This window comes from Hirundo rustica, chromosome 3, assembly GCF_015227805.2.
Source record: "Hirundo rustica isolate bHirRus1 chromosome 3, bHirRus1.pri.v3, whole genome shotgun sequence".
In the NCBI taxonomy this organism is placed as follows: Eukaryota; Metazoa; Chordata; class Aves; order Passeriformes; family Hirundinidae; genus Hirundo; species Hirundo rustica.
In genome coordinates, this window is record NC_053452.1 from 95,830,385 (window position 1) to 96,118,742 (window position 288,358).

General features: G+C 39.3%; 4 protein-coding genes across 18 annotated transcripts in view; all 4 read right to left on the reverse strand.

Annotated features, from left to right (window-relative positions):
• The window catches only part of KBTBD11 (kelch repeat and BTB domain containing 11), a 22,617-nt gene extending 4,101 nt beyond the window's left edge, over positions 1-18,516 (reverse strand). The window contains exons 1-6 of one of the 8 annotated variants that reach the window (XM_040059852.2): positions 18,443-18,516; positions 17,881-18,037; positions 16,090-16,192; positions 15,559-15,622; positions 4,321-4,461; positions 1-3,883 (exon numbers count right to left, since the gene is read on the reverse strand). The exon at positions 1-3,883 is cut by the window's left edge and continues 4,101 nt beyond it. In XM_040059852.2, the coding sequence (XP_039915786.1) occupies positions 2,030-3,814 (1,785 nt within the window). In that variant the 5' untranslated portion in view covers positions 3,815-3,883; positions 4,321-4,461; positions 15,559-15,622; ... (1 more) ...; positions 17,881-18,037; positions 18,443-18,516 and the 3' untranslated portion in view covers positions 1-2,029. The remainder of the gene's footprint in view (positions 3,884-4,320; positions 4,462-15,558; positions 15,623-16,089; positions 16,193-17,880; positions 18,038-18,442) is intronic. The other 7 variants (XM_040059856.2, XM_040059858.2, XM_040059854.2 and 4 more) reach the window with 7 other exon arrangements.
• An 8,907-nt stretch (positions 18,517-27,423) lies between these two features.
• ARHGEF10 (Rho guanine nucleotide exchange factor 10) lies at positions 27,424-137,886 on the reverse strand. 3 transcript variants are annotated; one of them, XM_040058580.2, is made up of 29 exons: positions 137,822-137,886; positions 124,572-124,650; positions 107,504-107,674; positions 105,091-105,381; positions 104,140-104,203; positions 102,885-102,964; positions 101,714-101,770; positions 98,970-99,133; positions 95,799-95,915; positions 94,535-94,649; positions 91,966-92,078; positions 88,251-88,328; positions 87,849-88,028; positions 86,474-86,590; positions 84,617-84,709; positions 83,047-83,217; positions 80,586-80,731; positions 78,149-78,324; positions 63,661-63,776; positions 61,915-62,042; positions 61,323-61,423; positions 60,285-60,406; positions 56,761-56,847; positions 55,200-55,420; positions 53,973-54,130; positions 45,243-45,385; positions 39,242-39,416; positions 33,265-33,387; positions 27,424-31,298 (listed from the first exon to the last, which is right to left on the reverse strand). In XM_040058580.2, exons 2-29 carry the CDS (start codon positions 124,609-124,611, stop codon positions 30,784-30,786), a joined length of 4,062 nt encoding a protein of 1,353 aa, XP_039914514.1. In that variant the 5' UTR covers positions 124,612-124,650; positions 137,822-137,886; the 3' UTR covers positions 27,424-30,783. The 3 variants fall into 3 exon arrangements, with proteins under 3 accessions (XP_039914514.1, XP_039914515.1, XP_039914516.1); XM_040058581.2 differs by lacking the exon at positions 101,714-101,770; XM_040058582.2 differs by lacking the exon at positions 95,799-95,915.
• A 6,708-nt stretch (positions 137,887-144,594) lies between these two features.
• On the reverse strand, positions 144,595-151,554 carry CLN8 (CLN8 transmembrane ER and ERGIC protein). 3 transcript variants are annotated; one of them, XM_040059782.2, is made up of 3 exons: positions 151,409-151,554; positions 149,555-150,193; positions 144,595-149,160 (listed from the first exon to the last, which is right to left on the reverse strand). In XM_040059782.2, the coding sequence occupies exons 2-3, from the start codon at positions 150,140-150,142 to the stop codon at positions 148,846-148,848; spliced, it is 903 nt and encodes a 300-aa protein (XP_039915716.1). In that variant the 5' UTR covers positions 150,143-150,193; positions 151,409-151,554; the 3' UTR covers positions 144,595-148,845. The 3 variants fall into 3 exon arrangements, with proteins under 3 accessions (XP_039915716.1, XP_039915717.1, XP_039915718.1); XM_040059783.2 differs by having other exon boundaries at positions 151,371-151,541; XM_040059784.2 differs by lacking the exon at positions 151,409-151,554 and adding an exon at positions 151,209-151,230.
• A 41,394-nt stretch (positions 151,555-192,948) lies between these two features.
• Positions 192,949-288,358, reverse strand: part of DLGAP2 (DLG associated protein 2) — a 428,484-nt gene continuing 333,074 nt past the window's right edge. For 3 of the 4 annotated variants that reach the window (XM_040059350.2, XM_040059349.2, XM_058419832.1), the window contains 11 exons: positions 276,172-277,241; positions 263,197-263,408; positions 248,022-248,169; positions 244,708-244,927; positions 224,357-224,706; positions 214,161-214,246; positions 212,491-212,906; positions 201,976-202,067; positions 197,493-197,645; positions 196,644-196,661; positions 192,949-195,159 (listed from right to left, as the gene is read on the reverse strand). In XM_040059350.2, the coding sequence (XP_039915284.2) occupies positions 194,941-195,159; positions 196,644-196,661; positions 197,493-197,645; positions 201,976-202,067; positions 212,491-212,906; positions 214,161-214,246; positions 224,357-224,706; positions 244,708-244,927; positions 248,022-248,169; positions 263,197-263,408; positions 276,172-277,241 (2,984 nt within the window). In that variant the 3' untranslated portion in view covers positions 192,949-194,940. The remainder of the gene's footprint in view (positions 195,160-196,643; positions 196,662-197,492; positions 197,646-201,975; positions 202,068-212,490; positions 212,907-214,160; positions 214,247-224,356; positions 224,707-244,707; positions 244,928-248,021; positions 248,170-263,196; positions 263,409-276,171; positions 277,242-288,358) is intronic. The other variant, XM_058419831.1, reaches the window with a different exon arrangement.

Consider the following 288,358-nt stretch of genomic DNA (forward strand, 5'->3'; position numbering starts at 1 on the left):
CTACAACGCTGTAATTTAATTTAGAGTCAATATTTCCAAGGATTCTCATCTGAGAATTAAATCAAATATTCTGCGAAGGATGTTAAATTCCACTGCACCAACCTGTACTGAGGCTAAGATAAATGTCACACTCCACAGGCCTACAGCTCCTGTCTGGCTGATGCTTTAATTAGCTCACTAGGGAACAGCCTCGCTTGGCTAAGAACTTCTAGGACTGGACCACTGTTTTCTACAGAATGACTAACCAGATCAGCTGCATTAAAACCTTGTGCAACAACGAGAAGAGGAAAAAAACCCCAAACATTAAAGGAAAGGAAAAGAAGTTATCTATGAAGTTTCCTATTCTTCTTTGTACAGATGGTGTCTCGTAGGACAGAGCCTGCTGCCTTCCTTTGGAACTAGCAATTATGTGTAAGAATGCTAAAGTCCCGTTTAACAAAAACATCTTAATAAAACATAAAAATATCTGCTTTTTTTGATGCAAGGTCCCTATACCTTTCTAAAATATGAATCTATACTAGAGCTTTGAGTATAAACAGTTCTTTTCCACAGTCCATGCGAGTTCCATGCTGAATATACAGCAATGTACCAGCAAAAACACAGGTTCTTTGTTCAGAAAAGGTTTCTCAGTGATTTACCATAAAGCTAAAACATTTGCTTTGCCTATTGATTTTTTTTAACATATAAAATGTATAAAATAAATGCATGTGCCCTTATCAATATAGTCCGTCTGTGCAGACATTTTACGTTTTCCAGATCTGAATAACATGACAAACATTGTGCTCCAACAAAAAAAGTGTACTCCAACTTTCCACAGGCAGGAAGAAGTTTTGTATGGTTCTGCCTCATTTGGATGCTGCCCCACAAACAGCACTCTTGGCCATTTAGAATCACGACGACAGCGTACGCCATCAGCATGTACTGCAATTAACAAGGACTTATTGATTACAGCAATCATTAGTTCAAAATAAATAAAGCAGTCTCTCAATCAAAAGATAAGGAATTAACATCATGCTAATGCACAATATAATCAACATGTGTAGCACATTCCTATTTTCCATGTCCTCTTCTGATGGTCTTGAAATAAGGGGGAAAGGCTGTTTGCCACAGGTTGGTTTAGGTTAACCTTCCTTGACCTGCAGTCAATTAAAGAGCATACGAAGAACAAAGTTTTTCCCCAGCTCTAGTGGCATACATGGTCATGTCAACTGGTTGCAGTCTGAACAGCTTCAGCTAATTTTTAATTTAAGATCTCTGATCAAAAAAAGTAACTAAACAGTATATTTTCATACAGAAACCACTGCCTTTTTCAAATGTATTCTACCATAAAATGCCACATTTTAAAAAGGTAACTTGACCTTTTTTTTTTCTTTTCATTCCAAGTAAAACATGTGGCACACATTTGTGTTACTTAAAACATTAAGCTTGGTATCTGTTAAATCATCTGTGGTTGAAATTCCTGGGACTACTACAGTGACACAGCTTCCTTAAACCATCTATTGCACCAGAAATGAAAGGCTGTGATGGAGATGTTCTTCCTATACTTTTTAAACATAGGAAATAGTTGGTTTAACATGAAAACAAATGCATCTAAACTATGCTGCCAGCAATGTTTATCCCTCAGTATCATCCTAGAGGGGAAAAAACCACAAATGACACAAAAATCTCCAGCCCAGATTGCAACTATGTGTAAACACACAACGAACACTAACATTCCATTATGACACTGTCGTCACAAATATTTTAGAAATCCAGGTGTAAAAACATTTTTCTCAGATTGGGGATTGGCACAAACATAATCCAGAGATTATCCTTTATAGCAGCTTTCACTTTTGTGTGCTTGGCTTTTCCCACAAAGCACAGCAAACATGAGAAGAGTTACAACTGAGTTAAAACCAGCTCAACATCTTGAGAGCAGAGAGGAGGAAGTCCCTTTCCTCTGCAGACACAACACAGAGGGTGTCCTCTGCAGACGGGAGTTCGTGCAACCCAACTCCCCTCCCAGGAAGCCAGAGCCAGGCTGGCCACCTTACAGTGGGAGGGAGCCCTCCTGGTCCCCCGTTTTGTCCAGCCTCTCAGGCAGGGTAAGCACGAAGGGTAGGAGGACACCCTTGGCGTCCAAGGGAGCTTTAAGAAGCTCCCCGTCAAAGGTGCCCTTGAGCCCACCATCTGCTTCCACCTCACCGTCCTGGGCTAGGCTGAAGCGAAGGGTGCCGGTCCGGTTGACGCAGTAGATGGTGTTGCCCAAGGGCGCGCAGCGGAAGGGCTGGATGGGGCCAGCGCTGGGCCGCAGGCTGGCGCACTGGCTCCAGCACTTGGCCACCGTGTTGTACCGGAAAACTTCAACACCGCCGCTCGTGCCGCCGCCTGGGCCCTGCTCCCCGCCACGGCCACTGCTCACATCAAAGCGGTAGATGAAGTTCTTGAAGGCCACCATGTCAGCAGAGCGCCGGCGGCTGCTGTTGTAAGGGCACTCCTGCCACTCGTCACGCTTGGGGTCGTATTTGAGCAGGCGGTAGAAGAGGGAGCCTCCTGACACATAGATCTCCCCGTTGCAAGTGGTGGCCTCGTGAGCCACAGCGAAGGCACCCTTGGGCAGGGGCGCCACAGGGCTCCAGCGGTCGGCCCGCGGGTCGTATCTTTCCACAGTGAAGAGGCACTCACCGCCCACAGCATAGAGGTAACCATCCAGGGCCAGCAGCTTGAGCTGCGAGCGGGGCTGAGCCAGCGGCCGCACCTGGCTCCAGGTGTCGGTCAGGGGGTTGTAGCAGAAGACCTTGTCGGAAAGGCGGGCCCTGGGTTCGCTGCCCAGCGGCCCTGTCACAATGCCACCCGCTAGGAAGAGGTAGTTGTGGAGGACACACATGGCGCAGCCCTTGGCGTTGGCCTCCTCGGGCAGGCGCGTCAGCACCCTCCACTCGCCGCTGGACTCCTGGTAGCAGTGAATGAGGGAGCCACTCTCCTCCAGCGACACCACGGAGGAGGGACTCTGCGGCCGACTGCTCTCGCGGCTCTGCGGCCGGCTGCCACCACCCGGCCGCTCGAAGGCGTCGCTGACCTCGGCCACCAGCAAGCAGGGCCGGCCGGCATCCATGCGCTGCTGCAGGATGAGGTCCCGCTCGGCGCCGCTGAGGCGGCCGTAAACGCTGGGCTCCCGCAGCACCTCCAGGTAGTGGTCGCTCATGAAGCGATAGGCAGCCTCCCGCAGCTCTGCCAGCCGCTGCTTCTTGGCCAGGCAGAGGAGCTGGTAGCAGTTGCCGAGGCAGAGCTGGGCGCGCATGGCCTCGGCGGCACAGTGCAGAGCACAGGGCATCTGGAGGACGCGGGCGCCGCTCACCACCTCGGCCAGGTTGTCGTGCCTCACCTCGCCCATGCGGGCCGTGTACACGTAGTCGATGAGCAGCCGCAGCGCCCCGTAGCTCACCCCCTTCACCCGCAGGACGTCCCGTGAGGCGCGGGCACGAAAATAGTCACTCTTGGCCGCCAGCACCGACTTGTGCGCCCGAATGCGGCGGCCCGACACCTCGATCACCAGGTCGGGCTCCTCCGGCGGCCGGTCCCGCGGCCCCACCACGTCCTCATCCTCCTCCTCCGGCTGGCAGGCGGCGTTGTTGATCTCCCACTGGCTCTGCACCACCCGGCCACCGGCCGCGGGCGGCTGCGGCTCGGCAGCGGCGGCGCTGAAGCAGAGGGAGGAGCTGAAGCCGCAGGGGGCGGCCGGCGTGGGCGGCGGTGGCGGCGGGGGAGCGCCGTTGGCAGCGCCGTTGGCGGCCCCGCTCTCCTCCTCCTCCGGGGCCGCGCCGCTGCCCTCCATGGAGCCGCGCTACCTGCGCCGCGCCTGGTCCGTGGGGAACGCTGCCGGCCGCCGCGGCGCGGCCATCACCTGCGGGACAGACCCAACAGCGCTCAGCATCCGCAATTCCTCCGCTCCCCCGCGGCTGCTTTCCCTCCCCGACCCTCAGGATTAGTATTCGGGGCCGCCGCTCTCGCAGGCGAGACCCTCGCTGGTTTCCGGGGCTAAACCGCCGCTTCTCCTTTCCCTGGGGGATCCACCCTGCGGCTCGGCCGCCCCCGCGGCCAACTGCGCTAGCTCAGCCCTCGAAAACCTGAGCTCTTTTGGTGGGACGGGGGATCGCCCCGATGAGCACCTCAACAGCCTGAAAAGCAATTCTCGGATTTCCCGTTGCCCTGCAGAAATTTTAAGCTGTCTGCAGGCGCTGCAATCCTTTTCAGGACAACTGGTCCCTACACCGCGGTGGGTGATGAGCGAAAATCTCCTCTAACTGCAGATACTTCGGAGTACTATCATAATATATTCACCTTGTGCAGCTCTTTCAGTGGAAGGCTGAGGCTGCAGTCTATTCTGGAAGGCGATTCCCCACTAGCCAAATTTGCCTTTGCATGACCTTCAGGAAGTTCTCTTCATTATCTTCATTCCTGAGCTCCTCATATGCATTCCCCCTGTTTAAAACAAAGTGTAAAAAGATGAATATTTTTAAAATCGATACATTCTCTGTTTAGTCAGAAGTTTGGGAGCATTAAAGTTATGTCTCCTTTAATAATATACCTAGGGTATCAAAGATGCCATAAGTATGCTAATAATCTTAAGTGTTTATAAAACACATGAAAGTATTTTTTTCTGTACTTGGGACAAGAGCAATCTCACATTTGTGTAGCAGCATATGCACAATGTAAAGCATTACCAAGGTGTCAGACTTCACAAAGATTGCTTCATGGCTTTATTCAAATATATATAGCTTCTGTTAATAAAAAGTAGAAGCAATGAAAAAAATTCACAATAGATAATTAGAACATGAAGTCTCTTGTGGGAAAAGGCAGGATACAGGGAGGGCATGGCTTTAAGTAGGTTACTCCCTGTCAGCACAATCACCACTCAGTTGTACCTTCATTTCACTAATACGGTTTTTAGAATTTAATGAAGTGCCATTTCTTTTCCTCTTGTTTGTTTATGAATTTCCCAGACTTACAACCAGGCATTAAAACTTGGTTTAAGTTTTGATGAGTGACGCATAAAAATTGTCTAAATGTACTTAATATAATTTAGTAAGTATCTGCAGCCCTGATTTTATTTTTAAGGAGGTCATTAATTTCCATTAAACCCCCTTTGTCAGTTTTTTTCACAGTCCTCAAGGAACACTCATTTCTATGTAAAATATGCATTGTGGTAGCTTTCTTTCAGCAGACAGGATTCGTTTACCCTGTTAAATTAGCAAAAGGGAGAGCTAACTTTTTAATATTTTTTGTACTGAAAGCATAATTGGTAAGTGACATTGTCTGGAAACTGCTGACACAGACTGGAAATCTAGAAGCCCATACTTGCAATGCAAACTTTACTTAAATGTTAGTATCAGTCTTCCCTCATGGCTTTTTATTTTGTGCACTTGCCTGATAAAGGACTTTCTAGTACATTTGATCCCATTCAGTAAGACTGAATCAATGCTAAGGCTTGATTTCTGGGTATTGGAGACTTTCAGACCATAACAACAGCATTTTAGAACTTGCTAGAATGAGTAGATTTCACCAACTTTGCATTCCTCATCTGAGTGTTTAAAAAATTGGCACTTAGGAACTTTCTATGGCTGTATGAACTTTGGCTAGCTTAAGTGGCAACTTCCTGCTGTCCAAACCCAAACTCTGTAGGTCAAGCTTTCCTGAGTTTTCTGTGGTTATAACTAGACAAGAAGAAATGTAGTGATGTGTGTGCACACTCGGTGTGTCTGTGGAAGATGTACTGACTCATTAATAAGCTGGGCAGCATCCCTGTTGATGTGATTATGGTCTTCATCCTTAACAGTACACAGAGCAACTGATAATATTCTGGCCATTCCTGACACACCTCACTTCTGACACCACTTCTCACTTCTATTTATGTACCCCCCCTACAAGGATTGAGTAGCTTCAGACAGTTTCAAACTCTTGGTCTATGGCTTGATTTTGCAAGTTGAAACTATAAAGGAAGAATGAAAGAGAATGCTACCAAAAATTACAAGTATGGGTGATTAAATGTGAGAAGTCAAAACCAGCAACTCTAATACCAGTAGTATCTCTCTATGGTGGAATTTATTTCTTGGGTTATGTCCCAAAGGAAAATCTAACTAATTTCATTGGAAAATCTAGAACATTTAGAATTTTCAAAGCAGTTCAAACAATAACCAGAAAAACTTATCAACTTTCTCAGCTAATAGGAAAAAAAAAAAAAAAAGAAAAAAAAAAAAAAAGGGTGATATCCTCCTTAAGCACAGTAATCATACCTTTTCCCATATTCAAATATCTGCTTGGTTTAGAAGTATGATTTGACACATTTGAAATGTTATTGAGAAAGAAGCTTGTAACAAACACTTGTGTTAACCCACTACAATTCCCTTTGTGAGGAATCACAAGGAGAAGGAAGGACTGATGGCATTGCTTGCTAATGGTAAGCAGCAGAATTCTGAAGAAAATTATCCTCTGGTATATCCAAAGCTAATTACCAAGAATACACTGAATTTCATACTGAGCATTAGAAGGACTTAAAGTACCATAAAGTACAATTAAGGCAACAAGGAACTATATGGGAAAGCTGAAGATTTAGAAAAACTGAAAGAGGGTTTGGAGAATTTTGTCAATGACAGCAATGACCATGACAGCATTGACCACTCTGGAAATCTAAGCACCTCTGTCTAGCTGAAAGCAAAACACAAGAATTACACAAAGATGCAAAGGCTGAGAAACCAATTCAGAGAAGTTGTGGAACATTTCCATTACTGAGCAACACGACTGATCTGAGTTAAAAGGTGATGGATTTAGTACGAAACAGGAAGATGCTGAAGGGGCCTGATGGAAATACAATACTGAACTCCTTCCCTGTTCTTTTTTTATCTACAGTGATCAAAGAGTTATACTGCTGTTCTGGCAACAGAGAATAATCAAAAAGTACAGAACTGCAGAAGATACTTGATAGCTGTGATGATTCAGAAGAATAAACTTGATTTTAACATGTTTTCAAAACTCACAAACAGGATAGGTCCTGGAAAAGCAAGCAAGCTATTGAGAGTACATGTTACTCTATGGACTGAGGTCACCTTTTATACTGGGGACTTTTAAGTGAAGTTGAATTACTTGGTCTGAAAATGTTTTCATTATCATGGGTTTGGTCTAGGGATGATGTAATGTTAATGGACAGAGGAGCTGCCAACAAACATGAACTGTATTTACAGACTTGGCAATGACACACAATATCCTGAATGTGTGGCCCCAACCTCAAATCTGTGAGACACTGCTCAAGTAACAGCACAGATAAGAAAGCACAGTTTTTCTGACAGAGAAACTGTAAAGAAGAGCTGCAGGTAAAGTTTCCTGGCATTGCATCCATTTGGCAGTCCTTCTGATAAAATCCAATTAAACGCTTGTATTGAATTGTTCTCTCCTCGTTTTTTTGTGCAGTGCCAATAGCCTTTGATCCAAACCACCTCCTGTAGCAAGACCCACTTTCTCTGGGGAATATGTGCATGTGGGAGGAATTGGGTTACTTCTCTCTAGTTCACAAATGGAAACGGCTCTGACTCAGTCTCATGGTAAAAAAAAGCAGTGCTTTCCCTACCATAGGCAACTCTAATTTACATAAGCAGGAGACTTACCAGTTCAGAAAATACAGAATGCCATTCTGCTCCATCTTAGTCCAGAGAAAATGTTTTTATAAAAACCTGAACTGTCAAATTTTTACTTCAGTAGAGAAGTCCCTTGGGATAGGGGTGTCATCTGATTGAGATGATTAAGGCGTCCAAAGAGGCAGGATCATCAAAAGAGAAAAAACATCCCTTATATTTATTTTAAAAACTAAACAATGACTTAAAAGTAGAACTGGCTAGGGTGAAGTGTAGGCAGAGTCAAGTGTAAGAGTAGTTTTCATACTTATAGTCTACAACACTCCTGGTCACTGAGTAGATCTGTGAAATTCAGAGCAAAAAGTCATTCTCTTTGTAGATGGGGAAAACATTTGGAGCACAATGATGCCATTTCTCTGAAAGGGCCTGCACTGCTTGGATCCTATTACAGATTTAAACTCTAAACCTTAACCACTTGATTAACTACCTACTGTTTGTAAGAAAAATGTAAAATCGTCTTTCAATGTGCCACTTCAAGAAAAACAGCAGGAAGAATAATGCTTTTTCTCTCCCTTTTTTAAAATTAGGTACCATACAATCCTGAGTGTTGGATATATGGCTTTTATAGTATTGCCTACACACTCAAGTGTGGATCAAATTTTGACCTCTCAAGGTACTGTAATTTTTTGACAGTATGTAATAAAGATATGAATTGGTTTTCATCTCATAACTACAACATTTTCATACAACGACAAAGAAAAATAAACATTTTAGAACTGCAGTTTATGACTACAGACCACACAAGAAACATGTGGACAGCAGGTCCTCATCAGAAACTCAGAGGAAGAAAAGGTTGTGTGTATCTGGGCAGTGAGGAAGAGAGAGAGGAAATAAGTCATAATAAAAATATTATCAAAAGCCTGATTAAATCGATATTATAGCTAACAAATCTAAACTAAAAATATACAAGTTCTAAACAGTCATCAGAGAAAAGGTTTCCTAACAGTGATATCCATAGAGACAAACATTCTCTAAAAAGGAAATTATCTTTTTGAGTTCCTTCCAGTTTAGACTCTTCAGAAATAGTTAGGGAGGAGTAGTGTCTCTCAGGGCTTCTCACAGCAAAAAGGAAGTAACACTCCTATAAAAGCAAAATCTAGCAAAGATTAAGTGCAAGTTCTCTCCAATATCCTCTGGAGTAAAGGAAGTCTAACAAAAAAAAGATCAGTCAGAAACAAGTTTGGAGTGATTACAATATCTTTGGCAAAAAACTCCAGGGCTGATGTGGTGTACTTATCACTAATGCACTACAGGTCAAAAGATAAGTATGGCATGCCAACACCATACTGTATCTAACAAAACTTTTTATGCAGAATTGCTGCTAATCCTACACATGGGCACACAGCTACACTCCTAGATACGAGAGCACGTGGTCATGTCTGTGATAAACTGAAGTTTGGTTGCTTTCATCATATTTGGGCACAGCTAACACCACATTAAATTGACAGCAGTACCAAACATGCCAGTGTGGTGCTACAGTTGAAAGGATGAATGCAGTCCTTAAATGTGTGTGCTGGGAAATACAGAGTACCCACAGGGAAAATGCTGCCTTTCCTCTACAGCATTAGTAGGTTTGCAATGGAACATGGTGGTTGAATGGATGGAAGCACGTATGTTCAAGGCTTTACATTTTGGAAGGAGCATTTCAAAATTTTGAGAACAGAGAAGAGTACCAAACTATTTCAGAGACATTAAAAAGGAAAAAAAACAAACTAAAAAACACTTCAGTGAGAGACTCAGAACAGCCTTTTGCAACCAAAGGCTTACTCTGTCTCCATGCTGCACACCAGCTCCCAAGCAAAAAGGTGATACCACATGGCTTTGGAGAAAACATGGCCTATGCTAGTAGCCTGGAGAACTAGTACAGCAAGCCTTAGTCAGCCTGAGAAATGCAGAGCTGACACTTCTTCAGGGCTTGGTATGTTTGCTCAGTGACTTGATGACTGCGCACAAGTGTAGGCACATGAAAATTCTGCATGCTGAAGGCTTTCTTAGGCTGGTGAAGAAACCCTAAGCAAAATAAGTGTAAGTGTAAACAAAGCAAAAGATTTATGCTACTGGGAAAAAAAAAAAAAAAGAAAAAATAAAAGAAAAAAAAAATAAAAAAAAAAAAAAAAAAAAAAAAAAAAAAAAGGACTGTTAGAGCATATTGTGGTTAATTAAAATTAACCACAATTGATGGGGAGAGTGAAGGATAGGCTCAAGGAAATCTACAGAATAAAACCCAAAAAGCACATTCATCTTAGGAGGATCCTGAGTAAGAAAACTGCCAGGGTATTAATATTCAAAGACAAAGAAGTATGCCATGGAGAAATACATATTTTTATCCTGCTACATACTTCTGTCAATACTGGATTATGGTTTATGCAGGAGGCATGATGCTGGTCTAGGTGGACATTTCATCCGACATGAGAAGATCCTTATTCTGATGTGATGAAAGGGATCTTGAGTATGTGCCTTGCTGGAAGGCACTTGGGAAGCAAGGGTAAATAAAATTTGACAGGAGCAGACTAGTTGATCTAGAAATCCTTTCTGACCTTAAATTCCATAAACTGCCGTACACCACTGCCAGCAATGACTAGAAGCAAAGCATCAGCTTGTGATGATTAAAAGCCTCATTTAAGCATTAGTGTGTAATGTATTGTAATGTGGTAATGTTGACTGCAGAAATGCTTTTCAGTATTAAACTGTATTGTCAACAAATTGCAAGCATATTCAAAGTCTCTACAAACACTTTGGCAATGTTGGTACTAACAAAGAAGGAGGAGAATATCCACTGAGAAGCCAAGTCAAGCAAACCAGGAAATTAGTTTAGACAGATTTTTGAAAATCAAAGTAGAGTTAGACTTGGTTTTGCTTCCAGAACAGCACTTGATCTCCATAAATGTACTGCATTCTTCCAACACACCTACTCTGTACTGCATTTAATCCAGAAGATGGGGCAACATTTTTGGAGGAAATTAAATTCCTGCTCTAAGACAAAACTGGATTTTACTTTTTATATTATTATGGAAAGGACATACAGATTGACAAGCCCAAAGCACCAGAAATCTGCCAAAATATGTCACCACTGTGCTTGAGAAAGACCAAATTTGAGAGGTTACAGCAGACTTAAAAGGGAGGCTAGCAGTCCCATTTTTCTGAGACTTATACCTCAGAAAACAAAGTAAAACTCCTAGAGGAGGCAATAATGAAATTTTTTTTTTTTCCCAGACAAATTCTAGATCTGGTACTTAAGAAAAGAAAATGCCCCACTTTTAGAAACTGAACAGTTTCACTGATTAATTGACAAATTAAGTGTAATGCTAAGAAAGTCAGAGATCCTTTATATACATGGTGAATGGCACCTTTCTCATTTTTGGAGATCATATATGGTTTCCTTTCCCAGATACTTCTTCAAACTTAAGGTTTACAGTCATTCTAGCTGCAACTAAAAATTACATTACAGGTAGTTTGATTTCAAGAATTCCAGGTTCCTGCAGTCATTGTCCCTACACAGACTTAGGACTGCATTCAAATATGGAGAGACCTGCCACAGCGCTGAACATGGCAAAGGCTGACTTTAAGGGCAGGTTTATCTGGCAGCTGGCATTGCAGCAAAGATGTGAGACCTAAGACAGCCAGATCAGATAGCAGAGCAAAACCTCCAGCATGACAGCCTTAATCTGAAAGAAGGAAAGGAATCAGCTTACACAGACTTCTGTCTACCACAGCAGAAATGCTGTTGGTACACTTTGCTCTTGGTCCTACAACTATGACCTACTGGGTGACTCACAGGAGTTTGACTTCTTTTATTTATCTCATGAAAATCATGAAAATCAGGCCAAGGTGGAGAGACATAGGGCCATATTCCCACACAGAACTGATCTGTGGGAGGGATGCACCTCCCAGTTCTCCTGCAAGAGAGACAGACACTGTGTGTCTGAGCTGCACCTACCTGTAACCAGCTCCTGGAATGAAATCTGGAGCATACACACAGGTTCTGCACACATATGCATAGGTGGGTACAACTGGATGCCAACTGATTTGGAACCTCAAAAATCAGCACATGAGAGCTACCAAGGGTTAGTCAGTAGAAAAATACAAAAGACCATGGTGATGAAGTGCTCAGCTTATGCAGTCAGGGGACTTTAGTTCTTGCTTTGGGTGTCTCAGCCCAGAATCGTCTGCAAAATAAATCTAAATTACTTTAAAAGATAGCAGTACTGACCCTTGCTGCTACTTTGCCTTTCTGTACAATAATTAAAGCTCTGACCAACCCCCATGGGTAACTTGTCACTGCCCCTTCCTTTGCCTGACAAGACTAAAACCCCTGAATATCAACCAAGTGCCCAAACCATCAGGTCTATGAAAGAAGGGCTACTCTCCTTCAGACTAAAGCAGTATTACTTTTCAGAGAAACAATTAAAATATGTTTTTGAGGGTGATGAAGAAGAATCCTGGGTTCTGCTCTCTGCCAAAAGTGAAGTTTCTGTACTTCTTCCCATTGCCTTCAGTGGGTCAGGGCTCAGCTATATTGCCTGGAGATCTGAGCCATTCTGGCTTGTGCTAGGATTCAAAAACACTTCTGCTGATCTCAAAGCAGAAACACATGCTGCAGTCATAGGTACTTCTGTGGCAGGCCTTTACTACAAAGAGTACCTGTAGGCTGTCAGCCCAGATTTCACCAAACAGCAGCAATGATGCTACTTTTAGCAGCAATGATGCAACTGAGGCCTTAACAAAGTATGAAATGACCTTATGTAATCATTGGAACTAGACAGGGAAAGAAGAGAAAATTGAGTGTAACATATGCTGTTTACATTAGTAGAAGCTAACACTAGCTGACCATTCTGAGACAGAAATAAAATATGTTTCTATTAAAATACCCTTATTTTCATGGCCTGACAATTTCTGCCTCGGATGTGTAACATTTTTTACTAAAATGTGAATTTCATATGCGGAGCCTGAGGGTTTAGGCAAAGCTTCTCTGGCACTGACTTCTCTGACTAAGCTCAACTTTTACATCAGGAATTTAGAGCAGGCAATTCAGTAGATCCCACTATATTTTTTTTTTTCCATTGAACAAGGCAGACAGGTGCCTAAATTAAAGAGACAGAAAAAATTGCCTGGTTATCTAATCTTATTCCTGCAAGAACAGACCAAAGAATTTTACTCCTGTACCAAGCCAGTAACTTCTGGATGAATTAGGTCAAAAACATTGTTCTGCTCAGATCATTGATCTCACATCTATTCAGTTTCTCTGTTTTGGCCAATGGCCTTGATGGAAAAGCAGGTGTCAAATAGATCATCCCGAATACCTTGAAGAAATGTACATGCTGCTTTTCACTTTGGAACTCTCTTCCCCAAAATGATCCTTGCTCTTTCTGAAGAGACATACAGACTGGCAACACAACCATGAAAGGTGATGATGATCACAAGACTTCCCATCTGCTTTTGGACTTTTTGACACAGAGTAGAAGTAAAGACTGTAGTATTTCTGACTAATCTATGATTCAAGTTTTTCATTTTCAAGTGCTACAGAATAAAGGATTGCTAATGCATGCAGTTAAATATGCAGCATGTTCAAAGGTCACAGTGCTATCCCTGCATTTATTAGTCTGCAATTTGGACAGAGCTGTACAGCCAGGACCCAGAGTAAGAAGTAAGACTTTTACATCAGTATGCAAGACAGAGATGTTTGGGTGTATGGTTATGATTTGAGAGATGTGAGAAGAAGCTTAGACTCAGGGGTCCTGGTTTGTGGTTCTGACCATTTAGAGATTTTGACGTTTCAGTCAAGTCTAAACTTTGGTTGCTTCTGACTGGAAAGATCTTAGATATACAACAACATATCCTCAAAGCAGATACTGAGGGGTTTCAGCCACTGTCACGTGAAAGGCTGCCTGATTTTGGAAGTACAATCCAAGTATTTATTTCCCCTAAGGCTGAAAAATGTCTTGGCAGAAATACTGTTCAGATATTGGACTATCAGATTCTTCCAACTCTCTTCCCTGTCTCAAAGGTCTTCTATCACAGAGAATGAGTGGTACAGACCTCATCCTGAACAACAAGCAGCAGCACCAGTGAATTTTATCACATTGGTGCACATGAACAGACTTCTTCCTCATTTTCAAAATTTAAATTTTCTTGGGACATATGACATTGACAACCTCCAAAGCTTGCACTACAATACACTCAAATGACATTTACTTCTACTACTTCTGCATCTACTGTGGAAACCAAACTTCAAAACTCAATTATCAATTGTTATTAAAGAAGTATGTTTGTGTATTGCTCACTTCCACAGCTTTGAAGAGAACAAGGCTTGTGCTAGTAGGCTGCAACTAGAAACTGCCACTTAAGTTTCACAGAGAATTTTGATAAAGCCAGCGTCTGACATCACTTTAAATCCCAACCCCACTGTAATCAAAGAAAATTCCCATTAACTTCATGAGCATCAGGATTTCTCACGCTGTTGTACTGGGTTTGCACAGCAAGGTTTTGGCAGCGGGAGGGCTACAGAATTGGCTTCTGTGAGAAGCTGCCAAAAGCTTCCCCATGTCTGATAAGGCCAGTGCCAGCCAGCTCCAGGACAGAGCCTCCAGCGGCCGGAGCAGAGCCCATCAGTGATGGTGGTAGCGCCTCTGGGATGACAGACTTAAGAAGAGGAAAAGGTTACTGTGCAGGAGCAAACTGCAGCCAGAGAAGACAGGAATGAGAATATGTGAAAGAAGTAACTCTGCAGGCTCCAAAGTCAGTGCAGAAGGAGAGGGAGGAAGTGCACCACGCACTGCAGCAGATCCCCCTGCAGCCCATGGTGCAGCCCATGGCAAGGCAGTTGTGCTCCTACAGGCCATGGAGGTTAATGGTGGAGCAGAGGTGTGGAAGATCCCACACTGAACCAAGGTGGATGCTGTGGACACCATGATCCTGTGGGAAGCCCACACTGGAGCAGATTTGCTGACTTGTGACCCCACAGAGGACCCATGCTGGAGCAGTCTGCTCCCGAGGGACTGTACCCAATGGGAGGGACTCATGCTGAAGCAGTTTGTGAAGAACAGCAGCCCATGGGAAGGACTTATGCTCAAGTATTCTGTGGAGAACATCCCTTACTGGAGCAGGGGAAGACTGTGAGGAAGGAGGAGCAACAGAGACAACATGTGATGAACCGACCACAATGCCCAGTCCATGTACCCCTGTATCACTGGGGAAGGGGGAAAGGTAAAGAATTCAAGTGTAAAGATAAGCCTGGGAAAAAGAGAAGTATGGTGGGAAGATGTTTTTAAGATTTGGGTTTATTTCTCATTATCCTACTCTGATTTCCCTAAGTCGACTATGTTTTGCTCGTAACAGTAACTGGTGAGTGACAGCTCACTGTGCTTATCTTGACCCACAAGGCTTACATTTTATTTTCTCTCCCCTGTCCAGCTGAGGAGAGGAGTAATATAGCACGTGGCATCCAGCCTGGGTTAATCCACCACAAGTGTACAGACAAATGTAAACGGTCGCTTTTTTTTTAACTAAAGCAATGCAGAGAGTTGCAGTAAAAGGAAAGATGAAAGAAGCTACAAGATAAGAGAAAAACTCTCCCATGAACGGATTTGTCTTTGACTGATGGAATCAGAATATTTTTTGTTCACATGCCACTCCAATCACAAAGGGTTGGCTTTTAGTTCTTACTGTTTAACACCTAAAATATGGGTTGCAGAAATAATAGTTCATTTCCAGAGCTTTAGGGCCTGTTTTTTCAATCTACTTACAAGAAAGGGGAAAAGAGAAAAAAGCAGAACTGCTTCCAAGAAAAAAAACCCAAAACTATTGTATAACTCTGACAGGTTGATAGTTTGAAATGATTCAGAAGTCCAGCAGCTTTCTAGCAGTTAAAGATCCAAAACTGAGATGCAAAACTTACCTAGCTCCTTAAGGACTCCTGGATGAGTCAGTGTCCAGAAAAACAAAAAAGAGTTGGTGCTAATCTGTGAATGCATAAATGTAAAATAACTTCAATTAATGCAAATCATGTTGTGACAGACAACATTAACAGCATGGAAGCTGCTTGACCAACATACGTTGATTTGTATAGAATGATTGTGGTTTCTGGCGTGTTTCCGAGTGGGTTAAAAAAGGCTGTCAACCTGTCTCTTTCAGCCAGAGGCACAGCAATGGCAGCTTCTGAAGCATCACACCTGAAAAGCATTTATGTGACACATCTTTCTTCTCCCCCTGACACACAATGCAAAATCTGTAGAACCACTGGATTTTTTTCTTATGCTTGTTTTGCATTAAATAAACTGACTTAACCAATCATGAATTCCTGCCATCTTCACTGATGAGGTATAATAAAGAAACTGCGAAATGTAGTACCAAATCTCTAGTTCAGAACAAGAAAACCCAGACAGCTCTTTTTTGCATTAACACTCAATCCCCCATATACAATACTGACCCAGTCTTGTAATCCTTCTGAAGCTAAAACTGCCAGTTAGCATCCAAGGAGGATTTTAGGATGAAGGAAAGGGCGCAGCATTGCCAACCAATTGGTCCTGATCCTGCAGAGAGTTACACACAGATTTAAACACTCTGTTCACAGGACTAGCCCCACTTGTAATGCCAACATCTGCAGTGTAAACTGAGTGCTTGCTTAATTAACTGCAGGAGGAAGGCAAAATCTCTGGCCATTCACTGTGTTGTCACATGGTGAAGAGTTCTGGCACAGGGAATCGGGCAGGAACATATAGCCCAGGCTAGGGAAAGAGCAGGGTCTCTTCCTGCTCAATGAGAACTCAGTCACACATCAGGTTAAACTGGTTGTCAAATCCTGAACTGCTATAAAGTAATTCTTCTTCAATGAGAACTAATCATTCCTGCTCACTGACAAAACAACATTGAAACCAAACATGAAGCAGAAACAATAGATGATGACAATTTCACTGAAAAATAAAACACCAGGAGTAAAAATGTCACGTCCTGAGAAGGCTAATGAGATAAAAAACAATGAAAATGAGCTCATTTTTAAAATAGGTATTTTCAAAAATGTGAAGTGGTATAAAATGACTTCTCTGCTTCTGTTCAGAGGCAAGAAACAGGCTCCCAACTGCAGTGCTGTATAATGTCAGCAGGGATAAACAGAAAAATCCCTGCAAATTCTACAAAGGATCCCACCAAGAAAAAAATAAAATATTAAAAAAAAAAAAAGTTTAATTCTACCTTAAAAGAAATTGCAGGGTTTCCTTTCATGTTTTATTATACTCTTCTTTAGCAGTAAGCTGGCCCTAATATCCTCTTGCAACAGGATACTACAGAACCCTGAAACCCCTGGTAAGTAGAATCTGGATGCAGTCATCTCACCACATTGTCATTTCTATGGTAACCTAGGCCAGCCCTAAATACTATAATCCTGCTTTACCATAGTAAAGCCAGTTAATGACTTTCATTGAATGTTCCTGCCAAATAATGGTGCTCTAATATTTATTGACATTTCAAGTCTGTCTATCTCTTTGGACTATTTGTTATATTGAAAAGTGATGCAAACACAGTATTTATAGACTAAAGGATTCCAGCCTTTTGGTATTATCAAGGTGCAGTCCTGCAAACTCCAGCTTCCAAGGGGCACCACTGCCAGGAGCAAGTCCTGCGGAGCACAGAGGAGCTGGGGCAGGCATGGGACCAGTCCTTGGCTCTTGGCAGGTTCTCATCAGACAGTGTCATTAGCAGTGGATGACCAGAGCATCCCCTGGCATGCACTGGATGTCCTAATTAAAGAATAAATGCTGTGTGATGGGTCCTGGGAAGAGGAGAACACAGAACAAGTAGGATGGGCCAAACAGTTAAACAAGGGAGGAACTATTGCTTTGTCAATACTAGTGACTATGTAATTACTATTTTCCACAAACATTCCACTTAATTCCTTTTTGTGAGACAGACGGTTAAGTCCCTAAAAAATAGAGAGCCGTTTTGCTTCTCAGATCATACAGAAGGATTGTTCTATTTTATTGCTATTCTATTTTTTATTGCCCTACTTTTTTTTCCTAGCTTTTTGCTCCAGTTTTCTATTGTTTGGCTTAATTGCTGTGGAAAAGCTTTACAGAATATTATTATTTCTAGAAGAGTTTATTTTTTCTTGATAGCGAAAAAAGTTGGCAATAGGATTTAATACTATCATTTTCTGTGCTACATGCAAGTTGGGGTTCAAGAGTCTGCTTTTTGTTGCTTTAAAGCACCAGACATAAAAACCTACCTACTTAAATTCAGTACAAGTTTTTTTGAAGCATCTTCCACCCCGCAAAATCCTGCACGCGTGTGTTCACAGAGGGCTTGAGTGTGCTTTTAGTAGGATGGGGTAGCACGCCATGAAGAATTTATAGCGGGAAGCAATCTCCTGCTGTTACACATCCCTAAACGTTAGTATAAAGAGTCACTTAGATTTTTAATAGGTCAGCTGGATTAAAACAAACAAACAAACAAACAAACAAAAGAAAAACAACAGCAAAAAATCACCACAATAAAATACGCAGGCATCAGGGTTGGCTCCTCTGCGACATATGGAGAAGGGATATGGGGACATGCCCGGCCTTCCCGCTGCCCAGGGAAGGTGGATTAAAGGGGGCCAGGAAAGAGAAAAGAGCACGATTAAACCTGACAGCGCTCCAGCAACCCCGCTCACACACAGGCGGCTACCCTGGCTCCACGTCGCGGTCCTTACCGCAGATATCGGCAGATATCGGCGGATACCGGCACCAGCCCTCCCTAGAGGCTCCGCGACCCCGGCCCCGCTCCCGTCCCGCTGCCTCCCCGCTCACCTTTCGGCGGCGGCCGACGAGCCCCGCAGCGCTCCGGGGCAGCTCCCGCAGCGCAGCGGCCCCGGCGCCTCGCCCGGCGGCGGGAGCGGGCGGGGGAGGCCGGGAAGGCGGGTGGGAGCGGCGCCGCGATGCCAGGCGAGGCAAATGGCTGAAGAGCGGGGGCCGGGCTGGCGGAGGGGCCGGGCGGGCGCGGAGCCGCGCTCGGCCCCTTTGTTCGCCCGGCAGGCGGAGGGAGGAGCGGGCACGGACCTGTTGCCGCTGGCGGCGGCTCCCGGCGAGGGGCAGCGGCCGAGCCGGGAACGCCGCGGGGGTGGCCGCGCTGGCCCGCGGGGCTGAGGCGGGGCGGGCGGCGGAGCGGCCCCACCTGCCCGCGCTGAGGCGAAGCTCCCCCCGTGCGGCGCCGGTCCTCCCTCACCTCCAGGCGGGGCCGGGGAGCCGTGGCGGGGGTAAGCGGGGCGGCGGCGCCGCTGCCGCTGCCGTGCGTGAGGCAGGGCCGGGGGCTTTGCCGCAGGAGCCGCAGCGCAGCGCCCCGGCCGGAGCCCCGAGGGCCCGCGGCCCCCGGCACCGCCTGCTCGCCGCGGGAGGCGGCGGGGAGGCTGCCCGGACGGAGCCTCTGGTTTATTCAGGTGTCTGCTGGCGGAGGAACAACGCCATGGAGGCCAGGTGCAATTGGTACCAGAGTCCCATTTTCTCCTGCGTTTCGAAGCTGAGACTCTTACCAGGATTCCCAGAACTAGACCCCTCTTCAATTTCTTAAAAAAAAAAACCTCTCCACGTTATTTTATTTGTACTCTGGGTCTGCTCCCGACACAGGCAGTGTCTAACCCAGCTCAAGTCCCACCGCAGGCTGGAGTTTGATGTCTGCCAAGACAGCGGACGTGCAGTCCTATCCGGTCTTTCTGACCTGCTCCTGGTGCTGGGATATATCATATTGTCTTTGTAATACATAGTTTTCCTATGATACTGCTGCCTCCAAACACTATTCATCTGCAAGTTTTCTCTTTTTCCCTCTCCACTGACTCCAGGGTCCTGTCAGACTGGTTCCCCTGCAGTGCCCAGTTCCTGGCCTTGGGAGACAGCCCTGGGCAGACTTGAAAAGCTACTGCCGTCTCCTGTCTTAAACTAACCTGACAATTAATTGCTTCCATGCTGGCAGTGTGGCCATTGCAGCTGTATGTTTTTCCTCCATCATGGTTGTGATGGCTAAGCGTGGTTGGGTGCCTTCTCCTGCATTTTGTCCCATCGCTTCTACTTTTTGACATCAGCTGTGCTAAAACCTCTCACGTGTTGATGTAGCACTTAATAAACTAAAGTGCTTGCTTGCAGTGCTGGGTATCTGTAACCACTTGAAACCCTTGGCTTCACTCATGTTGTGCGCTGACTTCACAGCAGCCCTTAACCAGAAGGCTGGTGGTCAAGCAGAGGTCGCATCTCGTCTCGAGTGAGAGAGGCAGTGCTCTTCTGGCTGCTATAAAATAGATAAGCAACGATCATAAAGTGTCACCAGGGTCTTAGAAGAGACAGTAACCACAACATGTGGCTTTAGCATAACTGCAAATTTGTCACTGTCCCCTTATGTGGGTCCATTACAAGGTTAGGAAGTTTTGTATGTTGTTTTATTCCTGGCTAGCTGGAAGAAATTTCCATATGATACAGCAGATCCATTAAAACCTGCCAGAAATAACTCCTCTCTCTGACATCAGGAATTAATATCCTTGCTGTTTCATGTTACTTTAAATACCGTATAATTTGACACTAAAATTAGACGACTGATACAGCTATCAGAGATTATTTTCACTTTTAAAATCTCCGTTGTTCTGTTTCTCTGTGGAGTATTGTCTCTCCTTAAAGTGCCTGACTTCCGTTCATACTGATGAGAGTTATGTGACTGTGGCAGCAATACACTATCTGAGATCATTTGAGATCATTCTGACTCATGCTTTCTGAATACATGACAATTTTAACCACTACTGGATTTTCTTAGCTTCTCTTCAGGTTTACTTGCCACATCACATTCCAGTATGAGCTTACACAGAGGTGTCTGAGTTTTAGTTTGTGGAGACAATTTGAAAACCAGTGGTGGGTAGGAAGTAGCCTATTGTGTTTTTATGGGCCATACTTGCCCCTGTGGCTAGAGCCAGCAGAAGACCTAACAAAATTCAATTCCCATGGAGATCCTAGCCTGAGAAGTCAGGTAGCACTTGGCTGTTACAGACTTCATCTTTTACCCTCACTGAACGTTGCCAGAAGCAGAACAAGTAAAATCAATTTTGCTTTATGAAAGTTTAGCTTTGGGCAGCAATTTCCTAACTTTGTAACTCAGTCTACTTTCTTCCCACCAAGTTTCTTTACAGTTCCCCATGCCCCTTTGTCATTAAACCCATTAGTGAAAACAAATATAAAAGAGTTGCTGCCCTCTTAGCATAACTTTTGCAAAATACTGCTGCTCTATGGATCATAGGCCAGGATACTTGCCAGGGAGAATAAGGCTGCTCATCAATTTGCCTCACAGTTTCTCACAGAAGTGGAGGTGATGAAAAAACTGGGACACCCATTGTACAAATCATCTGTTTTAGTTGCTTGATTTCCCTACTTAACCTGAGTTCCCTAGGCTGCATTTATAATTAATGTACAGGAATAACTATGTCTGAAGGGCAATTTTTCTCACCTATCTTTGACATCTTATCTTAGGATGAGGTGAATCATCCTTTGGTATTTCTTATTTTTCTCCATTAACTGTACAGTCAGACTGGTACAGCTATAGAAAATATTTAAATGCCTGAATTACATGAGATGAATCATTGTTCCAATGTAGAAAAGACCACGTCCTAAAGAAATCAGGTATCACACAATTTACATGATACATAGTTTGGTGTCTGGCATTTATTTCTGTAGCCCAACTGACAGGGACAGATATTCAAGGGGACTGGTAGGTTGTTGTAATGCTGCTACTGGCCATCAGGACTTGCTGAGATCCTGTTTTCTGCAAGGGGCAGTTAGCCTGGGGCAACAACAGTAGAGTGCTGAGTAGAGGCAGGAAGGGAAGCATTTGCTGTGCTCTGTCCCAGAAACCTCAGGTGGCCCCTGCCCAGTCACATACAGCAGACTTCCTTCTGCACACGCAGCCCATGCCCTGTGTCTGTCATGTACCAGCAGGGGTGCTCAGCAATAAAAAGGAAACACAGTTTGGAACAAAAGATTTTTATCAAGTGTTTCTCTGGTTAAAAAGAAAAAAAAAAAAATCCAATTGAAGAAATAGTAGTGGGAAGGTTTTTTCATCTCACGCCCCTTTCTATTTAATCCGCATCAAGCAAAATAAAGTATTCCTTCTAGAAGGCATAATACTGCAATGTCTCCAGTGCAGAAACAGGCAATAGTGCTGAATGCCTTTCTCATGATAGGGTCACCAAACAGCATCCTGATCCAGAGCACATCTGCTCAGAGCTTATCAGGGCCATGCTCTTCCAGGGCAAAGTAATATATTTCTTTTTTTCCTCCCACTGGCTGCACCAGCAGCTCCATTGCTGCCATTCCCAGCTTGGAGGCTGTCTTGCAGGATTGGGCTGTCGTGGTAGCTGGAGCAAATGCACAGTTCCTCAGCCAAAATTAGCCAGTAGGTCACATCAAAAATTAATCATCCTAATCTCAGGTGGTTGATTCTTGGCAGAACTTCTCATTAAAGGAGGTCAGGAATAATTTAACCAAATAATTATTTTATCCAGATGAAATACTCACTCCACATCCTATGAATCAAGAAGCTTTAAGCCTTCCTAGATAACAGGCTCAGAGTGCAGGTCTCAGCATATGCAAGCTAGCTTCTATAAGTAAGCAAAGTAGAATCCTGCAGATAGTGCACCCATGGCAGCATGAGGCTGCATATGGGTCCATGCTCAATTATTTACCCATATAATTAAGTGGGCTTTGCAGCCTTTGCTCACTGAGTCCGTCACATTGTGGGTACATGTCCAGCATGTACGCTAGGCAGCACTGGTACGTCTGCACAGACTTGCCACCAGTGTCTTTGCACATGCCAAGCTGTTGGTAGGCTATTTTTAGTTTTCTGGGTTGGTTGTTGGGGAGTTTTTTTGTGATTTAGATTGGCACAAAGATGTATTGAAAAAATAAATGTTGCAGCATCAAAATTTTGTAACAGATAATAGTTGAAACTTGCTGGTATTCCTTCTGTGAATAGATACAGGAGTATCAGATACATAGTGGTAGTAGCTGATGTGTATGGTCCCTATAGTGCCCAGAGATCCGCTTCATGGCTAGAAGCCAACATCTAAAACCAAAACAGAACAGAGAAAAGAAAACCTGGCTTCTTTTTCTCGTCCCGTGTTTCACAGCTGAACACTCCTGTGTGAAATCTTCTTGGTGGTATAATACAACAACCTTAAGGATTGGTTTGATGGATTTGCTGGATAGCAGTTGGATTATTCTCAATAAAATAGTCATTTCTGCTGAGCAAAGATGCCTAAAATACATTTTTTATATTTGGAATACAAAACCTATACATGCTGTATACATGTTACATGATATGTTGTATATATCTGATGCAGGGCCAAGCTCATCTGCCTGTAATATTTTTTCACACATTCCTGTAATACACCCAGATAGCAGAATTGGAAGAAAAATGCTGGTTGCCCCATGAGGGTTATCCGCTTGTAGCAGATAGAGCCTTATAGTTGTAAGGAAAAACAAATCATAAAGATTTCTTCAGCATTGGTTTGCATACTTCTGTGCGCCAGAGACAAATCAATATTGCTTTTGATTTAAGATAAAAGCAGCATAAAGAAAAATACCTTATTAACACAGACTTCTGCCACCGAAGAGAGTGTTCTGAATAGGTGGAGCACCTTTTCATGAGATTGAAAGCATCTGATAAGGGTAAAAGATGGGGAATACACAGCATTTACTTAGATGAGCAATTGAGAAAATGTGCACATCATCCCCTAATTTGCTAAAAATAAAACCCAAAAGAATTAAACAACAACAACAAAAAACCCCACCAAAACAACCCTACTTTTGTTCTTTACATTGCTGAATTTATCTCGTCATTTCTTCCCAGCCATAATCAGCCACAGAATGTTCCCATCGCCTCTCATCTAAATGTCTATGACTATGGCCTGTGAGCAAAATACCTCATTATTTGTACATTTCTCCCCACATGCCATATGGAATGTTATCATGTGTTGGTGTAGGCTATAACTAGCTTTGCTCCCCTGAAAGGGAAGGAAAGGACTGGCACATGGATCCTACCTGATACGGCCTCACGGTGTGTGTCTGTAACCTTCTGAAGTGCTCTGGAGCTCAGCAGTGCAGATGTAGCTTAAGTTAACTGATGGTGTCAGTGGCTTGTGATCAGGATTGAAAGCATCACAGGCTGCTCTGTGCAACACTGCAGAAGAGTGGCTGCTCTTACAAATCTTGGGGGTAATCCTCCTCATTAATGCACACAATCTGTGCTACCCAACTCTACAGAAAAAGAAATCTCCTTAGAAAGGGAACATGAAAAAGCATTTAGCTAGTGTAGTCTGGCGGGCATGATCTGCAACTTGAAGTACATACAGATAGAGAAGACCAGAAAAGCCCACAGGAAACAATTTAAATGATTTGATTTGGAAGGTGTGAGCGAATGCAGTTTTTGTACCCACACTAAAGGTGATCCTGATGCTCAAGTTGAAACCCAGAGAGTTTCTCTCCAATGTGAAAAAAAGAGAAAGGAAAAATGAAACTTCAGTAGCTCTGTGTCCGGTTGTGTCCCCGCTCCGGGTGGGAGCTAACCGCCAGCTAGCTCGGGTCAACACAGACACAAAGTTTCCAGTTCGTTTTGGCTTCCCGGCTTGGCAGCTGGACTCAAAGGTGACAGTCAACAGCAGCAGAAGAGAAAAGGCTGGCTCTCAGCTTAGCAGGTTAAAGGATGTTTATTAGCAGAGATCTCCAAGCTCCGAGGCGAGCGGCTCGGAGCTTCCAGGCTGAGAACCCCGCGGCTGAGAGATTCTAGGTGGAGAACCCAGAGGCTGAGAGAGTTTCCAGGCTGAGAACCTGGCGGCTGAGAGCTTCCAGGCTGAGAACCTGGCGGCTGAGAGCTTCTAGGTGGAGAACCCAGCGGCTGAGAGAGCTTGCTCCTCCCTCCCACCCCCTATAAGCGGGGGAGGGTCCCAGGGAGGATACAAAAAAGACCACAAATCAGGGGTTTCAGGGGGTAACAAGGTGTGCCCACCCCCAAGCTTCAGACCACTAAAATCCAGAGCCAATGGAATTTCCCCCAGGCTACCTATCACATGAAGCCCTCTGCCGGAGATTTCACAATCTGGGAGGGACCCCGGGAGTGATAGGCAAGCTGCCCCAGAGAGGGGGGTTGGGGCAGAGGGGATGTTACATGTCATGTGAGGTATGGGATGATTGACACAAAACACCTTATTATACAGACAACACAAAAGGGATACAGAATTGGGGATACAGTGAAACGAACCATAACATAAACTTCTTACAAAAATCTAATAAAACAGTTCTGCACCACCACAGCTCTGTAGCTAAGTTTTTTTGAATTTTAAACCATACTTGTTATCTGCATTTGGGCATTTAAGATACAGAGGTTTCGGTGGAAATCAGGTACTTCAGTGCTTTGAGAAAGATCAGCTGGAGGCTCAACTGAACTTTTGATGTCAAAATACTCCTGAAATTGCATTTCCAGTAAATCCTTACAATGATTTCATCTCCCCCAAGGGGTGTCATTTTAATCCTAGGTGTTCTGGCTCATCTTGAAGGTTGGGGCACACACTAATGATACCTGTGATTATCACTGGAGTATAACAATATGTACAACTGTAGAACTTGCAGTTCTGCTGTTAAGGCCTGTTTTGCTGGAGGAAAAAAATCCCCTTGAACACCTTTGAAGGTCATGCTGTGAAAGACTAACTGCTTTATAGTGTGGTTTATGGAGCTTGGCCAAAGCACTTGAAGCGCTTTTGGTCATATATCAGCATTGTTGTATTTCAAATGGAGTCAACACAGTAAATCTTCATTTGCTAGGAAATTTTCAGATCCTTTCATCTGAAGCTGTTTCAGTGTTGCTTTGTTGACTCTTTGTTTTAGGAGGAAAAAAGCATTTCTGGCAGTTTGGTATCCGGGGATGTATTTAAAGAAAATGCTATTAATCAAATAAGCACAATTACAAGGCAGCAGAAACTAATTCTGAAAAATCTTGAGACAGATTTCTCAAATTGAACAGCAGATAAATCTGGCAGTGTGCACGCTGCATTTGTGAGGAAACAGGATGTAGATTCTACATCCAGCGATAAAGCCCCTAAATCTTAAAAGATACAGGAAGTAGACCAGAATTTTGAGCTGTGGCATGGTGCAAGTAGCTGATGAACCATCCCAGATTAACAGTGGCACTCTTCATACCAGCTTGGTACCTGTATGGTACGTGTCAAGTCTATGCTAGTAGGTATTTCTGTCTCCTGACAGGTGCCAAGGTCCAGACTGCTAGGAAAGCAGAAAGAAGGTTGTATGGATACATGTAAGGCTGCATCAGTATCAAGCAACTAGAGGCAGAAAGCCTATTCTACAAATGGCACCACACAATTTACATCCACATAGTTAATCAGTCCCTAAAATATAGCAGGTAAGTGGCTTTACCAGTGCTGTCTGATGGGAGCAGCCCAGGCCAGGCTCAACGCCAGCAGCTAATTTCTATCCGTGATCACAGCTCAGTGCTCCAGTCATCACCCCAGTCCTGACCAGTTTACTCCACAGACATTTTCCACCACCACATGTACAGGACACCTGAGAGGAGTTTGTTTAAAGGACTAATCATGGGCTTAGAGAGCAGCAATGGCTTTAATCTGTGTGCTTTTACAGACTCATCATATAGCTTCAAGTCAGGCCAGTGCTTTTCAACTTATTTTCTTCCTAGCTACAGATACTCATCTGCCTTCTTAACAGGACTATTATTATGTGAAGTATTATTACTATGAAGCTATGTAAAGTAATCTAAAAATACTGTTATCAGCTCCATGGTATCACTCATTGCAATACAGGCTAACTCATGCAGAACCCTCCATTACAGCTGCACCTTCCAAACGACTGGTATTTCTCACCTGCAAATCCATTTTACAAAAAGCAATTTGTCTATATGCAGTTAGAAAATTAAATAGGATGGAAGAGAGAGGAACAGTGAAGTTTAAGCACTGGACTACAGTTCAGGAAACCCTTCCCAGTATACAGGCCTCTCTCAAGGAGGCAGTAAGCAATTTTAGCCCTCAGATTGTCACCATAAATAATGAACTGTAAATTCCCATTGGGACAGTCTCCAGGTGTGCACAGGTATCCTGTGCACGTATGATTTGGTGTTTTTCAGAAGCATGTATTAAAGAGATGTGATATAAAGCCAGGAGCAAAAAGGCAGGCTTTCCTAGCTACCAAAGAATTCTCAATAACTCCTCTTGTTTGTTTATACTAGAACAGGTACACTCAAAAAGGCTATTGCTGAGTCTGATAAATACAAGTCTCTGTATTTAAATACAACCATGGGATCATGTGTGTATCCTTTAGGGCAGATTAATTAGAAAGACTTGACTGTTAGCAACTGAAAATTAATTTCCTCTCTTAAAGCCTTTGCTCTGCAATACTAATTTTCAAAATTAATGCTTCTCATTTTTATGCAGCATGCAGCATCCAAGTGCTGATGCTTACCCCACATAGCTTAGTAGAAATTCTACTGCTTAGACAGTATTTCGGTCCATTAATACAGTAATTAAACCTTATAATAAATGACTGCATAATTTTCAGAAACTGCATTTGGTGGCATTTAAATTGTAGAAATAAAAAACTAAAAAAAATGAATCTTTGTCATCCCAACCACATATCGTATTTTCTCTTGCATGAGTCCATTAATATGTATGTATTATTCATTAACGCATGACCCAAATTCTAGCCTTCCAGTTGAAATTACAATCCAAGATGTTCTTCTGAAGTTAGTTTTTATCATATTTTTTATTCAACATATTTCTCAATTTATACTTTAAACATAAATACACAAGTTTTATGGCTCATGTTACAAAAGACACTACTATGTGTTAGAAAACATAGATAGACTATATTGTAGTGGTTACATTTTGCTCCCCTTTTTTCCTATTATTTTCATAACTTCTATTAATCTAGACAAGCAGTATCAGAAAGCAAAATCCAACCTCCAAGCAGCACAGTCTACATCAGCTATAAGGACTATTTGCCAGCTGTAAGAGAAACTTTGGTTCCTGCCTGTTTTCATAGTAAGATAATACCAGTAAGTTGCATGTCAAAAAGAAACATTGCACCTTGTGCTCAGTTACTAAAATCTAGTTCATGACAATATGTATTTTTAAAGACAGACATAAAACTTCTCTTTTGCTTTACATCTTAGTAAGATAAATATATAGGTACTTTCAAAATAGGGGAATTGAATGAGGGACCCATTCTTTTCTTACAGAAGTCACTGGCAAAACTCCAGTGTACTCTCAGAAGAGCACATTTGTACTTTGTTTTTACTGTGCTATTGGCAGAACTGAAGAAAATTACATTTAAACTGACAGGATAAATGTCTCTTTACAACTCTCAAGAATTACTATTGGAGGATCCTGTAATAACACCATGCATAGATTTCCAGTTGAGTGTGTGGTGGACTCTACCTACTGCTCCTAGTGATCAAGATCCATCAGGAAGTAGATGTGATTCACCAGTCCTGAAGGCAGGGATGTGGAACACCGTGCCCAAGGAGCATGTGAAACAAAACCTGTGGTCTTTTTGCTGCAGCGTAGGCAAGGGATACTAGATTATATTTGCTTTATACACAGAAGAATCTTTTAACTTGTTTTTCAGTATACATACATTAAACTGCACAATGTAGTACTTCCACACAGTGGGCAAAGAGCAGCTCCCAGGGCATAGCTATGGAAGAGTATAGAAAATGAAACAGGCCTTGATTTCTCAAGCCAGGGGAGCCTAGGCAGTAGGTCTGGGAGGAGAAGAAAGGTTTGGGGAAATGTTGCCAGCTGCCTGGCTTAGAGGCACTCTGCTTTTTTCCTATTTTTTTTTTTTTTTTCCCAACAGGACTCAAGCCAACACTAAGCCTATGCCAACACTGACAATACTCAACTGAAGTTGCAAGACACAGCAAAAACCATGGAATAAAAGCACAAAACAGTAATGAAGATCCTAACCCTACAATCTAATCTGTAACAAGTATCCTTTGTGACTCATTGAAATCCATGCTGCTATGGCTCAGTGGAGGAAGTGGGCAAAGCCTCTGAAATCAGGATGCATACCTGATTTTGAAATGCCTATTTTGGTGCCAGGCAAAGACTGCCTTCACCAACATTCCCTCTGTCCCATTCACTGGTGTCAGGCATCAGGGAAGACCTGATGTTAGTCCAGTTCTCAGCCAGCCTACGCTCTGATTTGGGGGTCACCTTGATAGAGGTTTGCTTTTTAAAGCAGACGAGACTGAAAATTTTAGACGTACACAAATCTGCTGCAAAATAAAGAAAATAAATTTCAGCAACATTAAAAAAACCCCAACTCTACTGCTATATCCAACAAAACACCTCAGTCTCTTGTACTGTTTGCCTTGAAACAGCACATGCTGGGAAACACTGCCATTGTGGTTGATAGTGATTTAAACTAGGCAGATTGAAACAAAACGTAGTGGAATCAAGGCTTTGAATTAAAAGTAGCCGAAATCATTTCAGGGCAAATCACCCTCTTACTGGGATAATAACGGTACCAAAGTACCCAGAAGTTTTACTTGATTCTAGTCAATGCATATATCTGACAGATGTTCTACTTCAGCTATACTTAAATGGCATTTTACTGAACTGATGGACAGTATTGGAGTTCTAAACAAAGCTGAAATTTAATCATTCTACTTTCTCTGTATTTCAGCCTACTGACGAGGGAAAAGAATGTTTCCAGTGACTCTATTCAACAAGTTATCTGCATCAAACAGATTTTGACTGAAGGATGTGTCTCATCACCATTTCTGGCAATGTCTTTATGAGCTGAAGCCTTTGTCTTGTATTTCACGTGTACAGAGTGCAACAGGCAATTTCAGTACGAATCCCAAATTCAAAGTTTCCTTTGGAAATACATCAATTCATTAATAAAACATTGATTAGGTCCCTGCTTAGAATTCATCCTTTCAACAGTACCAAAGCAACAACTTGTCCATCTGAGGGAATGAAGCTGTGCACCCCACTTCCCCAATACCCATATACAGGACTTTGCTCTGCTGAATCTGGGTGAAAAGAAGCACTCGCCACTCAGGTATGACCATATCTCTGCTCTTGCTGCTGCACTGTGACATTATTTGATAGATGCTTGCCTGGGGACACCGCACAACTCAGCTAATGTAGGACTTACAGTGATTACCTTCACCTCCTATAGACATTCCTATATTAGTATATATCTTCCCAATTAATGACTTAATTAATAACTTCATGATTCATTTACTGGTTGTGCATGCCTCTTTAAAAATGTTACAATCCATGTTTAGTTTTGATCTTGAGTTGCAGAGGATGTGTTAGCAGCACTACAATGCACAGCTGTCCTGTATCTGTATTTTCTATTTGCCCGAAGTCATCACATCCTTGCAACTTTCTGTATAACAAAAACAAGTCCCATACACATTGCACCTACCAAGAAAATTAATGTGACTTTTGTACTGCAACATTTCTAATAATCCTAAACATTAGAAATCATTATTTTAAAAAATCTATGTTCTATGTTGAAATAAATACTGATTAATTAGATTAGCCAGTTTTGTTCCAACCGAACTCTGGTTTGTGGAATGAAGTTTTAAACTATTGTAATTCTTGCCAAATTAATATTAGCTCACATTAGACTACTTATTATTTAAAAATATTTGCTAATTTGTTAAGATCTACTTTCCATACAATATGTCACTGGAAACAACTGATTTATGTAAGCAGAAACCAGCATGAGACATAGCATGTCTTCCTCACCTTCCCTAAGTGCTATAAGAACATAATTAAGATATTTATAAATGTGAGTATAAATAAGGTAAGAGATTCTAAAACCATTTAAAAGTCCCTAACAGTTCCTTTTTTTTCTAAGTATCAAAGACAGCACCAATAACTAAACTTTTTCCAATACTCTAACACTGCAGAATGTTCTAAGTATGTGAAGACTGTCTTGCACCCTAAGTCCTGTGGGCCAAGCCTAGTGAAATTGCTCCCAGGTGTATAAAGTCCATCTGCTTGGGTCCTAAGCTGGCATTAGCCACCAAAGGATATCACACTTTTTTTTTAGTAGCAAAACCGATCTTGGATTTTGCTCAGTTAGATATTTAATAGTGGGATTTGCCAGACCATCACTGAAGACACTAGTTCATCTTGTCGCTGCTGCTTGGTCTTCTTATTCACTCTTCTGTGTCCTTGGCCACCAGAAATTACTAACACTGAACTTGCTTTCATTCTCTTAGATTTCTGTCTTTTACTTCTAAATGAGATATTTTGATCCTTCAAAAGCTCATAAATATTACTGTCCTCTGGTCTGTGTTCTAGGGAACTTGATCCATGAGACAAAGTAAGGGATCCAGAAGATGATGACAAGTCACTTCTTTGTGCAATGGACCCTGCTGAATCCCCCAGCCAAACTGCAGTGTCCTGGGCGTTACTAAGGGAGGAGCCCGGTCTTTCACTGTGCAGAATGTTCTTTTGGTCATCGTCCTTAGGTTCTGAGCCAGAAGGAAGATTATGTCTCAATTTGTTTCTGTTCTTCTTGTTTATAGATGTAGCTGTTACAAGAAACTTGACTGGGCTATTGTGTGCATGGTATGACACCATTCCCCTTCCTAGAGCCAAAAGAAAAGACACAATTAAAGAACATTAGTTCCCAGACCACAGTGTTCTACCATAATTAGTTCATGAAATTTGCTCAGAATAGCAAGACTCTCGAAGCCCTATTATATGTATCCACTCTTTCACAATGTGTGGACACTATTTAGAGAAAAAAATATGTACAAAAACAGTTCTACCACAAGTGGTTCAGGACCACTAAATTAGCTGAAATATGGCATATGAACTCTAGATGATGTACTGTTGTGCTCTGTTCTCACAACAGCAGGAGAACAGTAGTACTGCTGACTTTTTAGCTGGCAACACAAATGTAACACTGAGTTTTCTCCAGTAATCCCCACATATTTTGTGTACCCCAAATCAATCCTCTTCTACCTCTGTACCTCTCCAGAACAGCATAAGAACATCTGTTTCATTGCAACAGACCCATCCACACTGAACAACAGGAACTAAAACTCATCCTTCTAGTTGTCTAGCTACCATTACAGATTTATAAGGAATTGACTGAACAATCTTTTTTTTTCTTTTTTTTTTCCTTTTTTTTTTTTTAAAGTATTTAATCAGTGAAATATTGGTGGTACAAGGAAGATTTACACAGTGCAAATCATTAGAATGTATGAAAAACAAATTTCACATGAATCATTAGATTCATGTATGAAAAACAAATTGAGACACTGTAACAGTATCAATAGATGTGCCTCTTACAGCAAGAAAAGGGAGAAAAAGAATTGAATTCTACCAAGTAAGCTACAATATGAAAAAGAACTAGGCTAGCAAGGGGAAAAGCCCATAAACCTTACAAATTACAACATCCATCCCTAACTCCCAAATGTATTTCACATTATAAGAAAACACATTCTGCTTTTACAGGAAGCACAATCATAAAAAGATGAATTATTGCTATTGGAAACATAATGGGGAAAAGCCACAGTTCTAAAATTCAAAACAGAGTTATCAATGGCTATAAAAACAGATCTCTAAATGTAATGTTGCTAGATCTGTGAAACCTGACAAATCTTCATCCCAGATAAATGCAAGAATATATGCATAAACCAAAATAATAAAAACAGAAAATGGAAGAATGAGATTTTTTGATTCTGCAGCTATGCATATTCTTGTAATTGCATTGACTTTCACCTATGATAGGTTCCAGATTTTTACAAAGCATTTATCCCGTGTCATACCAAATTATTGCTGCGTATTTTGCTGAACACAGAGGATTTCATTTTCATTTTGTGAAGTTACATAAGCTTCTCCCCCCCCGGAGGAAGCTGCAAACAGCTTGCCTCAAAATCTGCCAACTTCTCTCTGCAACACAGAAGCTTGAGCAGAATTCTGCATCCAAAACATTGGGGAAAAGCCCCTATTAAACACACTTTTAAAACCTTGCTTCTGGTAGTAGCTTAAACATTAGTAGAGTGATACAGCAGCATTCGTATGTTTGTATTTCAAAGGGGGTCATATGAAAGTAACCCATAAATGCATCTCTCCAAAATGCAAAAATCTTGACCACTGTTAAAAAACTGAAATATATATTCTCATATATTCATAAGTCTCCAGTTTGGGGGAAAAGGGAACACAACCAGTTTATTCAATAACCAGTTAGACAACATGATCATGTTTCAGTATCTGTGTCTCTAAACCTAATGCATCTATTTTCCCTAAATCTAGAAAAAAAACCTGTCTGCACTCTTCTCATTTCCATATATTTGGCTGTACTCTGAGAGGATTAATGCCTATTTCCTAAAGAAAAAACAGTTGTCCCCTCTCAAACAACTGAGACAAAACTAGACAAGTACCTGGATAATACTGTAAAGCTTGGAAAGAACAACAAATATAATTTCATCACACAGCTCTAACTTTTATCTAAACAATACATATAATTTGGCAGGTTCACTTAAGTTACTGACAGAAGAGAAGTGACATCTTCAGTACTCCATCTGTTTGAGAAATTTCACTCACCAGTTACTTTGGGAATCCCTTGCAAGCGTGGCACTGGTAACGCTACTATTATACCCAGGTTTGTTCCAACCAGCAATAACCCATGGCACACCAGGAGGCTGGTCACAGAGACACGCTGCTGCCCTGTGGAGTTTAGCAAGTGCTCTGTTACTGAACAGTGATGATCTTTGCCTAGATCAAAGCAACTTCAGGCAAACACAATCAGCCGTACCATCTCAATTCAGCAAAGCACTCATCACAAAGGCAAATATTTTGCTGGATTATGGAATTACACTTTACATACATGACAATTTAAATATTATTGAACTTCTGAAACATTCTGCCCTAAACCTCTGAACCACAGCATCTAAAGGTAGACTGTCTCTACAAATGTGCTTTTATTCCCAATAATAAAACTGAAAGGCATTTCACTTCACAATACTCAGTAACACAGTAGACTCAAGACTCAAGCCTGTTCACATTACTTTTTTCTCCTAGTTTTTAATCTGAGAAACTCTGTCAGAAGTGCTGTGTCCACCTGTCTAACTTTAGGCCCCCACATACAAGAATGCACTGGCACTGGCATATTGGAAGAAGTCCAGTGGAAAGCAACCAAGATGATCGGGAGACTGGAGATATTAAAGGCAGTGCTGCCTGCACCTACCTGATGGAAGGGTGCACAGAAGACAGTCAGACTATTCACATGTGCACAGTGATACAATAAGACACAACATGCTCAAATTTAGAGAATGGGAAAATTGTATTCTATGCAGGGAAAAGCTGCATCACCATAAAGGTGGTCAAAAACAGCAGTGGGTTGCTCAGAGAGTTTGTGGGATCTCCATCCTATCCAAAAATAATAAAAATTTGGCTGGACAAGACCTTGACCAACCAGGTCTAATCAGGCCTTCTTCATGAAGGATGAACAAGACAGCCTCCAGAGTAAGTTCTAATCAAAATTACTCTATGATTCTATGGTTTTCTGTTTACAGCATTGCTAGTTTTCCAATGAAAACAAAGTAATTTTTCCTTGAAATGCTGACTAAAAATATGTTTGATTCAGTTTAGATAGATTTGCAAAATGTCCTTGACAAGTTTCAGAAACAGAAACCATGATCTGCCCAAACTTTTGCCCAAGCTTATGGGGAGGAGCATTTAAACTCTGCTCAAAGCTCAAAGAGTTTCAGGTTCAAAACATGTACATTTTTGTATGTATTATTAATTGTACATGTAAGAGAACAGTAATTCCACCTTCATCACAGCTCTCAAGCTGTGAATCACTTCATTAGTAGGTCAAGAATTTGAATTCCATGTTTGATTTGACTTGAGTGAACCCTCCTGTTCAGCACTTTGGAGAAGGATCTTAATTATGGTGTTTCACAAATGAATGCATTTTGTGTCCTGCCCCTTGAAGCTGAGCTAATTAACATCCAAGAATATATGAATTACAGACTCACTAGGAAAGCAGGGAAGGAGCATTTTGACAGTCGCCCAAAGCACTTGACTGGAAAAGAGGAGGCAGACCACAGTCCAAGTCTTTCCTCACAGAACTTTACAAAACCAAAATATTAACCCAGCAATGGTGAGTTTTAAGAAGCTCACACAGGGTCAGATCTGGAATCCAGGGTCTGTCTGCTTAAAAGCATATCCTGAAAGGCACAATGATTAGGTCAACCTGGTGAGGTGCAACAAGAACAAGTAAGTTTAAAAGTCTCCATCTACTTGTGCAGACCTTCAGAGGCTCCTGTGTTCAATTCCATGAACTAAAGGTGTTTATACGGGTAGAATGCATCATCCATCCTCAGCTAAATAAGCAAGGATGGTCTATGTGGTACACAAATTACAAATCTTTTGAAGTTTACCTTTTCAATGGGCTTGTTTAGTTGGGTTTGCTGTTAGAGGTTTTGTTTTGGCTTTTTGAGATACTAATGGGATTAATTTAGTTTCCAAAACAAAGCACACAAGGCACTCCTTCAGCACAAAAGAAATCCCAACAGTAATGCCCAAACACCCCTGTGTTCTGGAGTTTTCAACAATCAGTATTTGAATTCTGTGATTTAGAGCTCAGGCTTGCCCAAGTTATTTATGACATGTGAGTCTTCTCCTATCACTTGTGCCACAGCAAGTGGAAGCTAAGGTTAACTTAACTTAGAGCTTGTTTTACCAACTACAGAAATACTTGAGAACAATTTTTTAACTTTTGATAATATTAAAAGCTCTAAGTGCACTGTTGCCTCTCATTCCCCTGCAGAAGCAAGATGTACCTATTTTTAAATAATAGAACTTTAATGTTTTTTAAGCATTTAAAAGATAACATTATATTCATGATTTCATACTCCAAACCTGAAGCAACTTTTATACAGTAGTTTTTACCTGGCAAATACATGCTACTGTTTCCATAGGTAAAAACAGCAAATTATCAGCCAGCAACTTAGAATCTTAAACACTGAACACAACCTAAAGCATGAAACAGCTACAGCAAGGTCAAAACAAAAATTGTTTGCTGTGAAATCTGGGAAAAGCAGGAAACATCTGCATCTGAGAAGATACTTTGAAATAACCTAAAACAACTAAAAGTCTACAGAGAGAGATTAAAAAACCCGTAACTTAAAATATTAATTTATGTGCTGGCCAAGATTTGAAATCATACTTAACTTTGTTATTTTCTTTTTGTTTTGATATATTTCAAATTCAGAGAGAAACAGTCAATCCAATTCCCCAGAACGTATTATGCAATAAGCAGACAAATTAGCAAGTTAAGAAGTGAAAATGATAAACATAGATTCCAAAACAATAAAATACTCATCTTTAAATAGCAACTTCTATCTCACACTGTTCCAATGAGGAAAAAAATGTTAAAACTTGTAAAATAATCTGACCAAGATCTTGACTTTACAAGGACTGAAGCCAATAATTAAGCGTATGATCTACTATTTGTTCATCATTCTCAGGTCTCCATTACAACAACCACCAGAGCTGGATAACTCCACATAGAATTGAACAGAATTCAACCCTAAGTAGGTGCAAGGATATTGCTACATATCCTGTTACATGGCCATACTGCACTTAAAATGTAAAAAACCAGCCCACTGTACAGATCTGTTGGGCTGACCTATTTCTCATCTTTTTATTATTTCCTAGAAGTGATCATAAAGCACTGCCTTTCATGGTCTGGCACCTGGCAGGGTGGGAAAAAAGCAAGCTGTAAAGCCTCATAGTAGAGTTGATTTTCCACAGAGAGGAAATGATACTTTTTTCTTTGCTTTTGCCATCTGTTTCCAGGAAACACACATGCCATTAGATGATATAGGGATATAAACAGAATACAGCAAGTTAAGCAGAAATCATCTCTGTTAAACAGGTAACCTGTCATCATCCACATGAGAAATGAAGTATCAAGGTCACGGTAATTACAGCAGTCTCTTTAAAAGGGCAAATTCTTTTAGAGCCAAGAGCAAAAACATGTTTAAGGATGTTCTTTAATAAAATACTGACTGTGACTAGGAAAAAACAAGTGGTCTGTTCACGTACAGTATGATTTTTTTTGGTGTGAGCCATGTCAAAGGCTGGTGAAAAACTGCCTTTGTTGATCCTTCAGCTACACATCACAAACATTTAAGCATAAACTTGCTCTACAAATTACTTATGTTGCACTAATGAAGTGTGTGTATTTGTCTTCAAATGTTAATAGATTTCTCTATTCTCTGTTCTGAGATTTCTCCTAAGAACAAAATTGGGGAAATTTAATGTTATGAGAACTCATTATTAAGGTTATGAGATGCTCTGCTTAGTTACTGTAGTTATCTTTTAAGTACAGTACTGTAACTCACAGTAACCATTCCTAACGGTGACAATATGTTTTTCTTTTACTTGTACTGTATAACAACAAAAAAAATTCATTAACTTAATGAAGCAACATTCCTCCTATTTACATTACTTTAAGTCAAGACAGAGATGACATCTTTAAATCAAATAGTCTAATTGGGCCACTATTACATATTGTTACTACTAAAATCCTGGGGAAAGAAGCCCAGGTTCTTCAAAGTTATACAAAGATCTTGCCTTTTTAAATCTCTCTTCTTAAGACTCTTAGCAATACTTTTATAACAATTTCTTCTCTCATTTCAACACCACTTGAATTTTTACTTATCTGTTATTTCTGCATATTAAGGAACTTCTGCTGAATTTCAGAAAGCTAACAGAGCTGTTTCCTTTAGAATTAAACATCGTAAAAATCTCACATGAAGGCAAATACATATATTGTAAGTACACAGCTATTTCACCATGCTGTAATTCAGTTTCACTTTGTTGGTGTTTTATCTCAGTACATACTACACAGAACTTGATTTATTCTTTAGCTCCTTTTAGTTCCAAAACTGCTGCCTTAGTCCTTACTGCTGCTTTATTATGTAAACCTCCTACTACTCTGTCTTTTAGCTTTTGTTGTTGCAGCATTTTTTGAGATAATATAAACAGGCCTGAGACTGCTGCTAAATAATTGAAATTCAGTTCATTTTTAGAAAGGAGTCTCCCTTTGAACATTTGCTGTAATAATGTCCTGCTCCTGAAATAACCTTCCATTTCCTTTCACTGGTGTGCTTTCTGTGGAGATTGAGGAAAAAAATAAAAGAGGAACTAAAGTGGGTAAGAATGACACCAAGCAGCTATAATTAGCTAAAACTTTTTTACAAAAATAATGGCATATCAGCAGTTTTATTGCCATGGCAATGAACACAAAGCAAATTTTTAAAATATTTTTATATGCCAAAAATACATATAAGAGAGGTCTTACTTCCCTTTTCCCCTCCACTATGAACAGCAGAACATACTAGAAGTTAATCTTTTACAACTGATCTTGACTTTTTTGCACGATTTTGATGAATTCAACCGAATTATCTATTTAAAGGCACGTGATTTGCTGCCGTTCAGTGCTGGGGCTACAGTCAAACACCACACGTAAAAAGCACCCCGTCTAGAACATGACAGACAGACACAATTTATAATTGAGATTATTGCAAAGCTAATACCATCGGTAAGAAAACATCGTAAGAAGACTGAGACTGAGAAAGTGAAGCATTTTTGATGTAAGATTTATACCTAACTCTTGTGAGAATATAAATATAATCTCCGTGTGGGAAGAACTGGCTAGAAAAACTAAGAAATAAAGTTGGCACACACGTTGCCCATAAAAACTGCAGAAGCTTGGTCTATTCCAGTCTACAAACAGGGAGAGACAGAAAGAATGGTTGTCCACTCATGGATACCTCATTCTCAACCACACCAATACCACTTTTCTGTCTCTACTCCCAGCACCACCCCAGCTCTCCCACCTGATGTGCTTGCTGTTGCTGAGGTCCTTGTCACTCACTTGCTAAAGTGATAGAAGCCATTTCAACTGCCTATTGAACACCTTCTGTCCTAAAACACGTAAAGAGCTTTAATTTCTGAAATTTTATCCTAACAACCACAGGTTAGATTTAAGACTAACCATTTAATTCAACAAATTAGAGCTTCGGTCAGCAAAACACTGAACACAGACCAAAATGGCAGCATGTGAGTGGTTCAGATGAGTTCCCTGGATCTACTGATGTAATTAAAATTAAACAATTGGTTTTTTTCATCTAGATTCTAGGCAAAATTATTCCATCATGCACTTGATTCTAAGGTTCCAGTCTCTGCAAAGTAAACACATTTTCGTAACAGATTACATTGTCCAGCTGTTTCACAGTCACACAATATGACCAAACAGAAGAATCCACCTGCTTATCTACCTAATTACATGGATAGCCTCTAAGGAGAAGAGCTGTTACTCAACCAGCTCACTGCACACATTGTTCACCTGGGCAGGAGATGGACTATGACTTACTAAAGCAAACAGTCAAGAGACACTTACCAGACTCAAAGTCTGGGATGAACCTTCTGATTCTGGCCTAATCTACAGCACTGGAGAACAACAGTGATAAAACAGAAATGGTACCATATGATGCAATTCAGCTACCTGGCAACATATTGTGAACAGGCGTGGCAATGTTAACATCCTGGAGGTGTTTCAGTGTCTCTGTGTGGAACAGTCGAAGAGTAGATCCCGATGTGAAGGCAATCCAGACTCCCACTCCAGCCACAGCCATGTGAGAGATTACCATCCCTTCCTCTTGATGGGCTTCAAAGTGGTTCTGCAAGAAAAAACAAGGGCTCTGTGGAGAGATGCAAGTCAAGGATATCACTCAACCTTTCTTACCAGCTTTTCAGCGTAGGCACTGCATCTTCATCCTCTTTGACAAGGACAAAGCTTCCTCTGCCTTGCTCAGGATATGTTCTGATAGCCGCATATGATGTGTTAATTTCCCTGCAACTTTTTCTGGAAATATATCATCGTTAGTATGGAAGGATACTCAGCTCTTGAGCCAAAGTTCCACCTAATGACAGAGTAACTCAGATTTTCTCGGTTTTTAAAAATATTGCATGATAGGAGCTGGCAAGCCAAAACAGTTCAGCCTTAAAAGGATTTTGTATTTCTTTATTTATACTCCTTTGGGAAAACTACCACAGCTGCACTTTTATCTACAGCAGAACTTCTATTTCAACAATAAAAAAATGTTTTGCTTTTGTTCTACCAGGGGGGCTTTTCATAGCAAGAATAATAGAATGTAATAAGAAGTCATATTTAGAAAGTAGAGTGTTTAAGAATATAAACACACAATTATTTGCTCAATTACACACATAACAATGTGAGCCTTAATGTTACGGTTTGGTTTTTGATGCTTCTGAATTTCACAACTATTAGCTATTTTGTTTTCCTGTCCTTCAAATAATTGCTGCTTCTCATTATAAAAGCCAAAATCCTCTTTCTAAATGTAAGTAACACAACACTTTGAAGATAGACCTTTTTCCTTGATCTAATGCCAGTTAAAACCTGGCTCCAGGAAGGCAGAAATATCTCTCTCTGTATGTCTTATTAACATGTGAGATAAAGCTGTAGCAAAGTTTCTTAATCATTATCAAGAAGGGGGGGATTTTTTCCACCCCAGTTTTGTCTTGTAAGAAGACTGTCTCTGAAGCTGAACACAGCCTTTTATTGTTGTGCCAGCTATTATCAGAAAGCCAGTCTGGTAAACACCAAACTTACTTAGCTAAATAAATGACAAACTGTTCCTTGGATAAAAATCTCTCTCTGAGGGGTATGGCAGTAATAAGTGCTCTAATATTCACTTAATGTATTATATACTCTTTATTACATTTGCAGATAAAATTCAGAAGTACCTCTTCCTTTCTTTTGAAGTACACTTATATTTTCCACACATTACAATTGAGAGTTACTTTTTTTTTTTAACTGAAAAATTAAAAGGGTTATAGATATATTTTCCAAATTTTCCATCAAAACCTAACAGGCTAACATCAGAGAAAAAGAATAAAAATTTAGGATTTCCACAACATAACTTTTGGTATTATGTTTAGTAAGCACTTAATTCTCTTTTCATACTTTATCACTGCATAAATTATTATTTTCACTGAGAAATTTGCTGTTTAAAGAGAATCGAATTATCTTTTGTGCTTTTCATTTGTTAACATTATTCTTCAAATGTTCAGTTTTTAGTAAATGAACAGAATTTTCTCTTCAGCTGTCAGGCAAGTGGTTCAGTTTTTGAGTGTTACTGTATTACCTTTTAATTCTTTGAATAATGACACTGCAGAATGTAAGGTAAGTAATTCTGGCAGGCTCATTTATATTCTGTTTTCCTCAAGTAACCACTATTCATTTGTTACCAAATGATATAGACAATTTGAAAATCATAAAATGCATTCAACAGAGGAATTTATCCATTAAAAACATCTTCCAAAATCAGAAACAGTCCTTATGGTTAGATTTGCTGATATTCTTATCATGCATGTTCCATTGCAAAAAAGATTCTAAAATATTTACCTTACTTATAGACTCATATATCCCTACACTGGTGACTAATTGGCTTTTGAGAACTTCTAGGGGATAGACCCACAGCTGCTGAAGCAAACCCTACCAGCAACTTGCACTCTCTGAAATTAGAAGAAAAATGAAGAAGACTGTAAAAAAAAAGAATTTTCTCTGAAGTGATCCGACCACAGCTGACAACTGTGTTGGTGCCACTGGAAACAACTTGCACATGCATTTTTGTCACATTCCATTTTTATCAGCCAACTCAGTATACTCCCACTTAAGTCTGTCCTGCCATTCGTACAGCTGTCTGCTGGAACACACACACACACACTGAAGTAAAACTGTATACTGCAAACATACAAGATCTGTAGAAAGAACTATTCTCATTGAAAGGGTCTTCTAACATGAAGCAAGAACATATCCCAAAACTGCACCTTCTTATGCATAAATTTTGCATAAAGGATAGCTTTGATATCTGCTTCGATTACATGTCTATCTGAAAAACCAGTGAGTTGGCCTTTTATTTCTATTTTTCTTTTCTTTTTATAACAGGTAATACAGATACAAAGGAACAAAGCTGTCTTATTCCTTTTGTTATCAGAAGAATTGAACTTAATTTTCTTTTTCTCTTCTACATACCTACATTCAAAACCTGGCTTTTCCCCCTCAGGCTCTCCCATTCTAACTACAGTAGCCCATAACCTGTAGAAGGTGCCATGGACGCCACAGTGTTCCAGCAGTGTGGGACACAGCAGAGCCCTTCTTTTGAGGGAGTGCTCACTTACACCAAACAGCTCCACCAAGAGATGAACTGTGATTTCTCCAGCTTCAGGTGAAGAGCATAATGGATGTCATTACTCTCAACATCAAACATATGTCTTTCACTGCTTTCAAGAAGTTACAATACTTGGGCAACACATACTCGTGTATAGGGATTTCCATGTTTTTGTTTACTCAGCTGAGCATTCCAGTGTAACTCCTGTATGGCTAGCAAAGTTTTAAACACAAGACAAAATGGACTAGGATAGAATGACTTTGTTCTATTAAATGCTCTGGCACTTTTTGAAGTTTTGAAACAAGCACAATCTGCCTATGCAGAGTACAAGGAGCTCCAGGCACAGAGACCATTATTGGTTGTTGTACCCAACAGCAACACAATTTGTAAGATCTAGAGTCAAAACTAAGTGACAAAATTCTTCTTCACAAAAGGAGGATCAGAGCATGTAATTAATATATAACAGCAATTTATGCATCACTCATGCATGCCCTGCCAAGGATCTTGAGGCATTGTGCCAGTCTGGGGCATTGTGCCAATAAAAGACATTGCCTAAAACATTCTATTACAGTAACGTATCATTAGAACGAGTGAATTGAGAGTCTTACCCATATCAGAGGGAGGATATCCAAATCCAATACACACAAGACCTGCTCATTTACTAAAAATAATTAAATAAATAAAAAATCTTAAATAAAAATCTTGGCAAAACAAGGAGGCATGGAATGAGATTGTCTTCAAGGATAACATACTTTGCACTTAGCAAATGCACAGACAGTTAAATATGAGATACCTGTGAAGCAAAGAGCGCCTCACAAGGTCAAGTTTACAAAATAGTCTTGAATATGCTCATGAGCTTGCACAACTATGGCCTTAAGATCTTGTCAGATGCCTTTACAGGTAATGCACATGATACAGAGTACATGGTATGTATGCACGACAGTAGCAATGAACTAGCAAGCAGCTGCATTGCAGTATAAATGGAGTATCTCCACACTAAGCATATGGAGACATGAAGGTGTTCAGTAAAAAGGGAAGAGTAACAGGTGAGCACTGTGTGACACTTGGACTCCTGCTGACAGAGCAAAGATTAAGTTTATGCAAAAGATCTTGAGTCAAATCTTTACCACTAACTCTCAACAAGAGAGAGCAGAGGGAGAACAAACATTTCCTTTCTGCTGCTTCCCCTCATACAACAAAGCTCCTGCTCTTCTCAGTAAGGAGGAGGCAGCTGAGACGTTAAAATGCTTGATATAGACAGAGCTGAAATTGCCTCATGCATCATATAATATGGAAACAATATTGCCATTGAACATGGTAAGGCAATAAGATAAAACATGGTAAACATAGCAGATCACTTTTGGAAGCATAAACCTAGGAAATTATCAAAACAAGTCAGGTCACTAAGTAGGCAGCAACACTGTTTAGTGTGGTGAGATGAAGAGAAAAAGATCAGTATGTCTTAATACCCATAAAGAAGCAACAGAAAATCATTGCTCATTCAGAATTCTATGAGGAAGATGACATGCTATGCCATGGGTATTTGTGTGAAATAAAAAAGATGGCCCTCAGCCAGACATACAGAAAACCATCCTGTTCATGAACAAAATTATTTATATTAAAAAAACATTACTCAACCCATATGTACCATTTCTTCTGTTGCTTGCTGCAGCACTTGTTGTGCGTATAATGAACCTATAACAACCTGAGCTCTGAATGCAACAGATGGCTTAGTGGAGACATGAGAAGAAACTTCCTGTGATGCTTTTGTAGGAAAATCTGTAGTAACAGCTGAAAAATGAAACTGCCATGCCTGAGAGGTATTGGTAGAGTACTTATTATTTGATGTCTCCAAACTTCTGGTTTCCACACTGCAGTCCATGACATTTTACTGTATTATGACAGAGGTAAGCTTTAAACAGTCTTTAATCCTCAAAACTTGTTTAACTCTGTGTTTGTTGTCCTCTGCCAAAATAGCCCAGCATAGTCCAAACTGCAGCCATAACACCTGATTTAGGGAGGGCTTTGTTACACAATTAGGCCAGAACTGACAACCTTATTTACAGAGGTCCGGCTATACATATCCAGCCTCACACAAGAACAACCTGGCTGTGATTTCTGACTGTTTTCCTAGTGAGGATCTGAGAGATTTTACCAATGTCTGTAGAACAGCAAGTGTGTGTCCCAGAGGCTGTGAAACTAACACAAGTCCATTTAAAGCACCTATCCAAATCACTCATCCAAAATCTTTCCCTAATTATATCATTCAAACTACTAACAAAAGAAGCTTTAAAGAAAAGCAAAGTAGGAGAATATACGATCCAAGCATCTTATTAGATGAAACAAATCTCTCAGAAAACACAGAAAAAGACAGAGGAAATTAGGATGTTAGCTATTTCCCTGCAAACCCATGACAGTGACTCACAGAATCAATTGTACCAAACAGACAATTGTTGGGAGAAAACACGATCATCAAAAAAAAAAAAACAACAAAAAAACAGGCAGCAACAAAGCACACAAAGAAGGAGGCTGTGAGCTCATCATGACTCCTGTTTGAAAAAACTTCATGGCTGTAAACATCATGCAATTCAGTGACACTCTGTGTAGGTTGAAGGAGAGGTTGAACTCCTAGTGTTCCATCAACTAAACTTTGGACTAAATGCTCTTTTGGTGAAAACCATAATTTTGACAGAAATAAGGGCTTAACATTTTCTGGAAAATGTGGTCACAAATGTGAGTTCAAACCCGTAACACTTCTCTCATTCTGAAAAAGCTGGCTTTTGCGTGACTATTCATGAGAAACTGCTCTTATGCAAATACAATTTTTATAGGCCACAGAGAAGCAAAACTCTGAAAGAATATATTATGAAATTATCACAAAGTACAAGTAACATCTAACTGTATAGAGGCAGTCTCTTAGTTAAACCTTCTGCTGTAGTTAACATGAAATTCCTGTAGGCACCCACTTATCTGCTGCCTTACCTCAGATTTCATTTTTAAAACAATCTCTTGCCCCAAATACTCTATCATTTCCAAGCACCTTATGGAAACCAGTGGGTAAAAGGGAGCAAGGTCTAATGAGACATCAGCAGAGAATACAACAGCAGAATTACGAACTAAGGGAGTGAGATTTCAAAGAATTGAGACCACATTCAATAAAAAGCTAAGGGAGTGAGATTTCAAAGAATTGAGACCACATTCAATAAAAAGCTTCCTGAATTATGATGCTTCTTAAACAGATTTTCATCTTTAAAATTTCACCACTTATACCCTGAAGCATAATAGGTGAGCAATGCTTTTAAAAGTGTTTACCTCTATGGAATGCGTCACAGTGCTGATTACAAAAATTTGTCCACCACATGCAGCCCAAATGGTCTCCTCCATCACAAGCAGAGTTCTAACAGGCAGAACCCCCAATTTAACTATCTTCTGAGGTTCTGTGTTCCATGTCCCATCTTCAATAAAAAAAGAAGAAAGGTTATATACAACCAAATGGTGATCTTTGCTTTAAAACAGTTCTGAAAAGTCCACTGCTTCAACTTCTGCACGTTGGCACTTCAAGCTACATGTGATATGTGTATGGTTACTTCTAGCTTCCAGAGTAAATTTGTAAGGATAAAACAACATTAAGGGGAAAACTCAAACCTAAGTATTCATATATCTGTCAGCAGAGCAAATTTTATTTAGATTAAATGATATTTCAGGAATACCACATTGCTGTTTTGATACAACTGCTTTCCTTTCCAGAGAAATAAGAGCCAGAACCTCATGGCTGACACAATGGTCTTCAACTCAGAAGGAGCTCACAACCAACTTATTTCAAGATTAATCAATTTCTAACTAGGACAGAATCATCTTTCATGTGCAAAGTAGTCAGGAAGATTTTTACTGTAGGCTCTAATGAGTGCAGATCACTGTCTAAGAGCATTTGGAACAGACCTTCCTGCTACTAGATGCTTCATTTAAGATGGAAATTAACAAAACAAAACAAAACAACAACAACAAAAAAAGAAAAAATTAAAACTTGGTCTTGTTCCGTATCTTCACTTTTCTTTCTTTTTTCCACTAATTATAAAACCCACAGTATTTTCTTTGGACCGCGTTTAGCAGATCTAAATTAAATTATGTGTGTGTATGTGGCACAATCAGTTATTCAGAGAGGTTCTGGTAAGATCTGCAAGCTTCAACCTACTACTATGGTCACTCAATTGTCATCTCCTTGAAACAAGGACTAGAAGATTATTTATCCCCAAATTTAAGAACCAGCAGCATGACCTTCTTAAAACAGCTGTAGCTTTATCTTTTATACATACAAATTGACATGTTAAGTATGTCAATAATAATTTTAATGTTTTCATATTAGTTTATATATTGTAAGTGTTCATTGAATACAGCCTCAAAGATTACATTTCTATGCATTATGATTTATTAATAATATAAAAAACTGTTAAAAGTAACTGGGTTTTACAGTGAGATAAAATATTTCAAAAAAGCATAATTTCTTCACTGAAAAGCCTTCTTCCTGCACAAGCTGCAGAAAAGTTGTCTACTTTTCTGACACCGGTTTCAACTCAGTAACCACTTAAATTTTGATTGATGAGACCAAAGTAAACACATCTTTAGGCAAGCACTTAAGCACAGAATTTTTCTTTACTCTCTTGAAAACAAGTGCATCTTCTATTATTTGCTATGGGAACAGGGGTACAAAATTTCCTGCTTCACCAATAACATTAGCAACAACAGTAATGAGAAGCCTCAGTTCTGGAGTACTTCTCAAAATTCCTGCCATCTGCGTGATACAGCCTTTGCTGACTCATTCTCAGGATGCAGCTCTCTTCTGAAAGCATCTTTGTAGAAGTGACATTTAGTCTCAAACTGTCAAAATAATTTTCATTATTTTAGTTTGCATTGAGAAGAGTGCTTCCAGTTATTAGCCTACAAACTCTCCCAGCAATGTCGGAGTCGCTCTGTGTTCTCTCTGACTCATATGTACTATTAGTAATAAACAAACTTCTGGAAAAGTTTCCATTCTTTAGCAACCACATTACCCACAAATTAAATTCTAAACTGGAGGCTGCCCATACCCTATGATTGCTGTAACCACTGCAGGCAGAGCAAAGCCTTCAGAGAGTGAAGCTGCAGACGTGTGTCACAACTTCCATTGTGCAAGGGACGCTGACTGCAGAAGTTTAACAACAACCTGTACAATTCTGGTATGTTCTTCCTGTCTTTTCTGAAGGATAGGGACTGTGAGTTTGGGCAAGGAGCAGATATGATGAGCAAAAAGCTATCTTTTCTAGTACTATTTTCACACTGAAAAAGACCCATTAATATAAAACAAAAGTTCATGGAATTTGACAACTCTCAAGTACATTCAGGCTATACATTAAATTATATATAAAGCATAGCTGATACTGAAACAACAGGAAAATAAGGATTTTCAGGATCTCAGCTGTGGACTCATTTATATTCTGCTTAAATTAAATTTCAAACATCTAATGTGTTGTTTTGGTTTTTTTTTTTAAATCTGGACCTTTATGTCCTGAAGTTCCATGTAACTCCTCAGATGACTAAGCATTAAGCCTTATTAATAATTTTGATCAATGTAAGAAGGTGATTTCAATACTATCAATGTTATAAATACCACCTGAGTCATGAATATCTGATTCAACATATATGCCTAAAAACTTCCATTCTCACAAAACCATTTTCTGTTGGTGTGTATTAACACAGTACTTGGCAATCCAGTTTAAGAGTTCTGTAGGATTGGACATACAAAGAAGGTGAGATAGAGGCCTCATGTCTTTCAATTTCATGAAAAAAAACAAAAACCCTGAAATCCCACTTGATGTATCAGCCCAGGAAAAATCCAAAGCTATCACTCTACCCTATGACCTTAGACATGTGATAAGGCTATTCTCTGGTGCTTTTCTACTTCTTCCTGCAGACATTGCTGTCTTCCAGATCAGACGGCATCTGAGATAGATGAGAGGGAAAAAGGGTAGGGGGACGCTCTCTGGTCTAGTAATTAGAGCAGTATTCAAAGGATGTGTCAGCTGTGTTCTGGACCCTGCCTCAGTGAATGAATGATTAATTATACCAAGTGGAATGGCACCAGGAGGACAAATTAAGCCCTGTGCATCTCTCTCTTCTCATTTTGTGGCAGCTACGGAAATCTCTAGAGAGTGGAAAGCATGGGTAAAAATCCACTCAAGCAAGGGAAGGGATTAAGCCCGATAATCCAACATACTTCTGTAAATGCTTTAACCACAGGCTGCTGGCTAAAAGTAAGATCACCACTTCATTTTGCTGACCAAGAATTTTATCACCCATCTCCAAAATTACTTAGCAAGTCTGTGTCGAGTTCACAGGTGGTTTAAGACTATCAAAATCACACTTTGAAGAAAACATAATACTCTCCCTGCCTCTCTCTCCAGATCTCAGCAGACCCTGTTCAATACCTGCCTGCACAGACTTCATGTTTGACACTGGCTGTTTCATGTTATCTGTCTGATCCAAAGTCCACTGCTTCTAAAATCTAAGGGAAAAGAAGCATTATCTCTATCTGACTTACGTAAACACCTGAAGATTCAAGACATGATAATGTAAGTAGTTTCAACAACTGGCACTATCCAGGTAATTAAAATTAGTCATAGCACTTTCAAAAAAGATAAGGAACAGCTTTGTTTGATGCTATAAAATCCTTTGCTAGTTACTGACTAAAATAAGTTTGTTTTTTTTCCTGGCAGAAAAGAAAAGAAGCAAGAAATAGAAGCCAAGATGAAATTTTTGCCAACAGAATCTCAAAGCATATTATATGAATTGCAGGTACAGCTGTTTGGAGGAAAAAGATGTGTCTAAAAAATCTGAGAACAGTGTCAAAGATAGAAATTAACCAGGGCCTTCTGGAAATTAGATGTTACATATTTGCATATTAGGGGAGTATTTAAAAAAAATGAAGACAGATTTTATACTAATAGATCTGTGTCATGTCATTGTATTATGCCACTATTTTTAATACTCTTTGTAAGTTATATTTCTCCAGAAGTTACATGCCATAGTTTATATACCAGTGTTGAACAGTATCTTGCAATGCATGTATCAGGCTGTTTAGCTGCATCAAAGTAAGGTCTATCATGCTCATAAAATATTTCTAAGACTTTAATGTAAAAGGGCATTTTTTCCATTAGTGCATTTTGTTATTAATTAGTGCATTTTGTCATAAAAATCTTGTGATTTTTATGACTTTGAAAAATTATCCTTCTATTCACTCAAATTTAATCAGATAGGATTTAAAGTTTTAAAACAATGTCCATTTTATAGGAAAAATTTTAAAACTATGTCAGTTTTATCTTTCTGTGGTTTGTTTCCACAATACCCAATGAAGGAAAGTAATATTATTTTACAGTAATTTGTAAGAATAGGCTTTCTATTATTAATTTATAAATACTCTAAATATTTAGCACTTTTAATAATTGGGCACTCAGGTCTTCATATGAGATAACCTGTTAACATACAGTTTATTTCCTCAGAAAGTCGTTTCAAAGTTTGTAGTAGTCTTCCCTTCCTTTATGCTTTCAGTCAAGCTGAACCAAGCAAGCGTTTTTGTTGACAGCTTCCTCTCTTGCTTAGCAGCACTATTGATGGTTTCAACAGAGCTGCCAACACAGCCCTGGGAACAGCAGGTCTTGGTTAATTAGTGCAGTGGAGCACAAACATTTTTTCCATCACATGGCACATAAACCAGCACTGTGGAGGAGTAAAATGGTACCTACAGGAGTCAAAAGTTTAGCACACTCCTTATCACTTGAAAATCAGATGAGACACTCAGGCCTGCTCTTCTAAACAATGGGTAACTAGGAATGTCTTACACTGTGCATGCATACTCATTTTTTCGCCCATATGCATCAAATTCCTCAAGCTAAACAGCTGACAGAGCTCTTCCTAAAGTTATACAGGTGGTGGTGCTGGAGGTCCCAGCATGAAATACACAAATAAGCTGAAAGCAATGTCAACATATTTCTGGTAATGAGTATTACGTGACACTGCAAAGACAACAGTATTTAATCTCTGCTTCAGTACCACTGCTCTAGTCCTCTCCCTAACAGCTTAATACCACTGTTTATTTTTCACAGCAATGCCTCTCACAACGTCCACCTGAAGTGGCAATCACATGCCAGAAATCCACTCTTCAGACAAGCTAGAGCAGTACATGGATCCACTCAAGCTCTGACTTTGACATCAGCATTTTCCATTCCACATATCCTTCCTTTCCTCAGTTTGTCAGACGACAAGAGTGTCTTACCAAATCCATTAAGGTACCTCTCCAGTGAAGTAATTTGCTACTCCTTCACTGTTTTAACTGTCTCCCCTTACCCTTGTATTTTCTTTCAGGTTTCATAATTTTCCTTGATACTAATCCTCTGAAAATGCTCATTTTGAGTAGTGCCACAAGGCCTCTTTAGACAGGTAAGTGATCAAAACTTCTGACCAAATTCAGAGCTCCCTAAGTTCTTACCAGTGAAGAATTACTTACCAATGAATCTCTTCTGTTCTGTGCATGGCCAAAATTGCCTCAGCTACTATTTCACCAGACCAAACTCTTACTGAACTACTAAAATATTAATTCTTCTACTTTCTGCCACAATATTTCTGGAGTTTTATTTTCTTCTTCCTGTTTCTCTCTTGTGTTCTTCAGAGGACTTTATGAAAAGGAAATGTATATCAATGTCTAGAAAAAGGAAGTAGCTGGAACTGACTACAGTATTATCAGGAACAATACACCTATATTATGTAAAGATTGTGATTTCCCTTTCCTAAGATACTTTTGTGAATGGAAGTCAAACACACGCTGACCTTTTTTGCTATTACATCACTCAGAAAACACATCTGCTGGGCTGTCTGCAATCATCACAAAGGGGGTTTGTTATGTTTTTTAAACAAAGACAATACAACACACTTTTCCCTTAACCTCTTCTAAACATGTTTTGCATGGAAATATTAACTCAGCCTGAGGCAAACACTAAATGCAGAATTTTTCCGACTGATAACTGTGCAAAAGTTCATAGACCTGTAAATTAAGTTCTCAACAAACAAGGTGTCAGAAATTTTGCAACCTGCATCACTCCCATTCCTATATGGAACAGCATTTAATTCACTAACTGTCCCACAGTTCCCAAAAAAACAAGACTTCTCACACATATAAAATTAGGGATTAGTGAGAATAATTATATTTTTACAATTAACATATTAGCTGACCTGCACCCTTAGTGTTCTGTGATATTTTCAAAAATCACCATATTAGCTCACATTTAAGAGCAAAGTAGATTTTACAGTATCAGCACCTCAAGACTTTGCTTTTAGTTTATGTTCAAATACATTAAATTATGTATTTTTAAGTACTTAAAATACATAAAATACTAAAAAGTACTTAAGTACTTTTTACCTCATATGTGAAAATATATGTATACAGAGGTGTCTCACTAAAATATGACTACGCCCCAGAAAGGAAGTTTTGCACCTCCTACTCTCCCACTAACATGGCACTTGCTCCTTGGTTTACTGTACAGACTTTCCAGTTTCCATTTTTTACTACTTCAAGACAAGACTTTCTGCAGCCAGAGAGCACTCTGGATGCTCTTGGTCTGATAAAGTTCTCTAGTGAAGAAAGTTAGAAGAAATAATTTGCTGTTTGTAAACAAATATCATGGATATTTATATGCATCAACCCCTCTGAGGAGAATTGGAGAAATCAGAGCTATTTGGGTCCTGCAAACCGAATGACACAAGTTATGGGTCTCTGACTGACACAGAGTAAGGCTTCAGTGACTGAACTGATGCACACAGCTTCTGCCCAGGGAGGAAGACAAAAGGACCCTGACTCTATGACAGACTGTGAGATAGATTTTTCTCCTGGAAGAAAGATTATCCTTTCTCATTCATGGAATCCTGTAACAGGCAGCACAACCATTTTTCCTGTGCATCTCACAGCATTTGTCCTTCTCAGGCTTCAAATCAAGAGGTAATGCAGTGATATATTTCACATTCACTTTTAAATCTTCACTTAATCTCATTTATGATGACAGACCAAAACCCAAGCTGAAGTGCATGGCTGAAAAGTAACCCCTTCTGCAGAATAGAAAGCAACCCTGATGAATTGCACAAAGCTCCTCAGAGGTTGCATTCCCCTCCCTCCCATTTCACTGCTTGGATTCCTTTGTTTGGTAAATAGGTCAGTGCTCACAAAAACACCCCTCCAGAGCTGACTGCCTCACATAACCACAGCAGCTGTAAGGAAGATGGACGCTAACATGGCAGCAGCTGAATCACACAACTTCACGGAGATCTGAAATTAGTCACAGTGACCAAGCAGTAAGGAGAGGGACTCCAAGATTAATGTACAAGAGTCAGAAAAATATCATTATTTCCCATCTCAAAGTTTCAGTGATCATAACTCAGACTTTGAGAGGCTCTCTGAAAATCTCACTGCCCAAAACCAGTGTCTTCAGAAGAAGATCAACAGGGGATGCCACAATCCTGGTCAATGCAACAACCTCCATCTCATAACCAGACTGTAATACAGTCTGGCTAACAGCTCTGCCCCATCTTTAATATTCTCTGTAGATATGCCACCCATGAATCCTTTCTTAGCTATACTGCCAAGGATATCAGTTGTAGTTTTGTAGTGGTCTTTTCTGGAAGAAGTTGAGTGATAGTAATTGCAGTCTTAAAACAGCTTAAATACACCAATACCTTTTTCAGAGAAGATGACAAATTCATACCCCTCCCAGGTACGTATAGAAACTGAAATACCAAAAATATTATGAATTTAGGATCAAGACCTCACTCCTGTCCCTCAAAAGCCAAGAAAAAAGGTGCTATTCAGTGGTTTAAAAAAAAAAAAAAAAAAAAAGTTTTAAAGAGAATTGAAATCTAATGTCTGGCTTCAGATCAGAGACAACAGCTCAACAGGAAACCTACTGGGTTGAAGATGACAATTGGACAAAGGAAGTCTCTTTCCCAACACTTTTTCCCAGATCCTTTGTTGCTTGGGAAAAAAACCAACCAAACAAAAAAGGATCCTGTACCTTTCCCAAACAAAGTCTTTATGTGATCTAACAGTGGGCATGTAATTTGTTCCAAGATTACAGATACTGAGTTTGGTTCCTCAGTTAGAGACAGGTAGGATTTAGTAGCCAAGGTAAAGTGCCACACAAATGCAGCTGAGCCACAGGGCCCACCTCATCAGAGAAACATGACAATCATCATTACTGCAACACACAAATGAGGCAGATCTCTGCTGGCTCTGTACTTTGGAAGGTTAGGAGTCCCTGTGCTAATATTTCACTTAAAACATTAAGGTTTCAAACCTTGATCGCAGCCTCACTGATTTGAACTGAATTTCTAGATATATATGCAACACTGCAGGGAAGTTAGTGAGACGTACCGGAAGAGACAGTTGTGGTTCAGGAGAATTGCCTGGGATTCTACTTTATTCAAATGATTTTAGCCAATTATTTAGCTAGATACAAAACAACTAACTGTGTTGCCAAAGAAAAAGGAAGCCTACCAGGAACTGCACACCTAGGAAAGACTAATCCCATCTGTACAGTAAAAATGGGGTTGTCATTTTAAATTATATATACAGAAATCTCTACCAATAGGGGATTTCTGTGTTTCATAAACACCAGTACTGACTAGTTGAGAGAATAAGCACTGTGCTGTGTAAAATACTGTGTACAGCTGTTAGCACATAAATTTCTGGGGTCTTGCAACACTGAGGACTTCAGGGTTTAAGCTAAGGGGGAAAATAAATTGTCATATGCATGTATGGTGAAAGCGGGAACAGTATCAAAATTCCTACTATCCTTCAAAAAGAGACAAGAAGTCTCTTCAGATGTAACGGAAAGAGTAGTAATCCTAGGTCAGCAGTTTTACAAAGAATTTTCAGAAAATATATTAGTGGAAAATTACTTCTGCCAAAATACACTGGCATGTGAGTTCCTCAGGATGTCACCAAATCATATCACTGTGCAGCATTACCTTCTGCTTTTGTGTAGATTGAGATGTTTCCATTTACCAAGCCAGCAAACAAGTATTGAGACCTATATGTTAGGCTCATAACAGTTGATTTTTCAGGAGTGAAGAAGTGTTGAAGTCGAATTTTCTTTGAGCCTTGGCAACTTTTGTAAATGGAAATACTATAGAAAGAAGCGAGAAAAAAACAGACTTGAGAAATTATGCTTTACATAGTTCTTGTTAGAATATGCAAAAGAGAAGTTTAGAATAAAATATTGGGGGAAAGAGGATTTTCTCCTTCAATTTTTGACACCCCAGAATGTCTGCATAGACAACTTGCAATTACTTAACACTTGACATATGACAACACATTCATATTATCTTGTCTGCAGAAACAGTTATTCAAATAAGAGACATATTAAAAATTCTGCTCAAAGTCCTTATTATGAGTGTATCTAAAACTTTTATTAGTTAAAAAAAAATTATATTACATGGAGAACTAGAGAGAAGAAAATAAAAGCCCACTACCAGATGTTACTTACACTTAAAATTTCCACAACTCCTACTGATTGTTACGATGGGTATGCTAAGAATATTCTTAAGGCTGGAATTAAATCACTGATTTCTAGAAATGGAATTGTCCTTGGAGAATTTTGTTCTCCTTCATTTATACTGGTTACAAACACCTTCAAAAATCACATGTATTTACACACTTATACCCTCACTAACTAGAACAAGATCTGTTTGCTAACTGACCCATAAGTTTAGAACAAGTAGCCTTGTACTTCAACACAAATTAAGTGATGGCTCAGTAGACCATCAGTTCAAAGACAGCAAAGTAATTCCTGTCAATAGTAAACAGCAATATTATTTTTTCCTGTGACAAATCCTGCATAATATGACAGGACAGAAGATTAACGGATTCCTCTTTGCCATTCTGAAAATTTTCCAATACCTGAAGATTACGTTGTAATGTTACAAAAGTAGTATTTGTATTTTTTAGATATGATGAATCTTTCATCAAAAAGATGCCCTGCTTTAATTTCAAATACCACACGGTGTAATATTAAACAATGTAGAGTGCATTCTATCCCTGATTTGAGTTGAAAGGATACCGTCAGGTCACTGGGATAACACTTGGATACTTTTTTAAAAAGTAAACGTTTTCTTAGAAGCATCTCACACAATTTTGCGATAGAATAGCAAACTTAATCAATAAATCATACACATTACACCAAAACCAAGAATCACCTTCCTTCTTCCATGCCAAGGCAAATAGTAGGCACATTAGAAGTTTTTGCAACATTTTCAGAGTCTGGAGCTTTGTTTTGCTCTTTCAGCTTCTCCTCCTCTGGTATGTAGACCATGCAGAGAATCCGTGATTCCACATTGAAGCACTCAATAACCTTGGGGCTGGAGCTTTGAAACGAGACTATTGCAATCTGGCCCATCTGATTAGTACAACTGCCAATCTGAAATGAAAAAAGGAAAATAAAAAAACAAAAAAAACCCAAAAAAACCAAAAACAACAGACCATGAGCAATACCTGTCTCCAGGAAGATCAGCATGTACCAGAAGGAATGATTGGAATGTTAACCAAAGCGTGCATCTCAAGTTATACGTGCAAATATGAATTTTCATGCATTAAGAGAAGAGAATAATTCAGCACAAATACAAGATATGTCAAAACATTATATATACAAACTTGCCTTCTACACTCACAAAAAAAATGTTTTTAAAGCAGGAATAAAATTATGGCCTATTCTGATATCTGACTCAAATGTATATACATTACATAATGCAATTACTGTAAGTATCTGTGTTACGTGCTATTTTAATAACTGGTGTCCTAAATTGTCTCAGGTTCTTTTAAAACAGGTAGTATAGCTGATGCCTGTCCTTTGCACTGTAATAGGTCTACAAAGAAATGATCTGTCCTAAAAGAAAAAGTCTTGCAAACTTGCTGATACAGAAACATAAATTTCTTACTGATCCGGAACTTAGTATCATCAACATGTCCATAAACTTGTATGATCCCATTTTAGGGATCAGGGAGAAGTAGGAAAAAAAATAATCTAACCAAGCACAGGACATGTTTTTGTATAGTTACTCTTTCTGTTTATATGAAATAAAATAGGAAAGAGAAAGAAAGAATACCTTGTAGCAGTAAAAATATTTAATTTGCATGTTTTTGCAACAACTGTTTAGAAATGGCAAAGACTGAAGGAAATTATATGGGTTGCCTTGAAAAAGACCACCAAGAAAAGCTATTTCTAAATTTTAAATCACAAGGGTTCACTTAAAATTTCAGTATTGTAGTAACTAGAAAAGCTCCTGAAATCATTAGTTTGCCTTTTTTTTTAAAAGAACACCTTCTATCCACCCCATTTTTTTCTGCTGGAATATCTGCATATCTGGGGTCATAGCAATATGCAGAGTAAGTTTTTTTCCTATGTAGATTATTTTTGGCTAAAACATTCTTAAAATACGAAAACAGACAGTAGGACAGTGTAAGCTTATATGGGTTTTAGCAGCAATTGTTACAAATTAGCACGTAACTCCCTTCTGAATGTGCTCAGCACTTTGGAATTTGTTCTGCGCTGCACAAATCACACACACTTAACCGACACCCTATGGACACCAGGCAGATCACATGGAGAAATTAGTAGCTACCCCTTTACCTTTAAACAAATAAACAAAGAGAAAAAAATAACCCAACATTTTTTTCGTATCTACACATTGCTGAGAGTCACAAAAAGCAATGGAAAGAAACAGGAGACAACCACTTTCAGATTTTAAAGATTACACTTACCCAAAGAAAACCATGCTCCACAGCACAGGAATCTGCCTCTGTTTCTCCAGCAAGGTATGGCTCAGGATTATAAGCAGCACATTCAATCTTCAAGAGATGACAAGAGAGCTGTTAGCACATTAAAAAAATATGCCTGTTTCTGTCTATTTGAGGTGTTAATTAACTAAAGTAATTTAAGGATATCAAAGAATCTCACAAGGCAAGGAGTCAGTTTAGTTCACCCAGCTTCCCATGGGCAGGGTCAGCTGCACAGATATTGCTCCTGACACATTCCTTATCTACCCCTACAGACCTTCAAGGCCAAAGACTACAAACTGTCTTCTGCTGACCTGCTCAAATGCTTTGTGATTTTTATGAAGTTTTTCATGTCCCAGCCTGACACCATCCCTGATGTAATCATTAGCCTGTTACCTCTCATCTCAGACACCAGGTACTTCTCTTCCTCTGCAGTGTCCTTTTACATGTAAGGCTGGTATGTCATGACCCTGCCTGAGACACCTCTTCATTAGGCTAAATTAACATTATCACTTAATTACATGTAATTTTTTTAAACAATTGCTTTTTCAAATTTTTGTTTTTAAACTTATTATTGTCACTTTTTCAACGGGCATCTCTCCAGCAGATGTATCAGCCTCATGTGTATATTTAAGAGTGCAGAGTTTTCTCACCTGAAGACATTATTCTAGCAGAGCTGGTAGCAGCACTACACCATGGTTGCCTCTTCAGAAGCTTGTGTTTCTACACATCTCATTCATGACTGCTCTCTGTAACAATGTTATATTCCTAACCAATTCTTACCTTGCTGGTCTATTAAAAATAACTTTAACACACCAACTAAACCACCTCTTCAATCTGGATTTATGAAACTCTTAATTTCTCCCTGAGCAACCCATGTGTCTGTCCTGCTGTCATCCTTTTTATTTTTCTTTCCTCTCCCCTCAAATTATTTCTCCAGGAGCCTTAGTCATTTTGAATGCTAGTACTATCATTCTTCAGACTTCAATCTGAATTGAATTCCCTTCCAATCTCATGTCACCACGTTATTGTCAGTAAATAAGTAACAATCCTCATGATTTTATCATGCACGCCATAAAAAAAAATAAAATGAAAGCAACACCAGACTCAAGGTCTATATTTAAGTCCATCTCAACTCCAAAGATCATTCAAGCATCAAGGATCTAAAAAAACCCCCATTTCTATGACTAGTCATGGATTTCTAATTTCCCTAATATCCACAGCAGTTTCCTAAGGCTTATGTAAACACTTCAAAATATATAAAAGTAATTCATAACTGTGTAGAGAAGAAAAAGATTTCTAATGAGGTGTAATACTATATTTTTACACAGGAGTCTCTATAATTCAAACTAATGTTCTCATCTTGGACAGCAATGTCCTTATGCTTATATTGTAGTGTTAGAGACAATTCAGTCAGTATTAACTTAGGCTACTCATTTAGTATTAACTCCCCATAGCCTGGCAACATCACCCCCTAACAGTGAACAATTAAAAAAACCAAAACAAAACAAAAAACAAGTTGGCAAAAGTTAAGTTACGAATTCCAAGTTTATTTAATTTTCCAAAATGCAAAGAATTTTGTAAGTCTCCTCGAAGTCAGCAGACATGCAAGGTCATTCGCCTTAGTAGAAAAAACATTATTTATTCAGCAAAGCAATTCACTATATACTAAAAAATTGAAATCAAGAGATGAGAAAAAGAGAAAGAAAAAAAAAAAAAAAAAGAGCTATCTATGCCTGTCTTAGCATGTCTCATTTAACACATGCTGAAGCTATCTACTTGTGGTGATTTACAGAAGCTGTGACAACAAAATATATCACTAGTGAAAAATAAAGGCTGTGTGCATGGTGGATATTTCCCAGGCTCATTGTTACACCTCTGTGTCACTCTGTGTCGCAGTCAAAAGTGAGGGGTTTTTCCCTAGTTAAACCCTGTAGTTTAGCTCTCAGCTGTGACAGAAGCCCGGGATGTTAGCTTGCTCTGATGGCTCCACACAGCACTGGGCAGCCTGAGCAGCACACAGCCAGCAAACACCATTAGCCAAGCAAAGGTTCTCTTCCTGCCCTGAGCTGGGGGCCTGAGAGCCAAACTGCAGCTGAGGCTGCAGTAATACTTAAGTCATACTTAAGTCAATATCAAGGACTTGGGAGAACCAGGAATGACACCTGGGCTCACCCCCAGGAGCTGCAAAACTGGCAAAGTTAGCCCAGGGCTGAGGCAAATACTGTCACACACTCTGCCCTCCCGAGGTGACCAAGGCAAAGATCATCAGCCAACTGTAAAGGTGAAAAACTTCCCTTTCCTTTCAAAATAAGAAGACTCTGTTCTAACTTGATTACAGGAGTTGAGCCTGGGCCTTCACAGATCCTGGCATGCATTTTCAGGACTTACAAATGCCTAGGCTCTAAGGAAATAAATGCATAATTTAAGTTTCTGAAAAAAAAATTAAATTAGTTGGTTATTTCACCAGTGGTGACTACCAGAACATAGTCAGTACAGAAGAAGCTGTTTAATAAAAGAAGCATGAGTGGTTGTATGGGAAATCAGAGAGTTCCAGTAAACTTCTGCTGCTCTGAAAACCAGTGTCATACAAAAAGATTGCCTTAGCACCATTACACATTTCTATTGCATTTTGAACCACCAATTATTTTCCTCCAACATTTGTATACTTGTATACTCACATTTGGAGTGAAGCTGTCAGCTGAGCTGCCCTCCTGTGTGGGCTGTTCTAGCACTGGGGGCTTGCAGTCTCTTTAAGCAGCACCCATGCAATGACATTAACTCCGCTTTGGGATTCTATCCACACATCAATTTTATTTTATTACTCTCTTCGCAAAAGACTTTCTGACTGCTGGTTAATAAGAAATCCTGTGGATACACAGGAAAAATAGCATCCAGCACTCTTCCCTTCCATCTTTTTTTTTTGGTGTTGTACTTCTTTTCATCATTAAAGTCAGTGGTCAATAAGGCTTCAAACTGACACATTGTTTTAGGAAATGAACCATTAAGATAATTTCTATATCATTGTTCAGAATATAACATTTTACATAAGATTCCATGAAACATATTTTTTAAAAAATATTTTAAAAATATTGTTCTCTTTGCACTAATAAAAATCAGAAATTTGAGGAGGATTTAGGATAGCTACACCAGGAAATCAGATTCCTGCTCTTTGAAAGCTTTAGGTTACTCCTAAGCCCCAAACACACACTTGGAAATCCCAAGACTAACTAAAAATTCCCATCAGTTCTGTTTACACTGAGTGATTCACTTACATATGAAAGTGAATGTCATACTATGTAAAAATAAACAAGCTCCTTAGTGCCTCAAAGATTGCAGCATTTTTCTTTGAGTCTTCTGGACCTTTAATTGCTAATCGTCTTAAACCAAGGTAGCCACTCAAGAGAACGAACAAATGTGAACTATAGATGTATTTACAACATGGCATTCTTCAGAAATCAGATCACCAAAAAAACCTTATTGTAATCTCATATCAAAATTCCATTCACCTTAAACTCCTGTTGCTTGGCCATCATCACTGGCATGTGTCTAACAAGGAGAGGATGTTTTTCCTTTTTGATTTGATTCCCATCATCTTCTATGCAAAACCAACCTAACAGGTTATCCTCCGCTGTAATGGAAAGAACAAACAATATACACTCCACAATCCTTTCACTGAATAATAACTTCCACCTTTCCACAGGAACAGAAAAGAATTCTGTCAGGACTAGTCAATACAGATCAAGCTGTTCTTACGCCATAGATGCATAAATGACAACATAAAACTGAGCAAAAATTCAGTTGAGTAGATTACATACATACTGATACTGCAAAACAAGAATACCTTACATTAGCAAAATGTTAAGCGTAGTCTCTTAATATTCTTGTAAATTGAATATTGAAAGAGGAAAAGACACATCAAACCTCAGACTCTAGGAAATTGGGTTTGCTGAACTGCATTTCTCTGTCTGTTTAAGTAACATCACTACCAACTGCAAGTTATTATAATTATATGGATCCTCCTCCTGGAATGATGGAAGCATCCATTCTCTCTTCTTTTTTGTTACTATGCTTGTCTTCCGTGAGATATCACAAAAGCACTCTATTTTGACCATGTGCTGGTGAAAACCGCTTTCAAGCAAGCTGATGTTTCTTAACTAGGCATTGAAAAGTCCAAGTATTTTTGGAAACCTATCCCCCCGTGCAAACACAGGAGACTAATAACATCACAAGACAGCATATTTTTTATTGCTCTAACTTGGAGATTATTTGTGTTGATTTAAATGCATCAATTAGTAATGAATACTAGACTTCATTAAGATACTGTTGAAAATATATTCCTTCATAATGAGTGCCCTGTTTTATCTATGTTATTACTTTGTAGTGATACACGATCACTACTGTTTACTGTATTGCAATTTTAAACACATACAGACACATTTTCACCAAAAAAGGGAAATCATTCTCCAAAAACTAAAAATAAATTAATTACACTGTAAATTGAGAGCTATTTTAATTTATAAGAAATTTGAGTAACTAGGAATTACCAAGGGCCAATTTAGCCATTTGTAAATTGTTGATCCAAGACTGTTTGATGGCAGGGGTAAATGTATTGAACACCGCTGTAAAGAAAGTTGGCCGCCCAGACCTGCAATACAGGGAAAAAAAAAAAAAAAAAAAAAGGCACTATAAATGTGTTGGGTATGAATACAGCCATGCCTAAAAACATTGAGCAAGATGAAATTTCATTATTTTCGAACACCTAGACAAAGACTCAGCTCTGATTGAAGTGTGCAGGCTATGATATGCCCTATGTCCATCTTCCTATACTTTACATGAAATGTTGTGAGAGGAACTGGTGAAGGAATACAACAGAGACCGGTTCCTATTAGCTGTCACTGCCACAGTTCCTCTCTTGCTTCTTGCATGCAGAACACTGGGCTGAGGAACAGGAGAAAAGCTACAGTGCTGCTCTGGAACATTAAAGCTCCCAGCATAACGGCGTAAGAGCAAACGTCAGGGGCTTCTCATGGAGACAGAAGGGAGGGAAGAGCTACAGATTCCCACATCCTCACTCATACGTCTATACCTAACACATAAATCAATTTAGAAAGTTTCATAATCAAGACTTCTACTAACTTGTCCTGTTTTCCTGGGAGTTGCAGCTGAATTCTACAGCGATCTGCCGCTCTGATTTCGTCTTCTTTTTTCAAAATCAGTTTTTGTAAACCTGAGGTCCAGTCATGAGCTACTGATTGGTTTAAGTTCTGAAAAATTAAAAAGAGTAAGACTCAACACCAGCCAACCAGGCTGTTGCAAGCAGGAAAATAAGGTGATTCCTGCATATAGAAAAAAATGACACACAGGCTTCAATTAGACCACATTTCCCTCATGGATAATTTAGCCATATTTGTAAACACAGTTCAGAAATATCTGTACAATATTTTCTAATGTATTTCATAATTCATTTTATTTAATCTCACATTGCTCAGTTTCATGATACATAAATGACATTCCCAAGCATTTTCAAATTAAAAAAGGTAAATTTGTATCAGATATATGCACAAGCCTTTTACTTTATTCCAGCATCATAAATTCTGCTACTAAAGAAAATCTTGTGACAATGTCACACTAGATGTGAAAACATCTACAAATCATACTGAAAATATGCTTTTGTTAAAATCTTTGAGTCAAAATCTTTGACCCATCACAGAAGATGTGTGGTCTAAATCTGTTTAAGATGCTGAAACATTAGCTCACTGCAAGGTAAGTGTTCTTGCAGAGAGTAAAAGCTCACCTGAATACTACAAAGCATCAAGACTAACAAGTACACAGAAGTACAAATACTTTCCCCATCAGAATTCTATGACAAGTGTTTTTCAAAAATAAAGAAGCTGACCTCATTCCTCAACTAAATTCTTGTAATGATCTTCCACACATCTACCTGGAAACAATGACTGAATTTCAAGTTTTTTAAGTGTAGTTGGCTCTGACTGTCAGTGCAGGCAAACAGGTTTTTATATGGTGATGGGAGAATGTCTTACAGTGTATCTGTGCTATACATATTCCCAATTATGCAGATGAAATTCACCTTCTAATACTTTTGAAGCTTTGTCCAAAAGTAGTTTCCATAAACTTCATTCAGAGTACACATTTTTCACAAAATGTTATGTTTTATTTAATGCCTTGACTGATGCCAAGATATGTCAAGAGAAATGCAGCTTTCATATATTCATACATATACACACATTTGCAACCTGTGGTGGCAGGTAGGAGTTAAAAATTATATGTAACCACATATAAAACATAAAAAATCAAGCAAAAAGTAATTGTTTGAAGTCTCAAGACTTCATTTGGTGTTAAGCACTGTATTTGTTTGCCAGAATATAAGTTAAATCAAAGGGATGTGAACAAAGCTAAAGCAAGATACTTTCAAAATTCTTCTGAAAATCTTTTTATATTTTTGTGATTTATACTCAGTTTTAAGTACAGTTTTCTCCCAAAAGCCATGATTATGAGCTTGGATGAGGATCAAGAACTTCCTCCAAACAACCATCCTCCTACTACCATGTCTAACTGCAAGAATCCAATTTCTTAACATCAAAATGTAATTCGTTTCTATATAAGCTTATCAGCTACTGAACAAATGCAGACACTTGTAGCATCCTCCCACACTTAAAAACAATAAAGAAAAACAAGATTAGAAGGACAGCTGTAATCTATTTATAACACTTAACAGATAACAGCAAATGCATTACTAGAGGTAAAATTTATTCCACTTTTTGCAGAGAGAACTAAAGAATGTCTTGCACAGACCCTAGGGAGAGACAACTATACTACTTTACAAGAACAGACTTGAAAAATAAATCCAGCTTTGTTTATTACCTGATAGTTTCCTTTAAGGTTGCTTATTAATTGACTAATTTGACCAAGTACATTCAAATCATGTAAAAGGTTCTGCAGATCATGGTACAGTTGCCCTGGTCCCATATAGAGCTTGTCTGAAATGAATAAAACCATAAGATTATACACAATAAAAAGATGCAATTCTCAGTTGAACGAGGAAAGTATCACAAATACAATATAAACATATATTACATCTTAAAATCAGAGTGGTTTATTTCTACATTTATCCTTAGAATTCCATTTTGCTCCAGCTGCTTCTAATGTCCCTGCAGACAGGTAACTGTGAAATGCACCCCAGGAAAAAACGGGCAGTGGCATATATTCATATACAACCCTTGCACGTACAGGCATTACCACCGGCATTTCCTTTTGGATCATCTTCTTGGCCTTTTAGCTACAAACAAGACTCAAGTTGTTCACCTTGTATGATGGAGAGCACTAGCTGCAGTTTTAATATCCCACACTAGAATTCTAACAAACATCAAAACTTCACTGGCCCCAAAATCTCTTGTTGCCATATTTTGTTTAGCACCAAACAACAGACTTGCTGAATTCATTAATGCAAACGTCTTTCCTGGAGGACGTTTTTGATTACATGACCAGAAAAAAAAATTATTGGTAGCTTTTGCTATGACGGTTTAAAATTCAATATTTCCTTTATTGATCATGAGACAGTTCTGGGTCATATATCCATATCCTAACTCTAACATGAGCCCACGATTTCACTGAACCACTGGAAATTTTACTGCGATCATGCTTAAATAAAAAAAGGATCTGTCCTAAATTCAGCAGCAAATCTGAACAGCAGCAGAAATATTTTATGCTAATAATCACTAAGAACAAGGGCTTATAAGGGAACAGTAACTCAGAAAAACAAACTGATTACCAGGATAAAGTGTCCATTTAAATGCACAAAGCTTGCAACCCCCTGCTAATATACTCTGACTACTATGATGCTAGGAGTGGAAGAGCTATTATAATTCCTTTGGAAACAACACTCACTCTCCCATAAAACACCCCACCCTGACTCATACAGAGTCAGCATGTTTCCATTTGGCTGAATGACAGGAACAGGACTGGATTTATCTTGCCAGGAAACTCCTGCAGATTCTTTATCTCACGCAGCGTAGTATCCAAGCTATGGATCCTTCATCCCCAGCACAGCTTTGGAAGCCAGTCTGTGGGCAGCAAACGCCCCTGGATCAGAAGGATTTCAGTGGTGTGTTGGTAAGAACAGGATCTGAATAAAGCGCTGGCTACAGGCTCTGCAGACAGCTGAGGAGCAGGGACACGAGCTGTATATTTTCAGTTAGGTACCAAAACAACTGTTTTCTAAAGACATTTTCCTATATGGAGGCATCATACAGATGAAGGCCATTATAATGTTTTTCTTCAATGCAATTCATGATATTAAGCTGGAAGTCTTCCTTAAACCCTGAAAAGCATAAAATTTCAAGGCTCAAAGAAAATATTAGTGGCTACTTTATTTTCTGAGTTCTCCAATTCACTGCAGGAAAATGCAACATAAACCTGAAATATTACACATTCCCATAAAATTCCAAATTATTACCTGGCCTTTAACTCTTCTGGTAAATTGGATTAATGAAATAATTTCTGTGCATGCACTTGAGCATCAAACAGGGGAATTACTGCACTTTACTACTGTTTACCCATCCAGATCATAGATGTAACTATCACCCTCTTCTTTGCCTGCTCTGAATGTTAATTAAAAAAACAATCTAGCCTTTCTCACCCTTAAAACCAAATTAGTCCATAAGAAAAGATAATTACATTTGTTGTACACCATGAAAAGAAACAACTGCAAAGTAGATCTATGAAAAGTAATTTTGAAATTATGGTCAGTTGAGTATGTTTGCAGTTTTGTTTAAAAAAAATAAATAAATACTTCTCTTGAACTGCAGACTCCACTGTTTCTTTAAGCTGCATTTTCACTTTCTTCAACCCAAATACTTTAAAAATCTACATCTGGAAGGATGTAAAAACTTCTCTCCTTTTATCTATCTTCTGACAGCTTACACCTTTTTTTCTTGCTAACATCCACAATAATTGCAATTTGTTAAGCAGCCAAATCATTAGTTCCTAGATGCATCAAATGGGGCTACTTGCAAAGAAAGGTGCAGATCAGTGTTAACAGGAAATCTGGTAAAATCTAGCTAAAAGCCATGATAATATATCTGGCACTGTAAACAACACAAATTATATCATTCTTACTCCAAATTTCTCTAACAAAAAGATAACTTCTGCAAAAAATATTACACTGAACAGAAATAATTGCTTGATTAGTTGAGATTTTGGCAGTCCAGTCACCTGTCATTTACAAACTCCACTACTCAACAAACCAAACAGCTGCCATGAAAAGATTACTACAAGTATTTTTGAAATTTAGTTTTGTGGGTTTGAACCAAAAGAAAATTTAAAACAATCAGTCGGTGAAAAGCTGAGCCTGTGAGGCTTCACTTGTACAGGATGGGTATTTTCACCCAAGTGAATTACATTATTCATAAATTACAAAAGCCAGGGTCACTCTTTGTAGCTAAAGAAAGCTTTGTAGCTTTGTAGATAAAGAGAGTTAGTACACATTTTGTTTATTATTGTTTGGAGAACAGTCACTAATGCAATACATAACAAGCAGCATCCAGGCAAGTCTTAGATGCTACAGGACTTTATGCCATAGTCTTCAACTGAGGCCATAAAGCAAGCTTTGACTGCTTACACAGCTGGGCTTGCCCTGGGCAGTACATATAGATCCACCATGCCTGATAATCCTCTTTTTGAAGCTTCAAATAATTTTACAAATATCTTTGTTCCAGCCTTTGAAAGAAGGCATAAATCTTGAATTTCATTCAATAACTGTCACCTGAGTCTCTTTCGTCTGGATCATGCAGATTTTATAAGCTCTTAATAAGTCAAGATAAAAAGGATGCAATATGAATGTCAAAGCAAATAAACTAACCTGGCATTTGAAAGGCTGTCACACAGAAAAACCAAACAAAAGTAATTTTAGGCTCATTCATTAAAAGATCACATTCTTAATATAGGAAGGAAGCACAAAATCAAAACAGTAAACAATTAATGACAGCCTGCTTCCATCCTCTGATGTTCTAGAAAAGAGAACAGCCAGGTTAAGAAGAAATTTTACTAGTCAATGACTAGATCAATAGGCATGACTAATATTAGCCTTTCATTGAGGTCCTTAGAAGGCACAAACTGACACAGAAAAATAAGGCTTCAGAAATCAACAATGACGTGTATTCATCAGAAGCGAGTTCTCCAAAAAATGATCACTTTGATGGTGCTGCAAGTTACAGCAACTTTATCTGTGAACTGGATCCTGAAAGGGTTACTCACAATGTCTTTTAAAATAGAACTAGCTTCTCAGTGGTTAGCCAAACACTGAGTACTAGTTGATCCTGAGAATTGTCTGATGGAGGGGGTTTTCCTTGTGTGGAGGAGGTGGGGGAGAACACTACTCTGTTCATCAGATGTTTCTCAGTTCACAGCCACAGACTGGCTGCTTCAGCCCACACATATTCCCTGGCCATTCAATTGCTGGCGATTTTGGGGTGGGTGTTCACTCCTTTTATCCATAGAGAGTGCACTGAGAAACTCTTGGCTTCACTCCAAAGCAGATACATGGTCAGTTTCTTTTGTACTGTGAAATGTTTCACAAATGATAAAAACATTTCATTCTCATTTCTAAGCCACTCCTGTTAATTATCAAGCTCTAAAACAATTTCTTTTTCCTATGGGAAAAATGCCCTTCACGGTTTTAGAGAAAGCTCTCCCCAGCCCTACACATCCTACGTGCTACAGAGTGTGCCCGGGAAGGAGAGAAGGCAGCATGCTTTAACCAGTAACAACACATGTGGCTTCAAAGGCAACTTTTTTGCATTCCACCTACAGATCAAGGGTGAAATCTTGGCCACGTGTAATCTAGCAAGAATTTTTTTCACCAACTTCTTTGTTGCTAAGATTTTACCAGAGGAATTTGTGCCTCTGTGCAACAGGCAAGTTTACTGACAACAGTGAGTAATTTTTCCAAAATACCCGATTCCTTGCTCAGCATTAAAATTAAATAGAATCAAGGTTAAAAAAGAAAACAAAACCACAACTTAGTTCAGAGGGAAGAAAGGAGGTTAAAGTTTAAATTGGTTTTGCTGCTATGTAAAACTGGGGAGAAGATTTTGCTTTTATAACAATTTCTTCTTAGGCCAAGATATATTTGAATATAATACCAAACATTTATTTTACCCTCTTGTTTCCCAATGTTACTCTCAGCACCACAAATTCAAATTCATCAATTTTGCCTGGTATGAAGCAATTGTTATAACTGAAACAGAAGCAGTTCTAGGTGATTTATACCCAGGCATTTTCAAAGCCTGCAGGAAACTCCCTGGGGGTGGCTAAAGGCAGTTTAACTTGGTTCAGGCAAAAGCAGAATTTGGAAGGTTGTGAATAAATATACACATGCTAGAAAGTGTCTGTGTGCTGGTGCCTTGGGCAGTGGAGGAGGATTCCCACCTCTGGCAGAAGGCTGCATCACTGGGGAGCACAGCGAGCAGCCACAGCTCTCTCCCTGCACAGCAGCTGCTCCCTTGGCATTGTCATCCATCCAGTTCCCCTAAATTATTAACTTCCATGGCCAATTCAAGCATATCAGTTATAATTCTGAACTGATCACACCCTATTCTTCCCTTCTAAGAATTACAAAGGGACACATTTATTTTCCATGGTGATTTGTTACCTGTAAACATTTTCTACTAGCTCTTGCTGGGTGTTCTGATGCCCATTAGTGAATTACTGTTTTATAACAGATTTATGCTACTAAAGACAGAGTAGATGCAATCACACATAATTTGAACATCTATTGCTGGGCAAGCAAACATAGTGGCTCAGCCGGTCCCATCCCATACTAAACTCCTGTTTATTCCCAATTAGAAGGATTTTCTTCAAGTAATACTTTTTTATAAATCCAAATGTCACACAAATAAAATAAAAGCCTCAGCCTACATACTCTCAATATTGCAACTATTTTTGCAAACCTTTCTGTATTGTCCATCATGTTGAAATTAAATACTATTAATAGACAGGCTGCTAGGTGTCTCTTTTACTGCAAAGTAACTAATATAAACAACATCTGCCTTGAATATAATCATAGTAACGACCTTTTCTCCACATAGTTCAAAATCACATTACACCAATACAAATTGCTTTTGGAAAAGCTATATTGAAATGAAGTGAAAACCAATGCATCATGAAAATTCAAGGTCCTTATAAAGATTGCTTTGCTTCTGAGAGACATAAAGCCCTGAAGTCAGGCTAGTGTTGCACAAAATGGGAAGATCGTGAATGCTCAAATGCAGAAACCATAACTGAATCTGAGAAAGGCTCTTTTCCTGACTGCAGTTCCAGTGTTACTGAGGGGTAACACAAAATTAACGGTACGCTTGAGGAACATGCCAGATTTGAAGACCACTGAAAGGTTGGTATATCCCAAATTTGACTTGCCATTTGCAATCTGGCCTTCGAGGCTGAGCACATTTGTATTGCTTCCTCCCACTGAGCCATCTGTGTGCATCCAGGCAGCACACTGAAACGTCAAGTGCTATGAAAGGAAGAGATTTGGGCAAGTTTCAATCCTCATATAGAGCATAAAAATCACCTGGGATGGGGGAAGAAGTTACATATGTGGGAGGTAACTTTAAAAGCTGCTTTGTCTAAGGAAGGCATAACAAACTGGTACTTGTACAGGATTACACACTTGGAACAAATAATAAAAAAAGAGGCCCTTACACAACATTTCAACTACATTTAAACCTGAGAAGCTTGCACAGTATTCTGAAAAGCAAAGCATCATAATACTAGATGAATTCTAGACCAGTTCATAATAAACCAGACAGGTACCATGAGATTGTTAACATATTTCTGTTGAACTATGATGATGCAGCAGAAATATATTTAAAATCATTTAACTGTAGACAGAACTGTTCAGTTCTTTAAATTCGGCTTTGATTGCCCTAGAAGAGTTTTGATTTTTTTTTCCTGAAGTAATAATAGGCAGACATCATCTCACTGCTAAATTTATAATGCCCACCATTAGAAAGGACAAGAATGGAGACTGTGAAAGATAATGTTGTATCTGAAGTAAAATCGTTTCCTGTATACTGAAGATCTTGATAATGAACATAAAGAAGGAAAACCAGAAATTAATATTAATTAGGCCCAAGATTCAATCACTTCAGTTGATGAATTTTTCTCCTTGGTACTGAATCCTGCTCCTATAGATACACTGGTATGCAAAACACACCAATGCTTCACAGCTGCTCAGTGGAAGAGAACTTATCAAAGTGAGAAACAACATTCTCCTTTCACAGGTCTGGTGGAACTACTTTTTTCAGTACAAACAGAAAAGGAAATCTTTATGTGCCGTTATTATATGCAAGCTATGTATTTCAGCAGCTAATAAACAGAGTTGGCAAAAAGTTTATGAATATCAGAAATACCAGAAACACTATAATTAATTTAGCAGTTGGTACTGATGTTATGTAAAGTATTATTTCCTTTCCCTTTGCGAAGTCCCTTGTCCCAGAACACATAGCTTTTACTAGAGGGCCGGTGATGAGGACCCTCTTCTGTACTGAAACTTTATCTTGCACAGAACTTGACACATCCAAGCACCTGTTATACACCAGAGGCACCTCCATACCTCTGATATACATCCTCCCCAGAAATTCTGTGTGAGTGATAAAACCAGTAACAAAGCAGATGAGGTTTTTAGATGCTGAACTACCAGCTTCCTGCACGCTGTGTCATGCAAGCTAAGTCTCTGACAGCACCCACATCACCACCCTCCTCATATTTGTATCTTCACTTGCTCACTCATGCTGTTTCTGTTTCCACAGATGCATCAGAGAAGCACGTGGGCAGTGCTTCTTTTATCCTTTATGACAGTTTTTGAACAGCCAATTGGAATTTGACTAAAACTGTAATAAAAAAAAAAAGTTGTCCAAAATCCTGGCCTATGACCTAAACAAGTCCATGGGTCAATTTAAAGCTCATCACAGAAAAGGAGACTTTCTGCCCTTCCCTGGTTTGCTCTTTCACAGAAAATCCAACTCATGATCTCCACAGCTGCACGCACCCAAAAAAGGTTTCCTGTAGGTTTCCTGATATTATAACACACTCTCAGGTCCAAACTACACAAGTTTTTGAGTGGCATCAGTCTCCATGTTTGGAAATTTAAGCAATGAGAAGACAGGAATGATGTCAGAGAACAAGAGTTTAGTAGGCAGCCATCAATGAAAAGCTGATACGCGCAGCTACACACACGTATCTTTGCGGTACGACCCTAGTTTAGGCTTAGTAACCTAGCAGGGAAAGAAGCAGAACAAGCACACACGTAGTATTAGGTGATAAGCAATAAACCCCTTGAGTTTACTACAATGCAAACTATTCAGTTCAGACATGGTGTAAGCAAGCAGTCAGGAAATAGTCAGGACTCTCAATCATCAATCGCCATGAAGAGCTTCACCATAAACATGAAATTACACTGTTCAGCCAAATCATACTTTAATCGTGTAAGCATCTAAACATAATTTATGTCCCTAATTATTGAAAATGATAATCTAAGTGTCTGAAACTAATGCATTAAATTTAACTATCCATGCAAGATAGGGGAGTTCTTCAGGTCCTAATCACAGAACCAAATACCACACAACACCCAGTACACAGAGTAGAGCTGGGAAACAAACCTCACAAATCTCACTGAAAAAGCATTTTTAACATGCTTTACCTCACTGTCCATTGCTGATACCTTTCTTTCAATTGGTAATTGCATAAATGCTGAGACCTGTCTTTCTCATTGTACCAGATCTGAACACTGAAGAAATAGGTTGCATAAAAACTACCATCTAACCACAAAACTGCTTATTCATGTATCTTGTGGAATAGCAAGATAAAATCAACAGCTTGCAACTGCAAGTAGTGAGTAAGGTATTGAATTCATAGTGCTATACCATTTGTGAATAAAATTATGCAAAATAATGCAAAACCACCAGGGAAATGTAAAATGTATCTTGCTTTTGAGATAGCAAGAAGTAGTTCATACATTGACAGCATGGCTTCAAGATTATATTAAGCTCCAGCTAATCCTGATCGCACAGGGAATTTCAGATACAAAAGGCCATAAATATTTTTCCTCCTGACAGAAGCAGCTGTACTGTGTCAAAGATTAAAGCAGCAGGGAACATGAGGGAGAAACACCAGAGCCCTGATATGCTCATTAGAGTGGACCCCACAGCCCAGCTCCCCAATGTCACACTAGCTGGGACAATGGTCAGGGGTCTTCCTGGTTAGGTGTAGTAACTGCAGTTCCTGGCTCTGTTCCCATGAGGAAGAAAAATGCTGTAAACAAAGACTTGAGAGTGAAAGAAAAGAAGTACCATGGCCCTTTCTCTCACAAGGTCCAAAGAGGAAGCTGAGGACAGCAGGGACCTGGAAGCCCCTGCCCTCCTAAGGAGGAAGAGGGGTCACACAGGACCTCTGGGATGCACCTTCATGGGCACAAAGGGTGAGAGAGAAACTGCGTGCAAAAGGACAAACACTGATATAAGCAGGCAATGAAAGTACACAAGTGAAGGCATTTAAACAATGATTTACTGCAGGGATCCCAAGACAGGTCTGCAGTTGTAAACTGGCCGAGCTGCCAGAGGTTTGCACTGGAGCTCCCACCAGGCTATAACAACTCACGTGGAAATGGCACTGAGGGAGCTCACCCCTCTCTTTCATACACACCAGCTGGGTTTCTATTAATTTTACTAACTCTGTGTCATTATGTGGATGAGATCCCTGGCAACAGAGAAGAAGGTTTATAGGAAGTAGATGACAAATCCTTAAAACTGCTATAAAAAATACAAAAGGCAAAGAGAAAAATCCCATCCTGCATGGGTGAGACAAGCATGTAACACCTAAATTTATCCTTGCCTAATCCATGAGATAGAAACTTATGTCCGCTTAACAAAGTGAACTATTTAATGTCACCCCATTTGCTCAGATGAACACGATTTTGGGCACTACATTTATTTAAAATCTTTCGTCTTTTGTTTGCATATATCAGTGACAGTTTACGTTTATAAACATATTAAATCTCCTTTAGTGCACAGTATTGTCTTCAATAACATTAACTTTAAAATATCTATATTATTAATCTTTATATATTTCATTGAGATGAAAGCTAGCAAGCCATACCACATCATTATTTCTAAAATCTTATCAGCAATGCTGGAGTTGATACGTCACTTAATATTAATTTTTCTTACTCTGGATATTGTATTACTATTGCTGTGCCTTAGAGGGATCATAAAGCGTTTTTTTTTTTTTTTTCCTTCCCCAATTCTGTATCTCTCATTTGAAAAACCTGAAAAAAAAAACCAGCTTTAATGGCAATGGTGATCACAGCAGCACTATCTCCAGTTTTGTAAAGAACTGCCATTCTTGCCACTGAGCAAGATGTTGTCAGAAACAAGTGCACACTGTAGCCCATCAAACATCCCTCCCTGTTTCCCTGGCAACACTCAGAGACCTACACAAAGTGACTGCATCAAGCAGAAGGAAACTTGGAAGAGAGGAATAATTTCTGCACTTCAGCAACATGTCACTACTATATTTGACAGTAAACAAACCCCACAGAGATCAAGAACACAATCATGTGGAAACAGAGTACAAATGTATCCCGAAAGTCTGAATGAGAAAGGGGAACAGCCATGGTTTAGCAGTGCTGAGCTTTGTTCTCAGTTACAAACTGTAAACCTGTGAAAGAAAAAAAAAAAAGACACTAAAATGCAGCCATAAGCATACTAACCTGATTTTTGACTTCACTGTTTTCTTCAGTGCTCGTCGCTGCATGGATATATATATAGTACAGATGGGTCTGGCTCATTTCCCCTTTCAGCCTTTATATATATGGCTCAAATTGATGTTTCTTTCCTTAAGTAACAGTCTATGATGTCTGTGTCTCCTAATCAACCTGATCAGAGCAGAACACTGCTGACAGGCACTGGTTTCCCACCCAGACATGGCAGGATGCTTAGTCCTCTCCCTTTGGTTCTACAGAGCCTCTTCTAGTCTGGTCTTCTTAAATAAAAGTGCTGTGAGAAACTTCTCATTCACCCTCTTCATTCTTGGGGACTCAAGAACAGGCAACTTAATTTCCTTTTATGACAAACTAACCCAGTAGTTGATAAGGGACAGCCAGTTGATGGGAACTGGGGATTTCAGTAAAACTATGGATCTGAGGCCTCTCGCATGATTCTTCTGGACAAAATGTCCAGCACACAGCTTCATAAACACATCTTGTGATGGGTGAGAAACTGGCTCACAGGTCAGGCAAAAAGGGTTACTTATAGTGAATAGGGTGGTAACATCAGACTGCTGACTTGTCACTAGTGGGTTTCCCAGGGCTCAGTTCTCTTCAACTCTTCATAAAAGGCTCCAATGAATAATAAGTTACTACCAATGACACTAAATTGGGAGGAACTGTCAAATCCCTTAAAGGCAGAGACACCCTGCAGAGAAACTTTGACAAATTAAGGGGCTGAGCAATCACTAAGCATAGGAAGTTTAACAAGGGCAAGTGTTGGACTCCGTACAAGGGGCAGAGCATCCTTGGATGTATGAACAGACTGAGCACAGACACGGGAGAGCAGCCACAGAAAGGAATCTGGGGATCCTTGTCAATGGCAAGTTGAATATGGGTCAGCAGTACCTGGTAGCCAGGAGGGCCAACCCTGTCCTGGGGGGCAGCAGATATAGCAGCACAAGCCAGGTGAGGGAAGTGCATTTCTTACCAACACAAGTAATTTAAAACCAAGAATATACAAATTTCTGTTCACATTGAAAATATTCCCCCGTTCCCATAGTAATTCAACTTTTCCATACTATCACTGTGTCTGTGCTCCTGCACATGGACTAACTGGGGTGAAGAGAACAGCAACAGCCTACCAGAAGCAACACGTGGATTTACCAGGGGAAAAACTCCATCTCGCACCTTTCTGCCAATGGTTCTATGAAGAAAATTAGCATATCACACTTTTGGCACACATATTAAATAACTGCTTCCACAGAAACTGTCCACCTGGGATGCCAGAGAGCTATATAGATTTTCAAGCAAGACTAACTCTAACACATGAAACACGACTTTGACTAATTTCTTGAGAGAAATGAGTTTTTTCCTCAAGACTGAGACTGTGAAATGTTTACTGGTTATTATTATAGGAAGCAAACACAAGTTGTAATTGCACTCCACTAAAAAAAAAAATATTAGAATTGTACAAATAAAGGGCCCTGCCAAACAGCTGAGACTTCAATCCCTCTTCATGTTTGTAACTAAGAGAATTTAGTCTGTTGTCGGTGCTAGGGGAGGACAACAGGAACAAGGCAATAGCACATCAAGGACAGGGCAGTTGAGCAGAATACACTCGAGTAAAATTTTCCTGCTTTCCTGTCCCACACATTCTCAGGACACACGGTTTTTCCTACCAAAATACAAATGGCTTAAAACAAAAAAAAAACAAAAAACCCCCAGCCACTGTGTTCTTCTGAAGAATTCACAGACAAAAGACTGCTGTACTAAGCTCAATGGGGTAGAAAACTGCCCACTGATGATTTTGCCAAGTGAATACCAAGTTCACAGAGCCCTTGCTTTTCATTTTAGAACAGTACTAAAGCATGCCTTTGATCATAAAACCTTTCAACCTTTCAGTTGCATATTACATACTGTACAAGATTAATTCAAATTCAGCTATTAATTTAGGACCCAAAGTAAAGTTTGTATCTTTAAACTATACTGCTTTTTCTTGCAACATTACAGAAAGCTAGAAGCACCAACTGCATTTAGCCAATAATAAACAGCTACTTCCTCACAGGACAGGTTTTGGCAGAGAAAAAAGTGTCATGATAAGGGCAATGTAACTAACAACCAGTAATCCTCGCAAGAACACAACCTGAATCCATGAAAAATCCTTGCTAACCACAGCAGCAATGGCAGAATACCAACCTTACAGGAGTCTAGTACTCCACTTGGCATGTGGCAGATACAAACCAACTTTCCTCAGTCTTCCAGAAATGCAAGAGGTAATCACTCTACTACTTAATGATTTTACACAGAATCACTTTATTCTGTATCTTTTCAATACCCACAAACTGGATATGTAAGTTAAAAATCAGGTCAATCAGGTCTGAGAAATGTTTTTATGTCTCAGGATTTTGCCTGCAGTATCCCAAACTATTCTTGATCACTAGATTTTACTAAAACTACATACTATGAGGCCACTGGGATTTCATCACGTACTTTGAAAACAGAGGGAGACATAATTTTATGATGACTGTGAAGACTTCATGATGACATGAAGTTTCAAGTAGAGTAGATAGTATTTCTCTGTTAGCACTTTACAGCTTGTAGTAAATACCCAGTAGTCTCACCAATAATGTGACACTACCATATTAAAGATCATGTCATCATTAACTATAAAATGGAGCAACTTGTTGGGTGCAAGTAAGAAGCAACAGTGAACCAGGACACAGTCTTACCAGTCTGTCCCTCTGCAGGAAGGCTGTACTTTCTGAGCCTCTGTCATCTTTAGCAGCCAATTTAAACTGGAACTAAGAAGACAACTCTGTAGAATAACTAACACAATTAGGTGTGCATTCAAACTTGTCTATAAAGGCCAGTTCAAACAATTCTGCATTCAGAGTAACAGCCAGTGCAAACACAGTAGCATGTGCAAAAATAAGGCTATGATGTTCCTCCTTCATGATTGTTTATATTCAATTTAGTTGGGTCATTTGGCAGAAAAGTTTGATTAAACCAGAGGGGGATTTTTTCAATATACCCAGTATCCTTCAAATCCTTTTTACTTATCTTTTGATCCTTTTTATTAGAAGACTGAATTAATATAACTGAGCTTACCAAAAGAAAAATTAGTTCAGCTCACATTTTACCTACTGAGTACCATTTAACCTGAACGTTGATTTACAAATTATGTACAAAGTCATCTCTTTTTTTGTATGATATTGTCACCAAGCATGATGAAGCTGAAAAACCTCAAAAGCCGAGAGGTTCAAGTAAGTTCTATGTGTCTGTTCAGTCAGGAGTTTTTGTTTCTCCCCTCATGCTTTTCTTCCCCATATGACCATACTGACATGCAAGGATTTGGTCTTATCAGCTGTGAAACTGCTGCACAAAATCATAGGAAAATTCAACAATCTGTTCCTCCCACACTCACCTACAAAAGGGACCTTCAATTCTAAGAAAAACACTTCTTTATATAGTCCTCTTAGGGTTATGCATACAGCAGCTGGTAAATTATAAGATAAATGCTTTAATATCATTCTCCAAGTAGTCCATTATGGCTTAAAAGGAGTTACAAGAATTAAGTCATCCTTGAAATAAAGACATAAATGCCCATAAAATTTTCTGATTTTCTGTAGCTATCTACAAAGGGAGGACCAAGAAGACCTGACAAGAACCATCCTGAAGAATACAGGGGCTAGTAAATGCTACACTCTGGTGCTGCAACATTTATGCCTCCTTATAGCACAACTGTGGGAAAATTCATGAAGCCAAGGGTGTAATATTAAATAAATGTAGTGTGAAATAATGCTTAGAGCTAGCACTGAAATCCATGTGAATTATAATCCATGAACAGGAATCAATTTACAATCTAGAGATATTAAATTAAAATTTAATATTACAATATTTAGGCAAAAAAAAAGGATACAAAAATAACTCCTTAGGTATGAAAGTCTAACAAACAAGTAAAGTCTTAAAATTCATATTTCTCTTGAAGGTAGTTGGCAGACTAGTAGCGGGGGTTAACTAGCAGAGAAGAATTTGTAAACATCAGAGGTTGAGGTCATTTTTGCAGAGGCTAGGAGGAAATTACCTATTAACATATCATTTCAAAAACATTCATTAAGGTTTTTTCCTGAAGCACTAGTTCGAAGGGCAAGATAGAAGTGAGTAAATTCCACCCTGCAATAACCACTTGTGTCCAGACTCTCAGTCAGGGTGGAATGGTCATCTTTATTAAGAGAAACTTTGCTCTAACTATGGGACAAAGAACAAAGGCAGAACCAGCGACCACGAGACTATTGGTGCACCACACCAAACCCACATTTTTGCACGTCTGCACGCTCTCATGCTTTAGAACTCTTTACTCATTCATGCATAAAATTCGAAGCTACAACAAACACAAGTAATTCATGTTGCAAGGCAAGAGCCTGGCTGCCACTTTATACATTCTCAGTTTCCAAAGAAAGAGTCTCTACTGCTCTTCATGTTACAGAAATCTTCATGGACAAAATGCTTTCCTTTGTTTTCAGTAGCCCACTGAATTTCAAATACAGTTTTAAACATAGTTTGTAAAAGTCAGTAACTCCTGTAACTCACTTGGCTTAGAGTTAATGATGACATTTTCAGCAGAGAGCTGGGGTGGGAACCTGCAGTTGTCTCCTTGGCCCTCACTGCTGCCATACTCTATGACATCCACTTGTCCCAGCGGTACGCTCCACTTCAATAAATACCTCTGGCCAGCTGACATGGTGCCGCTGCTTTCATAGGAAGAGCTGGAAGATACACAAATTATTGCTGTGACAAATAACTGTGTTTCATAGCATACTGTTAATTATTTTAGCTTCTAAAATCTGCTGTTTATCAGCTTGAGTACAGTGCACAATTTGAAAGAAATGCATGAATCAGGCTGACTTTTGTGACTGACCTTTCCTGGCATGCAAAGAGCAGCCATATGCAGGTGCAGATAATCCTGTCTATAACCACAAACTGCCAATAACAGTCCTTACATTACTATAGCAAAACATAAATGAACATCTTTTAAGATCAATGTGCATTCTGAAATCCTAATACAAGTGCCTGGGATTATACTTTGGCTCCACGTTTTCCTTATTTCTTGAAACACTTCTTTTTGGGCCCTAACTACTATGTTTAGGGAAGTACAGATGATGGGACCTTTGAATGACTGCTGGCAACAGGAAGGACAACGTAACCCCCGAAGGGCTTACAAGCCAACGTTTCTGCCAAGCCCCACAGCTCAGATTGTTCTGTACAGCAGAGATCTGCAGCTGCTGTGGCTTCCAAGAGTAATCCTGCCTGAGCTGCTGCTTAACAAGTGTGTATGACAACAGGCATTTTAGAGGAAAGAGCACACTGAGGAAGCTCATTAGGAATAGAAATTACATTAATACTAATTTTACTTTGTTTCCTTCACTCCCTTATTCCCATTCAAGAAATACAAAGGACAAAAGAGATGTTGAAGTGAACAAAAAACGTTTATTTCACAGAAAGCATGGCTGAAATCCTGAAGTCAAATGCCTGAGAGAACTCAGCAAAATGCATTTATTGAGAGCAGTAACTAAATGCTGAAGTTCGGCTAGTCAGCTACCTATTTGCAACACAGATTTTTGTTTCAATGAGGAAGCAAGTATGAACAAAGAACACAAATGCCACAACTTAAGTAAATATTCATAAATTGTCGATCTAGCTCAGAAGAAACAAACAAACAAAAAAACCTAGGCAGGACACAGGTGTTTAGTCACAAGGGATAGCATCCACCTCATCCAACCGCTGTCCCTTCGGAGTTAGGCCACCAGCTCCTGCAGGTCATCTAGACTGTGTGCAAAGAAAGACCTCAGGGTTATGTCACCTGTAAAATTATCTGTCTTTTGCAAACCAGGAACACTCAAACGTCCCAGGTGTCTAGGGTCCACTAGTTACAGAGGAATTTTCTATGGCTTGCAGAAGATACATTTACAGTGTATATAACCCTTGGAGGGTCAGAGACTTTGCATGATCATGAAGTTTTAACATGGAAAACAAAAACCAGCTGCACTTTGCTGCTTCAAATACAAATAGAGAAAATCCAAGACTTTACTGGTATGAAAGAAGATAAAATATGAATAGTTAAAAACAATATCCAAGTGTCACTATAAAAGTAAAGCATTTGTAAAGGCAAGGATGACAGGATAATTGACATGAAGTTGTTAATTTCCTGAAGTGTAGTTATTACATGGCACTTCTCCTCACTAACATGAGACCAAGCAATCACACACTTAGAAATGTATGTACAGGATTCATACTTTAGTAATTAATTAAGATATCAACTCATTTATGCTTAAAAAAGCTGTTCTTGGAAGATTTTAACAATTCACATTTTCTTTGTCAGAATGTACTATCACATAAAACAATTTATGATGTAAGCAACATATGAGTGTGAACACAACCTTGGCATACACAGACAGTAAAAATTACAGCCAACAAAAACACAGAAGGAACTATGAAAAAATGCCTTTTTCAAAGCATTTCACCTTTAATCCTTCAGTGTTTGGTTTCAGATATAACAACCCTTCCCCATCTGGAACTTTGTTAGCAAGTTCCAGGTTTGTTCTGGCAACCTGCATTAACTTTATGGGTTTTGTTTTGTTTGTTTGTTTGTTGGAGGTTGTTTGTTTTGCAGAGGGTGGGATTTAATTTACAAATTGTGTCAAGTTACACTCTGAATCCAAGGAAGAAGAGAAAAAAGTCTTAGCCTGGCATGCTTGTATTACTCTAAGCACTAATACACATCAATAACTAGATGCTACAGAGCATTTCTATCTGTAATCTCTAACTGATATAATTTTCTTCCAAATTTACTCTAAAACTTCCAAATATCAGCCAGCAATTTAGAGGACAATAACAAAGCTAGTTAGCCATTCATTATGACTTTTCCTAGGAGCCAGTAGCCACAGTAAATACAACAAAAGCAATTCTGTGTCATTTTTTTCCACCTGAAGTTCAAATGATCATCTAAAAAATAGAAATTAAATCTTACCGAATATTTACTGTTGCACACATCAGCACGTCATTTAACATGAAAAGTCGCCGTTCTTTGGTTTTGATAATTTCTCCTCTGTCATTATAAACTGTCTCAACCATATCATCAGTCCGTATGAGGTATCTGTTTCCGCTGCTGAGTAGCTGGATTTTGAAAACAATCAGCATTGCTATTATACACTGCATATCCAACATCCAGCACATAAAAACCAAAAACAATGGGTTATCACTTGCCATCCCAGCACAAGTGATTGCTGGTGGATTTGCCAAGGGAATTAGTTCTCTTTATTAATCTGCTTTTGATTTAGAGAAACAGTAACTTCTGCTGTCATCCATGCGAACTTAAAGGGCTTTGCAGCTTAACATAGACCATAGTTGCTCTGGGAATCTTCCACACAGATAGAGGTTTCCTGGCGGTAAAAATGATTCCTTCCACAGTTTCTGTGATTTCCTTCCTTAGTCCCTTCTTTCATAGTCCACTGAAGACCTACACACGATTCCAGCTGTCCAGAGTGGGATGCCAGAGTGGGAGGAGGAAGTGTGCTCAGCCTGCTCTGTTCCCCTGGGCTCACACAGCCAAGGAGTGCAGCTGGCAGGGTGTCACAGGCTCTGAAGATGACATGTCCAAGAGATTCTTGGGCATGTAAATTGCTCCTGACATTTGCCTTCAAGGGCTGAGGATCAGCCACAGCGTGCAAGTGTGAATTAATCCCTTACAGGTCAAACACACCTCCATAGTGTCCAACAGAATAAAACGGTCCATAACTCACTAATTTTCCAATCAACCATCTCCTTCACCACCTATTTCACCCTGGCTGGCATTGTTCCAAGACTGTAGATGCAAATATACAGGCCCAGGAGGGCTAACCACGTCCTAGGGTGCATCTAGCAGGGGAGGGGATTGTCCCACTCTGCTCTGCACTGGCCTCACCTGAATATTGTGGGCAGGTTTGGGTGCCACAATGTAAGAAAGACATTAAGCTATTAGAGAGTGCCCAAAGGAGGGCCTCAAGGGTGGTGAAGGGCCTTGAGGGGAAGCTGTATGAAGCTGAGGTCCCCTGGTCTGTTCAGTCTGAGGTCCCTTGGTCTGTTCAGTCTGGAGGAGACTGAGGGGAGACCTCACTGCAGTTACAACTCCCTCGTGAGGGGAGGGTTCTTCACCCAGAGAGTGGCTGGGCACTGGAACAGGCTCTCCAGGGTGGTGGTCAAAGCCCCAAGCCTGACATAGTTCAAGATGAGTTTGGACAATATTATCAGGCATTTGGTGTGACTCTTGGGGTTGTCTTGTGCAGAGACAGGAGTTGGACTCTATGATCTGTGTGGGTCCCTTCCAACTCGACTGATTCTGTGATATTAACACACAAGGCCTGCAGGACCCTGTGAGACTTGGAGTGACTACCCACATATATATACCAATGAACCCCGCACTGCATAACACACAAAATCTTACAGTCAATATCAACTGACAAAAGGTAATCTGGGCCACCTCTTCAAAAACACATTCTGTGTCTTGGAACTATTTGCAGATGATTAATAGCTGCTTCAAGAAGCAGGATTATGACAACTAGAAAAGAAAGTAAAATGTCTGAATCCCTCTTCTAATACACTTAGAATGGAAATACTGTTCCAGTATGACAATAAATTCAGTATTCCATTCCTGGTAAATAGCTCGAAACATGCATTCTCTGATTGACTACTGCTTTCCTAAAAGATGTGCTTTTATGTATCACCAAAAACAACCCCATTCCTTCAGCACATCCCCATGACTGTATCAGAGAGCGCCCACAGGATAACAACCTGTAACTTCACAAAAGCAGTAACTGAAGCATTTGTGGCCCACTTAATGGGAAAGAAGGCATCATTTATGATATGAATAAAACAAGGATACCCATCTAGAGTACAGATATCTACTAATAAACTCAAATAAAAAACTGTTCCTTCCTTCTTACTGAATGTCTTCCAGAGTTCTTTTCAGACATTTCTATTGTACAATGCAAATATATGAATGAAAGAGACTGAGATTTTCCTTAAATCAAGAAAGATATTAGACCCATTCAAAAGCACATCCTGAAACACTTCATAGTTGGAAGTGCTGCTGTATAAGGACGTGGTCCCTTTCTTTACACAGGAGTAGTTCCTCACTTCTAGGATAAACTAAGAGTTGAATTTTTCCATGCAGAAAATGTGCATGAGATTTTACTTTATATTATTATTGCCTACACTGCCACAAACAATACTGCTGAAGCTAGTTCAGTGTGTTGCCCACTCCAGCACACAGTGGTAAGCCTGTTCAGTCCCAGAGGTGGGTCACATCTCACGTTTACCACTAGAATGACCCCATGTGGTTGAGCTCTACAGAAAATACCAACATAGCTGTCTCTTTGGTCTCTGTTATAGAGATTGCTCAAGGCCCAGAAACTGACTCTTTCATTTTCATTATACTTTCCTACTTTCCTTACCTTGTTCAGGTAACGTTCATTCATTGCTTTTGCTATTTGTTTTATTTCACAGCGCTGATCTGCATCCCTTTTCCTTTCATTTAACTTCTCTGCCAGTGTCTCGAGTTCTGTAAGAGCCATCTGTAGAGGTAATCTGTCAGGATGTCCTTTATTAGTGTTCTTCAACATATCCTGAGCGGTAATTATAGAACAGAAAAAAAAAAATCCCATTTATTTTCAAAGTCAGGTTCCAAAGATTACAGGAGGTACATTTACACTACATTCTTTACTTGAGTACTACTAAAGAATAAGACAAATAAACACCTAATGAATATTCAGACAGCACATTGCTTAATTTCCTGAATATCTTAGTAATTCTTCAAAAATATACTAAATGGGATTACATACATTCTTATTTAAAGAACAAAATTACAGAGAAGGGACATAATATTAAACAATCTGGCAATCAATATAATACTATAATATGTAGGTGTCTATAAAAATGATTTAAAATGGAACTTTTCTGATATTTACTGTCATAATAATATTGTATTATCTTCATTACTGTTATTATTTCTCATTAAAACATGGACAGCATACTCCTCCTAAAGTAGGAGATATTACATTAAGGTCACAACAGCTTCTCCAAGTATCCCTCTTTTGTAGGCATACAGTAGGAACACTTTGAATTATACTTTGTCTCCATTCCCAGAGCACTTAAAAATCCCTATATATTCACTCTGTCTTCCTGCCACAATAAACTTCATCGTTCCTGCTACTTCAAAAACTCCGTGGCTTCCGACCCACACGCTTCCCCCATGACCACCTCTGCTCCTTCACCCACAGTGACTGCCAGACCTGCAGCCCAAAGGCTGCGGCACCTGCTAACACAGCTAACACATGGTGCCTACTGGGGTCCATCTGCAGGGGTCTGCAAGGAGGTACAAACAGAGTCAACTTGTCTGCAGCAGGTCTGCACTGAGGAATTGTGCTCTTCCTGCAGCTTGACTGCCTGTTGAGATGACACCCAAGGACCCCCTGTCAAATCCACTGTTTCCATGGGAAGAGAAACAAGATGCTGCAGGTCAGAAGGAAGCTGCAACATACTCTAGCAGGTCCTGTGACACAAGTAGTCAGAGAGCATACTGTTATTCTGCATCTCACATATATTCTAAACTATCCAAGGCATGAATTTAATCCTCTTGTTTTTTTCTTCAATGGAAAGTAATGCCACTAAGTTCCTAGTCATGTTTTGAAGTGTTACTAGCTAACAAAGAGATATAAACAAGTAGCATATTTGAACTACACCTTTACTAGAAAACTATGTATAAGCTGTATTTTACTTAGAAAGTAATCTATAGTAAATCTAGTTTACTAAGGCTTTCCTGCAGTGCCCTTTACTGCCTGTCCCTGCAATCAGACTATGAGATCAGCATGTTTAATGCACTGAAATTTTCTCTTTATTCCTCCATGATCTAGTGGTCACTTCCACTGCAGCATGATCCTCTAGCAGAAGACAGCTACCATGTAATCCCAAGGGTAAACTAAGCAAGAATGCAAAAATAGCCTCCCTTTGGTAAACATTATTTACCTGCAATAGTAGAATGAACTGTGGAAAACGTTGAATAGGTTTCATCATTAAACCATACAGTGTAATGCGATCAGGGCTTGACTCCTGACACTGCTGCAATGCAAGAAAGCCACATTTACTACCATGAGCACATTTCCACCAGTTACAGAACGAAAGGAAAACATTTCCTAAAAATTCTTCTACATTGCTTACATTAATTATGATAAGAAGACTGTAAAGATTCCATTTACTATCAAGATTTCATTTAAAAATACTAAATCTTTTAGAAAAACCTGTCACTATTAAAATAATGGCCTGCCACTGAACTAAATATCCTCTTTAACTAAATACAGCTGGGCTAAAGCCACATTAGCAACGCAGCACCTATAAATCTAAAAACCTACCTTAGGGTTTTTAAGAGGAAATCTATGAAAAACATCATAATCTCAGTGCTATGCAAACAGAGATTTTGATCTTCTTCATTAGAAGAAACGAAGGAAAAAATGCTGCTTATATTCAGAAAGAAAAATGTTAGAATCCATTAATTTCAGTCACCAGGAATGCAGATAAAATCAGAAAAATTTCTTTTGCATGTGCAAAAAAGCCAGAAATGGCCAGAAAGGGGAAGGTTAGAGGAAATACTCAATATTAAAAACAAAGAAACTCTAAACTATATTAAACTGGTTGTGCTTAAATTGGTATTTATTGCTACAACTGTCAGCTTCACAACAATTTTTTTCCACAGTTGTCTATACAAACATCTGATTTTTTTTCCAAACAGCAGTAGTGCAGATTTTGATCTCCACTGCTAGGGGCAAAAAAAAAAAAAAAAATTAATCTGTCATGAGAGTTTGGCTGTGTTTCTGCAAGCAGAACCAGTGTGGCCCTGACAAGCAGTGATGAGAGGTGTGGATTATGTGTCAATTGGAAAGACATGCTTTTAACAGTAGAATATGTTTAACATGTGACTACACTCTAGAGTCTGATCTTCATGGTACTTAAGGCTTCCAAAGTATCATCCTGCACAGAATTGTCCACACTCCAAAAGGTTGTTAGTTAATTTAAGATCTGAAGACAAACCCCTGCCACCCTTCCCTAGGAAACCAAAGAGTTGCACTAGGCACCCAGTTTTACTGTTTTGTGGACCACTGTAACAGACCTGACAGGGTGACCAGCTCTGAGAGGCACAACTCAATCCAGGATGCAGGAATGAGACAAGCTGAGCTTTCAGACTCTCAGCAATGTCACAGACAGCCCAAAAGCCTTGCAATGGATTTTGTGTACCCTCTGTAAGGTGTCAACCCTGGGGATTCGCTGCACTTCTACTGTGTGTGCCAGGCTCTCTATAGATATCACGACAAGCATCATATGCAACAGGGTAGTATTCATTCTGCAAAAAAATCACCAATTTCAACCCCAAACCAGAAACTCAGTCTTCAAAATCCAGGGAAATTGTTGTGGAATGGAAATCCAGCTACACTACTCCAAACAACACAATAAACAAATCAGAATTAAAATAAATTTCAAATTAAAAAGTGACTTCATACAGTGAATTTGAAGCTCACATAATATGGAAGAATCCTAATGTTTAGCCAAATAAAGTAATGCAAACACCAATAAACTGATTTGAGTAACAATAAAACTACTGTGCACTTCAAAATACATCCCAGATCTAACAGCACATTACTATGACAAAAATAAAATACTGGAAGGATATCCTCTGGGATTTTTTTGTGCCAAACCCACAAAACAGACCTTAAGCCCATAAAAACAGTGAGACAAAATACAGTATCAGCAGTCAATTTTCCTCCCAAATTATAATTCATACTTTCTTATTTATCGCACATGCACGACTACCTCAAGATTGAATGAACTAACCTTTAGGAAGTCCAGAAAAGCAGGTTTGGTGGCACAAGATTTCTTGAGAATCCCAACTGCTGTACTGAAGTTGTTTACATACTCACTGTATGCATCCAATACCATAGATTTAGAAAACTGAAAAGAAAAAATGGCAAATCCTAACTAAAAATACAAAAGACCTTTGCCAGCACAGCTACATAAACCTCTGGCTCTTAGGGACTCACTCAGAACTAAGGGCCTTGCTTGGCCTTATGCTAGATACACAGATATACTGGTAATACCCAAAATAATCTTTCTGCAGTAGACAGGCTGGAAACAGAAAGATATAACAGCTGTGAATTACAAGAAATGTATTTACAGAAATTGCTTCATCTTGGCTAGAACACTGGGGCAGAACCTGAGGACTATGGGCAATCAAAGGGCATCCACTGAGATTCAAAGTGACAGCTGAGATCCCCTGATCATCTCACTACCTGTCTTCCAGATTAAGTGAATCAGCAAAGTCTCAGGGCCTTCACACCCTGACTTCAGCTATTAAGGACTTACCAAAAAAGTAGAAAGATTGTGTGGCCTGCAAACAGTCATGGGAACGGTGAGATCACCACCCACTGCCTTCTTGGTAATTTTATCCCTCTCTTTTGCAGAGCTGGTCTGATTAAGACTGTCTAACTTGCTTCAGTCACGACAAGGCAGGTTTGCTTTAAACAACAAATTTTTAGTAACTATTTCATTTTGGGTGAACTGTGATCAGATCCCAGCTCTCTCACAGCAGGCATGAAAAGGTGGTGATTTCTAGCACCTGGGTGGCAGTAAACAAAGCATTCAAGCCAGAAGGCAGGCAGTCTCCTCAAGCCTCACTTTCATGGTCAATGTCTTTCTATCAACCAAGGCCACCTCTTGTTTTCTCTAATTTAAATTCTGTCCTTTACTGAATGGACTTCCACTAATGATGGGATAGGGTCTTACAAATACTCTTTATCAGTGCCCCATCCCAGTTCAAACTCAGAACTTCAGGACATTATCTACTGTAGTCTCTTTCTACTTGCACACTACTAGGTATGACCACCCATTCTTTACAAGATGCCAAGCCTCAGTATCACCTTAATTTTGGTGGGTTTGTGAATCTCTAATTTCTCATAAAAATAAACCATTTACTTATGTGTCTGAAAGATTAATCAAAGCCTGAAAACTTTTCTCACAATCTTTTCGCATCTGCCAACTGAGCTGAGACGTGTTGGTGTCAGCTTCCTTACCAGGATAGTACATGCATACTCTGACAGCTGCCAGAGGCATTGGAGAACATGGGAATAAAGCAGCTAAGTTACAAAGATACGGAGATGGAAAAACAAGACTAAAATAAAAACAGATTATCTGTTCTGACACATTTGCTTACTGAAGCAACAAAGACATCACCGATCATTTCAACAGAGTCCCACTCAGATACACGACTCGCCAGCGCAATCTGAAACATTGAATGGCACTGAAGAATTTCCTTAATTCGATAAAAGACCATTTTAAGTTTTCTTTCACTCAGTAATTTTGGTTCCATATCTGAAAGAGGCTTCTCATATTGCTGTGGGAAAAAAAAGGCAAATTGATTTAAACAAACAAAAAAATGGACTTCTATAAGCAGAAAAACAAACTTATGCAAAAGTACACACACATACACACAGACACAATCACTAAACATTTGGCATTAAGCATCTGTGTAAGTCATATGACAGATTCTTTAATGATCTTTAATGACTCTTTTTCAAATATTCAAAATCTTAAAATACAAAAGATATTAAGGTACCTCCAGGATTCTTTTGAGAGCATCCACGTAATTCTTCTCACTATCAACTACAGAGCCCAAAATATACCTTCTCACAACCTGTTGAAACAACAAAGTTTTGTCCAGAGCTCTAATCAGGTAACATACTCATTATAGTTGGAAATGATGATGATAAAATTCTCACATTAGTAAAACAAAAGAAATACAAAGCAATTTCAATACTGGAACCGCAATAAAATAATACTGTACCTATTCAAAAGTAATTACATTTACTGTTACTCTAAAAGTACTTATTTTAAAGAACACAAAAATTACTGTGTAGATAGCTGCATTTTTTTTCTGACTGTTGTAATTCCAAGTTTTACTTTTAAAACTTGTGCTTTGACTTTGGCATTTAACAATGCTCTCATGCACCTGGTACAATTTTTAGGGTTGTCCTGTGCAGGGCCAAGAGCTGGACTTCAATGACCCTAGTGATCTTCCAGACCATGATATTCTATCATCCTGTGCACCTTAAATGTATATATGTAGGCATTAATGGAAACAATCATATGTATAAGATGATGTTGACTACTTCAGTGATTTGCTACAACAAAATAGGTAACAAGTTTTCAAAAATCAGTCCTAAATTTTATTTTTAATAGGTTTTATAAATTTATTAGGAGCAACATGAAGGGCAAACAAGCAAATACTAATTGCCTTTTAAAGTTAAAGCCATATAAACTGTACCACTGAGAAAGTATCCAAGTCAGCATTCTCTTTTGGGCATTACCACGCACAAGTGAAAACCCCCATGTTATCTATATTTATATGAATTGACAGAGTAGTAAGAGCTTTGGCAAAAGCTGCCGTATTTCATGTTAAACTACAAGCTATTTATTACACCTTCTCCACCTTGTGCTTCTGTAATTCAGCTGAAATGCACTTTGTATGTACATGCAGGTGGCAGGACAGGAAAGACTGGAGAACCAACCTGGTTAAGAATTTAAGCTTCTTGCCATCAATTAGATTTCTTGTTGATTAGAAGGATTTGTTTTCATCCAAATCCATTTCCTAATCCAGCTTACCCCAGAGTTTTCAAAAGGGGGACTATGAGGGAGAAGATGGCACAAGGGTAGGATCAAACCACTTTCCATACTACAAGAGAAGGAAAAACTGCTCATTTTGCTATTTTAAGCCTAAACGATCATGAAACTCAAATCTCAGGTTTGCTTCCTTCTTCTGCAGAACCCTACAGCCTCCTGCCTCCTTCACCAACGTTGCCTTTAAATTCTCCACACTTGTATTTTGCACTATTAAATGCATGTTATTTGAGAATTTTCTTTCAGGTACTAGCATTTCAAAGGAGGACCTCAAAATTATTTGAAGCTTTGCTTAAGATATATACAGTAAAATTAGTTGTGTCTAATCTGTGTTTAGAATGGATTTAGCAGTGTCTTATTTGGTATAGCGGATCAGCAGCTCTCGTGAAGAACACTAATCCTACTTTTAGTCACAGTTCATTCTTCTGAAAAGAATAAACATCTGTAGAAATGAAAATTTCAGGCTCTATAATACAGAAAAAGAATACTTAATAGTGGCTTCAGTTTTTTGTAACAGAAGGAGCCCCAGCACTTGCAGGCACCAGGATTCAAACAGAAGCCATCGTGCCACCTGCTGTTTGAAGCCAGCATGTCCACAGAGCAGCTCTGCTGTGACAGGACAGCTGGGCTGGAAGGGGATCCTGGCCTGGGGCGCTCAGGGCTGTGACCCCTTCCCACAGCAGGCTATGCTGGCCCCCCATGAACTGCTCCAGTGTGTGTGTGCACCCCAGCTCACCAGAGCCCTGCTGAGCAGGGGCCAACCTCCCCCACGCAGCTGCTGCACCCCTCCAGTTTGGTGTCACCTCCAGATGTGCACTGCAGCTGGCATCCACATTACTCATCCAGGCTGTAAATGCCAGAGGCCTGTGCCTGCTCCTGCTCCCGAGGGACAGCACGAACACCAACCACTCACTGTACTTTGTACCACGGACTCATTGAGCGTGGTGTCCTCACCTGTTTTCCACCCATACAGACTGCATCTCACCTACAGGAGTACAGAAATACTTCAGAGGACAGCTGAAAACCCTGTTAAGCCAGAGGTAAGTGACTTTTTTTGGTCTTCTCTGCCCATAAAGTCACTGCAGTCCCCCTCAGTCACCTCAAAGAGGCTCAAGCTGGTCATGCACAAATGGACTCTGGTCCATCTATGTTGATTTTTCCCCACTCACCCTCCTGTCCTACTGAATGCAGACATAGCTCCCAAGAGCATGTGCTCCATCACTCTTGTTGCAACTGAGGTGAGGCCAGACTCAATTCTCCTCCTTGTGGGTAAGAGTGTGACACTTTTCCACAGTCTTCTGATCATTGTGATCTTAGATGACTGAGAAAGGGTTTACCTGGAGCATCTTTATATCCATCCCATCTGGTCCCACAGACACCTGTATGTCCAAACAGCCTCAGCTGCCAGAAGCAGACTAGGCTTCACCCCAGCAGACCTGTCCCTGGGCTCACGGGCTGAGCTCTAAGGACAAGCCTCACCAGTAAAACCCAAGGCAAAGGAGGCACAGTTTTGACCCTTTATCACTAGGTCCGTGCCCCAAGCAGCGTAGCATGGTTTTCTCAGCTTCCTTTCATTGCCAGTGTACATATCAGAAACTCTTCACTGTTGCCCCTCACACCTCACTAGCTCCAGCTGAGCTTTGGCTTTCCTAGCTCCATTCCTGCCCACTCAGACAGCTCCTCCTGGGCTGATGTGCAATATTTGTCATGACTTGCACAACTATTACCAGTTTCTTCCAAACTGTAAGCACTCTGGGGTTTTTTCTGCAAAAGAGGGTAAACTTTTTTGTACGAAACTACCACTTTTGAGTGAAACTCAAATTCCTATTTGGAAAGGAGGAAAGATCATTCAGACTGATGCTGAAATCTCCCATTATAATAAAATCTTACAGTAATGTAACATTTTGGTAGTTGCTTTGTTACAAGATTAACACTTCACTGTGTGTTCTGACACACACGAGAAAAGTGAACCTCATCTGAGTAGAACGTAAAACAGACAAAAAAAATCCTGAAAATATATAACCCTCTCCTCACCTGCCCCTTTGGTTTTTTGTTCATTTTCTTAAGGTAATGACCAACTAACTCATGACTTAACACCACAAGAAGCTAAAAACTCTCATACAGTTACTAAATGTCTTAATAGTACAGTAACACAAACCCAAGGGATTTATTTTCAGCCAAAATTTCTTAACTGATGCTGATTTCTGTATTTTTTGAAGTGGTTTTCAGAGTGACTATACAGTTTGAGGTGAAGAACAGCAAAATTAATTCTTCTGTAGACTTTATTGGGGATGATTTTTTTTTAACCAAGAAAAACCTTTAGATTCAAAGAAAATATAGAATATTCTCTATACTTAAAATGGAAATCCCAGAGCACCTGGAACAATGTTTTCTGGTTCAATAAAAACACTTTAACTCTTATAGATAATTTTATAATGCAAACCAGCATTTTGTACCTCTAGATGAATTCCGGACTGATGCAACTATATGCATACCCACCGATTTTCAAAACCTACTTATTCAGTTCTGAATTTGATGTCCACTTAAGTAAAATGCCAATATGTTTGAATACCAAAGGCACCTAAGATCCATTGGTGCAGAGCAGAAGGGGAAGAATAAAGAGCCAGAAGACCATATTTCCCAAAGCTTACTACCTGCTGCTGTGATAATCCTTCAGGCATAGGAGTCATAATTGCTTCTGTATGCATACAGTCCACATCAATAAATAAATTTAGCTCTTCTTCTTCCAGACAAGATGATCTATGATCTACAAAAAAAAAAACCCCAAAATGTCAGCTTCTACATGTGGATTGAAAGAAGAAGAAAGCAAAACAAAACCAAAACCAAAAAAGCAAAGACCCTATCATCTGAGCACAGAAATTATAAATTTTCACTTAGCAAACAAAAGAAATTTCCCAGCACTTCTGTATCATCTGTGAAATCACATAAATGCTACCACCAGTAGGCACTCTAATAGAGAACACCTTCCAAAGGCATTCTAATATCCCACAGCCTAAGCGTGTTTTGCTTGACCTCTACTCTCTCCTCTCAGCCAGCAGAATGGGGCTGTCCAGAGGGCAGGACATAACAAGTTGTGTTAAAGCACTGCAGTTCCAGGGCCAGCAGTTTTAAAGTAAATGATCCCTGGGAAGAAACTGAAAACACCCATATTATGATCCAGCTAAAAAAAATGCCATACACCCTTCTATGGCTGAACTGAAGCAGCCAAATTAACCAAAATGTTTGCTTTCATTAGAAAGGAGTGAGGGATTCTGTATTGCTCTGTGGGTACAAATTTTACTGGAAAAGCACCACCGAAGTGCACTGATAGGTGGCAGTACACAGCCAGCCAAACAAGCAGACACGAGGAAAGGAGACATAAAGAAAGAACAGTATGAGAAACTGTCTTAGAACAAAAAGAGAAATAAGGGAACCAGATCCGATGGCTGGGAGAAACTTGTGAGTTTAGTTAACACATTTTTCACTAGCTCCCTGCTGATTTGGAAAGTGGTTATAGGATTCAGCCATCCACAGATACACTGTGTCTGCAACCTAACATCTAGAAATGTAAGAAGAAATGCCAGGTCCATTGTAACACTGCCCTGCAGATCATTTTCATCTGTTCAACTGCAAGAAGTTAAGGATACACTTTTTGATCACCTCATTTTGTGTACCTTTCTATACTCAGTCTGTGAATTAAGTAAATTGAGAAGCAGTCAGAGGTCATGACAGAGATGTAAGATGTGTCCTGGCCCATACAGATAGGATGCAACTTTATGTTACCTTTCTCAATAAAAAATATTTTGTTCCATCCTTGTGGTTTTAGCTTCCAAAATTTTTAGTTTTATAAGCTCTGAAGTTACTACCATTTATTTAGTTGGGCAGAAACTTGAGCAGAAAGATACACTATCTCTCAGACTTATCCTGAAAATGAAACCAGTTTAATTTACTACCGTCTGTCTCTTGAAAAAATTACCTGTGGACAGCTGCTGCCAAGGCTCATGACAAAGGATTGTCACTTGCTCTCAGCTACAGAAAATACACAAATAATTCTGTAGCTTTTTGATTTTACATCACTTTCTCTTTTCCCAACCCAAATTCAGCTTTCATCAAAAATCATCAAACTGATTAAGCAGTACAGTCTTTTCCCCTACTTTCACTCTGAAGCATGGAAAGCATTTACTCCTTATCAGTGATGAACTTTATAAAATAGTCAAACTACTTCTCCACTGAAAACCATGTCTTAACAGCACATTCTCCTGACATTCAAGAGTTATTTGATGGAGGGACCTGGAAAAACTTACTAACTGTGCTGGTTTTGGCTGGGGTACAATTGATTTTCTTCACAGTGGCTAGTATAGCCACTTTTGTATTTTGTATTTGTGCTGGACACAGGGTTGCTCATACAGAGATGTTTTTGCTGTTGCCTAGCAGAGCTTACACAGAGCCAAGGCCTTCTTTGGTTTTCATACTGCCACACTGGTGAGTTTGCTGGGGCTGCATGGGAGGTTGGGATGAGACACAGCCAGGACAGGGCACCCAAAATGACTAAAAGGATATTCCAGACCATATGACATCCTGCTGAGTATATAAAGTGGGAGGAAGGAGGAGTATAGGGAAGGGATGTTTGGAGTGATGGCGTTTGGGTCCCAAGTAACTGCTGTGTGTGATGGGGCCATGCTCTTCTGGATGTGGATAAGCACCTGCCTGACCATGGGAAGCAGTGAACTAGCTCCTTGTTTTTCTTTGCTTGTCTGTGGCTCATGCTCACTATTAAACTGCCTTTATCTCAAGTTCTCACTCTTACTCTTCTAATTCTCTCCCCAGTCCTGGTGGTAGGGGAGTGAGAGAGTGGCTGTGTGGGGCTTGGCTGCTCACTGGGGTTACACCACGACAGTAACTTAACATACTTCCATACTCCCATCTACCAGTACCTACATAACACTGCTTGGTGGGATTTTTTGTTATTGTTTTTAAGCTGACCCTTCTCTGTGGTCCACAGGTTTCTCAAGTTCTTGCCCCAAACCAAAAAAAAAAAACTGCTCACAATGCACTGATCATACTGTCGTCTAAACTGAGTATTATACTATACACTTTTGATATATGTCTGATTTCTTGCATCTAGCTCTAGCTCCTACTAGAAAAATTTGCTATGCCATTCATCTTCTTTCTCAGAAATTACTAGCGAATGTAACAAAGAGAAACACTGTAAATAGCATATACCTTGAGAAATGAAAGATTTTGTCCGAATGAAGGAACGACCCTTCTTCACAGCTGCTTTTGTCTTTTCAAGTCCATCTTTGGTACCTTCTCTAGCAGCTCTCATAAGCTTTTGCATCTGTAAGATAAAAATTACAGTCTACATGTTCAGTGAATAACAGGAAACATTTAAGCCTGCACACTTTCAGGCTGTCAATCCAAAGTAAAACAAATATATAATAAGTAGAGAGAACCACGAAAGCTCAGAGCTGAGCTCCCATATTTCAAAATAAAATAAAAGCTGGAGACAAGGACTTACTCCATGGAAACACTGTATGCAAGTCTAAAAGAGCAGAAATGCTTAAGAACCCTTCTGCATTCAAACAGAAACTCAATAGCCTCAAATCTTACAGAACAAATACCTACTACTCACAGGCCATTAACGGCCAGAGGTCTTGTCCATCTTTCAGTGTCCCAATAACACTTCCAAAGTATTTCTGACCTAAAAATAATCCCCTGGACTCAGTTATATATTAACTATAGTCTTAAACAAATATTGTTATGAAGGAAAAAGTTACAACTAATAACTTCATTCATTGAAGAAATACATTGATTTAATTAAGAATGTCATAATCTTGCAGTACACTACTACAGCCAAATGAAATTTCATGGAAGAAAAAAAAACACCAAAGAAATTTGGCTTCGCTGGAAAATGTTGATTACAATACCCGGCTTTGTACTTCCTCTTTCCCAAAACGCCAACACAACAAAAAATCACTACTACTCTCAGAACACAAAGCTGTCTTGCTGCAATCAGGCAATTTCTGAGTTTGAGATTGAAGCTTTTAGCAAAAACCCAGTCTTTTCATATCAGCTCCCTTCAGAATGGAGAGCAGGGAGATTCCCAATTTGATCCTCTGTGGCTGCAGAGCTAGGGCTAGGCTAGCCCCATGGAGCCAAGGTCTCAGAGAGGCACCAGGGTTGTACACCTGGCTCACATTGGGATAAGGGCACCAGTCAGCAGGGAAAGACAATGCCCTACCTCATTTTCTGAGACTGTTAACATTCAAAGTAACCATGAGGAAAGGTCCTTGACCAAGTATTTGTAAGACTATAGCAATATTATAGTCTTTAATTTTAAGACTGCACAATAAAAATTCAACACATTCAGAATTTATTTCATACAGATTATTGTCTACTCTTTCAAGCTATTAATAAAAGGCAACATTGTCTGTGTTGGAAAAGCAATTATTTAAATGTAGCTAGTTACAAAAATCAACTACACTACCTTCAGCTCATGTTTTTGCTTTAGTTGCTGAATCTCTACTGCTCCCACAGTGTTTGACATCAAATCTTTCATCTTTTTTTCATAATGCTCCTTTAAACGCGTTAGGTCCTGAGAAAGCTACAGTGTATAAAAAGACACAATCTTTTCAAAAAGTAGTGAAAGCTTCATGCTAAAGCACTCACATAAATCATGCACATCGCCCCATCTATCTACTGACACAAAGACAACGAAGGGAAACCTATCACGAAGGGAAAACTATTACTGAGGGAAAACTATCACTGAGGGAAAACTATCACTGAGGGAAGCTCCAGTCTGAGGAAGGAACCATCGCTCCTGGGCACTGCTGAACTCCACCAGGTGTTTTCCTGTAAAGACAGGGGCAAAGCCACTTAGACTAAGATAACTAAATCGTTAGATATGTTAATTGTATTGTGCCTATCTCTCAAAAACCACATGGAAACAATACATCAGCTTTAACCATAAGCATTAATCACTGGAGCACAAACCCTAGTCTGTGCTCTACACTTCACACTATCCTTCAAAACAGTGAATCAGAAGACAACTCAGAGACTGAAGAACCTGTGGAGATTGCTGGCACCTGAGAATATGGAAACTGACAGGGCAGTGAGTCAGGTAAGGAGACACGAAGAGGATTCATGCTCTTGTCGTTTCTACATGCATCATAGCCTCATTGTATGAACTTGGGTGTAACCATCTTGTACATGAGAATAATGCTCTGGAATACTAATTACCATTTGTTAAACATTTTGACAAAGATAGATAAAAGAGGTTAAAATGCACCAGGAAAAAAAAAAAAGAGAAAACTATTTGGTGTGCCTTATAATAGAAGTCTGGTGGAAAATACCCTCAGCTTGATATCAACGGAGTTATTTGGCAAGAGAACAAAGCCTCAGGAAAGAGAAGGCCTACTGAGTTGAAAACAAAGCGGCAGGCCCAGCACGTAGCTCCACTAGGCTGGGTCAGGATGCAATTACCTCTAACGTGATGATTCTGGCATTACAGCAGAATAATGAAGAATAGCATCTGGTTTACAGATAAGAAATATTTAACAGCACCAAAACCTTCCCTTCTTAAAATAAATTAGTAAATAAATAGAATAGTAAGAATCATAATGAAAAGGTGACTTTGAGGGAAGTCATACGAGCGCTTAAAACTAAAAATCCCAACCTTGCCATAATTTTCAACTAACACTAAAATTATAAGTAGGGCAAGTGCCTCACAGGCTCTGAAAGGCTACAGAAGGTGATGGATACTGGGAATACACTGTAATATCCATCACAAGACCTGAGGAGAAGTGAGTGTTAGTGCAAGGAATGGATACAGAGAAAATGTTCATAAAGAGTAGCGTCTGCCCGTGTAGAAGTACCAGTGCAGGGAGAGCTGGGGTTGGTTTTTTGGGCTGTTGGGGGTTTTTTTGTTGTTGTTTTCTTCGTTGGTCGTTGCAGCGTTTTTTCAGCAGTCCGAAAAACGTTTCTTTCCTCACTCTCTGCCAAAACCCTTCCCCATTTTCCCGATTTCTCCATCTCCCAGGAACCCGTCCAGGTGCAGGAGCCTCTCTGACTTTTCCATCCACCAGCTTAAGTGTCCCTCACCTTCTCACACCCATCCTCACAAGGTGATTCCAAAACCACTTGTCACAGGCCTGAAAAAGCCACCTGCAGGCAGTACCAAAGGGCACATCCCTCTTCTGTCATCACTCCTCAGTCTCTTGCTCAGTCTGTGCCTGATCCTGGTACAATCACATTCAGCCACTGCCAATTGTTTTCCATGGCAGATCAAAGTATACTTTAAAGAGTTCCCAAAAATTGGCTTTAAACCTTGTTTTGTTCACATATGTAAATAGATTCTTATGACTACGGCCAAAGCTGAAGCTAGGGATAGCAAGAGAAGATTAAAAAAAAAAATAAGCCAGCAGTCATGTTACAGCTTCCACACTCACATGCAAAGTAATCTCCTAGTCTCTTCCTAGGTATTTAGAACAAAAAAGTAATCAAACTCAGTTTTTTCAGTCTTGTTAAAAAAACCTTTCAAACAAACAGCTGCAACAGCTTAAGATCATTCTAGTCAGAAAAAAACCAAGACAAAAACAGGATGAGCACTCAGCTTACAAAGTGCAGATTTGGGTGGGCTCAAGTCTTGCAGTTAATTGCTCACTCCCTGATTTCCAAAGGACGAGCAGCAAGGATGGAGGTGAGGGGAGAGCAGATAATATGTACTGGAGGGAAACAGAGACAGCAAGGCTTTTATTGTCATCAAGTTAAGAAACCTGCAAAATGAAAATAAAGGTCCTATGAAATAACACCCTATCTGCAGTAACACCCTGCACATTCCAGCCACAGCGTGCTGAGGCAGCTCACAACACACAGTTGCTAAGTGGCTCTTGGGAGTCTGTCCCTAGTCAGCACACACTGGGGAGCCACTCACAAAGAGGGTACACAAGGGCAGAAGTAGAGGAGGCAAGGTGAAGAGAAAGCAAGAGCCCCTCTCCCTGTGCAATGGGAGACATGCAGTGAGGACAGGCACCTGTGCCAACCTGTCTTCCTGCCTCCCACTGAACAGATGGACCAAAGGTACACCTGAGAAGTGTCACACATGGATCCTTTTAATCATGCCACCTCTCTTCTCTCTTAACAGGAGAGAACTCTCTTTGATTACAAAAATCTTTTACTTTCAGAAGTTTTTTAAACTTAGTCACTTCCAAACAAGCAAACTGATGCAGATCTAGGACAGAAAGCTAGAGAACACTGGCAAAGAGTTCTGTGACTTTTGAGCACCTAAAGATCCCAAACCTTCAATTCTTGTCAGGCTTGTCCCCATTTATTCTTGACATTATTTTCCACTTAGACTAATCCAGCAATTGCAAAAGAAGTGAAGGTGAAGAACTGCACATAAGCAAAAATAATCTCATTTTTAATTTAATTTTTATCCAATTTGAGTTTTTTCTTTTTTTAAAGAAGCTTCTGTTTAATATTTTCATTTCTTCTTTTCCCTGTTACATTTTGTTATGTGCTGTCACTTCCACATATCTCCTTTAAAAAGATGCTGTTGGCACTTGAAACTGAATTAAGGAAAAAAGAAATACAGGTGAGAAAGGCGAGCACTGGAAACCAGGATAACCTCAATGACTGAGCAGCACTGCAGAATACATACGTGTCTCTTGTGGTTGCCTCGTAAAAAGGAGCTGGGAATTCCATTTTTACACTCAGAATCACTCTGTTCTTCATAGCTTTCAAACTCACTTGAACTCCACCCATATTCCAGTGAGCTGTTTCCACCATCATCACCATTTTCAACATCATCATAAATCATTTCCTCTGCAAGAATTAAACCAAAATAAAAAAAGCTACACTGAAACATATGTTTGTTCAAACATCAGGATATATCTTTATGCTATAAAGAATTGTACAGACTTTCATAGGCACATTAAAAATTCTGAATTAAATACAATAGTCAAACAGCCAAAGTGGATTGTCTTTGTTGAACAGAGTAGCAAAAAAGCACAGTGTTATGGATCCACACCACGATCCTTTCAGAAACATGTGCTACTCGAATGACATTGTTGTGTCCAAATCCCACAAAATGATTTAGAACTTCAGAGGAAGTTTAAACTGTAGCTGTGAATGCACATCTGCATTGAGAAGCATCATCCTTCCATTTGTAAGCTTGCCATTTGTCCCTAGGGACATCAGCTCAAATGATAAATGCTAAAACATTGCAAGAATCAAATGAAAATGTCACTACTTCCAGCAGAACAGATCAGACCAAAGTAGCAAGAAAGGTGTTAAACAATGGTTTTATAACTCATCACCACCGGTCACTGGAAGTCTCCCACACCTGGCAGCTACCTTGCTCATAAATTACACTAAAAACTCAAAGTACGAACCTTTTCAAGACATAACCTTTTCAAATCTATATTGCAAAGGCTGACCAAAGCACCTCCTGTTAAAGACACATGTTCCATTGGCACACATGCCAAGAACATAAAACTTACTCAAAATAAAATGGAAAATTTAGAGCCAATTGCTTATCAGGAAACAGGAATGCACTGTACCTGCAGCATCATTTGCCATTACAAGTAGAAAAGTGTTGTGGTACAACACTCCTGCCAGGAATCACTATTGTCAAAAGTTATGATGCAGCATTTACAAGTATCTCCTATTAAATTCAGGAAACAGCAGCTGCGCTTTTATTTCAAGACTGAAGTTTCATTTTAGTAGAGGAAAAAATATCTACTCGAAAAGCTGACATGTTTTACACATCCACCTAAACCCTAGATTTTATTATTAACATAAATTAAATTCTTTATAATTAACACAGAGGATTCTAATGGTGAAGTCAGATTTAATTTTTTTAATTAAATCTCCATGTATATCAAGACTGTCCTTAAAATATTGTTACTGAAGAAGACATCTTAGTGGCAATCTAGCACAATGAGTAATTTAAAAGAACCATTATAGTATATCAAACTAAATCAAGACTTAAACAAGTCTAGCTCCTGTGCTGTCAGCTTTGGATTTACTCCATGACGGGGTGAATTTATCTTGTCTATGTGCTAATGTAGATTCTCTGACTGAAACATTTTTCAAAACAGTTGAGTCTCCCGGACAAAATATACAAATAATAAACATCAAGATCATGAATGGATGAAGATGAAACTTCCCTTACTACCTATTTCCTCAGAATCTTTCAATGTCTTTGGGGACAAAATGAAAATCAAAATGTTAATCAATGTCTTATGGGTTAAGCTAAAGATTCTGACCAATATGCTCAGCAGAGCTTTGCTCCATATCCTATATCCCACCTATCTCAGCCACCTGGGCTTGGTTTAAGTGTTTCCTGGATGATCAGCAACAGCACAAAGACATCTCTGCTCAGAGTAGCACTGAGGGAACTTCCAGTAAAATAAGCATTCAAGTCGTGAACGTAACACGGTACTTTCCCATAATAAATGAAAAAAAAATTCAGTAGTAATTTGTAAAACACCTTGCTTGAACACTACTAAGGACAAGAAATGAAACTGTTACAGCTTTAAAAATTAATGTGGTTTTCACACAAGAAAGCTTAGGTGTTTTCTTGATCCATTAACAATTTCAGTATCAAACACCTACACCATCTGAGAGCCATGACAAGTAATATGCTGAGTTCCCAATAAACCAATTCACTCGAACACAAAATCAGTCAGTAGCAACTGATCTTTAAGCAGACTTCACTATACCCAAAAACTGCAAAACAAACCTGACCAAGAACCCAATGAAATATGCTTCTTGAGCCCTAACTCCATCATTTTCAGTAAAGGTAAAATCAGCATAAAGCTGCTGACTCCAGCAGCTACTTTGAGATCTATTGTGCTCCCTCCAAACATGGTCACAACCATCAGGAGTAGACCACTTCAAAGCTGAAATAAAACATTTCTGTAGAGTCACAACCAGGATGGTGAACAGCCACTCTAGACCATCTCTTCCATCTATCAAGCATCCATATATTGAAAGGGACTTTCAAGGAAAGAGCTTCTCTCTATAACCATGACAATGATACCTTATGATATATCACAACTATTTAGAACACTCTTTTTTGTAACTACCTTGACTTGTTCAGGGCACTACAGCTACAACATCCAACACTGTAACTCTCTAATATGCAGAATACTCAAGCTTTTGGAACAGTCTCTATAAAACAAAGCAGAATTCAGCTTCTCAGAAGAGCAGTACAGGAGACCTGCTGAGATAGTCTTTTAAGGTTAGTATAATTATGAACTTTCTAAGACCTACTGACAATTATTGACACAATGTTAGTTTCAGTTACATATATTTTAGTTACTTAACAAATGTATCTCTTTAGTACACATGCATATAATTCTGTTTTACATTGCTTTCAACGCTATAAAGACCTCAAACCTGGTTCAGAGTCTGAGTCTTCTCTTGGCACGTCATCATAAATTACCTCATCCGGATCTAAAACCAAGACAGAAAAAAAAAAAAACCAAAAAAACAACCAAATGAGAGATTTCCTAAAATTTGAATGGGACCAAGTGTTAAAAGGGCATTTGGTCAAAGCCCTTAATATGCCTTTAGTTTTTGCCCTGAAATGGTCAGGAAGTTGAAATGCAGTCCTCTCCAAATTAAATATTCTACTCTACTTTAAAGAATTTTGGTTATAATGGCACATATGAAAACAATGGAGATATGACTCACTCTCCACTAGCACTTTGCTTGCACATCTAGTCATTCAAGTATTGCAATAATGCACAAAGCAGTATATAGTATTTGTGAAAGTTCAAAGTTTTATCTGCATTGCTTTGATGACCTTTGGTAGCTTGAAAACTAAACTCCACTTCAAATGCCAGCATTTCTCCCTCCTTCTTACAGAAGTATGGTATGTTCTGTGCCTGTTGAAGGCTGCTCATTGCCCTACTGAATGGCTATAGAAAAGCTGAAATTGACCTTTTAAAAAGAATCAAAACTGAATAATGTAATGATCATCATAGAACATTAAGAGGCAGAATGACAACACAAATTCTTCAGTCACTTCACGAAATATGTAAGATGAAGCTCCAGCCCAGTGGGAACCACTGAGAACAGGCAGGATAACCTATCCTCAAACCACACAGTCTCTGCTCTGGTTTAAAATGCAGCTACCAGCCAAGAGTCAACAGCACACGCCAAGACAGGCAATTCCTTTCCCTCCACCTCCTCCAAGTGCTTATTTGCCAACTACTACCCACGAAGAGTAATTTCAAATACAGTCGCAGATCAAACTATGAACTGGAGCTTACTTCCACTGCACTTGCATTGATGGAGCCAAATGATTTCCATAACAAGTGATTCCACAGACTCCAAAAGTGGAAAAGTGAATGTTAACTTTATTCTAAAATACAACTTTATTACACTGTTGAATGTTCTAACTGGTACAGCTTGGTTCTGTAAACCTAACTGAAAACACACAGCAAAAGTGAACATGGACATTCCCACAAAATCTGCTTGTGCACATGGACACACACATAATGCTGATCACAGCTGAAAACTAACCACCTTCCACAGCTGTACTTCAGATCTCACTGGTACTTACTTTCCATCCATGCTGTGTTTGCAGGATCTGCAACCCATTTGGCCAGGGCATCGTCCTCTCTCTTGGTCTGGTTATCTTCACTTGAAAAAGAGGCCATAAATAAAAGAACAAAAAGTTACACCAAAATTTTTAAAAATCTCTGAAGACAAGGCAGAAAGTATCTTTCTGACTTCTAGTTTTCACTCCAAGGCTGCTGATTACTCAAAAATATTACTTCAGTATGTAGTTGGATGATGAATAATCTATTCTATTTATTAGTCTGAAAATTTTAGTCAGAAAATTGAAAACACTTTCTTTACAGCCTTAAAAAATACTCCGCTTTTGAGTTCATCTACCAGAACACAGGAAATTCTCTCAGAAACAGTGAAGTGAGAGCCTCTTTTTCATGGAGGACTAAAGACACTCTGGGTTACATCAGGAAGCCATCAGACAAAGCTGTCATCCTCCTCCACGTGGTGCCAGTGAGGCTGAACCTGTAGCAGCACGTCCAGTTTTGGCTTCCCAACACTCCCCTGCTAGAGAGGCGTGGAGAAATTGAAGCTACCTCTAGAGAGATGTAGAGAAACTGAAGTCAGGGAATAAAGCACATGGTTTACAAGAAAGGAGATAAAAGACATGGATATAATTTAGATTCATGAAAAGGATGTTATAGGGTGATCCAAGAGGAGCTACAACTACCCAAAAGATAAGTACAGAGGTTATGGAATTAGGAGTTTGTTGTGTTTTTTTTTAGTTTGGATTTGTTGGGGGGGGTTGGGGCCCCCTCTTTTTTTTTTTTTTTTTTTAATGCCAGACAAAGGCAGTGGAAGATTTGGTTTGGACATTTGGGGAGATGGGGTAGCAAAGCGGGTAAGGAAAAGTAGCACAGCAGGGAAGATTGCTCAGGGAAGCTGCAGCACCTCCCTCCTTGGAGGGTTTGAAGGCTCAGCCAGCAAGGCCATGGTTGATCTGACAGAGTATTGGTAGTGGTCCTGCTGAAAGCAGCAGACTAGACAAAATCTCCAGCATTCTGTTGCAGCTGACATTGCCAACACTATAAAAATTCAACCCAGTGTCTTAAAAAATCTCATGCACAGTTACACACACCGGTGCTGATTTTAGTACACAATCAGAATTACAGGACTAAGAAAGGGAAAAAAACCCAAATCAACAAACATGGAAGCATCACATAAGGAAAATAAAATACTTACCAAATGCAAGCTTTCTTAGGAATAATGTTTTACAAATCATTAAAACATGATGAACTGGCAATTACCTGTTCTGAGGGTCCTCCAAGTTTACAGAATTATAACAACATTCTTCAGTTGCTGACTGTGTACCTGCCAAGTAGGAAAAAAAAATTGTTTGCAATAACATGTCAGTTTGGCTCAAATGGCACATTTTAGCATAAGAAACTGATTTTACTAGTTCATTGCTAAAGAATAATCTTCTTTGCAATAGTTTTATTCTTACACGTGTTTAAAAAAAATTAGAAGTTTCCTCACGCCATGCATTTTTGAAAATTAAGTAAATCAAAGACACAGATATTTGTTAGAAGAGCCTGTTAAGAGGAAATTACAATGTCTGATGTGTTTAATTCTATCTCAAACATATATTCCTCTACAGGTAATAAGGACCACACAAACATTTGCTTTTACTTGACAGTATTCGTAATGATGGTAAAAAGCAAAGGCAGGAATAAAGGCTGGAATCATAGAAGAATTGCTGCCTAGCTAAAGAAAAGTATATTCAAAATACAAAAAGGAAAATGCAGGATATGGGGAGTTTTCTTTTCCTAGTGTCTTGACATTAAGACTCTGGTTACAAAATGGATATCTTGTTTCTGTAGTAATCCACAGGTATTTCCCTTTCTAGTTTCTGCTTCTGTCTTAAAATTGTACTAGAAGACAGAGAATTCATCACATCATCAAGGGAAAAATCCCACTGCAACTCTAAATCTACAAGAACTGGAAAATAAACAAACAGAAATGCATACAGAAAAGACAAAAAGGAGAAGAAGTTTGCCAAGATCTAGAAAAAACAATAAAAGGTATGAGAAGAAACCATTTGGCTTGAACGCTGAAGTCTGGACCTGGAAATTATTTAACTATGTTTAAAAGTAATTAGCATTAATCATACTCACTCAGGCTGAGTGCTATAAAGGAAGGGTACTTGAGATTAACCAAGGATTCCCCTTCAAACAAAGTAAGGTGTGTGAATACAGTACCTTCTTCATCTACAGAAACACTGCGTATGATGACAGGACTGGAGTATGCTGGCAGTATCAAAGGCAGGTTGGATGGCACAGCGTATCCACAAGGGACCGGAACAGAATATCCACCAGACAAGCTGGGACTTGCACATTCATCCTGAGGGCTTGGTTCTGGTGATGAGGAGGGATCCTTATCTTGGATTGGGGAAATATTTATGACTGAGTAGGGATTTACTTTGGCTGGAGTGACTTCTGCAGCAGGTTCTGATGTTTGCAGCTTCTCATTGTTTTCTAAATTATCAGCTCCTTTAGTTGAAAGATTAAACAAAAATACAAAGTTTTATTTTTCATACCTGTTCAAGCTGCTCTAATAGATCTTTGCAAGTATGCTAAACCCTGACCTGATCTTTACTGTACAAGTTGTTTACAACCTATGACTCAAAATTCCCACACAGTAGTGCCAGTCTCCCCTTTTTACAGATGAGGAATGCAACAAAAGCAAAATTACATGCGTTACAAAGATGCCTACAGAAAAACAGTAACTTGACTGACATAAGCACATGAGTCAAAGCAGTCTAAATCCTAAAGGTTAAAATCTGGATTCTAGATAAATTTGAATCTTACAAACACAAACACAATATTTTAGGAGTAGTCATGTGGACAAGAAAAGTTCACTAGAGGGACATTCCTCTAAGAGCAGTCCTGAAAATGCTCTGTAAAGAAAGGGAGGAATAAAATAACTTTACAAGTTTTCCTCTTTGAAAATGCATTGTTTTCTGTTATACAAAGTTCCCAGTACTTTTTGAGACACACTGAGGTACAGCAGAACCACAGGCCCCTCTGAAGGGAATTGCAGAACTGCATCCCAAGTGATCAAATGATTTTAAGCTGTAAGCTTAACGTCACAATAAGGGTGAGCAAGCAACAGATGTTCAGGGAAAGATAGTGTTTAAGTTCCAGGTTGTCAAACTGCACAGGACCTGAAGAGTTATCTATCTTTAACTGCCATAAGCCCAGTGAATCTGTTTGCAAAAGGAAACTGGATTACAGTAAGCAAAATCAGCTGTTAGCAATTTGAGCAGAATAGAGCAATTTCCAGACTACACATCAGCACTGGGAACATCTGCATATGTCATAAAAACGGTTCAGTATTAAGCAAAACTTCTGTTTATGAAGAGAATTCATTGTTTCATGCACAACATCTCAAGCTCAGCAACCAGCAAGTTTAGCAGTGCAACAGCTTATCTCAAGCCATCAATGTGCCTTAAGACCAGCAAGGATATACTGTTTTTCTGTAGTATGACATTCAGACTATGTCCAATACATTGGTTTGGAAGTCACACTTGAATAGGAAACCTCACATGAATTACATGTGATGGTCACTTTCCCTGTCAGATCTACCATGACCGTAACTGGCAGGAACATGCAAAACACTTGCAGGGTATTTCCGTGCATGAGAGACTGGACTATGACTCAAAACAAAATGGCAGTTTTCAGAGGTGCCTGGATGCTTTGCTAAAGCCAGGTTTGCAGGCCCACAAAGAGAAGGCAGTGAGTTTTTGGGTGTGCAATGACAAACTCTGGTCTGTGTAAGACAGGGGGTGAACTTATCACCACCAGAGACTATAAACTGGGCTCTGAGGCCAGAAAGCGGCAGTCCTTGGGGAGACAGGATCATGCTTTTTATCATGCAAAATGCCCTCCCTTACACACACACCATCCTCCCAGGGAAGGTCAAATTCATGTGTAGGCTCACTGACATTAGAGGCAGCTGCCTTAGAAGAGGTCAGAAACTGTCAACAACCCTTGAAGTGCCCTCAGACTCATTTCTGGCACCCTCCACCAGAGAACTGCACGTGATCAAATGACGGCATAAAACTTCGCCCTTGCAGAAGAGGTGCTTGGGCACTCCCCCCTGAACCTGAGAGTGCATTAACCCACCACACTTTGTATTTTATGGGCTTTTTCTCCCACCTCTGACAGATCAACACCTTCAATCGCCACTTCAATCAAATCTCATCACAGATCCATGTGCAGTGATTATGCATCTCCCTACTCCTAGCCTTTCTTTCTTTTTTCCCCTTATGTTTTCTTAAGCAGGTGGTATTTTTATGCTTTGATATTGACATATTACTATATATAATGATACCCAAAATGGCTACATATATGCTTTCCATTGCAACCAAATTGCTCCAAAATAAACCCAGTACTTGTATATTTACAAACACAAATCATTCAGCGTCGTTTCACTCTGATCTGCTCCAAGACATGCACTAAGAAGAACCTAAGTTACCCTCAGTGATGGGCCATAACACCATGGAAAACTCTTGTTAAAGAAGTATTTATATTGTACTGTCAAGAAAAGGCATCCTATGATCAGTCTTGAGTATTTAGCCCAGTGAAAGTACAGACCAAGAGGCTGCCTTACCTGCAGCACCAGCCTCTTGGTGCTCTAGGTAATTTCCAGGATCAGGAATAGGTGGCACAAGGGCTTGCCTGTCTGCTTCTGGTATCTCATCTCCACTGTCAAAGTCAAACTGCTCTCCCTCGTCCTCCTCTTCATCATTCGGACCCGCGGCTTTTGGTTCATGCTCTAGAACTGTGCAGAAAGACACACCTTTGGTTGTTTGCTCTTAATAATGATTTCATGGGACCAGTAAATGCTCCACATTACAAAGGAAGTTTACACAATGAACCCTTAGATTTTCAGGTTACTGAAACAGAACAAAAATTTATTGATGTGTTGATAACCTCATGCAGTTTTCAATAAATCTTTTAGTGCAAACAAGGAAATTACTTGGAATGAAATAAACAAATAATAATGCAAATACCCTTGCTTTTGTCATAATGAACCAAAAGATTTTTAGAAAAACACTTAAACAGCCAATTTTTAAACAAGAAAACTTCACAGATGAATTTATTTGCACAGGGACTTTGCGACTTTATAACTTCAAGTAATTTTTCCTTTGTAACTCAATCTCCTAAGTCTGTTCTTTCTTAACAGAGTCCAAATTCCAGAACTTAATTAACACACTCCAACAGAGAGCAGCAGATTGGTTTTCTTACTCCAGTCTGAGATAGTTTTAAACCAACATGCATTAGCCCCACTACCACACACAAGTGTATTCTGGTGGAGGGAAGGTGTGGAACCTTTGAAGAAGCAATGGATGAAATAATGACACACTAATATGGATAGGAAGGGTGGGTTTGGGGTTTTTTTCTCTTTGCTTGTGAAGATACTGTAGCACAGATTTGGCACTGTACATGGGGCTGGGGAGAGGGAGCAGGAAGAAGTACACGGCAGTTTCTCCCCATGCTATGGGGGAAAACCCATGAAAATTCAAGCCCCTTCATGTACCTCCAGCATAAAACGATATCCTAAAAAAGATAAAGGCAAACACATGTTACAAAATTTACCTGAAGGTGATAAGGTTCCCCCCCTACTTCCTCAGGTAACACAAAGTGAAAAAATAAGTCTTGCAAAGACAACTAGATCTGCTGCATCATGATGATGTTATCAGCTATCCCACCATCCAGGACACTTTTTTTTAATCTTTATGATAAAACCCACAACACCCCAAAGCTCTAGACTGCTTAGATTGTCATGGTAATCAGCATTCCTGCCAAGGCTTCTGTTTCTTCATGAAGGCTGAGCCAGCATATTTTACTACAGCCACAAATAACAAGATCTTTCGTGCAGCCTCTCTGCAGGAGAAAAAGTGAACTAATTGCAAAAATAGTAAGGAACAAAAAGCCCGGGTTATCCTGCATTTATTGTCATGTGTTATGGCTGAGGCAGCAGGACATCTAATTTCATTTTGATTAATTCCTTTCAAAAATTCTCCTGTATGAAGTCAGGCTTCTCATTTTTGCTTTGTCCATTAGTAAGTCTTTTTTTCCTGAAAGATGCAAGAAATTCTTCAGAGCTTTCCAAGTGATTAAAGACAAACACAGCATTCTTCCTGATTCAGCATCCATCTGACTAAACTGTAATACTTGTTGCTTGACTGTGTAATGGGGAAAAGAAACAAAAGGGGGGAAGATGTCTTTTCAGCATGAGTAAAAAGAAATAAAAATTGGACGTGCCCACCTAATTTTTTTTGTCATGGCTGTTAACACTGCCCTGCTTCACTCACTTCAAAACATTTATTTTGCATCGTAGATAAATGAAGCACAGAACCTGATAAAGGGGCACAACAGCCTGGAAAGATCCCATAATTGCATCACTGATGGGACAGCCGGTTAAGATTACAAAAAGAGACCAGAAAAGAAAGAATACAATGTCCGTCAGAAAGGGTAGACAAGAGACAAACAAATATCCACAGTTCAGAAAGTTTTAAAACTGTATTTCAGCTTTGCATCACTTCTACATTTGCTTAATTCTGCAGGCCTGAACTTTACCCTTTTAAATTCACAGATACCTTCCACCTAATATTTAATAAAAATATTCTCCTTTAAGCTTTTAATATCAAGGGCATACTATTTAAATTGATGGAAAAAGTATTTCAACTAAAATAAAATAAAAAGAGGATGGGGGCTTTTTGCTTCAACTTAAGAGCTGATCGGAACTGCCTATAAATGCAGATTATGTCACACACAAAAAAAAAAGACAAATTCCTGTTTTGAAAATACCTATTTTCCACAGCTCTTTGTGTTATGTCACAACAACACTCAGACAAAAGCTCTTTTAAAGTGCTACAGTTAGGAAGACTGAGAGCAGTTAGACCCAGGCTGAATCTGGCTACTAAATACCAACACAGATCTTGCAAAATTTCATGCTCATGAAGATAGCCTTAGTTCCTCCTATCCTTTATCTGCAAATCAAAATGGTCAAAGCCAAAAAGTGCACGAGGCAACTGTTCTTGCAGGAAAAAAAAGGGGGGTGAGAGGGCGAGTCTGGTGGGTGGGTGTGTGAGGGGGGATTTCGAAAGGCACCCTCCCTTGCAAAAAACACACAGAGGACAGATTTTTTGGTTTGGTTTTTTAGCATAATTTTAAAATGCAATAATTTTTTTCTGAAGTAATAATCACACAATTCTTAGAATGACAGTCTGTCTGGAATTACTTCAGATAATTAAATTAGTAACTAAAAATCCAATTTTCACTTTCACCACTGATCACATCCTTAGCTTTATAAGTGCCAACCACAGCAATGAAAATAGAAAAATTGATTGGACTTGTTCATCTTGTGGCAATACCACCCGGTGAGCTTTGTAAATGCTTCAGGGAAATTCTCGCATTTCTAAAAATTTCTATTTGGAGTTTTCAAGACTGATATAATGGAAACATTGTCCTCCAGTTAAATTAAATATGAAAGTGCTAATTTAGAATCAGAAAAAGGAATACATGTTCCCAAAACTGTGCACAGCACACAGATTTATGACTTCTTCTGTGCTCTGTTATCCAGTGAAATGGCATTTCTTAAATTTACTTTGAAAATAAGCTCACTTAGGTTGTGTTTACAGAGACTTACGGGGGCATAAGCAAATTAAAAAAATGTTTGGTTGCTCTGCAAATTGCAAAGCATTCTTGATACCATTTGCCTTCCCATCCATTATCCTCAATTTATTTATAGTTCAATGTAATACAGCTCAGGAGTTAAAAGAGTGACATTTATTTTAAAGTCCAGATAATGTCAGTGAAGCTTCATTAATAGTTTTCTTAAACAGTTTATTTTAGAGGCAGAAGTAACATAAAATAACTCTGCACTTACTATCAAGTACCATTTGAATACAATATGCACACACCAGAAATAATAAAAACACCCCAAATGTCTGTGCCCCCTTGCAATCTCATAAATCCATGATGACCCAGAAGTCAAATGAAGAAGTCAATTTTCTTCCATGAAAAACCGTGATAAAGGAAGAATGAAACAGAACCTCAAGCACAAACAGTTCAGCAGTCTGGGACACAGTAACAACATATCTGGAAGCCCAAGACATAAACAGGCATGCTGCCACCAAGAATTAGGAATATTTTATGTTTTAAGGTTTGAAAAATATTTTTAGAAATGGAAAGCTTTTGTATAATTAGGAATGTCATCTTTGCAATCAGTTGTACTTCTTTTTTTTTTTTTTTTTTTTTTAAGTTCACAGGCTATTATGGAACAAAAAGCAGAAATGCATCTATTTTTTTTAAAGAAATCAATAACTATTTTTAGTCGCTTCACCATGACCAAAGAAGGAAAGACATGTACAATGCTTCAAATGGCATATATCTAATTATTATTTAGTGAAAAATATGAATACAATTGAATCTAAAACACACTGGCAGGAGATGCCTGCTTTTATTCCAACATGAAGTTTTAAAACATTTATCTTTTTTATTCATTTTTTTTTGGATTACAGCCAGACACTTAGGACTGCAAAAACCTACCTTCCTTTCAAATGAATTCCCCAAATGTTTCAGCTTTCTACAAATACTTGAGTATCTTGAAATATGCAAAACTTTTTAGTAAAAAAAAAAAATTAAAATGTTACTATCCCAGAATATTTTTAGATATTATAAAATTTGCTAACTTACACAGGTTACAAGTCAAAGCAAACTGCCAGACATAGCAATCTAAATGCTTATTATTTGTCCTTGATACATTCCAGAGATTTCTTTGGTGAGATACCCTTCCCTTTAGAGACCCATATTTCTAGACAGTAAAAATCTGCTGAGCTCCATATTGAAGTGTACAAGAGAAATAAGTACTGAAGCATACTGAAGCAGATAACCAGGAAATGACTCAATTTTTAAAGTTACCATTAATTTTGTAAAACTAAGCATTTGGGGCCAAACACACCCTGCTGACTCTGCTGCAGGATAAATGGGATCTCAAGCTGTTTCCCTCGGTGTTTGTCAGGATGGTGAACCTTGTGCTAGGAAACACCCATGCCTGCAGAAGCTTCCAGATTTGGCCAACTTTGTAAATAACAGCTGCCCCATATTCTGCTTGGGAACTTGAAGACAGGTTTCAAGAAACTTGGTTGCCACTGGACAGCCTCTTGTTTCTCCGAGCTTGAAAGCACTAAGGTTGCATTCCTACAGCTAGAAAGAAATGTGGTATTTTCAACCCACGCATCTCCCACTTGTGATCACTAATTCTTCGGTTGCAGGAGAGAAAACTGCAGTTAAATATTCTTTATTTAAAAAAGAATACTCCAATACACAGCTGACACAATGCTCTTCTGCCCCTCCTCAAAGAACACGTGCACCAGCACCTGAGCGGCAAGGCGCAGGACAGGAGGGACCCTGCAGGAAAAAGGCTGAACTGTACCAGCAAGTGCTTCTGCCAACACCACCCTTCACTGACACTTCCCAGTCACACAGGACATCCACCAGCACATCGCTGACATCCATAAATCACCTTCTCACACAGTCACACGGGTGGAAAGTATCTATTTTGCTGGGGGAAAATAAACTTCTAGGACAAAACTGTGTACACAAAAACACACGAGTGAGCGCTCCTTCCCACGGGAAGCGGACCGCAGCCAAGGGCTTTCATTCCCCTTGCCCTCACAGTTGTGCTAAGCTGGCGCTGCAGGGAACACAGGTCCTTGTGGTACAAGCACGCTGCTAATTACACACAGCTCGCACATAATCCAAAGCATGACCACAACCAGTCTCTGTGGAAAACAGTTACAAAAAAAACCCAACCAAACCAAAGAGTATACGTTCTGCGAAAAGTGTTTCCAGTGATAGAAACAAAAGCAATACCTCATGAATTAACAGGCGTTCCCTGCAAATAAATAACAAAGAAACAAGTACAAATGCCTCTTTGGTGTTTTGCAAATACACACACTACATACTAATTATGTTGTTGAGCATGTATAACAGATATTGTTCTTCTGGATAAAAAAACAAATTCAAAACCAGAGTCAGAAGAGTAATGAATCTGCCTGCTGAAGTTTCAGAGAGCCTGCTAGCAACAGTGTGCCTAATATCTAAAAAATTTCATTCTTTGAAATAAAGGCCAGGTCTGTGGATGTTAGGAAAGATTTACAAATAGCAAAAACCCTGAAGTTTACAAACTACCTGCAGAGGTAAGAATTTAAGTCTTAATTAGCTAAAATTTAAAATAACTGAGTTGCAAAAAATCAAAAGTCTAAAATAAAAGCATTACAACATGAACCAGGCTGTCCAGAGAAAAGTGGAAGCAACACCAGCAGACTTGTACTCCTTAATAAAGCTTCATTGTGCTTTTCAGTGCTGGCTACCCGATAACCTGAAAGGCAGCTAAGTAAAATCAGTGTTTTGTGGCCATTTAATTTCAATACTCAGCACACTGGTGGCACTGGTATTGCCTGCCACCACTAGAAACACAGATCAAGCCTGGTCCAGAGGATGTCTCTTCCATCTCAGCACCATGTTAGTGCATTCTGTTAGCACATATGAATTTCATCAAGAAATTTTTCTGGGGCTGTAAGGAAAGCCTATACAGAGGGTATTTGGAATTATGCATAAATACATGAGAGAGCCCGCTCTATGCTGAAAAGCACCTATCCATATTAAAAGCTACTAGCTTTCCATTAGTACTGAAGGAATACTAATACACTTAACTCTTAGCACCCCCGAGGTGCTATTTATACCCATCTGAATTAGTATAAATGCCAGGAGGCAGCTGAGCTGACGTACAACAAACGTGCTGATGGTGGCCGTGCAGCCAAGCTCAGCCTCACCTAATGTGCACACGACCCACTGAACTCACCTACAACGTGCTGCCAAATGGACAACTCACACAGGGAATAGGAAAACCAGAGAGTTCTAATGAAACAGAAATCAACAGCAGACAACTACAAAGTAGTCGAAAAAATGAAGTATTCAGCTCTGGCAGTGCAAGGACAGAGCACGTTGGCTAACCATAAGGTATAAACAACATACGAAGGAAAGAAAAAAATTTTCTAGAAAACATAGTTTTGACCGTGTAGTCAAAAATTTTATGAAAAATTACCATTTTTAAGGAAACTTCCACCAGTGAGAGCAGTCTGGCTTGTTACTTACTTCTATACTTCTTTTTTCTATCAGTTATCAACCATTTGTTTTGAAACAATTGCTGTCTAATGGTTTGAGGTATATGCATTTCTCTAACACAGTGTCATGGGTTGGCACAGTTTGGTTTTTAGTTAGGGAGGAATGTGGAGTGTTGCCCTGTCAGGACCTTGGAATTGTTTTAGAAAGGACAAGGACAGAGGCTAGTTTGGGATGTTGGCATCTGCTTTGACCACTGAGGACATCAAATGCGACTTTGGGAAGTACCCATATAAATCCTGAAATTTTGTTGAAGTCAGCCCTTTTTCTCCTGGCCAGCTGAACAGGTAACATCGAGTGGGGCCTGCTGCTCCTCCCACACCCTTTGTGGGGGAGCCGCCCCGAGGCCTGGCCGGGCTCCATCGGCTCCCGGCGGGGGAGGAGAGGTTGCAGCTTAACATCAACTACTTTAAAAACCTCCCTGGAGCCCTGGAGCTCCCAGAGCAGGGAGGGATCTCTGCCAGCCCCTGGTAACAGCCATGGGCCCGGCTGGGCTGGGGCCGCCCCGATTGTCACCGAGGGCTGGGCAGAGAGGGAAAGAGTGGAGGGGAGAAGCCCAGCTGGAGAGACTGCTGCTGGCAGAGAGCACATGGCCACTGCAGGCCTGGGCAGATTTAACCCTTTCCTGGCAACATGGAGCTTCCAAGGCCTAACCCTTCCCCGAGAGAGAGAAGAAAGAGACAGAGTAGATGTAGAAAAGACACAGCATGAAGTCAGCAGACCAAGAGTGAAAGAACTGATAATATTATTGGAAGGAGGGACATTTTTAATGGGACTTCTCTGGTGTAAACTATGGAGAAATGGACTGTTTCTTGTAACATCTTAAAGTTGTTTGAAGGAATGCTGATTCTAATCAAAGCTGGGGATTGATACGATTGATATTTAAGTGGGAATCCTAAAGCCCCTTGCTCCTGGGGTAAAAGCAGGTCTCAGCCTTTGAGACAAAGATGATTTTAGAGAGAAAGTGATTTGGAGCCCTCGGCTCCTGGGGTAAAAGGAGGTCTTTATTTCTTTTGAGATAGAGATGATTTTAGAGATAGAAGAAGAGAATCCTTTTTTGTACTGGAAGAAGCATTCTTAAACAGTACCCTAGATACACTGAGAAACCCCTAAGTAGTCAGGGGAAATGCTGCTAATGGGTGGAACAGCACAATCTGCAAAAACTCCATGCAGTTGCAGATTTGTGACATTGGGAGACACAAGACTGTTTTTGTCTTGCAGGGAATGTGCCCATAGAACTCTAGAGACTCCTCTCCCAAAGTGATGAAAGATTATGTTTAAACGGTGAAACTGACTGAAAATCACAGGTTGTGTCTCTCTATGCTGTTTGTAAGAAAGTTAACCATTTGTAAGGGAAGGGAAGAGTGTTTTGAAGTGTCTTTTTTTTTTCTTAGTTGTTTTTTTTTTCAACTTTTCCATTCTTTTAGTGTGTGTTGATAAAGCTATTTATTTATTTTTTTAAGCTTGAGCCTGTGTTGCTCCTCCTGATCCTCTCCCACAAAAAGAAAGTGAACGCTAAGACTACTACACTAAATTTGGCAAACAGGATTTTGCGAACGTGGAACCACCACACACAGCCTGTTTAACTCTAATTAGCAATATGAAACTGCTGAATCATCTAGCAATACCTTGGAACAAAAGCTCTTTAAAAGTAACTGGGAACCCTATGAAGCAGAAGGCAGCCAGACACACCCTGGAGATCTAAACCAAGGAGCACAAGATCCCACCTCTACAGAAAAAAAACATACAGCTCAGATGCATAAACTGACTATTGTATTAAAGAAAAGCTAAAAGCCAACCAGAGCAAAAGCTTGAGTTTTTAGGTCTTGGATCATTCTAGCAACATCTTTCTACCAGGATGACACAAGTTAGCAAAAGATTTTACTTCATTTTTGGATCACGTTTTTTCCTCCACTGTGGCAGCAACTGTACATACTTCCTAGACTGAACCTTCAGATGACTTAGGCAAAGGGATGCCTAAATCCCAGATCACTGGTCTAGGCTGAACAACCCTTTGTTGAGCAATGTCAACACTGAAGTACTTACTGGGTCCCCTCAAAAGTACCACTAAGAACACCTAGAAGCCTCTGACTTCCAACAGATGCTGACACGCAGCCATTCATATGCTCAGCCCACCTCCACAGCAACAGCCCAGGCAGGGATCAGAGGATGCATGCAGCTCCAGGAATCCAGTTGTCATTTTGGACACCAAAAGGTTCCTTGGTCCCAATAATTACGACTCCAGCTAACGCTCTGAGCACTGAGTGCAACCTGTTCACAAGTTTAAAAATAATTAAGATTTAACTATTTGTGCTTTCCCCTTGTTGAATTCTGGAAAAAGAAACAAACTAGGTATTAAATTTTACAGCAATTTACTGTATCTTTTACAAAAAAAAAAAACAAACTAGAACAGAATGCTTATGTCCTGTAAATCCAGGACAGTACTGGAAATATTTTGGATTTCAGCTGGCTTCTTACACCCTCCATTCAGCCCAAAGAGCACTGATCAGATAGACTGATTTGTAAACTAAGCATAACATAAGCAAAATATGACAAATCCATTATCTCAGCAACTAATAAGGAGGGCATTTTAACGCATCCCCTTTCTTAGTATTTCTTTTAATTATCATTTGAACACATCTTGATCTTTTTTGCTGAGGCTGTTGGACTGCCTTGACTCCAAGACTGGTCAAAGAAAACCACCAGAAGCAAACATCACCATTCAGGCCTTCAAGCGAGTCCACATGGAAGTCAGGAAGGAATTTCTTCCAATATAAAGAATTGTTAAGAACTGGTTTTGTGTATTTGTTTTCCATGGCCAGTAGTAGTGCAGGAGCTACAGTGGTGGCTACTGTGAAAAGCTGCCAGAAGCTTCCCCCACGCCCAGCAGAGACAATGCCAGCCGGATCTGAGAGAGCTGCTATGGGGAGAACGGACTCCTCCTCAGCCAGACCCAATACAGTTGGCAAGTGTTCTTCTCATGCAAATACGAGTGGGTTACCATCTGATATGCATGGGGAAACATCAATCACAGCCAAAGTTAATTCTACTTCTACTTCCCTTTGCAATACAGGAGTCTGCTAAGATCCTCCAGACAAATTATACCTAGCCAATTCACTGCTCCCAGGGCAGCACCCGCATCTCCCACTGTCCCCCCCGCCAACATACAGAATGGGGAAATACAGAGACTGGGAATCATCTATCAGTTGGCATCCCCATGGCACAGGAGCACAGGCATCTTCCCTTCCAGCCCCTAGAGAAACTTCTACCAGTGTAAGGCTATCCAGAAGGTTATCCAGAAATTATGCTTTCACTTAAACAAAGTTATTGAGCTCAACAACAGACTGTTTAACAGCAAGACATATTCTTGCAACAACCCTTCTTTGACCTACTAAATCATCTTCTGTATTCATTTTAATGAAAATATGATAAGGCTAGCAAGATTACTTCAATAAGGAAGAAAAAAAAGAAAATCTATACAGGGAGTTGGAAGAGTCTTCTCCCAAAAATGTTTAACAAGTATTTTTTCCTCAGATTATGAGGCATAGTTTCAATTCCTTCATTAAGGAAAAGCAAGCAGCACCTAAGAGATGTCTCATTCAAAAATTCATACACTTTATTTATTATAATGCAGACAAGCTTTTATCTGAGACAAGCTCGTGCACAAGGTAAGAGAATTATAACAATTTATAAAAAAATGTGAATCTTTCTGTAAACTCTGGAGTAGAATCACTACAGAGGCTTAAGACATGGTTAGTGAATATTTATTGAGTTCAGTGAAACAGAAGCAAAAAACTCAAAAAAAAATTTTTCTCAGTTCTTTGCCAGCAATTAATCCCAGCCAGTTAATGACAGATACAAGTCCTAATAAGGCAAAAGAAGTATAGAAAAAAAAATACTTCACCCTCTTCTTACATATTGGTTCACTAAAATTAAAATTTCAGAGCATAGTTTCAATTGTTCATTGAAGAATACCCAAAAATCAGCACAAATTCCTTTACAATTTTGGGGTTTTTTTAAAGCAATCAATACTAGTCACCACCAACCAGCGTTCAAGTTTTGCAGCAATCCTCTGTAAGGCCTTCATCTCATCATCAACTTTCTGATTAACATGTCTGGGCCTTGTCCCTAGCAAGTAAAGTCAAGTCACCTTAAATAGCAGCTGAGTAAACAGGAAAAAAATCAACAAAACAACTACATCCTACTATTCAGAAAGAAAACACCAAATACTATCAAAAGAATGAAGTCACCCACCAAGAAATCCATAACAGTAATATCATTTAACATGTTCTAAACATCTAACAAAGTTTTTACCATTTTTCTTCAAAATAAAATAAGACATAATTACATCTATATATACTGTGTTTTCTTTGGGGGTACAAAACCTAAAAATAAGCTTTTTATTGATCTATTTATTTTCTTTCTATTTTTTTATTTTCCCAACACAAAAATATACTTGGTTAGAATTAAAAAATACATAATTAGGAGCGACATGTGATACCATAAATGGTTTTTGCAAAGGGAGTTTTCTTGTTACTCTTCATTACACAGCTTGTCTGAATTGTCACATTAAATGATTAATCCTTACCTTAAACAATGCATTTTCCTTCATTTACTGAGAGAAATGTGACCTTTAGAAATAAATAAATTGTTCTGTTACAGATGGGATGTCAGACACCAGCAAGCTATTGCCAGTTTCAAAAACAAGGAGCCATTCATAACTACAATTCATATTCTGTTCTCATTCTTCTGAAATCTTGGCTCCCTTTTTACAATCATTTGTAACTGTCTGTATGCTGAAAATAGATACCTAACAATATTGTTTAGCCGAAGACCAAGTCCCTTCATAGCTGCAGCTTAATTTAAGCGATGTCTTGTTTCCCCAATCACAGTAAATAAATACAATCTTAGGGTCTTCAATGTTCTGTACTTTCAGAAACTACATCAAAAAATATACAAGTGCCTCTCTTGTCGATACTAAAAAAATCCCAATTTAACCACTTCTTGTCTCAGTCACAAAATTAGCTGCTTAAAAATGTTAAAACATAAATAAACTATGATTTTTTTTCACTAAATAGTAGAAAAGGCACCTAAATAATCTGAAAGAAAGACATATAGGACACAGAATAAAAAGCAGTTTCCCTGGCAGAGAAATACAGTGGTCTCTACAGCAAAACACAGCAGCTCACCAGCAGCTAGAGTAAATAAAATTTTTCTGTTAAGTTGATGGGGTTTTTGTTGAGTTTCAGTTTTGGGGGGTTGGCGGGGTTTTTTGTTTTAGGGGTTTTTTTAGTTTTAATATATAAGGTCACCCCAATGGAAACTTTTATGAGAGCACAGTTGTTTCTACTTCACTCTTACCCAAGGACGCAGGCCAGACTTCCTTCTCAGGGACAGAGGAGCAAGGACTATTTTAGTGTTCTCGCCCTGACAGGGAAACAACAAAAAATAACTGCGGAAAGACAGCACTCAGTTCCATACAGGATATCCAGATTTAAGTCCTTGGCCTCTTTGCTCTTCATGTCTCCATATCAGGAGCAAAGAAATACCCCACTCACAGGTCTACACAGCTGACTTTTTAATATAAAAAGGTGTAGAAATTTGGTGTCTAGGAGATATTTTCAGTCTATTACCAGTTTTAGAAAAAAACTTTATTTCAAAGAACATCTTAAATCTTAAACTTCAGCACGACAAGGCTTCTAATCTAGCTTTACCCAAGGAACTGGGGACAGTGGTGTGGGTGAGTGAACATCCAGCTCTTCACTACACTTGGTCCTTAAGGGCACCTCTCACACTTCTCAAATGAAGATGATTCTCTCTCAGGTAGAGAGAATATTTGGCAATAATATGAAGACTATGCATTCAAATTAATTCTTACAATGTCCTTGTATAAACACTTTCAGTAAAAGAGAATTCTCAGTATTCCACTTCAAAATTTTAATAGCTCATTTACGTTAATTTTCTATAAATGGGAAAAAAAACCTAAAGTATACTCAGTATGAGGAAATATACCCAATGCTTTCTAATAGTTTTCACAGAGAAATCATATGAGGCATAGTGCCATGTACCAGAAAGAGTGAGAGACAGACATATTCAGAGACAACGAAACTGCAAAACCAAGCCTCCTTCACACAGAAAGTACCCCCAGTTTCCTTTGGGCAAGAAGCTGCTTCTCAGGTATCCATCCTGCCAGGCAAACAAACAGAGCAAACAAATGCTTTGGAAACAGGCCCTGATAACCACCACTCAAGTCCTAACTTAATGAAAAGGACTTCTACTTTGCAAGATCACCAGATATTTTCCAAGTAGAAGAATGAAAAACTGCCAGACGTGACATCTAATAAAGCAGTAATCACATGAGTACAGGCCCTCACAGATGAACACCATCCTACCATTAACATCCAGCCTCCAGTCCCAGCTGTTCAGTGTGAAGGTAAGTACTGTACACCAGAGACTCAATGGGATTCCAGATTCTCAGATTTGTAATTCCTCCCTCCACAGTCTGCAGTCCACAGCATATCCTCTTCTTGTCAAAATGGGTTTGGTTACGGACATTCCATTACAGCAACCAATAAAAAGCATAAATATAACTTATAGCCAAAATAAAATTTGCCATTTTCATTTAGCTTTCAAGAAAGGACTTTTTTTGTTGACAGAATAAGAATCACCCTCTATTTTATTTCACAAGATAGCCGTGGAATTCTTTTATGTAAGAAATTCTAAATACCTGCACCTCATGCCTAAGTTCATATGTACAGACACACTAAAGAAGTGGACATGAGCTAGCACCATCATTGCAAGTATCCATTTTGGAAGTACTCTTTTGGATTTTGCTCTTAGCAAAGGAAGCCTTTGCATCTACCCTACTCCAACTGCTCCCTGGTTGCTAAAACATACATTCCCTCAACATACACAAAGAAAAATACTAGAAAATTTTTAATCACGGCTAGAAAAAGAAGCAGCTCTTTTTAAAGCCATGTAGAGGACAGAACACACAGGCAATAATTTTTCCAAGCTACTCACTACTTGAATTTGCCCTGAGGTAGGAAAGGTAACCAGCACAGACTTGTCACTACCTGATTAGCAATGCATGAATGGAGTGTCCAAGCACCTATGAACAGATAAGTTGCATAAGGAGAATAAATTAGAACAAATAAAATATGTTATATTCCTTTCTTTTATCACATGTAGTTTTTCCTTATCAAGTAGTGACAGAAGCAGCTTCACTATTGAATTTTTACTGCACCTTAATATAAACAAGGTATAGAGTCACATGGCTATGGCTAATGAAAACACATTATTTAAACTTTCATCTATTTTCTTGCAACAACCCCATGACAAAGATGAAGGTTTACTACTATTCTTCTCCTTTGTATACATTAGGATTGATAAAAAATAAGTTTGGAGAAGTTTCCTGGCAAAACCATAGAAAACTTACTCGACAAGAATAAAGCTGAGATTTATAGTGCAAGGTATACATTTGTAGATAGAAAGGAGCCCAGATGACTTTCAGCACTACAACTATCTTTGTTAGGACAAAAAATAAGTAAACAAAAAAATTCCCGTAACATCATAAGAACTTTCTTTTAAAGAAAGCAATTGATTTCATCTGTGGCCCCAGTGTAGGATTTTAGAATCATTATGCCAAAAGTAAGAATTTTTTTTAATGGTGTAGCAAACACTTCTGCACCCAACAGGAATCTCATCCTCACTACGAGCTATGACAACCTACCCATGCACTCTGACAGGTGCTGCTCACCCCTCCTGAACAGCCACATGGATGGCCAGTATATATGCATGCAAAATAGAACTTCATTTGTTAGTTGTTATGTGTATTTGCTATCATACTTGGCCCTAAAATCCCCACTTCTTTTCCACCTGCATAACAGGTAATGAGAATTATCTAGAAAGTGAATGAAAATGTCTTTTAGTGTCATTATTAAAATTTATCTTCACTGATAATCCCTTTAATATGTTTTAAGAGGGTTAGCAATGCAAACTAAAACAATATTCAAGTTCCACTGGTTTCAGTCAAAGCTTTTTCAGATGAGAGAGAAATCACAGAATATTCTGAGCTGGAAGGGACCCACAAGGCTCATCAAAGTCCCACTCCTGGCTATGCACATGGCCACCCTGGAATCATACCATGTGCCTGAGAGCATTAACCGAGCACTTTTTGAACTCTGTCAGGCTTGGTGATGGTCTCTGGGGAGCCTGTTCCAAATCCCCTCTTACCTTCCTCCCCTGCCAGAGAAAAGTTTCAATTGACATTGACGCAAGATTAGGTAGAGCAGAATCTCAATTTATGTTAAATAAATCTAATTCCAGCCTATAAAGAACTGACATGTCTGAAAATAAGGACACGATACACATAGTTCTACATGAAACAAAAACCTTTGCTGAGAAAGAGCTTGAATACTGGAATTGTACTGAACTGCATCACTCTGAAATCTTGTCAGAGTATCCCAGCTGAAATGCTGCACAAAGTTGGAGCTGTTGCCACAATTATTGGCTGTCTTTGAAAAACGGCAGCCTATGTTCAAGTGGAAATATTGATTCCTTAGGGATGGCTCTTCCCCAACAGCACTATATTGCTTTGGAGATGGATTATCCCATAGAGACAGTTTCACAGTAACTGTCACTAAACAAAACTGAGCTAAATTCAGGGTCCTAACCATGTGGATTAGGACATGGACAGCCAAGGAACTGTTGCCAACAATAACCTCAGTGATATCTCAAGAGTATAAATGAAACTGCCAATAATGTTGGCCAGAAATCTAACCTATTAAAAGCTGATTTCACAAGTTTCTGTTTCTTTCACATACCCAACTCCCTAGGTAGTATCTAGTAACAGACCTCTATCTGTGGCAATGCCTAAACTAGAGAGAAAGCAGTTCTGATCTAGAATGACAATTCCCAAATTCCTAAAGAGTGACAGCCAAACAAAATTAAATCTTCTTTTATATTCCAAAGGCTTCATGTAAGTTCTGTGTGAACATTAAGTGAAGTGTCCTATAGGCAATTGTTGCATTGTGCTGTTTTCATATTGTATTTTATGTTACTTATTTTCATATTGGGTTTTGTGTTATAATGGTTTGTTCTGTACTCCCCTGTTGTTCTGGAAAGTGTTCTATTCCAAGGTTTGTCTACCCCTCTTCCCTGTCACTCCTCCCAGTCCCCTCCTACAGGCCCTGTCTGTCATTCAGCTGTTCCTCCCAGCTTCTGGAGAGTTCAGGTAAGGACATCGAATGATAGGGCAAGAGCCAAGGAGGTTCATCCCTTTATGTTCCCATTGGTTTTTTTAAATGTCCCTCCAAAGCTGTTCCACTCCCACCTTATCCCTCACTGGGTGTTGGTTTGTCCCCTCCCTTAGCCCCTCCCCTGGATATAAGCCCGGAACACGAGGCTTGGGCCAGGACTTGGCGAGAGCAGCTGAACTGAGGCAGGTGTCCGACCAGGATGGAATAAAGACCTTGGATTTTGCCCTCTCACCAAGTCTGACTCCTTTCCTCCGCCACAGACGCGGTCTCTCTCGTGATAAAGGGAAAAGCCCCTTCACTGCTCCTCTGGTTTCTAGGATGCAGGGGAGTTTTCCTGTCTGGGCGCAGTCTCAAGCTAGCTTGGGCAAAACTGAGACAGTGGCTCCGGTAGAGACAAGCGACAGGCAATAATGTATATTATTTATATATATTAATATATGCATATATCAATGTATATAATAAAGTGCAAGTCCATAAGTAATATTGTCCTATATGAGGAATAGATAATATTATATAGAAAAATCACTTTCTATACAAACTATAATAGCAATTTAACCAAAATAAGAGCAGGTTCAACCACAGATCTCTGTAAATTTATGTTTTGGGATGACCAGAACAAGCACATAATACTTCTATGAAGTCTTCCAGCATCCAGCTACCAAAGCCAAATCCTATTAAGTATTAAAATATGTAGTAGCAAGCACTACACAATTATGTGCTTACAGGAAATCAAACAGGATAAAAAAATCATCACATGCAATGTTCTCTTTGAGCATAAACGCAAAAGGCAGTGAGAGTGTCTGTAGATCCGACCTTTGTGCCCTCAGAAACCCGGGTTACACCAGAGGCCATCCAGCTACCAGTATACAGCAGGCAAGGGGCACTGAGTGTTAACTTTACACAATGAGCCCCTTAGTCCAGCACCTGTAATACTCTTCTGTAAGTGTCTGTACTCTGCCACAGAAAACACATATTTTCAGATTTAGACTGCAAGGACCAGTTGCTCCCAGGTTTCCTCCCATCACGTTCTAACTACACCAGCAAGTGAAGTCCAAGAAGAAGACAGGGTAGATGACAGAAGCTCATGTTTCAACAGAATACCACTGGGTCCAAGCCTTAGGGTGTTATGGGGAAAGGGAATGTTGCAGAGGTAAAATCACTGCCAGAAAGATAATCACATTCTTACAGAAAAATTGGCTTTAAACTCCAAACTATTTCAATTACCTTCTGGTGGTGGTGGTGGAGGGAAATCCTCTGTGTCCATTCTAGTGTACCCAGCACACCTTTAGCAGACTGGAAAACTCTGCAAAAATGAAGGGAACATGTTTTGCAGATGAACACAATTTCCAAATATTGAGACACTCCTTTTCAATTTGGCCAAGCTCATACCTATTAGCTAATATCATTATGGAAGAGAGGAAATTTGCCTGGCTTCTTGCTTCCATATGAATACAGTCCAAATTTTTATGTACACAGCCCTCAGTATTGGAGCCAATTCTTTCAATGATCTCAGTAAGCCAGCTGAAGAAAGATGAAGTTTTTAAACTGTTTGATACTCTGCAGTTCCCACTGTGACAATCACAAGGAGATTACCAAATATGTTATTTCAATGTCTGTTTGGAGTACATAATCCATCTCAAAATCTTTGTGAAGGAGTGAAGAATAAAAATTCTAGGAAGCTTATCAGTTTTCAGGATGCTTTTCTCTATTCAGCAATCAGAAATAACAACTTTTAACTATACACTTTAACTATACAGCTTCTTTCCACTGGTTTTTGTTGTTTTTTGGTTGTTGTTGGGTTTGTTTGCTGATCTTAAAAATTCTGCTTGAGTCCCTTTACTTCCACCTTTCCTAAAGAGAGTGAAGCACTAGCGAGCAAGTTCCTGTGGATCTTTTTTTTCATCTTTTCTCAAATGCCACATCTCATGTTTTAAAGAAAAAAACTCTACAAAACATTCCCCTACTCTGTTACTGAATACAAAACTGAAGAGAGCAAAGCCCAGAACCCATGAGAGACATCATCCCTCCTTCCCTATAATGCTACTTAATAGTGACATTTCAGTATCATCCAGAAGGAAAACCTATTGTACTAAGCAATGCACACACTCTGCTCTCAGCCCATTTTCACTCTAACTCAAGAGATAGCATGTCAAAAAGACAGATTTCAGAATAAGGCTGAGAAGGAAAAGTTTCCAAAAGCTGCAAAAGACAGAGGAAAAGCCAATGCTGAATTTTCTGTCCTACTCTTGAGTGGCCCATAGATGTTAATCTGAAGAAGTTATCTCTTCTGCTGGCAACAAAACAGCTCAAGCCCTCGGAAAGTCTCCATAGCCCAAATACGAAAAGATTAAGCTGAAGGAGACAGTGAAATTCAAGGTACAGTGGCAAAATATTAAACTAAATGGATCAGGATACCAAGGTAAAATCATCAATTGTCACTTACATAAAAAGTGGCAGTGAATAGAAAAAAAAAAAGCTGCAAAAAAGGATCAACCCTAAGAGGCACCAGGCAATTTTCCTCCTTAACATTAGGTTTGCAAGAGTGAATTATCGGTTTGATGTGCCAGGAAGGATAACAACTCTAGTAGCAAAAGATCCTATTATGATGAGACAATTCATAACAATTTCATTTACTAAGCATACAAAATTCCCTTTTTAACTGTCTTAAGCTTTGGTAACTCTTAATCCAGTCCTAGACAAAATCAAGTAGCTTCAGAGCCAAGGCTCAGAAAGGATTCACCCACATATACAACATCTGTCTGTAACACAATAAATTCTATGTGCTTCACTATACAATGTTCCTTCTAAAGCTTCTCTACAGTTTATATCTGCAGAGCTCCAAGGCATGTTCCTGCTTATAGATGGCTGGAATGCATCCTGCCACACCAAAATTGTCAGCCAAAAGAAGGGATAGCTATGGTTTGAAGAAATGGCTATTTTTTATATTTTTTAAAGCTGCTCATGGCTGAAGCATAGTTTTTCAAGTGTGATACCTATAATAGCCAGCAAACCTCTGAAAGTGAGTCTCAGCACCTTTTCCAAATGTATCTTTAAGAGTAGCTAAAAGGCTTTCAGAATGATTTTTTTTTCTTTAAATATATGACACAAGCTTTTAAACATCTATCGAAGTTAACTTCAAATAATGATTTTTTAAAATAAATTCCTTCCTCACCAGCAAATATTAACAAGACACAGAGCTGAGCTATGCAGCTTGATTTCCATTTTGATCTAGCTCACAGTGACATGCTTCGAATTACACAAGAATTGTGTCAAAGAAGGACACAGACCCAGTGTTATAGTCCTACCCACTGACCTGCTTGCTCCCATCTGAACAGTGCAGTTATTCATGAGAAGAAAGATACACTTTCTCACTTAAGAATGCCTCAGGGGTTGATTTATACGTTACATTAACTCATCTTGAAGTTCCACATATTTTTCACTACTTTTTAGATGCTGAGAAAAACCCTGCAGCAGGAAAGAGAGCTTGCGTATTACAGATTGCATTAATATCCTCCAAAAAGAAAATAATTGCCATATTGTGAAGGAGGCATCACACTTATGAACGATCTCTAATAGCACCATATATCAAAGAAGTTTTTCACTCTTCTTTTGAGAGGCAGGAGAACGAACTCAATTTAAAGGTATTTAAATCAAGATTATGGCAGATTACTTAATTTGACTAGCAGTATATGGTATATTTGCATTTGTAGGTCAAGTGCTTTTCCCATTGATTGTCCTGCTAACAGTTACACAGCACAGCTTACAGGTGCATTTAGACAATAATTGTGAAAATCAAAGCTCAAATTAAGCTGAAAGGGGCGTCTGAATGTTTTCTCATACACTCAAGACAGGTGTTGTCAAAATTAAATCAGGTTACTCAGGGCCTTTGTCTCCCCAAGTTATGAAACCCCATAAAGGTGGAGGTTTCACCACCCCCAAGAGCATCCTGCTCCTGAGCTTAACCAGGAACTCCAGAAAGAGGTTTTCCCATAAGCCCAACTGGAGTTAGCCTTGCAGCCATTGCCTCTCATCCTCCTGCTGTGCACCCCTGATAAAAGCCTGGCTCAGCCTTCTTTCCAACCCCACCACTGGAATCAGAAGACTGCAATTCAATCCCCCTCAGTCCTTTCTTCTCAAAATGACACAAACATGCTTCCCTCAGCCTCTCCCGACCTTTTCCCACCCCCAGCCATTGCACGGGCCTTTACTGGACTTGCTCCAGTTTGCCAGTCCCTCACTTGTACTGGGGTCTCACAGTGAACACCGAATTCCAGATGCAGCATCTAGACCACTGAGTAGATGTTACTTGCTTTAATATAAAATTATATTTAAAAAATTAACAACTTTTATGACACATAATATTAAGATTTGGTTCCAAAGGAATTTAAAAAACTGCAAAAAGAAAATATCCTTATTAAACATGAAACATGTGCTATTATATACATGCGTATTCCATCATAAAATTACAAATAGGAATAACTGAACAACTGCCCCAACTTACTCAAAATTACATAGAGGTTATAAAAATATGGAGCTCTTTTCCCCCATGTAACATTGTTTTCTCAAACCAGTATAAATTCTGTCTAATGACTCAGGTTGCACCTTTCCTGACTCCACAGCAATCACAGGAACAAAGGGACAGAAAAAAGGTCTCAGAATTAGCTGAAAGTTTAACATTTCCCACTGGCATCCAGATGTGAAAGGAATTCACCTGCCTTGGTGAATCGCCTCATCATTGCCTTCTTTGCTTCATGTGAGGGTAGAGATAGCTATGGCTGCTGTGGGCCACAAAGGTGGTCTACAGATTGTCTCCTTTCCCCCTCGTCCCCCTGTTTCCCCTGTGTGTCCCACGTACAGGGGGAGAGGCAAAGGAGCTCCTGGGCACTTTACCAAAGGCATCTGACCCGCTCTGTGCAAACATTGGCCCTCATTTCCAATGTCTGCTTACGGATGTTTCCATCCAGTCCTGTCCTGCCAAACTGTTAGAAGAAACAGGTAATTCTTACTCATATTTACAGATTGGAAGAGGAAAGATAGTTTTCCAATTTTTTAAGTTCCCAGTTTACCTGCCCACTTATAGCTGAACCAATCTAGGTAAACCCCAACTATTCCAAGCCTAAGGGACTACTGTTAAAAAACCCCTACTTTTAGCACAATACCATGTTACATTCCAGGTGTTTAGCTAGTAACTTCCTAAGTTTGACACTAAAAATCAGGAATAATCATATTAAATGCAAGCATTTTGAAGGAAAAAAAAGAAAAAACAAACACATCCCTTATTATACTGCAATATATTCAGTTCCTGACCAAGTTTGCAATGCTTTCTATGTTTTAAGCTGATATGTAAATACCACATACCACATTAAAACCAGATATTCACAGACAATGTTTCTAAAGCAGAAAAGTCCCCACAGTTAAAGCAGTCAGATCTCCAATGGCACTGACACCAGAAACCAAATTCATCTAAGTGTGAAATGGCCCCTAAGGACAGCTCCTAACACTTCAAATTTTCCACCAACTACGCTCACCTTTGACCATGGAAGCTGTACTGAAGGAAGTGGGAGTCTGTGATGTTCCACAGCAACCCTCACAACCTCAAAGTGCTAATACCTCCAAAATTTGTGGGACTGAAATTCTCATTCCACAGCAAAGGGCAGTTTCAGCAAACAAAACAAAGGCAAAGACACCTTTATACTTGTCCAAAGACTATAGAAGAATGTCAACATTCCTCTCTGAGACTCAGTTTTCCTTTCTCCTAACCTCTGGTAACTTCTTTTGCCTCCAGGGCTAGGCTTCTCAGCTGCATCTGCGTATCTGATTTTGTTCAATGATTTCCTCTAATTGTGGGACAAACAACAGACTATCAGTTCTCAACTAAAGGATTACAAATACTGATCAACATCTGCATTTCCACTTCAACAAAACTATTTTCCAACAGTCACTACTTGTGCAGAAGTCAGAATGCAACAAAAATGGGACTGGAACAAACTCTGGCAAAACTACAAGGAAGTGCAGTATTCAGACCTGGAGGCACAGTACTTAGGTACTGAGCTCCCAAAGGGCACAGGCTGCCAAGCTTTCTCATCTCTATCACCCTAAGAACTGTAAGGATGACTCACATGCCTTCTCTTTAGGGTGTGTGCACTGTAACTGCAGCAACATCAAGATTATTCACTCTTAACACTGCAGAGAGAATGAACATTTTATAATAAGAAACAGAAGCTGAATCAAGCAGACTGATTTCCAACAGACTGTGACTTGTGGGAAAAGCTTAGTCCAAGTAGAAATGCGATGTATCTGAGAGAGCCTGAAAGTCTAAAAGTTAAACTGAAAAAAACACCATCCAAACAACATCAAAAGTTGCAAAGGCAAAGCCCATGAATGCATCCACATCACTTAGTAAAAATTGCTGTATAATGTTCAATTGAGTCTTCTTACACCTAGAACTACAGAACTCCCATTGGGAAGTAAATCTTGCTGAAATTTGATATGAAGACTCTTCCAGCAGTGCACAGAAATGACAAGATAAAAGAAGGCAGAAGGTAGAAGGTTAATTTCCTATTTTTTTCCTCCTGAAAGAGAGCTCAAGAAGGCTCACTTACAGACAAAATAAACAAATTGTACAATTTGTTCTCCATACAAGTTATTCCTGAGAAACATATAGACTGTAATTTTTTAAAAGGTGTCTACAGTGAGTATGAATGAAGCAGCCATTTATATTATGACAGCTTCCCATCCCATGCTGTATGCCATTAAAGAAGTCTATATCAAGACTGGATCATTATTTATTTTAATGTATATTTGGTTTTATTAATAGCTAAGAGTTCTGTTCTATATGAATTTTGTTCATAAGTTTAGCTAAGAAGATTACTGAAATCACAAGAAATTGAATAAAAAAGGAAGTACAAAGGTTCAGGTAGAAAATTAATAGGAAGCCCAATTCCTGGCTCAAAGTTGGGCAACATTCTATTTCTTACAGCAATTCAAACAAGGCCAGATCTGCAGAGATGCACATTTTTCAGAATGAATAGAGACTCCACTTCAACAAAAGCTATTCTGCTTCTTTTTCTGCTCCTCTTTCTCACACCGAACAGTATCCTGCTCAAGGCCAGAGAAAATACAGCAGCAGCAGCAAGCCCTGAAAAAGAAGCAATCTACAGAGACACCCCCGAAACATGGCTGAAGATTGATTTTCTAATTTTTCTTTTTAAAGGGTATTACTTACAATATTTCTCCACCTAGATTCCTGATCAGTACATCACCTAGAGGAAGGGAAAAGAAGAGGGAAGCAAAGATTGCATTTGTAGATTTGTCCTGATCAGAAAGGATCCTGATCACAGTGAAATCAGCACTACTAATTTTTTACTATTTATGTTCTTCTCCTCTACAGGTTATTATTGCAAGGCAAATTACAGAATCACTGCTCAATAGATTCATTCTGGCTGACAGCAGGACATGTAGTACAACCTGCTGCTCCAAGCCAAGCCCACTGCTAAGTAAGACCAGGCTGCTTTATCTACTGAGATACGGAAAAATCTCTAAAGACAGACAGCATGACCATATCAGGCATCCTGATGCCTTGTTTTGTTGTCCTCCTAGAAAAAAGCATTGTCCTTTTATCTAGCTAGAACTACTCTTACCTCAGTTATGACCACAGTCTGTGGTCCTGCCCCCTTCCTCATAGTCTGCCAGCTGGTGGGAGCACCCTGCCAGGCCCCCATGAAGTGTCTTTCTCCTCCAGGGCAGTGCTGCCACTCCCTGGCATGGTAGCAGCCTCTTGCTGAACTTGCTCAGTTTTATCCACATCTCTCTTGTACTGGGGTGAGATATGGACACAAAATTGGATGCAATACTGCAGGCGTGGTCTGACAAGTGCTGAGTGAGAGGAACCCTTCCCCTCCGAGGTGACATTCCTTCCTAGGTGTGTAACCTTACCTTCCTCATTGCTGAATTCCACAGTTCTTGCCAGCCAGCTCCTCCAATCCACCCAAGCCCTTCCGAATGACAGCCTGAATCTCAAGCATATCCACTGCCCACCCCTTTTCCCCAGTTTGGTGCCACTTGCGACTCCATCAGCAAGGGCTGGTGGGCTTCCACTTCATGCATAACATTAAACTGGACACTCCAACCCGTGATGGACAGCTGGGGCTCTCCACTGGTTACCAGCCTCAAGTTACAGCCAAACAGCCACCTCCAAAACCAACCATCCCACCAGGCTTCCCCCCATCTAGCAGCACACCCACCTAGATCACAATCACATTCTGCCAAAGACCTTGCTGAATCCGACACAAGCATATGGTTTTATTGAGCACAGTAGCAATATATTTACTTTACAAATAGAAAAGCCATGACCTACAAATGTTTGAGGAATGAGAGAAATATGAATAAAAAGTAAACCAGGGAAAGGAAGAGGTTCCCAAACATACGCTTAGGACACATAACTTTTTTAGTGAATGAGCCCTGCTCCTGTCTTTTGTCCTGACAACTGTTTGAATACCCAGAGAAGACAGGCATCACCCCAGGATTTGCAGACCATCCTGGAGGTCAAGAGTACTGTAACAAATTGCAAGCATCTGAAGAATTAAAACTGGCATCATATGCTTTAAGTCAAGAATGATCTGGTTTTTTTCTGTGCTACACAAACTAGAAAACTGCATCACTGGGTCAAGACAAAGATCCTTCATGTCCCAGATGCAAGCAAAATAAAAATATATGAATATTAAGAGCATTTTTCTTAATTTGTGCTATAATTTGATAGCAATCAAGTAACTTCATCTGGAAAAGCAATCCTATTGCTGCAATTTCCTTTTTAAAATTTAATTCAGATTAGTCCCTTTCAATGCTGGATATGAACAACTACCTTAATTGGAAATCTCCTCATCAAGGCTTCTATTTTTTAATCAGAGAAGATCCTCATATGCTGCAGCACACTTCAATTGAGATGCAAACCTATACAGGATTTAGCTGCATACATACTATTATAGTACATGTGTAATTAGAATTATTGTGCAGAGAGTTTAGAAATGCTTTTTATTAAAAATGCACCAAAATATCATTGAGTATAGTAATTCTGATCACCCTTACATGTAAAATACAGTCATTTTGTCACAGGGAGTATATCCCCTCCTGAAACATGGTTTCAGGTCTTAACTTGGAAAAAAAAAAGTCATGGAAATGTTATTTATGGATACAGTCAATAAAGTATTTTTCCCCTCCAACTGTACATTAGTCAGACATTCATTACAAAAGCAGAAAGTCTTGTTTCAACTTGCACTAAATCTATGCATCCTAGTTTTACAAGACATAGGTTGTCTTTCAAGATACTGATGACAACTGATGAAAATTTCCACCGAAAGCTCTTTCCAATGATGTAAGTGAAAGGATACACTGAAATGGATATTCAGTTACTACTGCTGCCTGCAAACCAGGTCCTGACAGAGACACTTTACCTAAACATTTTCAGCTCTTTGGGTACTACTGTCCTTGGAAAAGTAACCATGCTGTTTCTCATCTACAACTCATTCTATCTGATCATTAGAAAATCATCCAGTTGAACAAACGTATTTCACCTTATGAATCAAGTTATTAAGGATATAAATAGTCTTACTACTGAGTTTCACAAATAAATTGAGTAAAATATGGGAATACATTTCTAATAACAAAGTTAAAATGCATGCTCTAGAAAAATAACACTTTTCACTGATTTTCTAACAGCAAAATTTTATTCAAATAAATCAGAAATCAGGTAATGCAGCTGTTAAATCATTAATTACAGGAAGAAAGAAAAATAGCACGTGCAAAGAACAGCCCTTGTCTTCAAAAAATGTATAATGGAAGCTAGATTCCCACAGAAGTGTAAGGTCTACATCTAGTCCAAACATCCGCAGTCTTCATTCTTTCCTTGAATTGGAAATGATCTAATAGACATCTTACTTCTCAACCTTCTACAATTTGAAAGTGAAATTTTTAAAACTCAAATTAGTCAATCCATGGTTTGCAACAATATTGAATATTAAGTATGAAATTCTAAAAGGACAGCGAGGATGAGACTGAGGATACTTTAGAAAAGTGAAAAATATAAAAACAAGAGACATAAGCTCAAGACTCACTGTGATCCTACCAGGAAATCTAAGTATTGTCATCTACTTCTCAGTGCATTATTACCCCATTTTACAGATGAGGAAATAATGTTTACCATCTTTCTTGGAAGTTTTTGAGATGTACAGTCTGTATCTCTAAGGAAAAAATATTCATACCATTTCTGCAATTTTTTTAACGCATTTCAAGAAACAAGAGATTACAGAAGAGAAACAAGAGTGAATGTTTGACCTTGAGCTTGGATCCTAATAGTTCACATTCATGGTTCAGTCCCAAGTAACAAATATCGCACAGTACAGTAAGTCACTGAAACAGATTTTCCCAAGATAATGCCCCTATTCAGCAGCACGTAAGTAGAACAATTTATTTTGCTCTGCTTAACTGCCTCACCCACGCATTTGACATTAAGCTTCAGGCTTCCTGACTGAGCAGTGAACATGTAGGACATAATCAATGTTGTGCAGTTATGCATCACTTCCCACAGTCTTGCTGATTCGGGCATTTCAGAATAAACACGAATCAAGTTTTTGATCTAAAAACACAAGTTTGAAAAAATATTTTTCAACTTTTGTTTAGCATTACTTGTCATCACTCCCTTAAAAACAAGTTCTAGTTTTACACGTTCCTGGTTTCTAAATAACTTACACTATTTTGGTGCAAGTAAAACTCAGGATGCTTTATGATAAGAAAATGCCCAACTGATTAAAATCTCAAAAGATGTTAATAATAATGCAGAATTTTCTTTCACGGATATGTGACAGAACTTGAGTCACAATATTCTGCTCTCTGCAAACCCCATGCTCACACGTACAGTTGACATTACTGAGAAAGATTTGAAAACAAAAAGAATACTAAGACATAGTTGTACAGGCCCATAATGAGAATTTTAGTTTACCTTGCTCACGTGCCTTCTGCCTCCTTATAATCAAGAGCCTCTCTCCCTTATGAGTGCCTGCAGTCTCCCCTCAGTAAATCTCAGGCTTCAGCTTATGAGCCAACCCATGAAAATTTCCAAGCATCCAGGCTTACAGCTTTTCTACCTGCTAATCTACTTCTAGATTCGAAGTACTACTTCTAGAAATGATCTTACTATAATAATTTTTCACTAACAGATGTAATAATAAGAATCACATTGTAATAAAAGGAGTGGGAGTGGGGAAAAGGTATCTGTAAAAAATGCTGATTTTAACAAAATATGATCTTAGATATGAAAAATGCCTCCCTCATATGTTGTCGAATACATACAAAATGAAAGACTAATTCATACCACTATCAATGAAACCTCATTTATCATTTCATTATAACATACAAAATGTTAAAAAAATGAGAACAATTACATTCACGGTGTGTAACACCGTAACTCCAAAGGCAGTTTCTCTAAGGTACAATTGCCGCGATAGATATTCCACAAGAAGCATCCAAGGATAGTCTGAAAATGCCCTTACAGCTCAAAAAAAAAACATCAGGAAGCTGAACTTATAGAAAAATAGTTTAAAAAATACCTCTTAGAGGCCACATGACAACTCCATGGGATCCCTTCTAACATTCTAAAGTAAAATTGTAAAATGGAAATACATAAAGAAAAAAGTGAAATAGGAGTTACTGTACATAAGCAGAAACAAAATTACTGTCCCACATATGCAAAATGAAGCAAATAAGTACCTCACATAGCTCATTTCTCCATCACATACAAAACTGGGAACAGTGCACTACAGATAAATAAACAAATAAACTGACTGCATATGAAGTTCAATCTGAAAGGCTGACTCAAAACTCGTCCTCCTTCTTCTGGACTGCAGCTTTTGCTTCCTGGCTGCTTCAGAAATAGGCTGAAGTTTACAAACTTTCTACATCAGATTCTAAAAATATAGAAGCAATTAATAGACTTCCTGTTTTACAAATAAGTAATGTACTATTCCTAATTACATTAAATTCCGTTAACAATTATGAAGTTTAACAATAGCCCTTCAGGTTTGTTGTCTTCCTTCAAATGTTTATAAACTAGGCAATGATTCCTAAACAGCTCAGAATCAACTGAAGAACTCCTCTGCTGTTGAGATTTCTTCACCAAATGATTGAATGGTTTGGGTTGGAAGGGGCCTTAAAAATCACCCAAGTTCCAACCCTCCTTGCCATGCGTGAGGCAGGGACATTTTCCACTTCTGAGGTTGCTCAGAGCCCCATCCAGCCCAGGAAGATAAAGATTGTTTCCCAGTATTCCAGTATGGGAAAAGGATTTTTGCTGTCTACTGGTGAGTGAAATCATAGCCTATCTGCTAAGCATTAGCATAGCTCAGGGTCAAAGAGAGCTCCTCTGCATGGAGGGAAGGAGGCAACCCCCTTTTCAGTACTTTAGTGTGCTCATAACTGGCCTGTCAGAGCCAACAGCACAAGCCTTGTACCTTTGGCTTCCACATCTCAGAGCTGCCATTCTGAGACCGCACACACCCATCACACAGCACTGGGGCTCCTCTCCATATCCTGTGGTGTACCAGCTCCTGAAGCCCTAACCCACGGGATGCTGCCAGGTCCTGATTTTCAGCAGATGATGGACATCCCATTAATCAAGTGTCTGTCTGCTTCCATGGTCCTTTCTCCTACCACATCCATCTGTGGATATCAGCCACAGAAGCCCCACACATTGGAAACCCAGAAGCATCACAAGACACCTGACATCACACACAAAGTAAGTCACATCTCACATGCAATGCCAAAGGTAATCTAAGGAATCCATAGAATATGTTAGAAAAATCTTGAAATCTCACTGTAAAGCTTCCGGAAATATCAGATTTCAAAGTAGTATCTAAAGAACTACTGTTCATAACCAGCTAAACACATGTAACTAGTTCATGGAGTACTAAGCCTGAGGGTGAGAAGGAAAGAAAAAAAAAAAAAAAGACAAGATGGATTAAACAAAGCAAGTCAGACAGATTATCAAGATCAAACAGATCACCCAAGTGAAAAGAATGAAGGGCCCATTGAAGAAAACAGCTGAACAGCCAGAACCTCTGCCTGAATAATGGGCTTGAAGTCGTAGGCACCAAAACTGTCCCCATATTCAGGCAATAAACCTGTGTCCCCTGAGTGCCAACAAAACATTTCAAAAATGCTATACTTCATTTCTACCGCAGAACAGATTGGGGTTGACCAAGTAGAGTAAAGGCTACAGGAAAAAATTATTTCATTTACAATAAAAATAGCCATAAACTGACACATGTTGGTATAACCTCACTGTATTTAGCATGAAATAGTTTTTAAGCAGTATTTTTTATTTCCTGACTCATGAAAAAAGATCCCAACCCTACACCTTTTTATGCTAACAGTTAAAATGCAAGACTGAAAAAAAAAAAAAAAGCTTTTTACACTGCAATTAAACAGCTTAAAACCTGCTAGCTCAAGGTAAAAGCCATGATCTTAGTATCTTTGGGAAAGAAAGGGAGGAAAAAAAAAAAAAAAAAAGAGAAGAAGGATTGAATGATTGAAGAAATATGTGAATGAATGAGGGCAGAATTTAGAATTGTTTTGAAAAATACAAGCACCACCTAAAAATCTTTTAAATAAGCCTCTGCTGTAGTCAAATTATTAATAGCTGCCTTTCCAATCACTTGGTACTGCCTACTGACACAGCTTGCTCACTCACTCATCCAGTGCATGACTGGGCAATCTTTTAAAGCTCTTCTTACTCTACCCTGTAAGCACAGAGCATCTTGTAAAAGCAACTTCATAGTCGAGGGCCACCACAAACAACTATGTAACTTCTCCAATAGTTGCACCGTAATTACAAAGAAACCAAAGAAAAAAATACATAAAATGACAGTGATATTGTGAAGAAGCATTTTTCCCCTGTTTCAAGACAACCAATTTAATTGCAGATGCCAACTAAAAAACTGGTCGACACCAGCTTCGAAGAACGGGGCGGGAAAGGAACTCCAGCCCCCACGGGAGTTCTGTTTTCCATAGCCGTGTCCGTAGCTGATGGAGAGGGGAGGGTAGCTAGAGCCGCCGGCTCCTCACACCGAGGAACACGAAGCAGCGCACAAGCGAGAAATCCCCCGCGAAAACCTCGGGAAAGAAACTCCACCACAGTTCACCAGCGAGAAGTTTGGCCAAGGTGTTTTACGGACCCCTGGCACCCTCGCTTCAGTGACCCACCTCGCACGGGAAAAACCTATTTAATGACAATCTCACACCACGCGTCTCCGCCTTCTCCCCCGCGGCGGCGTCCAGCGGCTGCCGCCCCAGGCCCCCGCAGCCCCAGGGAGGGAGCCCCCCACCCCCGAAGGGCGTCTCCGCACCCAACATCGAGCCCACCCTCCGAAGACCAAACTTTCCGTGACAACACCGAAGCAAGACCCCGGCGCGAAGCGAACACCCACCTCCTCCGCCGCGGCCGGAGCCGCCGCCAAACGCTCCCAGGCGGCCGCCGCCCGGCACGGCCCGCTCCGCCCCGCTCCGCCGGGGCCCCGGCGGCTGCCTCGCTGCCCGGACACGTCACTCACCCCGCGGCGGAGCTCGCACTGGCCGCCGGGCGGAGCTCCTGAGCGCCGGCGGGAGCCGCCCGGCCCGGCCCGGCCCGGCCCCGCCGCCCCGCCGTCGGCGCCTGCCCGGGGCCGCCGCTCCCGGCGCCCGCCCCCGCCAGGCCCCGTTGGATCGCAGTTGTTCCCCCCGCCAGTCGGGCCGGGCCGGGCCGGGCCGAGCCAAGCCGGGGCGGGGCGGGGCGGGTACTCCGTGTCCCTCCGGACCCCGCCGCATTCCTGCCGCCGCGCGTGACTCCGCCCCGGGGCGGGAGCACATCCCGCCCCTCGCCCCGGGGCCCTGGTGCCGGCGGCAGCCCTGGAGGCGTCGGTGCCGCGGGGGGGAAGCGGAGCTGTCCGGCTGCGGACACCGGGAGGGCAGCCGGTCCCGGGGCTGGACAACTGGGCACACTCAGCCTCGTGCTCGCGAATAGCCCTTGAAAACGCCAGGGTACACACTGGGCCACGGTGCTATTTTGGATTTTAATCTCATTTATAACTTGAAATCCAGTAATAGTTTTCTGATTAAATTATTTCTAGAGACACTGGCACCTCATGCGGAACATTTTTGCCTTTTGCATTCTTCTTGCGTGACAGTCCTCACAATGAGCATCGCTACAGATCAGCCAAGCCCATCACACAGCCACCCAAAGCCTGTGCCACGCAAGCGTGGAATGCTTGTCCTGAGAGTAACGCCAACCGCTTGTACATTCAGGCCTGACCATGCCATTTAGTTAAAACTTAGAAAACCTTTACGAGATGCAATCATTTTGCAAATGTGTACCTTACAATATATCCATGTACACACCTGTCACACTTCAATTAAAAAAAAAAGTAAAAAAAGCTCGTAAGTACATTATAAATTCTTAAATATAAGTCATTACAACTATTTAACGTTGTTTGATATTATCTGAAATCTTTGGGCCACTTTTAAGAATTAGATCTTCAAGCTAAATGCTGTTCAAAGATCCATGTGTCATCCAGCAATGATCCCTTCCTAGTTAAGTAAATTCTTTCTGTGAGTAATAAAATACACTCAGTAAACAGTAAATTGATTATCATTACGGGAAGATGTTACTAGAAAATGGTGGCATTTGACATTTGATTAATCCACCTTTTCCCTACATTTTCCCTTTCTCTGTAGTTTAACAACAGATTCACAATTATCCAAGTCTTTGTATGGGTTCATGCAGTCTGAATCACAAAGTTTTTTACACTATTCCTTTCAAAAAAAGTTTCCATTTTCACAAAGTTATTTCTTTTTAATGCAGTTCATCATGGCATTGACTCAAAATAGCTTTCACATAGCTCTATAGGTTCTATCTAAAAAAAGCAAACAAAAAAATTGGGCCATATGTAAAAGTTAAGGCCAGGAATACCATTATGGTGTCCAGTCCAGATCAGAGACCACTCAGTTCCATCAGAAACCATTTTATCCTGTTGTTTCTGTAATTTTTAAAATACGTTGCATTTCACTCACACCAAGCTATCATTTCAGGAGCTGAAATGGTGGGGCATCAATCTTTGGCAAACTGTTTAATAAGTACTTTTCATTAGATGCCACTTTAAAAAACAGACATATATCTAGACCAAGTACAACTAGCTTGATTCTGTAATTAAAAATACCATTTACTAGCATTATCCTTCTCCTTTTTACACCTATCTTAAAATAAATGTGCATTAAATTCTCCCTTTCATAATTACCATTCACAGATTGTTTTATCTTTCACAATTATCTTAGACAAAAATGAAATCCTTCTTTAAGACTTTTTGTGAAACCTTTTGATCTTTGACAACTTCTTTTGATTCTGGTGACCATACATATACTCATAATAAAAGTCTGCTGTGGAAACCTTGTTGGACAAATCCAACAACAGCAGATCAACGTATGAAAAAGAAAAATTAACTTTCAAAATAACTTCTCTTTCCTACTGTTTTACAAGGCAACACCCTATTAGCAGTAATATTTAGCACCCTAATCATTGCAATCGCAAATTCATTATTTATCCACCCATAATTAGTTGTCAATAATTAGAGTACAGATAATGGCTGTCTCCACTGTGAACGTGATGCTTTTTATAACCCGATTCTAAAAAGCTGATGTTTAAATTGGTTTTACTGCTGATAGCTTGCATGAGACCTCACCAAAATTTACTTACTCTCATTTCTGATTACTCGGACTTCAGCAAAAATACTTTGCCTCCAAGCTACTGCACATAGGTCCCCACGCATCTTCACCATACCTCTACACCATCCACCTACTCCAGCTCATGTACTGGGCATCTTAAGGACACCATCACCCCTGACCAGTGTCCTGACCCCCCGTGACACAATGCCATGTAGATGGGATGCCTTTTTTCTCTCTCCATGGAAACTGGCATGGTTGAATATATACTTAAATTTATGACACCTAAGATATAAGACAACGTTCCAATAGCTTGCTTTCCTTTAAATTGCATGAAATCTGAACAAAACAACTAAAACTTAGGTTATCAAGTTCCCCCAGCAAAGCCCAGTTCTCTCAGATTCTTCTGTTAAACAGCTGATGTAGCTGGCACTTTTTCCAAGGGAGTATCATCCACTGAAAATTCTGTTGTTCCCAACTATGTCCCCCATGAAGACAGTATGTCATCTGCTTACGGTAATCCCTCAGAAACCACTCCAAGCCAGGACATCCAATGAGCTTGCTTAACTTGAGCATCTGCAGAACACACGCTGGAGCCTTGTAAAGTTACAGGTCCCCTCTACTTTACTTACCAAACCACACTGAGTGACTATATATATTTTTATATACATATATGATACATACTATATAAAATTTATTTTAAAAAATAAAAGCAAAACACAGGTTTCCTAAATTCAGACTATTACATCAAAAATAACATTCGGGTTTATAAAAACACTGCTTAATCACATTCTGCTTTGATGCCTACTGCTGACTCGTGCTTCACATCTTCCTGAAGCACCTGCACCGCTACTGAGAGACAGTTCCTCCACAGTTCTGAGCACATCAGTGCAGGTTAACCTCACTGCTGAATTTTCTAATATTGTGATCTTTTACCAGCACTAGAACTCCTTTCATGAATGCATTTCATTTCACTTCTCTCCTTCTTTTGTGAGGAGTATTTGCAAGTCAAATTCTCAGACTGCCAATTCAGACAGACTAAGTATAAATTTTCCTATATTTTAATATTTCTCAGGAGCAGAGTGCTTAGGTTACATCATCTCCTTGTTGCCATGGGTGGTGCATAAGTGATAGTACAGCTGATGCCACAACTTCTTGTGATGGGTTGACCTTGGCCAGAAACCAGACCCTCACCCAGTTGCTCTCTCATTACCCCTTGTCAGCAGGATTGGGGAAGAAAGTAAGATGGAAATCTTGTAGGCCAAAATGAACACAAGAAGATCCCTTAGCAACCACTGTCATGGGCCCAACAGACTCATCTTGGGGCAATTTCATTTTTTTGCCAACTAAAATTAAAAACGGGATGGTAAGAAACAAAGACAAAATTAAAAAGACTCTGCCCTCTCTATTCTTCCTCCTCACCAGGCTCAACATCACTCCATTCCCAACTCCTTGGCCTCCTCCACCCCAAGGGCCGCAGTGGCATGGGAACAGGGGTTGTGGTCAGTCAATAACAGCTCCTCTCGGTGTTTATTCCTCCTCTCATTTCTCCTCTGCTTTAGTGTGGGTGCTTCCCACAGGCGGCAGTCCTTCAGGATAAACCTGCTTCTTCAAGGGCTCCTCCATGGGCTGCGGGTGAATCTCTTCTCTGGTGCCCTGGAGCAGCTTCTCCCCCTCCTTCTTCACTGAACTTGGTGCTCACAGAGTTATTTCTTTCACTTTATTCTCCTCACTGCACTTTTGTGCAGCAGTTTTTGCCCTTCCTTACCTTCATTTCCCCCAAGGATGTCGTTGCCCTGGCCATGGCTCAGCCGTGCCATGTGATGGATGGTTGGATCCGGTTGGATCCGGTTGGATCCGGCTGGAGCAGCCCCGGCCTCCCCTCTCGGAGCCCCCGCTGCTGCCAGGGCCTGGGCACCCACACCCTGGACAACCATAGGCACAAGTTGTTTCTATAACACAGCATTCCCATTTTCAGTTATTTCACTGTTCTCTGATGGCTATTCTTCATCCTGAAGCTGATAAAGGGAAAAACTTGAGTGAATTTCCTCTCAGAAGCACCACAAAGCGCTGAGGCCATGCAACCCTGAAAGACAAATGCAGCCTTTGGCCGAAGCAAAACTGTTCCCGGGGTGGAAAGGACGTACTAGCCTAATACAAGATACTGAGAAGACTTTTTATCAAATACTATGAACAACTCTAAGCTGCCAACATGTAACAAAAAGGAATTCAAGTGGGAAAAGTGACGAACAAAGAGTATTAGGATGGCTGGGAAAACAAGAGAGCAGATTGATTTGTACTCATGAATATGCAAAAGAGTCTCCAGGGGTGAAAAATAATTATGTAAGATGAAAAGGGCAATGATGATATAAGAATAAATTACTTTAAAACAGAACAGAGTTTACGCTTTTTGAGGCTTGGGCAATATATTGCTTAGCAATTTTGATGTCCTAAAAAGTTTTTAAACTTTACCTCAACCAGTGTCACAGTAATACCCAATATGATGCTGAGAGAAAAAAGGAAGATTTAAAGCATCAGAATACCCCCATATTCAATATGTAACCACATCCGGGTCAGCAGTATACAATGTAAGAACAAGTTCCATCCATCTCATCCCCAAAACCTCTTACTTTTTCCTTTAATTCTTAATGACTCCTTAGGAAGGCTACTGCTGCTTTCCCGGATACACTTCCTTCCTGTAAATACGACCCACAAAACAAGATGAACAAGCTCTTGTTGGATGCTATCTTCCTACTCTATGCAAACCTTCATGCAAAAATACTCTATATACGTCTGTAGTCTGCATGGCTTTCCTTTTCAAGGTATAATAATTATCACCTTGATTTACACTTAAAAGAGTGTGACAGCAGAACTACATGGTTCAGAAGCATGGAAAAGTCGACTCTACCTTCTACAAAATTAGTCCTTTCTCAGGTATATTTTGTTCCCTTCTTGTTGCAAGCCCCAGGCTTAAATTTGAATGAGCACAACTTCGGTAACAAAATGCAGTGTTCACTTGGTAAACTGTTTTTAGCCATAAAAGCAGCAAGGCAAGAGAAGGAAGTTGAAGATCTATATAGCAATATATAAATCCAAGCAAATACCTGGAGCTGCCAGAATCAATTACCAGTACTAAAACCTCAAAATTCTTTACAGAGGACATAGTGGTAAAAACCCTTTCAGCTTATACAGCATGCTAATAGGAGCCAAGCAGTCAAAGGAGCAGAGGCAGCTACAATCATACGAGGAAATAAAAGTATCAGACCAGAAGTAATGCATCTGACAAAGCTAGTATTAAATGTCTACTCTCTCTGCTCAGGTCATATTCCTAAGGACTCAGAAGTGACCCTAACTGGCTCTCAGAACACACAACAGCAGCAAGCAATGGCACAGCCAATTTCCTTGCTTTTTAATTTGTGTATGGGTGAGCAGGCCCCACTCTTCCCAGGCTTGGCCTGTCTGCCATCTTGAACTATGAACAAGGTCTGCTCTGGCCTTGCAGGCTTGCAGTATCATCATCATTCCACCCCACTCACCACTGTTCAACTTAGGGAAAAGAGGAAAGCACAGTGTGCTGCAAAGTACTTGTTCCTGCTCTGTGGCACCTCCACTAACAGAACATGCTAATTAGTCAATCAGACCCAGAGCATGAAATGCCTCCTCCAATACTGGAAACCCATCTGGGGCTGACAACTACAGCAACAGGCATAGTTTCCTTCATAAATGACCACTGCTTGCATTTTTTTTGTTCCAATTTAAGTAACAGTGCAATGACACATGACCAAAAGATTGTAATTGCTATATAACACTGTCGGCACAACCTGCTCCAGTATTTTTCTGAGAATATGTTTAACACTACCCATAAAATGTATTTACCTATTAATTGAAACACCTGAATAGCAAAACAACATTTAAATTAATTTTACAGATCATTTACAAAAAAAAAAAAAAAAAAAAAAAAAAAGGACTTTACTCATAAAAACACTATTACACATTGTTCTTCTCATCCCAGTCTGTACCCACACACATCTCACATTCGAGCCATACACATGAATGTCTCGCTTCTGCTTCAATTAATCTCGGGGACTTCACTGCAGAGGCAGCCAGCCAGTTGCTTGCACCGCACATTCGTATAAGAATAATTAAAATGCCAGTAATAATGCTGTGTTCATTTGACTCACAAATCTAAAGAGCATCAGGAATTAATTCCTGGAAAACTTCCTGAAAGAAATGCTTAGAACTGTATTTTACTATTTTGCAATGGGGCAAAGTTTTTGGTCTTTATGTTTCTTGGTTTTGTTGTTTATTTATGGTAGCTTATACTAAACCATGAAGCATGATGTGGTACCAAATGAAGTGTCTTCGCAGCCAAAGCCTAATGCAGAAATGGACCACACACTTCAAACACACAAGAGATGGGGTTTTTAACTGTTTTAATACATACTTACATATAGCACAGCTTCTAGTGCTCTAAACGTGCTTGTGGGAATAACACATGAAATGCTGGTGAAGAGACATTGGTTTACAAGATTTTTATAGCTATTTCCATGAGTATGACATTACCTTTGTCAAGCTTAACATTTCAAAATAAATAACTTTTTTAGTGTATGCACTGCAAAAACTGTTTAAGCTACAAATAGCAAGTAAAAAATAACTGGCATTATTTTAATCAGTAAATGAAACTCACTATAGACAGCTATTCAATAAAATACTTTATTTACAGTGTAAAGATGCTTTTCAACAAACATTATATTGTACAAGAGCAGACTTGAGTTTGCTTAACACTTTTAAAATTCACTTTAAGGGGGGTCTCCCTGAGGTTAAAGAAGGTTTCTTATAACTGCATATCACATCAATATTAATCCATGTTATCATGAAAACACAAAAGCACTCTGCAAGATTTGGACATGGATATCTAGTGGAAGATGGGCCTGACAGTATGTACTGAAAACTACGAGATGAAAATAATGCAGTGGAAATCTGACTTCTCCAAGATCATGACCAGTACTGCAAGCAAGAATGAAAATAAAAAAAATTGGTGGGTTCAGGGGGGAAAACAATGACAAGTTTTGGAAAAAAACATAGGATAGAAATGGAGGAAAACTCAAACTGTGATTTAGGAATGTTGTATGAAGACAGTAAGAACCAGATGACTGGACAAGGTGTCTCAAATCATACATTTTTCTTCAAAAAAACAAACAAAAAAAACCAAAACAAAACAAATGAACACCATTATCCCTACCACAGTTTCCTGGTTTGGGCTTTTGTTGTTTGGGTTTTTTTGTGTTTGTTTGTTTGTTGTTTTTTTTTTTTTAAAAAAAAAAGCTTCAGCCAGAAAGGTGACACTCCTCAAATAAGCTTGTTCAACAAGTAAGCAGAGCCAAGGCTCTACCAGTCATCTTGGCAAACAAATGTTTCACCCCAAATCACGTTATTCAAGTTCTCCAAATCCACAGCAGCATATCCTGTGACACAATCCAGCCACTACTGAAGCTGACTGAATTTTTCTCAATGGGATTGTGGATGAGACTGTGTAAGGCCCAACAGGACTGGGATTAATTTCACTTGAACAAAATTTACAAACAAGATATGGCTACTCTACCTTTGGGCTGAAAAGGAGGACTTAATTGCAAGGGTTAATAGACACCAAAACCCTCAATTCAAGAACTTTTTCAGACTTGTTTCAGAGCAATGCGACTTCCACAATCATAAACCAGAAAATCCTCCTAAAGAGAGCAGTCAATAGACAGTGAAGAATCCCAGAAGAGACCCTACAGATTATCTAGTTCCAACCCTCCTGCTATAGGCGGGGACACCTTCCACTACACCAGGTTGTTCAAAGCCCCGTCCAACCTCACCTTGAACACTTCCATGGATGGGGCATCCACAACTTCTCTGAGCAACCTGTTCCAGTGCCTCACCACCCTCACAGGGAACAATTTCTTGCTAATATAATTTAACTCTCCCCTCTTTAGTTTAAAGCCATTACCCTTGTCCTATCACTACATGCCCTTATAAGAAGTCCTTTTATACTTGAGTACAAAAAAAGAGGCTCTGTGTAACAGAACTGGTAACTCCAACACTAAGCCATGAAGAAGATAGGTTGCCTGTATTTTTGTTGTGTTGTATTTCTAGCTGGACTGTATAGTGCTCTTAAACCAACAGAAATAAAGTGCTTTTATTTGCTTTATTGCATAGCTTTCTTGTTCTAGCAGGTCTACCAGTGTTTATATTAACAGGGGCTCTAAAATGTTATTCATTATATAGTTAAGACATGCAAACCCTAACAGGCATTTTGTGAAAAAACTCACACTAGGATGCAAACTAAAAAGACTGCATTATTATGATAAAAATACAATTTTAATGAGATTTTAAATTCAATTAATAAAGTTATACAAATTAATATAAAATATTAAACTTTAGACATCCAATGCTATGACATTTCCAGCTGTCTTTTTTCAGTTTGAATTCACTACTAACCCCCACCCTCCATACTCTTTTATTTTAGCACACAGGAACTTTACACCCTTTAGCCAGCCACTATAGGAATTACAAACTCATCCCAAACTACTTCTGATACTTCCATTTTCTAGGATTCATCAGAATTCTGTAGCTGGGATTTTAACAATTATTACCTTGTTTTATCGAATCCAAACCTTCAAGTTTTAAGTTTCATAGAGTACACCATCATTCTGAATCCTGGTGACTTATTCTCTGCCTTTCTCCCTGGAACTCCTGCATGTGAGGTTTGGATTCTGCAAGATATGCATTCAGATCATATTTTTTGGTTCCACAGCCAAGGAATTCATCCCTCTGTTTTTTTCCAAAGTACTTTTAACATTACGCTCCCACCCACAACATCTCAAGACAGGTACACCATTTCAAACTTTTGAGAACCCTTTTTACTATAGGATGGTGCCCAGGCAGGTAACACCGCTACTTCATTCTGCCTAGCTTAGAAATAAGAAGGTAGCTCCAAATTTAGATTTTATCTATTAAATATCAGCACAATAACAGACAGGGTTCTGTGTAAAATTACTGTGAACCTCTCAGCCTGGTTTTGAATGGACAATTTCAGATATTCACCACTTCATCATTATCAGCAAGACCTGGTTATATATTTGTAACCTAAAGTAAGAAGTTTCCTTCCCATTATAGAACAGTAATTCAACTTTGTGGTCACAGAGTGAATTAGGAACACAGCAACCCGACCATCCCCTTCACTCAGAACAAATCAAAGACCCACCAAAAATTAATAAAATGGGGCTGCTTACACCAAAGAGTGCTTCCCTCACACATTTAAAACAATATGTTCCACCATAGATCAGTCTACAAAGTCTCTAATTCATGGCTTGATCTGAAATTCTTCACAGCCTGGGCTCGCCCAGCCTTAATGCTTTGGGAAATAAATCTGTGTAGCAGTCATGTCACACAGAATTCCAATAAACCGTTTTTTTTAATCTCATTTGTTCCATGCACCAAAACGAATACCCCTGTCATTCTCCTGCCACTAGGCGTCACTCTCTTCTATCATGATTTTTATCCCTTCGTTCACTTTCCAAAACTTCACCTAGGAACCATCAAACTACAAAAAGTAGGAGGACATCCATCACCATTCGTCCCTACCTAAAGAACAATCCAGTTTCTCAGGTCAAGGAAAAGATTTTTCTGATGTGGCAGATAACATGCAAAGGATCATTAGTGTCATTGGTATGTTCTTTATTTAAATAAAAATATTAAAACAACTGAACTACAGGAGGTTGATACAGGCTTTCCTCCATAGAGGAGTCACCTCAGATTCTGAAACCATCTAAAACTAAGTGCATTCCAATAAATAAGAGGAACCATAACAGAAGCACTAGTGGAGCTAATCGCATGACCCCCCATGTGGGACCTACAAACAAAATAATTTTACTAATCAAGCAGCATTTTTTTCCAAGGATGATACAGAGTCACCTTCTGGTGTAGCCACTTGTATTTCATTGATTTCAAGTCCAGAAGGGGCCACTATGATTACCTACCAGACCACTCATGTGGCAAATGCATGGATCTCCACATGCATGGTTTTGATATGAACTCCTCCCATACTGAGGGCAACCTGAAAACTACAACTTCGAGTGAGCAAACACTCAAACAATTATTTTCCTGTTCCTTAAGTGCACTTAAAAGAAAAAAAGAACAAAAGCAAATACCCAAAAAACCTCAAACCCACAAACCAACCAACAACAAATCCTGAACCCTGGATGACTGCATTCTATCACTGACCAGTTCTGCCGCTTGGAATGATTCACTGTCATACAGGAATTAGGTATCCATGCATACCTAACTTGGATCATAATTGATCTTAATAAACAATTTAACATAATTTTCAGTATCAGTATCTCTACCATATGTGAAATAGGATTCAAGCTAAACTTGATTCAAGCCGAGCTTAATAGATGACTTACTGTAAAGCCACTTTAAAGCATTAGGAAAAAACCCATGCCATTAGGGAGCATCGCTACTACATCACTATGAAATTATGAAATACTGTCCAATCTGACAAACTGTCGGTGTAATTCATAACAAGGGTTGAAGTTGTATATGTATACACATAAGAAACACAAACAATGCTTTTCAATGCTTGTGATGCGTACAGAGTGCTACCAGCAAGGAGTCACTGTGTCAATGGAGCTCCCTGCAAAATCTTCTAGTTCTCATGTAAAGAATGACTTTGCATTGTATTCTTCTGTTACTCTGCTGGGAAACTGTTGCTTCAGTACTATATCCTCTTCTTTTGATGTGTTTCACCATTTAGTTTTCCATTTTCCACTGCTTTATTTTCAAAGTTCCAGTCAGTTGGGCTGAGGAGTTGCTGAGTTTTTTTGTATGTCCAGTATGGGTTAAGTATTAGTGTGACAGCAAATAATCCTGAGAATAAAACGATACAGTGAAGAAGTCCCAGATTTTCTATAATAGAATTCCAATTGAAAATACACACCCACCACATGTGGTAGGTAAGAATCATGCGGCAGTGAAACAGATGGATCATCACCCACTGGTTTGCCTTCCAGAAAAAGGTGCTAGCACGGCCAGCCTAGAAAAATAAGAACACAAAGTATGCAGAACTGAGATTGCTACTTCAAAATAAGGAACTGAGGAATCTGTAGAACTAATACAAATATCCAGCTTTCATACACGCACGCATTTATTCCTCATAGTGCAATGCTACTCCACATATATATGGCATCCCAAATTTGGTATGGATCGATACCATCCCACGGTGCACATGCACACAGCACCACACAAAGCTACATGGAGGCCTGCACAAGTGCCATCACGACAAAAGCAGGTAGGACAATAACACAGATATTAGATAAATTGGGTAAATGCAGTTTTGATGAAAAACTATCCAAAACACACAGATTATCTACGGACAAGTGAAATGCATGAAAACTGTTACAAACATAATCTGAAAATCACATTCTTACCTTTAGAAGCATCCAGGAAATGCATGTTGAGGGAGTACTCATCTCCAGCAACATTCCCATCAAAGGCAGATAATGTCCAGATTTCACATTAATTACTAAACCAGCCAAGCCACCAAAAGCAAGCAAATGATGAACTACTAAGAAAACATCAAATGTTCTAAAAATAATGTTGGACACATGAACTGCTACATTTTCAAGCAAGAAAAATCCAGCTGCTATTAAACAGTTAAACCAACTCCAGTTTTGCTGTGAATAGACTTTGTCAGCATGAAAAACGGGATCTATGAGCAAAGCCCATAACCCAGCAACACAACTCTGAAGTCCAAACACAGCACGTGTGACTGCCATATTCCAAAACACCTTCTCTTTTGCATACAAGGCACGGTAAGTGGTACTTCTCCAAGAAGACAACCAGTGAGACAGAAGAAATACTCCCAAGTAGATTAAAAAACCAGCAGCTAAAAATGTCAAACGAATTTCCCATAAGAGATAGTCCCAGTCAAAAATGGTCCCAAACACTGTATCATCATTTGCAGGATTCATTTCTTCTCTTTTGACACTTCTCATCCCCATTATAGTCTCCTTCATGCCTATTTAGCCTCTGCTATTATGCAAACCAGTAAGCATGAACTCTTCCATCTGGAACAAGGAGAAAAAAATTTAGTGAATTTTTAAGTACATCCATGTAAATAGATTCTAAACCATAAAGGGCTCACATCCACTTCAGTTATGACTTTGGTCCTGTTGCCATTAGGCACAGTCATCCCAAAGACAGGTAGACAGACAAAAAAACCCTTAAGCACCAAGATTTACAACTGGCCTGTGAAGTCCCTACTAGTACAAAGTAATGCACTGAAGCAAAAGCAGAAGAGGGTCAGGTAGGAAGGCAAGAAAGAGGAAGAGAAAATACAAGGAGCAAATCCTGTTTTGTTACTTATGAAACTTTTATTTCAACAGCATTGAGCAGTTATTGTCCTACTCCCCTGCTTTTCCCACACTGATATTCCACCATTTGCTACAGCTTTGTGTGCAATTCAGAATCTCAAATACAGATCCAGGACATAAAACTACTGAAAACTAATGCAGTAAGGGGGCCCACTTATACCAAAAAGGGGCTGTAAGGATGGTTCAAAACAAGACTCTGCAATCAGTTTCTGCACATTTAGCCACTTTCCCAAAAAAAAAAAGTTCAAAAATGGAAAAAGAGTATGGAATGCAGACAAGCAACATTATTACATATTATTAGCAACATCAGTGTAATTAGCTTAACAGCCCAGCATTAAGTGCCTCAAGTTGTCTGAAACTTCCTCAACACACTGTAGTTTAAAAACAAATACTTGTGGGGAGGGAAAAAACAGGTAATATTCGAACTCCAGCTCGTTTTGTGAACCATACAGGTGATACGAGCACGACTACCACACCGGCCTTGCTTCAGCAGGCAGCAAATGCCACCACCGCTCCCCGCGGTGCATCCCGTAGGGCACCGATCGCCCTGCCCTTTGCTTGCAGGTGCCTCGCTCCAAGGAGGGGGATGAGCCGGGAGCCCCGAAGGCCCCTCGCCCACCCCACGGCATCACACTTGGCAAGACCGACTCGAAGTCCCAGCAGCGACCCCCGCCCTCATCTCCCCGGGGAAAACCAGGGCAAAACACACCAATCTCACACGGCACGACCAGGCCCTGAACAGCGCAATCCACTACCGCAAGCCCTGGCTCTAGCAGGGCCGCGACAGCTCCTCCGCCCCCGCACAGACACGGCACCGACACCCCTCGTAAGCCTCCCCCGCCCCCGGGGCCACCGAGCCCTTCACGCAGACCTGGGGACCGGCCTCGATGCACAAACCCCGCTCCTCACCCACAGCGCTGCCCGCAATGACGGGACGGCCCTTCCCGGCTCCGGGACTGCCCTCCCCGGTCCCCCAGGAGCGCCCGGCCCAGCCCGGCCCGACCCGCCTGGGGAGGCCCCGACCCGGCAGGACCCGCCGGTCCCACAACACCGCCCGCGGCCGCCGGGCGCCCTCTGCGCATGCGCCGCCGGCAGCACCAACCACCGGGCGCCGCGGGATGGGGGGAGGGAGGGGGGGAGGCGCGGCTGTACCACTCGGGCGGGGGGAGCCTTGTTTACAAGGTGCTTTTCTCTACCTGGGAGCAGCGCTGAACATCGGCACCACTGAGAGGTTAACACTTGAGCGATGCCTACTCAGCAAGACTGACCATAAAAAAGAAGTATCAGCGGTGGCATAGCCAGTATATTTAGCTATAATTATCCAGTTTCGTTAAGGGCAGCAAGTTATTAAATGGATGTCGCGGTGTTCTGCTATGTTTCTCTTTATATTTGTGATAACTGATGTTGTCATCCCTGTGACTCAGGCTGGATCTCCCTAAGTCACTGAAACTACCCCGGGAGGCTTCCTCGGCTGGGTGACAGTCCCGCACCCGCGGTGTACTTTGTCTTCATCAGGAGCGACTGGCAGGGACTCTGAATTTTGCCAGGGAAATGCTCAGTCCCACAACAGATCAGGTGATTCCTCAAAAAGAGCAACGAAAAAAGACAAATAAAATCAAGCCACAACTTCTGTTACGTGGAAGACTAGCCTAGAACGCCTGAATTCCTAACCTGAATCTACCTACGATGAGAGACCAGAGCTGGAAAATCTGCATCGGCAGTCTGACATGTTCTTGGTTTCTAGATGGGGAGAGGGAAGTGATGCCATTCCCTGTGGAAAACTGGGTCCTGGCACCATGGCAGGATAACTGGTCAGCAGGGGTTTTGTGCATTTGCTTTGAAATGCTAATGTGATACCAGGGTCTGCGGCAGACCCGTGAGTTCTGTGAAAAGTGAGATCTGTTCGTACGCTACCTCAGTAATTTACATACAGGCAGCCAGCAACACCTGTTTGTTGGGAAAGTCTGGGGACAAAAACTACCTCTTGTGCCTTCTTTTAATGTGCTGAATGTGAGGCACCTTCGCTCTGAGCTCCTCTGCAGACAGCCCAAAGGGACAGCAGGGCTCGGTGCCTGCACACCTGTGTGCCACTGCGGTGAGTCACAGGCAGAGCACACCTGCCAGGTCCCCACCAGTAACCTCGGGAGGACCAGGCTCAGCAGTAAATGCTGGGCAACAAATTTCAGCCAAAATACTGATTTCATACAGCAGGCACGAGTGACAGAGGTCCTAATGACAAGCTCTTGCAGGTCTTGTAGATAGAAGGATTGGGTTTTGCACAAAAGAGAGAGTAAATTTGTTGCTAAGTCTTGGAATATGGTAACAGCCATTTACTAACACTGGAGGGCAAAAAGGACCACAGGGCTTGAGAGATGTTAAGTAAAAAATCTGGAGGACTTCTCACTTGAAAAGTACTTCCCAGCTGATGGTAGATATTAATTTATCAGCCCCTGTTTTCTAGCAGGTGCTGGAGCTGTCCTGAAAAGGATGATAAAGCTGAGCAAGCAAATGCTGGGAAGAAGCTGGAAGAAACTACTCTCTCCAGCAACGTGATGGGGCTTATGTACCAAGGGCATAAGCTTCCCCCAGTTTTATTCTTTGCCAGAACTGTCTTTAAATAATTCCTTTAAGTTGTCAAGGAAGAAGATTTTTTTTTACTTACATATAAAGAATTTTGTTGAAATAATGTTGAAAGCAAGATCACTGGCTGTTGTCTTTCTTGTGGATTTTGTCTTTGCTGGCTTACTTGCCTTCTCAAAGCAATATCCCTTCTTTTACTTACTGGCAGCCATGTTGAAATAGTTCTGTGTTACTTTCCGAATCTCCTACTGATACAACAACCATACTTACTAGCAGCTTTTTGTAGGAGTTTCATTATGTTCGGGTGTTTCAAAGTAGTTCTTCCTGCAGTGATGCTCATCTTCCACGTTATGTCATATTCAGTTCTCCCTTTTACAGACATTCTGTCTCGGTGCTACAGCATGCCATGTCCAAAGCTAAATTTCCTATCTAGACTGTCTCAGTTTTGGAAGAGTTTCTCAGCATCTTCAGAATGTTATGGCTGGAAGAGCAAAGAGCACCTCCTGGCAGGAATCCCTGCCTGCAGTCTGGATGATCCACTTGCTCCTTGTAGCTAAAAGCCTCTCCATACTGATTTGGTAGTGCTTGCCTGCAGTCAAGAACTGAATCTTTTTTCACTTTACAATACCTGTGTTTTGTTGCCTCAATGTCAACATCTATACATCCTCCACTGTGTGGGGGCTGCCTTTTACTTTGAAACAAGCAGTTGCATCCCTGATGTGAATTGAAAAATGCTTTGGTACACACTGTTCCCAAAACGTGTGTAAATGTTGGCTTTAGAAGGTAATTTTGACCATAATGCTGCTTCAAATGAACCCAGGCCCAATTCCCAGGAACACTTTTGACAAGTACCAGTTAGTTCAGGTAAACCTTAGCATGTCTTCATGTCATAGCAATAATTAAATACTGCATGTGGTAACAAATGAGTAACTCCTCTGTTTTATTTACAAATACAAAGATGCCTGATAATAGTTAAAAATTTCTTTAGTTTTAATGCTTTTGTTTTCATTATTCCCCAAATCAAAGTGCCATGATCCCAAGTCTTTTTCCTGCTCCCTATGCTTCCAGAGGCAGACTAGTCCCCTCAGTGTTGTGAGAGCACCTAAAAGCTAGGCTTAGGAGACAAATATGGGGGACACAAGGCCAACCAGTGACACCTTCAGTGAGAGGGGAGCCTACTGTTTGTGCAGAGACTGGAGGAGGATTACAATAGGATTTTATGTGTATGTGGTGGGAATACAGACTGTGGCTAACCATTGCCATTCACAGGGAGTTGAGTAATGTGTTTTAGAATAAAGTTAAGAAAGGAGTATCAAACCTGTAATCAAATTAATCCATCCATTGCAGAAAACTTTTTGGCCTATAAACATTTGCCTTGGGTGTGTAGGGGCAGAAAAGTCCACAATAAGCCACTCTGAATTCTGCCTTTTGCACTGGCAACAGAGGGGACTTTTCTCTCTGCAGAAGACATAGTGTGATGGGGCCAGAAGTTATCAGTGGCAAAAGAAAAGGATGGAGATTGGAAGAAAGCCTGCCTGATGAGGCTATTCCCTGATCATTTTATAGCTCTTTTTCATCCTCACTAGCATTTGAAGGAACTCAAGTTACTGCCTAAGGTTATTTTCATTCATTTTTTTATTCCAGAGTGCCAAACACTTGTAGTCAGTGTATGTTAAACTAAGTCATATGATCATAAATAAAGCCTGAGCTGGTAATCTTCCTGACAGAGGTTAAAAAGTCTACTGCTAATTTAATGGCCAAAACCTCACTGACTTCTCAAAAGGTTTTAGCCCTCTGCTCCCAAAGTTTTTGAAAAGCTTGCACATTTATAGTGATTCATGCACAACTTGTATTGACCTGCCATGTAATCCTGTATTTCAATGTCATGCTTCTTGAATTCTCTTTTTAAACTGAAATTTACACCTTCTCCACCTACTAATCTACAATCTGGGTTCAAATCTATGGGAGTTTACTACTAATTATGAGAGCTTTGGTTCAAGTCTGTGGGACGCTTACTGCATGCCTGCCTCAAGGAACACTGTGGCAACACCAAATGTGTAATCTTGGTTTTTTTCAATGCTTTACACACACTCTCAAAGTTCTTCTGATTCTTGTCCAACAAGTACTTATACAGTATTCCTAGATGCAAATCACAATTGTTAAAATGAGCACTCAGAACATGCTTGTTTAAGTCCTTTCTCCTCTTAGCTAGTAGGAAGTATACTTGACTTTTTTTAGAAAACCTGTATTACAAGGCTTTCATGTGTGCCATGGGTTCAGAATGTCTTTACATTGCATAACATACTCATCTACCTAGACTGCTATGCTTTCCTCAGTACTGGGAGATCTGCACAGTCTCTTTTCGTATTTCACCTATAGTCAGTTTTAAATAAATTAATCAACTCCTTAAGCTTCATAACATAGTGAAAGTAGTTACCTTGAAACACCTGATATTCTCAAAATTTTAAACAACTCAGATTTGCTGAGCATCCACACCAGCTGTGGAGAAGATCACAGCAATGAAACTGTTGGTTTCTGCCTGCTTGAATCTTTCCAGATAATGGAAGTGATATAGAAAAACTGGAGATTCTTCACTCAGTCCCTCTCAAGGCTATCCCCCATTACTGTTTGTGAACATTCCATGAAAATGCTGGAGGTATACAACCACTGTTTGGTAGTGTTGGATATCTCAGTTTCACTCCAAAAGCTCTGTAACATGTTGACATAGTTCAGGATATTACTCATTCCCATCCTGTGACATGTGGCCATTCCTCATCTACTGCTTAGTTGGACTTCACCAAGTACAGCCTTTGGGCAATTATTCCTTCACTATTTCTTCTCTTCTCATTCTTTTAATTCCATTTAAGGCAAGATACCCTATCCTTTTTGTTTGTTTGTTTTCTAATCCTAATTTATTTCTATTTTAATACACGACACTCTCAAGGTCTCTCCTGCTCGATCCAACCATTTGTATCATGAATTTATCTGAATCTCAAATTCTCTCTTCTGCTGGATCTACAGTTAATCTGTGAATCAAGCCATTGCAGCTTCACCTCTTCTTTCTCTCTTTAAGTTCATACCTCACTCCACAGGCTTCTTCATCTCTTTCTGTTTTCCAAGCTTCCCTTTATATTCCGTGCACCACAAACATGTTTGTTGAGTCATTGCTTAAATATATGAATTATTTTTTTTTCTCCCTCTTTTCACTACCTCTGTCTAGTCAATGGCTCTTTATGGTCCTGTCTGACGACCTTCACCTTCTAGTGCCCAGTATCACTGGTGTCATTAACCCCTTCTTTTACCCCATAGGAATAATAAGTAAGAATAATACCAACTGTATGCAGTCTTGGACTTAAGTTCCTCAGTTGCCTCTGGCCTGCTTCAGGTGAGTGCCACGAGGTGATGACAAGATCTCAGGTTTGCAGATGAATCTTCTTATTCCTCCCTCACCAAGCAACATGTCTTAACAATGTTTGCTGGAACAAGTTATTCTGCCTTAGTATTTAGGTTCTTGCTTCACAGCTGTAGTCATGAAGGTTAGACTTAACTGGTGTTTCAGGTTGACCCAGAATGTCTAGTCCTTCTTTCTCGTTTCTCACACAGTTACTTCCAGTGCCTCTTCAGGAATCAAAGGAAAATACTGTGTCTGTCTCCTGGAATACATGGTTATCATTCTGGGGTTTTATTTAGCTTCTTATAGTCTCACCAGAAAAGAAACTAGGGGATTTACCAGCAGATAAAACTATGTTTGTCAAATGAGAGCAGCCAGTGACTGGCTTACCAACGGGTCTCTAGCAAGGGTTTGATCCCAGGTATGACCTCAGACCATGTTTCAGTTGTATCTGTAGACAGCTACAAACAGTTACTCTGAAAATTGTCCCAGGTGAAGTTAAAGGCTGTACAATTACTGTGTGGCAAGAGTGGGCAGAAATGAGGAACATTTCTGTGGCTTCAGTCAGTAATATGACAAGTTTAATTTGGGGGATTTCAGCAAAATGACAGCAGATCAATCATAGTAAGAAGATTCTGTGCATCTTAAATGGTTTCTTGGAATAAGCAGCCCATAAGATGTAAAGAAGATGGAAGGTGACAAATTATTTTCTCATTTTCAGCCTGCTCCAAGTGGAACCATTCAGTTATTTCACAAATCGCAGTACTGTGCAACAAGAGTATAAAGTGACAATTAGTATTAGAAATTAAAAGGAAAATCATTTTGGTTACAACATTTTGCTAGGAATAGTTGGAAGAAATGTATGTTTAAAACAACAGATATGAACAAGCTGCCTTTATAGCAGGTTACTCTAGACCTGCAAAAGATAGATTTTTTTTTTTTATTTAGTTTATTTAAAATTTTTTAGTATAAGAAGATTCTTACCATTTACTTAATGAATTTCTAAAAATAATTTCTACACATATTAATGTTAGTAAACAGCAGTTATGTTGTCTCTTTTAATCCTTAATACAGATTTTAATTTAACTAAGCTGGTAGTGCTGCAAAATCTTCCTAATACCTTCTTTCTCCTCAGAGCTAGGTTTATATGCAATGGTCAGGAGCCAAGTATTTGATGTCTGCCACAAAGCTGTCAGTGTTAATGAGCCTAGAGCTTTCTTCAGTCTGCTATTTATTGCATTGGTGCAGTGTGCTGAAAGAGAAAGCATCATCCAAGCACATGACCACTGAACTGATTTATACCAGTTCATGGTCAGGCCCAGTGTGGGCTTTTTCCATTTCTCTGTATTCCATTCTTCCTGAAATTTCACTTTCAGTAAAAAGTAAACTGGCCTTTTCTGTTTTGCTAGAGTCTTGCATACTGCAGTAGGCTCATCACATAGTTTAATGTGAAAGTGTTGGGGGTTAAGTTTTCCTATAGAATCTTCCCCCCCCCCTAAGTTGTTAGGAGACTAAATACTGATGCTTAAAGGGTACTTGACCCACACAAAATGTCGCTATGTCCCTCACGCCTGGCAGGCGTTGACCACAGGCTAGCTCAGTTCTGCACTGTGGCAAACGTGGATCGCTTGGGGTTACAGGCTGGGCGAGTAACCTCCTTCCTGTGGGTCTTTGGTTCCCCACACTGGCAGCTGGACCTGATGGTGTCACAACTACAGCGGCAGAAAAAGGGTCGATTCTCTCCAGAGCAGGGTAAAAGGTGGTTTATTAAAGGGGATTCTGGCAAGGAGCTCCACCTCAGACCCTTGCTGCCCAGAGAGAGCCCAGATCAAAGCTGAGCAGAGACTTATAAACGGGGGAGGATCCAGGGGTGGCGACAATGGGTCAGCAAATCAGGGAATTCGGGGGTGTAACAGGGGGTGTTAACTTTAGAACAACGAACGAACCACAAGAGGGGAGAAGGGGATTTCCCAGGCACCAGCCTATCACTCGACGCCTCCCCTGGATCTTTCCAGAATCCAGGGAAGGGTCCCGAAGTGACAGACAGGGTGACCAAGAGGAGAGAGAGGAGAATTGACAGGGACAGGTGGAAGAAGGGGGTGATTGACATAAAATGTCTGGTTATATAACAAACTCATAGGGGGGAAACCATTACAGAAAACGGGGGGCACAGTGGAATCAACCATTACAAAAAACTTCTTCTAAAACTTACAAAAATAACTTAATAACTTAATAAAACAACTCTTGCACCACCAAAACAAAAGGTAGTAGATCACTTAGTTTAGGGGGGGAGGGAAAGGCTTGGGGGCTCCAGGAGCTGAGGGTGGTTTCTTCTGCTCTCCATTTCAGAGAGGATGTTCAGGTGACTGCTGGCTGTGTGAGGAGTCCACTGTTGACAGAGGGTCCGGTCCTGGGAATTCCATCATCTGCTGGAACACACAGGAATTCGGAGCTCCTCGCCTGCCCTGTTGGAGCTGGGCCAGCCCCGTCCAGCCATCGTGGCTTCTCCAGCACTGCTCACTTTGCCTGCTGGGACACCCCCTGCCTGCTGGGACACCCCCCTGCCTGCTGGGGACCCTCGCCATTCCATCCACCAGCCTGGGAGTTTTCCACCTTTCCACCCTTGGTGCTCTCGGGGTCCCAAGGGATCAGACTGCCCCAGGCTTTGTGAAACAAAGCCCCTCAAGGTTCCTGGTTCTGTTTATTCTTAATGCTGTAGTTGTTGTTGTTTGTTTGCTTTGTTATACTTAGTAGTAAAGAACTGTTATTCCTTTCCCTTTAGCTCTGACTGAAAAGCCTTTTAAATCTTCTAAATTACAAGAACTTGGAGGGAAGGGATTGGAATTTCCCATTTCTAGAGAGGTCCCGCCTCTCCCTAGCAGATACCTGTCTTTTCAAACCAAGACAGAAAGGTAAGACTTAAGGCCCTTCATTCAAAAGTTATATCCACTGTCACCCTGGTTTTTCTGAGTTTTTTAAAACCTTTTGATTGTTCATAAAATGGAGTCAGACTTTTTAGCTACTGTACAATATTAGGAGCAGTTTTCACTTTTTCTCACACATCTAACATAAACAAATCCTTTGTTTTTCATTCTCTGTCCTTTGTTTGCATATTTCTAACCTGAAAATAATTGTAACTGACAGTTGGTCTGGCCATTCGGCTAAGGGGTAAAAACTCCAGAAGTCAATCTTCAGCCAGACCCACAAATGTATAAAAAGTAAGAAATAAACAGGCAGAGGGCTCTCTGCCTAGTTCTCTGCCTTGGCTCAGCCTTGAGCTGGCTCGGAGGAACTCTCTGCCCTGCGAAAATCTCTTGACTCCATGTGATTGCTTTACGTATCCCAGTCACAATCCACAGGCGGAAAAGAATATATTTCAAGGGTGAGGAGGAACATGTGTCAGAGAATTTTCTGTCATTATCCTCTCCTCTTTCTTACAAGCTTGATCAAAACCCCACTGAAATAAACCATAGCAGGTTATGGGTATAACCCATTATAGTAGCCTTTAGAGTATTTAAAGGAAATTCAGAGGAAAACACACAATTTAAAAAATCAATTTTCAATTTTCAATTCAAAAGAATTTTAAAGAAATAAGGTTTTATATAACCTTAGCCTTTGCACATCAGCTCAAAAGAGATCCTTACATTATGTTTTGAACCAGCTGACTGGTTTCATCCAAAGTAAATATGATCTGAAAAGTTTCATAGAAATCAGTAGAAAGGAACTCCCAGTTGGTATCCCATGAAAAGAAAGGCAGCACCACAAAACAGGAGTTCTCTGTCCAGTTTGGCTACAGGTCCATTAATTACCAGAGATAGCCCAAACTCAACATTACATCACCAGATTCATGCTCAATTAATCTGGTGCAAATTGCTAAGGACAGCAAAAGAACAGTGGGAATAACATTATGAGAGAAATTTCTGATGGAAACATTGCAGGAAACAAGTTTCCTTTGCCTTCTTTCAAAACATTTTGATTTTGTGATTCATTATGGCAACTCAGAATCATGAACAAGTGTTTTTCTCAGAAAAGCTGACATCCAACTTAACCAATATTTCGGTGGGATTCCTCACAGTGAAAAGCACAAGTCTTTGTGGACTGAAGCTGTAATCTATTATGTCTATGTGTAAATATTTTGTCAAGTTCAAAGGGTAATGCTGTGGCATGGCCCAACTGGTGAGCAGCAGGCCCTGGAAGGAGCCAGTTTCTAGTGGTCTGAAGGCTAAATTGGACTCCAGTTATATATCCATCCTCCTTCCTTTGGAAATGATGATGCTACAGCACAACACTATGTCTGTTCACTACATGTGTACAGTGTGTTGGAGATGAGTGTTGGTTACTGTTCCATTCTTTTATTTCAGAAGACTTAGGCACTTGAAAATACATTGCAAGGAAAATTAGAATATATTCTGCATAAGTTTACAGCTTCACACTGAGAGACTCCTAAATAAAGCAGCCCTCAGTGTAATGATTAACTTCTTACTAGATACCATCTTCTCACTTCCACAGAACCTGACAACTTCCCTAAGTGTGAAGTCAGCTGTTTTCTTGTTCTTGAAAAAAGAATCTTCATTCTGTGAACATTTAACTGATTTTTAGCCTTCTTAAGTCTTCCAACACATCATTTTGCAATCAATTACATTAATAAAGGAAAAGCCCCATTGAGAGTTATAGTGAAGGTGTTCACTGTAATCAGAGTACATTTTTTTTTTCTATAAAGGTGACCATCTGGACTGAACTGAAGTTGCTGTATTTGTGAATCGACAGAAAAGTGATACTTGCTTACACAAGCTATAGAAAACAATAGTCCTGGGTTTTTTGCCAGTTATTTAGAAGGGAAGACCAAAACTTCCATGCATCAGGCTCATCTTTATGTACAAGCATTTCAAATAAAATTAATGTCTGAATAAAAGAGAACAAACTGAAAGCAAAAGAAACCAGTTAATGAGTCAACACCTTTACTAAAGGAGACAGTTTTTACAGTGTCAGAGGTGCAGGATCTCCGCTGTTCCAGCACCTCCAGGGCATAAGCTATTAACAGAAACTAGATTTTAGCTGCCAAGTAATTCTATTTCTGATTTGGTCTTAAGGTAATTAAATGTTTCATTATTAGCTCAGTTGGTTAGAACATGGTGCTAATAACACCAAGGTCATGGCTTCAATCCCTATATGAGCCATTCACTTGGGAGTTGGACTCAATGATCCTTGTGAGTCGTGTCCAACTCAGAATATTCTGTGAAATAAAATGCCTCTCGGGAAATGTTTTTCACAGAAAGGGGTGAAATAGCTACGCAGAATGAAACCTTCCTTTAAGTCTTTTAGTAGAAGTAGCTTTTTCCTATAAAATGAAATTTAAATTTACCAACACTACCAAAAATCAAACTGATAACCAAGGAGAGAGCAGGTGTACTCACAAAATCATTGTAGGAGAGTTTACTAAACATTTAGCCCTTTGACACATAGAAAAGAACTCTACACTGACAAGGCAGTAGATTTCAATTTGCTAAGGTTAAAGTTTCATTCTGCTGAAGTGACTGGATTTAAAACTGCATGCCAAAAGGATCAGATTAATCATTACCACTGCTGAAGAGGATAAACAAACAAACAAAAAAGAATACAGAGTACTTCAGAATGACAGGTTTCTGAAGAAATCTCATCATCAAAACCATATTCCAACAGCAGTAAGTAATAAAATACCAACTTTGCCTGAAGCCCTAACATAAGGATCCAGATATACACACTTCTTATTTTACCCCATTTGATTAGTTGAATATTCCCCAGTCTCCATTTTGTACTCAATACAGAGCTGGAACTGGTAGTTGGAAGGTACATGAAAGAAGTGAATACATTGGTGTCCTGGTTTGGGACAAATTTGGGAGAAAACCCCTGTATAGGATCCCTCTAAAGAAGCAAACCCAAGTGGCCCCTCTCTCCAACCAGTCCGGTAAAAAAAAACCTCTTTGGAGAAAAGTGGAAAAAACTATTTTACTAAACAAATGAAGTGCATACAAGCATAAAGAATGAATAATATGAAACAATAGAACCTCTCCTTCTGGAGCGAGGTGGCAAATTGAGAAAGTCCTTGCCGTGGGTGTAGCTCGGCTCTCTCTCAGTCTCTCCTCAGTCCCAGTCCCTCCGGCACTGCTGGAAAATGCCGAGGTCCAGGCCCCGGTGGGCCGCAGGTGCAGCCCCCAGTGCTCCCCTGGGTTTTCAGTCCAGAGCAGGTTTAAACAGTTCCAAGAAAAAGGAAAAAAACAGTCCAGGGAACTTCTCTGCCCTAGCTAGCTGAAACTAACCAAAAGCAAAAGAAATCTCTGTCCTGCAGTCTCTCCAAGCCTCCGCCGAACACCCCGTCCGCAGAAGAATGTGGAGTAGTCAGGCAGTTTTCTCAAAACAAACTCCGCACTTCTCCTTGCTCTTAGATCCATTCTTAAAGGCACAGGACTCAATATACAGCACAAACAGAACAGACGATTGGGGATACAAGCCTCATAAAGTTACCCTAGGACAATTGGCAATAGCAACAAATGGCATAAATTTGATCTGTTAAATTAAGTTTTTGTGATTTGAGTTATTGTAACTTACAAACCCCTAATCTATTGCAGAAGGTGAATTTTTCATGAAGTGACTTGAAGAATGAAAATGAGAAAATACTTTCAACTTCTTCCAAAGTAACAGTCAGGAATTAGTTCAAGTACTAATCGGTACTGCTGCAAAACACAATTCACAAAATGATCACAGCCACTGTCTTTAGAAGTGAGTGGGAAGTGAATAAGAACAAAGAAGGGAGCTTTTAGAGGGCTCAACGGGCAAGTTAAAATCCAGCATTAAGGGGGAGGTATGTATATGAGATCGGGATAAGCAGAGGCTGCCAGAGGAAAATCCTACTTTCTATTGTGCTCCTTATTTTAGATGAGAAATCAAACAAAGCTAAGGTTGCTGCACATGTTCACTGCAAGATCTGGCTTTGCTAGCAGAAGCTGCTGTCTTCAGCTGACTACCTCTCCCTCACCCTTCAAGTTGCAGTTTACTGCCCCTTCTAATCTGTTCCCAAGCTGCTTATACTCCTGTCAAGGCAAGCTGGGTTGCCTTGACCAGTAATTCTTTTCTGACCTCTTGCAGTAAGCTCTAGGTAGGGAAGGAACAATTCTGCAAATAGCTTAGGTAACAGCTGGGATGGAACAAGAGTATCTGGCAGCAGACCTATCATGTCATTTTAGCTGACACAGCCTGGAGCTGGAGAAAGAGTGTCCATTGTCTGGTTCTTCAGAGCTAGTGGTGACTTCCATGACTGCCATTTGGCACAGTTTCATATGCAAAAGATTCATAAAGCACCAGCCCGTAATGGAAGAAAAAGTGGGGTAAGGGCTTTACAAGAGAAATCCTTGACCAAATCCATATACCACAGACCGTAAGTTAGGCCAAAGTGTTATATGACTATAATTGGCAGAAAAAGAGAAAAATAATGTTACACCAAATGCAAAACAGTGTATAATTTGTGGTATTTCTTTAGCGAGACCAGATGACCGGCGATGGCAAAAGGAAAGAGCCTGCTCTCTCACCAGGGGAATATCACGGCTTTATTCTGGAGTCCTGTTCCTGCCGGCTGGAGTTCTTTCCCCGTCCACGCCGCACCAGAGAGAGCCGCCCCACCTGTTCTGGGGCTTTTTCCCAGGGGGCAGGGCCCAGAGGCAGGGACAGGCCACTGCCCAATCTGGGATAAGGTGGGAGTGGAACAGAGTTGGGTTACATTCCAGTGTGGGGGATGGGCGCGGCTGAGCAGGGACAAACCACGGAATACAGTTACCAAGGGGGGACAGGGGATACAATTGGAAAATATTGCAAACCCCAATATAAAAATGAAACACAATATAAACAAAATTAATGTGCTACAACAATAATTTGACTAGCAGCAAGCTGTTACAGTCTTCTCCCTAAATATACAGTTCTTATTGCTTATATATGTCAGATGCCAGGTCAGTAGCTGTTAGCAAATATCTAATGAAAGAGAAATTACAAACTGCAATAAAAGGATCAGGTGAAATCATAGAATCAAATCATACTGGAAGCAATGTTAAAGATCATCTAGTTCCAAATTCCCCTGCCATGGGCAGGGACACTCTTTGCTAAACTGAACGGTTCAGAGTCACATCCAACCCAGCCTTGGAACACTTCCAATGACAGAACATCCACAACTTCTCAGAGCAACCTGTTCCAGTGCTTCACCACCCTCAACATACAGAATTTCTTCCTAGTATCTAATCTAAACCTACCCTCCTTCAGCTTAAGCCTATTCCCCCTTGTCCTATCACTACACACCTCTACAAAAAGTCCCTGTCCAGCTTTCTTGCAAACTCACTTTAGGTACTGGAAGGCTGCAATTAAGTCACAACTCCTTCCCCCATCTTCTCTTCTTCAGCTTTTATCCTGCTTGTTCCATCATCATCAATACAGGTGAAGGACCGCTGTGTCACACAGACCACTGTGCTGGTCTGAGTGACATGCTGAAATGTATCTTCTAGTTACAGAGCACTACATAACAGTACCTAATGCTTGGAAGACCCCAGAGAGCAGATTATTGTCATTTGACACATGGTCCCAGGGAGGAGAATGAATCACCGCCAGCCAAGTAAAAAGGCAGAGCGATGATTAGGCTTTGGAATTGCCTGACTGGGAACTTAATGAGAAGCACATTTAGATGTCTCTTTCCTTGAAAAATGACCACATTTTTCCTAGGCTGCACTGCAATGCGTTTTAAAAGATGTAGCTGTTGTGGGACATCTCTCGGCAGGGTATAGTTACAACCCCAAATAATGTCACCTCTGTAATCTCTTTGGACAACAGGGCTGTTGAAAATGTCCCTACCTGATCCAGCCTGGCCTCTGTGAAGGCTTGTTGACAAAGGTGGCTTCATGACCTAGAGGCCAGGATGTGTCCCAGTGGTCTGTTTTAGGGTTGTTGCTGGCTGTGGAGGAAGGTGTATCCCCTGCAAAGGACATTCCAATACTGTGATTAGAAGAAACAAATCAAGACATAAGGATTAATCTGCCTAACCAAGCTATGACATTGTTATTTTCATTGAATAAATTAAAGAACTCAGTGATTAATATAGGCCTTAAAATTATTTACTTCAGTCCTCTGAGTAACACAGGTCAATGGACATCCATTACTTAATTTGCTTCAAGTCCAATAGATGTTGTTGAATTAAAGTATATCTACCAAATAAAAAAGCCAAAGTTGATTTATTTTTTTTTTTTTTAATGATGGGCAATCCTTGATAGATTATTTCAACAGTTTATATGTACACTGATAACTAACGAGAGCATTATTTATGGTATGAATTTGTTTAGCTTCATCTTCCAGTCACTGAATCTCATTATACCTTCAACAGCTTTGGCATTTATAAATTGTTATCAAGGAGGCTTTAATCTTTGATAATTTAAATAGAATAAGCTTTTAGGATGATTAAGCCATCTATAAAAACTTTTGTAGTTTCAGTCTATAACTTTTTTCAGTCTTTATTTGCTTGAAAGCCATATTCTAGTAGTTGTTTTACCAGCAACTTATAGGAAAATACTATGAAAGTATTGCATCTCTTTTTCAGCCCTGTGTTTGTACAGAAAGATTACCAGAATGATCTCAAAATTTCTTTCTACATTTCTTTTCCCTGAACACTACTCCAATACTGTGGAGGTATTTTCTTTATGCCTGAAGTCATAGTCTTACTTATGACTAGGGTAGGTGAGCATCATTTTCTGTGATCAAACTCTTGATCTCCCACTAAATCACGGTGTTGCTGCTCCTGTATCCCCCTGGAATCTCCACTGCACCTCATAGGTAGGTGTAAAGCCTCTTCACAGAAACAGCTTTTAACTGAGATGTTCTAGCCGAGAAGTAATAGATTTTTAAACAACTCTTTAACTGTAATTTTCTTTGTTGGTTCTGCTCAGTTTATTTCCTAAGGACAAGACAGTGAACTTAAAACATTATTGAAAGACCTTTGGTCTTACTTATCTACATGCAAATAGGTTGTAGAACGTAAGCATTTTAAAAGAAAATAGTTTTTATATATGCACTTTTTTTTAAATGAAGTTATTCAACTACAGTTCTTAATACTTTTGTACTGTCAACACTTTTGGCCAAGACAATGGAATAGTTATTCTATTGAAAAGGAGAGTTGGTTTAAAGAACTTCCTCTTGTAACATATTAACTGAAAATGTTCAGGGGTTTGTTTGCTTGCTTGCTTTTGTTTTGTTTTATTGTGGGTTTTTTTGGGTTTTTTTGGGAGGTTGGTTTTTTTGTTGCTGTTGTTGGGGTTTGGGGGGTTTTTTGTTTGTTTTTTGTTTGTTTTTTTGTTTGTTTTTTTTGTTTGTGTTTGTGTTTTTTGTTTGTTTTGTTTTGTTTTGTTTTTTTCAGAAAAGAAACTTGGAGACAGAAATAAGTGTGGTGTGATGTTGCCAGATTCATACCAAACATCTGAGCAGGGATGCTATATGAGCAGCTGAGGAGGGCTGAAAAAGTGTGAGGCAGAATACTGGTCCCAGTTCAGTATGAATCTTGTTCAGGAGGCTCTAGGCAGGAATGGAGAGACATTTAGACAGAAATCACACCTAAATTGACAGTAAAACAATTAGGTGGGTCATGAAGGTCTTCAACTGATCAGCACCAGGCTTCTGTAGACTGACATGGATGTCAGCCTTCTATAGTGCAGCAGCCACTCCACAGAAAACATTCATCCTGGAATAAACCAGTTTTAGCTGTGGCTGAAAAGTGATTTCTCAACAGAAGGGACAGCTAATCTGCTACCGCAAACAGGTCCTAATGTGTGCACTGTCAGCAGCTGTTTGCCCAGGAAGAAGGCATTGGGAGTGTACTTGTATGTACATGGGGCGGGCACTGACAATGATCAGTGTCTTCAAGCTTGTCTAATAAATACTCCTGTCATGTCTACTCCCATCCCATTTTGCAATGCCCTTAGGCTCAATTCTCAAATCTCTCTCACCTCACTGCAGTGCCCATCTCCCCTCTCTCCTACTATTGCAAAGTAAGACATCCTCAATCCCTTTTCTCTTCCCCACCAAGACAATACTCCAGCCTATACCTCTGTCTCTTCCCCATTCCCAAATATCTCTTCTGCCAAACTAAAAAACTTTTGTCTTACAAGTCTCTTTATCCAAAATCATGGGATCAATCTCTCAGCATCTTCCTGCCTTAGTATTTTAATCCTTCCTGCTGATATTCCTTTCCTATGGTTTGGCTTGTTCACACTTGACAGGTCATGTTTCTGTAAGACTGCTTTAAAAGATGGAGAGAAAGTGGCTTAAAGATTGACTTCTCAGAGACAATGACAATGACATCTCAGTTAATAGCATGTTTGTTTCCTGCTGACAGGATAACAGCTTGAGATAGTTTGAAGGGAATCCTTTTCAGTTAAATCTTGTGTGCTCTAAAATTAACGCATAAAAGATCTCTTTCTTCACACAAAGAACAAAATTTAAGCTAGACAACAAAGGAGGTCTTACTTATTTCTTTCTTAGTGTTTCTCATGAGCTAAGTGATGTTTCTCCAGGGACTGGCTACCCTGGAGAAACAAATTATTTGATGCCTTAGCTGCTTTTAGCTCAGACCTCTTACCAAGTGCACAGCAGAATGGCAAAAACCAATCAAAAGCTAATTCAGCAGAAATGTCTAAATTCAGGAAGATATATGGAATTGAGCCCATGCCGGTCCATAACCATAAAAACATTTATGTGCCCAGTTTTATGAGCTACTCTGCAATGGTATCATTAAGCACCATCTGAGTACTGTGAAGGCTGTGCCACAGATGATGGAAATCACTGTCTACATCACACTTTTCACAACTGCATGACACAGAGGACAGAAAATACACCCTCTGAAATCCAAGGACATTTTGGATTCAAGAGTATTTAAAATACAAATGTTTTTGTGTATGAAAACCAGCGTCAGTATTTGAGGAGAGTATACTGAGAGGACAGAGGCAGTGAGCAGAGCTCAGAGAATGCAGCAAGGCCAGGCAAGCATCTCTGTTCAGTACATTATAAGACACTGCAGAGGAAAAACATGGGGAAGAAAGGAGAGCATTAACAAAAGTGATTTTGAAAAAAAAAACAAACCAAACCAAAACAACCCTCATATGTATTTTGGGTGTTATAAATATCAATTTTAAATATGTGAACAATATTTATTGGGGACAGTCTCATTGCAGTGATTTGTGGTATTTAATGTTTCTGTTTTTAATGGAGAAGAAACACAAGAAAAGTATCAGAAAGAACAAAAAGTAAGAACAGAGGTCTCCTTGTTGAGTTCAGAACAGTTTCTATATATGAAACTTGTTTGGCCATATTAAACCTGCCAGCTGGGAGAAAACAAGTACAAAATTACTTTAGAACAGAAATTTCACACCCTTATCAGTGTTGTGCTTTGATGCCTTGTTACTTAAACTTGCTTTTATATTATAGTCAAAAACTGAGATTATGTTCTTTGATATGTCTTAAAGGAGCCTCGATTTTCAGTTTAATTGTTGTGATTCAGTAATTGTGCAAAATAAGATAATATTATGAAATATTCATTCATGAATGTTGGAGGTCTGCTTAGGCTCTGTGAAAGCACTATTTGCGCTAATAATTCTTAACTGTTTTCTTTATGTATTAGTTCATTTTAATTAGTATATTTTAAATTAAGCATCAGCTGTGTATTAGAGGGCTGCCTTTTTACAAAGGCAGGGGTTTTCCTACCTAAATGAAAAATGCTTTCAAGTTTTTTTCAACACTGCAGCATTTTTGTTGAATGTATAAAGGTGATTTAAAACGCAGGGAGCAGCCCGAGTCAATCACGCTCTTCACAGAAGTAATGGTGAATGCTCATTTATTGAGGCTACACAGGGTTCTTTTATACAAATATCATTCTTGTGCATAAGCTGTTCATTTTACTACATGCCATTGGCTGCCTCCTGGTGTCCACGAGCCCCAAGGGGCTACACTATTCGCTAGTGTTATCTGCACAAGCATTCCTTTGCAGTTACCTGTTTACGCTTTGTTGAGGGGCCAACAACTTGTTCCCAGGCTCTTCGTCCTGGTTCTCAGGCTCAACGTCCTTGACAGTGCTAAAACAACAGAACTTTCCCAGCACTGTAAGGCCTCCCTGTGTCTATCTCCAAAAATCCTGCTACAAATGTATGTATGCATTTATCAAAGGACATTATAATTTTCCTTAAGCTGAGCCATGGGTGTACACCTGGCATGTTGAAGAGCAAATATGCATGTGCTTGTGATTTCTCTGATTTGAATACATCCTGCAAGCAACTTATCTATAAAATAGAACACAGTGCACTTTGAATTTTTACCATGTTTAGGAAAATTCTGTTGGAGAAAAATGTCACAAATATTCAGATGTTGGCTCTGCCTTTAGGCAACAGGTAAGCAGAGGAGAAAAGGAGAAAAGAAATCCTAGAGGTCTACAGAAAGGATGTTCATGGCGCATAGCTCAGCCTTATGCTGTATATCCCCTGTGTCCCCTAGTCAAGGGAAAATAAACATATTTTCTAGGGAATATTTCTTGACAGCTGAACTCTGTGTGATCTGGGACCCAAAGGACATCAATGACTTGGTCACCATCTTCTAGAACCGTACGTGTCCTGATGACTTGGCTGTTGGGACCAGGGGCTCAGCAGTAAGAAGGTACTGCTGCAGTTAGGGTAGGTCAGCTTCATGCAAGGCAGGAAGCTGTGCTGGCTGCAGGTTGTGCAGCCCTGCAAGCTGTGCTGGCTGCAGGTTGTGCAGCCCTGCAAAGGACAAGCCTGCTTTTGGAAGCAATTGGGCTCCTTGGCAATTGCAGTTTGCTGCACGAGATCTGAGGCAAGGCAGTACCAGTGAGGCTTTGATGACAGGGCCAGGAATCCACGTGTGCCTGCCAAAGCCTGGGAGCCAGCCGGCCAGCTAGGGTTGTTTCTTTCTGGGTTATCAGCCCCATGCATCCCCATCTCTCTCAAGCAGCCCAAGAAGGGTTGCTAACACAGAATAAATGTGATACTGGCAGGAAGGTTCAACACAGGTCACAGTATAGCAGGGACATCAGTGAAAATTATGCTACAACTTCAGTGAGCTCTGTCAGAAGGAGGCATTACAGAAGAACAATAGTATTTGCAGAGAGGAGAAACCTCTACATAGGCTCCCATCTACCATGGCAGATATGATTCCTGCTTTTCTGTCACGTGTTTTCATGACATCTGAGAGCCACACCAGACAATGATTCACTGCATCTGCCAGTGCACCCTGTCAACCCTTCTTCCTGAATGACTTTCAAGTTTGAGGGTGGGTTTCTGACCCCAAGTGCAGAATATTCTGCATTTCTTCTTTTTTTCCTCTGCTCTCCACAAGTAATCTGGTGTCACATTAGGGGGAAAAATAGCTCTTCACAAGGCTGTTGTAGGAGTCAGACAAACCTCTGTATAAAGATGAAAATATCAGAGGGATATTGAAGGCAGCACAGGAGCAGAACACCTGATTAAGTTTGAGGAAAAGAAAGAGAGGTCCCTCTTACCACCCCGTCTCAGGACTTTGGGATTTCAGTCCGTTTCTGAAACAGTTCATTGATCATCTGCTTTACTGAGGCAAATTGAGAGACAGAATGAAGACAAATGTCTCCTACATCCAGCACTCCAGATAGCTGTTGACCCAAGGTGACAGCCCATGGCCTCTGAGCACCGCCAGTAGCCTACCATGGCTGCTCAGACTGGCTGGGAGTACATGAAAACACAACAGCTGCAGAGCTAATGGAGCTGGCACTTCATCAGCTGCATAGAATTCTCCATGTTCTTGTCAAAGACAGCTTGAAGCAGCAGCTGGTTCTTAATCTACTTAGATCAGACCATTAGAGACAGAACAAGGAAGCAGCATACCATCTCTGATGTAGGAGGTAAAAAATTGGCTCATTCTCTCTCACTTTCTCTATCCACACTTCTTCCTGCCTTCAGTAAAGAGTATTTCTGTGGAGAAGGGAGAAATGGAAATGGATACCCACCACGGCTCCATCCTTCCAGGCTCCAGCCTTGTGGCTGTCAGTGCCCCAGGAGCCCCTGCTTAGCTTCGTGGGAGATGCAGAATGTCACAGCTCATGCAGATGCCTTCATAGTGCTCAGCATTTGTGCCCCACAGTGGAATGGGGTCCAACATCAGCAATGTGTGCCTAAGGCTTCTGATCAGCCTTTTGTAATGGCAAGGGGCTTTTATTGTCCCATAGCCCCTGTCCCTATGCACCGAGGCAATGTATGGAGGCAGACTCACTGCTGAAGCTTTGGAAGTCAGTCTTGACTGGGAAGGAAAAAGATACACTTAATACTTATTTTTCCACATATCTGTTTACTTTCTTTAATTAAAATAGGGGATTACTCACAAAAAACTATTGCAGCAGCTCCAAAAAAAGCAAATTAAACTCTTTCAGAAATTACGGCCCACAGAAAGGCAACAGTCTAATTCATCACACGTTCGCAGCCTGAACTCTTGTATGGATGCATATCTTGCAACTACTCCAAGGGCTTCTCTGACAAAGCAAAGAGGGGGCTAGCACCCAGCTCCTGGAAGCAGTGTTCCTGGGGGATTACACGGCCTGTGCTCCCAGGGGAAAGCATGATTAGTCTGGGTCCCTGGGTGCAATTTTAGTTACACAGTTCTTTCTCCACCCTGTGGAGAAAGCCTGTATTTGGCTTCACTGACTCTTCCCGAGCAGCCAGGGACCTGTGGCAGGGTATTCACATGCCTTTTCCAGGGCTGTAGGGCCAGCTGTATTGTTTGGGTGTAGCTGTCCCTCCATCTGGGGTAGGAGGCATTCACAAGTATAGGTCAGGGAATGTGTTTGAGGGTCTCATCCTCAGTTTCTAAGTCCTTGTCTGGTCTGAGGCAGGTACAAGGGATGCAGTTTTGCCTGGCTGGATGACACAATGCCAGTCAGTAGCACAAGGTCTGTCGAGTCCTGGATGGCTCTGGGGACAAGCAACGTGAGACTTAAAGGTTGATGTAATGTTACCTGGGAAAGGCTGGCCTGTGAAAGGATTTTACAATTTCTTGCTTTAGTTCCTAGTCTTCAAATTTACAACTTTATATGGTCTAAGAGCACCCTGTAAGAAATACTACAACAAATCACCAAGATTATAGTCACCCTACTATTCTTGTCCACTGACAGGTTAAATGTCTGATTTATAATTATTACAAATAAGGTCAAGCACAGGGTAGGATTGACCTTGATACTAAAAGCTCCACGATAAAAATTTTCAGTAGCTTCATAGTTGACGCTGTAAAAGTCAGTAATTAAGATTGAAACTCTCCTGAAGACTGAATTAATGAGGAAGCTCACTGAGTTTCAGTGGTCAGAAATTTACTGCTCAGATAGGGTTAGGGATGTGGTTCCAACAATAATTTTACTAAAAAGATATGTCTTGCTGCGTCTCACTTGCTAGCGAGTAAAGCATCAGAGTGGCATTACAATACATCACAGCAAGAGAAGTTAAAGGGTAAATAAATGAATGAGATTTTCTCTTCTGGATGGGAACTTGGCCACAGCATTCTGTGTATAGATCCGACACATTTTGAACAACTTTTCCTGGGGTTTGTCACTCCTTGAGCTAAATTCTCATTGCAGAAACAGCGTATGGCTGTGACTCCTGTGGGAGATTAGGGGCAGGCGGTCGGAAGATATCGCGCTGTACGGGCAGACAGAACCCCTCCCTCAACTCTTAGTTGGTTAGTGTCCTTGATAAGGTAAGCAATACCTAACTTGTAACGTAAGCAGACGGATGTGATGTAGCAAACAGAGGTTTTATAACTCCATGTAACCAGTTAATAAACGCCATTAGCCGTCCACCACACTGGTGTCTGTGAGCTGATGGACCGAGCAGCCTGGGTGTGGCTGCCGTGTCGTTCCTGAACCAGGTCGCTACGCCTCAGCGGAGGTAACAGACTCCACAGCCGCAGGTCCGCAGCCGAGAGAGCCTGCGAAGAGCCTGTGGTGTGCCCACCAGCCCCGGCACCGCGGAGCCTCGGTCACTTTCTGAACTCAACCGCGCTCCCAGCTTTCCCTGTTTCCCTTTTTATGTATTATCGATTTGAAACCACGCCAACACACATGAACCACCCTCCCGCCCCCCCATTTTCTGCGCTGAAAAAGCCCCAATTCCCGGCTGGCTCCGAGCCGCCCCTGCCGCCCGCCCGTCGCTGCGGCTCTGCTGCCACCTGGCGCGGGCACCGGCACCGGGAGTGTCGGGCGGCGCGCCGCGGGACCGGGCACACGGGGCTGGGACCGGCCGGGAACCGGCTCGCCCGGTCTCCTGACTCTTTTCCAGCCCGGCAGGAGGTCACGGCGGTGTTAACACACGGCTAGAAGCCGCTCGGTTTGCAGCTCAGGAGTGCTGAAGGCTCCGCCGGCTTTCCTCAGCGATGCTGGGGCGTATGCGGCGGGTTGCGGCTCGGCGGAGTGCGGAGATGATGCTCCTCGGCGGCTTTGAGCCTTAATCCTGGTTACAGTGGCGGGGAATGGAGCACCCACCCCCGGAGCAGCAACAAAGAGCAGGCCGTTGGTTCCAGCGGGGAAGCAGGGACATTATTCCTTGCTGGTACATAGTCTCCTAACAAGGCTCACCATCACCTCTGCTGGCTCACAGTTGAGTGTCCAAGTCAAAGCTCCATCCCGCGGTATTCCCAGCCCGTGTCTCCGCCCATGTCACCCATCCCCTCCCAGCTGCGGAGCCCCGAGCCCCGCTGCGGACCCCCGCTGCCGCCCGTGTCCTGCACTCTGCCGGCGCCCCGAGCAGCCGCGGCCGCTCTCTTCCACTCGGTCAGCAAGAACCCGGCGCTGGGAAGGCTGCATGGGTGTTAATTCCAGGGGAACAGACAGCAGCGCCGCTGTCGTGAAATCAGAAAGCACGGTGTCAGGCACACGGATATTTAGAAAGATCTTGACAAAAATGGGCACAGCTCCTCATCTGCAGAACGATTCCTCAGAGCAAATGGTAGCAGTGGCACTGCTTCTTTGCATCATTCCACACTTTTCAAGTACTTTGCTATTAACTCCTTTTTTTTTTTTTTTTTTTTTTTTTTTCCCCATTTAAACTTATCCCGGTTCTAGAAATCCTTCAAGAATGGAAGATGCAGTGGGAACTTCCCTTGCAGAGAAATAGAGAAGATCCAACAGCCAGAAGGCTGATATGGGACAGGCATGACACAAATCTGCAGAACTGAAATTACTGCTTTAATTAAATAAGTAAGCTTTTAAAGCAAACAGTTACTTAAACATCTTTAGTGTTTATTTATTCATAGAACTGAAATGAGATCTGAAGCTCCCAAGGAGTCCTTAAAATCTTGCTGTTTATCCGACATGCCTGAGGCTATAGCATGTCCAGTGAGTGCCTGTCGTTTCTGTGGTTTTAGCAGTGATAAATATAATGGTCCCAGCTTTCATTTATAATACCATATTAGTGTGAAGGGGTCATAAAGTGAATTCTGCTTCTTTTCAAGATTTAGGAGCATAAAAAAATAGCAAAGCAGACAGATGGGAACATGGCAATTGTCTCCCTGGTTTCTGAAAAGAAATATAAAATTGAGGAGAAGAAAAAGGTGGATTTGCTGAATTCTGATCATTATTCTTGAAGCAAGTACAATGCTGTATTTACTCTGAGCATTTAAGGAGAGATGGTATCATCAGAGCATGTAATCCAGCCTCCAGCACATCACAAGCCATTAAAATTCACTCAGTCATTCCTTTATCAGGCTTCATCACTTGAGTTTGACTAATGCTAATTTTCAGAAATCCAGTTATTGTGCTTTTGAAGGCCAAAGAAATGAATTTGCTGCTTTTATTAGCAGCTTGTTCCAGTGACTAATCTCAGTTTTAAAATGCAAGCCTTCTCGGGAGTCTGAAGCAGTCTAGCTTCCCCTTATGTGCTACCTATTGTACTTTTTCCTTGATAGGATAAAAGCCTATTAATTCCCAGTACTTCCTCCCTGGAAAATACTGATATATAGAAATCAGATGACATTTTAGATTTTTTCAGTTGGAGTAGGGTGGGCTGGGTGGGGATTTTTTTATAAATTAAAGAGATTATTTTTTGTGCTCATCTGTTAGACATTTTCTGAAGTTTAATGTAAACTTTCATGACTCTAAATTTGGGAGTGTCTTTGAAAAGTCTGTATGTGGACTAGAAGTTCTATGGCAATAATATCAAATAAGGTGGGGTTTGAACCATAATTAGAACTGAACTTATTTTCTTAGCTGTTTTAAATAGAAATATATTCAAACAGCTTGTTTGAAATTGTTTTTTCTGTGCATAATTTTTTCTCATTCCATCAGAATGGTCTGATTTGTAGGCGTTGAGATGACTTGTAAAACTGGACTATTTTAGGTAGAAATTATTAAAGGATTAGACAATTCACTGCGGAATGTCTTTTTTAATTTTTTTTTTTTTTTCTTTCTGGCGCAGACAGATTTATCCAGAAAAAGCACTAGAAATATTAATAGCAGCAGAACAACATTAATCCAACATGATGCAAGAGAAGTCTACTAGAAGGAAACTGCCATCAAAATGTTATGGAAGAAAACATCTACAGATGGAGAGGGATGTCCTTTATCCTCTCTACTCTCAACTAGGATGTGATTAGTACCCTGGGTACTCCATTCTGACTCTGACTAGCTATGCCCCACCAGTTAGTATCAAATTATCTGATAAATGTTCCTTTATTAGTGCTTTGAAAATCCATTTGTAGCTACTAAAAGTAAATTTTGAACTGACCCGTGTCTTTTCTCTAAGTGGATAAACAGAGGAGATACTTATTGTTTCAAGAATAGGAACAGCAGTTTTTTCCATCCCCAAAGATACTAAACAACGTTACTTTCTCATTAGAGAAAAGTTGCTGAGCATAGACTGAGCCCAACCAGGTGCAAAGTTGCCTTCAATGAGTTTTCTGCTTGGCCGTTGCCTATGGTTGTGGAGCAGAGCAGGGAAGAGGGGAAATCACAGCCTTGGAGAAGGAAGTTTTCGTGCTGTGACAGTTCAGTCTGATACTTATGATGAATTTTCATTTTCAAATTGTACTTTTCTCTTTCCATCTGAAACTAATAGGGTTCCTTTCCGCCTCCAGTATATAGAAATAGGTTCCAAATGCTTATGCCACAAACCCTCATGCAGTCCTTGCATATAAATGACAATTTGTTCGCTAGAGCAAAGCAAGTGATTTCTATCCCATGACCTCTCATTAGCTCAGGTTTTTCTACCAATGGTATCAGACAGTACCAGGGTGTAGATTGCTGCAGTTATTAAAAGTCCCCTTAATTGCTGAAATTCAGGGTAATTTAAAAATAAACCCATATGGGCTGGATGGAACTGTCACTTAGACACTCCTTTTAAAATCACTACTTGAACAAATCCTCAGTCAGGCAAGAACCATCTTTCACAGCATTTTTAATTTAGAAGAAACAGAGTTATTTATTATTTTCACACAACACTATAATAACTTTATTATTTTTGGAATTAAAAAATTTATGTATCTTAAAATAGCAATATCAACCCTATAGACCAAGTCTTACATTGTTATCTTGAAACTGAAGAAACTAGGTGATATATAACTTAGCTTCCACTTAAGATATGCCTTAGATTATTTTACTTAGAGGTATAAAAAGACATATTTTGTTTGCTTGATTCAATGGTCTAAGTATAGGCAGTCAGAGGAAAATGCAGAAAATTTCAATTGTAGATTTAAAGTTCAAGTGCTGTTCATGAATCCCCAGGGATAAGCCCGGGCTCCTAAAGTGTGGGACAAGGTTACTCAAGCATGAATACAAAGTCAACAACAGGTACTTTTATAAGATCTGGTATACTCATCTTGACTTATTGTTCCATGAACATACTGCTGATCCTCCCTGGCATACTATGGCTGATTATGCATTACTGAAGTGAAATTGCATCGGCAAAATTTTGTAGAGTTTGATTTGTTGTTTTATTTTTAAAGCGTTAACAAGATCTGAATATAACCTACACCCCCCCCTTTTTTTTTTTCTTTTAATTTGCATTAAAAACCCTCCAAAACAAATAAAATGAACAAAATGTATTCTGTGATTCAGCATTCTTGATGTTTTTATTTATTCATTTATGCCTCATTGCTTGTCTTGTGTCTTGTAATGTGTCTTCTGGTCATTAATTAGAACTATTGAAGTTCTTCTATGTTCAGATGGGAATCTTGTTTAATTTCATTATGTAGTTTTCTCCTTTTTGTGTTATAAATCACTGTGTTTACTTGTAGTTGCTCGCACTTGCATATTATGTGGCTGCACTGTCAGTGGGAAAATGGAGAGAGGGTGCTGAGAAACCCTCCATGAGCTGACTGGGAGCTTACTCATCCTACCCCCAACAGCTCTTTTGGCCTAATATAATCTGTATTCAATCTGTTCTTTATAGGATGAGGGAGAGGCTGGGGCTTTTTTGCACTCTTGTACTCTGCAAGGGGCTTTAAAAATCTCCCAACCCGTCAAGCCCAAACTAAAATCCAGTTTGGTATGTAAAAGGACTAGACCCTTCCATCATTTTTACTGATCTCCATGTGATCTGGTCTCTTAAGAGGGCTGAGACATAGCCAAGTAATGATCTATTGTTTTTTCAGAGGCACTGAGTGGGAGTAGCTGAACATTTACTGTTGAGTAGCCCTGATTTCAGTCTGGGCCAGGGAGGATAAATTCTTATTCCATCTCAGCAGCCAGTCTTGGCTTCCAGCAGCACCTTTTTTGCATGTATTTCTTCCTGTTTCCTGAAGCATATATTTCCTACCCCCTGGCTCTTTTCCTGTTCCTCCTCTCCAGGCTTGCCCTCCTTCTCAGAGAGAGCTAGATTTCTTCCTCAATAACTCCTTGTTTCCTGAGCACTAGATAGGAAAAACACCAAACATCCCTGGAGATACTTCCTATCTTCCAGTTAGCAAAATCTTCTCAGCCCAGTCTCTTCAAAGCTGGAAGAAAAAAGTAGAAGGAAAATCCTGGTCTCCTATCCTGTCCCTTACTGGGCTCTGCATGATTTCTGTGACCCGAAGCTCCCAAAATCCCTCCAGCTTGAGCTGTCATGCACAAATGGCTTCTGGTTTTGTTTTGTTTTGTTTTGTTTGTTTGTTTTTGTTTTTGTTTTGTTTTTCCCTACATGACTCAAACAGAGCTGATCTTTATGCATACCATGGAGTTCCTCAGTGCTATGATGCTGGTGAAATGAGTACCACATCTTTTTAAATACAAACAAAATTAATTTTCTTTCTAATCCCACTTATAGAAAAGCATTCTTATGATTACAAATGTTCTGCCAGATAATTTCATGAGATGCTGGCCAATGGCATGGAAAATTTGAGACTGAAGTTCATTAATGGCAAGTACTGGTGTAAAGGAATTTATCATCTATGCACATGTGTGCATGTGTTGGGAACACAGATGCAAGCTGGTTGTGTATAGTTATAGCAGATGAAGCTAAAGAGAAGAAATTAAATTAAAATTAGGTTTTTAATAGCACAAGCATGGTGCAAGGAAACATTTGTAGAACTATAAGATAACATGAAATCCCCCAAATGCTCTGAAAAAGAGTGAATCATTACCATTGAAGAAAGTTCTTGAATTTGGTGCTTACACCGATGGTTTATATTGGTTTAATGCCTTTTTTTTTTTTTTTTTTTTTTTTTTTTTTTTTTTTTTTTTTTTTTAAGCTCTGTCTAGAGAAAAACATAGATTCCATTATTTCAGCAGCATACATTGATGGCCAGGATGCATGGTCCCAAATGTAGTTTCCTTCTCACCTAATTTATAGGAGCCATAGTTTCCATTGCACCTGCCCTGCAGGTGCAGTTGTTTCAAGTCATGTGGTGTAATGTATCTTGCCAGACAAAGGATGCTCACCCTCAAAAGTTATGAAGACCTGATTTTTTTTCCCCTGCATCACTGTAACATACCGACAACATCTGGAACAAAACTCCTGTGGCAGAGGGACAAAGCTGGGGCCAAAATATTCTTGGCTGAGAAGAAGCAGGCACTGAAAATAGATCCAAGGACTCCACAGTCTGATCACACTTTGCCTTTGAGAGAGCATTTCCACTCTAACCTACGCAGACACAGTTCAGAAACCATTACTCCCATATATATCTGTTTGCTGTGATGGAGAGCTGTGATTCCAGAAAGAGAAATATGTTACTGCAAATCAAATCTGTTCAGGAGTTTGCTGTCACTTTCAAGGAAAATGTGCTCAGGTACAGCAATGGGTGGCAGTATAAACTTCTGAATCACAGAGAGCTGTGCTCAGAAGTGCTGGCTGAGCCTGTTGGACACGGCAGCTGCGCTGTGCCTGTGCCAGCAGCCCCCAGTCCAGCTGTGCGGCAGGACACAACGAGAGGGTGCGGCAGCTCTGCTGCACACTGCCTGCCTTTGGAAAGACATCCAGGAGGGCAGGCTGGGAAGGAGACGTGATGTATGCCTCTCATTCCTCACACTTTCCAGACTAGCAGAATGGGACTGTGAAAATCTTCTGTCCTGTTTGACACAGCCAAAAGGAACTGAATAATTTAGTGCCTCCCCAGACTGCCCCTCCAGACAGTATTCAAAGGCATTCTCTAATCTATTTGCTTCTGTTTCCTTCTCTACAAAGAAGGGTCAGAGAATTACATTTCTGTTTTTTTTTTTTTTTTTTTTTTTTTTTTTTTCTTTTTTTTTTTTTTTAAATACAAGTTATACTGGTTTATTTGGTTAAATTTAAGAAACAGCGAGGTTCCTTCCAGAATAATGAGACGTTAATTTTGAGGAACTAAGGATTTTTAGGAAAGTTAAGATAATAAGTTGCTGAATTAGCTGAAGTAGATAGGTAAGCTTTGCTCACAGTTAACAGAAGGCGGATCTTAGATAAACTATCCCGGATTTAGTAACTCATTTCTTGTCAGGTTTATGTTTATGTAGTTGTCCTTGTAATGAAAAACAAAATGTGGTAAATAGCTGCAGATTTCCTGTTTAAAGGACCCATTGAACACAGGAAACTGTAAGTTCTACCAAGGAATCATTTGTCACGAATGCATTGAAAAGGTAGAAAGGTCAGGACGAGGAAGACTCATCTTACTTCCTCATTTTGGGTGACCCCTCCCCAGAATAGACCCCCGACTCATTTTAGGAAAGAAAGTACGCATGCTTAATAGCCTTTTTGTCAATTAGCATATGAAGCGAGGAATGGGAGGTGACAGGGGTATGAATATGCATTTGTATTTTGGATATTCAACACTTTTGTAAATAAAAGGCTTTGTAATTACCTGTGAATTTCGCAGTGCGAATTAGAGAAATATCCCGCGTGCTGCCCGGCCGTAATAAACATACACTTTCTAAATTTAAGCTGTTAGAGAGTTTTTGTCCGTCACAGTTGGGTATCGATACTAGGTCAATGCCCATATTTCTTTAATAAGTCAATAAGGTAAAATGAAGCAAGAAGGGTCAAAGGGGGTTGCCTTTAACCAGCTCTGTTAGAAGGAGGAAACTCCCAGGACCCTGAAAAGTGTCTGTTTGTTTAGAGCAAAAGCAAACAACATCATAACTTTGGAGATATCCAGGATATCCAGAAAGGCGGTGGGGAGGGGCATCAGCAGAGAGAGCACAGTGATGTGGTGTGGGTTGAAAGGGCCGTCAGCTCCTCATAGGAATTCTGAAATCCAGATCTCCCTTGGGTAATGTAAGTTAGGGCAAAGAGAATTACAGCAACTTAGATACTATTTCGGTCATAATCATCTTTAATTTTTAGCTACTGGAAATGAACTTGTGGCTGAAAAGCATCTATTGTTCATTCTTATCCATCTCTGACATCTCTCACCCACTTCCCCAGGAACAATTTCCCTCATATACTTTACTTTGAAAACTACACCCTTTCATGAATTGATTGAGAGTTATCACTGATCTTGTTCCTGAATTCACCATACCTTTTTCTTCACAGGTAAAAATACAGTATTAGCTTCACTGGAAGCCATTAATCTTTGTCCCAAAAGTTCCAGTATAGCATATGACACTAGATAGCGCAACAGATCATCACAGAAGATACTTATAGATATTTCATTTGTGACAATAAAGATAAATACTTAGCAGCTCATGATCAGCTATTCTGTTTTCCAGAAAAGAAAATTTGATCCCAGAAAGAAGCCAAGGAAGGGTCACAATCTGTTACGTCTCACAAGGTAAATGCCATCAAAGTGAAACACATCACAGATGGCAAATGTGCCCCAGAGGCTTCCTACAAGTCATTCACATGGTCATGAAACGCTGCGGTCCGCTCCTCGGGTCCTCCTGTGCACAAACCCCTCCTCTCCTATCGCCTGGTTTCCTGCAACACAGTAAATTCCGGGGGAAACTTTGTAGCCCCTGACTTACAACAGCATTTTAATTACATTGCCTTACCTTGGTATTTGGAGACAAGCAGGGCGGGAAATGGCACACAGAGGGAACCTCCCCTCCACATGTGCTATCACAGCTGGTTTACACGTGGTCTTAAGGGACCCTTCTAACTGAATGGATAGAAATTCACATTTGTCTCCAGGTATAAGGCTTTTTTGACTGCAGTTACTAATTAAAGATGTAAAATCTGATGGAGGATTAGAACTTCTTACTTGTTATTTCAAGTGAAGATGCTCTTGTAAAATTTGTTTATTGTCTCATTAAATAAGAGGACAATATTATGTATTTTGGAACATTTTGGGAGAATGAAGTTAATCTGAATGGAGAAATAAAAGATCTTGAATTTGTTATACACCAATTTGTCCCAAAACAGTAAAACCACCTCCTAATTGAGGCTGAAAAGTGTCTCAGTGAATTAGCTCATCTCACGCAGAATCTGTTTGCTTTCTGGCACTCTATGCATGTATGCATTTGATTTGAGATCTGGCTGCAGAAACCAATATGTAGTGTGAATTAGCTCAAAAATGCTCTTTCACTCTGAAGCAGAATCATGGCAAACTCCTATTCCAAATCAGCTAAAGCAATCATGTATTTCTAATAAGCAAAGAATAAAGAACATAGCATTGACATTGGTTTTGCTCTATAAGTTTTCCATTTCCTCAGCCTTGCTTTTCAGCTTCCTCCTTCCATGATTTAGACAAGCAAATGGTTTTATCATGAGATAAGTCATGCACAAACCAAACAGAACATGACTTCTGGCCATTAAAAAAAAAAACAAACCCCAAAACCAAATATACGTAAATTTTACAGTTGCTCCTCTTTTCTTTTTTTCTTTTTTTTCCCCTGTATAGATAAATATATACAAATATATTATATATACACATATACATATGTGTGTGTATATATAGACATACACATATATAAAGGCACATAAACTCATACAAATATGTAAATATAAACATTCTTAAAATTCTAAATACCAGATTTTTTAAAAGATGTTGTCAATTCTTCATAAATTTATAAATATTTTACAAAATTCACTTTGACATATTGAAACCCCAAAGCATAACATTCATCTGCTTCCCTTACTGTTCAGTCATGATTTATTTCCTATCTGGCAAAACCAATTTATCACCTCTCTTATGATTGAGATTATGTCACTTTTTAATACTCTGAATCCTTGATTTTTACCGAAGCTAATTTCCTTTTAAGATTTGTCTGAAGCAGTCTATTATAATACACTTCTCCAGGATCTGCATTTAAATTGATTTGTCATTATTTTCCATTCCACTGACCTAAGCCCTGTCCTCCTCAAATATTTCAGTGCCAAGCCCTGCAGCGTGTGATGGTGCCCAGTTGCAAGGAGGAAGCCAAGTCAGGCAATGACAGGTGCAGAGCCCTTCTGACAAGCAAACTCCTCTGTGTTTCGGATCGTTCTCACCTATATATATAGGCGAGTTTGCGTGGCTCACAAAGGATACATGAGCCACACAATGTCCACAAAGACTTTTGAAGAGATTCTGGCTAAGCAGGTAACTAATGTCTACTCCTGGTCAGGATCTGACTTCCATGCAGGGGTAAAGGCTGGGGTGATGGTACTCCTCATGTAGAGCAGAAATTTTCTTGAGATTTTTTTTCTTAATAGCAACACCTCAAGCAGCCTAATGTCTGCTACTAGTAGAAAGGAATATGAACCTCATACTGAGAAAAGAACATTGCTGACTCAGCTGCTATCACCAATTTTCTGCAATTCCCTTATTCAGTATTAAGGTGTTTTATTCAAGAACAGCCCATCTTTGTTCCTTTGTGAGCTGATAACCCCATAACACACAGGACAAGAAGTGGGGACCCTGAGCACTCACCTCCCCAAGTGCTGAGGCCAGCAGTGGCACTAGCTTCTTGTATCCACCTTCCTGGTCAGCTTCTCCTTCTGGGAAGAGCTGGGGAGCAGCACTGGCAGCTTTGGCAGGTGAATGCTTCTTTCACACTTGCAAATGGTCAGTTGCTTATAAATAGGATCATCTGTCAAGTGAGATGAGGGTACCAGTGGTCTAGGCACATCCCTTTCAGAGCATGTGTGCAGCCAGGATGCTGGGTGGTGATCGCCACGGTTCTTCAGGGAGTTCTGAAATGTGGATCACAGCTGCAGAGCTGCATAGGATATGTTTGCTACCTTGTCCTTGAGTTAAATAGTTAAACAGGGATTCACTACCCTTATCCAAAGAAACAAAATCTAGACTTTTCTGTTAATGATGCTAATAACCTCCTTCCAGGGAATGGGGAAGCAATTTCATTAAGAGCTCATAACAACTCATTTGATTGAAACAAATCAGTCTTCTTTTGATTCATCTTCTGTATTCTGTTAACTTATGCCATGCTTTCTAAATATTTTGTAATCCCTGTTATTTTCTTTCAAATTTTCTCCACTGCTTCTCATTTCCTCCAAAACAGGATTTAATACTCTAACCCAAACTCAACAGTGTTGAACAGAGTGGAACAAGAACCTCTGTAACACACAGGAAATGTCCCTACATTCCCAGCATCCGACTTGCCATTTTCTCAGTGGCATCACTGAGTACTCAGCCAGTCAGTGTCACTTTAAGGCATTATGAAATGTTTCTTGATATCTCACTTGATAACATTTTGTGTTTGAGTGTTTGCTTGAGATTCAGAGGGTAATTTCTGCCATCACAGACAGAATGTGGGTGGAAGTGGCTAAGCTGAAGATAGCAAGATTCTGGGAGTCTGTATCCCACCATTGCCCAAATATGACGGTCTGTTTCCTAAACACAGGCAGACAAGCACACAAAAAGCATCCTGCCCTGTATCCCAGACCTGTTGGGGTTCATACCTAGGGCAGAGAAAAATACCATCTCCACCCAAGTCTCTTAGAAGTCCTTAGACACTCGACATAGAGCAAAACGCAGTGCCCATGGAGATTTCTACTGAGCAGCCTGGATGGGGGAGCATGAGCCATGTCTCAGATACAAGAGTTGGATTTTTATCTTTCTGAAGACATCTTCCTTCTACGGGTAATTTGTTTTAGCTTGGCTTGCAATGTCAAGTCCAATAACATGTGTGTGCCACAATTTAACATTATGTATACATGGATGATTACACAGCATGATAATTTGTTAAGCCACACTAATTTAATGATATGCTAATACAGTCACTATTAGATTTCCTCTTCTCTTAAGAGCATGTGATTTAGCATGTGTTGATTCAGCATCAGGATGACTCCCCTTTAACTTGTGATCACATTTTATTTGCTCTGCTTTTTCTCAAAAGAATCTTCTGTCACATCTGTATCCATTTAGTGTAGCATTCAATATAGCATATTTTTTTGGTCTTTTTTCTTCACTGAATTACATCACATTGAATTTAGAAAGCATGCTTGTTTTCTTGAGATCACTGTGAGTTTTGATTATATCCTCTGCAGAACCAGTAACTATTCCCAGGTCAATGAATAAAACACTCCCACATCAATGATGATGTTTTTAGTAAATCATCAAAGTTTTCAATGAAATTGCTGAATTGTACTGAAAGCAGGTTAGATTTCTCTCCTTCTCATACTTAAAAAGGGCTTCAGATTTCACAAGAGGTCAAACATATGCATATTTAAAGTAATATTTTTAGATGTATCAGTTTTAATTTTTGAAAAATTTCATTTAGAGAATATTTCCTAGTTTTATATGAAAATGGTACACTGGAACTGAATCAAAAGCCTCAATGAAATGAAGATCTATCACAGCCTACTCTTTTTAACCTAATTCCTTAGGCCATTCATCTTGTAAAAGAGGAAAATTTAATTTGCTGATGTGATATGATGTTGGCAAACAAATGTTGCCTAATTTTTATCACTGTTTTATCCTCTAGTTACTAATAAATTGCTTGTTTTAAAAGTCACTGCAAAATTTGTGCAGGGATTGTGTTAGAGCTGCAATAGGTTATGTAAGGTACTTTCCTACATTTCAAAATTTTCACACTTCAGCTGTGCTGCTACAGTTAAAACAATTGCAGCCTTCCAAAAACCTACTGTCAGTGTCAGTGCAGTTCAACTTGAATAAATGTGTTAATTCCAGAGCATGTACTGATTATTTGGTTCAGCAATTGAAATAAAATATGTCACATCTATGCCCCAGGTTTACTTGACCTTACTAGTTCATCAGCAATGCCTGTCCTCATTTATATGGGTACGCCTATAATACTGAGGCTGACATTCAACCATCTGTGAAGCTGTTGTACAAGAAACAGCTTGCTTGTTAGTCCTGAGATCCTTTCCAGATTGCAGGAAGGATCAATCTATTTTAGGGAACTCATGAAGGTTAAGAGTAGCTAAGAGGTTACTGGAATTTCGGCTGGAAGTGGTCAAGGCCTTAGTTCTGATATAATAGCACAGAACTGCTGTAAGTGATGCTCCATGTCATAACATCCATAACATGTCATAACATTAATGATAATTTTGAGCCTTCCACAACAGATATTAAAAATTAATATTCCTTCATAGAAGCAATGAGCCATCAGAGTATCAAATGTTGAATTTTATTGGTCTTACTGTCAAGACCTTTCACAGCCTCTTTGTACACGACCTGTCTATGGTGTACCTAGCACCAGCCATTAAATCAGGAGATGTCATTTTCCACCTCCAGGTGGCTCAGGATGACAAAATTCATCATCTCTGTGTTAAATTTTCAAACAAATATCTTTTTAAAACTCAGTCCCTTCTTGGGAAGATATCCCTGAGAGTATCTTCCACTTCATTATCCCCTCTTTTTCTGATGGCTGCAAAGCAAATGGCAACTGATGGGATGCTGCTCTTCATTTTAATTACTAGGATCTCACTTTTTCCCATCAGTTTCTCTCCTGTATCTGCCTATCTGTTGTTTCTTATCTATTGGCTGGCCTGTAAACTTTTCATGGTAAGGGAAAACTTTCCATTTATAAATGTACAATGTTCAAATGTAAAAGTGGTCCATAGGTAGTGCTCCTAAGCATTATAGTAGTATATATAATACATGAGCAATAAAAATCTAGTGATTCAAGCAACTAGGCACTTTTCTATGCCAAATAAATTTGTATTTTTCATATTATTTCTGATAACTCTTTGTTTAGACTAAACTTTGTTTCATGCCTCCCATGGCTTTTGTCTAATCAAGAAATATGGCAAAGTATTGATGAAATTTTCTGCTGAGTTGCTAAAGCCATTCCCAGAAGGAGAGTTGTCTGCCCGGAAAGGAGCTGAAAACCATGAAGTAGGCTAGAAGCTCTTTTTGGTTATTCTGTTGCAAACAGTAAAAACACACAGAGATGCTTCAGGATTCGCTTTGTCAAAACAAATTCATTCACTTACTTCTGCCCACTAATGACTGCTTACAGTAATTCAGTTTTGGGTTTTTTACAAGCAAAAGAGACTAATGTTCTTTCTGCTAATGATACACAATGTTCTCACTTAAAATTGGCGGATGACATTATATACCTATAGTATTAATGGCTATAAATCAAAACACATCAATAAGATGGCAAAGCTTATTCCATTATTTACTATTTTCCATCAGGTTTTATATGCATCTTCCTTTGATTTCAGTTAAAATCCTATCAAAATTATTTTTAGGACCTATTTCCTTACACTCCAAAGGCTACAGGTCTAAAGTAATAGTTTAGTGTTCTCTACAAATTGCCTAGTTGAAAATGTCAGATTTTAACTAATGCAAAATTTAAAATGTAATAAAGAGTGTACTCTATTTTTTTCTCAAAAAATTTAATTGCAGAATTATTTACAGGAGATGAACATAAACAATACATAAACCAATTGAAAGAGGCAGCTTCATAAAAGAGCCATGGGGCAAAATAGTGAAGCACATTTTCTTACAATCAGCTGGAGGTGAGTAGAGAACCATGAAAAAAAGAATAACTCAATAATAAAACAATTTTCAAATATGTCTTCAAAGTAACAACATTCTGGTAAAGAAGATATTACTGAGAAGCAATAAATTATTGTAGCAATGAAACAACATACTGTACATTCAATTTAGGTATCCTGCATGCTACTAAATAGAATTTATCAAAAGAACCATAAAAGCATGAGAAAGAATTACATAAAATAGTTTAATTCTAGTGACATGTAGCTTTATACAGATGGTGAATATTTGGCACTCATTTCATCCTCATTTTTGATATGATTTCTTATGTATATATATATTTATATATATTTATATATACTTTTAATGATAACTAAACAGCTAGTTTCCTGGTTCTAACATTCCTTGAAGTTCTATAGGAGGCATTTAATTTAGTCCTTAGGCCACACTTGATTATTTTGGCATGTCCATGGTAAATGAAAGTATGAGTTTTGTCTCTGTACAGAAAATCCTGCACAGTCATAGTGGCTTTTCTTCAGGAAAGAACAGTTTTAGAGCAAATAAGCCAGGCTACTTGAAAGGGAATTTTATTTCAGTCAGGAAATTAATGGATAAAATGAACTAAATAATACATACATGCTGAGCCCTTTTAAAATGAGATGGACTGTCTATTAAACCGCCAAAGGGTAAATCAAAGCACGGATATGAGCATGTGGATTCCATGGTAATTATAAACAAGGCTGGCTTTTCTTTGTGAGGAGTCTCTTCAGAGACTCAAAACTACTACTGAGTCCTCTGCATGACTGAGCTATCTGAAAGGAAAAATAACCTCCTACAAAGTAATGGCACATTTGCTACCTTGAACACCGAGTCCTTCCTCAGACTTGCTGCATCAGATATTGATCTGAATTATATTGATTCAGATCTAATATTTCTTTCTAGTTTCAGTTTCTGAGCATTGATTCTAATACTGCTGGGATCAGAACTTAGCCCAGTGCTCTGCAATAATTCATCTCACAAATAAGAAACTTGTATGACAGTGAAGCTTTAGGAACGGGAAATAGTGTGTCGAATGAAAGAGGGCAAAGTAAGGAGAAAATTCCTCACTAATGGGCTGTGTTTGTGGATAATGACTATATAAGCAAATAAGCCTCCCCCTCATTTATGCTTAGGTGAAAATATCCATGGTTTTGTACCTAGAGAAGTAAAAAATACTGTCCAGCAAAACCAATTTAGAAAAATAACAATTTGGCCTTAATAAAATATAGAATTAAATTGCCAGCTGATGAAAACTGTTCTGTGTTTGCTCAGTTAAAGACCAAGCTGTGTAGACAGACTAATTTACCTTAACTACTATCTGACTTCAAAAGCTCAGTTCTCTTCTGGCAATGAAGGGTAATGGGACAAAAGCTGGGTGTGGCAAGGCGGATCTGTGAACGTGCAGCCTTCTTCTGCCATCATCTTCTATGAAACGTGAGATGCATTTAATGAGAAAAGATCTGTTTTTAGATACAGAATCATAGAATAGTTTATGCTGGAAAAGACATTCAGTAATGAATGCCATGGCCTCTTTCAGCTATTGGAATTTTATTTCATTAAGAGGAGCTGAATCAGCCCACATATGTTGGCCAAATTTTCTTTTGGGCAACGTTCCATTTCAATTTTGGTTTTATACTTGCTGTCCTGAACAGCCTATTATGTAGTTAAACAGCTACGGCATTATGCCACAGAGGTAGCTGCATTTCAGAGATAAATTAAGCAATTTCTGTGGATACAGAGGGCTTAATGCCTGACAGGACTCTGTATATGTGTATGAGCATGCCATAAAACATCTGTTCCTGAAAGATGGTCCCTGGAGGTGAACATGGTGAATAGTCACTGATGGGCCACAGGGCTGCAGTAGGCAGTGAACCTGCCACAGCCATCAGTGTTGAGGATGAGCTGCAAGAAAGTGGGACAATCTACAGAAATGTGAGTGTTGACTGTGGTTCCTGGGTCTGGTTCTCTGGAACCTTGACAGTGAAAAATCATTATGTGTATATAGATGCATGTATATATCCTCTTTCTGTTCTGTGCAGTATGAAATGGTGGCCTCCCGTCTGCTGATCCTATTCATGCAGAGAGAGGTGCCCCCATTGCTCTGCCATAGAAGAACCCTTAGGGCTAGGGCTGAGTCCCATGAAAGAGCAGCTGCCCAAACCAAAGCATGATCATCATGCCTAAGTCCTGCCCCATGTCATCCCTCATGTCAGCTGGGCTGGAGGGCAGACTTGAGGAGAGAACAGGGCGCTGGGGAAGGCTGCTTATGCAGCAAGTACCCCAGATGGATCTCTCCCGCTAAGAAAGCGGGGGGAAATGCACTTGCAAAGGGGAGACTTGCCAAGATCCCTGACCAAGAGGGCTCAGCTGCCAGTGCCATCAGCTCCTGCGCCTGGCACTAGCCAGGAGTCTCCTCCAATACCCTCCAACAGAGTTCCATTACTGCCAGGACCTCACTGCCATTGTCAGGAACAGAAAAGGCAGAGATTGTTCTGGAAGGTTAATTTGATGCTCATCACTCTCTGCCTACTCCCTGGATGATTGTATGAGCACTGATTGCCCTCATCTCTGCTTTGCTCAGGTCTTCCTCTTGGTTCAGTGAGTCTTTTCTTCTTCAGTACAGACTCAGACTGTGAGGTCCCAGATGCTGGAAGGGTGCTGTGGAAGGAAACTCCCCAGCAGCATCGGGCGGGTGGGAGAGCCCCCAGCATCCCACCATGTTGGGTTACCTGTCCCAGCTGCAGCCCAGCCTGGAGTTTGTGTGTTGGCTAATAAAGTGCTTGGAGATCCTTCTGGATGAAAGGCACTGTATAAGTGTGGGTGTCAACCTGTCATACACCAGGAAGCACCTCTCTCGACATTAAGGGGTTTGTTGATATTCCTTACCTCGAGCGCAGTTGGCGGGCGCTATCCCTGCATCATAATAAGATGCTCTAGGAACAGTAACGGGAGTAACATTGCTTCATGACTCATTTAAGCTCTCTTACACTGAGGCTCTGGTTTCACAGGTTTTCAGTGCACACAGCTTGACGCCTGGAGCCACCAAACCAGCTTCAGACCTCAAATCGGTGCGCACAAACCAGCACTTGATGGGTCGGCCTGCAGTGTGCCCTTGCCAACACTGAAATGCTGAGGAGGACATCAAACCCACCAACTGGGCAGGGCAGGCTCAAGGCTTTGAGTGTAAAAGGCTGGGCTGGGCTGATGTGGAGGCCTGCTGCCCCAGGCGAGGGGCCAGGAGGGCCTGCACGGAGAGGGCCTGGGACAGAACGGTGACACTGCCTGAGGTGCCACGGGGCCAGGAACTTCTCAAGGGCACTGCTTCCACAGCCACGAGGGGGCTGTGGGCCCCATGTGACACACCGGGCCACGTGTGACGCTCCATCACGTAGCAGTTACTTGCAAAACCACCCAATGACCAAACATTCCTTGACTATATACTAGATGCAGTGCTGAGGAAGTAGAGTGCTAATTTACTGATACAGCAGGATGTGGGCTTATTTTAAAACAAATAATTTCCATTATATGAAATATATGTTATATTTATCTATATATATGAAATTCACACACTTTACTATGCACGCTTTAATTCTTCCTGACTGATCTCAAATCTAATATAGTGTCAAGGTTTAAGCATGAATTAAAATATCATTTTTTGGTATTAAACAGTACAACGTCGTTCATCTTTGCATTCTGCCAAAGGCCATTCTAATTAGGTGGTCATGAAATAATAAAACACTTCATAGTGTACTTCACCAAATTACAAAGAATTTAAAATCTAAAAAAATATACAAAGCAAAAATAAGTATGGCAAATATCAACAATTTTACCATTCAGGCCTTTTCCCTTATTTAAATTTTCTGAATTTTGTTTAGTATACTTGTGTTTTACAGGCAATGACTAAACGAACAAAGACTTTCTACAGTTTTAATGTGTTGAAATGCATATTAGCCCAATTAATATTTAATTAAACACTAGACAATTTTGCTATGTTCAGCTGTTTCTGAGTGGGTTTACACCATGAACTCTCAAAGGAGAAAGCATTCTATTTCCTATCTTTCTGTTTATTGATGTTCCTCCTACTTTGGTTTTTTAATTGACTTTTATTTTTGTGACATGGAGTCAGATTACAATTGATCTGGTTAAATGTTTATTAAGATACGGTGTTTCTCATGTCAGAGAATTAAGCATTCTGACTCTGATTTATTTGCAACACAAATATCATAAGCATAATGTTATCTTTCTAAACTAACCAGGTGTACAACATGTAAATTGAAATGGCTTATCTGCCTTAAAAGATATGTTATCTGTACAATAATTTAGTATATTGCACATCAAAATGTAATGTGCACAGATAACATTATCAGATTTGTTGCTAGGCGTCTAGTTTACTTTTGATTTTTTCCATTTTTTTCGTGTTGTTTGTCTGGTTTTTGTTTGTTTATTTGGGGTTGGTTTGTTTGTTTGAACAAGGTGGAACAAACAGAAATCATAGATTTATAAACCTTATACTAAGAATTTTCTTGTAACAGCATGGGAAATGTAAAACACAGACTTCTCCAAGTCAGTATTATTAGGCCAGCTGGGATCTCAGTTTATCTGTTTGGTTTACTATTTCTCTTCATAAAGTCTGATTACTGGCAGGAGCAGATACAGCTTGTCTTAATCGCATGACCTGCTGCTGTAGGTAGGAGGGTTCAAGCGAGTAAAGCAGGCGTGATTCCTCCTGGAAGTGTACTGAAAATTAGATAAAATGTATCAGCTGCCATATGTATATATGTGTACATGTGTGTGTGTCTCTATTTAAAACTTCTTCAATCTAAGAAAAATACTGGCTTTGATTTTGTGTGGATATTCTAATTAGCAGCTCCACTTTAAGATACCAGTTTTCAAGACTAAAGATGCCAGCCTCTACATGTACTTCTGTATTTAAAATAGTACAACAAATATAGGAAGTAGCATCAATATTGTACACTGTTGAGGATTCAGCTCCTTCCTTAATAGAAAATGCCTTGAAAACACAACGGACGGGAAATATAATGTTTCCATCTAGAAGAATATTTCAGGGATTTATTATTTTTATTCCTTTTTTTCTTTTTTCTTTACCTTTTTTTTTTTTTTTTTTTTTTTTTCTTTTGCATTCTTGAAGGATATACATTCGTCTTGGTTTTTGCTTCAAATATAGTTTAAGGCTATTTGGTAAAGTATATACCAGATACCAGGCTCAATTTACAGGGGTGTCTTCTCACAGAAACTTCTCAAAACTTCATCTCTAAAGATTCATACTTTGAAGCCAAGCATGCTTTATCAGCTGTCCAAAGACAGAACTCATGCTTAATACCACACACTGTAGGAAAAAGAGAAGGGAAAAAAACAGCCAACCAAACAAAAGAAAACAGATTTGAAGCAATGTCAGATCTGCATAACCTACGGTCCTTCATGTTTTCAGTCATCCATCAGGCTGCAGGGTGCATGGGATTTGGATTTAAAGTGCTCAACAGGTGAAGAACCAAAGTGCTTGAGTATAATTAAAGAGTTGATCTGCCTATGGCTAAATACATTGCATTTGTTAAAGCAGATAAATAGGGAATGCGGTAGCTAGGGCTGTCTGTCTCACTGGGTTGTCATTCTTTTCACCTAAACTTGCATTCAAAAGGATTCAATCCTTGGTATTGGGGGCTGCATGTTACTCATTTTATTGCGTCTTCACCTGAAGACTTCTAAGTGCTGGATTGCTTGGTTGGCTCTGGAAGGTAGGTGAAGTGGAATAAATCTGTCCTAATTAGTTTTAAATAAAGCCTCTTGACTGTGGTAGCTACCACTTCTCTCTTCTGACAATATGAGGCTTGAAAATATATTATTTTCCTTATATTCCAAGGCTGGAAATCACTTATTTCTTGAGTCAGGTGGTTGTGGGTTTTTTTTTTCCTATGTCTGAAGCAAGCAAGAATCTTATTCTTGCCATAAATGATACTGCATAGAAAAATAGTTCTAAAAAAAAAAAAAAATACAATTGTAAACTACAGTTCACCTTTACCTTAACATAACCATTTAAACTTATATATACTTACCACTCACATTCATATTTCTTAAACTGTTTACAACATCACAACTGGCATTTTAAACAAGCAAGATTTTTTTGTTCTCAAGGATACCCTGGAAACTCAATTGTTATAACAATTTGAGAGTTTGAAATAGTACATGTAGCACAGCTCTTGAAATGAAAGAGAGAAGGTTTATAAAATAAATATTAACATGTAAAAGAACTATTAAAAATGCAATGAGTGGTCCAAAGGAGCGAGTATAACTTTTTCTTTACTCATCTTACTACAGAAGATCTAACTTTTTAAGGCTTCCGTTTTCCTTTCACCCATCACTCAAGTCCTCTTGCATTAAAATTTTGCTTATGTTTCAGAGTGTCGTTATACTGCTAACAGCAAACGTTTCTTAGTGGACAACATTCCCACTATCACCAGACTTGTATGCTTCTTGGATTCTGATGAACTTTGGAGTTTTAGTGGCTGGATATCCCTGTTCATCTCCAGAAACTTGAATGAGATGAGAGGCCTAATGTTATTCTGCAGTAACAAAGATGAGAAGAGTGGCAGAGCGCATGGGTAGATAATGTTAGCTGGATTCTAGGAAAAGAAACTGGAGGTCAAGGAGATAAATGGGTTCTTTCTTTCCTGCTCTTTACATTTGTAGCACCTTCTACTTGGATTAGCTAATGCCTCTAGTGAATGGTGAGATGCACCCATTTATAGTTTGTTATTCTTATCCCTAATTATCACACATTTTATAAAAATATAAATAACAAAAAAGTAAGCTGGGTTCCATCTCAAGAGGTGTTTCTTGTTGTCCTCTGAGAATATATTGGATAAGTCAGGTCTTGACAAGCCCTATCCATTGTAGCTGATTGTAAGTCAGACAATAAATACAAAAAGAAGTCGTTCTTGCGGTGAGCTCAGCAAATTCTGAGGAAATCAAAAGCATTCCACTGTGCTTATGGCACAAAGAACACAACATCAAGGGCATATTTAGTGGAGAGAATGAGACAAAAATTACCAGGTAAGTGACAAACTGTACAAGCATTTTGTTTAAAAAAAAGGAACTCTGCAGCATTCTGTCTTTAAAGCCGGGTTTGAGCCTCTGGGATATAGATCTCAATGCTGTCTGCACGCTCTGTGGCTGAATTCTGCCGGAAAGAGGCTGCTCGCTTGGCAGCCATCAGCCGTCTTCTAGCTTCTTGCCGTTGTCTGTCAGGTAGGTCCAGAGATTTTTCTCTTGTGATAGGGAATTTTCCTTTTGGGGGCTTCTTTGGTACAGGAGGAGGAATCTTTCTTTCTTCCTGCAACAGGGCATTAAAACTAAGGGTGAGCTGCATGTAAAAGGTACTTGTCAGCACAGCATGCACATCAAAGACATGAAGGGCAAAAATACTGATTACATACATCAAGCATGCTCAATTTGTGCTTGCCCATCAGCTGACTAATGGATAACATGAACAGCTATCCACACTAGGGACACTGACAAAACCCTCTTACTTGACAACCCTTATGTATTCTGCAGTCCTGTGCCTGAAAAAAGACTGCACTTCCTTCCACCATCCTTGCAGGTATTGGCACATGCAATCTGCACACCTCACTTTCATATGGATTTGTTTAATTTAAGCTGACACATTATTACACTCATTATAAACAGAAACACATACTGTCTCTCCAATAAGAATTCAGCACATCTGTGTGGTCTGATCAAGTGAAAAGACTCTCTAAGATTAGCAGGACAGTATTTTTGATTAAATTAATCATACAGAGTTTAGCCTCAGCTGGATATGAGATAGCAGCTGTGTATACATGTCTATTAGTTTAGTCTCCTCCAGGAATTGCTCTATGGAAACATTTAAGCACCAACCAGAGAGAGAACATAGGGGTAATTGTTCTGCTTGCAAGCCTGGGCCATTTTAAAGAAAATTATTTTGAAGAATTATCAAATTATAAAGCGATAGTAGATTTTGTTACCAAAGTAGCTGCAAATTTCTCTGCAGGTGTTAAATCAAGAATTGTTTTGACCATTTAGAGACGATGAAATATCATATGAGAGCCTATAATAAAGGCATTGTACACTAATTTAGGTTAGAAGAGACGGACTTCTGGAGGAATTCCGTGCAATCCCCATTCAAAGTGTACTTGAAATTAGATGCAAATTTGAAGTTAAATCAGGTTGTTGTTTTTTTTTAATTTCATGTTTAATACTGGACTGAATAGCCCTGAAGATGAAGACTCCATAACTTCATTTGCATAGGTACAGTTATTATGATAGATCTTTTTGCTATATAATTTCATAAAGTAATGATAATAGTCCAGAGAATGGGCTGTTCCTTATGGAGAACACAGTTAATTTGATGCACAGCAGGATTCAAATAATACAAAAATTGAACTGATATACTTATGGTTTACAGACTCCTCATTGTTTTATTCTGTTTGTTTGGGGTTTTTTGGTTTTGTTTTTGTTTTTTTTTTGAACTAATTCTGACTCTACTATCCAAATGCAATAGCCAAGATTAAATAACTATGGTTATTAAAAACATAGTTCTGCATTAAACAGGAACAGGGCAACAGCCTAAGATGCTATTCTCCATGACAGCCAGTTCTGCCTGTCTTTATTTTCTCTATCTCCTGTTTTCATAAAGGCTCTACTCCTGTCATCCCATCTTTTTTTTTTTTTTTTTTTTTCCACTTTTAGTTACTTCCCTCTTAGGAATATCACTGTTGCTGTCATTATAATAATTTCTTACTTCCAGTTGTCACTAGTAAGCAAGAGTTGCAAACTCACCATCCACCAACCCGTTGGCTGAAAATTAAAATCCAAGAGGAGCATGAAGAAATGAAAAAGTTGTCAAAATGCCTCCTAATTCCTCCCAAACCAAACAACTATTCACCTGAGGCCAACAGTACTGACTCAAACCAAATGCTGTTTTCATCTGACTGATACAATTATCAGTAAGGATATTGGGATAATCAAGGTAAGGGATGAAGTTCTGGAGAGGGGAAAGGCAGCTTCAGAATTACACTGTTTTTATGGGAAATTTTTCACCTTTGGTTTGTAAGCATCATGTGTGGCATCTCCCAAATGGTGGAGTTGCAGGGCACAGGTGCAGAAGTTTGCCAGCAGCACTTTGTCCCCCAAAATTATGTTGGCTGAGCTTCAGTATCACCTGTGCTACGTTTTGTCACATGCTTTTTTCACTCATTCCTGTTCCATTATCATTTGTGTCATGCAGGCAGGCTTAAACACTACAGTGTTCAAGTTTGAGCTTCCCCAGATATAGCAGAGTGCTGAATTTACCTTGTTTGAATTTTTGGGCTGTTTTCTTCAGACTGAATTAATAAGAACATACCTCTGTTCTAGCCTTTAGAATGTGAATCAAATAATTTGAACAAAAGTGTCATGGAGTAAACTAGCTTAGCAAAATCCATTTTATTTTTCATATAATTCAGCTCAACATTGTTAAAAAAGAAAAGACTTCTCACATCTGATGAAAGTTTCCATGTAAAAATTGGGCTATGCCAATTAAATACTTCCCAGGGTTAGAAACCTGTTGTGTTTCTCTACTATATTTAATACAAGGAGACTGCAGAACTACAAATGGGGAGTAAATGGTATTGTCCATCATCTGCTTACCTTCCTTTCGGGTGATTCTATTATTTTCCATTCATTGAGTTTCAACTGGTGCAGTTCATCAAACTTCATGCTGACATCTTCAATTGAGAGCTGCAGTAAGTCCCAGAAACCTGCAAGGTCCTGGGAAGTTGGTCTTGGCATGGCACTCGGGTCCTGTAATGCACAAAGCAGAGAATGTGAATACTCCGGGAGGCTTTCAGCAGCGTGCAGCGAGGCAGGAAGGGCATGGTGCCAGATTTCATTGCTGCAGCACTGCTCAGTGCTGAGGTTCTGCGCGCTCTGCAGCTGGGAGCTGTGACTGGAAAGCTGTGCCTCCTACACAACCCAAACATGAATGAGCTGGATGTCACGCGAGCCTTCCTGAATTTGCAGTAAGGGAAGTTCCTTAGCACCATATACTGTGCTGACCTGCAGTTCTAAAAAGGAACAAGCTGACAGCCTCTGTCTGCTGATTATTAAAGGCAAGGGGAGTGTGCTTTGTATTCCAGCCAGCGTCAAGTCTTCCTGGTTAAAAATTACATTCACGGCAGCTGATTAAGACAAAACGGTGCCACTAAGATGTTGTTGCTTTATGCTGAATTTGATGTTTACATTGTCTTGCATTTTCAAATGTATACATGAAGCTTGAAATCTTGATGGTATGCTTGCATTCTGCTCTCCAGAGAGTTGAATCACACTCAGGAACTGGGAAGACATTACCACCAGGTACTGCAATTAAGAGGCTCTATGTGCATAACAACTAATGGAGCAAATATTGGTGGTAACAATTAGCAAGATGTATTTGATAATTAACCTGATTCCAGTGCTGGACAAAAATTGTATTATAAGGTAGCATGCAGACTCTGAACTCTATGCTCTCTGAGCACTGGTTCTAGTTCAAGAAGAGAGCCTTGTACTTTATCGAAATAGGGCTTAATTGGTAAACACGTCTGTGAAGGTAATGAAGAAATGCCTTTTTCATTCCAGGACAGGAGGAAGCCATTATGATGGTCTAAAGAATGGAGCTGGGAGAGAGGACGTCAAACCTATGCCAAACAGATTCTGGATCTTTCCCTCACTGGGCAAAGCCTGTAAAGACTAGTTTGCTACGTTAGCAGCACTGCTGTTACAGCAATGTGTTCCCAACATTTTTCAAATCTAGTGGTCAAAGGCATTTTATATTTAAACAGAACCTCACATCTGTCTAGAAACTGGGAGATAAGTCAGTATTGCTATTAAATTCCTCCCTTGAATCACACATTTCTAAGGGTTTCAGACTAGGAATTGTTGCTCAAACTTGGGTTTACAGATACCGCTGTGGGAGGTGAGAGCCTGGAATTGAGCATGACAATGTGTAGTGTCACCCACATCTAGACCCCTACTGGAATCTGGGCCAAGAACAACTTACAAGTCTTTTTCACTAGAAAAAAGTTTCCTTTTATTAGGGAGCTTCAGGGGCTTAAGACAACTGGCCATATAGATTATAACAGACTTCTGGGAAACATTACAACTCCAGATTAGCGTTTACTGAAAACTACTTCATTGGGTAGATCCAAATTTGTTACAAAACAGTTTAAAATTTATGTCAGTGGTGTTACTTACTCTACAGAGGTCAATATTTCAGGCTTTAGGAACTGACTCCCTGTGTGAAATTCATGAGGACAGTCCCACAGTAGTCTGTTTTATCTTGCAATCTGTTGTCTCCTGCCTGGTGTCTTCAGTCCTCTGCCCAGTTCCCTCTAAACAGCCAGAAAATAATGCCACTCATTGCAAGGGCATTGCCTTCTGAATCAAGGCTAATTGCTGTTCTGTACCTTTGTGCGCCCCACTCTGCTCACGGTGTTTGTGAAGACCATGGCCTCCAGCACGACTCTTGCAGAGGGCTGTGCGTGCGTGGTCTGGACACAAGAGGGCTGCCTCCTGCTTCTCACCCATCCACAGTTCATGAATAAATGCTGGCACAAATGAGTACTATTACAGCCAACTAAGTTTTGAAAAGATTGGCTTAAACCTGCTTCTTCTCAGAAACTGCTCATTTACTTGTACCTTGCTTGGAATTCAGCTTTGCAGCCCTCCTTTTGAAAGAGGCCCAAAGCAAGCAACAAGTACCTAGAGGGTGCTCAAGCTGCTCTGTTTTAGCCTGCACCCATGACACTCACAAGCTGAGCAGGATCTGTGCTGACTAGAGAGCATGGAGAAGGACACTTTCAAGAAAAAAAGGGTGTTACAAAAAGTCCTGTGAATAATGCATAAGGGACCAGTTATTAATCAGTAATGACCATTTTTTAAAAGTAGTTGGTGGGAACAGTATACATGTAGGAGATAGTCAGCCAGATTCAAAAAAAGAAAACTTCAGTGAAGCTTATATTTCTGTGAGTTTACCCTAAATGAGAACCTTTGACAAGAGCTCCTAACACAGAGCATAATCAAATGTGCTGTTTGAAGTTCCCATGATCCTTTAGAAAAGTCCACAGGTGACCTTCATGGGTAAATTTCAGTTTGAGTAAGTATGTTCCTCTAAACCCCTTGTTGCATTTTGAATTGGCAGAAGCAAATGCTGTTGTTCCGTGTCCTGCGTTTAAGCTTACAGATGCTGAACCCTGTCAGAGAAACTGCCATGTGGCAGCCCTGTACGTGCTGGATGTTTCAGAGAGAGCGAATGTGCAAGCTGCCAGCATTCCCCTGGGGCAATGAGATGCTGCCTTGGGAGCCTATGGAAAGGCTGCTGTAGGTATGCACTAAGTTACTAGCAACAAACTTTATCATTAGGTATAGGAAGAAAAGCCTCCTGACATGCCTGACCTACAGTCAGTTTTGCAGTTGCTGCTTTCTGCAGAGCCCATTACTGATTTAATGAAAGTGAAAGATACTCAGAGCCCAAATCTTGAGAGTGGGATAAAGCCGCTCGCTGTAACGGAGTTCAGAGGTTTATTATCCGAAAGAGAAAAAGCAAAGTAAAATCTTGCCAGCTTTTTGGTTGTGCTGTCTACAAAGTTGTAGATTTCTCCTTGTGCTCCTATTGCTTTTGCAGTAATGAACTGTTCCCACTCCCGAGCAGCTGATAGCTGTGCTGAGCAGGAGCTGCGCTTGCTATTACAGTAATGCTCTCAGCACAACTGCTGGGCCCACTCCAAGATGAATGGAGTGGAGGTTAGGCTCTCCAAATCTTAGTTTGCATAGCTTAATCCATTGGATAATAGAGCGTATTTTTAAATTTGCAGAGAGAAACTTTCAGACAATGATGAAGATTCCCTTCTCTTGGTATGAAACAAGTTACTAGATAGGGAGCACACATGATGTAATTGATAATACAGATGTGGTCAGTTCAGACTTTGTATATTTCCTCTGTTATTCTGTAACAGCTTTTAAAATTCTTGTTTTGAAAGAGTTTTTGAAGCGGATAATTGGATTCTTTCCTAATGAGGTTCATGTACCTTAATATTTTCTATCAGAAAATATGACATTTTTGGCATTATTTTCTCAGTATTATTCCATTGCAGGCATTCTGAATGTTTAACTTTACGGAGGGAAAGTAGCAAGTAGGTCTTTGCAGAGCAGATGCTCTGCCTTGGAAGTTATGTGACAAATCCCAATGAGAAAAGAAAAGTATGTAAGCAGATGTATACGTTACGTCTGCTGTTATGCACACAACAAAATTCAGTGCTTTCAAGTTATGAGGTTTAGGGACAGTCAGAAGGAAAAGGTACACTTGATATTTGAGAGAGACAAAGAAAGGTGTTCTGCCACCAGCTGTAGCTAGAAGAATTACATTCTTCTATTGATTAGTATCATCTTGGAACAACGTTTGAATCACTGATGGCTGCTGTCGTATTAATGAAGATAACATTTAGAATTGAATTAGTGTCTAATGAACTTCCAGAACAATAGCAGTAACCCTCATATGTAATACAATGCATCTGTTCCTTTAGCCCCAGGACATCTCATATATAATTGGCAACACAAATTATCCAACTCAATTTTATGAACATTATAGATATCTCATTTCCATTATCAGTCCTATTTTCAGGTAGGTAGAAAGCTGGATTATGTATGATACATTCTATTTTACTATTTTCCACTCATCATAATGTGAAAATTTCCCCCTTTCTTACGTGAAATATAGTTAATATATTAGGGTATTGCAAAAATAAGCCATAATATTATGTCTCAGAAAACTTGTATTTGATCCCTTCTCATTTTCTTTTGTTTAATAAAGACAGCAAAAAGAGAAAAGCAAAACATAATCAGATTGAAATTACTGAAATTACATATTTGCTAAAAAAAAAAAAATCTACTAACATCATACTTAAGGATTAAGTTTAAAAAAAGGGGGAAGTAAATGTGGGACATGAAAATAACATTTCAGAATGCTACTGCTTGGGTGCATTACAGTTGTTTCTGAAGTAAAAATATTAAATTCTAAAATATAAAGTAAAATTTAAAATTGTGGAATATTATGGATGAATAAAAAACTCTTCATGAATAGCCAGGCAAAGTGACTTACCAGATTTTGCTGACAAAGCCAATAAAATTGCTGGAATTTCTGAGACATGAGGAGCTGAGCACTTCCAACAGCACTTCGGATCTTACCTAGGACTAAGCATACAGATGGATTATTGACAATAAATGTTTTTTGAGAATAAATACAATATCCAGCTCAAAAATCTGCAGGTGAAATTCCTCGTTATTTTAAAATGGAAGTAAATATTTGATTTTGTTGTTTGTGATTATACACATAAAATATTTTTTTTAAAAGATTGAGGTATAGGAAAGCTCAGTGGCACCCTATATTTTGGTAATAATGAATGAACAATAAATTATATATTAATATAAGTCAAAACAGCTTAAGGAAGTAGAAAAAACCCAAGGGATTATATTCAGCTTCCTGAAATGGGCATCCATCAATCCCTATGATTTTGAAAACACTCTTAAATTTCAAAGTAAGTGACACCTCTCCCATTTACATTTGCTCATGTAAACTGAGAGCTGTTGAAATTGTCTTGCCTGAAGAACCAGTTAGATGTCAAAGGCACATGTACCTTAGATTATATCTTCTGGTTCTGGGATTGCAAATTGCTTCACTCACTACACTTGTGTGGATGATCCCTGGGTGAGATCTCTTTATCTGTTCTGAGGATAAAGTTATTACATTCAACTGTAATATAACATATTCCTACCATAAGGATTAGATCCTCACAGGAATTGCATCCCTGAGACATGTTTTGGTACACCCACCAGGAACTGCAGGTTGTCTGCCCAAGAAAATATACAAAGTCCTCAGCACATGAGCTTCAGATAAAATGGGACACAAACAGGTGCTTCAGGACTTTGCTGAACCAGGATCAGCTCCTGTGGATGTGTTGGTATTTCCTCACTGTCCATGAATATGCTCTTACAGTATGCACTGGGGATAACAACCAAACTCATTTTATTTGACTTTGTTTCCAAGAGTAATCTGTCTAATTTAAAATTTTTGAATAATCAGTGATCTGAGTTCAGCAGCTCAGCCATGTTAGGCACTTATTTTTAGATGAGCTGAATTTCCTCCTGGAGATGCCTCTGTCCTTCTATTGACAGTAGTACCTAAGGGGATTGGCTTATCCCTAAGAAACTAACTCATCCAGACTGCCACATTCACTGGGATAAAAACCACACTTCGGTAGGTAGGACCATGCTTTTCTTTGCCTTCCTGCACATCCTTTCCTACACTTCCTTTCCTCTACATCCATCTCTATGATGAAAAACAACCATTTTAAAAAAGTCATTATAAGCTGTGGTCTCAAGGAAAATATATTTTAGCAAGAAATTTTCAGATCTTTAAATAATGTTAAAGGTATAGAGAGGTGGGGTAAGGGTAGACAAGAATTACTCTGGTAATATGTTACTTCAACTTGGAGAAACCAAATCTGATCATTCAAACAGGATGGTGAGTGTGGAATAAAGCTGGTACAGCACAACTGATCTGCAGCCCCTGCTACAGGAAACAAACTGTGGCAGGGTGTCATGGGATGGCACACGTTTTTAGTTATGGAGGAGTGTCGAGGGTTCTTGCCCTTTCGGGACCTGGGAATTTCTTTGGAAAACACAGGGACCTATCAGAATGCTAGTTGAGATATTAGCATCGGGTTTAGCTATTGAGAATGCCGAATGCGACTTTGGGAAGTACTGATATAAAACCCTCATCCTTGACAGGTCAGCCTCTTCCATCTAGGATAGCCATGAGGTAACATCGTGGGCAGCAGAGGAGGGCCCGGCTCAGGCCCCGCTGCCCTTGGGCGCCCGGGCCAGGCCCGGCCACGGCTCCGGGAGCCGCTGCCCGCACGGGGAGAGACCCGGGCCGGCTGAGCCTCCTTTCTCCCAGCTGAGCCCCCTTTCCCCCAGCTGAACCCCCTTTCCCCCGGCTGAACCCCCTTTCCCCCAGCTGAGCCCCCCCCTTTCCCCCGGCTGTGAGCCCCCTTTCCCCTGGCTGAGCCCCCTTTCTCCCAGCTGAGCCCCCTTTCTCCCAGCTGAGCCCCCCCCTTTCCCCCGGCTGTGAGCCCCCTTTCCCCCGGCTGAGCCTCCCTTCCCCCGGCTGAGCCCCCTTTCCCCCGGCTGAACCCCCTTTCCCCCGGCTGTGAGCCCCCTTTCCCCCGGCTGCCGGTGGGAGAGAGGGAGGCTGCAGCTCGGCAGCGCTGGCCATGTGCCCGGGGCGGCGGCAGAGGGGGCCAAGACACGGCCGGGCTCAAGAACGGCGGCAGCAGAGAAAGAAAACCTGCAGCTTTGTAACAACTCCGAGCTGAGCCACCCTGAATAAGACCGAGGGGTGGAAAAGAGGACATCCACCAGCCTCCCCCAACAGCATGGCTTTGGGTCTCTACAGCAGGCAGCCTGAGGCAAGAGAGCACATAGCCACTGCAGGCCTGGGCAGATTTAACCCTTTCCTAGCAACACGGAGCTTCTAAAGCACAACCTTTTCCTGAGAGAGAGAAGAAAGAGACAGAGTGTACGTAGAAAAGACACCGCATGAAGTCAGTGGATTAAAAGAACTGATAGTATTAATGGGATGGAAGAAGTGGACATTTTTAACTGGACTTCTCTGGTGTAAACTATGGAGAAATGGGCTGTTCTTCTTTAATCTTGTTGGGGGAATGCTAATTCTGATCAAAATTGGAGACTGATGTGATTGAGATTTAATTGAGAACTTTAAAACCCTCGCTCCTGGGTTAAAAGGAGGTCTCAGCCTTTGACATGAAGATGATTTTAGACTAGAGGAAGCATTCTTAAACAGTACTCCAGATACACTGAGAGGCCCATAAGTAGCCAGGGGAAAGGCTGCTAATGAGTGGAACAGCACAATCTGCACAAACTCCGGGCAGTTGCAGATTTGTGACATTGGGAGCTACTAAACTACTTTGTCTTGTGGCGAGTGTCTCAATGAGACTCTTCCCCCAAAGTAATGAAAGATTATGTTTAAATAGTAAAACTGACTGAAAATCGCAGGTTGTGTCTTTCTCTGTTGTTTTGTAAGAAAGTTAATAGTTTGTGGGGAGAGACAAGAGTGTTTTTGAAGTTGCATTCTGTATTTTGGTTTTTTTTCCCCACTTTTTTTTTTTTTTTTTTTTTTTTTTTTTTTTTTTCCATTTTAGTGTGTGTGATATATGTCCTAAAGTTAATTCGTGTTAAAAGATATAAGATGTAATTCACCCCCTATAAATATAAGTTTTATTTCTAATCAAGTATACTAAGGGTTAACTGAGACGAAAGTGGCACGGAGAGGGGTACAAGGAATTTCTTTTGCCAGAGATTACACAGGAAGGACACAAGAAACTATGCTAAGAATTACACGAAAAGGGACACGAGGATACCTCTGCCGGGAATCGTTAAAAGGAAAACAAAGACAACGGAAAAGGGAGATGGAGAACCCAGAGAACCAAATGATTACATCAGATCGATATTTCATCCGTCTCCTCCTGACATTAGCACCTCTACACAGCCCCTGGACACAACAATCAAGGACATTGTCTTCCCGGGTGAATCCATTCAAAACACCAGAACCCAAACATGAATATCTAATGAGGCTGCCTCGGAAGAGGGAACCTCGGAGTCCCGATTTTCTCTCAGCGATCCAGTGTATAAAAAGAGACGGCTCCAAGCCAGAAATGTGAACTTGGGGGGTAACACACTAGCTAAATGTGTTACCGCGTTCACCCAGCGCCGATCCCAGGCTCAACGCTGTCCTTTTAATTGTGGCTATCAGAGACTGTTATTTTGTCTCTCAATAAAATTCTAAAATTTTGATTTATAGAATTTGGTCTATCATATTTAATACAGTGTGTGTTAATAAAACTAAAAACACTGCACTAAATTTAACAACCAAAATTTAGCGAATAACAACATTTTGTTGTTATTTAGGATAAGTACAGGAGGACATATGAAGACAGTGTTTTGGTAGTAGATTTTACACCTTAATTCTGCTTTCTTTAGGCCAGTGAAACATCTACTCACATACAAGTAGCAGCAAAAGATAGTTTGAAAGTTTTGGGCTCCAATTACAATCTCAGCATCTTTCAAGGTGTGTACTAATATGTAGAGCTGTGGTTCTCAAACTCTATTCAATTTTCTGTTAGACAGTACAGCTGTGACACTAAATTAAACAGAAATATACATAATTCATCAGTCCTGTGTGACATCCATTGTAAAAGGGTTAAGTGGTTCAGGGCTGCATGAGTAATTCACTGAGGTTTGTTTTTCTGTTGGCCAAATGTAATGAAGTATTTTTATTGGTTTGGGGTTTTTGATCACCAAACCTCTCACTTTTCTCTACAGTGTTATTGGCATAGAGAAAGGAATATTTGTCATGTTAAAACCTGAACGAACATGAAAAAACTTAAATAAAAATGTTTCATTTGATCTGATAAAAATTGCTTTAATTTGGTTTTCAACATTTTTAATAAAGGCAATGACTTTAGTGACAAACAGCCTTGTATCCTGCTTTTTTTCTCTTGGTGCTATGAAGTTTAGGACATTAGACAAACTCCCAGTGTGGGGTCAGAGGTCCTCCTTTTCCAGGATGAGGAATTGTACTGTAGCAGGTCCCTGGCGTCACCTATTCCAGGCTATATTCAATGATTCACTGGGCAAAAAAAGAGTGAGGATGGTTCCAGGGGCTGATGGTTTTATCAGTTGTCTCTAGTGAGTAAAGTTCCGTTTTAGTTTCCTCTGCTGAATTTTACAGTTCATAGCTCAAATACATAGTCTGAGTAAGCAGCATTGATTTAGCTCTTCTGCAGAAATATAGATCCTGACAGAATCTATATATGTCTGATATTTTCTAGTGAATCTCAGTTACCCAAAGCCTCATATTAAATAAACATAAATTTTATCTTCATTATCATGGAGAATCATGTCAACAAGCATTAGTGATTTCAAGTCCAGTCAGACTGGTCAAGACTTAGGCACTGGTAATGTAGCATTTTGGTGGGATACACATTTGTCAGGGATATAAGACTGCGATGGTCGCATGTGCCACTGAGTCACGGTGCTGAATACACATGTATAATTACAGCCCTAGCATTTACTAAAGATCTAACTCTATTTCCATTTTAATAAGTAAATCAGATGTAATAAAACATAGAGGTTAGAATCTCTCATATTCATGCTACTCTGCCTTGCTGTAATTAAATTAAAGTATTAAAACACTTCAACTCATAATCTTTAGCACAATATTAATAGACATCCAAAGCCTTGTTATTAATTTCATGCATTGGGGAATTATTCTGATGAGTGCAGATTGATTATCTCCATGAAAGGATGATGAATGTTAGAGACTGAAGAGATTGAGATGTTTGGTGATGACTGATGAAGATTTTTCCTATAAATAAATGATGATAAAAATCTACCAATACACATAAACAGGCATAATTTTCATATAATCCACAACCATAATTTTCATATAATCCCTATACCTCCCTGCATTAAGATAATTTTGTATTTGACCAGATGTCAGGAAAGAGTCACACAACCTTAATTCTGCTCCCTGAAGCAGATGAAGAACTCAATTTTTGTGGTGTGGTCATCCTGTATGAGTTCAGCTCTGAAGATATACAAAACCCTGACCATGACTTCATTAAAAGTAGGCTCAGGATTTACACCCTGATTAGACATTGTGTGAATTGCACAATTAACACAATGATGTCTTTTCCCCTGTATGTGTGAAATTATTTGAGAAATTCTACAAAACCTTGTAATTGAAAATAATTTGATAACACAAAGGTCGAGAGGAAAAAGTTAGGTCTGCATTGATGATATTGATTATAATCTGATGCTATAACTCTGATCTTGACAGGTTAAAAGCTTTGTTCAATTGTGCCACTGCTGCACAAGCAGTGAGAAACTGCTAACAATCAATCTGCTTCTGGCATTCCTTACTGTCTATTTAAATTAAATGTTTTAATTTAATTTTTCACTCCATTTGATTATTTCATCCCCCACACCCTACATACTTGTAAATAAATTACTCCACAATCTGAGAAAATATGCCTGGAAAAATATTGAAACTAGCATTTAATTCACCCTCCTAACTCAAGATAGGGCATGATATTTATCTAATCTCTAAATCTAAATCAGGAATATTTAGAAATAACTTTTTCACTATCAACAGAGCATGTAGACACAAAAATAAATATATAATGTTCAGATGGCATTTTAGGACAACACAAACCCCAGCTGGCAGTGCTCTGGAGGGTAATGGGACCCTTGTTCACCAACTGAGACTTGCAGCAAATTTGCTTTTTACCTCAACAAAGCTAAGTTCAAAAAAGAAAATTTCAGCAGAACAATACAAATGCTGGGAGGAATTCTTGAATGCCACACTGTAGGACATTATGACTATTTCAGTACAGTTAAGACATTCTTTAGTCATTCACAACACTCCAACCTGAAATTTCAATAGCTCCTGAAGGATAAGTTTGTGAAAAGCATTAGAAAACTGTGTCAGTATGTTCTCTTTGGTTAAAGGATAACCTGTATTTGGTCAAACACCTAAGAAAGCTTTTATGGATAATTAATTCATGAATATACTAAAATCCATTGGCTGTGAGGGTTTTTTGTTGATTTTTTCTTCCCCTAAAGTTATGGGAGATTTTACTCTGTGTTTTCTATTACTATTCAGTCCTATTAGTAAAGCCTTTGCAGTGCTGTGGAAATATCAGCTAGAGAATTAGGAAGGAAATGTCCATTATCCGTGGAATTAAGGGGAGTGGGAGAGGGGTGATACTTCGAGCTCCTACTCTAATATCTTTATTTTTTCCCCACTAGAGATCACTTTACTGCTATGCCAGCAGAGCTCCTAACCACAATGCAGAAGATACCAGCAAAATAAACCTTTCTGCTGGTGTAGTTTATCCTATAGTTAATTTTTGCGTCTATCTAAGGATTTTTATGTGAGAGTGAACTCTGTGGAGCTGCTCTCCATAACAAGTACTCCAGTGGCCAAGCATGTGGCACTAAGAAGCCCAGCTTCTTTCCCCTGCCAGATCCTGCCTGCAAGCTGAGGGCAGGGACTGCAGTTCCCTCTCCCTTCTCCCATCACCATGCTCATAGGATGCAGAGTCCTGACCCTCTTGGTCTTCAATAGCATTGTGACACTTGAAATTGTTTTTCTTGTCATCACTAATAGCCAAACACAATTTTCAGGGTGTAAAACTGAAACTCCAGTCAGCACCCATGAGAAACACTTATCTCTGCCTGGAGGCACCCTGTGAGTGCAATGACCAGAGGTCTTACCCTGGGAACTGTTGCAGACACGTATCACATATTTCTTATATATAAATGAACACACACATAAATAGCAAACAAATAGCTGCCTCCACAAACAATATAATAAGTTTGCAGAGACTTCAAAATGAAATGCATGGCAACTGACCAAATAAAAAAAAATGCTTTGAAAAGAAGGGGAGAGAGATTATTTGTGCTGCAATTATCTCTTTTCCAAGCCTGATGAGCGAAGTTCTTAAAACAACATTATGGAAGAAAAGCTACAGTGAAAGAAAAAATCAATAAAGCAATCAGACGGCTTTTGGTGATCTCAGGGCTGCTGTGTTAACACCAAAACTGATTTTTTTTTTCCTAAATTGCAGTTCTATTTTAACTGTCCCCATGTTTAAAACAAACTAGAAGCGGTATCATAAAGACAGCCTTCTCCTTTGAGTTGCAAATTATATTCGGTTTTCAGGTACAATTAATATATCCAGGCCAAAAAGAAATTATTCAGCATTAAGAATTACAATTTGAATGTGCAAACTTTGCTGTGAAGTGTTTTGGGAATAGTAGTCTTGCTGGAAGATGGAAAAACATATTTATTTGCTTTTGGCTCAGCCATTTCTGCTTATTTTCTTCAAGGAACTGGCAAATATTTAAATATGTCAAGATACATTTCATGCTGGGATGTCATTAAACTTAAGTTCTTGAGGATACACACTTACAACCTCTGTAGCTCAGACTGGGGATACAAAATGTTCTAAAGGCTCAATAGGAAAAAAAAATTATTCGCACAGTTTTTAGAATGCTGTGAAGCTCATTCCCCTAATTAATTAATTCTTTGAAGACTTCCTTTTACTTGATGTATTATTAGCTAAAGGGATAAAATTTAAAAATAATTTAATTTGGAACTTATTTCAGGAAGATCTCTTGAAATGAGTTACATACAATGAAAAATCATAACTTGGAGGTTCACTTTTGACAGTCAGCTGAACACAAATTTGCAAACACTATGTAGTCCCATTCTATAACTTCTTAACTTCTTTAATCTATTAGAGAGGCTCTCCCAAACACAAATAATTAACCCATTTTTGTTAGTTTAAAAAAAAAGATATTTCAAGGGTTTCAGTTGTATTTTATCAATTTTTTTTTCCTTCTTCTCTTCCAAGTTTGAGTCCTTCTGCAAACAGGAAAACAAAATCTCAATGCTATGTTTTGGTTTTTGACTGAAATATTTGAAGTTAAAAAAGGGTCACTAACTCCAAATATTAATAAAAATTACTGAAGCCCATATTATCTTCATGTCCTATGTACAGTTTACAGAAAAATACCTTCTTGATTGCCATTTCACCACGCAGCAAGGTGTTCCAGAGTATTTCTGGAGTGCAAAAGTATAGGTTCACATGACGGGAACGAGAATGGTTCTGCACCTGAGAACAGGTAGTCAGCTAAAGTCAGGTCATCCAAGTTTCCTCATGTACCCGGTTTCATATTCCAAAGAATAACAGCCCCAACTGCCTCTCCACATCTCCGAGTGAGGGAGGAGTACTGACGCAAGTGTGTTTCCACTGCTCATTTCATATGACTGCAGATTTGACTAGGGCTGTGCAAAAGGAAGAGCTTACAGAGCAGGGAGGTAGGAGAAGTCCAGCTCTTGCCTGCAGGCTCCTCGCTAGGCAAGAGAGGGGCTAATGGCCTGTGTGTTTCTCCCCTTTGCTCCTTAATAATCTTACTCTTTCAAAGGAGATCAAAGCCTTGCTCTTTGAACTTCTGCTTCAGACTGAAAACACTGATGTTCCTACATCAGTAACAGCTGATCCGGGAAGCAGGTGCTTTGGGATTCTTAATGATGACATTGAAACATCAGTATTCAGCACTGCAAAGGCTTGAAGAATTGAAAAATAGGACATATGCGAATAAAAGTACTGAGGAATAACCATTATGAAAGGCTTGGAAAGTCTTCCACAGGCTAATCAAAGCAAAATATGTTATTATTTAACAGTCCTTAGGTGGGTATTAAAGTCTTCGTAGTATCAATGGAAGGGGAAAATTCTGAGCTCTGCTCTGCCATGATGAAAATAAGGACAAAACTCAGTCCAGAAAGCATCAGAAGCTGAAGGAAGGAAAACCAGCCTTACTCACTGCCTCACCCTAAATCCTATGTTGTTACTTGGCAGACTTGAGCACAATACAGCAGAGAAATGTTACTGTAAATTAAAAAAATGATGACATAAAAACATAGACATTCTTTGCTTTGAAAAGGTCAGTGCAAGAAATAGAAATTGGCCTTTTAGTTACCACTCTGGCCTGGCTCAAGACCTGAGGGTGCATTGTAGCAAGAACTCATTGAGGGGGAAAGCAGACAATCAGGAAATGGTACTCAGAGGTGATGGTGAAAATTGTAAGAATGCGGGGAAAGGTGCTAGTAACAAAACTTAGCATGAATTCATTTGTGATCTGAAAAAAATCTCAGCTGAGACAATAATTCAGATTGTCAGGGATTGAAATATTTATAAAACTGAGCCTGAAGAACAAGGATAATTGACCTCAAAGGGAATCACAGGGAGCTGGCTACTGAGTCCTAGGACCAATCTGATATATTGCTATCATTAGGGCTGTCTTGGTTCTTGTTCCAAAATAGTCTACATTATTTTTCACTTTATCCCATCACTCTTTTCAAGGTGTCCAGAGGACATGAGAGAATAATAATGATTCTTGACAAAATTGTAATAAGAAAATGCAGCTGAATCTCCTAATAATGCATATGCCTGTCTAACTGCAGAAGTACTTTAACTACTGTTCTTGCCTACTACTGCTTTCTGTTCTTCCAATAGGCTGAAGTGCCTGTAAAGGAATGGAAACATTTTTAAAATGGCTATTCACTGAGAGACAAAATCACAGGTTTCAGGAAAAGGCCAAAACAATGTTCGTGTAAGACCATTCTGTGTGCTCTGGCAAAGGGTCAAGCACTGGAGCCACAGAAATGAGTGGGAAGGATGTGTCAGATTTGAAGCTGTGGATGGAGCTGTTGCACCATCTGAGCTCTATGTAAGACCAGACTTCGATCCTGCACTGGACTCTAGAGCTGGCTCTTTAACTACTTCCACAAAACCTTACTCTGGGAAGCACCATCTTGCGCAACCATTCGCAGGACAGTGTTCGTATGTATTATGGTTCTTTGCTCCTACAGAATGCTGAGGACAAACTACTTCTCACAGTTTTATCCTAACAGATTTCATATTTTAGTAATTGTCTTTAAGAAAATACACTGAAATGTTCTTACTCTCTTCAGAAAGATCATTTTCTTCTGCTTCTCTTTCCATTTCTTTGCACCATCCTTCCATTCTCTTAGTTTCAGTGTGTAGTAACTTCATAAACCAAGATCCGTCCCGTCGACAAGGAGACATTCGACCAGTCTCTACTGTCTCAATGGCTGGCTCTAGCCAGGGCTCTGGTGGTGGAAGGTTTGAGGTGTCAACTGGGGTCCTATAATCTTCTCTGTAACTGAACAGTCCCTGTGTCCGTACAGTTCTCACTGCACTGTATTGGGTGGGTGTGCTGGGCTCTGAGTGCTGCTGGAATGATGAGCCAAATTGAAGTCCTTTATCCTCCATGGTGATGTGTCCTGGAAAACCCTCCAGTTCCAGGTCAGCCTGGACAGCTGCTGTTACACTGTTGGAGCGCTTGAATCGTCCATGCCTTGGTGAAGAGGGAAGAAAGAAAAGATATCAAAGCATATGAAAAACGTATGTGATGGTACAAAGGCACATAAAAATATTTCAGTGAGGAAGAATGGATTCTGTTCTTCTTGTTGGACTTTATGTTAAACATTTTTTCATTGTGAATATCTCACTAAAATTAGATGGTGGGTAGCAACAGAGAGGAAAGCCAAAATGTACAGAGGATACATTGATCTAAGCAAAGGTACAAAATAAAATAATTTAAGTTCTCTCTGGAAGCAAATATTGATTTATTCTCATAATACAAAATAACATATATCATTATTAAGTAAACTGGAAATAACTAGCAGAAATAGAACTTCCTGACAGAATTCTGTAAACTATATCTATAAAAAAATTTCAAATGTTCAAAATTCTAAGAAGAATTTAAAAATCTGAAAATCTGCTCAGTTAAGACTTTTGAGACTCCTGTAATAAAAAGAAAAAAGAAAAAAAATCAGCAAATTTAAGATGGTGGGATTTTTATTTTTTTTTTAATAGGGTGCCCATTAAAACTTGATTTTCCACTGTTATATGACACTAAATAATGACATTTTAGAAAAGCTTTTTGTTAAAAAGTTAGACAGAGAAGCAAATTATTTGTGAAATCTTTTCACATTGGAGTCTATTGTCTCAAACGATTTGTAGTCAGTGATGACAGAAGGCAATTAGCAGCCAGATAACTCTGAGACAGCTGCTGTGAAATGAGATAATGGTCCTGGTCCAGTACTTTACAAACAGTACCTGCCAGGGACAACCTGTGGGTCAGTACATGGGCCAGCAGCTGTACAAAACTAGAGAAGGACAAAACTAGAGAAGGACTGAAAAAATCAAAAAGCTGATTCTAGTTTAGAGTAAAGGTACCATCCTAAAAATTGTGTCTCCGTTGTGGACTGGGAAAGCCTGGATCAGTATGAGGAGTCCTATTGAAGGAAGACTGTTCCAATATGTAGCTCTTAATATTTGTTCTGTTAATAATGAAATTATATTAAGCCACTATTACAATTTAATACTTTAATTTTCTTCCCTCCAATTAAAAACTGGAAAGTTAGATAGATGTGAAGCAACTGCTAAGTAATCTCCACAAATTGTACCAAATGACAAGAATGCATATAAGAAATTTGGCTTTGGGGATTATTTAGTGGCAGCATCTGTCAGGAGTTATTTATTAAATCTGTTTACAAATGCTTGTTGTATTATGAAAGACTAGAGATTTTGAACATGCTTAAGTTACCGTTTTTCATCTTCCACTTGTATTCCAACAGAGTGGTATTCCCGCAGGCCTCTGCTTTCAGTATCTGAATCAGTAGCTGTTTCCACCTAATTCAACAGAAAAGATACATCTGCAGAGTGAGCATTGACAACTCAGCACAATTTTGCACACACTCATTCACAATTAATTATATATTCAATCTCTTACCACTAAGAAACACCTAGCACAGTAAAACAAATGTAAGAGGTATTCAGCCTGGTATTTTTGTTTTGGTGCTGTGTCTTATTAAAGTTGTGCACAAGTACTTCTGCTACGTAATTCCCTATTTCAAACCCAAGCAGAAGAAATTACTCAGTTTGGTGGAATCAGGGAGTAAGCTTGGTCTGGAAGGGCTGTTCTAAGAGGAATCCACAGGGTAACCCCTTTTTATATTATTATAAACCAGTCTCATTATAGACCTTGATTTACAAAATAAAATAAAATCTCAACTAGCCCCATAAGCTTGCAAGTGATAAAAAGAAATAGAGCAATGAAATTTTATTGACAACTGTGTTGACAAATATAAAACCATTAAATGGTGTGAGGGATACAGCAGGATGCCCTATCTCACCTTTTTTTAATAATATAGTCCTGAAGATGTTGTATCAAGCAGGCAATTTATGCACTTTTTATAGCATTCCCATCTGAAATACACTTACCAAAATATATTCATAGTAGTTTCCTTCAAGACTGAGACTTGCGTTTGCAAGTTTCTGTGGGATTTTATATAGCACTCCCCACCACCACACCACCCCCAAGTCTTCGACACAGACAAGTGCTGCAGCGTGGAAATTATACTGAATCAAGGGAGAGGCAGGAAAAAAAGAAAAAGAGTAGAACTGATTTTTCCTTCTGAATTATATTTTCACTGGTAAATAATAATAATAATAAAAAAATCAACCAGTTTTTCAATATGCACACTTCATGTGTGAATTCAAAGAATATATCTGATGATAAAGATAAGAGAAGTTTTACCCTTGCAGCAGTCACAGACATCTCTGGAAAGAGCCTAATGGTCTTTGCAGCTGTGTCTCAGCTGCACAGTCCCAGCCCCACCTGGTTTCTGAAGGGATGCAGGGACAAGGTGGGTGAAGGGTGGGAAACAAATGCATATGTGGACTATACTTCTCAAGGAAGGCAGCTGCTGGTAACTTCTCCTTCCATCTTTAAGCCATTGCTCAGTGTACATTCCCACATGAGTATGTGTTTATATTTACCTGTGTGTGATGTGAACATCTTGGAGATGTTCACGAGAACAGATAGTGCAGGAACCCTTTAGTAAATGTCAATGGCATGCTTAAACTGCACAGTATAGCACCAGGTACAGGTGTGCTAAAATGTCTGGCTACCAGTGTGACGTATTTCCCAGCAATTCATTTTATTCTGCATAAGGTCTAGGGGACAGTGCATGCTGCCCTCTGTTTCTGCCCTGGAAGCTGCATGGGAGCTCGCTGTATTCATTTTGATGGGTAGTGCATTGAGACAACTAAAATATCAGACTTGGTAACAGTCTCCATCCGGAATGTGGTGCTGTCAGTATAAAAAGAAAGATTCTTCTTGACATTGGCAGTAAAAAAACCTAAACCACAGAGGCTGGAGGGAGGAAAAAAGCCAGAACAACCAACTGAAATGGTAGGTAAATTGGTTTCCAGTTAAGGTGGAAACATGAGTGAGAAGCTTCAGCTGCTTGTAGGGGGTGTCACAGTCTCTGAAAGAACATTGTTCTATTCAAAGCAGCCATGAGGTCCAGTTGTTAGCACAAAGAGATGTCTAGGAAATGCAGACTTATGTATAGCAAAGAAGAGTCCAAAAGAGCCTTAAATAACAAATTTTAATCTAAGTGAAGGACTAGGCACTCACCTAGTCCTTTCAGTGATTTGAGTAAAGCGGCATATAAAACATATTAATTTCCTGAATTAACTGAGCAAAGGATGAGATACTCATGTAGGCTGTTGGTGGGGAGCAGAGAGGCAAGTTACACTTGCAGCTTTGACTTCTGCAATGAGACCTCAGTCGAACATGTGTGGACAGGTTTTAAAGAGTGAACCCATTCTCAGATGTAGAGGAGATGTTTGAGAGGGGACCTAATAAATGTCTACAGGTAACTGAAGGGAGGGTATCAAGATGATATTTTTCAGGTTTTTCTCAGTGGTGCTAAGCAATATCACAAGTGGCAATGGGCAGAAACTGAATACAAGGAAGAACTCTTTTACAGGGTGAGTGACCAAGCACTGGAACATATTGCCCAGAAATGCTGTGGAGTCACCCTCCCTGGAGATATTCAAGAACCATCTGGATGCACTCCTGTGTGATGTGCTCTGGGATGACCCTGCTTCAACAGGGAGGCTGGATCAGGTGACCCACTGTGACCCCTTCCAACTCAACCCATTCTGTGACTGTGTCGTGAATAAGAGCAGATAACACAGAACGCTTTGACTGTGGCTCCTGGTTGCACCTGTAGGAGTGCTAGCAGAAAGATGACATCCAAGGTGGGGGAATATTTTCTCGAGGATGTTGTTTGATGTTGAAACCCGTAACAATGGGGGAGCGATCAGGAAGTTTAAACTGTTGTTAGGAGCTATGGTACTGAGGTTCATCCCAAAGCAACCAGTCCTCTGAGTTAAATCACATAATTTAGAAAGAGATTACCCAAAGAAGTTGTGGATACCTTATCCCTGGAAGTGTGCTTAAGGCCAAATTGGATTGGAACCTGAGCTCCCTGGTCCTTGCCCATGGATGGGGGTTATAACTAGATGGTCTTTAAAGTCCCTTCTAACCCAAACTATTCTATAATTGAATTCTATTTTATTAGTCTATTGGTCTGGGTCCAAAGGAAAAGACCATCATAATTTCATATTATTTCCATTTGTTGATCAAGTTCCTTGAACTTGTTCAACTGAACTGCTACTCCAGATGATGGTGTCAGTGATGTAGTCACAGGCTCCACAGGGTTAAAACCATTAAGGGTTGACAAGGGAAAAGGGGTTTGTGGGTGGCCAGACTGAAGATGTCGAGGAGATGGGAATAAGGGATTTATCAGGGCCTTCTGCTCACTCACATGGCTTGGAAAGGAAGGACAGGACATTGTGTGTTCAGGCAATTCAGACCCGTGACAAAGCCAGAGAGGTGAAGCCAAGCTGACATCTCTGCACATGTCAGTCTTTGCCTTCAGCCCTTTCCAAAGCACTGCACTTCCTCCAAAGAGTGATATCCTGAGGATGACCGTTTTTATTTAACGTGCTCCTTGGTACCTAGGGAGTGAGTCCCAGGTACGAGGGGTAGGCCAAATTCCTGAACAAAGAAACAGGGTAGAGAGGGTCAGTAGTATCATAGTTGTGAAGGTAGCATACAGCTAGTAACACTCTGGAGGTGAGCAGAGTCCATTCTGGTCAATGGACAGAGAATAGACATTTGCTTTCCACAGAGATGGCTCAGCAGCTGAGACACAGTGTTGATAAAACATGATGGTCCAAAGACATAAACAAGGAAAGGCCCCTACAGAGAACATCAATCAGTCCATCAATCTTTTTCTGGAACAAAGCATACAGACTTGCAATACACACCCTTCCTCCTTAGTGCATATCAAAAACATAGCTGGTTTTGCCAGCTACATTGTTTGATTCAGTAAGAAATAGCAGGTCTTCTTTTAAACTCTGTTTCTGATGTGTGGAGGCAGATTTACCTTCTTACTTTGGAATGGGTTGGTACCTTTCTATTGATGCAACACATCAAGAAAAAATCTTTTTCATCTATCTGTTTTCAGGTGTTTTCTTACTGGCATTTCACCTGGAGATATAATCCTGAGTAATTTACCCAATATGCAATTGATACCTAGAATTCACACGCACAAATGAAGTAATATGCTCCAATATTTTATTAAAAAAAAAAATCAGAAAAGTGATGGTCTAGGTACTAAAATAAAAAACAAATTATTTATCTCTAAATATAAACTCTTGCCAAATTATCCTTCCCTCCTCCTTGCCAAGACTGACACTAACTAAGTGACCTGATGATTGCCTTGATATTTTAATGCTTTCATTTTCTCACAATGCCTTGTAGCAGGAGAATGCCAATTTTGTGTGTGTGTGTGCAGGCAAAATCTAGCATTGCAAATATTGCAACAACAAACAAAATATAAAATGGAGGCAAATACCAACAAGTAAAAGCAGAATATAAGACAATAATTTGCAATCATAAAGAAAAAAAATGAACAAATAAATTACATTGCAGTATGAGAGATATTATAAATACACCTGCTAGAAAACAGCAGGAATGAGCTGAGGATAAAAAGTAGTACATTTGGTTTGATTGTCTGTCTCGTGAAACTCAAATAAGTTTTACTAAATCTGTTGTTACACTCCTTGATTCATTATTATTTGAATATTTACATGGGTTCTAAAGACCTTAATATTTTCAAATTGTCCTACAGTCCCAGTAAAGCAAAAAATAAAGTGAAAAATTTTATATTTATATGTTTATGATGAAATCTCACCCAAAAGAGGAAAGAAAAAAAATTGGCAGTCATACCAAAAGCAGAAGAAAGGAGTAAATCTAATATAGTAACTAATCTTCCTCTCTCATTGCAACAAAAGAGCTAAAAGATCCTTAAAAATCGGCATTTTAGACCATGAAAAATGTTGTCGTACCTGCTTATGTCCTCTAGGCTTATAATATTAGTAGCAAATGTAATGGAGCACCATAAGATTATTTCTATTATATCAATGATCCTTGTGAGTCCCTTCCAACTCAGGATATTCTATGATTATGTGTCTTACCTTCACAAAGACATAACTGACCCCTTCACATTCCCTGCTGTCAATACAAGGTGCAGACAATATTATTAGTCCTCAGAGATCAGTCACTGCTGACAGATACAGCCCTAAATTTGAAAACTAAGTATCAGATACTAACACTGCCTTGGTAGTAAAGGGTCCACAAAATTATTTGAATAAATTATTATTATAAATTATTTGAATAAATGCAAATCACTATTCCAAGTGACTCGCTTGCTATAATCAATCTTAGTATGTTTATAGGCCCTCATTCTTGCAAAGAATGCATGAACTAAATTATTCTTTCAAAGTATTTACTCTGCTTTTTTAGATAATATTTTAACTACACTAAAAACGATGTTTATTTGCATTAAAGCCTTATTCTGCTCTTAAACTGTGCACTGCAACTGCAATAACATTGCAGCATCCTAAAAATTCCAGTCGAAGCTTCTATGCATACTGTCTCAAAGGTAGACTTGAAGTTAATATATTCAATGCATAAGAAAACAGATTTTAACCTGTTGACTTTCGCTTCTCTCTCATAAACATTAACAGTAAGAGTCCTTCAGGCCACATTATCTCTCCTCATGTGACTTCACTGCCCTCAATGGGTTTTCACTGCTGTAACCAATTTATTCTATAATTAGAGTTTAATAAACAATCTGATGATGTACAGGAAGGGAAATAATTCACCCTTCCTCTCTTGCATAGGCTTATCAGTGATAACAAGACTGAAATATAGTAGAAAACACTACTTTTGACAAGTACATGTAATTGTGAATTCAGATAACAATTCTTAGGTATGGGGAAACCTATTTGTATACAGTGGCTTCAAAATAGGAAAACCACTTCAAATAAAGCTAGAGTACTAACAGCTATTGCTTTCCTTAACTGATGGTATATTTTAACCAGCCAAAAACATTCACTCTTTCAAAATAGTTTTTAGAAATCTGGCAAAATAAACCTATACTTCCATGCTTGTGAGATTTTTTGTGTCTCATCATGGAGCTCCATTTTGCCATTCTGCTACTTCCCAGCTGAACATCTGGACTACGCAGATATGTGGCATGGCACAGTAACTGCTAATTAGCAAAAGGAGCAGCTTGAAAACTTCCTCTGGTCTTTTAAGAAAGGACTTTTTACTAAAAATACAAGCCAGAGTTTAGAAATAGGATTTATGTCAAGCTTATATGAGATCGTAGCAAGAAAATAATGTATACAGTAGAGGTTACTGATAACTTTTTTGGTGCCTTTAATGCTAAGTGGCAAATTGCTCTGAACTAACAAATATTCACTGACTTCTCCAGGCAAAGGACTTCATACATTCCTCCCACAAAAGCACAGTCTAACAGTCTTTTTAGGAGGAGAATAAACAATACTTACTTCTATAGCTTTGGATCATTTATGATCCCAAGACTAGTGCAATCAATGCAAATATTTCTTTTGATTGCTGTGTATATACTGAAGTAGAGCACTGACAAAGATGGTGCAACCTAAACTGTACAAAGAAAATATAGGTGCCTATATAAGTACATTTAACAAGTGGGTACAAAATGCTTTGTGTTAAAGGGAAATTCCAATTTGAGAGAGCAGAATATCATGAATGTTTTTACCATGTGACATGAATAATTTCATTATATATATATATATATATATATGTATATATATAAAAATATATATATAAATGAAATTATGCAGAAGATCCCCTTTTGTCATTAAAAAACTTAGGCAAACAAGCTATTGCATTAAACTCCCTGGATACTGCCTTTAATTTAGCAGAAGGATTTGTTCAATGTAGATTCTGGAGATTATAAAAAAAAACCCCACTAGGTATTTTGAAGTGTGGTCTTCTGATGATAAATGAAGATGACTGAGTCCATTCTCTAAGCTACAATTAGTGCTTGTCCCCAAAAATATGACTGTGAATCAGCCTTCACACTTAGAACATTTGTTTCCATCTCATTCATTTCCAGGGTTTCTGTTCATTTTGAGAAGCCTTGATGTCTTTTAAATAGGGAAGAAACAAAGGACTGCATGTTTTGAAGTACTTGAAATAAATAGGAGGAATTTCATGACATATTTTCTCATATATTTCACATGCCCAAAGCTTTTAATATGAAATCGTTTATAACTAGAGCAATAGAGTGAGGAAAGTCCTGGAAAATATCTTAGCAACCACCTTGTTCTGATTTAGTGCTTATTTTACTCTTGACAATCTCTATTCTCCATTTTAATTCACATACTTTGATTAGTCTTTTGCTGTCATGATAGAAGACAGATATGAAATTTATAGCTACTAGGATTACAAGAGTCTTGTTCTGTTTATATCCATATAATCTTTCAATTGCTGACTAAATTTTTAATCTCAAAATCATTATTTTGAAATTAATTTGAATTTGTAAGTCAGCAGTTTTTCCCAGTGCCTACTGACATGCCTGACAATATTCTTCTGGATTTAAATGTCAGTGGAAAAAATAAAAATAAAATTAAACAACAACAACAAAAACACAAAACAAAACAAACCCAAAAACCAACATACCAACACAACCAAACAAAAAACCACCACCCCCAACAAATAAACAGCTACCAAAAAAAAAAAGAAAGGGGAAAAAAAAAAAAAAAAAAACCAACTCAAAACCCTCAAGCTATTTTCTGAAAAGCCTTTATTTCCAAAGCTTTTAGTTGTTTGTTCAAAATTCCCATCCGGGATAGGACTAACACACCGTGAGACGGATTAGTGTATCTGTGCTGTTGTCAGGCTCTGCAGACAGTGGTTACAGATGTATAGCAACTCCAGTGCTTCCCTAGGAGCCTGGGTTCTCTGTGCACGTGAATACCAACCCTATTGGCACATGCCTAGCATGCCAGGGCTTTTTAAAAGGACTTTCATTCACCACATGTACACTGCACAAATCACACATCTCAAAGACATGGAAGGCCTAGGGTGGGTTTGTTGTATTTCCACTTGCAGTGGCACTGCTGGTCTCTCTGTACCTTTGTTCTTTGCTCCTGTATGAGACTCTTTTGGCAAACATTCTCCCATCAATGTGTTAAAAGAGTGGAACAGTAAAAAATGTACAAATTAACCATCCTGATAGCAAATTAACTAATGCAAATAAATGCAAATTCGATGCATTACCCTGGCATGGCATGCTAATGAGAAAACAAGTCATTTAGTCAATCAAGGAAATATGCAAATAAAAAACATCCTTTTCCAAGCTACTTTGACACAGAAGTCTAAAAGAAATTAAATACTGCTACTGTACTTTGAGTGCTTAAATTACCATTTGTGTAGTTTTCAATAAGACATTCCACCTTGCGCTTTTATTCTGTACAAACTTGGCAATAAAAATAAAACAAAGCACATTTCCTATTTAAAAATACTGCAGAAATGTATTTTTCGCACTAGTGATGTTTGAAGGTTAGTGTTGAAAAACATCCCAAACAACTAAAATGTGCTCAGGATACTGTTGAAAATTCAACCTTATCTACTGTCAAGTGGTACAACCAAGCAGTCTGTATTTCTTGAAAGATAATAAACAGCTCACCCTTCTAAGACCTGCTGTTGTAAACAACATTTGCCTTTCTCCATGTGTGCAGCTGAGGACCACTGTTACAGTCCAAGTGTCAGGTGACAAGTTGCTACGGAAGATCTGCTGCCTCCATGGAAATCATTGCACAGGTGTTTTTGTGGATCATAAGCACATATTATTAAACACGGCACACATAAAGAAGGGTCAGGGCCCAATGAAAAATACTGGTCATCACCTGTAGTAATAAACAGGATCAAGTGATGTAATCAAAGTTCCAAAGTTCCAGAATTAATTGCTGGAATATCAGGACTGACCAAATCAAGACACCAACATTGATAAATACCACTGGGCACAGTTGCTGTAAAGGAGAGATAATAACAACACTAGATACTATTCTTTTCTGAATAGTAAGTTTCAGGTTAGGGGCTAAAAGGTACCACAGGTTTCATTGCTGCTCTTTTGAACTTTTCAGTGCTACCTCCCAAGCTCCTTCTCTGAACAATTTAGGATACAGTAATTACTTTGTAAAGCATTTGAAAAGTAGCCATCTGAATATTTTTCCATGGTTGTTAAAATGAATTCTGCTCTTCTGCGACCAAAGAATCAGAAGCAAATACTTTTTATTTCGAGGAAATGGAAAAACAGCTTTCTGGCAAAGCTGATTCCTTCCCATTAGTCTAATGCATTATGGAACACCAAAATTACAGCATGCTAAAATGTTAACCTGTAAAGTTCAATCAACAGCTGTGACATGCTTAACCCAAACATTTTTCTATGACTATATTATGAAATTAATGGAAATGCAATTACTACTTTTTAAAGAAAATAATATACTTTCTTTTATATTCTTGTATATTTCTAAAATACAGTCACTCACTGGACTTTTTTACATGGACGATTACCTTCTTGAGAACTATGTTTCTGTCTCCACAATACCTATGTCAAAATAAATTTCAGTTTCTCTATAGCTAATCTAACAAAAGTAAGCACAAAAGTGAACCCAGTGATGTAAAAAACAATATTCAGCAGAACAGAAGCCTAAATTTTCCTCTACTCCTGTCTCAAAGGATTTCGTATTTTTTGTGAGTTCAACTTTCCAAATTTTATTATTACTTGGTAATTCCTAAAGATTTGAACAAATGACCATTTCTAGCTATCTAGCACTTACCATTTAGCAGAAGGAATAGCAATCAAAATTTGCATTTAGAATTATCCTATTTCATTTGGCTGAAACAACTGAACCTGTCTGAGCTTTCCACAGTCTGACACACATATTGTCAGGTGAAATAAATATCGTGGGTTTTGATGGACAAATGGGAGAATGCTCAAAGAAAGTGTTCATTAATGCTATTTTATTACTTGCCATCTCTAATTATGCTGCATATACAGCAGAACATTTCTTCCTCTTTTTGGTACCTTCTTCCAAGCACAACTAAAAGGGCAAGGGTCTCTTTTTAGGCAGAATACTTGAAAATCGAGTGGCTTTACACATTTTCCAAGATCAAAAGAGAAATATACTGGAAAAGGTGCAGTAAAGCATTTTAAAGATGGTGAAATTCTATTAAAAGGACTGTGAATTCATGGAGGGAAGGAGATGAACAGGCTGTTCACCTGTAGCTCTGCAGCATAATTTTCATATCAAGTGTTAATGACAGGCAACCTCCCTAGAGATTTATTCATTCATTTTCTCCCAGGTACAGTCTATTAGCCAAAGACTTTTCTGCACAGCCATGATGTGAATTGCAATTAACGCTAAGCAGCCAGGGGTTGTTTGTTAGATTATTAGAGCAAGTAAAGCTGAATGACTCATTCTATGCTATTTACAGAAAGAAGACAAGCAATGCATCACAGAGAGATGTTAATGATAGGCTACCTGGATCCCTATAGAGGAACGCCGACTCTTCAGAAACTCCTCCGCTTTAGTCACTAGGATGGCCTTGTCACTGGTCCGTATGGAGGTGCTCTGGCTCTCGGCCGCGTGGCGCTGGGCAGCCGCTGTCTCCAGGGCGAGGTTCATGGCCTTGTTGCTGTCCAAGCTGTCGGTGGAGTTGTACATCCCTCGCCCGTCCTGCGGCCACGGGGATATCCTCTGAGTCCGGCTGTCGTGATATGCATCCTGGGTGGATTCTGTGCTGCTCTGTGCCGTGACGGAGATCAGCGGCTTGGAAGTGGTACGAGGGGGTACTGGTGGTGGTGTTTTTTTGTAACTTGTATAAGTTACAGCTATGGAAAGAATTAAAAGGGAAAAAAAAAAAAAAAAGGTGGAAAGAAAAAAAAAAAAAGAACATAAAAAAGCAAGAGAGAAATCAAAATTAATCTGATGGAAACTTGACAACAGAAATCACCTTAAGATTGTGCTACTTAAAAATTATGACAGTGTAAGGTAGTGCTCTTCATGAACCTCACTATCATTTGAAAGTGTCACTCAGAGTCAGATGGCTATCCACAGAAACATTTTATTTCAAAAGGGAAGAAGGAAGAGGTAGAAATGGGAGTCCCAAATTACAATGAAGATGAAAGACAGTTAGCAAGTACACGTGTTAAGACTTGTGCTGAGTGAGTACACACTGAGGCTTCTGAGATTATGGGATAAAGCTCATAAGAGAGATAAAAGAAGATTTTTTTTTTTCCCCTGTTCTTATCATCTGAACTGTGAACTTTGTAAAGATACAGTGTGTTAAGAAAACAGCATCAATATACTGGAAGAAAATATAATTCAACAACTTCTATGTTATGGTATGTCATGCTTTAACCTTTTAAAATCCTTCCAGGTACACAGGTTGGAATTAGGTAAGGTGGGCTACTTACTTGTTTGTGCAAAAAGCACATGTTTTAGAAATATCCACAATACAGTTAATAAAAGGAAATTCAAGGCATGTTAAAAACATTGTAATATAGGCAAAGCTATTAAGTCTTTGAGCTGAGCTGTTCTGAGGCTGGTTTAACATAGATTCTGTCTTCCAGCATAAGGCTCAGTAAAACATCCAACAAAGCTCTACAGATTCAGAATGGTGCCAATACTTCTTCTTTACAAAATTTTAAAAATTTCATAGAGATTAATATTTAATCATCAATATCACACAGCTGAATTTTCTAATTGTCTAAGCCCACTATACACTTTTCACTTTGTTTTGGTACTAATAAGAGTATTTCTGTTGTGAAAGAGTATTTTCCCCAAAGCACAAATGTTCATAATTAATAAAATTAGCAACTGTTAAAAAAAAAAAAATGCAGTGTGATATATCTTTCTTTATTCCTGTATGGAGAAACCAAGTCCAATTCCCTTCTTGTATAGTTACAGGAGTAAGTTTGCCTTTGTTTAGTGTTACTAAATGGATTGACATTGCAACAGTGACTCAGATAACCCTGGAATTGGGGTTGCTTGAGTCCAAAAAGGATTCTGTAAGAGTTTCTCTTCCCGTTACACTGGTGTGGGCTGATGAGCAATGAAGTCAGCCCATACCAGTGGTGGTTTTTTAATATAAGGCTATGCTGCAGCTATCTGGAATGAAGACACCAGCTTAGGAATGAATGCCTTGGACTGCTAAGTCTGTATCACTAGGCTAGCCTATGAGAACAGTGAGTCTAGAGAAAGTGACTCTTAAATATTGACTCTTGATAATCATAAATAAAAGTGTTATCATGCATAAAAGATATAAAGGCTGAGCTAGGAAAGAAAATCTTTTAATAATTTAAAGAATATTTTGAATTACTATTGATGCCGCTCAGTTCTGGTAGAGATTTAGAGCCTTACTCTGAGCTAAATCGCTCCAACAGAGTGAAACACGTAAAACATGCGAAACATGTTCTTCAGAATATGTGCTTTTTTTTCAAGTGCCGTTTTGTTGTCCTATCAGCAGACTTATCTCCTGTCAGTTTTGTAACCAGCAATTAAAAAGAAAGAACTCAATATTTTTCAGATGCTTTAGGGAGTACAGAAAGTTCATAGAAGAAGGGGAAGGCTGTAAGGAGATTAAGGCAGTGTCAAATGTACTCGAGCAGTGGTCTGAGGAATGTTTTCACTAAAAGAGTTGCCATAATGCTGCTTCCCCACCTTCTCCCTACAAATGTAGATGCAAGCGATCAACATGCTGAGAAACATTAGAAATAGAGAAAATGGGGTGAAATGGGATGAACAATATCCAGCACAGGAAGCCAGTTTTACCTGTAACATAAGACAGGTTATCACTGTGATAACTACTTTACTGTTTTTTACATCTGTTTTCATGTAAAAAAATAGCAGTGAATAATGAAACATATGGTTAATGTGATAATGAAACATCACAAGCAGATATATCCCTACTACTTGAGCAGCAAATCACTTCTCTGTCTAATGAATATGAATGTTAAACTGCTGTTGCAACCCTTCATAGCTGACTTAATCTTCATTTACATTTCTGAAAAAGAAAAATTCTCCCTCTGGCAAAACCAAAATAATTTCTTGCATTTTTTTCTTCCCCCCATTTTTTCTCCCCCTAGGATTGAATAGTTTATTCTAAAAAGTCTGATTATTTCAGTAGAGTAACATGATTTAAAGCCACCAAGTACTACAGTAACTGTAGTGTTCTGGCAAGCATTTGATCATGAGCACTAAACAGAAATTAAAAATCCCACAGATGTTCAACAAGTAGAAGAAACTTCCAGTAGACTGGAAGCTTGTGAGAAACTTGCTACATATTTACAGTGAAATATGGCAGGAAGAAATTCAATGAATTCCTAATACAGTCACAGAGATCAAATATTGAGCAGGGAATAAAAAAATCCATCTCTACACTGTTAATGAGTTCATATCTCGAATAACAGTTTCAGAGACAGAAGTCTGGGACTAATTGGAGACTAACAAAATCAAGTAAGAGGATAGAGCCATTCATTTGAGAGTCAAATCTTGCTACCAAATTGTATTTGCTTTAGTCACTCAAGTGGTTCTAGTGAAGTAAATGCGATAACTTGGCATGTGTTGCTGACTTAAGAGATGACTACATAACAGATTAAGGTCTTGTTAAGGGAGAAAGTAACACAGTAATTCACACTTTACTGTACATGCATGGGTTTAGATCTTTAATAAATAAGTATTGCCTTAAGGTGTCTGAAGCATGAAATTTTATGTCACTTGCAAATTGTTTCCATTAATAAGGGCACCTGGGAATAGTTGTGTTCTCAACAATAATGCTTTTCTATCATGTCTAGTTCTTGGTCCTGGCAATCGTAGATACAACACTTTATATATTTGAAGAAACATTTCCTTCTCCTAATAGAAAATGAACCTTTTATTTATCATCCACTTAATGCTGATGGACAACTGTGGCTCCTGCATCATTCTCTACCTTGTAAATTTTGCCATAGTAGTTATTAGTCCAAAGCAAGCATTTATAACCTCCTCAGCACTTCATATCTTTGAAGCTTCATGTCTTCCCCTTTTTAGTCACCATTCTGCAAACTCCTGAGCTGTGGGATGTTTTGCTGGCCCCACAGAGACGGTTGGTGCTGGGCAATGCAGTCCTGGGGTGCTGAGCACTGACTGAGGACAGTCATCCATAGCTCCACAGGGCATTGGTGATGAAAACTGAACTGGGAATGAGAAGACTGGGATGGAGGATTCTTGTCTTCATTGTGGACAAGAGCATCAGAGGCAGCACAAAAGCAGGAGATGAGACCCAGCGTGAGGCAGGGGTGTGAAAGAGGAGAGCACCAGGAGGGTAGAGCTGGTACAGGATGGCTTCAGACACGTTTAAATTGTGGACTTGAGCAGATACCAGAGACCCGCTCCATATTTGGACACATAAAACGTCAATCCAGGATAACCTTCTGTTGTTTCTGGTGCTGACCAAAGATCTTTGATTTCTTTAGTTTTCTGATTTCTTTTAGTGTTCGTAGCCTGAACATGTCTGATATATCTCTCACCAGTCCTGCTGCTGAGCACTGAAGCTCAAGCAAAGTAAAAGCAACCAGCCTCTGCAATGCCGTTAATCAGTTTGCAAAACCTATAGCTGCTCTGAAATGCAAAGTAAAAGAAAGCAAATGGCGCAAGACATAAATATGTCTTTTTATTAATAAACTAGAAAAAGAAACTAAAATTTTCTTTCCAGTTGTATTCAAAGTCTATCTTGATATAAAAAGCAGAATTTTTTTTTTTTTTGCCTAATTGAATAAAGTGGGAAAAATATTTTTAAAGTTTCTAACATACATTCTGTCTCCCTCTATTAACTTATAATAATCAATCAAAAATGACAAAAATGGTAAAACTGTTCTAATTCTAAACCATATGGGTATTTTAGACTCCTATTTGAATCAAAGTATTAACTGCTTGGGTAATTACTCCACTTCAACATAAATATGTGCAATTGGCTCCACTGGATTTTCCTTTAAGGAAGGGCATTGTTAGAGAAACTGAGCGAAAATAAAATGGTTCTGTGCTGCTTCATAGTGGGTCAGATTAAACAATGATGCAAACCAGGTATAAATTTTTCAGGAGAAATAAGAAGGTAGCAATGCAGAATAACATGCATTAATTTGTCACACAGTCAGGAAAAAGTAAAAAAAATGTCAAATTAGTTTTGTAAGGATTCATATCTTAAGTGCCAGACCTTCACATACTCAAAATGGCTTACCAGTGCCAAATTTTGCACAGAGATGGCTATGAATGACCTGTTCTGTAAACCATATTAACTTTTTAATGTGCTATGTGCCAGCCAGGTAGCATCGGTCACAACCAGAGCATCAGGCACTATGTCAATACTGCAGAGTAGCTAGGAAGACAATTCCAGCACTGGAGAACTGGCAGTTTGGTGGTTTGGATACAGGCAGTGGAAATACGAGGAAGTGTTGTAATGCATTAATTTGGTTTATATTGTGTTTCATCGGATTTGTAATCTGTATCGCGTGGTTTGTCCTTACTCAGCTGTAACCCAACTCTGTTCCCCTCCCACTTTATCCCTGATTGGGTGGTGTCTTTTCCCTGCCTCTGGGCCCTGCCCCCTGGGGAAAAAGCCGGAGCAGGGGTGGGGCCTCGCTCTCTCTGGCCCCAGTGAGCCAGCGGGAAGAGCTCCAGCCAGGCAGGGCAGGACTTGAGAATAAAAGCTGTTATATTCCACCTGGTGAAAGAGAGCAGACTCTTTCATTTTGCCATCGGTGGTCATCTAGTCTCATAAAGAAATACCACAAGGAAGATTTCCTGATATTTCGTAAGCAACAGTTTAACTGATATAGCTGGAAGCAGAATATCCCTCTTAATCTACACTGCATTTGTCTAAACTTGCTAAAAGTTACTATTGATACAGCCATAGAAGTCAGTTATTTGGCCCATATTTTAGTGCCAACAAAGTTTATACTAGACATAAAATTACTAAAATAGGTCAATTTAGATATAACTTCAGGTTAGCTATAGACCTTCACAGATACAAGGCAGTAGGAGAAATGTGATCTATTTGATGAAATAGTAGCCGTGGGTGACATTCAGAACACCTTTCAAAAGGCAACCTTTTAATAAATCACCACTTTTGGTTCATTTCAAAGATAGAATCACCTGAGGGGGTTTTACAAATCAATATAACCATTAAGCACTTAGTCAAAATAACATTATTTAGGCTGAGATCACAAAGTTATCTGGATGATGAATTTACATGAAAGCACCATCAATTAAAGGAAATGGTTGTGGCAGGAGTAAACTGCACTTTCTGTTTTGTAAGGAAGTTTATTTAGGAGGATAATTACTCTGCAGGGAGCTTGGAGCTGCCCTGGAGGCAGAGGCCCCAGGGGCATGTTGCTGAAGGCACACAGGGCTCCTCTGAGGAACCACAGCACCAGGAGAAACAATGCAGATTCCCAGGATGGTGCTAGATCTTCTGCTTTGCATGGAGAAAGTCAACAGCAAGCCTGGAATTATTTTAGAAGAGGAAAAAGTAACCTTCTCATAATGAAAGGCAACAATCAAATCTAATCCTGGATCAAAAAAGTACTCAGTTTTTGGAATAGTCTTGTGGTGTGTACTCATCTAGCCAAAAGTTTTGGAAGTCCCAGCTAACATGACTGGCCCTGAAATGCCCTGAAATCTCTTCACTGTTCTCCATCATGATCATTGGAAATTCTGAGTCACTTCTAAAATAAAAATGTACATATGGATCACTAACAGTTACTTCTCAAAACACAGAATGATGATCATTAGAAGAACATTAAGAAATTGAAGGGGATTTTTGAGAAAAAAAATATCTCAGACACTAAAAGAGTTTATTTCTCACCAAAAGAATTAACTATTTTATGATTTTTCTAATAAGGCATGGATGTCAAAAATAGGAACAGAATTCCCTATTTAAAAGGGAACATGTTGGGACACATCTTTTTATATATGCCTCTTTTCAGCTTCCATCTACACCAGTCTCTGATTACAAACATCATTAAAAGGAGACTGTAGCGTCAAATAGGCCAGTTTAAGCGTACAAAATAATCTGTTTTTCTTAGTCAAATTCTGAAATGCTAGTAAGGGCTTTCCTTCTTAAATCAGTCATACCTTTAGAGTTCAGTCATAACAAAAAGATTTAAAATTGCTTCGTTTAAACCTGTGTAGCTTCTGGTATTTAATTAAGAAAAATGGATCTGTTAGAATGAAGAGGAAAAGGTTGAATCAGACTGTTTGGATCCAAGCTAGCCATTTTCAAAGTGTGCCCTCAGTGACTACCTGAGAACCAACACTGATGATTGGGGGCTCTACTTTCTCTTTTCAGCACTGGAGAAGTAAGTGCTCAGGCTGCACAGGGAAAAAAAAAAAAAAAAAAAAAAAAAAAAAAGTGATTTGCTCCCTTACCTGACCCGAGACGGGCACCTGAATGTAAATCAAGTCCTTCAGAGTGCTCCTCTTACACACCCCCTTGTACTTAAATTGAAATATTGTCTGTATGTGAGTGTAGGGTAGGGGAGGGAAGCACATCATATATAGTCAGGGTTCTCCAGCCCCTTCCTTTGCTGCTCCCTGGAAAGGTCCACACCGTTGCTTACTGCTCTGGTGGTGAAAGACCCTGTAACTTCTGAAGGCTTTCCAAGTTCACGATTTTATTCATTTTTAAGGTAGTTGAGAGTGGTTTTTTTTAATTGTAAGGATATTCAAACCTTGCAAAAATAGTCATTGAAACTTACCAATGTCATACTGTGATTGAAATTCAAGAGATAATTTTGGTTTTAATTAAGTTAATTCTTTTAATTAAATTCTGAATAAATTTGTCTCTAACATAATCAGAGAGATACTTTAGTTGTTAACCTATCTTTCTGCTTTTTTCCTTTTCTCATTCAGGCCTCCATGATGAATCCTAGCCAGTAAAGAGACCAGAGTGTTTCTCAGTAGAGAGTGAGTCTCAAATTTCGGTATCTGTGAAAATGACCTGTTTCTTCCTTTGAGATTAAACAGTAAGAAACAGTGATATATATATCACTGTAATATATATATATATATAGATATTACATAAAAATATCACAGTGATATTTTTATGAGTTTTTTTTTTTTTTTTTTGAAAGACTGCTTACACACAGATGATTTTTATAGCACAGTTTATAAAACGGGCTGCACTTTAGTTAAACTACATACCTGAAAGTATTGTCAGGGTAGTATGCATCTATAACTTTGTAACCTTTTTTCCTGTTTCATCATTTTACATGTCTTGCGATTAAGTAAATCTGGATATTTGTTACACCCTAAAGTCGGATGTTAATAGGTAGTCTCGTGTTAGCAGAGTCTGGGAGCAAAATGTTGCATTTATCCTGTGCCAGCATTTTAAATAGGGTCTTTTAATAACAGTGAACTACCACAGACCTTCAAGACAGATTTTGGGAACTATACATGGGAATCCATCTCACCTCACATCAGTCACTGAGAAAAGCCCAGTCATCCAGCTCTAATCACTTTTAGAATTACTGCGAGAAAAATAAGCAATTCTGGGGGCAATTCTTGTCCATTTTACATGCTTATTTTACCAGGAAATGAATCATCCTCTGCTTTTCTCTGTCAACCATAAAGACAATCAAGGACAACCAGCTCAAATTAGGACACCTACTTTTGACAGTTACTATCACTGCCAGCGTTCAAGGGAAAAGTGGGTTTGGCACTTGATTTGGTTGACATGGTGGTGTTCAGTCAAAGGTCGGACTTGATGACCCTTGGAGGTCTTATGCAACCTTAATGGTTCTATGGTGCTATGAAATGCCTAAAGGGATGAGACAAACTCCAGCCAAAAGCTCTGTTCCTGTGACACACTTGTTTGCACTAGGACATAACTTCTCTTTTGTTACCAATGTTCATTAGAAAGGTGGGAACTTCCTCTCCCCTGTGAGATGGATGGTAAAGCAAATCTGACTGGAATTTGCCTGCAGTACGGACTGAAACCGAATTTTCTGCACCTTGATCCCTTCTGCTGAAGCTACTACATAGCAGCCAGTATCAGCTTTGCCCAAGGTAACTGTGTAACTCCAGACAGGAATGAAAACCAAACCTTCTATATTTCTGTAAATTTTTAAATTAAATGGCCAGTTTGAGGCTCTAGATTAGACCATGCTGCTAATCCCATTGAAAATGTTGATATTGAAATCTGTGGAATCTGTCCAATTCATACCAGTTCAGGATCTGGACCATTGTATCAATATATTATTGACACAGACAAGAATTGTGCTTCCTATATACAACTATTTAAAACAGTTTTTTTCCAAAACGGCACATGACTGAGACACTGCTGCCAAACGAATTACATATAAGAAACCTATTTTTTTTAAGCAGCATCTGTCATTGACATCTCTGCACAGATAAACAGAATCTGTGCAGCACTTTTAAAAACTACTGAGATCATTAGTGTGATGCATAACCTCAACTATAATTTACTGGGATAAGGCAGAATTACTGGATGAGTTAAAAAAAAAAAAAAAAAATTCTGTGTGTGCAACAGGCTAGTCTCAATATTCAGAGTAGATCCTTTTAGGCTTCAGTTCTGTATGAACTATCTGATTTTGTACGGGAAACTAACAATTAAGTGGAAATGTGACCACTAAATTTGGAAAAATCTGGAGCCACTACAGTCGCCCTGGAAAAGAAATGTATAAAAGGAATTACTATAATCAAGTAATTCAGTGTGCAAGATGTTACCTCCATATTGAGAAAACTTAGGTCAATAGGCAGCTCCACATTACATAAATGATAAATATGTTTTGACAGTGTAATTAATGTTAGTCTCAAAACAGAAATGCAATTCCAATGAGACATCAAGATCAGAAACTGCAGGCCTTTGCTAAAATTAAAAGAGATGTGGGCAACACAAACCTCATAGACTGCTGATGGACTGGTTACAAAGGGTTTTATTTTAGATCAGTTAATTAACAAGAAATTATAACCTAACCAGTATCCTGTAGATGGCATGGCAAAGTGCTGACAGCTGTAATGCTCTTCTAAACAGTTTCTATGTGCCTCTAAAATACTGGAGTTGCATTAAAAAAACACCATCTCAGTTTTCAGTTACAGAAAGGAAAAGCATTCCTTTAACTATATTTCATTTTCAAAATGTATGTGTGGCTTTTCAGGAATATGGGTTGCATTTGTCACATCACCAACACAGAAAGAGAGAAAGAAAAAAAATTCCAAACCTTAGAATCTCTCTTCTTGTGCTACTGTTTTCACATTGAAATAAAACAAAATTGAAAACGTTTTTCAGTAGAATTTCTTCTCAAACTCCCATGTACCCTTCTCACTAAGTTAAATTTATCTCCATCAGCCTCCTAAACCCCTTCATGAATATATTATGTATGCTTATAATTGTTTTTGTTCTTTCTATTAGCTATTCTCTTTCCTACCGTAACTATGTGTAGCTTGTAATTTTATTTAACTTATAATAAGAAATTTTAAGATGAAGAGGATGAGAAAAACAATTTGCTTACTTACACTTAAGGAAATGTTGCATAATTTTATCACTATATTATGATAATAATCTGACATTAAAGATTTTAAGGGATTCCCAAATATTTTAAACAAATGCATTTTAATACCTTTAAACAATTGATTTAATCCACAGAGATTACAACTCTGGACTCTAACTCAGAGTTTTGTCAAATCCAATAACCATTTTACCCAAGAAGCAGATGGAGTCAGTATGAAAGTCAAAACCAGTGCTAAGAAAGCTACAGGCTCCCAGCCCTTTATTTAGGTGTAGAAAATGATGCTGCTGCGTTTTGATCTCATAGATTTATAAGTCAGAGCACGGTTCTCTCAGTTATCCTTGTTTTCAGTAGGACCCAAATGTAACCTTCGTTTTCATCCTATAATGCAGTTTGAATTTAAATTTGATTTGAATGCAAATTTAATTTTTGCCTTAGATTAATGAAAGTTAGCTAGCTATACAATGCTATAATTGTAGAATATTTTAATAGACAACAGAGAGAAATAGGGATATCCAGAGGACCACTTCTTTCATAATGGGTACAAGTTATAAAGGACATATATAATTGGTTATTAAGGCAATTGCCTTTGACACCTACATTTTTGATATATGCATCATGTGAGATGAACTTCTATAACTGAAGTTTGTAAAATTTCTTTGACTGAGGAAATGAGACAGAGAGTGGAAATATATGTATTTTTCTGGACACAAGAATGTCCCAAAAGGTAAAGAAATGCATGCAAAATTCATGACTCATTGATGAGTCCTTGATATGCTGTTCTCATTCTCAGAAAGCCAAGTGATTGGTTACTCATTTCAAACTAAGCATCTTCTATATCCCTGGATGTCCTCTAGTTGCCCTTGTGTAGTAGTAGTGTAGTGTAGTAGTAGTGTGCTGTTGGGATTGCTCTGGTATTTGTGTATATTTTAATAGACTATATACTGAGACTGAGCCTTGGCATTACTGCAAGACTTTGTCAAGAACTCTTGAAGTGCTATTCATTGACAATAAAACACCTCAGTGTAGGCTAAGGTTTGTTGATTCTGTGTTGGTGCACAATAGGATCCATACACTGTGTTCAGTCTGAGTCAAACTCACCAAATGTTATGTACCAAAGCCTTCCTCCCTAAACAACAGCTTCTTGTCTAGAATGATTCAATTCTACAGTTTTGTGTAGATATCTCAACTCCTGCCAGCCAATTGTTTTTGAACTAATCAGAGTTTGCTGTCATGGAAACTTAAGACAACTAGATGGCACAAAAGCATGTATGTTTGGTTGACTCGACCTGGAGGCTAACCCGTCACAATTCAACTAACCTGTCTGGTCAAAGGTTAATTCTGTCAGGTTATGCCCTAGGAATGTCACCAATTTTAGTTTCTCTATTTTCTCTGATGGTCTGGGAAAAAAACCCTCAAACTTTCCAGTATGTTTTAAGTATCAGGTTTATCAATTGTCTTTCTAGGATAGATCTGAGTCTGAATAAGTGTCCTGATGCAGAAATGGATCAAATGATGTTTGCATAGCTAGCATGGCAAAGAATGTAATTCCAGTGCACATATCATCATTATGGCTCCTGACATATATACTGTCAACAAAAATCCAGGACTGAATACATGCAGAACTCCTGAGAAGACTCCTGAGAGGTTATTTTCTTTGACAGAGGAATCCAGGCAAAGCACAGGCAGGGTTCTTCCTTCTTTTTCACTACAAGGAAGCACAATAAACTGGTGCTTCCAGGGTCACCCACCCTCTGTGCTTCCCTCAGCTGCAGACAAAGCCCTCTGGCAGCCTCAGGGTAAATAGCTGGGCTGAGATTTACATATGCTGCTGTCAGCTTCTACCACATCAGGAAGGGTTCAAACTGAGCAGTGAATCACTCTCCTTGCATGTTATATCTTTCTGATAAATTATTCTCTTTGTTTTTACCATATAATACAATAAAGAAAACATAACTGAGAAAAGTCTGTGCACAGAACAGCTTTGAAGCCAATTTCTACCAGGGGAGGTAGCATAGGTGTCCTTTTTAATAAAAAAAGAATCAACCGTCTGGCAAATCCAGTGGGTTGTGGAGGAATTTTGTCAAGTACAGAACAGCAGAAGCAAGAGAGAAACACTCATTACACATTTTTAAACTAACCATAGATGGAAGGCAGTGACTTCATTTTTTATTTTTGACTCCAAAGATAATCTGCACCAGGGAGAAAGAAAATTATGAAAAGCTCCTGGCTACTGCTCCAACTGCTTTCATGCCTCATCAGCTTGAGGAGGCCAGGCAGCCCTGATTAGCACAGCCTTACTCCATCTCCAGGAATCCCAGAGCTGTGAACATCTGTGACAGCCCCTTGGCCATCCTGTCGAACTCCTTGAACCAAAGTGTTTGTGTCACCTTCAGCTTAGTGACTTCCTGGGCCATTTTTAATGTGTAGAGCTGCTCTTGAACAGCAGTGTCAGCATAGCAGCAGAACTTCAATATGTTCAAAAAAATTAAAGACTAATTAGGGTCTTCAGATATACCCAGAGCAGTGAAGATTATATGTGCATATCCAAGTGTAGAACTGGGCTCATTATTTGTAAGGATAAGATTTATTCTCACAGTATAGGAACACAAGTTGGCACAGCATTGAAGGATTAACTCAGGATGTCCAAATACTCCCAGAGATAGATGTGTTTTTTTTTTTTTTTTCTGCAGATGTTAGAGTGTCAGATAACTCCACAGAGCCCCAACAGCAATTAAGGAAAGTCAACATAATAAATTATGATCAAGAACACAGCCTTCTATATATTATTTGAACTCAATGGTTTATGTTCTTAAACACATTCTTAAACATTGTAGATGCTACTGCTAGGGAGTACTTAGCAATGGATGCTGTTGCAGCAGCCCTCTTGTTAGAGGTTAGAAATGAGCTAAGACATATTTCTTGTTTATCACAGCACAAAAAGGATCCTGGTTTATTCCTCTATACAGTTTAGCTATCCTGCCTCCAACTATTCACTGACTCTGGCTGCAGCAAGCTCCTACTGTAGGTTTCCCTTGCAGCCTCTGACTGTTGGTTATTTCCTGCTAAACTATGCCTGCATGCATTAGTTTGCAGACTCTGACTGCAGGCTTTTACCTAGCCAGACTGTGACTACAGGTTCCAACAACAGGCTCTAACTGCAGACCCAGACTGACCTCACAGCAGAGATTCTCTCCCCAGGATCCTTCTTGTTCATGATTCTGTTCTTTCTTCCTCAAGGTTTCTCCTCCTTCATGATCCCCTTCACCAGCTAACCCACTCCCTTTTATCACACTTATCCTTATTGGATATAGCTGTGACTCCTTGGGGCGAGGCTGTATTGAGTAATTAACACAGCTGTTACTCATCAGGGAGAAGGTCAACTGTATTCCCTCTTCCTATAGGGTACCAATAAAATCCTCTCAGCCTGAGCAGTTATTTCTATAGAGAGAACTGAAATTGTGGAGATGTTACTTTATGCATAAGTTTTCCCCCCTTTGGCTCGGTTTTCCTAGACATAGTGCATCAGATTAAGAAGATCCAAACAGCCGCCTGGATGAAGTATCTCATACTTGAGGAAATAAAAGAAAATCACACAACTGCTCATAAATAATTTTTCTTTTAAGAACTGAATGTGGCGGTGTGCAGTTTGTTTATTTGTTTTATGTAAAATTTATACAGGTTTCTGTATTGGTTTGTTCCGTTGCACCCCCCTGTTCTTTGTAATAGTTCCTTCCCCAATGGGTTGTTATGTAAGAGTTCGTTTCTTGTCAATCATCCCTCTCCCTCACCTACCCCTGTCAATCCTCTCCCTCTCCCCTTGGGCGCCCTGTCCATCACTTCAGGGCCCTTCCCTGGCTTCTGGAAAGATCCAGGGAAGGTGTCGAGTGATTGGCGGGCGCCTGGGAAATCCCCCGCCTCCTTCTTGTGATTGGATCCCTGTTCCAAGGTTGACACCCCCTGTTACACCCCTTTGCTCCCTCATTGGCTGACCCGTTGTCGCCACCCCTAGTTCCACCCCCAAATAAAAGATGTTGCACAGCTCTGCTCGGGGCTCTCTCTGGGCAGCAGCTGACTGAGGTGGAGCTCCTTGCTGGTCTCCCCTCCAATAAACCATCCTGTCACCCTGTCAGAGGGTGCTGACTCTTTATCTGCCGCCATGGTTGTGCCGACACCAAAGCCCTGTCGCTGGTGTGGGGAGCCAAGACCCCACAGGAAGGAGGTGGCTTGCCCAGCCTGCCACCCCAACCGCAACACGCGTTAGCCGCAGTGTGTGTGCTGAGCTAGCCTGTTAGCTGCGCCAACCAAGCGCGAGGGGCACTGCGACAACTGAAGAGCATTATTTCCTCAATTTTTATATTTATACACATTTATAAAATTCCTTCTGAGCTTTCTCTTCCCCAAGCTAGGCAGTCCTAACACTCATGTTTTTCTCTTGAGAGGTGTGTCATGTGTAGTAGCGCCACAGCTTTTTCCCACCTTTGGTATCCTCAAACGTGGCAAAAAAATCTGACAAATCAGCAAAACCTAAAACCAATAACTAATCTTATTAGTGTTCAGGCAGCAACCAGTGAATCAGTCCTTTTAGAGTTTGAAGGGGTAGCTATGCTATGAAACAGTACAATTTCTCTGGGAAATATCATATTCTCATCCATTTATTTTTGTAAGTACATGATTATGCAATCAGTTCACTGACCATGAGAGTTTTATGGCTAAATATCAAACATGGGCTGTAAAAATTCACCTTACATAGCCCTTTATCTGAAAATGGAAAGCTGAAAATTACTTGAAGTCAGGAGAAGGGAAACCTGAAATTCTTCAGACATTCTGAGTAATTGAAGGAAATCTAATTGAAAACTCCCTCATCCAATGTCACCTTTTGAATTAATCAGTTTTGGAATTAGCGCTGAATAAAATGTAAATGTGGAATTTTCTGAAGTTTACTCATTGCCAAGCAGAGTCCAGCTGACAAAGAAAAGTAAAATGGCCCAAAGACAGTACCCTACTTTTCATTTCCTCAGTGAAGTCTTTTGCAAGCATGATCTTAGCTGAACTACCTACTATGAATCAGAAGAAAGGAGGTGCATGCACAACTGAGAGAATCATTAAGGTTGGAAAAATCTGACAGTTTGCATTATTCTACATGTTCTAGAAGAATAAAAAATTTTATGCAGTACACTGGCAGCTTAAGGCTAGTAACTATATACCCTAAATCCATCAATGCTTCATGCTAAATTTCTCTCAAGATTAGCAGGAAATCCCTGAAGTGGGAGAAATTACTTTGGACTGACTTTTAGCCTAGGACAGAAGTCCAGGATGCCTTTATGTACACTGACCAAGTCCCCATTGCTCTGAATTCCACAGCTGGGTGGGTTTTTTAATAATTGATCCATTCATTTATCATTAATCCAGTAAAAAAATACTGTTGTAGCAAAAAAAACCCCAAAACGACTGGGTTAGAGGAACACGTGGAGTAGTTTTAAGAAATTGAAAATGATCCTCTCTTTTACTCATCAGACTAAAGACCAAAGAACTTAACAGCTTAGTCCATGCTTGTTGCTGGAGAAGGATTTCATATATCTGATTGAGTCACATATTTAGTATTTCTGGCTAGCTGTTTCAATTTGAATATAAAAGCAATATACACTGAGAAGATATTCCACCTGATGGGTAAACATCCTGAGCAGTGGTCCAGAGAGGAAGTGTTTCTCTCAATAAAGATGAAAGTGGTTTATACAATGTATATATGATGCTATCAGGAGAAAGTATGTGCTCCCCCACATCTAAACAGGTGATAAGCTGGTGTTCAAGTTGGCCAGAAGTGCAACTACCAAGTTACTCTCTTACTCTCTTTTGGCATGTTCTTCTGCTTCACAAGAGAACATCCTAACCATTGCATCCATTACCATTGCAATTCAGTGTTTCTGCATTCACAGTAAAACCAAACTAAAAAACCTGTGAGGAAACATCCTGAAATAGCCTATAGCATACGGACTGATTAATATTGTGATATATGTCCTAAAGTTAATTCGTGTTAAAAGATACAAAGTATAATGCAATCTCTATAAGTATAAGTTTTTGTTTTAATCCCGTATGTTAAGAGTTAACTCAGAGAAAAGTAGCTCGGAAAAGGTACAGGAATTTCTCTTGCCTGAAAGTCATGGGAGGGACACGAAATACAAATGATTGGAATTACCAGAAAGGGAGACCCAAAAATGCCTCTGCCGGGAAACGTTAGAAAAGAAAAATGATGACGGAAAAAGGAGATGAGAGCCCGGAGAACCAGATGATTACATCAGATCGATATCTAGACCGTCTCCTCCTGAAATTAACATCTCCACACCACACCTGGCCACAGCCATTAATGGCATTGTCCTCCCCCTCCGCCCTATTCAAACTCTTAGAACTGGAACATGAATGTTCAATGAAGATGCCTCGGAGGAAGGACCGTTGAAATCCAGAGTTTCTCTCAGCGATCCAGTGTATAAAAAGAGGCTGCTGCAAGCCAGAAATGTGAACTTGGGGGATAACAGACTGGCAGAGTGTGTTATCATTGTTCACCTGGCGCCGACCCCGGGCTCGACGCTGTCCTTTTAATTGTGGCTGTCCGAGACTGTCATTCTGTCTCTCAATAAAATTCCAAATTTTGATTTATCGAATTTGGTCGATCGTATTTATTACAATATAAAGGACTCTTTCTACATACAGAACGTGTAACAAAAATAAGTTGACCTTCTCAGACAAAGGTGAAAGGAGGGAGGCAGTCATTAATATCTTCCGGATGTCCTTGTTCGTTATGTTTTCATAGTACTCTAGTATTGTACCACAGTATCTGAACTACTTTTTAGTAAGAGAAACCAGGTATTGCAGGTGGGATAAGGTGCTACTGCAGCACTGCTCCAGACCTACTGCCCTCCATTTCCCAGCAGGACTCTACAGCCAGGGCTCCCTGCGGGCCCAGCTGGCGGTGACACAGCCCAACACCTCCAGCAGTCTGTGTTTCCCAGAGCACTGTGCCACACTCCCTGCATGTCGCCGGGAAGGAGTCTGCCGAGCTGACAGTGGGATGATGTGCTTTGACAACAGGGAAGCGGGCTGGTACTACCTGGGAAAGTGACCCGGTTTTTATGAATTCTTTCTGAAAAGTGAAGCTTTGCTCGCAGGAGTGGCAGAGCTGTAAGTCAGTAGCACTTAGTGACTATTGCACTCAGTGACTTCCCATTCAGGAAATTACATGTTGTCAGTGATGGAGGAACGAGGTGGGAGGCAGCAGCAGCAGTGATGGGAGGCAGCAGCAGCTGGAGCTGTATTTTCTCAGCTGTGCGTCTGACAGCTGTGACTGGATATGGTTCAGAGACAAAAAGCATATGCTGCCATTCAGGCTTTTAACATCAAGTATCTTTACTGTGTTCATTATCTCCTCACAAAATGAAACGTGATGGCTAGAAATGCCCTAACCTCAATGAAACAAAGTCTCAGCAGGGGCCACACAGAGGCCAGGTCTAGCTCACCGTGGGCCAGCAATGCTGGGTGCCTCCTTTGCACTCATTCACTTACACCTGGGGCAACAGGGAGTGCCCTAGGCCTTGTCACAATCTCCTTCAGAGTAGAAAACTGGTTCCACACTAATCAAGCTACATGGATCCATGCGGAAGTTCTGTGTTCTTTAGTACCAATGTTTCATCGGGCTTTCTCTGTAAAGTTGTATGCAGTTAAAAAGAGTCCGATACTGGTAGCTCTTTTTCCATCTATTAGAAAATCCTGTTAGCAGGATCCATTAATAATGTCCCTCATAATATTCATTATAATTGCAACCTCCTGAAAGTTGTTAATACATCCAGGAATATTTTAGGAAAATGTATGTTGTAAATATTTATTCTATACTTTTGTAATTGAATTCATAGATTGACTACTACTATTTTATTTTAGGTTTACATTTTTAGTCACAATAATTAATTTTTAGCTAAGTCTGTGTGTTAAGAATCAATTGCTTTATGACAATGATAAGGGACAGTCATGACCTATAAAACTAAAATCAAATGGAATCATTAAATAGAAATGACTGCTAATTTTCTAAAAATTTCCTTTAGTTTCTTTGCCAAGAAGAATTTGTTACATCAGAAGCAAAAAAGAAGTTAATGTAATTTTCCTAAGAATCCATAAGACTGAATTGGAAGTAAAAGCTGATATGGAAGTCTGACCTTTCTGACATTTTTTTGAATGTCAAATGTCTGCCAACACCATTTTCACATTTCAGGAAACTGTGTTTTTTTATAATTTTCATAAAGGGATGAAGAAGGAAGATTTTTGTAAAAATTATAGTAAGGATAGGAAATGTAGCGTCTCTCTCCAAAGTGACAAAGGCTGAAGAGAGAAAAATGGAAACATTACACCTAAGATTTTAAATACAAGGACTTATTTTGCACCTGGAATTTCCCTTAAAAGTGAATCACATAATCCTTACTCTTGTTGTATAACAGATAATTATTTCTCCTTGGCATATTTACCTTATATAGAAGCTGAGGACAAACTTGCTCAGTGGCCCAAAGATGACATTTTAATTACAGAATCACACTCAGAACTGTATACAGACCATAGGCTTGGAAATAATTTTGGATCAGGAAAACATCTCAAATAATCTTATTTCTCCAGATTGTCAACATAACCTCACCACAACAAAGAAGAAGAATTACATTGTGGGCAAGAAAATCTATCTGATAAATAATTTCTGAGATGAGAGAGAAGTTATGTGTGAAATGAAGATTAAAATTTTCAAACCCACAGTATTTAACCAGCAGACTACTAATCAATGCAAAACATTTTTCATAAGTCTGAAAACACTGTGATGCAAACATACTTACTACCTAATCTTGTATGTTCCCAAAAATATTCTATTGTTCAGATTTTTTACTCTGTGGAAAATAAAATAAGTTCTTCTTATTGTGATTTTTGGGCCTATGTACCATATAAACCTAAAACAGCTTGGGTAAAAATCAGTTCAACTGGTAATCAAGGTAATCCCAAAAATATTCCAATTCACTACGTGGAGTCAGACTTTAAAATAAGCATCTCTTGGTGTCTTTTGCCATGGAAGGTGTCTTCATAATGATTACACAGTAATATATGACAAAGATGGAAATTAGTCTCTGGGGTAGCAATAAGATCTCATTTTATATCATGATAGCATCTCTATTTATCAAAGAACAGAAACATCCCTAGAGGGGGCACTGTAATCAACAATTTCTAGTTTTACACATAGTTTTATGTAACAATTAAATACTATGCTTAAGATAAAATAACATTTTATGCTACTTCTGGAATGCAAATGTGTGTTATTCAACCACATCTTCCTTTCTAAGCTCCCACTGTTCTGTTACACAACAGATGCGTCAAGCAAATAATTTAAAAAGTATTTTTATATGATACATTTTGAACTCGTTTTTACCTTTTGTAGATGGGTAGTCTGCACTACAACTTAATAGTATGTGTCAAGGACAGTATCACAATTAGAAACTGGCATTAACATATGTGGAAACGTAGAAGTGAATTTGGACCAGGCTACAAAGAACACATATTTCCCACAGATTTCATTTAAATTATTTAATGGCTCTCTGTGCAATCTTTTTTCTACCAATACATGTTAAAATTCTAAAATGGATAAAGCTATTGTCTTTGCTAAGCAACTAATAAGAAAAAAGAAAGTTGCCAGAAGAATGTTAAAAGATCTTAACAGTGAGTGTTATAAGAATGAATGCTAATGGCTACTGATGAGTAATAGCAGATGCGTGAAGCTTGCCAAAACGTTTACAATTCAGTGCACTGATACAATTGGTTACACCTTCCCTAAAAGTAATTAATTTCCTTTTACATTAACTGCCTTCAAGTATTTAGACCAAATATTTTTAATCTTACTTCTCTTTATTTTGGTACTTTAACAGCCTAAATTAAAATCAATACAAATTAGTACTAACTAATCTCAGTTAGACGATCAATTACTTGATAGATAAACAACATAAATGTCTAACAATATTGAAATGATACCATTTGCACTTGCATTTTTATATTTGCACCTAGATAAGTAAGTGTATATATGTGAAATGGAGGTCAAAAATCCAGGTCTATTATATTATGCTTGTGGGATTCTTCCCAGAAGGAGCTTATTCAAAGATGTAGCCACAATGATACAGTATTACAAACATAAAAATGCTGGCATCAAACATCATCTCTACACAGGAAAATGTTTCTAGTGTCAAACATCCTTTTATAACACAAGCTCATACGTTTTTTCATGCAGAGCAGTGGAAGGGTCACTGGAGACTTGCTTACCTGTGGTTGACCTGATGGTTGAGGTGATGTTGGAAGATGTCAGCGCAGGTATACATTCATCATCTTGGGAATAGCCTGCCTGAATGGCACGCAAGTAACTGTGGCTTCTTGTTCGGAAACATCCAGGGAGGTCAAGGGCATCCATTGCCTGAGCTTCAACTTCACTAAACACTGATTCACACACCGATTCAAATTGTCCATTAACCTCTGCTTCACTCATCTGAATAAACAACAACAATGCATTTGATTTTTGACTTGCTTTTTTGTGATCATCACGGCCTCAACATCTCAAATGGACACCTGTACATTGATGAAGAACTGTTTTAGCAAATAGTTAAAATGTAGCAATCCCTTCTGATCACATTCACATTATTTAACTTACATCAGCTGTTTACATGTCTGTATTAAATGCATCACACATGTCATACATTAATTTACATTTAGTATCTTTTGGCACAGCTGAGAAGGGACCCAAGCCAAACTCACTCCCTCGTTAACTGGGTTAGCTGTTCACTGCCATGGAAGAACCTTTTCTTCAGCAGCATTGTATAAAATCTGCTACTTCTACTAGCAGGTGTGCTGTGGAACCCTGCCCGGCAGAGCAGCCCAGGTGTGCCTCCTGGACCCTCTAACAGGTTGTCCCCTTGGGGTATTTCAGCAGCAGCCTCCAGCTCCCTGCAGTGCTTGGGGAGGATCCAGCATCTACTTGCTAGCCCTGCCTTGCAGGTTGGGCGTGATGTAACACTGTGCCTTTTTTAGGGGCAATTGTCATGATAAGCAGGGCTTAGGCAGAGTGTCCAGGCTTGGGGAACCTCTTGGTAGGTAACCATCTGTTGCCATTTTGAAGATTAGTGTCCTTACCTACAGCATTTTTTGAAGGTTCACTGAAGGCAGCCCTAACTATCTGTAAATGTAGCTGAATAATTCAATGTTATGTTTATCCAAAATCAGATAAGAAGTTAACACTGGACATATAATTGCATTACTTTCTGAAAATAATTTTTTTCTAAAAAGTGAGTGCTAGAAATCAGAATCAGTATGAATAATATTCCAAGTTAAATTTATGGCATCACTAAATTGTACATCCAGTTGATATTAATTTTCCTATGCAGCTGCTAAGTCCTCCTAGTACTTTATTCATTATGGAAATAAGAGTCCCATCAAATGTTTCAAATGTTTTAGCATTTTGGTTAAGTAAATGGAAATTTTATAGAGAAGTTCCGATGATTATTAATAACTGGTATTTTAATTTTGTGTAAGACATTTTGGCTACTAAAAATCTTTTGAAAAGAATTAAATTACTCTTCATAAAATTTGCTTTTCATAAAGTTAAGTAGACTAATGCAATCTAAAGAGATTAAAAAATCTTACTCTGAACTATTTTGCAATATTTTTGATAAGGAAATATATGGTAATTTAGTCTGTAAACTGTGTAAGTCTTATCCACTTCTTTCAAACTAAGGTTATTGACAATAGAAAATGAAAAGTTTTCAAACTTAAACTAAAAGTATAAACCATGGAATTCAGCATTCTTCTTGAGTCTACCCTTTGTCAGGTGTGAAAAAGGAAGGCTCTCACAACAAAAAGGCATAAAATATACCACAAATTATACCAACTTCTATTACGTAGATGGAATAAGAGGAGGATGGTGTTGTGGAAAAAGAACAGGAAACAGTAAATGTTCAGAACTTGGCATTTTAATACCTTTGCTTTGGGTAATATCTGTTGAATGTATTCTCTTAATGGTCTGGAAACAGCTGGACTGTGAGGTAGGAAATGTGTGACTAACACAATGTTGCATAGGTTAGTGAACACTGAAAAGGCAAGGAGCTATATCCAGCAGGTTTAGTTAATCTGGCCAATTGAGCAATCTACCTGCAAATGAAATCTGTTGTGGACACCTTCCAGGTAATGCACACTGAAATGAAGAATTTTAACTGCTCCTGAAACCAATTAACCTTCATGGACAGCTCAGTGAACATCTCTATGTGCAGACATGGTTAAAGAGACAGAAGATGTTAAAGTAGTTCTATGTGAGAACGTTGTTAGGTGGCAGCTGACAGCCTTTCATTTGAATGCAGCATTTAATACACATGAAACTTTCTCAAATGCAGAGTATAATAAAAAGTCAAAATAATCAGATCAGTGTAATAAAAACCAAGGCATCAGAAGGATGGGAACAGCTTTCACAAGGGAGCTGTGACTGTTTCTAATTCTATGTGCTACATAAGATTACATTTAGAATTACCTCACATAATTTAAGGAATTTGACTGAAGGGTGTTAGTCAGGTGACTAGCTCCTCCCAGGTCTCTACAGTCAGTGGAGACTGACAAGCATTTCTCAGCCCACTCAGGATGTGCACTGTCCTGGAAGAAACTCTTTTGCTCCATTAACTTAAGAGGAGGTTTTAGTTGTTGCCTCAGTTAAAAGCCTCAAGTTGGATGAGTTGAATCCAGGCCTGAATAGCCATGAAATACAAATAGAATATGAATTAATATGAAGTTGCTTTAGAAAGATTTCTCTTCTAACATAACCATTGTGTATGTATACCCTTAGGTGGCTCAATAAATGGTCAAAGAAATATTAAATATAATGTCTGAGAAGAGGGCAGGGCCCATCTCTCATGAAACAGCACAGGGAAGAAAAGTCAGGACCAATAAACATTAAAACATTGGGAGTTTTATGTAAAGTCCTCTGCTAAATAGAACATGCATGTAATTCTTATGGCTTATTGACTTCAGGTGTGATTCAGACCTAACTTTACCATGAGTTAGTACTAACCAACGGACATCAAACTGGAAGGGAGGAAAACTCTACCTTTTCAGGAGTCCCTGTGTGTTGATGGGACTTATATTTTCACCCAAGAAGAGTGAGGGATTTGATTTAGGATAAACCACTTCTCCTTTGGAGTGTATTTTTTTCAATCTATATCTTAATCTGACAACCCACATTTACTGAAATCAGAGCACCTATTTTCAGATGATGAGTATTGCAGGAGTGTATCCTCATGCTCAATCTGAATCTTCTTAACATTTAAATATTTAATATGGACTTAAAATAAAAACACCAAAATTTTTATTTTTAATGAAAAATGAATGGAAAATATCATGTTTGATAGGTTCTCTTTTCTTCTAGCATTCTTTTTTTTCTTGAAATTTTGAATTACATTATTAGAACTGAATTACTTCCACAATTCACATCCTCAGTTTGATATCAATTAAAAAAAAATGCAAAAAACCTAAAACCATCCACTAGTTACAACTCTCACATCTGCAGTTAACCTATAAGAAAAATTATAATAAGAATTTCCCACCTGACTAACACAGCTGGCCTGACTGAGGGTGCTCACTGCTCTCATATAGCTCTGATTCCTTGAGCGAAACTTTGGGGAATTGTAGTTTGCAGAGGGATCCAGGTTGTGACCCCCAGGCACGTCACTTGCAGTTTGAAGGTAGCTCTGACTACAAAGGAAAGAGGAAGAAAAAAAAGGAAAGGGTGTAAAACTACAGATGGAATCAATTAGGACACTAAAGACAGTAATTTGTATGAGACACACAAACCCATTCCCTTGGGTCCAAATCTTATTCTTTATAAAGCACCATAGATCTGTTGTAGCCAAATGTCTTAGCACAAGCAGAGAACCTGCCTGTGGGTCTGCTACATAAACAGTATGAATTTTTAAGTCTTTGCTCTATTTAAACATCATCAATCTTCCTGGCTATTAATGTTGAACTTTGCTAAAAGACAATGTCTAGGTCAACAGGAACAGAAAACAGAGCTAAAGCAAAAACCAAAGTAACTAAAAATCTTTCTCCATAGATAAAATCTGCTACTTGTAATCTGGTTTTCATCAGGGTTTTAGGCATCAAGAGCCCTTTTATCTTTAAAGAATTGATGTAGTTTTACAAAAGATTAAAATATCCCATGTTCAGCTAAAAAAACAAATTAATAAGGTGCTCAGAGCAACTGTATGAAGCTCTAGAAATTGTTTTATTACAAAACGTTTCCCATTTTGTGGGACTGGGGCTGTAACACTGTACTGAGCCCTCTTCAGTATGCATCCACACCAAGAGTACATTAGTCTTCGTGTTTCAATTGTATCAACATTCCAGGAAAATAAATAATCCTGAGAAAAGTGCAGTACTTTGCCTTGAATACAAAAAAATTTAATTCGGGTACACCAGAGTCCTCAGAACCTCTGTAAATCAGATTTTAGAACTTCCCCTGCACATCAGTGCAGATGTGAATTAATGTCCCAGATGATATTTGGTTTCATGTGGTAAAAAGGCAGCTTTTTTATGTATTCCTTAAAGGTAGCTTGAACAAAAACTGTTTCTGGGAAAGTAGATTTGTGCCAGCTGAATGCCTAATATTGGTCATATAGTTACTTCATGCTGAGCTGGCAGAGTTGGTCAATCCAGCATTGTGACATGTATCTGTGCTGTTGGAAAATTCCCTATGAAGGGTGAAGTTTCCTCTCTGGAAGAACCAGACCACTCAGTGAGTGAGAAAGGCACAGATTCAGCTCCTGCCACAAGAGGAAACAGAAACCAGGGTTTTGTTTCTCAGACCGTATTTATCAAACAATGAGCATGATGATAAGCTGGTGCTTGAGAAAGAACTCAGCCTTCCTCATGGAGCAGACGCAACCTAGAGTTTGGATGTAACCCTGAGGACCACTCTGGGAGGAATCTCAAACATTTTATCATGGCTTTGCCTAGAAAAGCAGAGTACTGAGATCCATCTCCCTGTGTGACCATGTCCTTTGATGTCTAAAGTGTGATGATCCAGTATTCCCTCACACCACCAGCTGCAAGAGCAGATGGGATTTAGATATCCTTATACTTGGGAGGTCTGTTCTCAGGCACTTCCATGTGTTCTCCCATCTCAAGGTCAACACACACATATCTTTGCTTCCTCAGTGCATCTGCCTTAGATTCACGGAATCATTTACTTTGGAAAAGGCCTCAGATCATTGAATCCAACAGTTAACTGGATGCTGCCAAGTCCACTGCTAAACCATGTCTCTAAGTACTACATCTACATGTCCTTTAAATACCCCCAAGGATGGTGACTCAGCCTTTTCCCTGGGCAGCCAATTCCAATGCCTGATAATAATTTCAATGAAGAAATATTTCCTAATAAATTTGCTGGAGCATATCCAAAGAAGAGCAACAGAGCTCGTGAAGCAAAAAAAGGGATGAGTTTTGTTTTCATCTTTGTTCAAGGTGGGTGTTCACTCAAAATTCTAAGAAAATCCCTGGAGAAAAACCCAATACATTTCTTCCTGTCTATTCATTTCCTTTGATGGAATGTCTCTGTAGCCTCATGCCAGAAACAGACTATGTAGAAACTATGCTATAACTGCTAAAACCAAAATGAAAATGTATGAGATTATTGCAGGTATGGGCTCAGAGGTTAATTAAGTCATTACAGTCAAAGTGATTCTATTATTAAGATAATAGCCTGATAGTGGGACTAATTTGGTTCTAGATGATAAAAACAAGAACTGTTTTTTTGTTCCCATAGGTATGAAGACAAATATAATAGATTAGGTGAAATCGTGTAAAGCCTCACTATCCACATTTAGGTACTGGGCGTAACTAAACTTCCTTTCCTCTATAGAGTGCTCTGTGTAATTTTGATTTTTGCATATGCTTTGCTTACTCATGGAATCACAGAATGGCTTGTGTTGGAAGGGACCTTAAAGATCATGTAGTTCCAACCCCCTGCTGAGGGCAAGGACATCTCCCACTAGACCACATTGCTCAAAGCCCCATCCAACCTACCTCAGAAGACATTCAGGGATGGGGCATTCACAGCTTCTCTGGGCAACCTGTGCCAGTGCCTCACCACCCTCACAGCAAAGAATTTCTTCCTAAGATTTAACCTAAATCTCAAAGTTCAAAACGGGTCACCCCTTGTCCTCTCACTACCTAACTGCCCAGGTTAAAAGTCATTCTTCCTCTTCTTTCAAAGCTCCATTTAGGTACTGGAAGGTTGAAGGATGCCTTTTCTTCTTCAGGGTGAACATGTGAACATTCTAGATCTCTCAGCCTGTCTCCACGGGACAGGTGCTCCAGCCCTCTGATCACTTTGGCCTCCTGTGGACCCAATTTAAGGGTTCCACATATTTCTTGTGCTGAGGACTCCTGATATGGACATACTGCTCCAGGTGGGCTCTCACAGAGGCAGAGAGTGTTTTAATCTATATAGTATTGTCAATAATCTCTTTGATCTTGTTGCATTAGTATTTTTCAAAACAAATAAGCCCCTCCTGGATGTTTTGCTTGTCATCCTCAGGTGGGAAGATCTAGATTCTGAGTTCATAAACAGTTTGTTAAAGAGATGTTTGAGATTTCATTAAAACATAGGCCACATAAAGAAAATATAGAAAGAATAGAATTAATGGGATTAATAGAAACTACTGTATGAAATACTTTAAATTAATTAATTTAAACCTGATTCTAATAAGTGTCCCCTTTGCTAAATAATGCTTAACAACCTAGTATTTGATTAGTCACATTCTGGTTCCTTCTTAGGTATTGCTGTCATTAAATACCATCAACAATTTTTAGAGCAATAATTTCTTATGGAAAGAAGCCCCGTATTCCACAGTACTTCTTAGCAGCTGAGTTTTGATGAATGAGTTTGGATATCACCTGATAGTTAAATAAATTTTCATTTATTAAGTGATCCATGGAACATAGTAAAGTAAAAGAAATGTTACATATAAAAGCTATAAAGGCTATAAAAGCAATTTTCCACTCATTTGATTAATATGTTGAAATTTTCCTGATAAACAGAAGTTTTGGTTTTTATTTCTAAGATATAATTCCAAAGTTATCCTCTAGGAAAAATGTGTTGATGCATGGTGAAAATTACGATCATGCTATAAACATGAGCCAGAAGTGAAATCCCAGAGTTACACGGGGAAGCTGCTCTCAAATGTCATGATCTGTTCCTCAAGGAAGTCTTATGCTTGTCAACAATGCTAGAAAACACAGTCAACATCTGGCCATTTAAATGCTGACTTTTTAATTACATCCACTCTATCTATAAGCTTACAAAAAAATTTCTCAACCTTCATTTCCAAAACATCAAAGTTCTTTTGCTTTGAAAAAAGAAAATTTTATTTTATGTTTTGTAGCAGCATAGATTGTCTTATATCTCAGCTGATCACTGCAGAAGGGCAAGACAAGCATGTGCAAATGAGATGTTTTAACAGACCATCTCCAGGACCACTAAACAAATATACACAGTAACATCAAAGAGGTGGCTCTAAAAATTTGTATTACGGAAAAGGAGGAATAGGGTGAGACTAATAGGAAAAATTAAATTAGTATGTCTGCTCTCTTCCCACTTGCTTTTCTGAATAGAGTAGATTTTAGGAAGAGATGTCTTTTAAAAGCTTTTCTGCCCCCAAGGGTAACTTTCCATTTTCCTTTGGCCTCAGAAGAAGTTCACGGCAGCCGGGCAGAGTTCTTAAATTTAATGAGAAGTATCTTAGCTGAAAGAAAGGCTCAAAGCCTATAGAAATTCTGGGGGAAAAGCACTTCCATGTAATGGCCTTGCAGCTGTTGAGGACCTCCACTCTAAAAGTGAAGGACTCCCAGTGAAGTTAGCTAAATTTGCAACAGTGCATTCAGCATTCAGCAGATTGCCTGAGCGTGTTCAGGGAGTAAAAATACTGTATTATAACCAGATAAAGTGAGTTATAGCATGACAAGCTTACCTGGGACAGTATAACTGATAGCTTGCCTGATAGCGTAGCTGGGATAACCTGTCACCCTGGTACAGAGTGAATGGCAGTGAAGTTAGGCTGCATATTCCCACAAAAAATAGATCAAAAATAAGGGAAGAGATAGAAGTCCAAAAGCAGTCCTAAGCAGTTCCTAAGAGTCTTGCATTACAGTCTCCATTTTCTTGCATTTCTCTAAACTGCAAAAACTCAGGCTTCTCCTGCTTTGAAAGCTGACCCTTCCTCCAGGCTCAGAACGCACATTTACCAGAACCCCCAAGGACAGCTCTTTTTCATTCTTGACTCACCCAGATCCTAATCCTTACTGCTCCCTCTTTAAGTCCTAGCTCACAGTTTCCTGTTCGAGATCTTCTAAAACATCCCCCAGAAGTCAGCCTTGGGCCACTTATCCTTCTGTCCTCGGCAGATTTCAAATGTACCCCTAACGCCTCTATTTGTCATCAGTCCTGGTCAGCCTGCGATAGCCACCTATCCCACCCCCTCACTTAGGAGGCTAGCACTAACCTAAAAAGTCTTTGATTTCTTGGGCAAACTAACTGTTCTTGCCCACAGTTTATCAACAGTAAAAATTAAGAGCAGAATGGGGGTAAATAATTGCAGGAAAACACCTGCTACTTTAACCTTACAACAAGCAACAAGATGTGCTAAAAAAACCCTAAACCCAAAGAAACAAAACACGTCGACTTTTTAAAATTCTTTTGACTCCAAACCCCCAATTCTAAATTTGTGCTTTTCCTTATCTTGTAGTCATCCTTAACAGGATATATGTCAAAAATGTAGAAAAATTTAAGTTTTCATGTACTGCATCCAAAAGCACTACATGAGGTTTGTGAATAGATTTCAGGAGATGGAAAAGGATGTCTACATCTCCTTATCTTTTCCTAGCTTAAGCATTTCTTATAGAAAGCTGGAAAACCAGAGAGCTATTTAGAACACGTTTTAATGAAAGGAATAATAATACAAGCTAATCCGATAGCTGCAATAACACATTAACTAATGATAAGGGAAGGGCATTAACTAACAATAACAGAAAGACTCTCCTAATTTTCAGCAATTTAATATTTAACTTTCTATTTCCTTTTAGATTAATGGTGTATTTATTAAAGGAGTAAGATACTTTATAAATAAGAGAGAGCTAACACGATTTCATTTTTCCCCCCGAATTCTATTGTTTTATATAACTTTTGGAAAGTTTATGGGACATGGACAGTGTCTGAAGTAGCACAATGACTTTGTGTGGCACTGGGGGATTTAAGGCATTCCCACTGCAGTGTGTGCCACAGCACCTTACACCACTCAGTCAAAAGCTATCACTTTGTGCAGCACTCAGTCCATCCTTTGTTGTCACTGAGATCAGATGCTGATGAACACCCAGGATGGTTTGTGGAATGTTTCCCGAAGTCTCCTGGCACTGTTGCATGATGAGTATTGCTGTGAGCTAGATTTACAGCACACAGTACTGCATCAGGATTTATGCAAACATTGCATGTTTTGCAGAAGAATTGTTTTGTCATTTGGTGAAAAGGTATGCATGGTAACAATATTGTTTCTCTTTTATGACAGCTTGAAATGCCAGAATTAGAAAATGGCACAGTTTTACATTTTATAACTAGTCCAGGGTCAAAAAAACACAAAAAATCACAAAATCACAGAATCAAAGAGGTTGGAAAAAAACTCTGAGATCATCAAGTTCAACCTATGACCTAACACCAAATTGTCACCTAGATCATGGAACTGAGTGCCATGTCCAGTTGTTTTAAACACCTCCAGGGATGGTGACTCCACCACCTGCCTGGGCAGCCCATTCCACTGCCCAATCACTTCTGTGAAGAATTTCTTCCTAATTGCCCAATGTAAACCTCCCCTGTAGCTTAAAACTGTGTCCTCTTGTCCTGTCATTCATTGTCTGCAAGAGGAGGCTGACCCCTGCCTGGCTACTGTCCCCTTTCAGGCAGGTGTAGAGAGTGACATGGTCTCCCCTGAGCCTCCTCTACTCCAGGCTAAACAACCCCAGCTCCCTCAGCTGCTCCTCACAGGTCTTGTGCTCCAGACCCTTCAGCAGCCTTGCTGCCCTTGTCTGGATATGCACCAGCACCTCAATGGCCTTCTTGAAATGAGGCGCCCGAAACTGAGTACAGAAATTGGTGTGGCATCACCAGTGCTGAGGTTGCGGTTTAACCCACTACAGCTGAGTACAGGAGCTAGAACCTCCCTAAGTTCTTCCTACAAATTCTAATTCCAGAGCAGCAATACTTGACAGCCGAGGCAACCCCAGGGGGATAATGGACTATAACTCCTGAGAAAGGGATTTCTCAGTCACACTGATTCTGGTTTTTTACTGTCTTCATTTTCTAATAAGTGATTGACATCACATACTTTGTCATAAACCTAATACCATTGTTTAAAACAGTATGATTGTGATGCCAGAAATATACTTTCCAAGATAATTCCTTGCTCTACTCACATACAAAATAGTGATCACTCCCCAGAGTACCTCTTCTCTGTCAAATGTTCAGCCAGCAGCGCACCCTGGGTCAAGAAGGCACTGAAAGTGAATTAACGTCTTCTGAGGCCTCTAAAAGTTGCAGCAAGAAGGTCACCTTCTGACTCTGAATGGGTTTATCAGGTTTATTCAGGGAGCATCCAATATAAAGAAAGTCCATGTTCCATCAAATTAATTTTGGGAATTGCCATTTTCTAAAATCATACCTTTTTATTTTCATGATCATGCCTGCATTTGTGCAAAAATGTGAGGATGAATGGGAGCATTAAAGAAAGTACAATCCCTTCTGTTCAAATCAGTATATGCAATTCAGAAGTATCTTTCTGGGACAAAAAGATAAAATTTGTAAAAGAATTCATCTTGGGTGCCTAAAAGGGAGGTGCATTAGAATTATCAAAGTAGCGTCAGTTATCAAAACCTATTTTATTGAGAGATTTGCATTTCAATGGATATTCATTTCTCTATCTGGATCTATCTTAACTATGTCTTTCTAGATAAATGAAATAACTCATCGACCAGAATCTAATGATTGAACTTAGGCAGCAGTGCCATTGTATAGCAGCTGCGAGTCACGCTGTATCTCCATGGAGCCCTGCTGGAGTCAATAGAGCTCTGCAAAGGGGCCCAGATGTGCCTGCATGCAGCCCATTGGAGAACTCAGAGTGTAGACATTGAGTCTGATTCTCCCTTTCAAATAGCACATTTAGTTTGGCCCTTTAGAAAATCAAAAGTGCACATAAATCTCATAAATTTGTATGTAGCAAAGAATTCCTTTTCTAATATTTGCCAGTCTGAAGCGTCTCTTTGATCTGTGGTAGAAATGAGAATTTGGGCCAAATGAAATTATTTAGACGCCTAGATTGTTCATCATTGACCTTTTCAAAAGCATGCCTGAAAGACATTGAACATTTGATTTATTACAGGAATATGCCAGGAAAGAGGTGGAGAAACTGCCATTTCCATCCTTATGAAATGCCTACTAATCACTGGTAGGAGAGAACTCTTACTGTCAGTAAGTGGGTAGGGATTTGGTACAACATGAACCAGAAGAGAATGAGAGGAAATCATCAGAATCGTTAAACAGTCTGGTGGTTTGATCACTCCTTGCAAAGATAGAAAGGATGTAGGATCAACCAAGCCTGTATTCCAAATCACTCAAAATGTGCATGTAATAAAAAAAGAATAATATGAGAAATCTAAACTCAAAACTTTCTAAGTGGTGGCAGATGTGCACATATAGGTAATCTATAGCTAATCCTAAAAGTCTTGTACCAATATAATATTTTGAGCTTTCCCTGCCAAGCAGGCAACAAGCTGGTCAGCATCAACAAAATTCAGGCAGATGCTATGGTAAAAACTTAAAGGGCATTTAAAGCACCATGTAGCAGTTCAGCAAATGGGTCTGTGGATCTAAGTAGAACTCAAATATTTGGTGTATGTTCCTGAATTGAAATATTCATTAATGCCTTCAAGAAGCTATCTCACTTTTTTTCTTTTTTTTCCTTTTTGCTTTTGGTGCATATACATGTACACATGCAAAAAGTCCTAATTGGGTAGAACAAGTGTAGCCTATGGGCTGTTGGGACTCATTAAAGCATCTGAACATAAGGTTAATTTAAACACATATGTAAGTCCATTAAAACCGGTAGATCTAAAGAAAAAAAAGTGACTCTCATGGTAAAGTTGAAGATATTAATGAGACGATGAAATTTCTGGAGAATCAATATATATATAAAATTTCTGGGTTTTTAACCAAAAGCATCTTAATTTTCAAATCCTTGCCTGAGGGAGTGTTTCTGTACACATCCTTTATAGTCCTATTTAGTTTTTATTGAAAACTAAACAAATAAGAAAATCAGCTTTTGATCCTTTTCAAATGAAAAGTAAAAACTAACATATTTGTTGGAAGCAGGAATAAATAGGCACCAAAACCCAGAAGCATATTTTCCTTTGGATGTCATTATTTGTACTTGTTATATTGACCTGAATCTTACTGCATTTTCACCACAATCCATCACGTAATTGCATTTTTCTGAGAAAAGCCTGCTTTAGTCCTGAAAAGACTCAGGACTTTGTTTAGAGCATTAGGATCCCCCTTCCATCCCCAATCCAGGGTAATACGTTTCAGGCTTACAACATCAAGCTGTATTTACTAAAATGAGGCAGGAGATCTGGTCTCAGTGACTCGCTGTGTTTCACACTATGCTGCTTCTCGGAGAACAAGATGCCTAACACTGCTTAAGAGCATTTGCTATTATTCTGCAAAGGAAGAAAAGATGGGGATGTCTTCTGACCCCACAAAAGATGTTTCCTAAGTAGCCAGATTACTCTCTGCCCTTCATCAGCATCCCCCCTTAACCCTACAGCCTAATCTAACTCAGATCTTACTGACTGCAGCGGAGAAGACTATCACCATGCCAGTGGCCCTCTGATTACATTATTAGTTGATAAGGCTTTGTAATTAGCCCTCAAACTCTCCTCAGTAAATCTCCAATTTCACCCCTCAGAGACTCTGAGTAGATGCTACTACACTATAGGGCCTCAGAAAGCTACTAATGAAGTGTGTAATGAGGCTTTTTAGAATCAGAAGATTGAGGGGAAAAAAACAAAGACAAATAAAAAGCATATAAAAGATGAGGTTTTCAATTCTAGTGATTTTCCTCATCTCTTCTGTTAAGAATATTTCTCAGAAGTAGCTTCAAAACCATTCCTAATTTTAAATGTGGAAGAGTTAACAGCAAATTGAAGTTTACCTTAAAAATTAAAAAAGGCTTTGATCCCTGGTGCACAGCAACGGATAATGTTGAAAGAGGACAATCATTTCTATAGCAAGGAAGGTGTGCTTTAACTCTCAGTCTGTGATAGTTTTCCAGCACACCCACTCCCCCACTTACCCACAGCCTTTTCTGTGTACACTTGCCAAGGGGTGTGTCTTAGGAGAAATACCCACAAGTTTGTTTACCAGTAAAGAAAAATGGAGTCTGCCCTGTCTTGGCAAAGCTGGATTAAAATCCACAGGGCTGGTCTTATGCACTGCTTCCAAACTTCTCTTTTGGCTTTCACTTTCTCCTGTTGTAAGCATGTTATGGTTAGCACAAATGGTTGTGAATGGAAAGATATTTTATTTTATTTATTTATTTATTTATTTATCTATTCATTCATTTATTTATTTATTTTTAATGGAGATTTCCCATATGTCTTAGAGGAGCCTGTGCTGTTCCATGATTCCTCCTGAGCCAGGAGGTCCGGCAGCTAAGTGCTGTTGGATCTGGTTGAGGTTTAATCCCCTTGCTGCGTGCTTTGGCAATGTTTCTGTTCCATAATAAAATCTGCAGAACAGAACATGTGGATATGCCTTGGGTAACAGTCCAGAGAAGTATTAAGTTAATGTGGCCATGGACAGATGCAATTTCTCACTCTTAAAAGAGGCAGAGCAGTGAAAGGTCATTCTTTTGCTCTGGTTTACTATAAGCCAAGAAAACATGTCAAACATTTCAGGTTTTAGACATATTAGCTCACAGTACTGAATAAAGTGTTTTGTGTTAAGATACCAGACTGAGTAAGAGTGGCTGAAATATGGACATGCATGATGCTTTTCAGGTGTGCTATGGGTGTAAACAACCTACGAAACAAAGATGTTAAACATCTGAGGGAGGCACAGATGCTGTCTCTCTGTGAGTGTTTATTTAAGATACTCATTCCATAGAGTGGCCAAAATCTGGCAGAGGATTACGTGAAGAATTTAATCTTGGGTTTTCAAGACAACTTGAAGTATCACTGGAGTTGTACTGCGGTAGTTCGCCAAATAATTTGTACTATGGCAGGTTCCCTTCCTCATTGAAATATGACATTTTTGTACTACCTCTGTGCTCACAAGTATTTCTGTCTGCTCACCCGTCAGCTTAAGGTGTCTGGACTACAAGAAACAGAAAAGTCTGCCATTAGAGGTTTACAAAACAAAAGCACACATTGTTGCCACTGAATTTATTTTACTGTAGCTTAAGCTATTTCATCTTCATAGTTTCCTGTGAGTCACTTCAGAGCATAATGGAAAACTTCAGCACAGCATGACTCTTCATTTGAATGAGTGATACCAGTATGATCTTCAAATAGAGTGTATTTACTTTGGGGTAAATGCTATTGTTATCACTTTTGACTAAATGGTGAGATGGTTTTCAGTGTCTTTCACAACACTTCAAAGAGGAGATACTGAAAATGGAATGTGCTATTTCTACAGTGTTATTCTGTTCATTTACATAATCAGTATATTAAGTACTTTTTCCTGAAAATGAAAAGCATCAAATAACCATATTATCTTCAGTTTTTCAGAATTGCTCTCCTATTCCAGCGTGCAAAATTCTTGTTTTATTTTCAGCTTTGCTTTCTGGATCCCAGTGTCTCTGATGCTTCCATCTCAGCTTTGTTTGGTTTTGTCATGTGGGTCAATCTCTCTTCCAGGACTGCACAAAACTTATTTAGGACAGGGACAAACACTCCTTTTGTTTCAGCTATCCATTCCATAAACTGTTCAGTTGTTTTGGTGTTAAATGTAAATGAAAATACCTAGCAGTATATGACATACCTTCTACAAACTACTGCCTTCCAACGCAGTTTAACTTCATCTTCAGTTGCATCACAGCACAGCAGAAAACAATGGACTGAATAGAAGGGCTTGTATTTCACTTCTAGTATATGAAAACTGTCATCTGAACAATTTTGTATAATCAATAGTGAAAAATAATTTAAAAAATATATTAAATTTAACTTTTTTTTTTTTTTTTTTTTTTTTTCCCCTAGGACTACTGGGAGTCAATATAATTTCCACATTAAATAGGATTTCTGGCAACATTCCAAGAAAACAAAAAGTTGAAAGGAAGCAGATTCAGGTATGTGTCCTGTCTCCACCACAGCAAGTCTGATTGCATTATAATTTGCTCAAATGCAATTTCCTAATAATACTAGTAAATTACACTGACCTTCAACTTGATGTTATTGGATTAAGTAGTGCAACATACTATTTTGTTTTTTGAAACATAAGTAATTGAAATTAATTTATATTCAGTGAGCAATCTAAATATTTAGACACATTTAATTTTTGAAAAGTCCAGAAAAAACTGAGCCCCTTTATGCTATAGCTATACTCAGGAATAAGCCAGGTCCATTTCCTGCCCCTTTGGCCAAGCTTTCTTATCCTACAGTGAGAGTGGCTGCATCCAACAGAGCTGGTCCCTGAACTATGTCTCGGCACTATCCAGTGGTGAGATAGGTGGCCTTGGCTGGAGGTGGGCTGGGAATGATGCTGGCTGTGCTACGTCTCTGACAGAGGTGGTGATCAGATGGCTGTGGTTGGGTGTATGACTGCTTCTGTCAGCTTTATAAACCAGCAGTGGCAGACAATGCACTTCCTTTTTTTCCCCCATCTTGGAGTAAAATATACTCCATTTCAAAATCATTTTAAAAGACATTATTTTCAGAATTTTAATGCTTCTATTATATAATTTACATTTATCTATCTGTATTTATTTATTCAGATGCAAGTAAGCATTTTTATTGTTTAGAAGCTTTTAATGTTCAATTTGCTGAATCTTTGAGCAGCACAAACCAGTAAAATGGGGCTTACTTTTGTTGAAGCATAAACAGAATTTAAATGAGAAAAAAGTCCTTGCAAAGATGCCTAATAATACTCAGAGGAGAAACACACACACATGTCAAATGTCTGTTGAAGGTTAAGTGAAAGCTGTTCTAATTTTCATTTTATTGCAGTCAGGATAGTGATGGAAAACTAGGCTTTTTCTTATTAAATCCATCTACTTTTGTTTTGCAGCCAATAAATGCTTTTATACTGCCAATACTATCAAAAGTCATGTTTTATTACAAGTCTACTGGTGCTCTGGCAGTCCCCAGTTCTGAGCTACCCTGTCACCCCAGCAGTGGACTAAGAGAATGAAAGCCCCACTTTATTTCTGTGCGCTAGCTCCCTCCATCTGGGTAAACAAGCTAAAAAGCCAGCTAATGCAGCTGACATCTTGAATTATGTAATTTCTCATAACACATGCCAGAAATGCTATTCAGCCCTGCAATACATGCAGGAATGCTGTTCAAAGCCCTGACTTCTGGGTCAGCAGCATGATCAGTGGTACAAACGGTGCTCGGCGTGCAGTGGGGATTACTGAGCCGTGCTGGAGGAGGGAGGAAGGAAGGCTCCATAACCATTATCCATTGCTATATCCTTCATGGACATCCAGCAGATAGAAAAGGCAACCTCAGTGTCAGGGAGACAGATATACTAGGAGGAGATGGCTTGTGGTGAAAACCCAAGTTTAGGATCAGCACTTTGTACCTCTGTGCAACAAGAATTTTTCTGTCAGCTTTAGGATGGCTGAAACCTGTAGATTTTTGCAAGAATGGCTGACAAGAACCAGAATAGTTGTCACATTTCTGCTTGAAGTTCACTGGAAAAACCGGTGAATGTTAGGCTGGCAGATTCAGGGTGTTACCCTTCAGTTTAAGGAAAAACTGAGGACTTAAAAGATATCTGTCAGCTGGAGTTGCCTGGCTGCTCAATCATTCTTATGCTAGTGACAAATTTTCACCAAAACCCCTAATAATATTTTACAGTATTACAAAAAGCTTCCTCCTTTTCTGACTGGTTAGTGGTAACTATGCCACAAAATCCTCTGGGGCCATGAACCAGCACAGCTGTCAAACCCAGTACATGCATCAGCAGTGCACCCTTGCTTTAATCAATTAAATTTTGTGGTGCATTTGCAATACATGGAAAACCGACAGAAGACTCAACATATGGCATTGGCCTACTAATAACCACCTGTCTTCAGGATTTAACAAATCAGGAATACTTGCTTTCTTGAAATATATTCCTTATTTGAATGTGTCACTTTAGGTATGTTTAATTGCTGTCTGAATCTGTTTATAAGCTGTAGTGGTCTAGAACAGGCACCAATATCTGTCTGTCACTCACTGGAAAATTTGTGCTGCTACCCACATTCCCTTGTGGGAGTCCCAACCATTGCTGGAAACAAAGAACAGCATAGAATATATTTTTTATTTGGTCTAAGTGCTTGAAAGTTAGAATAGTAACTAAGAAAACATTTCAGTTTGTGGCACAAGTAAGATAAGACATACCCTTCAAAACTGGGATGACTGCAACCAAACTGTCTCTGGGAATGATCCCTGGCCTACAACAGTGCCCAGAACCCAGCCAGGCAATGGCTGGGGCAGTTCAATATGAAGCAATGAAGCTGGAAACTTTTCAATAATAGTGAAAGTTGGTAGCTTCCTTGCAGATTGCAAGGCAAATAATTCGATTTAATTAAGCCAAAAGGATTTTTGCCTAGGGTTTTAGTTTTATTTTATTTTATGGAAAGGCGAGTCACTATGGTAAACCATATGGTATTACCTACAGAACAATAAACACTTGGTCAAAGGTTTCACTCCTAATTTCTTAAGTCTATATCCCAGGCAAAAAGATAAATTCCCTAAGCCATGAGTCACCTTAATAGAATCTGCAGGTTTTAAATCAGGCTACCACTTTCAAACTCCCCTGACAAGAATATTTACAGTTTACTTATAAAATAATATATTGAAAAGAAAAAAAGGAGAGGAAAATAAAGATCATTGGAAAACAAATATAGCTACATATTTCCCTGTAGTTTTAAGATTTGCTTTAGTTATTTAATAGGCCATATTGTAGGTAATATGAATGATAGTATGAATGAAAAATAATCCAGACGAAAAAAATCCTTCATAATGTGTTTAAATGAGTATGACACAGTATAGCTGATGTATAAAGCATTACACTGATAAAAAAGGTGCAAAATGCCCAATACATGGTACAATTATACATTTAATATTATATCTGGTATAGAATAGAATATATTTTATATTTCAGAGAAAGCAATGAAATAACAACAAAAAAATTTATAAACCAATACTTCTAGAGAAAAAAAATCAGAACTTTGAACTTTTGGCATAATATATATATATATTCCTTCAGTAAACATAACAAGCTCATTCAGAAGTAGGTTTATTTCATGGATGGAAGCAGATGGCAGGTTTTCATCCAGTAACCACAAGAAATGGTAGCTAATTTAAAATGAAGCCAAAAATTACCTTTTGAACTACAGTTATTTTTTTCCTATGGAAGCTGACACAAAGAAATTTATCCAAGTCATGACAACTTCAGAAAGATGTAGGGAAGCTTACTTTTGATGATCTCCAAGTGGTCTTTGCCCAATGGATTTTAATAATGACTCTGGTCGAACTGTTAATTTTGGCGATGTCTTGGGGCTAGTATCAGAATCTCCACTTTCTTCATCTCCCATGGCCTTAATATAGCTCCCACTTCTCATTCTTCTGCACGGGATCTCTTCATCTTTCCCACCAGCTGGGTATCCTCCCCATTCATCCTGAGGTACCTAACAGATATCATAAAACATACACACACAGAATGTGTTTTATTCTTTTCATATGTTTAAATACTTCCTTACATTTTTCATTTTACAAAGATAAGTAATGATTTTTTATTCTTCAGAAACAGATTGCTTATAAAGCTATTTCTAAGAACCTTAAATGATTTTGCCATTTAACTTCAGTTTCAGAGTTGGAAATTTTCAGTTTATAAATGTTAGAACCCAAGGAAGAATGAAGTAATGGACTGTGAGCTGAGCTGCAATATCTGTTTGTAGATGCACTCTAAACTGCAGGAAGCAGCTTAAAGTTTGCACATAAATTTTCATCTGATAACAGTAAGTTAATTCAGGTATCTCAGACCTAAAACTCATCGAAAGCTGAGCGCTTCAGGGTTTATTACCAACAGATTTTATAAGGGGCTTTCAAGGAGGTGAATGACATATTTAAGATAAACTAAGCCATGATCTTGGCATAAAAGGATAGAATAATGATTTAGGGCAAACTTCTGTGGGGAAAAAAAAAAAAAAAGAAAAAGTGGTAATTTGTCTTTTTTTTTTCTATTTAGAAACTGTAAAATAGTTGGTAGAGACTGTTATATATCAGAAATGCACCTAGTTAAATGATCCATGTGGCTGCAGGATTGCAGTTGCTTTTATGCAGTTCAAGTGAATTTCCAAACAGTAAGATTGGTAGTCAGCTGATCCACAGCTCATGGATGGAAATCTCTCTTCATCACAAATTACCAAAGAATTGAGCAGGAGTGGATTCTTCAATCCAAAGTGAAATCAGTATTGGGTTTTGTTTTTGTTTTTGTTTTTTTTTTTAAACCTTATCTTCCAAGGTGCTCAGTCCTCTGGCTCTAATCCAGAAATATACATTTACTTAGTTTAAAGGATATAGGCAACCATCCAAAATGCATTATGAGGAGACTCATGGTTAAAAAGTAGGATGTGACAGAGTTCATCCGTGAACCAAGGCTGATGCCCTTGGCAGCATCAAATCCTTTATCAGCATTATAATTCCATCTATATTGAGCAGTTTAATGCCTTTATTTACCAATAAAGTATAAGTCTAAAATCGCAATTAAACATGTATTTAATAGTTTCTGCAAAGCAGTATGTCTAACAAAGATTTTCAAGACAAACTTATTTGAAAGCTATAGACAGAGTTCACTGTGGATCTGAAGCAAATGCCGCCACTGGTATCAGCAGTCTTGGAGACTGGGTTTATAACTAAATAACTAACATGATCTGCTTGCCATCATTGTGGCCCTTTCAAGACCAACAAATCAGCCACGCACACCAGGTAAACAGACCTGGGGCTTTGAGTCCTACAAAGGGGTTAAGGGAGAAATGAAGTTTTACAAGGGGATGAACAAGTAAAAATAGAGATATTAAATTCAAAAGCCCAAGCTTAAGACAGTAAAAAAAAAAAAAAAAAAAAAAAGCAGAAGATGAAATCAGATAAGAAGAGATGAAATAGATTATGCATATCGGAAAAATGTTAGAGATAACTATCAGAGAATAAAGAGTCATGTTTTTATACAAAGTAATGGGACAGAGCATGAATCTATGTGAAATACGAGTTAGATCATGCAAAGAAACAAACTTTTCACATTGTTCAGCTTTGGATGGTGATTGAAAAGGAGCATCGAAAATCTTCCCAAACTTGAAGCCTGTAAGTGTAATACATCATTCTCATTTCTTTTCTCAGACCAAATATGTGTAAAATTAATGTTGCAGGAATGTTTTTTTATGATTCTATGAGACTTAAAAGATCATTTACATGTAGTCATAGTAGTCATATCCAGTGGCTTAAAATACTAAATATCTATATATTTAATTCAGCATTTTTTAATCAACAGGTGACAACACTAACAGCTGTAAAAATCTAAATTAGAGAGTTATTTTATTACTTGATATCATACAAACATACTCTTATTTTTAAATATTCTTCATTAAATGTATGTCATCATGGCTAAAGACAAAATCCAAATGCTGAAAAATAAGTTACTAGCATCTACATAGGCCCACTAGAAGATATACTGTTCAATTTTCAGTGCTAAAGCTCAATTATTATGTCTTAATATTATTTTCTAAAAAAACCCCAAAACTTCATAACTTTTTCATAGAATAATTATTTTGGCTTGAAACTTCTTGCTTTCATTTTAGTTCAAAGATAGTTAAATAGAAAGTTTAAAAATACATTGATCAACCTTTTACTTACTCAAACCCAGAAAATTATTACTTTCTCAAATTTATTTTGTCTGAAATTTCATGTTCAAATAACTAGATAAGGACTGGATTTAAATGAGTACAACACACGCCTGTTTGTTAATTGAAGTTGCAATCTTAATTTAAAAGATAAGAATGACTGATTTTGTCCATTAAAGTGTCTAAAAAATTAAACTTCTTCACTGTGACAAGGACAAATCTTACAGTTATGTGCTTTACTGTTTCTGTTGATTGCATTTCTTTTGCTGTCTCTATTCATAAGTTATATGAATTCACATAACAGCAAAGACCAAAGCTAAAAACCAATGAAGTCCTGCTCCATTTGTGCATGTGATGTGCTCATGGTACACAAAGTAACAAGAATCCCTTTCTAATCAGACCAACTAATTGGCTATCACAGAAGCATTTATGGTTGTTACAACATTATTCACAATTAAAATATCTGGGTTTTGTTGCAATTTTTTTCCCCTTAAGCCATTCAAAGGAGCACAATACAATGAACCCAGTGAAAATGCTTCTGCAATCTGGCAAGGAAGTTTGACCATGTGTTCTCACAGAAGGTTTCATCCAGAGCTTTGGAGAACAGCTGGAGTGTTTTTGCCATCTTCAAATTTAAAAAAAAACAAAACAAAAAAAAAAAACCCACAAAAACAAACAAACAAACAAACAACAGAAAAAGAGGGCCCTTGACATTGTTTTACCTCATGGACTGAGAATAGAAGCAAAATTTGAGTCCCAGTTCTGCCTAGTTCTTAATTTACTTGTGTCGATAGGTTAAATACTTGGGAAAATCTTTCCAAATCCAGGCTATCTCAGACCCCAACACAGCTTTTAAGAAAAGCAAAAGTATTACATGAGTGCAGGAAAGATTTTTATTTTGAGATATTAACAAAAATATTTAACATCATGTGTGAGGGTCATTAAATATACATCTTCCAAAATACAGAAAGGGCTTTGCAACTTGCAGAAATTCTAACTTACAATAGTTACTAGCCCCTGAAATTCCCATCTGCGGGGCTTTCAACTGCTAATTCGGAATAATTACCCTAATTATCTACTTACATACAGTGAAGAGTGCTGATATTTATAATGTCTAAAAAGGCCTTCCTTCTGTTCTGGATGTTAACATGAATCCTGGAATATGTAGTTTCTATCCACAGAGGAGTTAGACTGCATATTACCATATGAATTCCCTTTTGCAAGAACAACTGGCTGACAAGGTCTGGCTGCTGATCTGGTTACAACTATGACAGAGAATGATGAGTCTCCTTCATAACTATCATTTGCTGTTGCTGTAAGGAGTACCAGGTTCAGAAAATTTGACATATTTCAATTGTCCTTCTCCTGGTCCAATTTGATATTAATTACCTAGAGTCAATTTTAATAAAGAATTTGGTACCTAACACTTGCTACATGTTATGAAGCTGAACTGAGAGTGAATTCCAGAACTTTAGGAAGGACCCTAAATTCCCCATAAAGGTATTTAGGAGAGTTAGTTCCTTCAAAGTAGCATACAAAAGGTCCATCTAGTTAGCAATCAAACTGGAAAGTGCAAAAAAAAAATCTCAAATAGTTCTTCTTTCTTGGACTTACTGTATCTATTACAAGTAATATCTATCTATCTATCTATCTATCTATCTAGCTATCTGTCTGTCTGTCTGTCTGTCTGTCTGTCTATATGTCTATCTATCTATTACAAGCAGCAGAAAGACCTGTTATTTCCCTGTCAGATCCTAAAATCATCTTCTGAAGAAAAAAGGTTTTTCACCCAGAGGGTGGTCAGGCACTGAACAGGCTCCCCAGGGAAGTGGTCACAGCACCAAGCCTGACTGAGCTCAAGGAGTGTTTGAACAATGCTCTCAGGCACATGGCATGACTCTTGAGGATGGTCCTGTGCAGGGCCAGGAGATGGACTAGATGATCCTTGTGGGTCCCTTCCAGCCCAGGATATTCAGTGATAATTTGACTGTGTCCAGCTGAGTTTTGAATATTTCCAAAGATGAAGACTTCACAACCTTTCTAGACAGCCAGTTCCAATGTGTGACTACACTCAGGGGGAAAAAGCTTTTCCTTATACCTCATGAGAAATAGGTAACCTTGGCCCCCTAAAACTAATTCTAGGAGTGAATATCTTATCTTGTATCTAAGCAATATCGATGACAAAACTGGAAGAAACAATGAAATATTCATTCTTCTGGACTTTGACCACTGTAATTAGATGCTTTTTTAGTTTATTTCAGTTTAGGGTTTAGTTAAAACAGTCAAAATGGCAAGAGCCATTGGCATTTCAAAGCAGACCTGCTCCTGTTGTTTCATCCACCTCTATGGCATTTGTTCACAGAATTTTAAAGATGTTCTGAGACTAAACTGCTGATCTGCTCAAATCTGCTCATTACTTTACTATCTAAAACTGTTCTAAATAAAGGGCTTCAGCTGAGGGAGATGATTATCACTTCTTCATATTTCTCTTCCCAAAGGTTAAAATAAGGATTATCTACCTCACAGGAGTTCTGTGAAATTTAATTAGCATGCACATATAAAATTAACTGAAATATATTGATTTTTACCTAAATCTTATTTTAGTAATACAAATTTCATATTTTACTAGAAGCAGAAGCTGTCTGCACATGGAATTAGACTATACATGATATGAAGAAGGATAAGGTATGAAACACTGTTGGAGACACATAATGTTTTGTAATTTTTTTGTTTGCTCAGCCTGGTCAAGAAGTCGACACAATCTAAAATGCAGGTAAGAGGTTTTCTCCTAGGTCACGTCTTCAAGAGCCTCAGAAAAACAGCCTTTGTGCACAGCTGCAAGTAGATAAAAGCAAATGACAATCTTGGAGAGCAGATAGATGATTTTTTGCAATGGTAGAAAGTTTCCTTGATACTACAGTGGGAGATTGGAGCTGGCCCTCCTGTGTTTTCAAAAGTTTCACCCAAGAAGGAAAACCAAGCAATAACAAGAATATTTTTCTGAAGTTACTGACACTAAGACATGCCCCTGTTTACTGGCTGTGCACTCTAAACCCTGTCGCTGAGGAGTTTTGCAAGGGGGAAGAGTGCAGTATCTGAAAAGAGGAGTTTGTTTCCTCAGTAGCTAATCTTATGTCTACAACTCACCACAATTCTAAGTGCACATTTTTTACTAGTTTCTTCTGTGTGGCTTTTTTTTTTTTTTTCTTTAACGTGCTGATTCATTATGCAAAGAACATGAATTATGCAATGAAGTAATTGAAAAATCTCTACAAAACATGCCAGGGACGACTCCTCACCACTAACAATGTCATTCTTCATAATTAGCTTTAATTTTCACATGCCACCCTCTACTCCTTGAACTTCTTGACAGCTCAGAAGCACAGAAAGTTCTTGAAGCATTCCTTAAGGTGTGTTGACACTGTCCATCAAGGCAGGAGCTAATTTGAGAAAACAAGAGTCATCTTTACCTTTCCAGCCATTCTCTCCAGGCTTTGCTCTTAACAGCCATAGCTTCACAGAAAGAGGAAGGAAATAATGTAGATCCCAAACAATATATGTTTGATATTGGGTTGAAAACAACATGACTTCAGGAATTTGGGATTTGGTAGCAATCTGGACACCCATGCAGGTCACAGAACACAAGAATACTATTCCAGGTGGGAGGTATTCAAACAGGAGAATCATTGTCAGCATTATTTATTGCCTGATTTTATTCTCATGTGGAGTTCCAAGCAAACTGCACTAAGCAATTCTTGAAGGAAAGATTTCTGTCCAGTGTACTAAAATTGATTGTGTTTCCTAAAGAACTGTGCTCTTTTCACTTAAATGATGTTTTATAACTCATATTTCACAAGTAATGAATTCAAAACAAAAAACCCCAAACAAACAAACAAAAATACAAAACAAAACAAAACAAAAAAAACACAAACAACCAAAAAAACAACAAAACCAAAACAACAACAACAACAACAAGGAAAGAACCAGCACTATGTTTCCCAACTGTTTCTTCAGCAACAATGTGAATTATAATTTGAGGACAGCTAAATACTGTAATTGGCGTTGTGAGGAGTTTGTGGCATTGTTTAATCTATTTGAATGAAAGTAGGCCAAATTCCTGCCCCATTACCATCTGTGCTCATATTAATGGCACAGATCCTTGCATTTCAGCCGCCTGCAAAGCCTCTGCTGTGTTGTTGGGTCTCTCTGGGACCCTCAGGACTCTGTGCTGTGTTGACATGGTGGAGCAAGGTGCAGTCAGACAGCAGTCATGGGCTCATCCACACTGTGGGTGATTTCAGCCAGCTAAGCTCACTGAGATCTTGTGCCAGAGCTTTGGTGTAAGGTGAACTTGGACTGAAGGGAGAGCTTGGCCTGTGCTTATGTGAGAACCTTGTTTATAGTCTCTGAATCTAAGACACAAAACCAGCAGAGTTTCAATTAAGAAACCTGTGTTTCAGTTGGCTTCATATTTTCTTTGGTATGTGATCAAGGACACTGCTTTGTGGTCGGCTCAGGGCACTTTAAAATTATATTGCCATTAACTTCAGTGGGGGAGGTTTCCCTCACTAGATGGCCTGGCTGCATATAATAGTAAGTTACTCCTGTATGAAAACTTCTTCAGAACCAGTGACACCTTTGAGTAACAACTGCAAAGGTCAGCCTTCAGCTTCAGTGAAGTGAACATCGAAAAACAATTTGGCAACACACTTCTAACATCATAAAGAAGGACAACTCCCCTGATTAAAGGGCAGTGGGATCATGGCCTCTCTTTTCTTCTCATAGCTTTGACATTTCCACAGTAACAGGGACATGTTCTGACAACTTTAAGAAATACTAACTCTGAAATCTATCAACTCTTGTTTGGAAAAAAAATTCAGTAATTTATTTTATCCAGTATGAGGATCCTAATACATGGGCATGGAAGCAGTGCACTGTATCACTGATTAACACAGTAATTCAAGATATCAGTGATTTGAGACAGCTCTTTGGTCAGAGCTTTGCTTTGCAATATCATTGATTGAATGTATTTTTTTTTTCCCCCTTGGGAGGTGTATTTAAGTAGCCTGGGATTTGTGATACACAAACCCATCATCATTCTGTAAATACAGAACATTACATTCTGTAAATTCTGTAAGCTTTATTACTCCATTATATTTAATGCTCCACAAGAGGTTGCAGGCTGGCATTAACACTGTGAATGGGCCGTAGGGCAAAAACTGTCCCTTCATTTCCCTTATTGTCTTGTCAAGTCAACACTACCTGTTTGTCTTGCACATCTCTGCTGCTGACTGGGAGGGCATAGGGGTGGCTGAGACATCCTTGTGGGACTGTAATGGGCTGTAGAAAGCCAAATGGTAGAGCATTTATCCATGCTGATTTGGGACGCAGACTGCCCTGCTACCCTACTGTCTATACTAGCTTTTCCTGCTGTGGAAACAACCCAGTTAATTCTTGAGTTAGTGGCTGGTCATAAATCATTGTGAAGGCAGCGTGGGTGGTAGTGTTTTGGATGTGAGTATCAAAACTCTGCTTGACGTAAAACCCATGCACGAACTACAGAAACCACATCCAATCCTCTACCAGTGAGTGCCCACTGTGGAACTCGCCAGAGCTAGGAAACAGATACAATCTAGTTCCACAAAGATGAAGTGCTGAGAAGAGTGCATTGAGTTCAAATCCATCTATCCTTGCAAACCAGAGGGAGAGTTCAAAGCAGCTGTGTGCCTCACAAGGGCAGCAGTTTCATTTGTGGGAATCTATACTGTCACCAGCAGAGTTCCTGGGAAAATATAACTGTGGGCTTAAGGCCTATTTATCCATTAGCTTGTCCTCAAAGATTTTCTCTGTGTAGCCTTAACTTAAACCAGCAAAGAGCCCTGTTGAAATGCTGCTTTTTTCTTTTTCTTTTTTAAAGAGACCAGCTCTGTGCTTTTCTTTCATTCTGTAGAGTACACAAGCTGACATTATTATTCATATGCTTAGCAGTGCCTCTGCTGCAGCCGATGACGCTCGTTCTTAAATGCACTAGGAAGACAGGAGTGGGTTGAAGCCATTTTTAGAACAACATGCTATTTCCTTTTTTAGTGCTGACTCATTCACTGTACCTTGTGGTATGTTTACACCAATTGCTTGCTGCTTTGGAGGCTGTTGAATGGGTGAGGAAGGAATATTAATCAGTGACACATCATGCTGTGCTCCAGAGCTACAGTCATGGTGAGCGTGATGCCCTTGCCTATCTTTTGGCTCTATTGTAGGAATTATTTTTCTTTAGCATTCAAAGTTATTTCAGTTCTGGAAACTGTAAGTGACTCTTTTGTGCACATCCTTTCAGCACAGTTATCTATTTCATATACTTTTTATTTTTCTGTTAAAAATCTTTGCTCCTTGCTAGTACTCATGTCAGAGTGGAATTAATCAAAGTCATTACACTGTACACATGTGAAACCTAATTAGCCAAAACAGCTGATGAAGACAGAGGAGATCTCACAGCTCATTTATCTTTTTCTTAACATATTATATATTAAAATTAAAATGAGTTGGAAAACAGTAGCAGCCACTATGGCTAAAGCTATACAAAAGTGTGCATGTGTGTTCTACTTGGGCCATTTTGCCTGCTGAGTGTTCGGTGCCCAGAAATGCACTGAAATGCTCAATTTGTCAGCATTCAAAATAGAAATTAAAGGCCCCTACATAATAACTGCAGCTAGTCATTCACAATATATGGTCTGATAAATGCTGTTAGTGTACAGTTACAAATAGTTGCCCTCTGCTCTTGAGCTGGTAGTTGATCCACTGATTGACAGTCCTCCCAAATGAGCTTCTCACTCTTCCCCTCTCCCTTTTCCCCTCTCCCTTTTCCCTGTGTGTTCCCATCACCTTCACTGTAGGAGTGATGCAAATCTGATCTGAGTTTTAAATGAAAATAATAATCACTATTTTATACAGATTTATTTCAACAAATGTAGTTCTCTTAAACCATCCACTTTAGGACTAGATGACCACCCATGCTTGAAAAAGGCATGTTGACTGAATCACCACTGACTTACAGCAGCACCACACTCACAGTCCAAGGACCTGCCTTAGCTGCAAGGACTGTGTGGAGAAGGGAATGTGGAACGCTAAAAGAGGAGCCAGAGATTAAGCGTGGAGATTTACCAGGTTAAAGAAATATTTGCTTTCAACTCTAGGACATGACTGAAGCATATAATAAGCAGACAACTTCAAAATCCCTTGTCTCATCTCCTGTTTCCAGGCACATGTTAATTTGCTAACAGTTTCCTTCTTAGAAAGAAAATTCCTATATTCACTCTTCAGCATTTCAGTTTGAAGGAAAAGAAGCTCAATAGTTATGGTGGAAGACAAAGTGGAAGCCCAGAAACATAACACAGAAAACAAAGTCTCAAGCACAAGCCTAGGACTGCCATGGCCTTTCAGTTTGAGATTCTGCATATCAAAACTCTCAGTGGAAAACAGAACTAGAAAAGTTTCATGCAGATACTGAAAAAAAATAATAGGAAGAAAACCAACAGATAGAAAAGTGAGTTGGTTACAGAGAAACCTCATATAACTAGGTAGTAGAACAAAAGTCGTGTATATATATAAATAAATGGATAATATTAATATATAAACATAGAAATTAATTATTGTTATTCTGAGGCATGCTTATGTATTTGTGTATTCATTGAACGACTATAATTTTACAGCTTTATTTTTAAAAGAATTAAAAATATATAGCTGACATCAGTCAGGACAAATGTATTTAATATCACTTTAAAAACAGACCCTGTGAAAGGCCTTGGGGTTTTATGCTAATTTGTTCGCTTTTGCACCTCAGGGGAATCTGCTGCTGCACATCAACTTCATGATCCCTTAAATTCTCATTGCCATCTACTTTTGAGCAAGGCAGTAAACGCTCCTGGGTAGGGATTCTGACATGTTTCTCTACCTTTCTCAGTTTCTGAACCTAATGATTATTTTTATCCAATCATTATTCAGTGATGCTGCTTACACTGCCATAAGAAAAGTTAAATACCCCTCCTCAGTTTTGCAGACAGAGTAGTTGAAGTGTGCAACAATTTAACAGATTAACAAATTGCATTTCCTGGGTCAGAGAGAAAGTTCCTGGCAGAGCTAATAATGGGACATACTTCTGGTCTTAATGACTACATTGTGACAGCTCAACATCCCTCAAAGTAGAGGTTTCAAAATCAGGCATTTACTTATGACATTGACAGCTTGGAGTCCCCTCAATTTTTTTGCTGACCTTGGGCTAGTGAATAAGCCAGCCACTCAGTCAGAAGGATATCAATGCTCTGAACGGCATATTCTGATATAATGAAATGTTTTATTTTAATATTTTATAATGAGAATATTTTTGGTTTAGAATTCCTTGTATTATTGCTATGGACGCAAGTATGGATTCCTTGTGGTAGTAACTGAGCACTTGAGTCTTAACTTAATTCCATTATAGGATCCATGTGAATAGGGAATGGGTACTATCCCATTTTTAAAGGGTCTTATAAACAAAGATCACAAAATCACTGTGCAGCAAAAATATGAATTCACATCTCCTAGATTTTAAGCTGGATAAACTTTCCTAATTACTGAATGAAAATTCCTTTCTGTAGTAATTCTAATTCACAAAAAGCATTAAAAAATTACTGCAATGAAGTGGTTTTCTGACCCCTAGGCTTGTCACTGGGCTTGATCTAAAGCTTAGCGATAGCCAAGTTAGTTTGTGAGCTCAGTCCTTCACATGCATTTGAGGATGCTGATATAAATTAGGAATAAGGAGAAGGATGATGAAAAGTAAAAACTGATGGCTTCTGCAAAGACAAACGAGATTTAGGGGTGGGGGAGAGGGAAGAAGAAACAATGAAATGTGACTGAGAAGGAAAGCACCAAACTCAAAAGAGGTATAGAGGACCAGAATTGTCAGGGTAGAAGTATGTAATGGGAAGGAAAAAACTAGTAATATCTAAACTTCTCTATCTAAACTGTAATGTCACAGCTGTATGCATGGTTTTAGAACATAGACACTTCACACAGTGGAAGTCTGCACATGACGCACTTCCAGTTCTGGCTCCTTGAGTTAGATCAAAAACTTCCAGGGAAGTGCAGTCTATTTTACATACATGAGAATGTACTTGGATATGATAAAATACCACAGCTGTCAGTCTAAATTGGAATCAATTTGCATGGTAATGCTCTGAGGGCTGCAATTTATTTTCCTTTCTCTGCAATCAGAAACTTCCCTACTTCAGTAGGAAAGATTGATCCTGAATGTCTGCATACGCATTTGAAAAGATCTGCCTCTTCAAGTGTGACTCACTGCTATTGGACACCTATAGCTCTGAGAGGAGAGAGCCCTGCACAGAAGTACAGTCATTTCTGCAGGCCCCAGAGAAACTGAAGCCCTCCAAATACATAGATCTGGAGATTTCCTCATGTTAAGGTGAGAATTGCTGAAGTTCTGGAGAAAGAATTCCTTAAAAAAAAATAGAATGTATTCAGAACAGTGTGGGCTTTGCAGGCCATACTTAGTATAAACTACTAAATGAATATTTGTATACTACATTTTTTCCAGTGACTAAGCTAGCTGAAGAAGTTATCCTCTGAGGTACTCTCTCCTTTCTGCTCTGCACCCACTAGTGTTCTCTATATAATCTAATGTGCTTAGGTCACTTGTGATGGGACTGTGCTGGAAGTAAGTCAAGCAAATTATGCAAATGTCTAAAAATAGTATTTTGGAAAGTATTTTTTAAACCCATGTCGCTTTATGATCCAGATAATTTTGCAGCATCATAAATAGTTACATTAGCATGACTTTGGGGTGGCAAAGTAGAAGGTGTTAAAATTTAAATGTGGGAGAAAGTGGGAGCTTTGTTGCTGCAAGAGAAAACATGTGCAGAACACCATCTAAACCAGTCCAAGGCCCAGACCTGAAATATCTCCCTGTGGTACCCCTGTGCCTTTTAACACAGATGTTGTTAATGGTATGGTTTCAAAAGAGGCTCAGTACAATATGATCCTGGGTGATCCAATCATTAAAAAGAAATATGCGGGTGATCACTACCACTACAAAGCAATTTAGTACACCAGTAAATCCATTCTTTTGTTACTGCAAAAACATGGAGAAAAGCAATAAAAGAACACAAAAATAGGATTCCCCATAGCCTGTTTTTAAAATCAGTCATTCATAGATGTATTTGAAACACTTTTTCTAGCTCTCAGACTGTTGAGAGAACTGCTCCTTTTTTAGTGTGATATATATATATTTCATCAAAATGTTCAGTGAGAATTCCGAAGATGAAAACACATCTACTGACCTGACGCTAATTTATATCACACCTGTTTTATAGTTTTTAATCTGTGGTCTATAAGCAAAGACAAAAGCCAGAGATTTCTCACTTTAATGGAATATCTGATATCTGCATTAGGAGAGCCATACAGAAATTCTTTGAGAGGTACCTTTGTATATTTTTTAGGATGATTATGTCATATACTGTGATGCTCTTTTCATTAAAAATCTCAAGAAAAATCTTCCTCTTACCTGAAGGTAATGGCACGGCCTCAAGGAAGGTTTGATTTCCTGATGAACCAGAGGCTTATCTAAGTTCAGTGATGACTTGCGATAAGCTTCTTTAGCCTGACTTACTGTAAGCGTGGACCAAGAACTCCTTTTCATATATTTACTGTCAGGGGTCATTGGTAGCCCTTCACAAGCCGAACACTTCACATCATTGTTACTTTTGGAAGTCTTCAATGAGAGATCCCCAAAATGCCCCTGGAGTGCCTCAGGATAACAATGGGATATATGATCTGCATGATGCCTATTTACCACACTAGGGGTTCGGTAAGTGCTATCACTGTCCAAATTATCATCAGAGCTCCACCAGCTACTCATTCCAGATTTATGCTTGCCTTCTGGTTTTCGCTCCTTACTTTTACTCCTTTTGCTATGCTTGGAATGGTGTCCATGATGATGATCGTCCCCTCGACTGTCTCCCTTTGTTCCATTAACATTGCCCTTGGATGATCCTTCCAGAGAATGAGATTTAGTAAAAAGTTTCTGGACAGAATGAACAAGATGGCGTATCCTTCCCGGGCTCTCACTGCGTTGTTCCGCAGCTGTTGAGGTCCTCTGGTACTGTAAAGTATGAAACCCATCCCGGTGAAGAGGAAGTTGTTTCTCAAATTGGTCCAAAAGATTTGCAGGAATACGGTTTATCTTAGGGTTACCGTGAGACATGGCGCAGTCGTCTCTTGAGTCGTAATGTGAGCTGTAGTGCATTCTGGGGAAAGTGCTACTTGACATGTGATCGCCCATTACCATGGGCATCATCATGCACTCAGAATGAATGGAGCTGCGTGGGGAGCAACGATGGTGGTCCAGTGGGCAACTCTCTGTGGGGCTGAGAAGATACGATGGTCTTGGCTCCTGCCCATGGTGGATATGGTCGTGGGTATGTTCACAATCTTCAGGGGATGCTAAGCCACAAGTATGAGCTGAACATAACTGTGGTTGATTGCGACTACCAGATAATCCTTTCATATTCCTCGGAGCAGGAGAGTATCTTTCTTCATTGAAGTGCTGAGAAGGCGACCATGAGTACTGCTGGTCTGTCATGAGAACACATAAAACCTGTGTTATGTGTCTGATTAAAAGATTAACTTGAAAATTCCAAGTATATTGAAAAACTAAACATTTTTTCTCTATGACCTTGGTGGAAAGTCTCACCATTCATGAAATTTCTTCCACCATTTTAAAACCGATTAAAATTGTTCACTATGAGTAAATTATGGAGTGAATACAGCTTCCTTTGTCTTTGTAAAATAGTCTACTAGCAATTCTAGATGTTATAAGGCTATTCATTGTGTAAATTTACTCAAATTTAATGGATACATTCAAGTATTCAGTTTATTATTTAATATTTAAAGCTCATATGTCAAGCTTTGTGGCTAATCGTCTAGGTTACATGGGTCTAGTTTCTATTTTCGTGGCGTCCCAGTTAACATATTAAACATATCCTTCCTCCATGGAGTCATTTTTGTGCCATAAATTGAACTTCATTTTCTTCAATGAATCTCGGCTTCATGATCCTAAGTTCACTCTTCATAAGTATAAATAATAAACAGCAAGAAAAAAAAAAAAATAAAAGTTCTGAAATTAAGCTAATTTTTTATATTGCCAAACAGTTTATCAATAAGCATTTCATACTATTTGAACATCTGTTATCCTTAGTCCAGAAGTATTATTGCTATTACCATACATATAGAGTGTTCTCTATTAGGCAGTTTTCCCCTTTTTATGACCACACTACAAAATATTTACTTAATGATTCTAAGTTATGCCTAAAAAAAACCCCAAATATATTTAGGTTTTATATACTTGATTACTTGTTGCTATGAATCATGTGCTCCAAGTTGTGGCTATAATGCGAGCATGATTGCTATTAAAAAGTAGCTTGTAAGCAAAGATTTTGATACTTAAGCCTTTGATTTTTTTCTCTCATGCAATTTCTTGCAGCTGTCAAATGTTACAAACAGAAATTAAAAACAACCCCAGAAATACTTCAATTTCATTTTCCCATTCACTTTCCCTCTTCAATTTCAGTTTATTTAAGAAACATTTCAATAGCAGACAAAGAGATAAGATGCAAGATAATCCTTTATGGGATAAGACAGATGTGTAAGTGTTTATACAACCCACTTAGCACAGCCTTTCTGCAAATTTGCTCTAAGAATCTGAATAATCTTGCACAGGTGGTTGTTACAAGGAAGTTGCAGGTCTCAACCAGAATGGAAGCCAGAGAATATCTATTTACTGGACACTTGAAACCAGGCTGTAGAGATAACACAGTAATTGACAGCACTTTGAGGGGTTTCTAACCATATGAGAAAACTCTCCTAAACCACATTTCCACTGCTGGTGAAAATTCAATGCCTGGATATGGTCATGAAATGGTTCAATACTCATAAATCTCTAGTTTTATTAAACTAAGGCATGTTATGTCATGACACCTTCAGTATATAAGACAATTGGTTGCAAATCTTTAGCATCAGCTATCTCATAACCTAAATGCTGTATATTTCCTATTGTGGGAGATGCTTTGATAATTATATTACACCCTAATTTCAACAGAGGTGTACACAATATTTTAAAAAGAATGCAGCATTGAACAAATAAATGGTGAAGTATCCTTCAGCCTAGGCATAATGATGCCACACTGAAGTCAAAGATGGATTTAAGGATACAAATGAGATTTTCATACATTATCATGGCATCAAACTAATGGGTCTGTGTATGTATCCTTTTCTGCTTCTATTTTGTTTTCCTGTCTGTTTCTCTTACTTAATTCTTGGCTGTTATCACATTAAAATAAAATCTTATTACTGCTGATTGCTCAGTCTGTTGTCCTTTTTAGGTTATAATACCTTGCATAAATGTAGTTACAGGAAGGAAATATAACTGTTTCTCTGAAATGACGTAATTTTGATTATATACAGACATGGCAGTGAATTATAACAGTGCTTTGGAATTCAGCCACATAAATAGTGCTGTAATTAGCGGTACTTTACCCAGGATATTAACAAACATTATCAGGAGAATAATAATGGACCATGTGCTGAATTTACTTAGTCTGTACTTCCCAAAAAGGGTTCCCAAAGCACCTAACAGAGATTACTACCATAGTTTTTATAAACCCAAGAGGTTAGATAGACCAAAGAAGTTGTTTTTTTTTTTTAACAATGAGGGTGTGAAAACACTGGAAGAGGTTGATCTAGTTGAAGATGTCCCTACCTATTACAGGGAGGTAGGATTAGATGAACTTTCAAGGTGCCTTCCAACCCAAACTATGCTGTGATTCTATATGGAAGGTACTGCTTGCCTTTTAAAGAAATAGGAAGTTGCAATATAGGAAACATTTTACAAAGTGCTTATGAATTTTCTGATATTAATGTTCACAGAGGTGTGAGCCAGAGGGAGGTGGAAGGAAGCTGTTCTGTCACGCTAACAACATGATGAGAGTCAACCCCAAGGCTTTTCATCACAATCTTGAATATCTATGAATGAATATAACTTGTACTTTCCCTCACCAACATATTTAGACAAAAAAACAAAAAAAACCCCGCAAACAAACAAACAAACAAACAAAAAACCCAAAAAACCAACAACCAAAAAAAAAAAAAAAACAAAAAAACAAAAAACCAAAAAAACCAAACCAAACCAAACCAAAACCAAAACCAAAACCAAACCAAAACAAACAAACAAACAAAACCCCACAAGACAAAACAAAACAAAGCAAAACAAAACAAACAACAAAAAAATTTGAGGGCATGGTAGAGATCCAGACTGAAAGAAAGAGAATAAGAAACTAATTTTAAATGAGCTCCCTAGCACAGAATTCTAGCCCCTGGTGATTTCTTTAGGCTTCATGCAACATCAAACATAGCCCAGAAGGCTTCAAACATTTTCATCCTGTTACATCCCTAGGAATATGAGACATGATGATTTGACTGCACTGCAATGGATAACCTAACAACATCTTTTCTGTCCCTCAAGGTTCTCTGTGATTCCAGCTCATTGCAACTATAGAAAAATACAATGTTTTGTATGTTGCTTTCACATAGCATGCTTTCATATAGCACTTTATGTGCTCCATGGAATGTCTGAATTATTTTTGTTTGAAACACAGTAGCTAGAAACTGCTATAGGCATTTATTAAGCATAATCAAAATAATTAAAACATGAATTAAGAAGTAGATGTTTTCCAGAAGTAATTGCCCCCTCTTAACTCTGTCATAGAGAGTAACTAATACTAGATAAACTCCCAAATTATTTACATGTGCATCATTTAAATTTATCACTCCAATTAAGTTTGTCTATCTAGGACATCAAACTTGTTCTTTATCCCAGACACAACTACTTATTCATACAAATATTTTGAGAAATCTTCAGAATTTTAAAATACAATGTATAAATTTATCAAGTAATTTGTCCTTTGCATTATTAAGTCAGCTTTCTCCGGGAGACTGAAGTGCTTGAAGAAACAGTTGAGCTGCAGCTGAATGAAATACTGTATGGTACTAGAGCAGTGTAATTGCCCATGTGTTAGCTTTTATCCTGCCAAGAAAAATGTGCTAGCTTAAAATTCAATTAGGTTAACATGCTTTTCCAGGATTTGCAAGGGACTAGAAGTATGTCTATGGTCAATGACCACAGCTCAGCTGATTCATAAAAATTCATAAAGCCACAGCTCTTTTTCTTTTCAATACTTAAAAAAAATTTAGCATTTTGGTATAATTAAATAGTTTCATATTTGATAGATCAAATAATGACAGATAGGGCTAAAGTTTTACTCTATATCTTGAAGTTTGTTTTCTTTTTACAGCAGCTCCTATGTTTGCTCTGGGAAATCACTCTAAAAATATAAAGTGCCACCATCAGAACTAAAGAGCTAAAGGGAAGACAGAAGAACAAATAAGCATAACCCAAAGCAGACAAAGAGATAAAGGAATAGGAACAAAGAAAAATATATTATATGAGAGCATAGGAATGGCTTTTTTTAGATTTCATTAGAACAAAATGGAATCTTCCAATTAACTTCAGTGGATAGTCAGATAATACTTAAAGACTGGGGCTGGGGGTGGACCTAGAACAAGACATGGGCTGTTATGTCAGAGAATCTAGTAATTCCAAAACCTTGAAAATCCCTTAAATCTCTTAATTTTCAGAGAATAGTGTATAGATATGTCAACTTTTACCCTCAGCAGATGGAATGATTTCTACATCTCTTCCTATCTCTTTCAACTCTTTCCCTGTTATGCCATATAGTGCCCCAAGTTTTTTTCTCCTGTTTTTAGTTCTGGACTTTCTGCAGGTTGTTCTCTTGCTCCAAGCAGACATTGAGTTTCCTGTGTTTGGGGTCTGGCTACAATTTTTTAGATCATCCAAGATTTTCCCTTGTGCTAGTCAGTATCAAGGAAAGAAAGATATGTTCAAGGACCAAAAATAACATTTGAAATGATGAATTAGAATTGTTATTAATGTTCTAGGTCAGAAGGCTAAAACCCTCTAAGTAATGAAACATAAGAACTGTGCATTTCTAGAGTTCCTGGAACACTGCTGTTGGCTAAAGAGCATCAACATAAAAACACAGAAACTTCTCTGACATTCAAAAGAAGTGCATGTCTCCACAAATCTTTTTTGTGTGTTGTGTATTAGAAGCAAGCTTTCAGGGCATGATAATGCCCTCTAGAACTACTAAATGATGCCTGATTTTCTTCTTACTTTTCTTTCTATTGAGAAATTAATTTGAATTTCTTTAACCCTATAAGCCCATCAGTAAACTGCTTTCCCATCTGAAATAGCTATGCTGTTTTCATTGGAGAAGGAACAGTTCTTCTCTCTAGTGTAACCAGGAAAAAGCACTGCTGAAAAGAGGTACCTAATATAGCTTTCAAAAAGAGGTGGTAGACAAAACCAGACTGCTGCATGTTGCTGTTTCACGCAGTTGAATCAGTGTTGAAATACATTATGAAAAATATATACTCACAGCTTAACCTATAACTAATAAAGAATGAAATATTGGAAAAATGTGTATATTAATTAAACAAGTAGACATTAAACATGAAAATGGATTATAAACATATTTTAGCTGGAAAAATGTCTGTCCAAGGTCTGCATTAAGTAGTATTATATGAGCACTGTTTCCTCATTAACTTGTTATAGTATTTTTCTCTTTTCAAGTCTAGCCTTGAAAATGAATATTTACAGGGATTGAGAAGATTGACTAATTGGCCAAATGCAAGGAAGAAGTTCTGGAAATGTAAATGTCTTAAGCATCTGCTATGGTCTCATGAGCTTCCAACCTATTTATGTAACATAACATCTGGCACAAAATTTACATAAAATTGCAAAGATTGAGTGACCATCTTCCAGTTTTAGAAGATGACTTGTATTTTGGATGATGTGTGTGCTCTTCATGCAGTGCACTGACCTTTCCATGAATTCCTACATAACTGCTCAGGGCGCTTACTTGAAATATTGAACATTGAGTGGCATCCCCCCAGAGACAAGTTACACTGGTTTTCATAGCACTGTTGCAACAAGGTACTTTTTGCACCCAGTCTCTCTTCACAGTCAAAGGAAAGAAGCAGGTGGTTCTGAGGACCTAAAGCCAAACACCAAAATGCCCAAAGCTGTCAAACGGCACATGGACTGCGAGTGGATGCTTGGTTTGTTCTGACACATAAACCTGAAAAACAATTCTTCTCTATTCAGAATGCTGGGCACTGTGTGGCAGGCATGTATGGCTGTTTCCACTAGTAGCATGAACAGAGCTAGAGGGTGTGTCCAGCCCATACCGTTAAAATATTGCCATCACAGTTTCATGCTATGCAAATAGGAACCGATACATGGGTATGATTTCAAGTACAACACCAGCCAAAGACTGTTACAAATATGCAGTCTGGATGTGGTTTTATTTTTGACTGAGAAACTGGCATGATTCTTCTGAAGCCTGAACTATGTGTCCAAAAACAACAGATGAATACTACTGTTCATGTACATATTTGTCTCTGCTGACTATGGCAAAAACTGTGGCTGACAAATTCCAGTGCAGCAACCTACATCCAAAATTCATAAGTCAAGGTGATCTGAGGCACATGGATACTGCTAAACCATGGAAAATGTTTTGACAGTTCAAGCTAATTCAGTGGAACCACATGACAAATAATTACCAAGGGTAAAATGGTTTTTATAACTCCCACGTTAGATAAAAATGGACATTCAAATTGTCCATTGCACCAGAGTCCAGAACATACCAAATTGGAGTAAAGTCAGAAAACCCAACGGGAGAAATAAGGACCATGTGGAATGCTGCAATTAATTCAATACAGTCAGTTTTGAGCATTGCTATGCAGGTGTCTGCATGTGGAAAATATATTTGATGGCACCAAATCCTGTTCAGCCCAACATTTTTCCACGTCTATCCATCTTTCAAATAAAGATTAGTAGACTTACAGTCCAACATCTCAAGGGATTTATTTGAGATAAATAAGCATGATAAGAGAAAAGGGTATAATGTAGCAGGACTAAAATGACCTAAAATAACTAACATGTAAGCTTATTTTCTGGAAAAATCCGGCTGTATGGAGTCAATTGGGGCTTCACTATGTGAATATCATTGAACAATGGGTTATAATGCTTCCAAACACAGAGCAGAAATGCTAGCCCAACACCATTAAACTTCTTTCGTTCCTTATTGTTCCTGGCTTTATGGATTTCCTTTCCTAAAGGATAAAATTTTGCTGCTTGCAGTTATTAGGTCATGAGACAATCCATTTCCCTCAGGGTCATAAAAATGCCACTATTTTCTCAGTGATTAAAGGAAGCCAAAGTAATTGCACAGTACAACTCAAAGGTATACACAGAAATCTATGCACAACTCTGGAAGTACAAGGGAAATCCCTGTCATGTTGATAGCAGTAACAAATCTCTCATTAACTTCATGGAGCCAGGATTAGTTGTAAACATTTGCTGAGAAAAGTTCTTGGTGATTTTACCTGTGACACCTGTGTTACTTGAGGTAGATCATCTCTAATCAGGGCTACATTTTGCTCGAGTTGTGCTGGACTGGAATAAACGTGTTAGAAACCTGCTTGGGTTCCCAGTCAGAAAGATGAGGGCATGGAAGGATAAAACTGGTTCTTTTGAAGTACTGCCCGTGATAGCATAATTGCCAAAATTTAATCCCAAGGATCCAAACCACTTGGACCAGCTATTCAGCTAAATGGAACCACCAAATCTCCAGGGTTTCTTTTCTATGAAGAAATACTTAAAATTGATTCTTAAATAAAAATCAAACAAAAGAAATAATGCTGACATTTATGAACTCCTTCCCTGATTTTTTTTTTTTTTTTTTTTTTTTTTTCCCCTCTCAGTGTTTCTGGAATTCTTCTCAATTTGTCCACTTTTTATGATGATATATCATTGAGGAGGTTTTCCACCCCATCCAATACTAAGGAGACTGCGAGAACTAATGCTCATGTATCCAAGCAAAAAAAATTATCGTATATTCCCTCTCAATTGTCTTTTATTATTTCTTTAAAACATGGATATATTTTAAAGATTTCACTTATTTTACAGAGTGTTTTTCTAGAAAAGAAATAATGTAATTGTTAATTACTGAAAGCGTTGATTATTGTCATGGAACAACAACTGTTCAATTTAAAATACCTTTATATTTCTTTTTTAAAAACTTTAAAGCTTTTAAAGCTTTTATATCCAAACTGAAGAAAATTATTTGATTTACTGTTTGCTTCAGCATCAATTCTTTGCAGACTTTTGATTCACCAAAAAATTTTAGTTTGAACCATGGTTTGACCACAAAAAATTATTTTGCTTCTTGGAGTTCATCATTATCTGCTCAGGTGCACACCCTTGGCACTGCCTCTTGCTGCTTTGCCATTGTATGGTGAACTTTTCTGTTCAGTTCAAGCCACTGAGATGGAGGAGGACTCATCCTGATTTTTCTGTAGGGTACAGGAAGAAATAGCAGCCTGGTGACAAGATCCCTTTTAAACCTGTTGCCATAGTAACAGGCAGACACTCTTCCTCTTTACATAACCTCCAGATTGGGAATTTTTCAAATCAGGGTGCTGTCTCTTTTCTGCCTGGCTGAGCTCTGTTTTGGAGCTGTGACAAACACTGTAAACATTAATTGCCTTTCCCGGCAATCACTAGCACCCAGATTTTCCATGTGGCAGTCAAGGGCCAAACGGTGACTCCTGTTCCTGGGACAAGGCGGTGGTTTAAGTACTCCCACCCTGGGTGAGTTTGAGACAAGGCATCTCAATATGCTGCTGTCTGTCCTCTTTTGAAGAGAAATGGCATTATAAATAGATGGAAAAACAAGAGAAGTTGCACAGTGAAAGGTGACAACTGAACTCAGCGCTGCAAGCTACGATTGCGTTAGCAACCTTAGCTGATGTTCATGCTGCTGTACTGCTTCTGCCAGTGCAAATTGGCTTGGGAAGACAGAGGCCAATGTGCCCAGCACTCTGACAGAGAACTGTGGTCATTTACATCCACACTGGAAGCATCCCCGCCACCCTGGCTGTGTCAAATTTGTCCCACTCCCGACAGAACCCAAGCAGGCAATGATGAATATGGAGGTAGAGCATGGTAACTTTTTCTCTGAGGAAATCAAGAGGCCATCCTTTAAGCTGCTCATCATAGGGATACATTCAAAAGGCTTCATAGTTTATCCTTTTGAAATGGGAGAATCCAGTGAAGACTCTCATTGAGGAAGGCAGGTGTGGCTAAGCAGTCAGTCTCTCATCATCATCATCATCATCATCATCATCATCATCATCATCATCATCATCTCATCTGTTGCAGCTCTCACACTCTTCATGGGAAGCTAAATGTTGCATGTCAGGTACACACACAAGCGTTACAGAGGTCAGCAGGCCACGAGGGAGAGAAAAATGTCCCTTCTTTGCTAACATCCCACACGTGCAATAATTTAGAACAGAAATATTTGTTTATGAATGCATAACCCCACTTTGTATTCTGTAGTAGAAATGGATGAATAATTCATTACAAATATCCTATTTGATTATTCTTATATCCTTACAAATATCTTTGCCTGTTTGTGATTTGACTTTGGGCCTAATGGGATTTTTACAGTTATTTGATATTAAGAGGTATTTAGTTTTTACAAATAGCTTCTGATCTGCAGATTGTTAGTAAGCATTTGTTGCCAACAACCTCTAATTAAAATGCTGGACTGTTAGCATGTTTTTATATGATCAGGCCATATGATATGATTTTGTTCTATGACTGAAAGTAATTTACAGAGTAAGTTCTCAAGCATAACTAAAAGGAACTTAAATTTCAAAATTTATTTTCTGAAAAGCATTTCCTATTATTTCATTAACATTTTCTACAGTCTTGATTTTCATATCAATAAGCTCCTACACTAAAGTTTTGAGTACAGAAAAATGAAAAATATGAAGTGGAATTATTTCAAGATATGATGTAATAAGACAAATAAGAAAGACTATTTTTTTTCAGTATCTGTTCATCTAGTCACAATAAGCAAATTATAGTGTGACACTGAATCATATTGAAGCACATCATATTTAGAATCTCTTGAAAATTTAAAAGGCTTTTATACTGTCATACCAAACCACCTTGCTATGTATTTTTTATTATATGACAGAAAGATCAGTGGTTAGAGGATTAACTTGGGAAATCTGTGGTCAAGTTTTCCATCAGCCAAGAATTATTTGTATGGTTCAGGCCAAGGCCATGGGCAGGGGTGTCAGTTGCTATGGAGAGGTTTGACCTAACCTCCCTGGGCTGCAGTGATCCTTTGTGCATATCTCTTGTAGACTCCCTACCTAAATTCCTCATAAGACTAGAATAAATCTTCTGTACTTCTGAGTGTTAGTGCCACAGACCAGGGAAGTGTTCTGTCTGTGGCCCATCTAGGAATTTAAACCAGCACTGTGCCTGTTGATTACTGGGATGAGCGTCACTGTTGTGGTTACACTGTGTGGCCAAGCCTCGTGAATGACCGAAGTCCGACCAGCTCCAGTCAGTCTACAGATGTTTATCCCTGGATGTGCTGGTGGAAGGTGCACCAAGGCATGGATGTGCCACAGACAAGGGTCAAGAGCTCACTGACAACCCCTCCTCTGTCCTTGGGAAAATTTCCAGTAGTTCCTGGTACATGAAGCTAAAACCCTTGAGAAATGTTCAGACACGGACTGCACTGAGTAAGGAGGGGTAATACTGTAGAAGGACAGATGGACTGAAAAGTCAGGACTTATTCATGCTCTCATTTCAAGAACAGCCATGTCCTTTCTTCCTTCCAACATGTAAGGTCGTAAAGGCATGATCATGCAATCAACAGTGATTAAATAACCATGAGTTACTGTCTGACACTTGAACCTTACTAATTAATCAAAAGCATCAACTGTGAAATGAAAATACATTTTTTTAACCTGCCCTTAAACTCCCTTACAGTTTACTTTGCAATTGGGGCATGTTAAGAGCATTATTAGTAACTGCAACCTATTTTACAGGTTTCAACCTTTTCCTTAACATCAACTCAATACCCATTCCTGAAGAGAAAGCAGTAATTTACTGTAGTAAAAAGCCCTTAGTGTAAATTCTCTTTCTTTGCTTGACATTAGATGCTGCTAACTATAAAACTTGTGTAAAGTAAATGTTTTCCTTACCTGTAAAAAGGAGTTAAAATAATTTTTCAGCAATCTATTTTTCCCTCATTACTCTGCACATATACTACCTATTAAAATATATGTTTAAAGAGAGATTAATCCCATCTTCCTTGTTCACATTTCTTTAACTATTTGAATGCCTTTCAAACATGGCATTTTTCTATGTCTCTTGTTAAGATTGCACTATTTGCTTTTGAAACCTAAAGCAAAATATTGCCTTATCCTTTACACGCCTAAAGTAAACAAGACTGAGAAAGTTTCAGATACACAGAAAAGAGTAGTTTCATTAAATGTTTTGTTTTGTTTTGTTTTGTTTTCTGATACAGTAATATTGTTTATATAATATAAACACCAGCCAGAAGAAAGATTGGAATGAAAGAACTCCAGTTTCTGTGAGACTTACAGCAAGCTGCTTGAGATCACACGTCAGATCTCTTGCTCCTATTATCATGCCATGCTACCTTTATTTTCTTATTTGGTTA

Coding starts and splice junctions, on each gene's coding strand:
- ARHGEF10 (XM_040058580.2), bottom strand. CDS start 124,611: ATGGACACAGAGGATTTCCCTCCACCACCACCACCAGAAG. Junction 107,675..124,571: donor TCCACCACCACCACCAGAAG/GTAATTGAAATA, acceptor CTTTCTGCACAG/TTCTAGAGCATGAACCAAAA. Junction 95,916..98,969: donor GAGGCAACCACAAGAGACAC/GTATGTATTCTG, acceptor TATACACTGTAG/CTTTCTCAGGACCTAACGCG.
- CLN8 (XM_040059782.2), bottom strand. CDS start 150,142: ATGAAGGAGACTATAATGGGGATGAGAAGTGTCAAAAGAGAAGAAATG. Junction 149,161..149,554: donor TTTCCTGGATGCTTCTAAAG/GTAAGAATGTGA, acceptor TTATTTTTCTAG/GCTGGCCGTGCTAGCACCTT.